We start from the raw sequence: 251,324 nt of genomic DNA, 5'->3' as shown, positions 1-251,324 counted from the left end.
GAGAGAATCTGACCCCAAGATAGCAATTTCCCCACCCATTTACAGGACATTGTGGACAGCCAAAGGGGTGGAGCTAAAAGAAACAAGGAAGCTGCTAACAAGATGTTGATTCATAAAAATAGACAAGAAAATTTTCCAAATCGATAACTCTGCAAGTTGGCCCTATTTAGGAAAGGTCTGCATTCTTATCATACAAAACCCTGAAAACTGGAGTAATAGAAATGGGATGAAATTTAACAGTGCAAGGTCATGCACTTAGTGACTATAAACAAGAATTTCTGTTATAAACTGGGGACTTATCAAAGCAGGAGAGAAACTTGGGTGTACTGGTGGATCACAGGATGACCATGGGCCACCAATGTGATGCAGCTGTGAAAAAGGCTAATACAATCCCGGGATGCATCAGGCAAGGTATTTCCAGTAGCGAGAGGGAAGTGTTATTACCATTATATGGGGCATTGGTGAGACCTATGTGCAATTCTGGTCTCCCATGTTTAAGAAAGATGCTATTCAAACTGGAACAGGTGCAGAGAAGGGCTCTTAGGATGATCTGAGGAAAGTAAAACCTACCTTATAAGAGGAGACTCAAAGAGCTTGCATTATTTAGCCTAACCAAAAGAAGACTGAGGGGAGATATGAATGCTCTCTATAAATACATCAGAGGGATGAATACAAGGGAGGGAGGGGTGTTATTTAAGTTAAGCGCCAGTGTGGACACAAGAACCAGTGGATATAAACTGGCCATCAACAATTTTAGGCTCAAAATTAGGCAAAAGTTTCTACCCATCAGAAGAGTGAAGTTCTGGAACAGCCTTAAGGGGAGCTGTGGGGCAAAAAGACCCTAACTGGTTTCAAGACTGCGCTTGATAAGTTTATGGAGGGGTTGGTATGATGGACTGCCTACAATGGCATGTGGCTCATTGGCGACTGCCAGTAGCAAAAATCCCGAATGACCAGGGACAGCCCACTAGATAGGGGGGGCTCTGAGTTACTACAGAAAATTCTTTTCCAGGTATCTTCCTGGTAGGTCTTGCCCACATATTCAAAGACTAATTGATCACCCTATTTGGGGTTAGGAAGGAATTCTCCCCCAGGTCAGACTGGCAAAAACCCTGTAAGTTTTTCGCCTTCCTCTTCAGCATGGGGCATGGGTCACTTGCAGGTTTAATCTAGTGTAAATGGTGGATTCTCTGTATCATGAAGTTTTTAAACCATGGTTTGAGGACTTCAGTAACTCAGCCAAAGGTTAAGGATCTATTCCAGGAGTGAGTGAGTGAGGTCCTGTGGACTTCAATATGCAGGAGGTCAGAATAGATTATCACAATGGTCACTTCTAACCTTAATGTCTATGAGGTGGTATTATGAGACTGCCTACAATGGCATGTAGCTGATCTATGACTGCTAGTAGCAAATATCCCCAATGGCCAGAGATGGGACACTAGATGGGGAAGGCTCTGCGTTACTACAGTAAGTTCTTTCCCAAGTGTCTGGCTGGTGGGTCTTGCCAACATGCTCAGCGTCTAACTGATCACCATATTTGGAGTCAGGAATGAATTTCTCCCAGGTCCCCCCCTTACCTAGACCCCCACCCAGCTGCACCGAGACCTCCATCTCACCAGTCCTCCATCCCACTTCTCCAGCGCCTGGATCCAACAAGCTTCACACATCCAGATCTCCCCATGCTGAGCCCCAACCACCTTCACCTAACCGCCCCCCCCCCCCGCAGAGTCCCATTCCCCCTGCACTTAGAACTCCTCAACGAGACCTGTGCATCTAGATGTCCCACGCACGCAGAACCCCCACTGAGCTGCCTGAACCCAGATTGCCCCACATAGAACCCTCTCACCCCACACCTGGATCCCCCCCACACTAAGCCTCTCCACTCTTGAATCCTGCCGGGATGAGCCTGCTAGCCTACACCTGGATTGGGGGGCCAGGGCTGGGTGTGAATGAGAAGCTCTGTCCCTCTTCTTTGCTACCTTAGTGGACCTGGCACCGGGGTGCTGGAACAATTTGTATAGTGGGCTTGCTGAGAGCCACTGAACCAAACTCTAAACCATGTATATGATGGAAATCACTTCAAGCCAGGGCGTGCGGCAGCACCCCTAGTTCCAGAACCTATGCCCCTGGTGCTGTGTTAGGGTTGGGTGCAGCCTCACGGCCAAGTCCATGTCTGGGGGGGAGGCCTGCAGGGTGCTCACCACTGCCATGCTGGAGCTGCCACATTTATTTATTGACTAAAATTCTGCAAATTTTATTTAAATATTGTGCACAGAACTTTTTTTTTTTGACACAGACTTTTTGGAGTAATACAAGAATAATTATACAAGGACACAACATCATCCATTTACCCTGGTATCTGGTCTGTGAGAGTGGCCAACGAGTACTTAAGAAGATGTAATACATCCTTAATGCACTCTCCTTTATGACCTGGAGAGAATTTCTTCCTGACCCCCAGGGGGTGATCAGCTTGCACACTGAAGCATGGCTTTATATTATATATGGCTTTATATTAATATAACTACACAAGTGGTATTTTTATGATTATAAATGTCTAACCCATTTTAAAAATTACTAACTTGTTAATCTAAATAATATCCTGTGTCAATGAGTTCAGACATTTGTTCTTCTAGTCTGTAAACATGCATATTTACAAAGCAGCTACAGATATTATTTGTGCACGTACTTTGACTTTCTTAACATGGTTACAATCAAAGCAGTGACTAAGTAAAACTGGTAACTTTTTATGCACTAATTCTGCTCCTTATGTGTATTTAAAGGAATAGCAATTTCCTTCTGTGATAAAAACCTGGTTAGCCCTGGAGAGCCAACATTCATGGGATTCTAAGCTCAACTGTTGTCTTACACTTGAAAAAATGGAAAGGAATAATTACATAAATCTTGCCACAATCCAGGCACTGTGCAAAGACCGATGACTGAGCTAAATGTTGCTTCCATTTTAAATAATCCTATGAAAGAGGCAGTCTTCACCTGTATGTAGTGCAGATGAATTGTTAGTATTATTCAAAAAAAGGTGGTAAAGCTTCATCAATGCCATCCATTAAGGCTGATGGTTTTTGATACTTGTGTCAGTGCCTCTGAGAGATGGACCATTCTTGATCTTCACATAGAATCATAGAATTGTATGACTGGAAGGACCCTCGAGCAATCTTCTAGTCCATTCCCCTGCACTCAAGGCAGGACTAAGTATTATTTAGACCATCCCTGACAGGTGTTTGTCCAACCTGTTCTTAAAAATTTCCAATGATTCTGCAGCATCCCTAGGCAATTTATCCCAGTGCTTAACTACCCTGGCAGGAAGTTTTTCCTAATGGCAAACCTAAATCATCCTTGCTGCAATTCAAGCCCATTGCTTCTTGTCCTTTTGTCAGAGGTTAAGCAAAACAATTTTTCTCCCTTCTCCTTGTAACAACATTTTATGTACTTGAAAACTATCATTTTCCCTATCTTTTCTTCTCCAGACTAAACAAATCCATTTTTTTTCCAATCTTCCCTCATGGGTCATGTTTTCTAGACCTTTAATCATTTTTGTTGCTCTTCTCTGGACTTTCTCCAATTTGTCCACATCTTTCCTGAAATGTGGTGCCCAGAACTGGACACAATACTCCAGCTGAGGCCCAAGCAGTGTGGAGTAGAGCGGAAGAATTACTTCTCGTGTCTTGCTTACAATACTCCTGCTAATACATCCCAGAATTATGTTTGATTTTTTTGCAACAGTGTTACACTGTTGACTCATATTTAGCTTATGATCCCCAGATCCCTTTCTGTAGTACTCCTTTTTGGCAGTCAGTTTCCTGTTTTGTATATGTGCAATTGATTGTTCTTTCCTAAGTGGAGTACTTTGTATTTGTCCTTTATTGAATTTCATCCTATTTACTTCAGATCATTTCTCCAATTTGTTCAGGTCATTTTGAATTTTAATCGTATCCTCCAAAGCACTTGCAACCCTTCCCAGCTTGGTATCATCCGCAAACTTAATAAATATAAATGCCATTTTCTAAATAATTGATGAAGATATTGAACAGAACCAGACCCAGAACTGATCCCTGAAGGACCCCATTCGATATGCCCTTCCATCTTGACGGTGAACCACTGATAATTACTTTCTGGGAACGAGAGTAATTATCCAACCAGTTTTGCACCCACCTTATAGTAGCTCCAGCTAGGTTGTATTGCCCTAGTTTGTTTATGAGGTCATGCAAGACAGTATCAAAAGCCTTACTAAAATTAAGCTATACCACATCTATGGCTTCACCCTTATCCACAAGGCTTGTTACCCTGTCAAAGAAAGCTATTAGGTTGGTTTGACATATTTGTTCTTGACAAATCCATGCTGTCTGTTACTTATCACCTCATTATCTTCTAGGTGTCTGCAAATTGATTGCTTAATTATTTGCTCCATTATCTTTCCTGGTACAGAAATTAAGCTGACTGGTCTGTAATTCCCCAGGTTAGCCTTATTTCCCTTTTTATAGATTGGCACTATATTTGCCTTTTTCCAGTCCTTTGGCATCTCACCCATCTTCCATGACTTCGGGAAGATAATTGTTAATGGCTCAGATGTCTCCTCAGTCAGCTCCTTGGGTATTCTAGGATATATTTCATCAGGCCCTGGTGACTTGTCTAAGTAATTTTTTTACTTGTTCTTTCCTTATTTTAGCCTCATGCATTATGTCATGATGAGTATAATCAAACAATCTCTCTGTAACCACAAAAATAGAATTACTTCTAGAAAATTTATAAACACGATCAGCTGCTTCATTGCACTAGAGTCTTCAAAGAAAATCTTCCACTTTTTCCATGTCAAAAGTACATGTATGTAGAGCAAGATCCTGCACACCATTATCATGTTAGCTCTAGAGGTATACAGGAACTGTAACATGAAGGGAAAGTAGAATTTTCCTTGAAGTCTCTGATAATTATTGTAGATGGAAAGAAAAGAGCTAGAGGCTGTACTTAATAGGGCCGTTGTTAAAGTGCAGTTGATCTGTTTAAAAAATTATCCTTGAAATGCTGCTGAGGTCAGATATGCTTTGACTGATCTGCAGCATAAATGCTGATCACACAAATTAAAGATGCTAATGAGGCAATGTAACTCACTCAAATATTACAAGGATCATGACATTGTGGGGAAGTTTTTATGTTTGAGGCATTTTCTTTTCTTCTGTTCTTTGCATTTCAGACTATGGATTACAATTTAAAAAAAATTATACATGAGGAGGAAGTTCAGGATTTGGCTCTATATTTGGAATTGTTTGTTTAACCTGTTTAAGATAGTTCACTCAAGTTTCTCCTTTAAGAATCTCAGTTAATTCCAGGGAGTCAGATGCAAACACCAAAAAACTTATTTTCTTTCACTCTATAATTGAACTCTCAAAAGTAACCTCTGGTGTTAGCCTCATAATGAGTCACACAACTAGGCCTGATTGCCAGGTTGGATGTGAGACTAACTAGCTACTATATCCCTCCTTAAAGCACACCGTAGGCCAACCAATCCTGGAGGAAACTTTGTGAGGTGAAACAGAACTTTCCAATTAAAACTCAATGCCAGATCTCATATTCCTGAGCAATCTAACTGTGGAGATAGTAAAAAGTCATCGCCAAGCACATTTGTCCACAACCAGTGTTCTTGAGCCAGCTTAGAGGCTTCATGCCAGGATATGGAACAGAAATGAGAATGCAGGTGCTGCTGGATGATCTCTTCCTTTCTACGTGCCTATAGTTTTAGGCTTCTCATTGGTATTTTACATGGTTGATAATAGGATGTTGTTATTCTGCCAAACAGATGTGTGGAGGTCAAGAGAAATGCCTTGACATTATTTAAATCTTTCCTTGATGGTCTCAATGCTGCTCAAAATTAGACTGGCTGCCACAACTCCAAAGGCACCACTTTGACAGTGAGGCATCAACAGAATACAGCAGGACTCCAGCTATGGCCCTTGTCTCCAGCCATGCCACTAGAGGCTCAAAAGGAGTGGTATAGAGTTGGCTCTATTCCACCAGGAGATTTCCCTACACAAGTGGAATATCCAGGGAGACAATTAAGCCAACTTTATCACCGCTTAGTGCTATTGAAGCAGTGCAAAGCAGCCTAAGTGGGGAAAGGAACTGACCCAAATACAGTAGAAATAATTGAGCTTTCTTGTAATAGTCTGTGGTTGAAATCCTGGCCCCACTGAACTCAATGACAAAACTCCCATTGACTTCAACGGGGCCTGGATTCACCCTATGACTGTTATTGAACTGTACACATAAAGCCTTCCACACAGAGACTACTATGTATATCCATTGTGGTACTTCACGGTGCCCCTAGAGAGAGGAAAAACAGGACGGAAAAACCAAACACAACATTTCAAGTCTTTTATTAGAAAGTTTATTACATTAACCTACAAGCATATTCGGTGATATAAATGGTAGTGAAGGGTAATATGATGAGCATCAGTCATCTTTGGAAAATAGAAAACATTTCAACATTGCAACAGGTTTTTTGTTACAATCGAGATACAAGCTAGACACCGTTTGTAGGTTTTCTTTAAAAATATATATTATAATTCAATCATATCAAAGTGGAGTGTAGCTGGGGTAAAACACTGAAAATATAATAGTTAGGCCCAGTGCTATGGCACTAGTGTTAATCGTACCAAAAAGGGCAAGGTTTTCTGTACAATAGTTCAACAAGCACCCATCCGTTTTAAGTCATTTAAACTGCTATATACAGTCTTTAACACAAAACATTTTTGTCAACATTAGCTCTGTATTCTTCAGTATGGATCTTAAAGATGCATTGTCCTATTCACGTGGCTCAGTGTAAGGGTCATTACTTGGAAACACAGCCCTACTCAACAGTCCAGTTTTAGTCACAGTATTTTGAAAATCAAATACATTTTTAATAAATGTGCTCACCAATATTTATACTTTTTTAAAACTTTATTTCATTAGTTTGATTTTGCAGATTGTGATAAAAAGGATAAGCACAATGAAGTCTGTTCACCCCTCAATCTGTATGTGCAGCTCCAATTAAAATTAATGGGAGTTCTCTGTGTAAATGAAGATGAGGGCAAAGTTTAAGTGCAGCAGTATGTTGGGAATAAAAGTCTCTGATACAAAGAAGTCTTTTTCAGGATCAGTGTTTTTCTAAATGGCCAAGAGAGAGTTTGTCTAAATCATTTAAATTTTCAGGGATTATACCAAATACCAAATTTTAAAATAAGATATTAACTTTGGGCTAAATTCTGCACTTTATTGCACTGGCACACAAGTTGGTATGGACATTTATCCTAGGGTTTCATATTGCTTTCCTCTTTATGGGGTTCTCAACATATAAAGACACGGATGCCTTTTTCCATTTGTGCAAGTGGCAAGGCAGGATCTCTCCCCAGAGTTCTCAAGAAGAAATCTGGAAAGTTAACCAGCTAATGCACCAGCATATACATCATGTCCCTAAGGTGGCCTGATATGGAGGTTGGGAAGGGTCTAAATTCTCCCTCTGAGTTAATGAACATGCTGTGATCAGCAGCCAGGGCTCTTTCTTTGACAGCTGTGAGATGTGAGTTCTGGTTGTGCTTAAGAGCAGCAAAGTGTATTCCAAAGCATGTCTTCTTGAGGCACATGAGGAAACCTGTTCTGGATGACATGATTGCTAAAGCAAGTGCTCTGGGAAAATTTCTGCTTCCCCTTGTTGCACCAAGCAGGTATTTAGCCTTTATTAATATCAGTAAACATTGATTGGGGTTTTTAAATCAAAGATTATAGATACATTTCTACATTATCCAATGTGCTTTATTCACTCAAGTTAATGACATGCAGAGATTGTTTAAATAGAACATATTGTTCAGGCAACTGTGTGTGTGAGCATGTACACCTACTCACACTCACATGCATATTCACAAGTCTTTTATGTGACATATGTATACTAATATGGGCCAAATATAAGCAGGTGCAACTTCCCTTGGCCACAGCAGAAATGTCACCACATACAGCAAGGCTGAATTTGGACCTGTATGTATGGGTATATTTAGAGCATACACAATAGCCTGAAGTGTCTGAGCAGGATTTATTGTCATGAGTGTTCGCTTGAACACATAATTTGAAGATGTGCACCACTTTGGGAATTCCTATACAAGTTAAAAATAATTTGCTCTGCTCTTCACCATTGTATAGTATGAAGGACAGGGATTTTTTTTAATGTTACAATGAATAATTGTTCTATTGGCCATCAAATTCAAATTATACATGAGGTAAGAGGAGATGACTTTGTGAACTCACAGTTGTAGTGTATTGCATTTTCTATTCACAGCTTCAGAAAGGAGATTTTATTTTTAAGTTTGGATCACACAGTACAAACACATCGATATCACTACATGGCACACACACACCCAATCAGTCATTTACCTGAAGCGGGGTGGAAAGTGCTGCTTAATTTCGGAAACATCAGCATTTATTTTTATATCTGTGATGTCCTGAGCTGGTCATACAACTTTTACAAGGATGTGCAATTGCCCAGGAAGATCCAGTTTGTCCACAAATCAGCCAATATTTATGTATGAAGCAAATATGGGGTGTAAATGGGCACCCCATGCATCCACATGTGCTGCAGAGGCCTGAGCCCAGCTACGGTGAGGTCTCCGTGTGTATACCTCTGATCTGTCACCATTTTAATCGCAGCAAACATCAGACAGTATTTCACTTCAGCCCAAGCAGGTTTTGTATCCTGAAACATTTTTCTCATTGAGACTCGGTATAGCCAAAGGCAACAAGATATGATTCTCTTAGGAGCCAATGCCCTCACAATGTCAACAATTCTTTGTCTAACATAATCAAACTTTCAGATACAGAGCCATAGGGGAACCTACTATACTGAGGCAGAGAGCATACGAGTACCAAAATGCTTGACCAGCCGCTGGCCTTCATATCCTAATCACACAGTTCGGATGTGTTTAAAGGTAAACCTACTTGTGACCGGGTGCAGAGTCATTAGTTTGGGAAGGTGAAAAAGGCTGTTGGAGATTATGGGCCATCAGCAGGATGCTTCACTAATATGATCAGCAGTGGTATCATCAACAATATTGATATATAATCTCTCATCTTTAGGTTTCGAATCTAACATCCCAATGAGATGAAACAAGCAGTCCAGACACCCTAGAGCTGTTGTTTCAGACTGTTTGAAGATTCAGGGAGATGTCTTTGCATCAGTTTTAACAATTACAAATAAATAAAAGCTTGGACTCCGGAGCACACTTCTGTTTCAAGGGGTGGATTCCATTCACAATTCTGCTTCCACTGAACTGCAGAAGACATGGGGCCCTGACTATAAATTGGCTACTTGGGAGGCAGAGGGAAGGCTGGCCTCCACATGCAGGATCAGGAGTGAGCTGACCCCCAAGCGAGGGGTCTTCTTTTTTCTTTTCTGCGTAGGACAACTTATCATGCTTTCTTATTATAAACATTATCTCTCAAGCAAAACACCTTGTAATTGTATTTTTTTCCTGCTGATTCAATCCATCAGTTTACACTACTACCTAACCCGTTTAGCCCATCTCTGGTGGACATTAATATTATATCAGTTCTCACTTTTATACTGCCCCCCATCCCTCCCAAAGAGAAAAAGTCAGTATTTGTTAACCAGACAAAATAAAGGCCAGCTGTCAAAAATGCAATAAACAGTGAATGTACAATAAAATATTTTGCAGTTATAAGCTAGCGCACTAGAAACATAGATACAAAAGTTAAAAATGGAGATACAAGTTAATGAAAAATGGGGTATATGTGTCAAGTTATTAGCAATGCAAAAGACCAGCTTAAGCATATTTTCCCTACATCAACTATTAAAAAAGGTGCCTTTTTAGCAAGTATGCACAGAGATTGTTCAGTCATTTCTAGGGAAAAAAATTAATCAAAACACTACTATTCTTATTCTATATTACAGTCCATATTACTACTTGTTTATAAAATTTAAATCTTTTCTTGCACTTCAAATTTACAGCAGTCATCATTTTTGTCCATTCCTTACACACTCATTCAGTCCATTCTGACAAAAATAAACTGATTTCATGTACATATTTATGCAATAATTACTGATATGTTATGGATTATTACTCGTGTATGACAGGAATGATGGTCAGAATTGTAGTATATGGAGCAGTAATGCACCAAATGATTTGGCAAAGATGTGTGCCAAAGCCTACTAGTATGGGGTATGCATTGATCTTTGGGTGTTGCAATAATATTAATGCATGCAATGCTTTCATCACCTTCAAAACTACACAGGCAATGTATTCCCATAACCAGTACTCGACATGAAAAACGTGTTGAGTTTTTCAAATCACTTCTGCATTGCATTTGGTTACATCCCATCAGATCAAGTCTTTTTACACATTTTGACTAAAAGCAATATAATCCACCACAATATGATGTGATGTGAAAGAAATCTGGCAATATCATACAGTTTTTCTTCTAGATAACAAATGAATCAGACTACCTGTAAGAAGTGGATATTTGGCAGGTTGTACAGTCCTTAGGGGTATCACTACTATGAAACATGAGCAAGTGAAAAACAAACATGAAATACAATTTCAAAGTAGCAGAAATGGAACTGTTATCAGAACTGTTCTGCAAACTAATATGTTTAAACAAGTATATTACAGTGTAAATGTGTGGAATTGGTGTCTTTGTAAAAATAACTGTAATGGAAAATCTGATCAGGGTCTCTTCAGTTTGGCATCTATCCATGTGCCGTATGTGTGTATACAAACCTCAGCTTGAGATTCCTGTTTAACGTACAGCAATTGTCTACAGAATGGATTAGGAGCCAAATATGGTGGCAAAGTACAGGAAGGTACATAACCAAGCCACTGTTCTCTTTAAGAGTTCCACTGTGCCGTACAACGAGCTTGAGGTCATTCACTGCTGACCTCTTTCTCAGAGGATGATGGACTATCTCGTACTGGTAGCAAGTCATAATGGCATGGAATATGACTGTTTTTTGGAAGATCATAAGGATCCTGGCTGAAAGGTCCACTGTTACTGAATGTGCCCTGGACAACACTCACGGTAGGCTCTGTGATAAAAGAGAACACACATATTTGGGCACTGGTAATAGCAAATGGGAGGAAAATATCTTAATAAAAATAAACAAGTCTTGCTAAATAGTTACCATTGCTTAAAAGAAAAAACTTGTTCACTCAGCTTTAAATTCTGCAGTAAAGAGCATGTTGCTTAAAAATGTGCTGGCCTGGCATTAAAACTGCTCAGTTATGCAACAAACGCAATTGTTTGTGCAGTCATGAGTGCGCAAGATAACACAATCAAGCAGAATTGCATGTCCTCTTTTTTCTTTGGGCAAGCTGCAGGAATCCAGGCTCCTGCTTAAACAAACATTGGGCCAAACTTCGGACTTCTGAGCAAAGCATCAGAAGTAAAAGGATATTGTACAAAGCATCTAATGGAAATTTGCATACTAATCCTGACAGACAGGTTGTGTAATACCATGCAGCTGCTTGGTTTTCTCTCTCACACAGACTCATTAGTCATGTCCCACTCTTCTTCATCCCACAGATCCCACTCTCCTCCGGGATGCCCCAGAGAGAGTCGCCATGGAATAGACAGTCCTTAGCAAAACAATGGACACCCCCATGGAATTGCAGGAAATCTCCACATAGGTACAGAAAGGGAGAGTTAGGTCCTTCAATGTATACAGCAGCTACATGCTCTTTAAATTCGGATCCTACTTTAATCAACTTTTTTAGAGCATCTTCTGTCAGAGGTAACTGTCAACGTGAACATCTTTCAACCTACTAGGAGAAGTCCAAAATGTACAGTACAGATCCCCTTAAAGGATCAGGACTATTTTTTTAACCCACGTTGCTAATGCATTTTAGAATAATTAAGTAATGTATAACTAACCATACAGAGTTCTGCTATTTTTCTTCTATTTTATTCACAGTAATGCTTCAGACTTTATAAAAGCGGTGACCTTATATATTAGGAAGAAAACAGAACATCTAAAATCTTAAAGTATTTCACTCCAGCTAGCAAGGGGTTAATGATCTTGTTGCCTATTCTGCATGAATTAAGAAAGGAAGGATGGTCTTGTGGTTAAGGCATTGGACCTGCAGTCAGGTGATCTGGTCTGTGACCTTAGGTAAGTTATTTAAATACACTACCAGTATGTCACAGTTTTCTTAGGACTGTAATAACTCATCAGGACTTGCCATGGGAAAGGAACCAGGATCTGCAGAGTTACTGATAGGAGAGCAGGGCTTGGGGGACAGGATGCACATTGAGCACAGAAGCCACAGAGCTCTGCCCCTGTTGTCCACCAGGGCTAAGCATATTCAGGACTGGACAACCTGGTACAGGGCTAAGTTATATGGCAGTGAGAGGCTACGTATGTCTCGCACTGCTGCTTTAAGGAGGGAAAAAATATTGGCTCTTTGGCAGAGATATTTAGGTGGGTGACTTTTATCTACACAACTGAAACTAAGGTATTTGAAACCATCTTCTTTGTGAATTGCTTCACAAGTTTGAAAAGAATGGTATTGTTCTTACAGCTACATGTTCATGTATAGAACCTGAAAGTGTATCAATATTTTTGTAGTGATTTTTTTTTTTTGTTTTGGTTGAGCCTGTGTTGAAGAGTTAATGTCTTCAGGCCACCTTTTTAGGGTGAGAGTGGCCACCTCGGTTACATCTTATGTCATTCTCTGGGCAGTTACAACCCTGTGGTCTGGTTCTGAGTTTACCGGGTACAGCCCTCTGTCTGTGCCCTTCAGCAAGTCCACCCCCTTTCATCTTCTTTCTCACAGGGTTGGGCAGGTGTTTGCAAGCGATCAGTCAGTCAGTGGCACAGAGCCCCCCGTCTGGGAACACTGAGCCCTGTCTCTGCTTGTTCTGAGTGCCACCCCTACTGCTCGGAGTTCCTCTCTTTTAAGGGCCCACCCCCAGGCCTGACAAGCACATGTGGCGAGCTGCGGTTGATTGTGACCACAGAAATTCCTTAACCTTGACTGGTTGGTGGGGCTCATCTGACCCACCACAGCTTGATTCAAAGGAAGAGTCTTGCGCGTTGTGTCCTCATCACATACAGCCTAACAATGCAGTTTGTACTTACCAACTTCATAAACATTCTTGTTGGTTGAAGCAGAGTTGCTGATCTCTGCATATGGGGAGTCCCTGCGTGCCGGTGACTTCATTTCAACATATCCGCATTCTGAGTTTTTTGGCACAAGTGCTGGTGGATCTTTAATAGTGGCATATGGATTTTCAGAGCTACTTAATGAGCAGTTGCTTAAATTGTATTCTGAGTTCTTCATTAAATCTGACAATAGAAAAAATAGCACTGTAATCTGTAGAATGTGCTGCATAATGTGTAAGCATAAATATTGTGAGTAAGTAAAGCAAAATAAACATCTGTTCCAGAAAATGTTTGCCACCAAATAGATTGGCTACTTTGCGTTCTGCAGAGTTTCTCATAAATCAATAACTATATAGAAGCTTGTCAAAATACTTCCCCAGATTTGTTTTACACGGTGATTAACAGAGTTACCTCAACTGCCCTGCTTTTTATGGACCTAATTTTGTCTGGGGTATTCCTGCTGCAAAGTTCAACTCTCATTAAAGTTGGATCTGGCACTAATTAAAGGTAATTTGCAGGATCAGGCTATAACTGATAATTTTAGAACACATTTGCCTTTGCTGGTGCTGAACTCATGACACATAAATAACATTACAATTACTGAAGGGACTGAGCTAACAGACGATTCCTGTAATAATTGGGAGAGAACTGAAGGCAGCGTGCTTTTAGTGAGGGGCCATTTTGTTCTGCCAGTGCCTTTACTGATAACCATCAAGACATGCTAAAATTTTCAACTGTTTTTCCTCAATTTTCCTAATAGTAGGGATGGAGGAGGAAAGAATGAGCAGGGGTCAGTTGGTTAGTCAGTTTGGGGTATGGCTAAGGGAGTGATAAAGGAGATTTGGGATGGAAAGTGTTTTCTTCAACTGGGAAGACATCGTGAGAGTTTCTTCTGTCTTTGCAGGTTTGCAGCCAAGACTTTCAGATCTGACTACTGAGGCCTGGTCTACACTTAAAAGTTAAGTTGACAAAAACACATACCTGAGCACCATAGCTATGCCAACCTAACCCCCAGCGTAGATGCAGCTATGTCAATGGAAGAATGCTTCTGTTGACCTAGGTACTGTCATTTGGGTGTATTCCAACACTGACGGAAAAACCTCCTCCACTAGTGTAGGCCACATTTACACTATAGTATTATTCTGGCATAACTATGGCACCTAGCTATACTGGTATGGGCTCCATAGTGTAGATATACCCTGATTTTGGGTATGCAACTTGAGACACCTAATAGATATTTGACTTTCAGAGAGTGGATGGTCAGAACTTTTCAACAACCGGGCCCTTTTAATGAGTCTCAAATGAAGCACCCCAAAATCTTTCAAGAACATTCAGAGAATCCTCCACTGCCAGACAATATCACATAATGAAACATTATAATTGATTCCTTCAATTAAATTATATTGTATTATACAAATGCTCTACAAAATAGCTGCTCTTGTCTATATTCTTAACTCCCCTCATTTTCAGATGCCTGGGAAAAAATGAGCCTTCCAGTGAGACTTGAAGGTGATCAGAATCGGGCTATTTCAGACCAAGGAGGGGAGCAAATTCCATAGTTGTAGTGCCCTGACGGACTATGCCCTGCCAGTTACCCCTCTCATTTATACCAATGGGACTCCACCTGTGCTAATCTCAGCTGTGGTGGTATAGCATGGGGAGAGAGATGGTCATTCAAGTACTAAGTCATTTACAGCTTTAAAGGTCAAAACCAGAATGTTAAATTTCATCTGGAAACTCACAGCCAGCCGGGGCAGAGCATGGAACACAGTTTAAATTTACCAAGTGGGCCATCACATTCTGCACCATCTTTAGTATCCAGATGGATCTAAGATACAGCCCTAAGTAGAGAACATTACAGTTGCATAATCTTGATGTGGGTGGCAAAGACATGCACAACAATTGCAAAGGTGGACATCTGAAAAGACCAGTTACAGCGTCTTGGCTGTAGGTTAAATAATAAAAAGGACCTGGCCATTGCTGCAACTTAACTTCAAGTGGTGGAATAAATATTTTCTGAAGGGTATGTGGTATCCCGTTAATGTGCCCACGTAGTGCCAAAACACTACAGGCTCACTTGTGGACACAGTGGCAACCATAGGTCAGAATGGATGCTCTGTAATCTGAAACACTGCAGCATTATCACATTTAATTTTCACTGCAGTATTAACATGTTGCTGTCTTCTTGAACTTTTAACAGCTTACTGACATTTAAAGGAGTTATTTTCTTTGTCTTTTTACTGCCAAACCAGAACACAGCTCTGACAGAAGTCTTCAGTTGACTCATGCGAGCTCAGTTGTGCCCGAAAGGCACAGCCTCATGCAAAGTTATATTATCCTCACAGAGGTAACTGGAGTGTGATGGGGGGAAACAGCTAGGAAAGGGTAATGGGCTACCTGCCTTTCACAGGATCCAGCAGGGGATTTAAGGGAATGATGTATCCTCCTTCCAGAAAGGAAGAGAGGCAAAGAAAAAGTCTCTGGGGACTGCAGTCCACATTAGCCAGGGGAGTTGCTTTATTTAGTGTTACTCATGAGTTTTCTGTTTAACCAATAAATTGTGCCAGGAGACAAAGGTCTGAAAGATTTGAGTATTGCACTGGTTTCTTCCTGGGCCAGTGAGATAGTCCATCAGCTTACAAAGAGTCACTGCACTTCATATATTCTCTTTCCACAGAAACCAAGAATAATTTTGAACAGGACATTAAATATCTGTGTATTTTTATTTAAATGTGTCAGAAAATAAAAACTCACCTTTCAGGGATTTTCCCATATATCCTCTGTCAAGCCCAAAAGCACCTACGAAAAAGGAGAATAACAAAAACACAGAACATTTTGTAAATCTAATTGCAATTCTCTGGGCAACCATTCAAAATCTCTACAGAATTGTTTCATGGCTAATTTGTGCCTCACAGGAGAAATACCCCTACAATGAGAGCACAGATTCACTGCAGAAGCAGTGTGACTGTGCACCTATACACATACTGACTAACAGTGTCTAGCTTCATAGAGTTTAGGGCCAGAAGGAACCATTAATCGTTTAGACTGATCTTCTGTATATCATAGGCCATTAAATGTCACCCAGTGTAGACCAGGCTTAAGTCAAATAAAAGTCTAAATATATAATGTTTACACAATTTCCTTTATCAACCAGACCTATTTTCCATAAAACCAACTAGATTATCTTTAATTATATTCCTCTCTCTGTGGGAACTGCTCCACTGGTCAGCCGAGGAGGAGAGCCATGGCCTTGATCCCTCTATGCTCAATTTGGCAAGCCTAGCACCATTGGCAATGTTAGCTAGCTTCACAAGAGAACCAGACTGTGCCTAGACCTCACACAGGAAATATCTGCTCTGCCATCCCTTAGACCCACGTGGGGTAACATACAGCACCCTTTCTCTTTATTTCTTTACCAAGCTCATTGAGGTAGCCTCCATGTTTCCAGTCTGCAGGTAGTGTTCCCGTATAGTCCAGGACTGCACCCCGTTTTCCGTGATCCACATTCTTAAGATTCACAAACAGCTGATTGTTTTTTGACTATTTCAAACAAACAAACAAAAGATAATGTAGACTGCAGCTGATTATAGATCACTAATGTTTGCACAAGATGATAATTGGAGAAAACAAAACTAAGTCCAATAAGGTCATTAAAGGTCATTAAATCAAATCCTTTATAAAAATGACTTGTTGAGAGATGTACCATGTAAAAGAAAACATTGAGCTAATACTGCTTGTTGATCTGCATAATGGCCACCACCGTTTTCTTGTTTTACCTTAGCAAGGGTCATCCTGTCCATATTGTTGACATGAGGTGGGGTTGTGCACTGTGTTAGGGTGTGATAGCTAGGGTTGGAGAAGTAGTGGCTATTGGCATTCCCACCATTAGTATGAGGAATGGTTTCTGAAAAGAAAGGGAGAAGAAAATGAACAATTTAAAGGAATGCGCTGTTGCCTTTTGAAGATAATTCCCTGATACTCAGTCCCTTCACTCTTTTTTGCCTCCAATGTCTGCAGCCTTGGCATTAACCAGTTTTCAAAAATGCTGACCACCAGCTCCACAACATTGTGTGTGTTGCTTACTACTGTAACTCCCCCTTGGCCGCATTTTTCAAACATACCTTCATCTGCTCTAACTACTGCAACTCCTGGCCTCCCAAAGCCCCAGCTTCCCTAACTCAAGTTTTGTGAATACAAAAAATTGTGACAATATCAACCCAACTCTGAAACAACTCCATACTGATTTCAGGGTCTAACTAAAAACTGCTCTCCTTGTTTTAAAACCCTTCATGGCCTTGCTCCAGCCTAACGCATGACTCCTGCCTCCTCTCTTCTCTCCACTCCCTTCATTTGTCTCATACTACTCTATTTCATTTCAAATCTCAGTGGAAGCCATAGCCTTTCAGCATTTCTTAAACCTTTAAATATAGTTAGCTGAGGAACAGAAAAATTAACCCCGTCACTGTATTACTTAACCCTGGAACATGTTTTGAGATACAATGTGCATAAAAGATGCTAGAGAAAAAAGTTGTATTGTATGGTATGTGGTCAGCATTTTCCTTTGTTCAACCGTACACATTTCTACTAGCATAGATGGGCTTTATATATTAAATGCATAGATTAAAGAGGCTATATTGCACAACACACAACAGTTCACAGCTATAGACACACAGAAAGATTCACTCCGAACTCTAACTATGTGCTGCTTACAGCTGAAAGGGGCTGCCATGGGGGGCTGTTGCTGTCTAGCGTGTCCTGAAAAGCTAAGTTGCTGGCTAGACAGGAGAAACAGCCTGCAGCAACTGGGGATACACAAATTCAGTAGATCCTTGAGAATCTCCCTCTTCGATATGGGGTAACTATGAAGCCACATCCCCATGGAGATTAAAACTGCTCCCACTGGTGGAACTCCCAAGGGATGGTGTCACTAGAAACAAAAGGCACTAGAAACCCAAATTACCCTCCCTGAAAGCATAAACTTCCCTGCTCATAGTAGCAGTTACTGATGCAGAAAGGTGCCACCTGCACCTCCTCAAGCCTGTGGGGGCATTTATGTAGTCAGTATATGAGCTTGATTAAGAGAGAACAAATAGTTCTGAAAGTTAAGTGAGGAAAAAAACTTGCAATTTTGTTTCTCCGGCTGGGATTTACTTAATCATGTCCCTCACATAGCTCTACTCCTACCTGAAATGGTGTAATCTGCATTGATGACCCTCATAGCGGGTGTATAGGTAACTGTTGGCATATTTGTTTCTTTCCCCTTCTGCTTGTGTCTATAAATAATGAATAGCGCAAGCAAGAAGAGGACAACCAGGACAAGAATAATGATTCCTGCGATAGCCCCAATCTGGTAGGAATCAGCAGGGATAGCAGTACTGGTACGGCTTAAACTGTTCAAGTTTCCTACTATGATCACACCAGCTGTAAAACAAGAAGAAATGAAAGCACATGGCATAAATTCATACAAGAATTATAAAATGAAGAACAGAGGTCTGACTTCTATTTTTAAAGCTCTCTTACTGCGTTCATATCTAGATATTTTAAATATAGTTAGAGCTATGCCGAAAGCATTAGGAGTGATAACTCAAGCCTTACCTGGCAACAATAATTCATGCAAATACTCTACTTTTATATGTCTATTTCATGTGGCTGAAAAAATAGCACTCTGCCCTCTGGCCAAGAAATACATAATGTACAAAGTACTTGACCCACCGGCAGCTTTGTATGGTATTACCAAGTACAACGCTGCAAAAGATATCATCAGGTGCTGTGTTAAAAACAAGCATTCTCTCCTAGTTCACGGTCCTTTCTTCCTCCAGTAAACTATCAATAAGTCATCGGATGGATTAAGACTCATAAGTATAAATATTATTAATAAACCATCAAGCAAGTCATTTAAATACACATCCCAGAGGAAATTCATTATTTATGTACATATGATATCTAAGAGAATTTAAAGTACTTTCACAATCATTTTATTGCATGTCATTACCTTGATCACACCTTGCTCCTTTCCAGCCTGGGCTGCAGTAACAAGTTCCTGTGATGTGGTCACAAGTTGAGTTGTTCAGACAGTCACATATTTGCCGGCAGCCATAACCGTATGTACTTGGGGGACACTCTATGCAAAATAATAAAAAATCAAATGCACATCTTCATATTTGAACCTATGAATATGAACTGTGTGTGTAGTAAATGCTACTGAAATATTTTAATGTTACAGATACACAGTATTAAGGACCCTAAAGATTTGCCATTGTAAAGCAGGTACATTTTTATAAGTGACCAGCAGGTGGCAATGTGTTACTGGTGCTGGAGCTCTAGGAGGCAAGAAAATCACTTGTTTGTTTAAAATTATTTCCTATCTGGAAACAAACAAAATATTATGTTCACATGTGGATACTCGGGCCTGATGCTCTACTGCCCAGCTCTTTGTTTACATCTATGCAAAATGAATGTAAATTGTCTCCAACTCATAATGGCACAGGTTTAAAAGGCCACTTATGGTACAAGGCAGTAGAGAACAAGGCACCGAGGGCTAGATACACAAAGAAACTTAGGTGTGGTGATGCTAAGCATTGCTATAGGTGCAGTAATACAGTGCTGATTAAAAGTGTCTCTTTAATCATGTTATTAGCATCACTTTACTGATAGCTTTGGCTTCTTTTTATATTGACACCTTCATACATTTGTGGCTTGTTACTTTATTGTAACAAAACTGGATTACAAAAGTATAATTCTTTCAGACAGGAATTGGCAAATCTTTTGGAGCTTAAATTTTGTGAAGTTCTCAGACATTTTTGGAAGAGAAGAGTGGAAAACTAGTTTGCTTTCTTAATTTTTATTTACGTATTTATTGCAATTTAAGTCTATGTTTTATTTCCCCCAAAATTAGAGCTGATCAGAAAAGGGAATATCTATTACATGGAAAATTCTAACATTTAAATATTTGGTTTTGTTCCAAATCAAAACAAAAAGCCAAAATTTTGAAATTTTCCAGAGCTGAAATTCAGAAACAATTCTATGCATTAACGTCAATACATTTTGTTTCAATAATGTCAACATTTTATAATATAAAATATTAAATGTAACTTGTACAAATATGCTATATTAAAATCAATGTTTTAATTAATATAAAACTCAAAACAAAATGAATCAATATGCTAAAGTCAAAACAAAACATTTTCACCTTATCAAAATGAAACGTTTGACATAGTCAAAGTGAAACAAGGAAGTCAGAATGGTTTGTTTTGAGATTTTGCCGTTGAAAATTCCATCAAAATCAAAACATTCCCACAAAAATTGAGATTTCGATAAAACTGTATTGTCTGAGAGAAAACTGTTCTGTCAACATTTTTTGAGGCTCTACACAAAAATGTTAGTTAATTTTACAAAACCAACATCTGTTATACCTAATTGGAAGCCTGTTCTACACATGTGAAATTGAGCCCTGTGCAGAGGGCCTACAAAAGGCTTATGTGCCACTCAAGTGCTAATTAAACACTCAGAACAGGGCATAAGTGACATTTATACAGTGGGTAGGCCCTGTGTTGATCTTCTGAACTGGAGCCAATTTGGGGGCTAATATGATGTATTAGGCATAGAAGCACCGCTCTCCTGACCCTGCCAAAAACTAGGCCAACACAAGTGTGAGCCTTTGGGACTCATTCTTCTCTCTCATGTAACTCCACTGAAACCAATGAAGTTAAACTGGGGTAGAACTAGTATGTGTGAAAGCAGAATCAGGCCCTATGTACAGAAATTATAATGTGCCTTATATGCCTCCCTTTGGTAACTCTTTTGACTTACATAGAGCTATTCCTGGGATGAATTTGGCTCTCAGTCCTCTAGCTATTAGTTTTCATCAGGGTGTTATGACGGTAATAGTTGTTTGGATTAATTTGTTATTTTTGTACAGTTATGGACATTTTTCTAATATTATTTCAAAGGCAACTATAGATAGCCTAGGACAGGAGCTTTTTAAAGGTAGATATAAATGTAAATAAACAATCAAAAAGATTTAAAGAAAGACTATAAGTCTATCTTACTAATCTCTCAGGCTTTCATCAGATGGAGAAACAACCTTAACATCACACTGAATAGAGTTAGGTCCAAATCCTGTGGTCCTTACTCAGACAAAACTCCCTTCGAAGTCAGTGCTGTTTTGTCTGAGTAAGGACTCACAATCACAGTATTCAGTCTAGGGAGTTTTGCATTTGTTCTTACTATGCACGACTATTTTCTGCTTCCTACTCACTCTGTTCACAGTGTTTCCCCATGAATCCTGTGCGGCAGGTGCACTGCCCCAATATGTGGTCACAATCAGCTCCATTCTGACACTGGCATATTAACGCACAGTCTTTCCCATAAAACCCCAAGGGACATCCTGCAGTGCAAAGGGGAAGGAAAAAAAGAGAAGAGAATCTTCTATGAGGAATATAAAAGTATTATTATTTATTAAAAATCATTTCTATAGTGCCACTAATTTATACAGGACTTTATAAACATAATAGACGAAGAGCTTCTCAGCTCTGAAATGTTTACTGTGTAAATTAGACAAACAGACAAGACAAAGTAACAGGTATGGAGGATGCGGAGATTGCTGATGATAAGAAGATAAGCAGGAAGGATTGCTGGAATGGGAAGATGTTTTAAGGAGACATTTGAAGGAGGAGGGAGGGAGGACTTTGATGAATGAATCTTTGGACATATTTTCTGCACAGCTGATGTTGAAACATTAATGAGTAAAAAATATTGTATCTCAGCTCCTCACAAAGGTTCCACGTCAGTATGAAGAAGACATATCATTGCAGACAGATCATTATTCACCAGCAGGAAGCAAAAGAGCCATGATAGCTGGCAGCTGAACCAATACACTGAATGTCTTCCACAGTATTATCCATATGGCCCCATAATATGTGTTATCTCCTGCCGCTCTGACATTGTGCTATTGAAAAAGGAGTGCTGTGACTTTAAAAAGCATTGCATGCAAAGCAGATGTCAGTGGTACTTTGCTGAGATCAAATATGATGAGTATACTTGACTTGAGCATAAGTCAAATAATAGCTATAAATGTGATCATATGATACCTGTAATGAGGAAAATAAGACAATATTCCTTCAATCAATAGAAAAATTATCTCAAACTTTGTATGAACTATTGCTCAGCACTTATACGCAGATTTCTAGTCACAACACTTCCAATATCTAATTCATTAATGTAAAGTTCTTGGAGAGAGATCTCAGGTATTAAATGTATGAGTCACACAAAAACAATTCTAGAGTAGAGTATAAAATAGTGAAATGATGAAGTTCCGGTTCTGGTTCCAGATAATATAAATAGTCATGGCAGTACCTAAATTATATGTTGATAAAGCTTGTTCCCTGTAAGCTAATGGCTAGAGAGATAGGAGACCTGGAATAAAATCACTTTACAACAGTGCTGAATGTGTCTCTATGAATCACTGTCATGAGTAAAGTTGAAACTATTCACTTCATGGGACTTGATTCAGCCCTGGGTAATGCTGATGTAATTTTGGGTGCAGAGTGCCCAGTGGCAGAATTCCTCCCAGAGGAGGTTTTGGCTGGGGAAGGGGTACAAGGTAACTGCAAACTGCCTGTTTGTCAGGGACACACTCCTAGCAAGTGCTGCCCCAGAAGCGTATAGCTCTGGCCAGGTTGGGAGACAATGTCTGGGCACCTGGGAAAGCATTCATTCAGCACATACACATGCCAGCTTTTGCCGCTGAGACTCCTGTGGACTCCTGGCTGTAACTGAATGTTGCCTTCCTGTGTAGGAAACCCAAAGGGAAGGCAGTGGTGTGAATTCCCCCTCAGATGCAGCAGTCCCGACTAATATAGGTGGCTACAATTTTCATCACTTGTACCAGCAGAAGTGACAAGACACATCCTCTGGATTAGAATGGTGTAACAGTGTTGGAAAAATCAGTGAACAAAGAGGAAGTATTAAAAGAAATGAAGGAAAATATTGTTATTAATTGGTAGTCACACAACAACCTAAGTAGATCGATCATAAGAGTCACTTACTCTGGGTACAATAAAGGCCAGTCCATCCTGGAGTACATTTGCATTCCCCATCATAGGCACTGCAGTAAGCTCCATTATGGCAATTGCAGGTGTGAATACAGTTTGGACCCCAATGGGCAGGTGGACAAGCTAAAATATTTCAATCAATTAATTAATCTCATCTGATAAAGACTCAAAGCAGCACTACATACAAATGTTAAAATAGTTATTTTCTACCTTCTTCAGTCTGATCAATTTCAACCAAATAGTTTCCTAGATTTTTCTTGAAACTAACTAGTCTTTTACCCTAGATAAGAACAAATGAAAAACACAAACAGGAAAGAGGAATCAATGTGTGAGATCCTGATCTCAGTACAATACTATGTGGCCAGTATCACTGGTTTCTCATAGTTCAAAAGGGGGAGTCATATAAATCAGGTTTTTTTTAATTGATTCTTCACTGGTTTCTAGTGACTGAAAATTTTCACCCCTACTGATTTCCACTGAACTAGATGGAGAGGTTGTGCATTCTAATCCTAGCACAGGAGGAGAATAAACAGGGAGAGAGAAAAAATATTTGCACCCTGGCCCAGTTATCAATTAAATCCCTGTGTTCCTCTCCCAAAATGTAACTTTGTGGCTGAAGCAGGATGAATCAGAGATTCCATGGTTTAGCTTTAGTTTCTTGATTTGAGGTCTCTGATTTATTCACTGGTCCCCATTAGACCAAAAATCAATATAATCCTTCCAACAAACAAATCATTATAAATAGGGCCCTACAAAATTCATGGTCCATTTTGGTCAATTTCATGGTCATAGGATTTTAAAAATCATAAATTTCATGATTTCAGCTACTTAAATCTGAAATTTCATGGTGGTGTAATTGTAGGGGTCCAGACCTCAAAAGGAGTTGTGGGAGGGTCACAAGGTTATTGTATGGGGGGGCTGTGGTATTGCTACTCTTACTTCTGCACTGCTGCTGGTGCCAGTGCTATCTTCAGAGCTGGGCACCTGGGCAAAAGCTGCCGCTCTCCAGTCACCCCGCTCTGAAGGCAGCACAGACGTGAGGGTGGCGATACCACAATCCCCCTAAATAACACTGAACCTCCCCTTCAACTCCCTTTTGGGTCAGGCCCCGCAATTTGAGAAATGCTGGTCTCCCCCTTGAAATCTGTATAATATCGGGTAAAAGCACACAAAATCACCAGATTTCACAGGGGGAGACCAGATTTTACGATTCATGACCATGAATTTGGTAAGGCCCTAATTATAAACAATAAAGTGAAGGTTCTTGCACATACACCGCAGTTGCAAATATTATTGGTGCAGGTTTGGAAACTGCTTTGAAAATGGTACATTGAATGAATTTGGTACTGAATGGTATTAACAGAAAAAATGGTAAAATGTCTCTCTAAATGCTAATTATTATATGTAAATAGCACTGCAGCAAAAGAAAAGTTACATGTATATATGAATAAATCAGATCCCATTGAGAGCAGTGAGTGCTGTAAAAATGACCTCTTATTTTTTGATTAATTACTCTTCCAAATGTCTATTTTTAGCATAAGTAAAGAGTTTTGTCATTTTTCATTGTGAAATCATTAGCTTTAAGTTACTTTTCTAAATTTAAATACAGTCTTGTGGAAAAAAAGAATTAATATTTTTACAGGAGAGAAGAAACAAATTATGCACTGGACTTGATCCCTGATTTTGACTATGTTAAGGGTAAGATAGTGTTTTCCCCATATCATATTCTGATTTGGCTGTCCAGAGACCTAATTAGCTTCTTCAAGGCAGGTCAGCAGTTCTATATTTTACTAAATGTTTGCATTTGCAAAATGATTTATATATGTGTAGCCTGTATTTTTGGGAAGTGTTGCCACAATTCAAAATTTCATTTTATTAAGGAAAGAAAAAAACATTTGCAAGAAGTATCTTCTTCCTTAAATCTCAGTCCATTCTTTTTCTGATGTTTCCATATTAGCTGTAAAGAGTAGTGATGATTTTTTAAAATTTCTGCATGAAGTTAGTGGTTAGCCAAGAAGAAATGTCAGGTCACATGCAGAAAAAGGCTAAGAGGTTTCATGAAGGACACCAGTTCAGACAGAAATTAATGGAACCATTATTTTCTATGAGAACTGACAGCCTTTGCACAAACCAAATAAACTTCCTCTCTTGTGGTCACAAGCACAGCCGTAATAGATGCTCCCATTCATGCTGTTGGCATAATTTTCTTGCATTGTTTCTGTAAGTACAGCCTCCTCTCAAACACTCAAACACTCGTAAACACCTCCCAGAAAGGAGATAAGGAGTTGAAAACAACAGAATGAGAGTCTGCATCCAATGAAGAATTTTGCCATTGACTTCATTAGGTCCTAAATTTTATTTTGATAAGTAGTAGCAACAGTGGGAGTTGTGGGTGTTCAGTGCCTCTGAGAGTTTAGCCAATGGACTTTTTTTTTCCAAATTGATGAGACTTTGCATTGCACTGAGACACAGCCAGTTAACCTGTGCTAGTCAAACCATAAGTAATGTAAATTAATGAGGCAGGTTATTGGGAGATGCATCTCCTTGGAAACTGAACAGCTTTCCCACACCCACAGCTCAACATTTTCTGAATTCTGACATATCAGTGTTGGAGACTGTCCCAGTGAAGCTATGTATGTACAGGCTACAGGATTGGGCCATCAAGTTGCTTTTGTACTAGGCCTTGCTACCCATGAAAATGCATGTGTCAGAAAACTAATGCCAGTGATTACTGATTCAGATAGACCCGGAATAGGTGTCAGTAGGAAGCCCATATTTAATATAATAATGGATTGCACAAATCATAAGAAAAGTAAAATGTTGATAAAATTTCCCAATGACTTCATTGGTGCATGATCAGACTAATCTATAGACTGAACAACAAGGAATAGACTGTCACTAGAAAAAAATATGCATCAATGAAAGCTACATCAAAAAGGAACAGAGAGAAATCTGTAAAAATTATGCTAAATAAGAAGTCAGACTGCAAAAATCAAACCAAGAAAATGCTCTGAAAATTTACAATGTTTAAGAGGAGGAAAGCGGCTCTTGTGGGTAAAGGCACTGAACACAGGAGATCTCGGTTGTGTTTTCAGCCTTGCCACAGTCTTCCTGTGTGATCATGGGGAAATCACCTAGCATCTATATGTCTCAGTTCCCCCTCTGTAGCATAGGGATAATAATAATGACAATAATACTCCCATAACTTAAAAGTGTGTCCTGAGGATAAATTTGTTAATGTTCATAGAGTGTTCACAATACTAGAGCGATGGGGGCCATGTACGTAGCTAGACAGAGAAGGAAGTGCATGACTGTTTAATCATGAAGTTTGAATTTTATGATAATGAAACTGCTATGCAAATGTTCAAATGGGCTTTTCATATGGGATTTGAAATGTAAAGTAGGTAAATATCTCTTAACCGTATAACATAGGATTCCTTATTTATTTATTTATTTATTTATTTATTTAATCTTGTCCATCTCTTTTTCTTATAACAAACCAAACAAATTCTAGGTGCCAATACAAGTCCCTGTCATTTATCAGTCAGTTACAAAGTGTTTCCTTAGCATCAAGAAGAAAATTATAAGGAACTGAACTTAGTCTAATTGATTAAACAAGATATCTCAAGAAAGAAAAAAACCGGTACTTACGCTGAGAGCAGTCACTGCCAATCCACCCAGGATAACATTGACAAGATCTGTCAATAGGATTGCATGTTCCATTGTTAGTGCATGTGCAAATTCCGGCACAATTCTTGCCAAATCTCCCACTAGGACACACTGTTAAAACATTTTAGTGAATTTTTCATTTGTATTGTTTCCCTAATATTTGTAATTGAAATCTGATGTCTTGGATCAAGAAAATTCCTATTTAGTATAATGCCAAAATAAATGCTGCTATAAATTCAGTTGAGCAAATTTATATTATTTATTGTACAGCTATTTCATTTACCTAGAGGGTTCTTTTGATAATGAACATGATATCTCCACAAATAGAAGAAAGGTATTTTTCAACCATTAGGGGCTATCTTTTCAACCAACTTCAACCTGGCTTCAGTTTCTACATTTACAAACTGCATGTACAAAACCAGAAACCACTTTCGGATAATGTGATCTGATAAGTCTAGAATGCATGGAATGAAAAAAATTGCCACACTTGGTCACTGTATCCATTGCAAGGGTCTTTATTACAGCATTTACCTTCATTGCAGAGGGCTCCTGTGAAACCAGGTAAGCAGTCACAAAGTCCAGTTACATGATGGCAGGGACCACTGCTGTGCACACACTGGGGGCATGCCTGGCTACAACGATGTCCATAAAACCCAGGAGAGCAAACTGAAATCAGAAAGAATATACTGTCATTTCCTCTTGCACTTTCTACCCCACAATGATCTATTCCTCTTCAACAACTAAATGGGGTAACAGTTAACCAGTTCAGTGCTGCCTTCCTGTCACTTCCTGTTCTGCTCCATTTACTAGGTGCATACTTATTGAACTAGTGGTTATTGTTATTTATCTAGTTCCAATGAGTGCTTAATACCTTGCAGATAGCTAAGAAGATAAAAGTCCCTACCCTGAGGAGCTTACTACAGTCTGGTTAGTAACTGGTGACATTCAGGCACTTGAAGGGATGCTGCAACAATGGACTACCATACAGTAGTGGCAGTGAAGAACAGCATTCAATGTGTTAAAGCCTATAATGACAATGACTCAAATTCTGGCCTGACACACACCCTGAGCAATCCCATTCATGTCAGTGGGGTTGCACAAGTTGTAATTCAGTGGCAGAATATGGCTTAGCCATGTATTCAGGCTATATTTCACACCAGCCAAACAAATACAAACAAGAATGTGACTCAGATCAAACAAATTTCCGCTTAAGCAGAGGATGAGAGGAATAACTTCCATGAATTATGTTTGAAAAATGTATAGATTTGAAAATTAAAGGATAAGTAGTCAGAAAAAACATTACAACACAATACATAGGAGAATGAAATAAGATAGTTGTATCTTAAGAGGGAAAACTTTACCCTAAGGCTTTGCTATTATTGACTTCTCATATTTTTTCTCACTTGTTGGACAAATCTAAATTACTTCAGCCCACTGCTGTATTGGCAGACAGGCACAGCTGTAGCATGTTTTCCAGCTATTCTTTAAATTAGCCAGTTGCTGCATTCCTTAACACGGTGCAGAGAGCTACACATCACCTCTGGTTTCTACACAACTTGGGACCAGAAACACTGAGGCCTCCAGTTAATTTTTATGCCAATGGTACTGGTCCCTTCTTCAGCAGAGCTATATCACCAGCCAAATAAAGAGACTGAAAGAAAAAATGCCTGCTGCATGGAATTTCTTTCTTTGTTTCTCTAATCCCTTTGGCACCTATTTCCTGATAAATTAGGATATAATAGGTAATGCTTTAAGTTTAGTGTCTGTTGTACAACAGCAATTACTATTTACCTAAGTAACCTATTATATTTTCACTATGTTAATTTAGTTCAAAATTCAGTCTCTTAAATGCACTCTTGATACAGTGTACTTGGTCAAATCCCTCTGAAGCGCTTCACCATTTTCAAGTGAAGCCCTGTGTCAGTCATAAGATTTTCCTGTTTACAGAAAAAGCATTTTTGTCATTGGCCCCTGATTTATTTGTGTGACCATTTGTCTCCTTGGTCTCTAGGCTGTGCAGGAGCAATTGGTTCTGAGAGCCATTTGAGTGCTAAACTGTGGAAGCCACTACACTTTGTTATACCCCCAGTTCCAAATCACTAGGAAGGTTTACATTTATTTAACTAGTAAAAAGACATGAGACAAAGGACAGGAATAAATGGTCAGTTTTGAGAATGGAGAGAGGTAAACAGTGGTGTCCCCCAAGGATTTGTACTGGGAGAAGTGCTGTTCAACATATTCATCAATGATCTGGAAAAAGGGGTAAACAGTGAGGTGGCAAAATTTGCAGAAAATACAAAACTACTTAACATAATTAAGCCCGAAGCAGAGCGTGAAGAGCTACAAAGCGATCTCACAAAACCAGGTGATTTGGGCAACAAAATGTCAGATGCAATTCAATATTGATAAATGCAAAGTAATGCACATTGGAAAACATAATCCCAACTATATATATAAAATGATGAGGTCTAAATTAGCTGTTACCACAAAAGAGATATCTTGGAGTCACTGTGAATAGTTCTCTGAAAACATCCATTCAATGTGCAGCATCAGTAATAAGAACATAAGAATGGCCATACTGGGTCAGACCAAAGGTCCATCTAGCCCAGTATCCTGTCTTCCAACAGTAGCCAATGCCAGGTGCCCCAGAAGGAATGAACAGAACAGGTAATCACCAAGTGATCCATCCCGTCGCCCAATCCCAGCTTCTGGCAAACAGAGGCTAGGGACACCATCCCTGCCCATCCTGGCTAATCACCATTGATGGACCTATCCTCTATGAACTTATCTAGTTCTTTTCTGAATCTTGTTATAATCTTGGCCTTCACAACGTCCTCTTGCAAAGAGATCCACAGGTTGACTGTACATTGTATGAAGAAATACTTCCTTCTGGTTGTTTTAAACCTGCTGCCTATTAATTTCATTTTATGTCCCCTACTTCTTGTGCTATGAGTAGTAAATAACACTTCCTTATTTACTTTCTCCACACCAGTCATGATTTGACAGACCTCCATCATATCCCTCCTTCATCATCTCTTCCAAGCTGAAAAGTCCCAGTCTTATTACTCTCTCCTCATATGGAAGCTGTTCCATACTCCTATCATTTTTGTTGCCCTTTTCTGAACCTTTTCCAATTCTAATACATCTTTTTTTGAGATGGGGTGATCACATTTGTACACAATATTCCAGATGTGGGCGTACCATGGATTTATATAGAGGCAATAGGATATTTTCTGTCTTATTATCTATCCCTCTCCTAATGATCCCCAACCTTCTGTTTACTTTTTTGACTGCCGCTGCACATTGAGTGGATGTTTTCAGAGTCAAAAAAAAGCTAATAGACTGTTAGAAATCATTAAGAAAGGGATAGATAATAAGACAGTACATTTTATAATGCCACTATATAAATCCAGTGTATGCCCACACCTGGAATACCGCATGCAGATTTGGTCACCCCATCTCAAAAAATAAATATTAGAATTCGAACAGGTACAGAAAAGGGCAACAAAAATGATTAGGAGTATGAAATAGCTTCCAGATGAGGAGAGATTAAAAAGACTGGGACTTTTCAGCTTAGAAGAGAGATGACTAAGGGGGGATATAATAGAGGTCTATAAAGTCATAAATGATGTAGAGAAAGTGAACAGGGAAGTGTTATTTACTCCTTCACATAACACAAGACCCAGGGGTCACCCAGTGAAAATAACAGGCAGCAGGTTTAAAACAAACAGAAGGAAATACTTCTTCCCACAACTCACGGTCAACCTGTGAAACTCATTTCCAGGGGACGTTGTGAAAGCCAAACTATAACAAGGTTAAAAAAGAATGAGATAAGTTAATGGAGGATAGGTCCATCAATGACTATTAGCCAAGATGGTCAGGGTGCAACTCCATGCTGTGAGTATCCCTAGCCTCTAACTGCCAGAAGCTGGGTGTGGACAACACGGGATGGATCATTCAAAGACTGCCTGTTCTGTTCATTCTCTCTGAAGCACTTGGAATTGGCCACTGTCAGAAGACAGGATACTAGGCTAGGTGGACTATTGATCTGACTCAGTATGGCCTTTCTTGTGTTCCTAGGTTCTTAGTCTTCTTTTGGGATAACTGATTTACTGAAAAAGTCCTTTGAGAGGCATGCAAGTGATAGTAAAGAACAATTACACCACTTAACTAGAAATGCTTAGAGAATACTAATGCCACAGTAATGTCAGGAATTTAATATTAAGGTCAACAATATCCGTCTTGTATCAGGTGAAGTGGGTATTCACCTATGAAAGCTAATCCTCCAATACGTCTGTTAGTCTATAAGGTGCCAGAAGACTCTTTGCTGCTTTTGTATCAGGAGGTAGTTGTGTTAGTCTGTATCCACAAAAACAACCAAGAGTCTGGTGGCACCTTAAAGGCTAACAGATTTATTTGGGCATAAGCTTTCGTGGGTAAAATACCTCACTTCTTCTCTTCATGTGTCATTATATAATGCCTGCATCTGTAATTTTCATTCCATGCATCTGAAAAAGTGAGATATTTTACCCACGAAAGCTTATGCCCAAACAAATCTGTTAGTCTTTAAGGTGCCACCGGACTCCTTGTTGTTTTCATATTCATCTTCTTCTTCTTGAAATCCTGTCATTCCTGGGCTTTGTGACTCCATCCACTCCTGGTTCTGCTCTTTATCTTTTGATAGTCATTGGATGGGCCTTTCTCCTTTCCTCTTTCAGTGGGGATTTCTCGGGTCTCCATCCTTGTCCCTTACTCTTCTCATTCAAAACCCTACCTGGGGGGTGATCTCCTTCAGAAAAAAAGGCTACCATCTCTACGCTTATGACTCACAAATCTACCTCTACTCTGGATCTCTCTCCCTCACCTCTTCTAGGGTACAAACAGGAAAATACAGTCTGAAAAACCTAGGAAGGTAGTCAATGGTAATTTGTACTCTTTGATGGTTAAGAATTGTGCACACCCTATAATTTTTGTGATCCTGTTTTTTGCCACTCCACCTCAGCCCATTTGTTTGTCTCCTCTGTTATGTGGTGTCTTTTAGATTGCAAAACCTTTCATATTTATATGTCTGTACATACAGTACATTTGTGTGCTGTATACTGTGTTAGTGCCTAGCACAATGAGATCCTGGCCTGGTTGGCATCTAGGTGCTCCTGCAACATAATTGTTAAATAATAGTAATAATTAGACTAGCAACTGCCATTGAACTCAGTGGGAAATGCAGATGTTCAGTGCATCTGAAAATCAGGCTTCTTTTATGTAGTTGCCTAAATATGGATTTAGGACTCTGATATTAGGAACTTGGATTTGAAAATTTTGGACTTTGATTGTAAGACCCTTTACTATAGCAGTATATAAATAATAAATAAAAGTATAAAAATATAGTAACAAAAAGAAGATGATTACTGATGGGAATTATTTGATAACTGTACATAAAGCACGTTTCGTTTCCCCTTGTATATTAACACAATTAAAATGCAGAATGTGGGCCTGTTACATCACATATTGGGAAAACCACATAGAGACACGTGATACGCATATTTTAAAAAGGAAGAAGGGAAGAAATTTTTAAAGCATTGTCCTTACTTCTTTGACAAGTGGTGCCTCTGTATCCTGGTGCACATTCACAGATTCCATCATCTGGAGAGCACGAAGCTCCATTTTTGCAGTAACAGGACAATGAACAGTTTGGACCCCACTGACCCTCGGCACACACGCTGTCACAATGTATACCTGCAAGCCATTAAATACACAGAGATGTCACCAGCAGCACCAGTAGTCAGATTCTATAGACCACAGATAATAAACAACGGGGTGAAATCCTGGCCCCATGGAAGTCAAGGGCAAAACTCCCATAGACTTTAACAGGATCAGGATTTCATCCCATTCTTTAATCAGGCTCTTCTCCCTGCTTCTGCCTGCTTCTGCCTTTCCTGGACTCCGCAACAACTCCCTTTACATTCCCACTTTGATTATTTGTGTGCAGGACTTGATCCTAAGCTCTGCAGCAGGAAAGCATCACTGCAACTTTACTTCCACAGAACATATGAGCTACAGGAGATCCTACCTTCAAGCTTCACTCCTGCTGAGCTTTTAAAATCTGTAAAACTGAAGTTAAGCCACAATGATTTAGGAACTCTTCAGGTGCTCAGCTTCAGCTTAGCAAAGCTTAAGAATTCCACAAGGCTGAAACCCCCAATTAGCCAAGCCTCCAGTATTACAAACATTTTTGGTGTCTCCCGTGACCTTTATAAAATCAGACCTTGTCCACTCCTCATTTTCACCATGAGTATGTTCTGTTTACCAGCTGCAAAGAGAAATGAAATGGAAAAGTGCAAAATAATCCAAATGCGGCATAAATGGCTTTTGGTTCCTCTGTAATGATCATTCCAGATAGCAGAAGATCATTGTCACTTCTTTGTGAGGAAAATGTACAAGACAAAGCAAAGTACTGCAGAAACTTCTCTTCTGAATGTAAAAATTCTTAAGGCCTGAGATAATTTCATGTAACAATAGTGATCAGGACAGGGAATGACTTCTAATGAGTGGTGAGCTGATTACCACTAAACCTCACACCAAATGGAAAAATGTAGAGCACACAAAAGGTTTCAAAACACACCATGTGAGCATTCCAAAATGCTTAGCTGCAACACAGTACTAAGGACATCCGTCATTCAGTGTTTTGTCTGTTTTTGGCACAAAACTGAATATAAAATTGCCATGACCTGAACCCCAATACAGAAACAGGCACAAATCATAATATGAACTGGTAATTAGAATCATAGACATTTTTTTCTTTACAAACCAGCAACATTAAATCTAACTTTGCTGATTTTCTTCCTTTTCTATCCACTTCTGAAAAGTCCCCTGCATGTTAAATGCCAGTAAGCAACTACTGTGGTACTCAGACCTTATTGTGTCTACAGTACTTTGCATTAGCAACTGTCGATTATTGTAGTGCCTCTATTGAATGATTCATTTGACTAACGAAAAAATGGACTTAATCCAGCCACAAGCACAACTTGCTTTAGAAGCTTTTCCAGCAAAATATGGTTCTGGTCACTTACTCCTTCAGATTACTTACTGTCAGACTTTTCAAAAAAGGCAAAACAGTTTCACATGTGATATTTGAGAAAAATCTTCTAAAAACCACTGAGAAGTGAGTATCTAGTGTTAGTGAAATGCTGAAAATCCTTGAAAACAAATTACCCTATTCATCCATACAGGCCGTGTCATTCCTCTCCCCCGGCCCCTCCCAGCCCCGCAACAACTGCCCTGCAAACTGCCTGAATCTAATTAAGGAATGAGCACCTCTCTGGTTAGAGGAAAGGTGAATCACCAGATTCTTAAATCGTTGGACTCTCTGTTAAGACTGTCAAAAAGGGGGCCAAAACAGTGTCGACAGTAGTGAAAACGTTTGTCTATTAGAATCCAGATACAGGTCACCTAACAGCCATACGATAATAACAACCCTTTGATTAATATTGACCTGAAAAGAATTTTTATTGCCATGAGGTGAAAGAGTTCCTGTATCTTAACAGTACCACCATCACGTTTGATTTTTTGCCTACATAGGTATTTTGATTGTCCTGCTTTTATCTAGAGTTAAAACACAAAACAACCAGCTTCTCAATAACTTGGGCCAGTATTTTCAAATTTGGGTACCTAACATTAGACAAATAAGTCCATACTTAGGCACCTAAGTGACCTGATATTGAGACATGTTAAGGACCCCCCATTTGAAATCAGTGAGAACTGTGGGATTTTAGCATGTCTGAAAACTAGACCACTTAATTAGATGCCTAAATATGGACTTATTTAGGAACCCAAATTTGAAAACTCTGGCCTGGGTTTATGAGTTTGTAACATCACCTCTCAAAAACAACACATTTCCGAATTAAATTGTACACTATCTGCCTTAACTCATTCTATTTGTGCATTATCCTTCATATCATACACAGCTTCACACAGTGGGATCTTGTCATAGCAAACGTTTTTTCACAGAGTTTCAATGAGGATGAGTTGAGTTGCAGTATATAGTGGTCCCTAGTAATAAGTCAGCATTTGCCAACAGCTACCACAGAGTGTTCTCTGAGATTACGTAGTCCATAATGAGTTATGAATTATTACAACCCTGGGCTCCTATGATCTGCCCACAGAGAAGCCTCTATGACAGTGTTTTTCAAAGTTCGGATTGTGACCCAGTACTGGGTCACAGCATATAAGGCACTGGGTTGCCTTGCTTAGTGACCCAGTGGCTCTGGTCAGCATTAAAAGTCCCGTCGGTGGTGCTGCCTAGCTAAGGCATACTAGTGCTTACCTGCTCTGACACCGCGCTGCGCCCCGGAAGCAGCTATCAGCGGGTCTGGCTTCTAGGCAGAAGGGGCCACGGGACTCCGAGCACTGCTCTCACCAAAGCACCGGCTCCGCACTCCCATTGGCCAGTTCCCGGTGGTGCCTGTGGGCAAGAGCTGCACGGAGCCGCATGTGCGCCTCCACCTAGGAGCCAGAACTGCTGCTGGCTGCTTCCAGGGCGCAGGGCAGTCTGCGGTGCCAGGACAGGCCAGGGAAGCCGCTGGACGTAAGCCCTTGCCCCACACCCCAACCCTCTGCTCCAGCCCTGAGCCTCTTCCAAACCCAGAGCCCCTCCTGCACCCCAAACCCCTCAACCCTGGCTCCACCCCAGAGCTTGCATTCCCAGCCCAGAGCCCTGACCCACTCTCACACCCCAGCCCACTGCCCCAGCCCTAAGCCCCCCCCCCAATCCGGAGTCCCCTCCTGCACCCCAGAGTCTGCATCCCCAGCCCAGAGACCTGACCCCCTCCCACATCCCAGCCCAGAGCCCCCTCACACATCCTGAACCCCTCATTCCTGGCCCCCCCCCACAGCCCTCACCCCTGCACCTCAACTCTGCCCCAGCCCTGAGCCCCTCCCACAACCAAACCCCTCATCTCCAGCTCCGTTGGGTCACAGGCATCAACAATTTTCTTCAACTGGGTCCCCACAAAAAAAGTTTGAAAATCACTGATCTATGACAACCATGCTTTGTGGGGACATTAGTATAGAAGGGGCAGAGTCCCAGGCCCATAGGGTCAATGAGGTTTGGGGGACCCAACATGAGGAGGAAGAAGAAAAAAAGACAAGCCCTTTCCCCCTACAGTGTCAAGGAGAAACTTCCGTGAAGAAAACTTTAAAGATTTCCTCTTCCCATGTGTTTTCTGATGAGTGAAGGTGATCAGGTGGAGAATTATTTCAGGATACTTAACAAAGGAAAAAACATTGCATCTCAGATACTACTGTCCATAACTATGGGCAAATGTTGCATTTTTAATGGTCACTGCTGTATTTGGAATTGCAATTTGCACAACGTAATGCATTGAAACAATTCTGAACTTTCCATCCACTTCATTATACAGGGAATTTCATTATATCCAAGTTCCGTATAAGCAAGGCAGGTTCCACTGTATTGGGAGTTGGGGGCATGTATAAGCAGAGAGGTACATATACTAATTTAATGACATATTGTATCTCTAGCTACATATTTTAAAATATCTCAACTATTAGTTGTTATTGAGAGGAACACAAAAAAAATTAAAAACAGGAAATTTTAGGTTTAATTTTTACATCTGTATAACTTAAAAACTAACTTATTTTTGAGAGAAGGGCAGAAATTTCAAAAAGATTAAACAAAAAAGAGAGAGAATTCTCCAGGCTCTGATTTTGTACACTACATTTCAGAAAAGAGAGCTAAGCTTTAGAGCAAAGCTATGAACTGAGGAAGACAAGCTTTTAGTGGGGTTTGCAAGAGATACTTTGACATAACCAGTATGACATGGTGATGAACAATTTGATTTAAAAATGTGTATTTTCTTTCTTATCCAATAAAAGTATTTTTTATAAGTTTGTATGTTGCTTTTGATCCTGATAAGGAGATCTGTGAAGAAATGTTTTTGCCAGGGCTGCGGACAAAGAGCTCTTTGATTGCTTCCACAAGTTGCTAGGCAATAGCTGAATGGTCATGATAAACTCCAGCTAAGCAGCTCTGAAGAAATACTCATGCATTTAATGCCCAGTGCTTTATGCCAAGGGCCTCACATCTAAATCAGCATTCCCTCGGCATCTGAATTGCATGACTGAAGTAAATAATTCTTTTGGGGTATCAGTGTTTTCAGCCATACTAGCAGAGTGTTTACATACTCCATACACTGTACTTTTAATAGTTTGAAAGTAAGTGATATATCCAAATCAACCCACATTGAAAGCTCATGGCTTATTTATTTTTGTCCTTTAAGAGGAAAATTCCATAAATAATTCTTTGTGATCTGTAGTGACACAGGCAAAACTATTGTTCCCAGACACTGAGCATGCTTTCTAGCTTACTCACCCTCCATTTGACTGAGGAAAATAGTCCAACATACAATAAGATAAATATCATGCTACTATGCCGGTGTATTTATACTCTGTGTGGCATATGGAGTCTCCTATTATATCCTTAAGGAACAGATTCAAGACCTGTTTTTAACCTACTATAACTCCTATACATTGGAGTTAATTCTGACACAGAACACTGTATCGGAGAGCAGGATCAGGCCCTCAAAATGTTCCATAAAATCTTGGCCTCCCACCGATTTCATTTCTTGTTTTTATTCACATGAGAAACACTTTTCCTTAAACTTACAATACTTCAGTTCAAAAGAAAGCTCAGACTCCTGAGAGGGAAAGCAGGTGCATCCTATAATGGAGAAAACCAAGGAAAGCTTCGCTTATTCTTTACTAAATGAGTGAATGACCACTGAGAAGGTAATCAGGTTGGGGTGAGTGCTTGATGGAGAGAGCACAAGGTACAAAAGTGGACAATCTCAATGGGGATATGGTTGTTGGGGATGCCTTCATTGTCTCCAGCTGAGAAGAGGGGGAGTCCTTGATCTCCAATTAGGGGAAGCTGAGGGAACAGATAAAACTTCAGTGTCTCCAATTGGAGAAAATACAGGATCACTGAATTTTTCATATCAGTTCAGACCATTTGGAATTTCAGTTTGCACAACGTAACGCATTGAAACAATTCTGAACTTTCCATCCACTTAGATATAATGATATTCCATTTATAATAAAGTTCACTATAAGCAAGGCAGTTCCACTCTATTGGGGTTGGGGGGAAAAGGGCACAAATAAGCAGACAGGTACATATACTGATTTGTATCTGGGGAAGGAATAAGTCTCCAGCTGCTTTTGTAGGAAACAAGCCAGCATCAACCTCTCTACAAAATCCCTGCTGAAACAGAGTCTGGTAGCACACATCTTGTTTATTTTATTAAAGGAAGAGCCCAGTTACTTCTAAGATTTCACAGTTTTTTAGTGGGTGATCTTTTCTTTTTGAGGCTCTATGGTTTCCACACCCTGCCACCCTGTCTAACGACACTTAACTTTTCAGTTATCAGACTCTGAACAGCCACAGAAAAAAGAAATAAAATAATGTCTCCTTTTCTTATGTTAATCTATTGAAAGTTTGTTCTTAAAAAGAAAGCACTATCGCCTCTGTATATAGAAGGAGTCCGAGTGCACAACCCCAACAGATCTGGGGACACAATGAACTCACTGTAAAACAATATGGACCAAAACAAAAAGTGCTATTTAACAAAGGCTTTATCATACCATATGTTTTGGAAAGTAAATGTGCTCTTTATCATAGTACAGAATTATCACAAATGTGTGGCAATATGATTTATAGTGATGGCTGTCTGTATGCTACAGCACTCACTGAGATTGCAGGGATAGGACTCAGATCCTTATGCTCCAAAATTACAGACACCAGTCAATTAAGCAAAACAAGAATCTCCTTCAGCTGTCAACAGTATAGTGCCTATGACACACAGCTCAGCATTATAATTCCTTCATGGCACTAGTGCTATACACACCATTTATTACAGTAATCTTTTTAAAGAGTCAGTGATCCTCTTCTAATCTATGCTAAAGTGGAACACTTTTTGCTGTTAATGTGGCGAGGGAACGTCACAGAAAAAAAAGACACAAAAGATATCACACACTATGGGGGGAAAATCAATCTAAGCTACACAATTTGAGTTACATTAGTAGCGTAACTCAGGTTGACATAGCTTAGATCTACTTACTGCAGGGTCCACGCTATGCTATGTCGATGGGAGATGCTCTCCTGTCAACTCCCCTTACTCTTCTTGTTCTGGTGGAGTACTGGAATTGACGGGAGAGTGATCTGCAGTTGATTTAGTGGGTCTTCACTAGAATCACCAAATCAACTCCTGGTGGACCATTCGCCGCTGCATTGATCCACCGATAAGTGGAGACAAGCCCACAGTATGCAAAAATGCATACTGAATAAAAGATAGACAGACAGACAGAGAGTTCAGGCGATCCAGAGAACCTGCTTATTCACATCCATGAGGCAAGTTTTGATAATTATGGCAATTCACTTTTCTATTCAATAACAAGTGTGCCTTCCAAAGTAATGTCAGGATCACATGGTAAAAACACGACGCTTCCTCATTACAGCAGACACATATGGTGACAGACAATCTGACTAGCATCAGCAGGTGTCCAGGTTAGGGAAAAGACACCAACATCCTGTCTGGCATAACATATGGTTGAATACTGTACAAGTTGCTGGCATAACATAGACAGGAATTATTGCATCTGTCTTTTCCATAAGCCAGTGCTATTGTTTTGATATACATAGCATATTTCATAATCCCCAGCACCACGTAAGCCTTAAATTAATTTTTAAAATTGCATGTGCAGCATCAGTGTGACATGGTATTACTTCAGCGTCGCCAAACTTCTAACAAAATAGTGTGCAACACAGCAAAAGAATAATGTGTTATCACTAAGAAGTATGGCATATTTTAAGTTGTCTGAAATAAAATCTTGTGCTTTTTACACTGGTTCAGTGGAACGTCTTGGCCTGCTACTGCCTGGATTTGCTAATTTTACTGGCCTGCTCCAAACTCCACCTTTTTCATGCCTGTTTGTGGAAGAGGTGAAATTAGAGGATAAGGATAATAGCTTTGTTATGTTACTGAAGTTGCCGGATAATGATTATAGAGTGGAATAGTGCATAGCATCCAAGCGCATTAGGTTTATAATGGTAGTTTAAACTATTGTTTTTTTAAATTAGATATTGAGTACCCAGAGCTTAAGATGAGAACTAGAAATACCAAAAATATATCCATATGTAAATTAATGTGCATGGACATATTGTACCAAATGTAATGGTCACTATTTAACAATAAGGGGTTTGTGTGCATGTAAGTCTCTTAGTTTTAAGGCTCTTTTATTTTAAAGCACATTACGCTTTTCCATTGTCCTATTTATTCTTCTCCATCCAAATGAAGACATTAAAAAAATATCAGAGTGAAAGATGGCAAGGAATGGAGGGTGGTTCTGTGTATAGAGGTCATCTGAAATGTATGCGGGTGCGTCCCTTTTATACCATAATAATTCAAGTGGCTCCTGGAATGCATCAGAATAGTGAGAACCAGAAAATAAGCCACTCCATTAATTCCAGCTGTTCTAAGCAGGGTGGGGCTTCTATATGGTGAACATTCTTAGTTTAAGTTCTAAACAGGGCTTGGTTCTTATAGGGTGAGCATTCTTAGCTTGAATTCTCTAAACGGGGTGGAGTTTCCTTTAGGACGAACATTCTTAACATAAACCTTTCACTGTGTAACAGTAGAAGATACTGTAGAAATAATATAGATATTTAAAAAATGATTCTGATTACTTTGTGGTAGCTCATAACAATGAAATATCCAATAGTGGGTTTACAATTTTGTTCTTAAAAGTATAAAGAATTTTAGAACCAAAACAATATTTGAGGGGCATGGTTCAGATTACAGGCAAACTTATTTATAAAAATAAATTAAATACTATCCTAATTTGTTGACATACTGCTCAATTGTGGCTTTGCCATAAGTCCAAAGTATAAGACAATGTATTGTTGCACTGCCTCAGGAGCAGCCAGTTCCCTCACTGCTCCTGAGAAGGAATAACTTGTACCAGGTCTATGTCTGGTTCAGTGCACATTCCCCAGCATGCTAGTGCAGCTCCCCAGTTCACTGTGTTTTGGGAGGAGGAGGTGAAGCCATGGCCTCTCTCTCTGAAACCCTGCCCTGCTCTGCCCTCTCCAAACCACCTGTATGAATAGGACACACAGAAGCTCTACTTCCCCACCACACTGCTACCCTGATGCTAGGCACACAAATGACCCTTAGGAGGAATAATGAAAACGGAGGAAAAGTGCTAACTACTAAATGTTACATGTATTGGCTGTGTACCTGCTCCCCCCCAAATACCACAACTGCTACTGACTTTAACAATTGCTCAGCACCCTCTTAAGATCATACTTGATGCCACAAAAACAATCCATGGCATAATATTCCTCTGATGTACAAAACTACCATTTGAAAATGCCTAATATCTGTCTTTATTTTAAAAGGGAGGACACAGACACAGTATTTTCGAAGAGCTGAATCATATTTGCAATGAAGTCGATAGCAATATTCTTTGTTAACATTAATACCAAGGGGGAAGGAACACAAACCAAAATTGGGAAAGAACAGGTTAAAGAATATTTAGATAAGTTAGAAGCATTCAAGTCAGCAGTGCCTGATGAAATTCATCCTAGGGTACTTAAGGAACTACTGAATCAATCTAGGAACTGTTAGCAATTATCTTTGAGAACTCATGAAGTGTGGGTGAAGTCCCAGAGGACTGGAGATGAGAAAACATAATACTTGTCTTTAAAAAGGGGAACTAGGGCATGTCTACACTTCTATTGAACACCCGTAGTGGCCTCACTAGGCTCACAGAGCTCAGACTGCGGGGCTATAAAACTGCAGCGTAGATGTCTGGGCTTGGGCTGGAACCCATGCTCTGGAACCCTGCAAGAGGGGACCGTCCCAGATCCCAGACCCCAGGCCAAGCCCTGACATCAACACTGCAATTTTACAGCTCTGTAGCCTGAGCTCCATGAGCCTGAGTTGGCTGACATAGGCCAGGCACAAGTGTTTAACTGCAGTGTACCCTAAGAGGACCCAGGGAATTATAAACCAGTCAGCCTAACTTTGATACCTGTCAAGATACTGGAACAAATTATTAATCAATTTGTAAGCATCTTGAGGATAATAGGGTTATAAGAAATAGCTAGCTTAGATTTATCAAGAACAAATCATGCCAAACCAACCCTGGGCATGGAGCCAGCAGCTGAATCCCTGGGCATGGGGCTGGCAACTATGGCCAGGAGTGGGGCCGGCAGCCATGACCTCAGGCACAGAGCTGGCAGCCTGGGCTGGGGCCAGGGCCAGGAATGGAGCTGGATGGCACTCCCTCCCCGCCCCCCATCCTCCTCCATATGTTCCTCTGCGCCACCCTAGGGGGCATGCCCCACTGATTGGGGACTTCTGGGTCAGATATTCAGAAAACCTTTTTTAACTCTAAGGGTAATTAAGCTCTGTAACAGGTTTCTAAGGAAGGTTGTGGAATCCCCATCATTGAAGGTTTTTAAGAACAGCTTTGACAAACATCTGCCAGGATGGTCTAGGTTTACTTGGTCCTGCCTCACTTCAGGAGGCTGGACTTGATGACCTCTTGGGGTCCTTCCACCTGTACATTTCTCCTTGATTTCAGTGGAAGCAGGATCAGGTCTGATATCTCTGTAAACTACAGAATTTGGAGTTTTTAATCCTAGCATATACCTGCTCAATGATCTCTTTTTAAAAATCTAATCATTTTATGTTGTTGAGTTTCAGTATCTCCATTCATTTTTCATACATTACCAATCTGTTTAAACTGCTGTTATAACAAAAGATATCTTCACCACTATTAGTCTGTTTACCCCCAACAGTCAAAGTGCCATCACTAAAATGTGAATCTATGGCACAGCTATTTTAGAACCTCTTGCTAAAGTATTATCTTTTTTTTTTCCATTCTAAATATAAATACATTCATAAATAAGTGTGGCTGCTGCATGGCTGTCAGTCTGACCCATGATGTGTGGGTGGAGGATTTTGTCAGACAGTATAAGAAAACTATCTTGTTTATAAGATACTGCATGTCTAGACATCAGTGACATGTTGAAACTAGTCTCTCTTACACACACTGCCAAGATGACATCATCAAGGAGACTCAATTTCACCCATAACCATGTGTGAGGCTTTTTTTTTTTGGCTAACGTTTCTCATCTCTAAGTATAAAAGGGAAATTAACTTTGAAAGAAGCAAAAATGCATAGTCGTTGCCCTCTTTTCAGTAACTGGCTTCAAACAGGACAGGAGAGTTGTGCTACGTTTAAAAGTCTTGACCACAACCAAGTTTAGAATATTCTATAGATAATTCTCAAGTCTCTAATATTTTATATTCTATAGATAATTCTCAAGTCTCTAATAAAGACCTGTTATAAAAAAGTTTGTCATGATTCTATTAAAGTCATTACAACAAATGTGTTATATTTTTTAAGTTTCCTTTGCAGTTTTATAAAATGATGCTGGCCTTCATGACTATTTGTCTCCATATTAAGAGACTAATGGACAATTTTTCAGTTGGTCTTCTTACCTGTGCCTCCGCAATTTGTGAAGACATCCGATTACACACACCAACCCTGCACACTCAAGCTCATGATCCCAAACACACAATATGAGAATTTTTGCGCAAAAAGTTATTCTGTATGAACTTGACAAGTGAAAATTAATTTAAGCTCTTCAGCCAGTCAATAAATTGTACAGTATTCTATTTTTTATTTCCTCCTCCCCCCTCTGGCCACCCTGGCACTCTCATACACACTAGAATGATAGTTCAGGCAAGGTCTATGAATCCTTGCTAGTTCCCTTTTCTCTCTGCAAGAATCAAAGCCTCACTGGCTTTGTCAGTGCCTATCTCGATTGTAAGAACTAAACATAACCGATCAGAGAACAGAAACAGTATAACGCAAGTTATAACCAATGGCAACAGCTAACCAACACATGAATTTCAAATATTGAGTATCAAATATCTGCATTGAAATGTCTGTGATCTATCCACAGAGTTAAAATACAGACTTGCAAAATAAACCAAGTAAATTCAAATAGTGCTTATGTTTGAAGAAATCAGTCTGTCTGCAAACTTTCTGTGAGCAGAAAAACATGCTATAACTTGTTAAGCGCTGCATCCTCGCTCCTCCCCCTCCCCCAGAGCCTCCTGGATGCCCATGAAACAGCTGATTGCGGGGAGAGAGGGGGAAGTTGCTGATCTGCAAGGCCGCCGAGAGGTGGGAAGCGCTGGGGATGGTGGTGGAGGGGAGCTGATAGGGCACTGCCAGCCCACCTGGCCAAACGACATTATAAGGAAACATTGCGCAACTATAAATGAGTATGTGCTCTAATAGATCAGGGACGTAACAACCGGGACGACGTTAAGTGAGGAGTTACTGTACAGCTGGTAGAAAAAAATAGAACAAGAGTCTCATAATAAATTTCTAAACCTCTTCTGTTTCACAGTGTTTGGAATGGACCCAATTGTGGGGTTTTTTTGCAAGTTTCCACAAAATTTTTATCATCAATTTTTTAAATCAAAATCACGATAAAAACAATGAACATTCTCATTTACTGAAAACATTTTTCTGCAAATAAAAGTGTTCAGTAACAATTTCAAACACAATTTTGACAAAAAATTGAATAAAAAGTCAATACAAATGTTGCAGAAATGTTACCAAAATTTCAGTTTTTTTAAAGATTACTTTTCATCAGAAAAACTGTGTGCGCAAAAAATGTCAGACAGTTCTGCTGACAACACAGCTTCTGCAGGAGCCATGATCCCGCTGGCTGGTTGCCTAGTGCTTGAGTGTTAAAAAGTCTCCTTGGGAATGGTGCAGGTGTGGTTCTGTCAGCATTACCTTTTTCTGTCAGCATTAGCTTAGATATCCACACAATTACTGACCTTGTCTTGAAGGGACCCCATGGTGTAGAGGTTGGCTGCATTTTGAAACTTCCCACTTCCACTCCCAAATGTATGCAGAGCCCAGATCCTAGGGACTTTACATTCCATGAAAGGGAACACATGCCATGGAGGTGGCATTCCTATCTTTCTGTACTTCCCATCCCAGAAACTACCAGTCTGGATCTTCTCTGCCCACCAAAGCAAAAGGAATGATTGGGTCCCACCTTATTTAGGTTGTCATCATTTTTAACCCTCATATTAATCTCTATTTTACCTGACCATCCAGGGAGACAGCGACAGTAACCAGTGGTTGGATGACAGCCATCTGCATGGCTGCAATCACAGCGCTCAGCACAGTCCATTCCATATGTGCCATCCTGTCAGAACAAAAAACATAGCTGAAACCATGAGAGCTAAAAAAGAGACTTAGAGGAGAACAAGTTCTGATCAGTCCTCTCTCAAGCAGCAACAATCTTCCTTTTTTATACTTTAATCAGCTTAATTAAGGTAAAACACCTTTCTGGCTTTCAATAAACCATAAAGTCTGTGGTTTTACTGTTTTATTGCCAGGGGTAAGAAAAAAATGCTAATTAAATGCTTTTGACGGATCCCAGACAGACAACTTTTTGCAAAACAGTTATTGCAAAGTTAGCAGCAGCACTGCAGCTTCCTTGCACTGTCCTACTAATGGCCCTCAAACCTGACCTGAAACGTGGAGAGACCTTGAAGGAGGGAGTAATTCAGTTTCCATATTGACTCAGTCCTTGACCTCTCTATTAAGATTGCCAAGAAGGATGCCATTTAGTGCCAGACTTTCATAATGAACTCAGTAGAAAGTAGAAGTATGGAAGTACAACTTTTAGCTTGCAGTGATACTAGGACTGCATTTTACATATAAATCTTTTATAAACAAGCACAAACAGCCTCACTTTCTTTTTATTAAAATTCCCTTATTCTGCATTACAGTAAATGCAACCTGACAATGGGAAGGATGCTTACTGATTGCAAAAGGAGATGGGACAATGATGTAAGACAAAGATTATTTTTTAGTGTGGTAGCATTTCTGTGGACTGATGGAAAGCTGGTGTATGATGGATTTGACATAAGGGGTCAAATTCTCCTCTAAGTTTCCCCAATGCAGTTCAGATGACTTCCATGGGATTCTAATGGAATCCCAATTCTAACTGCATTTAATTTCTGTTAAGTAGGAGAGGGTAAACTGATTCTAGAGACAATTCTCCATCAAGCCAACCCTGGAAACTGCACCAAGGAAAACCACTAGATTCAACCTCACAGGAGAAAGAAAAGTTTAGCAGTAATGTGCAACTACAGAAAAGGGGATTGGAACCAAAATGAAATATAAGGCAGAATAGGTAGTATAATCACACTTATGTGCCTGGCACTACCTGCATAAAAGAAAACAAGAAAAGAAAAACACACAGCACTATTTAAAAAGCTAGTACAGTAGGATAATTTACATATCAAGGCTAAAAATATGGTCATAGTAACATCAGAACTTGAAATGCAGCCTAAATCAAGATTCATCTGCTGTTTCTTGATACTCATGCCTACATTTGTATAGAGTTCCACAGGATTTGGCCATTCAACTACCAGTCTTTCAATTCCAAAACAGAACAACACTGCACTACCCTGCCCTGCCCTGCACACGATTCAAGAATAAGCAGTGTCTTACTTATCTCAGTAATCCATTTTAAGGTAAGGGAGAAGAAGAGATTAAGGAAAGTACTTCCTTTGCATATAATCAGATTTGTGAAGAAAGAAAATCTTCAAATACATTCTGGAAAGAGGGTAATTTATAAGTAAGATATAGCAGAAATAAGACACTGCAAATTCACTTACTTTTGAATACTAATATGAGCTGTAATTTTAATAAAAAGATGTATCCTATGCTCACCAGAACTGGAATGACCAGCATAAGTATACAGCCTGAAATTGTGGGTGAAATAATAAAAGATTTTTCTTCCCAGATCACATTGGACACAGGAAAACCGCGGTCTATATTCAAGTTTAATAACTGTTGGAGATATGGGCTAAAAAATAAAACTTCAGTACATATGTTATGTCATACGCACTTCCTCTGATCTATAAAAGCAGCAAAGAATCCTGTGGCACCTTATAGACTAACAGACGTTTTGGAGCATGAGCTTTCATGGGTGAATACCCACTTCGTCAGATGCATGTAGTGGAAATTTCCAGGGGCAGGTATATATATGCAGGCAAGCTAGAGATAATGAGGTAGTTCAATCAGGGAGGATGAGGCCCTGTTCTAGCAATTGAGGTGTGAAAACCAAGGGAGGAGAAACTGGTTTTGTAATTGGCAAGCCATTCACAGTCTTTGTTTAATCCTGAGCTGATGGTGTCAAATTTGCAGATGAACTGAAGCTCAGCAGTTTCTCTTTGAAGTCTGGTCCTGAAGTTTTTTTGCTGCAGGATGGCCACCTTAAGGTCTGCTATAGTGTGGCCAGGGAGGTTGAAGTGTTCTCCTACAGGTTTTTGTATATTGCCATTCCTAATATCTGATTTGTGTCTGTTTATCCTTTTCCGTAGCGACTGTCCAGTTTGGCCGATGTACATAGCAGAGGGGCATTGCTGGCATATGATGGCGTATATTACATTGGTGGACGTGCAGGTGAATGAACCGGTGATGGCGTGGCTGATCTGGTTAGGTCCTGTGATGGTGTCACTGGTGTAGATATATGGGCAGAGTTGGCATCGAGGTTTGTTGCATGGATTAGTTCCTGAGCTAGAGTTCCTATGGTGCGGTGTGCAGTTACTGTTGAGAATATGTTTCAGGTTGGCAGGTTGCCTGTGGGCGAGGACTGGCCTGCCACCCAAGGCCTGTGAAAGTGTGGGATCATTATCCAGGATGGGTTGTAGATCCCTGATGATGCGTTGGAGAGGTTTTAGCTGGGGACTGTATGTGATGGCCAGTGGAATCCTGTTGGTTTCTTTCTTGGGTTTGTCTTGCAGTAGGAGGCTTCTGGGTACACGTCTGGCTCTGTTGATCTGTTTCCTTATTTCCTCGTGCGAGTATTGTAGTTTTGAAAATGCTTGGTGGAGATTTTCTGGTGTTGGTCTCTGTCTGAGGGGTTAGAGCAGATGCGGTTGTACCTCAGTGCTTGGCTGTAGACAATGGATTGTGTGATGTGCCCGGGATGGAAGCTGGAGGCATGAAGGTAGGCATAGCGGTCGGTACGTTTTCGGTATAGGGTGGTGGTAATGTGACCATCACTTATTTGCACCGTGGTGTCTAGGAAGTGGACCTCCCGTGTAGATTGGTCCAGGCTGAGGTTGATGGTGGGGTGGAAGCTGTTGAAATCGTGGTGGAATTTTTCCAGAGTCTCCTTCCCATGGGTCCAGATGATGAAGATGTCATCAATGTAGTGTAGGTAGAGAAGGGGCGTGAGTGGACGAGAGCTGAGGAAGCGTTGTTCCAGGTCGGCCATAAAAATATTGGCATATTGTGGGGCCATGCGGGTGCCCATAGCGGTGCCACTGATCTGGAGATATATTTTGTCATCAAATTTGAAATAGTTGTGTGTGAGGATAAAGGCACAGAGCTCAGCAGCCAGTTGTGCTGTGGCATCATCAGGAATACTGTTCCTGACAGCTTGTATTCCATCTATGTGTGGGATATTCGTGTAGAGAGCCTCTACATCCATGGTGGCTAGGATGGTGTTTTCTGGAAGGTCACCAATGCATTGTAGTTTCCTCAGGAAATCAGTGGTGTCACGGAGACAGCTGGGAGTGCTGGTGGCATAGGGTCTGAGTAGAGAGTCCACATATCCAGACAGTCCTTCAGTGAGAGTGCCAATGCCCGAGATGATGGGGTGTCCAGGATTTCCAGGTTTGCGGATCTTGGGTAGCAGATAGAATAACCCTGGTCAGGGCTCTAAGGGTATGTTGATTTGTTCCGGTGTTAGTGTAGGGAGTGTTCTGAGCAGATGTTGCAGTTTCTTAGTGTATTCCTCAGTGGGATCTGAGGGAAGTGGCCTGTAGAATTTGGTGTTGGAGAGTTGTCTGGCAGCCTCCTTTTGGTAGTCAGACCTGTTCATGATGACAACAGCACCTCCTTTATCAGCCTCTTTGATGATAATGTCTGGGTAGTTTCTGAGGCTGTGGATGGCATTGCGTTCTGCACAACTTAGGTTATGAGGCAAGCGATGTTGTTTTTCCACAATTTCTGCCTGTGCAAGTCAGCGAAAGCATTCAATGTAGAGGTCCAGACTGTCATTTCGACCCTCAGGAGGAGTCCATGTGGAGTTCTTCTTCTTGTGCTGTTGGTGGGAGGGTACCTGTGTATCAGTGCGCTGTTCAGTGTTGTCCTGAAAGTATTCTTTGAGTCGGAGACGGCGAAAGTAGGCTTCCAGATCGCCGCAGAACTGTGTATCATGTTGGTGGGGGTGGCAGGGCATAAAGAGAGTCCCCGGGATAGGACAGACTTTTCTTCTGGGCTGAGTGTGTAGTTGGATAGATTGACGATATTGCTGGCTGGGTTGGGGGTACCACGGTTGTGGCCCCATGAGGCAGGTAGGCGTTTAGACAGCTTACAGTCCTTTTTCCTTTGTAGAGAGGTGAAGTGAGTAATGTAGATCTCCTGTCTTATTTTAGTAAAGTCCGTTTGTATGGAAGTTTGGTTATTAATGAGAGTCTCCAGGTTTGAGAGCTCTTTTTTGATGTTTTCCTGTTTGCTGTATAGGATGCTGATCAGGTGGTTCCTCAGTTTCTTTGATAAAGTATGGCATAATCTCTCACTGTGGTCTGTGTAGTATGTAGATAGCAGTGGATTTTTTACCTTTAGTCTATTTGGTATGATGTCCATCCGTTTGCATTTGGAAAGGAAGATGATATCTGTCTGTATTTGTGCAAGTTTCTTTATGAGGTTGATGGATTTCCACTCCATACGGCTAAATGCAGTGCCTTGCATTGTGTCAAGTATCAGAGGGGTAGCCATGTTAGTCTGGATCTGTAAAAGCAGCAAAGAATCCTGTGGCACCTTATAGACTAACAGACGTTTTTGGAGCATGAGCTTTCGTGGGTGAATACCCACTTCGTCAGATGCATGTAGTGGAAATTTCCAGGGGCAGGTATATATATGCAGGCAAGCTAGAGATAATGAGGTAGTTCAATCAGGGAGAATGAGGCCCTGTTCTAGCAGTTGAGGTGTGAAAACCAAGGGAGGAGAAACTGGTTTTGTAATTGGCAAGCCATTCACAGTCTTTGTTTAATCCTGAGCTGATGGTGTCAAATTTGCAGATGAACTGAAGCTCAGCAGTTTCTCTTTGAAGTCTGGTCCTGAAGTTTTTTTTGCTGCAGGGTGGCCACCTTAAGGTCTGCTATAGTGTGGCCAGGGAGGTTGAAGTGTTCTCCTACAGGTTTTTGTATATTGCCATTCCTAATATCTGATTTGTGTCCGTTTATCCTTTTCCTCTGATCTATGTTTTTTGGGAGAAAGTATTAGTCAGGAGGATCAATTTAATAATGAATGTGGATATTAAAGTGGACCCAAATAACCAACTAACTTTCTTGTTGACAAAAACATTTTTCACATAATAAAAGCAGAGGGGAAATATTTATGGATGGAAACTCTAATGGATAAATTATATGTACTTCAAAAATATTCACTTTTCATAATATTAATTTGTTAATTTTCAATTGTGTACTCAACACAGTCCTTGTTCTGAAGATTTTATAATTTAAACAGCAGGCTTAGAAAAGATGCTCTCAGTGTAAGTGCAAAACCTTGTCTCTCTCTTCAACAGAAGTCCAATAAAAGATTCACCCACTTTATCTCCCTATGCTTAGAGATAAGACATATGTAGAGACTTACATTCAAATTAGTTTTTTTGTTTATTCTCATGTTACAGAATTTTGAGATGGAAAAAGCATTTGATAAAGATTAGTACTTGTGGGTGTTGTTTTGCTGAAAATAGTGGATTGCTGTGGTCAGCAGCCTTGAAAGACCAGCTTTCTCTTAAGGAGCCAATATTGGAAGGTGCTTATGCAAGCCAATGCAAGTTGAGGGCATTCAGCATCTTGCAGAATCAAATAGACAAGGTAGTTTTAAAGAAATCTGATCCTGTTTTCTAGGAGCTTAATTCATATTCTTGTTGGAAACATTGTATGTGCTTATATTGTTAGTACCCTATCAGTTTTCTGTTTGTAAAGAATGTGTTTTCATTTTAGTATGTTAAGTTATATTATAATGTGTTACTTTGTGGAGAAAATTAATTAAAAGCAAAACAGTCTCCCCAAAATTTAACTCCTGATTGCTTCAAGAGCTGCATAATCCGGATCCAATGAAGTAGCACAGGCAGGCTGTCAGACATGTTGTAATCCAGCTGCTCACACCGCCATGTCATTGAAAAAAATGGAGCTAAGCAAAACACATAGATGTGGAAGTGGCATGGGTGGGGAATTTACAGGGTTCATGTGCAATTCAGGTAATTCATTTGTAACTGAATTAACCCAAAGCTTCTCTTTATCCATAACTCCACACGAGAGTCTTCTTCACAAAAAGTTTTCTTTTCACTGGAAGACAAGATTTCATTGGAAACAAATTTTGGATGATTTTTTTTTCATTTCTGAAATGTATTGAAACAGAAAAAAAGCTGAGAAAAAACAATTATTTAAAAAAGATTCCAATGTTTTCATTCTGAAATCGTGAATTTCCCCCACCACTCCAGTATCTGTTTCCCATTTGCCAGTAGTTACATCATAGCACTTAATGTCAAATGGAAAGTGTTACTTTCCCTCTGAAATTAACACTTTCAAAGACAAAGTAACACTTTCACTTTAAACCCTTAAACCTTAAAATTGAAAGTGTTACTTTTAAAAGTGAAACATAGTTTACTTAGCTCCCATTTTTTTGCCCTTTCCCAGATGGAAAAACTGGGGAACAGTGAGAAAGGTAAATAGGGAACTACTTTACCACATTTTATATATTGCCTGTGAGAAAACTGAAATTTCCCAATGGGCAAATTTCAAAAGGGGATTTCCCTACTAAAATGTTCCTGGGGGGAAATCTAAGTTTTCTAGCCCACTCTAGAAAAACAATTGTACCAGAGGAAGGGTCTGTAGAAGAAAAAGAGAGAAGAGACAAATAGGTTTGCAGGTCTCTGGAAGTAAGCAAGAAACAAAGAAAGAAGAAATGGAGATAGAAGTGAGGAAGCATAAAGGTGTCGGTCAACAGGATGGAAGAAATGAGATGCAGTAAAGCTTAATCAAGAGACTACCCCCAAGTGTATGACTCTCAGTACCAGGGCCGGCTTTAGGTCGATTTGCCCAATTCCTGGGAATCGGGCCCCACGCCTAAGAGGGCCCCGTGCTTTAGGCGCCTTTTAAATTTTTTTTACTTACCCCGGCTGCGGCCTGCTCCGGGGTCTTCCATGGCCCCACTCCCCTGACCAAAGCGCCGGCGGGAGCGTGGCTGCCCCACAAGCCCGCTCTCTCAGCTGGAGCTCTGGCTGGAGAGCCGCAAGCCCCGTGGCCTCGCTCTCCTGGCTGGAGCTCTGGCCGGAGCATGACAAGCCCCGCGGCCCTGGCTGGAGCTCTGGCCAGAGTGCAACAAGCCCCGCGGCCCCGGCTGGAGCTTTGGCTGGAGTGCGACAAGCCCCGCAGCCCTGCTCTCCTGGCTGGAGCTCTGGCCAGAGCACGACAAGCCCTGCGGCCCCAGCTGGAGCTCTGGCCGGAGTGCGACAAGCCCCGCGGCCCTGGCTGGAGCTCTGGCCGGAGCGCAACAAGCCCCGCGGCCCCGGCTGGAGCTTCGGCCGGAGCGCGACAAGCCCCACAGCCCTGGCTGGAGCTCTAGCCGGAGTGCGGTAAGTCCCGTGGCCCCAGCTGGAGCTCTGGCTGGAGCGCCGCAAGCCCCGCGGCCCCGCTCTCCTGGCTGGAGCTCCGGCTGGAGCGCGGCAAGCCCCATGCCCCCGGCTGGAGCTCCGGGCCCTTTAAATAGCCCCCAGAGCCCTGGGGTAGCAGGGGGCTCTGGGGGCTATTTAAAGGGCCAGGTCTCCAGCTGTATCTGCCACCCCGGTCCCTTAAATAGCTGCCGGAGCCCCACCGCCCCCATGCATTCCCCAGGGCTCCCATGGCTATTTAAAAGGTCCGGGGCAGAGTAGAAGCAGGGGAGCCCTGGGCCCTTTAAATAGCCCCCAGAGCCCTGGGAGAGCGGGGGGCTTGGGGGCTATTTAAAGGGCTGGGGCTCCAGCTGCCTCTGCTGCACCCCCTGCCCTGCCCGCACCAACCCCGCCCCCCGCTGCCTGCAGCCAGCTCTGCACCCCCTGCCCACAGCCAGCCCCTACCAAACCCCCTGCCTTGTCTCCAGCCAACCCCTGCCACACACTCCTGCCTGCACCAGCCCTGCACTGCCCACCCTGCCCTGTCTCCAGCCAACCCCTGCTGCACCCCCCTGCCTGAAGCCAGCCAGTCCCATACTCCTGTCTCCAGCCCTGCCAACCCCTGCTGCACCCCCCTGTGGCCCTGCCTGAAGCCAGCCCGCCCCACACTCCCCTTGTCGCCAGCCAGCCCCGCACCCCTTGCCCTGCCTGCAGCCAGACCCTACCTCCAGTCAGCCCCTGCCCTGCCTCGAACCAGCCCCATGTCCACTGCTGCCCTGCCGTTCCCAGGCCAGTAACCTGCACACCTGCTTCAATGAGGGGGTGGCAAGAAGCAGCGAGGACCCAAACATGTGCACATCCCCAGGGAGTGGTGGGGACCCACACATGTGAAACGGCAGTCATTAATAACCAATCAACAGCATATATGATGCAATGTACATAATATACAATTTTATTATTTATATAGTTATGTAAAGTAAATAACACATGGAAGAAATGGAAGGCTTTTTTTTACACTTTTTTCTTTTTAAGTCATCCCTGCCAGGGCCCCACCGAAAGTGTTCACATTGGGTCCCGCACTTCCTAAAGCCAGCCCTGCTCAGTACCCCCAAAGATCTTGAGTAAAACGCTGTTCTATATTGATTATAAAGTTTCCTCTGTTAAAACCCGGATTTTTTCATGGTTCCCTGAGAGATTGCTTAAATATTGAAAGTAGCAGACAAAGCTCTGAAGCAGAGGAACACAACAAGCTGCTACAACAAAAGATTATGTACATCTGGTTGAAGAAGGAGAGAGAAAGATTTTCATTTGGGTTTTATTTTCATGATGGAAGACAAACTAACCTAGTTAAACACATTCTTATAGTCAGAGTAATTTTTGTTAATTGGAGGTTAATTTTTTTTCATTTACACGCTCATTTTGAAATACCTTCATTGAGATAGTTTGGGAGACTCCTGGTTTATACCATTATAACTAAGAGCAGAATTTGGCTCTACCTAAGCTTTTAAACAAGCTCTGGAACAGTCACCAAAACATCTGGAGTCAAATTTTCAAGATGAAGGCACAAAAAAGGTATTGTATATTCATTTACACAGCCGAGGAGCTCCATTGTACTCAGTAGAAATACTCTCAGTTGGAAGTTTTGCAGGATCAGGCCACTTATAACAGAAACCCTATAGCTCATCATTGAATGAATTTTAATTACCTGGCAAGTGAGTTCACACTTTTCCCCTCTCCAACCTGGAGCACAGGTACAGGTTCCATCCAAAGCATTGCAAGCCCCTCCATTAAGGCACTGGCAAGTTAAATTACAACCAAGACCCCATGTGCCACTGGGACAGTTTATTGAACAATCCACACCATGCCAACCTGCCACAACAAAAATGAAGTGTCATATTAAACAAGGACATGTTTCTCTTCCTTTGCTGGGAGGTTCCTCTTTGGGAATCTCTCAGTGATACACAGCAACAAGGATGGCCATGTAGCCTATGAAAGAGTATTAGACCTCCCAGCTGAGGCCTTGCTCAAGTTCAAACAAACGTGTCCTTGTGCACCTGTAACAGTTGTGCACACCACACTTTATAAATTGGTGTGAATATTTGAAAGCAATTAATAGTACATCTGAAGGGAAAAAAGGACACCTTGAGAATGCTCACTGAAATGCACTAAACTGTTTTGAATTTTGCAAGGGACAACATAAAAAAAGAATTTATTCCTTAGAAAATAGGGTCAGTTCTTCTTAAAAACAAAATTGCTCATATAGGGTATGTATTTGCTACTTCTTTAGTAGTTTTTCTGATGGGCTCTTTGCAGACTACATCCAGTGCAGACAGAGCTATGGTGCAGTCATCACAGTGGTCTTGGCAGAAGAAACCAAGGATAAAAAAATCGATCAGTGAAAAAGTCATTATGTAAGGTGGGTTTTTCCAAAGACAGATATGAGATACTTCAGGAGATTCCCCATTTCCTTCTGAATATTTAAAAATAACCCCAGTACAAATTAGAAGATGTCTGTAAGTTGATGCTTCAAACAGTGATTAAGTCAGAGAAATGATCCAGGAAGTACACACTGAACTAAGCAGAAAAGCAAAAAGCTTTTAAAAACATGATACTATACGTCTAGTGGATATAACAGCCAAGTAGTCATATGCTATCATTGACAGCGACACAAGTTAGGTTTCTATTTCTATACTCTGTTTACAGTAAGCAGGGGTCAAAATAACTGTACTGAATCTAATCAATAAACTATTCACAACACGTTGTCATGAATCTGCCTTGCACTCTAGATTTCTAATTAGGTGGGAGACTAACTGGGAGACTAGATGGGAGACTAATTTGTTAGGCACTCTGACCTGCTCTGCAGGTACAAGAACCATCCACTGGAGAACAGATGGCTTGATTTTTGCAGTTGCACACAGAAGAACAGTTTACTCCATAGGTTCCCGGAGGGCAAGGAGTAGCACAATCAGAATCCTAAAACATACACAAATATATTAAAAAAAATTTGACAAAACATCAATGAGAGTTCAAACAATAAAATATCACCAGCAATTTCTCTAATCCTAGATTTAACTGACTTATCAACCCCATTCTGAGAGACTGACTGTTGTTACAGTATTACAAGTATAAGAAAATGTGCAGACCATATCACATTCTAGGCTGTCATCAGGTCAGCCTGGGTTTACAGGAAAGCATTAAGCAAGGCTCTTAATACTCTTTAAATCTACAATAAGTATTTGTTTTACATTAATTGATGTGGGAAAGCATGTCACATACCTGCCAACACTTAGGTAAGCCAATATTCAGTACTACTGTACAAAGAAGCAATTTACCAAAGCAGAGTGTAATGTAAAATGGTAATGTAATGGAAAACAATTTGGACATATACAATATTCCAAAAAATATCATTTGATTAAAGTGCTTTTTCTACTATGCACAGAATTACTGATAGAAGAAAAGAAGTACCATAGTATGTCTTCAGAGTTACATTTTTAGTATCATCAGATTTCTACATAAGAACAAACATCTGTGAGAATGACTGAAATCAGGTATCATGATTTGTAGAAATAACTGTATTTATTGTAGATTTTTACTATAAAATAGTTACTTAAATCCACAAATTAGTGCTGCAACAGTCACAGTTCCCCTGACTCCTTTCTGTTGTAGTAGGTATGTATACCTTATTATAACTTTTCCATTCTCATCACTACATTATTTTTAAGAGATCCAAATGCAATTTTTTTTCTTTTTTGAGCCTGTCCCACAAGGAGCTAAGTGACTCCTGACCTCCCATTAACCTCACAGGAAGGAGTACATTCAGCATTTCACTGAATCGGGCCCTAACTGAAGGCAGTAAAGGAAAAAAATAAACTGTGAACTTCAGATTTATTTACCTTAAATCCAGGGGCACAGATGCATTTTCCAGTCACACTATCACAGTCAGCACCATTTTGGCAGCTGCAGATCTGTTGACAAGATTCACCATAGAATCCAGGAGAACATGTCTCATTACAGTAGAGTCCAGACCAGCCTGGCTTGCAGGAGCATTCTCCAGACATAGGGTGACAGCTGGCAGAAGAAGATGAAAGGAATAAATAATTTGGGACTAAATAGGACACCAAGATCCCAATGTAATTTTTTTCAGAGAACAACATGCTGTTACAGATCTGTTGTTTAATGGACTTCATATACTGTGTATAAAGATATATGTTTTCCCAAACTAAACATACACAACACACACACAATTAGTATAATGTAACATAATACAACATAGAGACACATACTTACAAATCTATGTGTTTATTTAGTTTGAAAAGAAAAGATCTATCTTTTCCATTTCTGTGTCGAAAAAACCTTACACATGCTACAGTTACCTTTCATGACTGTAAATTTCATGACATTAAAAATATTTAAATAGTGAAAAATTCAAGCTTTCATCTATGCTTCTTGGTAATTCAGCTGTAACTAAAACATAATTATTTTTCAAACAATGGTTAAAATCAGCATCTTATTTTCTTACAAAGCCCATTTGGAAATATAATCCTTTTGTCTGAGAAAAATGACGAGTTTCTTTAATAAAGCAACATTCAAGGAGTAACATGAATGCTCTTCTCTTTAAAGCTGTGGTTCAGAAGAGTACAACTGGCTTCTTTCCAATAAATAATTCCAAATCACTTTCCTAGGGAGAAGTCAGAGGCACTGTCAAACTCAGTGACCTTTTAGAATGTGTCTAATCTACACTGTACATACCTGGTGATAGACCAGCTGTCTCTACCTGAAACAGCAGTTCCATTGAATGGCCAGTCAGACAGCTGTTGCCTCATAACAAATGGACATCATCAGCTGTGCTAAGATATATGTGCTGGAAAAGTGGACACAATGGAATACTCTGTGGCACTCTGGCAGACAAAGCACTTGCTTAATTCTCACCAAAGGAAAGCTTTGATATCCAAATCAAATATATTTACAATAGGAAGACTGTTTAAAGATAGTCTTCCGGCACTGATTGAAGTAAAGTCCCCTGAAGTGTGCTGGAAAAAATGTGTCTAAGTCCAGACACATTAAATGACCCATGACATCAAGGAAGTTTTACATGCCTTTAGACTTCCTTCATTTGCTGACGTGTGTGTGTGTGTGTGTGTGTGTGTGTGTGTGTGTGTGTGTGTGTGTGTGTGTGTGTGTGTGTGTGTGTGTGTGTGTACACATGAATAAAACTGATAGTTTTTATTTTCCTATTTGAAGGTATGAAAAGTATTTTTGGGTGTTGCAGAATTAATAATCATCATCTTTAAAATAGTCATGAGTGAAAATAGGGAATGTGGTATTAAGCGTATACATCTCTTTTTAACAAGGCATGACTAGTTTGTGTAAAACTGCTGTCAATGAGAGGAAAATCTAGCCCCTGATATTTTCAACCGAGTAGTAACTGAGAACTTTAGAGTGGTCTATTTAGTGCAGGGGTTCTCCAACTGGGGGTAGGGACCCCTCAGGGGTCGTGAGGTTATTACATGGGAGGTTGCAAGCCGTCAATCTCCACCCCAAACCCTGCTTTGCCTCCAGCATTTATAATGGTGTTAAATATATAAAAAATGTTCTTAATTTATAAGGGGGGGGTCACACTCAGAGGGTTGCTACGTGAAAGGGGTCATCAGTAAAAAAAGTTTGAGAGCCACTGATCTAGTGTGTATGGAAACAGATCAAGCCACACCAACAGGCTATGTGGTGTTTGCTGAGAACAGTCTGTATATTAAAATATTAGAACATCAGCAGGTAATTGGGGCTGGAATGGAAATATTCTCAAATGAAATATATATTAACCTCAGGAAACACATGATGTAGAAAGAGAAGCAGAAATGTGGTTCCCCGAGAAATAAGTTCCCTATATCTAATTGCTTTTCTGTATGCCTCCAGAGGCATTTTGGATCTAAGCCCCATATTTCTTATCACTACAGGAGGTATTCAGTGATATGGAATGCATTCTCAACCTGCCCAACAATAGGCAGCATAGCATGAAGAAATAAGATAAATATATAAAAAATGAAAATTAGTGGTGCAGTGATTTCAGGAAATAAATCCTTTGAGCTGCCTTTTTTAAAAAAAAAAAAGAGAGTAGCATATGAGGCAGACAGAGGCATAGATATTCTGTGCCCCCCAGTGAGTATTAGTAAGGCATACTCGCACATATATTGATTGACACCAAAATTAGTATTCTGTAATTTGTAATTAGATGTAGGAAGCTGGAGCACTTTTGAAGCTTTTTGATGGTTCTCCTGCAGTTAGCTTAATTGGCAATAAGATTTGTGTGCTAAGATAGAGAGGTAGAATAGATGTTGAGAGATGCTGCAAGTATTTCTGCCTTTTTTCCTGTTCATTTTTGTTCACAATTTATGGACCTATATGTACATTTCCTATATAAGCACTAAGATCAATTTCAGTATATTTGGTAATAATATAATTAAAGTTATTTAAGTCTGCAGTTTTCTGGCATACTTAATGCCACATATTTGTTTCAATTTATAAAATAGTCTGATGAAAAAGCTATGTATATCATAGAATCAAAGGACTAGAAGGGACCTCGAGAGGTTACTTAGTCCGGTCCCCTGCACTCATGGCAGAACTAAGTATTATCTAGACCATCCTTGACAGGTGTTTATCTAACCTGCTCTTAAAAATCTCCAATGACGGAGATTCCACAACTTCCCTAGGCAATTTATATGTACAATTCCACCATAAAAACCCCATCCAGAAATATAAAATGACCTAATGTCAACATTAAAACACTATCAGCACACATAAACTTAATCCATCCCTCATCATCTCATCCACTCTTGCCTCAGAAAAAGCATGAGAAAATAGATATGCTCTGTGTTAAACCTGGGGTCATGAATAAGTCCTGAGTCAAGGCCCCACTATTAAGAATGACGTTGGCATGCCAAACTGAGTGTTCCAGCTGATCTCAACTGCCAGGATGAAACAATGATGAAACAGAAAGCCCTGACAAGCTTATCAGATAAAAAATAATACAACTTGAACTGTATTCAGAAATTAACTGGAAATAAGCGCACTCTCTGGAGAATAGTAGTTTTCTCCGTGTAAGAATTACTACTAGGTAAATGAGGAGCTGCATTCTGTACCTTCTAAAGTTTCACATGCTCATCAGATGCCCCCCAAGCAGAGGGACTGCAGCAATCCAACCTCAAAGTGACACGGCACAGATCCTTTTCCAAAAGAACTGGCCAAAGGCAGTTCTGTCTTGCCAAAGGCAGGTGGAAAGTCACTATTTGCTGACTCCTGCCATTTGAACCTCCAGAAGCAACTGAAGATCTAACAAGACCCACAGTTTGTGAACCTGAATAGCAAGGGCAGGCAAACCCCCTAATTAAAATGGCTGGATATTACTTTCACCAATTCTCAAGGTTGTTCCCGTAACCTTCTAGTTTTATTTCTGTCTTATCTAAGTTCAGCCTCAGCCAGCTAGTTCTCATTCATGGTAAACTGATCAATAACATCATTTGGTCTAAGAGCAGACAGACGTACTGCACATCATCTGCATATGGTTGGCACTGCAGCCCAAACTACTTCACATACATATTGATGAGAGGGAGTAGAATAAAACATTCCATGAGAGAGCCCTTGGAGCAGATGGGCAGTCACCCAGTACTACTCTTGGAGCCATCTAGGACAGAAGAGAACAAAGTAACTCAAATACAATTCCATCCCCGCCAGCGTCTGTAGGCATGTCAACAATACCATGTGGTCAGTATCATTCAAGGCAGTTGATGTATCTAAAAGAATCAGCATGGACGCTTGATTTTTGCTCTAACCCCTGGGCAATAGAGTCAGTCAGTTTTTCTCTCCTGTTGAAACTGTTCCACTTGGTATAGTTAAATATTCACTGGGCCAGAGCATGGGTGGCTGGTGACCCAGCTTTTGGGAGAGGCTAGCCCCCAGCCTCTCCCATTCTGGCCCACGCCCTACCCCTCTCCCTCCACTCCCATACAGGAGCCCAGAGCACCCTCACCATGGCCAACAGTCCCAGTGCCAGGCAACCACCCCAAACACCAGGAAGCATGGTCCAATAGCCAGGTGGGTAGCAAGGCCCCAGCACCAGCCACCTCAGGCCAGGACAAAGCACAGGAAACTGCAAGAGGGAGTCTGGGGGCAGAGCCACACCAGGCTGTTTGGAGAGGCACAGCCTCCTCCAGCCTATACCTGTAGCCCATTGGCCAAAGAGAGAGACTGATTCTGTAGCATGATTGTTAGGGCACTTATAAGGGAGATCAAGGAGGGACCTAAACTGGGTCTCCCATATCCCAGCTCAGTGCCTTAACCACTGGACTATTAGCTATACTGGGATGTGTTAATAATTCTCTCTTTCTCCAAAATTTCCTCCTGGACCTCAGAGACCTTCCCTCTGTACATTTCCATGAAAAGCTTCCATTTTGACAAAAAATGTTTAATGGAAAAAGTCCCAATCAGCACTACATAGACATTCCCTGATGTGTTGATGTGAGAGTAAGTTCTTTTCCATCAGGCTGGCATTTAGTCACAGAAGATAGCCAGAAACAACTGTATCATCAAAAGTGGAAGAGAAGTATCCTCAGTGGGGCCTATGTTTTCCCCATTATTATTCATAAGTTATCTGATTGCTACTAGCTGGTGGTCTTAATCACCCGCCAGCACAAAGGAAGAAGAAAAATATAAAAATATCTTGTGAAGCCTGTGAATTTTTGCTTCCCTCCCCTCACTTTTCTCTACTCAACTGTAACATGCAGTTACAGACACACGTGTTTCCACACCCACAACAGTGCTAAGTTCCATTTGATTTGTCATACAGAGAGGAAATTTTCAAAAAAAGATCAGCCATACGCTGCTGTTTACATTTGAACATTTGTGATTTGATTTGACCACAAGCTGTCTTCCAGAGGTATAAATGAAGGAACAGCTGTGTTGAACACAAATCAGAATTAATCCTTGAAATATCAGAAATGCTATACAATGCAATACTTTCCTGTCAAACTAAACTTCTACAGTAGTCTTCAGTTAAAATTGCAGAAAACTGGCTAACCATAATTCAAACACATAGTGCAATGAGGGCCAAATACTGATGTTCTGAGTGCCAGACAAGGTGCAGGGAAATAGGGAGGGATTATAGTTTTTCTTACTCCTAAATTCTCTGCCCAATCCATAATTTACTGGATTTCACATCCTGTCCAAACAGTATTGTTTCAAATCACATTTCAAGTAGATGAGGTAAACAGAAGTACAAGTACACCAACATACAAATATGTAAGTGAAATATGGGAGAAATGCAGCCCTCTCTTACATGGCTCGTCAACAGAAGTTATGTTGAACAATTTAAGCAATCCAAGAACTTATTTCTCACAATGCCCTCTAACAGGATCACACAAACAGAGATATTCAAAAGGAGATTTTTTCATTTATGTCCCAGTGCATTTTAATGACACTTCTAAATTCTGAATAAAGGCTTTATTTTTATGTATAAAAAATGTGCATCTCAGATACAAAACACAACATTGTTCTGTGTAAGAGTACATCATTTCCACAAATAGTTTTAACACAGCAATCCGTGACAGCAAAACATTTGGCATATGTACACAAAACTTATCTGACATATTGTGTATTATTAATGGAATTAGGCGTGAATGAATGCAAAATTATTGGAGTCTTTCATATAACCAGGTGTGCTTTATAAGAAGATAAGCCTTGTCATGAGAATTATATTTTGATTGTATGTTATCTTGTCTTATCTCCTATCCCTCCCCTAGTATCCCAGAGGGATTATCTCAGAATTTCTGGTTTATAGATTTTTATTACAACATGTTAAGGCTTTGTGGATCCCGTAGATACACACACAATGCAAAAATATTTGGCTCATGATTGCCTGAAAAGAGTCACATGATGAGTTAGTAAGTTTCTATTGTTTAGCTTCTCTGAGTCAATACTACAGAGGTATGGAGAAATATAAATCAATTAGATTACTTATACAAATAATTTTTTTCAATTTCTTGGCATCAAACTTCACTTTTTGTCGAATGTTAGATTAAATGAAAAAAAGTTACATTTCTGAAATTTATAGTCATAATGGTGAGAATTCAAGACATATCTCATTAGAACAATCAGCATGCTTCCTCCCCACAATATATATATGGGGCCTGATTCTCCTCTCATATCAGTTTTATGTGTACGGGATGGTGTATTTCCATTTATTTGATTGGAGATACTCTTAATTAATAGTACCCCAGTGTAAGTGAAAGGAGAAGCAGGTCTATTGACCTCACATGGTAAAAAATGTAAAGATTTATTTTTATATGCGGTAAATATAGACAAAGGCAAAAACCAGGTCAATACTTATCTTGTGTCAATGAATCTTGATATTAATTTTATAATCTGATTATCGATTGCTATTTAAAGACATCAAATAAAGCTGTAAGCCAAAAAAAAAAACTGCAGTTCTTGCCCTGCTTGTTATCGTGTTTCTTGCTATGATTATAAAAACATTAAATAGTCTCTCTGCCTAAGCTTTGTGGCTCTTAGCTGATTCACTTTTCCTGGAAACCTAAGGAACTTATTTCCTTATAATTTACATTCTTGGTTAAATGTTCCACCTGGAGAAAATCTGCTAAAAGATGTAACAACATACCTGCGAGTGTTCTGCAAGTGACATGGGCATTTTTTGTCACACTTGAGACCATAGACTCCCTCAGAACAAAGCCTTGTTTCACAGTGTTCTCCCGTATATCCTGGATCACAGAGACAAGCACCACTAATATGATAGCATTTCCCTCCATTCATGCACTGACAGGTCTTTGCACATTGCACTCCATAAGTCCCCACTGGACATTCATCCTGGCATCTGTGAAAGTCAGAAAAAATTAGGTTTACTTGCCTTAAATTTAAAACATTTTGGAGAATCAATGTAAAAATGTATCTTAGTTACTGAAGAGTTTTCTCTTCATAGAACTCTTAAAATCATTATAGGTGGAGCTAGTAATTTTGCTTCTATTTAAGGTTGCCTAATACTTTGCACTATAAGCTCCTATTTTCAGCTGCTTATAATTTTGCCAAATTTTAAGTTTTATATGTTTGTTATCTGCCTCAGATTAAATGTGTTTTGGAAAGTTTCAGCAAAACCTTTTCATTTGTTTCTAAGTACAAAAGTTAGGGAAAATAGTTTTTCCAGTGTTAAATATGTCTCACACACACACACACACACACACCCCTCCATTAATGGCTGGTTCACACTGTAGGACAACTTACTGACACTAATAGTTCCTTCTTTAGCTCAAGTAGTCATTTGTGCTATGATCTAAAGCTCCTGACTTCGTACCCAGCTGATAACCATGAGGGCTGCAGACCGGGAATGTAAATATAGTTCCACATGGCTTTTCAGTTTGTTTTTTAAAAAATCCTAGAAATGACATTCAAAAACGTATGTTAGAAAAAGATTGAGTGGGATTCTGCGCTCAAACAGGCACAGCATAGAACTGGCAGCCTGAGAAAGGGTGGATATGATAGCTTTAAGCTACCTTTGTCTGTCCACGGATCCTGGGCTACTCCAGTGGCTAGCGAGACCCCCAGCAGGCCTGTCTAAATTACAACAGGCTTCCTGGGTTTCCCTAAGGACTGCTGCACTGCCTGGTATTTCTGCACTCCGTCCCCCTCCCCCCCTCCACATTACACCAAGACTTGTGAAGGGGTCCTTGGAAGGCAGCCACACAGCTGTCTTCCACAGTGCTTGCATCAGGGGAAATCCACACCCAGCTGAATATGGGTCTTTGGGGCCCCTCTATGTCACTCTGGCCCTTTTGTGCAGAATAAAGAGGCCAGAGCAAGGATCTCACCCATTATGGTTGCAATGTCAAACACTCAAAAGTTAAGAAATGTAAATGGCAAAGCAAGGATCAATTCATCCCCAGTGTGAGTATGCATTATGATACTGACTTTAGTTACACAGTAACACAGTATTTGTTCTATAGGAACCCTGCCTCATTCAGTGCACGATGAAGAAACAGTAACTTGCAAGAAGATAAAGCCTGGTCTCTCGTGCTTAATGCTTCTGTACTGGGATTTTAGAGATCTGCATTCCCTCCTTTGCTCTGTCCCAGGTTTCCTGTGTGATGATGGGCAAGACTATCTTAATGTACAAATGGGTCAAACTAAAGTTTCACAAGCATTTCCTAATTTTTGAGCACTTGACTTTCCTACCTACTTTTAATATAGTTTTTTGTATTAAATATGAATAATAAACACATTTGCCATCCTTAGCAATTTGGAATTACCAGAAGTGATTGTGAATATGATTCAATATTGTCAAAGTATGGGAGTACGGCTCTGTCTTTAGAAGTAGGCTTTACATCCTAACTCTAAATAAGCCTTAAGACTTATTGCTCCTAAAGCATGGTGAACTTTTTAGTAAATAGATAGTATTTCTCCTTGGGTTTTAGCTGCGGAAACTGTTGCCAGTCAGTCACCAGAAATCCTAATTCTGCTCTACTGCAAGCAATTATTGCAAGTAATTGCAAAAAGAATTAATCATTTCTCTCAAGAAGGAACTTATACTAACTAAGATCTCAAGTTGAGTTTCTTCCTGAATGGTTTAGCTAGATACTGAGGAGAGAGATGTAGTTTCCTGGATCATGGTATGCAAAATTTGGAGAGACAGAAAAATTCCTCTAGGGACTCAAGTAAGTCATGTAAATGGGAAGTCAGTGTAACAGGCATTTTTCGTGCTGCCAAGTCACTAACAAATACAGTGCTAGGGATCTGGGTCAGTGTTTCATTTTAAAGAAATTGTCAGCCTAGCAAAGGAAAAAGATAAAAAATTCAATTGTATTAAAAATAAACATTCAAGAGAAAAAGCCCAACAAGGTCTGTAAATCTGTGCAAAAGGATGTTTAATAATAGATTAGTATAAATGCAAAGAGATTGGTGGAGACTGTACTTTCTATTTAAATCAACAATTAAACTGTAAAAACCCATCTGTACAGAGTTGTCCTGCTTCTATAGGACTTGTCAACCAAACACCTGCTATCTACTTTTTAAAATGGGTTTGCACTGGATGTGTTACATGTTTTTTTATTATTTTGAAGATTGTGAGGGAACGGAGCCATCTCAGTTTGTGAGTTGAAATGATCCATTATGCAAATATGAGGACAGAAAAAGATTTAGTCACACTTTCACAGCATTCATTGTGACCCTCTCTAAGTTCCCCCACTCCTGTTGTGTTTCATTTAATATGAAGCAATTTGCTCTTTAAAAACAAAACAGGGCAGATTTCTAAAGTCTCTCCTATGAATTCTGTAGCCACTGGGATTTGTGAAGTGCAATTGGACAGTATTTAACAACTTACTCCCACAAGAACACAAAGGGGCTGAACTTGTGGGGTGATTTCAGTGAGAATTCAGCACCCCTTGCAGGATCAGGCCCTGAAAGATGAATAAGGCTTGCATAAAGGTGGCTATTTTTCCTGTGACTGCTGATATAAGAATAAAGCAAAAAGTCTATGCCCAACAGTGTTTGCTCTTTAGAACATAAGCTGGTTGTAAGGAGATAATTGAAGGTTAGGGGAAAAAAATCTGAATTAAGACCATCTGCTACAGATGTTTTCCACACAACACTAGTGCTCTACCAACATATGATAAAATATATACAGAGACCACTAACAGTTCCCTGTAATTCAGTCACATTAACTTTTCTAGGTTTCCGTTACATACAACACTGAACCCACATTAAAACTCGTGGAAATTACTCATCACCAGTAATTCTGTTTGTCAGACTCCCGCATCTCCTCCCTTCCTGCAGATGATTCCAGACAATCACAATTATGCCAGGAAGCAAGCGAGTAGGCAAAGAATATTGACAGGTTGGAGTAGCATGGAGCTGGCTATACATATCCGTTGCCTTTCATTATTCTTTGCCTTCTGGCTTCCAGGTATACAGCACCTAATGCTGACTGCTCGGAATCTTCCACAAGATGAAATACAAGGTAAGTGAATAAAACCCTACCTTTCAAGGATTCTAGCAGCACAAAATATGGCACTTGGTATGATTTCAATTCAGTCTGAAATAGAAAGCTACAAGTATTGTGTGAGAGAGTAGCCCCCACCTCCAGTGTCCTCCAGTGTCAGGCCATGGCATCATATACTCCCAAAATTGGAGGCTAGGTTTGAAATTGCAATGCATCCTCTCCTGGGTCATTTTTACAGCCTGAGGGCTGGAATAGCAACAGTACCGCCTTTACAACCCACATGTAGGAGGTTTCCAGTCACTAGATCCACATAGCCTCAGACTTCTCTTCTGGCCTCCCCAAAACTATGTCCTATGCCTTTCCCAGTTTGGACCAAGAGAGAGCCCCCTGTGCACAGTAGCTTTGAATCTGGACATTCTCTGCTTCAAACACAATGCCTCTTGGAACTGCACCAGGAATAATTTCAATCTTCACAACTGTGCCTTAAACTCAGCACTGACCCCAAAGAAAAGCATTTGTAAATACCAAAACTCCTTCCAATTCCAATTCAGAAAGAGCAGTTTGGGCCAATCATTTTTTATGTCATTAAGACAAACCTAACTTTCCATCTGAGAGATAATAATTAAATTGGTTTTTAATTAACCCTAATGTTAAAAGTATCCCTGAATGGACTTCTGAAATGAAATCAAAATTAGGATTAATCCCAACAGGGAAACTACATAAGGGACCAAAGGGGTTTGTGCTAAAACACAGAAACCACTCTAACATGCAAACCTTTTTCATGCTTCCAGCCATAGACAAGGACTATTAGTTATTCATTTTATAATGGTGCCTAGAGAGGACCCATTGTGCTAAGGGACTGTACAGATTTATAGTAGGAGGCAGACCCTATCCTGAAGAGATTACAGTCTAAACAGATAAGACAAATGGAGAGAAAGAAAACTGTGGTACAGAGAACATCCACAGATTCAATGGTAGTTGGAAGTGGGCTCAGAAACAACCCACTTGGCTACTCCTTTTCACACATACATGTCAGAGGAGCCTTGAATTCCACAGAAGACAGCAAAAAATAATAAGAATTTTTTAATTTTGCTTCATTTATGTAGCACCACCATAAAGACACAAAGTCAATTTCTGATCAAGGGATTTCTTTTCTAAAGCCTCCATCAGACTTTCTTTCATGTAGCTTTTGAGGAAAAATTAACAGCTTTTTCCAAGAGTAAAAATCTGTTGAATTTTTTACACATTTTATAAAAAGACATTAGTTATTTTGAAGATGATTCTGTACATCATGCTATCTAGCGCAAATACTGAAAAGCCAGTTTCCTGTTTGATCGTTCTAAAACGTATAACCCATTTTCCTGATGTACTTTTTAATAGACATTTCATTTGGGGGTTTTCAGAGAGAATATATGATCTCAGCTTGATGTTTTCAGTTTGTGCTTCTCTGTGTTTTATGACTGAACTGTTAAAAATCCGAATGACACCACCACCTTATTAAAAGCCCTAAAGATTTTATGATGCATTTCACAGCAGGCTGACCTTCCTACTGAACAGAGCCAGGATGTGGAGTGTTTCACAGCTTTACATGCCAGAGAAAATCAGAGAATATTTATTGATACAGGCCCTATACAAATTACACGATGTATTGACTGGCCCATACAAATGTACACAGAGAAACAGAAAGACAGATAGATAAATAGGGCCAAATCCTGAAATCCTTATTCAGGCCACACTGACACTCAAATCATGAGATGTGTTATGCACCCATGGGAGTTCCAGGTGCACAGCACCTTCCAGGATTTGGCTAAATGAGAGATTTAGCTTGAGAACTCGAAGATTTGGCCTAGAGCTAATACTGTTTTTCTGCCTATTGAAGAAGGAACCAGTTCTCTTCCCCAATACATGAAAAAATAGTCTCCTTAGAGATATCACACTATCTTTGTATGGTTGGCAGACTCTGCTTACAAATGGGGCACTTCAGAGCAGAAGAGAGGTTCTTAACAGAGGTAAGTGGGGGAAACATGTTCAGTTCCTGCCCACCTTGTGCCTAGCTTAAGCCAGCACTGTCAATCCCTCCATATCATAAGCATGGATGGTGGGATTTTCAAAAATGCTCAGTGCTGACCTAATCCTTCTGTTGACATTAATAAAAGAGTCATTAGGCCAATGCGGGGAGAAAATCCCACCTACATGTTTACTCACTGGGGTTGTGCAAAAAAACTTAAAGGAGAAATTTTGCAAAATGGTGATAAAGAAATCCAACAAAACTAGACCAAATTTCACACTGCAATTTTTAAAAAATATTTGTTTAAGAAAGAACCTCTTCCATCCTCTACTGAAGACTGGTATCAATGAATACCCAGCGGGCTGTGTTCAGAAATGACGGCTAAGGTGGCATAAACTGGACTCCCTTGAATTTAATTAGATCTCATTACACTCATTTAGACTCTGTTAGACATACTAACACACATTTGCTGGTGTATAAGTGAGCGTGAGGGAGTCTAAGTTAGTGCAACTACCACACCGAAGAATCAGAAGAAGGTGCCTGAAGTTATAAATTGATATAGGGAGTAGTTTAACACCGGTTCACACCATCTTGTTAGCTGCTAATAGAGCAGACACTCAGGAGCGGCGCCAGGGTTTTTGCCCGCCCTAGGCGAGGGTCCTTCTGCGCTCCCAGTCGTTGACAGCAATTCTGCGGTGGGGGGGGTCCTTCCGCGCTCCTGGTCTTCGGGGCACTTCAGCGGCGGGTCCCGGAGCGAGTGAAGGACCCGTCGCAGAATTGCCGCCGAAGACCCGGAGCGTGGAACGACCCCCCGCCGCCGACTTGCCGGGCCCCCAAATCCTAGCGCCCTAGGCAACCGCCTAGGTCGCCTAAATGGAAGCGCCGGCCCTGCAGACACTGCACACACACTCCCTTAGGGGTGGGCACAGCAAGTACTTCCCTCCATGGCTGGTCAACTGGTGTGGAGAAGCCAATGAGACCATGGCCTTCTGACCCATCCACACCACAGTGAGTGAAGTAGCACCCTAGCAGGGAATTGTCCCAGCATGTTGGTAAGCACAGGGACTACAGCTATGCCTGGACCCCATGCAGGAAGGCAAAAGATGAAAGGCTCTTTGTACCTCAAACTTCTGCGAGGGATAGACACAGTGTGGCCTGATTGTTTCTGATTTGTAAGGTCAAATTACAGCAAGATTTGAATCTCAACTGAGAAAAATAGAAGCCACAACTGTCTTTAGAAACATATGGGTGCAGCATGGAGATTCTCGCGTATATTGTCCTGTCTCTCATGAAAGTGGTTTGTGCTTTCATTCTGATTCGTCTGTGTCTGTTTAAATGCATGTAACACAATCTCCAGTGTTTCCTTACAGAGGCAAACATTTAATTTTGGCAACACTAATAACTCTGGATTGGCTGTTTTTCTTCTTTGGGGTTGTTTATGTTATTTTTATGGTTGGTTGGGTTATCCCCACATCCTGTGGATGCCTGCACTGGAATTGCATGTGGAATGTGGTGATGGTACCTATCATTGTTGGCAGAGATCCTACGGACTAACCCCAGTGATTAAGTTACTGTGGACTTCAGCAACTGGGTTGTGTACTGTTTAAAAGGTATTCAGGAAGGTGCTTCTTTCAGCACTTTCTACCCCTCTATAAGGGAAAAATATTATTATGTTCACTTTTGCTATGAAACACATTTGATGGACATTTAAACTGCAGCGAGGCAATGAAAAAGATTAATTTCTTCTTTTGAATGAAAATGCTTTGAAAAGAAGACAGCTAGTAGCCCAGTTCAGAGACCAAATGGATCAGCACTTCTTCAGCCACCTCATCTTATAGCCACCATTGATCCATCTCACCCCATTATTGGTTCTCAGATGATCTCATTCTGCAGACCCCTCAGCAAGGGGCCTGTACATTACTGGGGGTACACTGAGCACAGTATGAGTGTCCTTAAGCTAAACCATTTCTGCCACATTTACTTTTGATTCATTATCATGTAGGTGACATAACTGAAAAATCTATAAAACACTTTGAATTATATCACTGATGATATGCTTCCATCTGCTTCCCAGTTTTTCCTTTTGCTGTAAAATCCTTGGTACAACTTGGTAGAAGTGAGTTTTACTTACCGCTCCCCTGTGTAACCTGGACTGCAGTGACATTGCCCTGTTGCTGAGTCACATGTCCCTCCATTGTGGCATTGACACTCCTGGGAGCAGTTCTTTCCATAACGACCCTCTGGACAAGGCTGACCACAGACTGTGCCCTGTTTACAAACAGAATCTAAATGTTAGGCTTGGGACTGCAGCTGTTTGGAGAAGAAGAAGAGAATGGGATTGGAAAGAAGGGAGGAGATTAATGGGATTGTGTATCAGACTGCTTATGCTCTTCTAGAAAATGACAGATTCATTTTTAACCTTAAACATGAGTATGTTTTGCCAAAATGAAAAAAGGATTGCAACATTTTTGTTTTGGTCAAAAAATGAGAACCAAAAAAAAGTTTATTTGCATGTTCACCACATACACTCTTTTCACGTAGAAAAGGAGAGAGGAGAAAAGTGGAGGAGGGGACAAAAACTAAAAAAGTTTCAATTTTCATATTAGTGTAAAATTCTATGAAATATTCCAAAGAAAGACAATTTTTTAAAATTTTGGGTGAAGTTTTTCACAGAAAATATACTAGCATTTTCTGAGTAGCTTTAACTAAAAACAAAACACAGAAAGAGCAATAGACATCAGTAGGGAAAGAAGACTGAGGGTAACAGCAATAAGATCACATGGTACATGTGTACAGTTGGATGGTTTGGAATCTAAACTTTAAATGTTTCCCCTTTAATTATTTAAAAATTCCCTGTCACATCATTTTAACTCCCTTTCCACTGCCTGCCAGTAATGGTCACCCGGGGCTCACTGCCTATTATTTTACATATTATTTATTTGTTTTGTTTGTTTGCCCCCTTACTATATATAGACAATCTCCAACCACCCTGGTATCTAGCATGATTAAATTTGTTGGGTGTTGGAAATTAACTGTTGAAACAATGGCCTCCATCCTTCTACAGAATTCTCTTCCCCATGTGGGGCTGGGAAACCAGTGGAGCCTCTCATGTTTGCCCTTGTGGTAGGAATGGGTTCTTGCTGGTGTGAGGTGCAAAGGGATAGAAAGTCCATTGATCAGTTAGGAAGCGGATGTTCTGATGTCACTGTATTCCAGGGCTATGAAGGTGCCACCAGAACCTGTCCATTACCTACTTTTCTTTGAAGAGGGCAGCATCATATATTGGTGAAGGCCACCATAGGAATATTTAATGGTGCTGCTGTTCAAAATGTAACAGTTATATCAAATTATATCTACAAGGACATGACCTCTGATCAAGTTCCAAAAGATGCTGCTTGCATGTCTGCAGAAAGCACATTTTCCTTTTCCCACTTTTTGAAAAGGTTAACAAGGCAGTCCAGAATTTATATTTGATTTTGATCCCTTGTGGTGGTACCACATGCTAAAATACATTTCCTTTTGTTCCTGGCTTCAGTCACACTGTCTTTGCTTTTCCAATTAAACTTTCTCCTGAAGTTGCCTGAAATCCACAAACATGGAAATTTACCCAGTTTATATTTATTTTAGAAAGCAGCTTTACCATCCATCCAGGTGGGCAGGCACATTCCCCAGTCACATGGTGACACACTCCTCCATTCTGGCATGGACATCTTTCTTCACACTGTGGCCCATGCTTGCCAGGGGGACAAAGATCTTCACAGCTAAACAATTGGTGCATAATAAGTTCAGTCTCTCTCCCTCTCTTAGGCAAGCACTCAGAAATAAAGGGAAATAAACTTTATGGTATCAATGACATGAACATATGGAAATAAGATTAGCAATTAAAAAGTTGTAACTGTATGTATCTTTCCTTAAAGATATTTCTTTCTAGAAAAACCAAGTTTGGTCTTGGTATGGACAAAGATTAAAACTCTCTGCTAGAAGGATTAACCCAATCAAGTGCATTTTTCTATGCTTAATTTTCCACTACAGGGCCAATCTCTGTTGGCTGAATTTTATAAAACTTGGACAGAATTTGGACCACATTTTATGGGCCAAACTCATTCCTGCAGGTACAGGGATTGCGATTTGTTGTCCCTTTTGCCTTCCAAGAGGCAGCTGTTTTGGCAACTGTGTTCACCTTCTAAGCTGGGCATAGGGAGCAGCTCTATTTAGCACCCAAGACTTGACATGAACTTCACTAGCAGAGACTCTTTAGGGAAAGCTCTGGATCAGGACAATGTGTCTTGCACAGCCTTGCTTCCTCTTGGGCCAGTCCTATTCCCTTATAGACTGTGCCAGCTAGTTTTCTACCAGGAGTTTGTGCATACAAACAGAGTGCTGCCTATCCAACTATCGATTGCGTGTGTTTAAATACTCATTCATATGCCCCCCAAAATGTGAGCATATGTACAGAGAATGGTTTGAAAATTTGGGCTTAATCCTTAAAATTCAACCCCCAGATCTTGAACTGTTGATTGCTACCTAATGCAGCCAGGACATTAACACTCAAATTATGGATGCATCAGCTCTGTCCTCATGTTCCATTGCAAGAAGCAGGCTGGAGATGAAGTGGTTAATTTAAACACAAATCTAAAAGCTAAAGTCAATTCTCAAACTTATACTAAAACCTAAATGTAAACCATACTGCTCATGAGTGCAGATTCATAACCTTAGGAATGCTTTTGAACAAAGTTGCTGATGCTACCAATGCAACAGCTGTACCTTAGCAAGAGCTTTTGCTTTAGCATTTTAATAACATTCATTGATAAGGGACTTATAATCAGATATAAGTATTGGTAAGTTTTAAAAGAAGCACTTGCAGCATAACATTCACATAGGTTACTAAATACTAAATATTTTACCCATGCCAAACCCGCCTTCCCAACAGTAAATAATATACCCTCTGCTTACAAAGCACCAGTATATCCAGGAGGGCATCTGCATTCTCCAGTCACATGATCACAGGTAGCTCCATTTTGACACTGACATTTTTGGTGGCAATCATTTCCATATGTTCCCTGGTCACAGCGTTCCTCACAGCGCCAGCCCTTGAAACCAGAAGCACAGTGGCAGGCTCCAGTGATGGGATTACATAAGGCTCCATTTTTGCACTGGCAGCGACTACTGCAGTGGGGTCCCCAGTGGTCACTATCACATGCTAAGGAAGTGGAAAGAAAATGTCATAGCACTTCTATAAGCATGCATGCAGAAGACATGATGATTCAGAGATATCAAGATGGCTTTTTTTATGACACAGAAATGGTAGTGGCATCCTTGTAGAGACACCCTCATCACTCCTGGGTCTTTAAGTGTCTTGATAGCCAGATAGGACTTAATTTCCTGATTACAAGTATATGCCTTAACCCACACTTAAAATAAACTGAAACTTTGTCTACAGTGAAATAAAGGTAAGTTCCAAATTTCTTCAATGCATTATGTCGTGAAACTGAAATTATGATGATAGTGAATCATTAGTTACACGGTCAAAGGGTCATATTTTCTATCTGGCTACTTACTTCAGTGGAATTGAATGAGTATAAATGAGAGCAAAATTTGCCCATAATCTGACTTTGGAGCCATAAACATATATCAGAATCCCACAATTAAGTTATTCTATGTAAAGATGAATTCATTATAAGAGGATCACACTGCATGGCATTTTTTTAAAAGCAAAACTTCCAACTAGTTTACATACTTATAGCTATTTCCTTTCATGTTTTACAATACTATTGGTTGACAGTGCTGTAAGCAATGTAATAAACTTTCCATCAAACAACAGAAACTAACTGTTATTTGGTTAAACAGTATGGTGATATATACCACAGAGAGTAAGGCTACAGTTTTATAACCATTCTGCTATGTATTTTTGTTTTCTACATTCTACTCCATCAGTAGTAATGATAGTAAACCCTTCTCAGAATCTTTTGTCTTCTCACCTTCAAAAGAAATCTTTAACAGTAAGGAAAGATTTGTTTAAAATGAGAAATAGGAACAAACCAGAAGATAAAGGTCACCTACAGTTCACCAGAAATGTGCTAATCATAAAGGTCAAAGGATCTGCTTTTAATTTTTATGTTCTGCTGATAACAATAGTGCAGTGGTGAAATCGCAGTTGCAATCACTGGATGCCCTTAATGACTGACCACTATTGTTCACTCAGTCTTCTCCTGGGGCAGAGCAGCCAAGCAGAGAACAGACCTACTTTCTTAGAGCGAGACAAAAGAACTCAAGACATCTCCTGGGGTAAGAATTGCTCTGCTATAGGAACTGATCACTCAGACTACACAAATAAACAAGATCAGGGTCCTTTAAGGAATTTTTTCCTTCTGTATGGCTTGTCCTGGTTAATTCCTAAGAGCTATGGCATGCTTTGAAGTGACAGTTTCCACTCAAACAGTATTTTCCTAAAAGGTCACTGGAACATGCTTTCCACAATGTAGCTATTGTTTAGGTACACATATTGTGGTTAAAAATGTATGTGTGTGTGTGTATATATATATATACACACACACACACACCTCTACCTCGATATAACGCTGTCCTCAGGAGCCAAAAAATCTTACTACGTTATAGGTGAAACTGTGTTATATCAAACTTGCTTTGATCCACTGGAGTGCGCAGCCCGCCCTCTCGGAGCACTGCTTTACCGCGTTATTTCCGAATTTGTGTTATATCGGGCTGCGTTATATTAGGTGTAAGAGAGAGAGAGAGAGAGAGAGAGAGAGATGGAATAAACCAAACGTAGTAACTGCAGCTCTTTTATTTCTTCATTCTTGTCCGCTCTCTTCCTCATTTAGCTATTTAAACATTCATTCTTATGTGCTGGACTATCTGTACAATGCACATTGTATTTCACACAAGATGTATGCCTTCCCTCATTATAGCTCACAGATAAGCCCAGGCCTGGCAACACAATATTTTGAAAATGTCTAGATGGAGGAAAAGTAATCCTCGTGCTGAATCAGTCCTCAGCTTCTCCTCAGGAAACCAACTGTTTTGAGAAGTATGTATGTGTGCAGTGGATTTGTGAGATAGACAGATGTTCTCTCAGGACTGTCTGGAGGCCACCAAAATCATTTTCTTTCACACTCCATCATGGATTCATATTACAGTCCCGCTCCTGCTTCCAACTGAAAAGGACAATTTCAGCCATTTCTGATACAGAAATTAAAAATAAACTTGAACGTTTTGGAATGTTTGCAAAACCTTCTGTGAAGAACTGAAGGATTTAAAATTACCATCAGAGAGCAGCTCTTTCAAATAAAATAAAATGAGCCTTATGCATCCCACTGGTGGAGTTACATCAGGGTGAACTTGGCCCAACCTTTCTTAATATATAAAAAGCACCACTAGGCAAAAAGAAATTTATTTTTGGCTTACAGTTTGCAACTTGTATTATTTTACCAATTGCTGGAAGTGGGATATTTGATGCAATCCACCAACATTCACACAGAGGTTTGGAGGAAGAGTTTAATGAGTCTCAAAGACATGCAGACAGCCTTTGCTACTGTGTACCTGCCACAGTAACACTGTGTAGCTGCCACAGTAACACATAATCCAATATGCACAATGGCAGGATTACCACAAACTGTATCATTTGGGAAGCATTGCAGGCCTTCTGCTCCCATTATAATGCATTTTAACAGCTCCATCATTAGACTGTCCTCTCAAGTTGTTACTGTCCCTTGGAGATCTACTGAAGTTAGAGATGAACATAGTGCATCTCTAAACTTGAACTTTTCTAGACTATTTTACTGTAAGAGGCATGTGCTGCACATTGTATGACATTTTATTGGTTTTCTGGTGTGCTTTTCTCATTCTGTTTGCACAGGGCTTATTAAAATAAAAATACTAGGTGCTCACTCTTTAGTTTTCCAGTCCCATGGTCACCCTCTGTAGAGAAGGGTGAGAGGGTGGGAATCAAGTATTGACTACCTAGTTATTTCACTACAGCATAATGCTGGAGTATTTTACCAGAATAATTAATGCTGTAAGGTAGTCTCTTACACTAGGTCTGTCACTAGCCGACTCTCTAACTGTGAGTTATGAGCACCACTTCAGAGAAAGCTGAATGATTAATGGGATTAAATAATATTCTTGCACAAGATAGATAAATTGCATGATTTACTTCTATATATCACTCTAATCAATAACGTCTCTCACAGGAAATTAAATTGATTTATCAGAAACAGATACTTAGATTACAATACACAAAACAAATATGGGCAAAGGGAAGGGCTAGAAATGCTTCCTGTAAAGAGATTTATTTATTTTTAATTATCTTTGGAGGCTAAACTTGCCAAATATTACATCAGCCTATTTCTACTTCTGCCTCATATTCAAAAACTAAGACAGGCTGGCAGTCACACAGCTGTTAATCTGGTAAAAAGAGTACTCTTTGAATTAATGAGTATCCTCAGGTTACAGACTGTCAGCTAGAGTTTAATCAGAATAGCTACTATAACAACCGTCCTTACTACTCCAAGGTCACACACACACACACACACAGACAAACACACAGGGGCAGAAGAAAGTGTCAGCTAGAGACTTCTACTAAACCGAATTAGGGTAGTAAGTCATCTTTCACAATGTAGGACATAAGGGAAGGGAAAGAGAACCACACAGTAAAAAGAAATAAAAGTCCCATATTCAGAATTGTTTCATCAGAAAATAATAAGACCCAGCACTAACAATTCAGGGAATTGATTTGAGTCCTATACCAAAGCAACTCAGAATCTATGCACCAATGATTGCTGTCTCAATGGGTCATCGTGTTCATGAGCCTCAAGAACTAAGTGGTGAGATGTGTAATGTTAATGATGAAAACTTGTTTCTTTAATGTGATTATATTAATGTATTATCATGGACCTCACCAATCAGTTGCTGATGTTGACAATAGTGATGTTCTATTTGCAAAGTATTTTCATCATTATTTCTAGTTGCTAGAGAATGTTTATTCCTTATTGGGTGAAATTCTGGCTTCACTGAAATCAATGGCAAAACTCCCACTGATTTCAGTGGGGCCAGGAGTTAATCCTTGGATTTATAAATAATGAAAAAATATTTTTCAAAATATTCTGGAACAGATCTTCACTGTCATAGCTCCGTTAACTTCAACGGAGTAATCACAATTTGCACCAACAGAAGAGTTGCCCCACCATATCCATATTGCATATATTTGGTCCAATCTAATCTCTGTTTCACGGGCACAGCCTCTTCAAAATACCAAACACCATTCCTACACACAGTATATGCAACCTCAGTGTTCTAAATTTTAAATAAAACAATTTTCCAGACTTACTGTTCAAAATCAACTCTTTTGTGGGAGTCATAGGGATCTTATATCCTACATCTCACGCTGTGGGAAGAAACTCAGAGAAATATGTTTGCCAAAAACTGCATAGTAGACTTTTTAGCAAAGAAAAATATTTGGTGCCACTTATACAGTTTGTTCATCTGAGAATAATATCTTTTTAGTCCCCTACTGTATGTCCTCTGTACATCACACAGTGTTACAAATATAGGACAGCAAACATTCCTCTCAAAAGGCTTTCAGTAAAAGCGAAGGCATGCCTTTGGGAATAAGGGCATTATATTATATAAACCCTCATTTAAAATGCATCAGTATGATATGGAACCCTAAGACAATGTAAAGTTACTAACATAAAAGCAAATTATAAATGCTCTCTGAAGCACAGATGACAGCTCTATGAACAGAAATGGTCCCAGAGCTTCAGCTGCGAAGAACCTTCTTCAAGGAAAAAGCAAAGGAAGAAAATGTGTGATGCAAATTGGTACTATTCTTGGGGCTTTTGTATGATACTTGAAGATTTAAAGTTGTGTATTTCATATTATAACAACTTTAATGCACATTGTTATTATGCTAGACAGATCTCATTTTTATGCACATGACTTATCTAGCCTGGTAGTGACTTGCAAATTAGTAGGCAAGGTGTCCTGATATTTTACAGTGTGAGAGAGGAATTTGTATCATTAGAAGTACACCTGTTTGGTTTTATAACTCTTATATTTCTTATAAACAAAAACAATGTGTCAGTCCAATTTTAACATGACGTGATCTTTGTCTCTCTACGTTGATTGCTCTTGAGAAGGTAACAAAAAGAGAAGCATGAATGAGTCCAAGTTTATTCCTGACAAATCCACCTTGATCACATGTAATTCTGAGCCTCTCTAAAGAATGGCATATGATGAGAGCAAAATATGGCTATCAAATCAAGTCAAAGAACATTTCAGAAGAAAATTCCACTTAGAAACTCAACAAAGACAACTACCTTACATGTACACTATAAAGTTACTTATATAATGTGATATTCAGGATGCAACATGTTAATGGCAAGTTATTTAAAGGTCTGACTTTCTTGTGTTTTTCTTTTTTTGCTAATGCTAACATGGATGCTAAAGTAAAGAATCATACTAAAATTAAGATTTATTTTTCTTAGCATCTTTCTTTGTTCCTATCAGACAGGTGGTACGGAGATAATAACATACTATTTGATTCTGGCTCATAACTGTTTCTGGGATTGTATGGCAAAACATTACAGTATGTATCTGGCAACAAGTGCCATTTATACTGCTGGCAAAAACAGAAGAGACCTTTATAAGAGTACTAGACTAATATAATTTTAATCTCCTTTCCCGTGATGCCTGAAGTGATTGCACAAGTTTAACCATAAAACACATGCATGAAAATGTGTTTTTTCCAACCACAAATTGTGGGTCAGAGTGAGCTGCTCACTCATTTGGGAATGTAATTTTGTCAGCCAAAAATTTAAATAAATAGCAACTGTAAAAGTGAAAAATCTCATCCCCTGTCCATCTAAATCTCCAAACATAATTTCTTTAGCTGAGATCAAAAGGTCGAGGTCTATGGTACATTAAGGTTGCTTTGCACTGCTTCAGCTGTGCAATAACTGACTTAACCAGCCTGTAGCCTGGACATCATCTTTGACTCACGCTTGAACCTCTCTCCTCACATTCAGGTTACATCTCAATCTTGCTGATTCCTTCTGCATAACATCTCTAAGATATGTTATTTCCTATTCTTCCACACAGCAAAAACTTTTGCCCAGGCTCTCTTAATCTCTTGTCTCAGTTACTGCAACATCTTTTTTCTCTGGCCTTGACAAATGCAATCTTGCCCCACTCATATCCCTTCAGAATGCTGCTGCAAATATAATTTCTCTAGGCTGGTTCACTCTGACCATGTCACTTCTCTCTTTGCCTCGCTCCACTGCACGTCTCTGTTGCATCACACATAAACTATGTATCTTCTCTTTCAAGGCTCATTCACTATCAAGATGTCAGCTCTTGCCTCCAATCAGCCCAGGGTGGTAGCCTCCATTGGCAACTTGTTAAATTTTCAAACAAGCACCTTTGTGCTTTTTCCCGTGCTGTTCCTCACACTTAGGAGGAGCTTCTCATAAACATCCAGAAAGCTACTTCACTTTCCTTCTTTTAAACACTCCTTAGAACTCTCCTTTGCCATGATGCCTACAAAAACTTGACAACAGCTAGGCTGCTGGTGTGCTGTGACCACTGCCTAATGTGCAAACTAATATTGTCTCACTGTTTCCGTGTACTTCCCCATCTGTCTATGTCCATCTGTTGTCTCCTGTCTTATACTTAGATTGTAAGCTCTGAGGGGCAACTACTGCCTTTTGTTCAGAAGCACCTAGCACAATGGAGTCCTGATCCATTACTAGGGCTCCTAGGCACTATGGTAATTCTTCTTCAAGAGACATTTCTGATATGGAAATTATCAGTTGTAACCTCCCACCTTTATGATCATGACAGAGTTGTAAAATTTCCACTCTCTATTGGCTACCAATCCATCTGATGATATTAACTTTCTTCCTCTTCCTGGTTTGCCTGCAATCTTGCCTGATAGTTAGTGCTAGAAGAAGGTTGCTCTGCGATTGGAGAGTTATGTGGCCACATAAATATGTTATTCTTTTACGCAGGGTCTCAAGTAATTGTGCTTTTTCTAAATTCATCCTTCTTGTCACACCTTCATTCATAGTTTTGTTTATCCAGGTATGTTTTAACATTTTTCTATAACACCAAAACTTGAGTGCTCTGGATTCCTTTAAGCATCCATACAGGAGAGCTGATCATATGTAGCACTACTTCAGCAATTTAGTGCAGATGTGCAGTTTTTACTTTTGAAAACACAGAAGTCTTTGGAAATTGTTAAATACATTTTTGCAAGCTTTATTATTTTCTTGATTTCTTCATCACATCTTCTGTCTGATGTTACTGGACCCCCTAAATAGGCGGGCCCACTATTCACTTGTTCTAGCACTTGACCATCAAGTTATAGGCATTGCCTATCTTATGCATCACTGTATTTACTCATTATAATAGTTTGTCTTTCTAACACTGTCATTCCATATTTCTTGTGGACATTGTTCACAGCAATACGCAAGTTCTGAATTTCTTCCCTAGGTGAAGTGATACAAAATAGATCATCAGCATATCTTATATTGATCTGCATGCCCTGGTAGTGTCTTCTAAACTTTGTCTCATTGTACTCTCTACAAATAGTTGTGAAGATAGAATGTAATCTTGACTTACACCTTTCTTGATGTTACAATAATCAAATAGTTTATAGTTCATTCAGACTACTGCAGACTGTCCCCTATACAGGCTTTCTATTAATTATATATCTCGAGAGTCAATATTAGATTCTTTAAGAATTTGTATCACTTTCTTGAGTTTGATTTTACCAAATACCTTCTCATAACTTACAAAGAACATATACATTTCCCTTTGTGCTTCTCACATGCTCACATAAGATCCTCAGGGCAAAGACTGCCTTCCTCATGCCTACTCCTGGGTGGAAACCAAACTGACTTCTGCTAATTCTTATCTCAAGATGTTGATGTAGCCGCATGCCAACAATTTTCAGCAAAACTTTAAGTATGTGGCTTACTTGGCTTTATAGTTAAATGCTGTTCAGATTCTCCAGCATTATTAACCTTCAGTAGATGAACAAAGACTTAAAACGACCTGTGCTTCCATTCTCCTGAGCTGTGCTGAGTACAGCTTAGCCAAAACTTAGAATTTGAGCTAAGGTCTCTTCCTTTCACAAAGACAGTGAGAAAAATCCTTTTTTATATTTCTGGAACTAATGTGTTTGAAATCCAAGTGTGGTGATGAGTGGCAGGTCTGCATGAGAATCCCAAATCCAAACACCCTGAAATTTAGAGTTTAAATCTAGATCCATATCTGAACTTTGTTACTCAGGCCCACCTCAAATACAAAGGAGCAGGACCCTTGTGAGGAACCATACCTTAAACAAGTCACTTCCACTCTACATAGACACAGGGCATCCCATCCACCTCTCTGAAGTCAATGGGAGATTTGCAAGTGAACTAAAAATCAGGATGTAAATCCTCTTATATGTTGTATACATTAAAATATGTTCAATGTACTGTCCAAAGGGTACTCTAAGCTTACAGTATGAAGCCTTAGAGAGGCTGTGAGTTATGTCTGTAACATTTCCTAGGCTTTAGATAAATCACAATCTTTGCCACAAAACTGGATTGGTATTCTTTTTGGGTTTTTCCCTCTCCTTTGTCCACACAGAGGTAGCAGAGGAATATTAATATCTTTTAAGTAACATATACTATGGTAATATATCATGCAACTTTGACCTTGTAAAACTGCATTTTGAATGGCTTTATATCCTATGGTTCCCTGATTAGTGTGTCATTAGCCTCTGTGAAATGCTCAGTCCGACAAAATACGAAGTACCAAAAAGGTACAATAGCGTAGAGACTATTCTCATTGATGCAGTATTTGGGACACAGATTCTGAAATGTTATTAAATGACCTAGATTGTGTCAAGAACAGTAAATGGAATAATATCCATTCATTTACAAGGCAAAACTTATGGCAAGAATGACACTGTCACCAACCTTATCCAATCCGTTCTTATTACACAACTCAGAGTGCAATCTTGTGACTGCTCAACTCTGATATCAGGGTTTGGTTAGTTCGATATTGAAAAAAATGTCACTCCTTTCCTTTAGGCTACCCTCTGAGGATAGAAGAGTGAAAATTACTCTCCTGAGTGAAACTTGAACCAAATAACATTCAAGTTCACCCTAAATTTCAAATCAACAACATTCAAGTGGGTTCAAAATTTGATTAAACGTGTAAGTCCATCGAAAGTGGCATCAAACCTGCATGTTACTAGGGTTACAAGATGGTAAAATTTGGAAGCAGAAATCTCAGAAATCAATGTAAAGGGCTATAAATCAAGGCCAGCTATGCTGAATCTTCCACTCTGAGAATCTTTTTAAAAGGCTTCAATTAATAAAAACAAGAGATTATTCTCTATATCATTTTGCTATTGTGATCTGTATGGTTACCTCAGTAGGCAAGAACTACATTTTTACGACAAATATAATCTTCTTCTTTAGAAAAATCTCTCTTAATAATTATGAAGTATTAATGTCTTTTAGTAAAAGACTTATTTTTCCTACATCCCAGACACAGAAGTACTTAGTGCTTTTTGTAGAACACAACACTTCCTATTAAATCTGGATTTCCTTTAGAATCTTTTGTTTCTATCTGATTTCATTTGTTACATTGAAGGCTTTCTACCCTCAGGCATATTTTTCATTCTTTCTTATTGTTCTGTATAAAAGAAAGGGTTTTTATTCAAGACTTTTTTTTTTAACTTTGTAAAAGCTTTTTGGTCTGTGAAGTGGAAGAACAATGAAAATGTGTTTTTTAGACTGGACTGGAACTGTATGCCTTTCACGTATCATACATTTCACAAGACTCTTTAAAATATTTTGGACCTCAGAACACAATGATGGATAGCTGTTAAGGAAAACCACAAACAGTCTTTGGTTCTAATTTTACTGTCCTACTGACATGAACACTGCTCACAATAATCATTATTGTAGAGAAGGTTAAAATATCTTATGAATTTGAGTATAATATGTAATCAGATCTTGTATGAACCTCATTGCAGGACTGAGACTTGAATTTTTTCTGCCCTGTATTTTGAAGTTCTTAATTTTTAATACAGTAACTAACCCTATAGTCCTTCCCAGTGAAACCACTGGGAGCTTTGTCTGAGTGAATAAGATAGGATCATCCCATTTGTTGACAGAACTAATCAAATAAAGAAAAAAATTGCTTTTGCAAATAACGGTTCACCAAAATTCACCACACATTGTTCACCATCTACTCAACTGATCAAATTCCTAAACAAACAAAAGTTATTGGATAAAAATTGTCAAAATTTGCAATGAATGTAGACCTGATTCAAGAAAGCACTTAGGCATGACTCAGGCCATGTCTACATCTAAAATTTTGCAGCGCTGGTTGTTACAGCTGTATTAGTACAGCTGTATAGGGCCAGCGCTGCAGAGTGGCCACACTTACAGCAACCAGCGCTGCAAGTGGTGTTAGATGTGGCCACACTGCAGCGCTGTTGGGCGGCTTCAAGGGGTTTCGGGGAACGCGAGAGCAAACCGGGAAAGGAGACCAGCTTCGCCGCGGTTTGCTCTCGCGTTCCGCGAACCACCGTGCAAACCGCAGGGAAGGAGACCTGCTTGCTCGGGTTCGGGGAACGCGAGAGCAAACCGGGAAAGGAGACCAGCTTCGCCGCGGTTTGCTCTCGCGTTCCGCGAACCACCGTGCAAACCGCAGGGAAGGAGACCTGCTTGTTCGGGGAACGCGAGAGCAAACCGCGGCGAAGCTGGTCTCCTTCCCCGGTTTGCTCTCGCGTTCCCCGAACCGCCGAGCAAGCAGGTCTCCTTCCCTGCGGTTTGCAGGGTGGTTCGCGGAACGCGAGAGCAAACCGGGAAAGGAGACCAGCTTCGCCGCGGTTTGCTCTCGCGTTCCCCGAACCCCGAGCAAGCAGGTCTCCTTCCCTGCGGTTTGCTGGGTGGTTCCGGGAACGCGAGAGCAAACCGGGAAAGGAGACCAGCTTCGCCGCGGTTTGCTCTCGCGTTCCCGGAACCACCCAGCAAACCGCAGGGAAGGAGACCTGCTTGCTCGGGGTTCGGGGAACGCGAGAGCAAACCGGGAAAGGAGACCAGCTTCGCCGCGGTTTGCTCTCGCGTTCCCGGAACCACCCAGCAAACCGCAGGGAAGGAGACCTGCTTGCTCGGGGTTCGGGGAACGCGAGAGCAAGCCGGGGAAGGAGACCAGCTTGATTACCAGAGGCTTCCTCAGGTATGCTGGGATACCTGCTTATTCCACGGAGGTCAAGAAAAGCGCTGGTAAGTGTCTATACTTGATTACCAGCGCTGGATCACCAGCGCTGGATCCTCTACACCCGAGACAAAACGGGAGTACGGCCAGCGCTGCAAACAGGGAGTTGCAGCGCTGGTGGTGCCCTGCAGATGTGTACACCTCCTAAGTTGCAGCGCTGTAACTCCCTCACCAGCGCTGCAACTTTCTGATGTAGACAAGCCCTAAGACTCCAGTGGGACTTGAGCACATGCTTCAGTGCTGTCCTAAATTGGGGCCAGTATTTGCAGTAAATTATTTAACCAATTCTAGCAATTTTTCCCCCTGGTCTGGAAATGGTACAAGTTGTACCATAATTGGAACAACTATGTTCCTAAACCGTAGTTTGGAACAACTAACTGCTTTTGCTCCAAATGGAATACAAAGAGGTTCACTCATATTTAGACCCAATTCTACAATCCTTACTCACACAAATAATCCTTACTCATGTGAGTAGTTCAACTCAAGTCAATTAAATTAAAGACAATACATTTATTTTGGTGTCAATGGGACTATTTCATAGAATTATAGAAGATTAGGGTTGGAAGAGACCTCAGGAGGTCATCTAGTCCAACCCCCTGCTCAAAGCAGGACCAACAGCAACTAAATCATCCCAGTCAGGACTTTGTCAAGCCAGGCCTTAAAAACCTCTAAGGATGGAGATTCCACCACCTCCCTAGGTAACCCATTCCAGTGCTTCACCACCCTCCTAGTGAAATCGTGTTTCCTAATATCCGACATAGATTCCCCCACATCAACTTGAGACCATTGCTCCTTGTTCTGTCATCTGTCACCACTGTGAACAGCTGAGTTCCATCCTCTTTGGAACCCCCCTTCAGGTTTGAAGGCTGCTATCAAATCCCCCCTCACTCTTCTTATCTGCAGACTAAACAAGCCCAGTTCCCTCAGCCTGTCCTCGTAAGTCATGTGCCCCAGCACCCTGATCATTTTCGTTGCCCACTGCTGGGCTCTCCCCAATTTGTCCACATCCTTTCTGTATTGGGGGGGAGGGGTGGCAAAACAGGATGCAATACTCCAGATGTGGCCTCACCAGTGGCAAACAGAGGGGAATAATCACTTCCCTCGATCTCCCGGCAATGCTCCTACTAATGCAGCCCAATATGCACACTGTTGACTCATATCCAGCTTCTTATCCACTGTTATCCCCAGGTCCTTTTCTGCAGAACTGCTGCTTAGCCAGTTGGTCCCCAGTCTGTAGTGGTGCACGGTATTCTTCCGTCCTAAGTGCAGGACTCTGCAGTTGTCCTTGTTGAACTTCATCAGATTTCTTTTGGCCCAATCCTCCTATTTGTCTAGGTCAGTCTGGACCCTATCCCTACCCTCCAGCATATCTACCTCTCCTCCTCAGCTTACAATCATCCACTCACAAATTATCCTTGTGAGCAAGAGTTTGCAGGACTGAACCCATTTTGTATTAATTTTAGCAACCAGGCCACGAATCCAATCTTACTTTCTCTGTTATTTTTAAATTCCTTTTTTGCTATTTTTAAGGGATATAGATTTTTTAAACAATTTTCTAAATCTCTATTTAAAATATTTAGCATTTCTAGAAGTTGTTTTAATGTGGTCCCTTGAATATGTGCTGAGCGTCACCAGTGACCCTATTAATATAAACAACATTCTATATGTAAAATAATAACAGTGATAAACACTGTTTTTATGACAACCTAAAGTTAATCATATTTTTTCGCCTCCCAACACCTACTTACCAAACACCACTAGCTCCCTCCAGATACACTAAGCATATACTTTAAAGATCATTTGGTAACTGCTGAATAGAAAGATACAAATGTTTCTTTGAGCCATAGTATGAATGTATGTTAAAAGAGGTCTGAATAAAAGTATAGTTCTCATAAGAAAGCCTTTTTGTGACTGTCATAAACAGATAGTTAAGGGTTAATGTCTCTTTTACCTGTAAAGGGTTAAGAAGCTCACTGAACCTGGCTGACACCTGACCAGAGGACCAATAGGGGGACAAGATACTTTCAAATCTTGGTGGAGGGAAGTCTTTGTTTGTGCTTTTTGTATTATTCGTTGTTCGCTCTTGGGGCTAAGAGGGACCAGACGTACACCCAGGCTTTCCCAATCTTTCTGAATCAGTCTTTCATGTTTCAAAATTGTAAGTAATAGCCAGGCAAGATGGATTAGTCTTATGTTTGTTTTCTTAACTTGTAAATGTGTCTTTTTGCTGGAAGGATTTTTACCTCTGTTTGCTGTAACTTTGAATCTAAGGCTGGGGGGGTGGTCCCTCTAGTCTATATGAATCTCAGTACCCTGTAAAGCATTTTCCATCCTGATTTTACAGAGATAACTTTTACTTTTTCTTTCTTTAATTAAAAGCTTTCTTTTTAAGAACCTGATTGATTTTTCCTTGTTTTCAAATCCAAGGGATTGAGTCTAAACTCACCAGGGATTGGTGGAGGGAAAGGAGGTGGGATGGTTAATTCCTCCTTGTTTTCAGATCCAAGGAGTTTGGATCGGTGTGAAGCCTCTCAAGGCAACCCAGGGAGGGGAAAGTCTGGGGAGAAAAGGAGGGAGATGGTTAATTTCTCCTTGTTTTAAGACCCAAGGGGTTTGGGTCTGGGTTCCCCAGGGAAAGTTTTGGGGGAACAGAAAGTGTGCCAGACACTAAATTCTGGCTGGTGGCATCATACCAGATTTAAGCTAGTAATTAAACTTAAAAGTGTTCATGCAGGTCCCCATTTTTTGTACCCTAAAGTTCAAAGTGGGGAAAAAACCTTGACAGTGACCATAAAAAACAAAACCACATATTTTAACACAGGATATGTCATAAGTCAATTAGTTCTTTTAACTGATTTTAATACAGACACTAGCATTTCTAGTAATTAACTACACCATAACAGCTGATAAGAAATGTAGTTATATTTTAAAAAATTACATGCGTCAAGGGAAATGTGAAGTACAAGGTAAGACCCAATGCCTTCAACCACCAGGGGCTTATCATTAAGGCTAACATTGCTAAGTGAAATAAAGTGTGCTATTGAAATTGTTAAATTACTGTTAAATGTTTAGAAGAAAGATTTATTGAGACTATCACTTACACCTAAATGAACTCTAATTAAAAACAAGAATAAATTACTTCCAATGATTCATTGTTCATTTACTACATTTAATAGATAATGTTAATAGATAATATATTTTAAAGCAAATTAAAGTAGAAATAATGGCCCTGATTCAGGAAGCATAATTATTCTGGAAGATGCTTAAGCATATACTTACTCCCACTGGATGTAAGCACCTGCTTACCTCGTATAGAACCAAAAACCACCCAACTATTTCCATATTAGGGTCTTGCAGACCCCTAGTATGTCAAAATTAGAAAAAAAAACATGGCATGCCTTTAAAACTAGCTTTATTGTAACCAGTGAATTATAAAACTATGAACAAATTAAAACTTTTCTAGATTCAGGAGCACACTACATAGTACTTGTGTTGAGATCTAACTGACCCCAGGATCAAACACATTTTTTTTAAAGCTACAAACTATACAAGTGTCAAGCTCTAACTGATGTTACGTTTAGACAATGAAAATAGATAGCAACAGTAACAAAATCAAAGGCACAAACACAGCAAACTGGCAATCAGTGGCCTACTACTTCAAGCAAAAGGGGCAAACATGTGACGTGTTCTGAACATACAAAAGGTTTTACACTTTGCACATTTGTGTGTGTTTTTCTGTTTCTTGTTCTGAAACAGATGGAACATCATTCTTGTTTCCTAGTCTCTGGATTAGCAACTAGACGCTGCTTCCTGGGATCTCTATGGATAGCAATTACGTGCTTGAATAATAAGAATATAGCAGTAGGGATATACTACTGACCACTGATACTGACTGTGAAATGCTCGGGGAGATTAGAGAGGCTATACAAATAAAAAACTCAATATTAATGGGAGATTTCAACTACCCCCATATTGATTGGACACATGTCACCTCGGGACGGGATGCAGAAATAAAGTTTCTTGACACCTTAAATGACTGCTTCTTGAAGCAGCTTGTCCTGGAGCCCATGAAAGAAGAGACAATTCTTGATTTAGTTATAAGTGGAGCACAGGATCTGGTCCAAGGGGTGAATATAGCTGAAGCACTTGGTAATAGAGACCCAAACATAATACAATGTAACAACCCTGTGGGGGGGAACACCAAAGCAGCCCACCATGGTAGCATTTAATTTCAGAAAGGGGAACTACAAAAAAATGAGGAAGTTAGTTAAACAGAAATTAAAAGGTACAGTGCCAAAAGCGAAATCCCTGCAAGCTGCATGGAAACTTTTGAAAGACACCATAATAGAGGCTCAACTTAAATGTATACCCCAAATTAAAACACATAGTAAAAGGACTAAAAAAGTGCTGCTGTGGCTAAATAACAAAGTAAAAGAAGCAGTTAGAGGCAGAAAGGCATCCTTTAAAAAGTCAAAGTTAAATCCTATTGAGGAAAATAGAAAGGAGCATAACCTCTGGCAAGCGAAGTATAAAAATATAATTAGGAAGGCCAAAAAGAATCTGAAGAACAGCTAGCCAAAGACTCAAAAAGTAACAGCAAAAAAAATGTTTAAGTGCATCAGAAGCAGAAAGCCTGCTAAGCAACCAGTGGGGCCACTGGACAATCAAGATGCTAAAGGAGCATTCAAGAAAGATAAGGCCATCAAGGAGAAACTAAATAAACTCTTTACATTGGTTTTCAAGGCTGAGGATGTGAGGGAGAGTCCCAAATCTGAGCCATTCTTTTTAGGTGACAGGTCTGAGGAACTGTCCCAGATTGAGGTGTCATTACAGGAAGTTTTGGAGAAAAATGGTAAATTAAACAGTAATAAGTCACCAGGCCCAGATGGTATTCACCCAAGAGTTCTGAAGGAACGTAAATGTGAAATTGCAGAACTACTAACTGTAGTTTGTAACCCATCATTTAAATCAGCTTCTGTACCAGATGACTGAAGGATAGCTAATGTGACATCAATTTTTAAAAAACGCTCCCGAGGCATTCGCAGCAATTACAGACTAGTAAGCCTAACTTCAGTACCAGGCAAATTGGTTGAAACTATAGTAAAGAACAGAATTGTCAGACACATAAATGAATACAATTTGTTGCTTTTTGTAAAGGAAAATCATGTCTCACAAATATATTAGAATGTTTAGAGGGGGTCAACAAGCATGTGGACAGGGGTGATCCAGCGGATATTGTGTACTTAGAATTTCAGAAAGCCTTTGACAAGGTCCCTCACCAAAGGCTCTTAAACAAAGTAAGCTGTCATGGGATAAGAGAGAAGGTCCTCTCATGGATCAGTAACTGGTTAAAAGATAGGAAACAAAGGGTAGGAATAAATGGTAAGTTTTCAAAATGGAGAGAGTTAAATAGTGGTGTCTCCATAGGTTCTGTACTGGGGCCAGTCCTGTGCAGCATGTTTATAAATGATCTGGAAAAAGGGGTAAACAGTGAGGAGGCAAAATTTGCAAATGATACAAAACTACTCAAAATAGTTAAGGTCAAAGCAGAGTATGAACAGTTACAAAGGGATCTCACAAAACTGGGGTGACTGGCAGATGAAATTCAATGTAGATAAATGCAAAGTAATACACATTGGAAAACATGATCCCAACTATACATATAAAATGACGGGGTCCAAATTAGCTGTTACCTCTCAAGAAAGAAATCTTGGAGTCATTGTGGATAGTTCTCTGAAAACATCCACTCACTGTGCAGAAACAGTCAAAAAAGCTAACAGAATGTTGGGAATCATTAGGAAATGAATAGATAAGACAAAAAATATCATATTGCCTCTATATAAATCCATGGTATGACCACATCTTGATTACAGCGTGCAGATGTAGTCGCCCCATCTCCACAAAGATACATTAGAACTGGAAAAGATACAGAGAAGGGCAACAAAAATAATTAAGGATATGGAACAGCTTCCATAGGAGGAGAGATTAATAAGACTGGGACTTTTCAGCTTTGAAAAGAGGCGACTAAGGGGTGATATGATAGAGGTCTATAAAATCATGACAGATGTGGAGAAAGTAAATCAGTCGTGTTATTTACTCCTTCTCATAACACAAGAACTAGGGGTCACCAAATGAAATTAATAGGCAGCAGGTTTAAAACAAACAGAAGGAAATATTTCTTCACACAACTTGCAGTCACCTGTGGAACTCTTTGCCAGAGGATGTTGTGAAGGTCCAGACTGTAACAGGATTCAAAAAAGCACTAGGTAAGTTCATGGAGGATAGGCCCATCAATGACTAATAGCCAAGCGGGGAGGGGGGGCAGAGATGCAAAACCATGCTCTGAAGTGTTCTTAGCCTGTCTTTGCCAGAAGCTGGGAATGGGCAACAGGGGATGTTCCCTAGAAGCCTAAGGAAGGTCTGCAATGTTCCTTTCCTGCACCAGTGGTTTCAACATTTCTGTACCCAGGTCCCTTAGAAATACCCATCTCTTACTCAAAGATTTATTATGCCATGTGTGATTCAACAAAATCCAAACAATATGTGAATTCAGATATGCAATGTGCATGTGCAGCAGTGAGTCTTTTCCCCAGAAATTCTTTGCCTCAGCATCTGTCAAGTCTCTACTTGCCAGAAAATAGATTTCACAACTGTGGCTTCCTCAGAATCCTAGCAAGTGTAGGCTTCCCAGAAAATCAATTTGACAGTGTTATCTTCAAAGAAACTCAATTTGCTGGACAATTGTGGTGATACAGAGGAAAATGTTATCTGGGGTGTCAATGACCCCACCTCACATCCCACCCTAGACCCCACCGGTGCATTTTTTAAAAAACAAAAACCACTGAATCTATGATGGTAAAAACAATGCTGAAATATATTGCTGCTTAAAAATAAAATGCCTGCATAATTAATTTGGGGTCTGACCCTAATATTTTTTGAGTGACTTTTTTGCACCACAACAGATTTGTAGACAGGTTCATATACAAGTTGTCTTCAGGAGAATCCTTGAAGAAAAGAGAGGCAGTGGTTTCACATTTCATTTAAATTTTTGTATGTGTTTAGGGTCCAAAAGAGCCCTAAAGATCTTAGAAGTGTAGTACTTTCATTTTCCCCGTTCACTAATATTGAGTGATCTAACTAATCCCATTACCCTTTTAATGACCTTTTTTGCTACACAAAAACCACAGCAAGTAGGATGATAAACTAATGTGGAAAGATTGACCTCATCACTAGTCTAAGGATACTTAACGTATGAAGAGGCACAGGTTTGGCACGAAATATGCTTGGGCTTGTTGGGGTCAGATAGACCCTGAACATTAGGAGGGTTGAAGATAAATATTTGCTTGAGTACTTTCTTTAGGGGGGCATATATTATTTATGGAACTTTGTGCTGTTTGGAATGGATTTCTAAAGCTACCATGGTTCATATTTTCATTCCAAAAGTTACTGTAAATCATTAGACACGTAATTCTCTGAATTAAGGACTGGAGAAGAGCTCCGTGTTAACTCCTGGGCTTAAACAATGGGGCCATGATTCAACAGAACACCTAAGCATGTGCTTAAATTTAAGCAGGGGCTGAATTTCCACTGACTTCAGTGGGATTTCAATGCTTAAGTGCTCTACCGAATAGAGATGGTCTTAAAGATATGTATAACATTAATCTTATGTGCCTTGCTGATTTGGGGCCTGAATAAGTACCAAAGCCATGTACCATCAGAAATTTTGGCTCTGCAGCTAAGTTACCTATTACTTAAGCCACAGTAATGACTCTGTCTACTGTTAAGGTGTTGACAGTTTCCATTTTTGACCCCCAGCACTCCATCTAACTAGCTGGGAAAAGAAACCCTACATCTTAAGCTGAAGATTCTCATTGATCCTAGAGGGAAAAGTCAGAAGTTAATCAGAGGAAGTTGGATTTAAATTGGGGGAATTTTAGAAATTACAAGTAAATTACAAGTTTTGGTGGATCCCGTAACAGCTGATGTCAGCTAGTCAAGCCCAAAACATTTCACTGGAAATACCTGTATTCGAAAAACTTTCAGTGAAACCAAGCAGGGTTCCCACAGAACCCTGCCTGGATTCCTGGTGGGCTGCAGGGGACCTTGGTCTGCAGCTGTAGGGCAAATCCATCAATCAGACTGCCCTAAAGTCTTGGACCCTGTCACTCCAAGGCATATATTGCATATGAGATTATGGGAATGATGTGGAGAGATTCACTGAACAGTCTCAGTGCAGACCAAAGCCTAGGATCAGATCCTTCCTTGACTAGCTGACATCAGCCATCCAGGAAATATATTTTAAATGTTGTCACTAAACTAAAAATAAATTTTAAAATGACACCAAATTCAGCTCTATGAATGACTCATCCTCTGGATTCTGTCATCCTTATTCTCATTGAGGAAAAGCTTCCTTATGAATTGTCCTGTTGACTTCAGTGGAACAATCTGTGGACTAAGAACTATTCAGACTGAGAAAATGTGAAGAAAAGGAATTTCCTAATTATGTATCAGGAATCAATATTACAGTATATGCATACTTCAGTCACATACATGTCCCACACTGAGACTTGTGTGATCTATAATGCTATGTATCATTTCATCTGGATATCACTCTGTGTCCCCCAATCACGAAAAAAGGTAAAACAGCAAAAGTTAGAATCCACCAAGTGAAGATGTGTTGTGTTCATGTCTGTCTAGATGTATAGAAATGAACACAACACATCTTCACTTGATGGTTTCTATCTTTTGCTATTGAGGAATTCGCAAATGAGAAATTTGTTTTACTTGTCAGAAATAAAATTAGAGAGTCTGCAGTGCATACTAACTCACATGAATCAGAACTTACAATACTTGATGATATACAGTTTGTTCCCACACCCGTAAGTGAAATCTCTGCTAGTGGCAGAACTACTCTTACAAGAAAAAAACTGGATATTTATGGGCTCTTATTTTTATTTTCTTCTAATATTGTAACCAGTAAAACGTATACTACTGTAATTCAAGTTTTCACTACAACTGTTGACAAAAATCAAGCTAACTATGAGACAATCAGAGGTTCTTTTTGTCAAATCTATTAAAATATTTTCATGTTTAACCCACCCCTTCCTATCATGATCAACCTTTCTCCTCTCCTAAATTCTGCCCTCACTCTGACCAAAGCAAACTGATCAGTTCATACTCTTGCAGCTTCATAAACAATTTTTCAAAGTGATCCTGATAGTGAAATGGATGTACTGATTCACTAGCTCCAAGGGATAGGTTCAATATGTCTTCTGTCCTCTCAAATGACATTGATCTGTCTATTGTGTCCAGTCAATGAATCTTTATTAGAATAATTTACTTCACATGAATGTCAGCTCTTGCACTGGAATGAAAGTGTTTTGTAAATGTGCATCCTTTTAATCCATGTGGCATTTCTTTTCAGATTTATATTATCATCTCATTCATCTCTCTGCACCGAACTATACTGCAGGCAATACATTACCCAATGCCTCATAATATGTTTGCCAAAAAGATAAGGTCTAAGGCCTGAAGAAAAAACATCTACATATATGACAAATTCATCAAGGAGATCTTAGACATAGCAGGCCTGAAGTCTCTGCTCATATTTTACTCAGAGACTGGTAAAAAACACTGATATTTTTACTGATTAAGGACATCAGGATTTTGCCTATGAAAATAGGCTAAATACTTGCATGCAATAAAGAGCTTTCTCAATACAAGGGTTGAGAGTCACAGTAGAGCAATTCCGTGGCAAGACACCTAAAGTAATGTAGGGAGGTTTAACACACACACACACACACACACACACACACACACACACACACACACACACACACACACACACACACACACACACACACACACACACTCCTATTACAATGTGCAGCAAGAACAGACCTACTTATAAAAAGTTTACAGTTGCCCCACTAGCAATCTAAGGAATTGGTGTTTCAATAAAGTTGAATCGTCTCCGTTCCTGGCCTCTCACATGAGTCTGTCACAGCATGTAGGTACCAAGAGTCAAGAACAAGGGAGACTAAAGAGAATCTCCTGCTTAGGGAGGGAGAATCTTATGCCTGCAATCCCTGCAATAAATCAGGGAGGGGAAAAGCTGATGAACCTGTCCTCCCTCTTGCAGGGAATGAAGAAGAACCAAGATCCCCACTCTGTGGAAAGGATGGAGAGGAACCAGGTGCTCAGAAGTGCACAGGATATGGTTGGGAAAATAAACGAATTTCCTTCGATGGGTTTCCCCCTGCATCTCTAGAGAGAGTGGAGTTCAAATCTACATCAAAAGTGAATTGGAGTCCCATGCTAGTCCCAAATGGACATTAGCTCATATCACACTGAGGTGAATTGGCAGTAATGGGTATGGGAGGAGGCTGCTTGCACGGCTGTTACCTGCATGATACCCGAATTGAGTCAGTGCAATCACTTTGTCATTTTTAGAGAGAACATTATAACACTCCGGAAGTCCTTGTCTACAATTACCACCCAGCAAGCCAAACAGTCACAGTAATACAGCAGCCCAAGACTTTTTGAAATAAAAGTTCTGTTAACAGAAGATAGTTACACAATTGATAAATAATAGTCAAAATAGGGTTTGAAGAGGAAGAACAGGTGGAGAGATCCATTATGGGTCCAATTCTATCCTCAGTTACAAATATGTGCAGCTCCGACATAGGGCAGTGTTTGACCCTCCTTGATAAGGAATTGTATTTTTTGAAGAGTAGGTTCATTTCTGCACCATTTACATCACAGGTTTTATTCTTGAGTAGAATGACCGCGCAAATAAATTAAACATCAAATCAGGATTTACCAAACAATAATTTAGAATAAATTTCAGAATCCTAGGAAAATGTCTCCCTCTCTATTTTAGGATTTAATACTGCCACCCATCTCCTCTGAATCAGAGCTCCAACATGTAAAATAAATTTGGATTTCATGGAGAGTCTCCGGCTCGTCTTACTTACCGAGTTAGATATCTAGGCATATATCATCACCACAGTATAATCATGTTATTTTATAACAACCCAAAATGTTTATAAAAATAAATAATCTGATATATTATTTTATTGTGCCTTTGTTGAGACTAAAGAAAATGCAAGTCTTGGGACTCCATGGATAACATAGCTGAAAGTATATTAGGTGAAGAAGGCAGGGGTTTATGTTATGCAAATGTTGATGAAAATCAGGTCCAGTAGTTGTCTTCCTAGTGTTACAAACTATTATTTATTTGGTCTGATTTCCACTATTGGTCTGTTTTAAAAGGCGCTGTCTGTCAATACAGATGAGGAGATCACACAATTCTGTCATATTATACCTAGTAACAAACTTCACTGCTCAAATTAAAACTTACAGTCCCCTCTATGCTGGCCAACAATAATGTTATTTGTTCCTAGAATGCCTATGAACAACTGAATCTTCAGCAAGACAATCCACTGAAAGCAACATCTCATTTAAGCAACATCTCATAAAAAAGCTGGATATACGCCAAACCACATGTCTCAAACATTGCTTCAACAGCATATGAACAGAATACCCTCTTCCTCTTTAATCCTCCCTAGAAGAACAACAGCAATCTGAAACAAATTTTTAGCAGTTAAATTTAGCTGTATTGGTATGCAAAAACTTTTACAGAGCATCACAAATATCCCATGAGATCACTCTATTCAAGGTACAATAACAAAGGCTCTCTCACACTAGGTCTTTTGTGTACAGAAAGCACAAGGTATTTTCACTGCTGACCTACTATAACCAGCAGTCAGAGGCAACATGCAGAGGCAGCAGCAGCAGAAGAGTTGATTTGTTACAAATATATTCAAAATAAATTATAACTGAAGGGGCTTTGGCTAAGGGAAAGTAATCCTGGAGAGTCATCCTGCAAGCCAGATGTAGTGAAACTAGTTATAATGAAGAACAACTGAAGTCCCAAGTTCTTTCAATGCCTTCCATGCACTAATTAAATTTTTTATGATACAGCAATGAACCTCCACTTCTGTTTTTTTGCAGAGTAACTTCACTCTAACATCACATACACAGTGAGCTTTTACATACAACAATCAGATTCTAGTGAGGTCAGAAAAAAAGCTGTTACTGAATAAAGCTATACACCTTAAAAGGAGATATGGAGGAACACCATTTATGTGAGTTTTCCCATAATAAATCTTGGAAAAAACTGATTTCATTACTCCACTACATTTCTATTTAAAAATACAAAACAAACAGGTCAGTACCTGGGTTCCCCTACCCCCAAAGCCATGTGGTCATAGTACAGCTGCACCCACTGCTGACAGGCACCGTGCACTACAGGGAAACTGCCTGGCAGGGTTTCAACTCTCTGATACCACCTAGGTGGGGAGGGAGAACTCTTGGAGAAGTGCAGGGATGTTCTCCAGGTCTCCAATTTCCCATGGCAGCTTTAATTTAAGTGCTGGGTGGGGAAGGGCACTTCAATGCTGCCTACACCTTCAATTTCTCTCTTTCTTTCTTATTCACACACACAGCAAAAGTGAGGGAAAGGAAAGTTGGAGAGAGGTGGCTGGTAAGTGAAAAACAGTGAGGGAGAGAGAAATGAAAAGAAATCAACCAAGTAGAGAGAAAGTGATAATGAATGTAGGATATGGAATGAACAAAAAAGGATACTGAGTCAATAAAGGAGGAAGGAATGGGAATGAGTGAATGAAGGGGGAAATGAGACGAGGGAGGGGATAGAGTAAAAGGGATAGGAAATAGGCAGCGGAAGAGACTAGTCAGGTTTAAACTTGAGCTTAGGCAATCATTCTTTTTGCACTCAGAAAACAAAAGTTAGAGGGAACCTTAATCAGGGCAAATGTATTTACCTTCTCCAGCAATGGAACTCTATCCAATCTGACTTGTCAATAGGGCTAAATTAATTAGCATTTTTTAATATTGGCACGTGCTGCAGCTGCTTTGGAATAAATGAAAGAAATCAGACCATATACAGAGTCCTGACACATTCTGGTAAATCAGCACAAGCTCCTGCAACAGTGACCAGGAGATCAAGCACAGGATCTATGATAATTTCGCAAAAGAAGGACAATACAGTAAAAACAGCACAAGACAGGCAGCAGCAGGTGTAAACTTACCACTAGAGCAATTTGGTCCCCCCCAGCCAGGCTCACACTGACAGGTGTTTGGAGCAATACAACGACCATGGACACATTTATCAGCACAGTGAGCTGTCAAAAAGAGAAATCAATAAAAATAAGAACATCTTGCACAAAAATAAAAACCACCATGACCCAATAGCCTTTTCCCCAATCCAACTGTTTTATATTTTTGTCTCAAATATCTTTTAAAAACAAGAAAAAACGTTGGTAAATTCATGTTTGGTAGCTTTGCCTGGGAGTCATTTTTCAGACTTAACATGTATTTTATAACCATACAACTTCTTCTCTAAGTTCAAAATCTCAAAATAAATCCCATTAAGGCTGCTCAAATACCATTTCATGCTAAGCTATGAGAAGATACTCTAAACTTTTGGAGAAAAACTCATGCCAGTTTTTGCTGCAGCAGTGAGTAAAATATAATTTTTCTTTATACGACATAGAATACATCACAACACATCAGTACTTTAATATTTGTCTTTATGAATGACTGTATGACTCAGAAGCAGCACAGTGAAACAAACATGATCACTAGACTAATACAAAATGTAAACTTGCTGGCTCCTCCTGCAATTATCATTGCCAGTGCTGAGTAGAGCTGGCTGAAATTTTTCATCTGAAACTTATTTTTAAACAAATAAGGGGTTTTTTTGAAATTGGAAATTTTGGGGGAAAACTTTTTATTTTGACCAGCCCTAATGTTGAGTCTTTTGTGCAAGATGTGCTCTAGTGTTTGGAGCACAGAAGTGGGAGCCAAAGTGTTCTAATCCTGCGCATAAGACTTACACTAGGTCATCTTGGGCAAATCACAATCTTTTTGCTTCAATTTCCTCACCTATAAAATTGAAATACATGTTACTTGCTTACCTACATAATGGGGTGAACATGAATTAATGTTAATGTTTGCAAAGCTCTTTGAAGATGCAAAGAACAGTGTAAATTATTATTGATGAACAATCAGAAACAGTGGTCAAGCCACTCGAAGGGCACAAAAAGCTACATACCATTAGCATGGGATACAGGGAGGGAAACCTAGAGTAAAAAGGAAGTTATGGGAACCCAGAGCAGAGAGGGAGCAGCACAGAGAAGACTGGAATAGGGAGGGAATCGAGGCTGTTGTGAAGACATGTCCAGAGTAGGGATTGAGGTAAAGGCAGTTCTTTGTTGGACAAAAAGGCCAAACTGAAAACAAGACAAAGACATCACCATACTGACTGAGGGGAAGGGCTTCCGTCAGTTACAGTGGCAGACAGGTCAATTAGTCCTGCTCTCCCAACTACCAGTAACATTATCTAATGCTTAGGCCAGGAACTAAAGAAGCCTCATAGAATTGCCCATCACAGCTACTCTGCAGGAATTAGGGGTGGTAAATATTTAAGATAATGACTGACCGACCACACCTCTCAGAGCTTGAAACCACTCTAGCAAAGAAAAACAAATAAAGAAAACTACATACACTGAAGGTACATCCCCAGGAAAGTCAGTTCATTTACATACACACACAAACACACACACACACACACACACACTGCGGGAATTTTTCAACAACAAATTCAAACAACAGTAATTTCTAAAAGATACACATGGGATGATGATTCTCTCTGTAACATCTCCAAAGTCTGTCATTTGAAAGAAACATTCACAACAGAAACCTGATCATTTATGCCAATTAGAAGTGAATCTTTGAGGGAGGGGAAATGAGAAATGGCTCAGCTGGTGTTTGCAAGAAGTTTAAGGAGGCGACTTATGAATTGGACTTTTGTTGACTGGATAGGAAATGCTTCAGCCCATAAGTTAATTAGCACTGAAGAATAAAAATATGTTCAACATTCCCAATGATTTTTTTCTAATTAAGGATAAGAAGCCAGAGTGGTCATCTTTAAGCTTTGGATGATTAAAAAAAAAAATGAAAACCCATAGAGATCAGTCTGATAGATAAGTGCCTCATGGACCAATAAAGATTTTGTTTATTGAGCCCCAGACTGTAAACTTCATGGTTTCACAGCTTCTATTTTTCTCTCTGGATGCTTTGTGCTGCTAAGCCCTTTTTCAGAAGTGCATTAAAATGACCTTCATTAGAAATCTAGGTTAAGAAAATATATTTTTAAAGCACTAGCCAACAGAAAATAGAAAGCAAACACACCCGTGGTTTTTGTGTTAATTTCCTAAATAACTAAATTAAATGATACGTCATACTTTTCCACTGGTCTCATAACTAGATATGCACTACCTACATCACTGAAGATTCTTGCCCTAAATTAATGCTGCCTCACACACTAGAATAGCTACAAGTATTTCCTCAGCTAAGTCTGCTGTACACTTCCAATGAACCATAGGGTTTACACGGTGATAGTGAAAGCAGCAAGTCCGAACTATGTGCACGTGTGGATAAACAGGTGATTATTCACATACTAAACCCAAATTTCTATGCAATGGGGCTACACAGTTCTGCCTTGGCCCCACTTTCATTATATCCCATTATGCACACTATGACATACATAGAAATAACACATACAAAAGTTTATATGTGTTAATACAAGCCTAAATAATAATACCTATATAATATCTTTATAACTTAATATATCTGTAATACCTTTATGCAGAGAAATCTACTTACTAGACTGTTTTAAATTTATAAAGCTGGAGATTTACAGTCCCCATGAAAAGTAACTTTTATTTTCAAAATAAAGTGAATTTAGTGCTGGTGAAATATGCCAGGTTGCCAATCCTGCAGACTGAAGTCCTTTATCTATCTATAGAGGAGATACAGCATGTGCAATAGCAGTTCAGGCTTCACCACACAGCTACCAATGTGTCCTTGATCTCAAAGGACCTCCCCTAACAGTGAGCATAGCTCAGTTTCCCTCTCCATTAGTACTTTGGCCACTCCACTGAAGCTGTTAACAAGGGTGCCATTAGGAGACCTCTTTGATGGTGTATGTGGACACATGCTCATCAGAAACTGAATTAAAACCACCACCTCATTTCACACAGATTACTGATTAACCATCAGACTGCAAAGACTTTGAGTCACTAAAGTCCAGAACTGATTTGGGTGGCCTAGAGGTGAAAGACTCTGGCCCAGATTCTCAGTTGTGCCCAATGCCTGATGGGTACAAGAGAGGGGCACAAAGAAGACGGTTGTGGCTCCTTGAATCTAGATTCAGCACTGCTCCTAGTATAGTATAGAATAAAAACAATGTTAGTCCATTCCACCAGCTGACGACTACCATTCTGCCTACACTATGAGTAGAGACTGCAGGGGGTGTCATTGTATCAACTGCCATTTTGAAAGAAATTTGAATAGACTTTAAACTAATTTTTCACATCCAAAACTCCTGCTGACTCTTCTGACCATTCCTTACGTACAAGGAATGCAGGATGAAGTTCATTGATATAAAGGGTATTATATAACATGATTATTAAAATATTTTGGAAGCAATAACAAAGATAATTTAAAACATCAAATGAAAATACTATATTTACAAAATTCTACACAAAAGGAGATCCACATGTAATTCTTTACTTTCAAGAGGTTATACTAAAGTTGAGGAACATTTAAGTACTATAAGAAAGGCAGGATCACATCCTATGTGTGCCTAAGAAAGAAGAGAAAGGAGAGACACGAAACATTTCTTAGTTAATCTTCTTAAATCCAAAAATATATCTAATTCAAGAAAATTTTCTTTCCATACTCAGGACACTAATATATCCATAACTGTTTACAGTCATAAAAATAATTATTTGTTTCCCACACATCTTCTGTAGTTACTGTTGGACTCACAGCATCTGAACTCAAGCCAGCATCCTTAACATATGTTGCGTGAGGCAAAAAATACCACATCATCAAGTTCTGGCATTTTAAAAAACTCTGAGCTAAATTCAGAGCTGGCACCAAACAGCAACAGCATCTGCTCCAGTGGAAGGAAGTGCAAATAGGGGCATACTATCTGTGGAGGTGTGTAATGTGTCAGAAAAGATGTAAGAAGACTTGCACTGGGCTGTGGGTGGGACATAACTTGGACTACTGAAAAAGCTGAACAAGGCATGGCATCAAGGAAAGAGGTCCTGTTAGCACTATGGCCCACTAAAGAACTTTCAGACCTGATGCTAACATGTTGATGTACAAGGATTGGTGTAACTTAACACTGAGTATGTCTGGTTCAAATAGCACCAACCAGTCGTTGACAGTAGTAAGCAGCATGCAGAAAGCACATTCAGCACTGCCAGATCAACCAATGCCAAAACAACAATTTATACGAAAAAATGAGAGTATTTTTCAAATGAGAACACATTGCTGAGTAAGCTCAGTACTATATATTAAAATGTTAGAAGTGTTATCCACATAGAACATAGCCATTTTTATTATTATACTATTGCAACTGGTGGTGGCAAACTCTCCACACACATTTTCAGACATATCTCAGGATCGTATCATGTTGAGGGGAGATCATACCAAGGGAAATAAATCACGTTTAGTGCATATAATACAGTTTCAGATCAACTTGCAATTTTCAGACACTAACCAGGTTAGTCCTACCACCAGTACAAGACCTCTAATTGATATTTGTCTATTATCACGGGGTACAGACAAACAGTATGACATTTAGAGAAAAGATTGCAATCCAGAAACCAATTTTTACATTAATGTGCTACAGTACACCACCTGTGGTGCAAATTTAGACTTCTCTTCAATTCTACCATCTATTTAAAATATTACACTTGAGCGTTGGAACTTATATGTTCCATTAATCTTACACCTTTACTTGTGCACCAGGCCTGTCAGCTGTAAAACATAATCAGGTGAATCAAAATTTCTGAATAGCATTTTATGAATCCGCACAGTAACAGAAAGTGATATGAAATTTCTTAATCAAAGCCATTGTGGACTGTGTTTAAACAGCTGTGCATAGAATTATCTAATGTCAAAAGAAGATGCTGAAGAATTCACTACAGTAAATCTTGAAATGAGAAAGAGGGTTTGATCTTTAATACAAGGAATGCACAATTTTTTGAAGAACTTTATCAAATACTTTGAAAAGAATTAAACCTATATTGCTCAGGAATAGGGCTAGGTGAAAATTTTCAGATTTTTTTTTCAATGAAAACAGCAGATTCAGATCTACTGAACTGTGAATCTGCCAAATTATTTCAGCTGGAAAATAAATAAAATAAAATTTTGAAAAAAGTCAAAGAATGTTTTTGACATATTTGAAATGAAACATTTAAATTTTTCAATTGAAAATGACGTCTCATTTTGAATTTTACTTCATTTTTTTTTAAAGTATAGGTAAAAAAGCACTTGAAAACAAAATGTTTCATTTCAGGTCAAATAAAATGTATTGTTCATCCTGCAATGATTTTATTTTTTTTTTACTTTTACAGTTTGCTGAAATTTTTGAAAAAATGTTAATTTGGGGTAAACCCAAAACAACCACAACCACTTCTTTTCTTCCATGTTTTGATTCTGCCACTGAGCTGAAAAATTGGTTATTTGCAAAACTCCAGAGACAAATATATTTATAAAGGGCCAAATCCCCAAGACCATACTTGGCAAAACTACATTTGAAGTTGAATGGCTGAATCATGACTCCGCTGCCTGACAGGCATTGATCTAAGCTATAGCCCAGTTTTACCTCTGGGCCAGACTCTGTGCCCAAAGAGCAGTTTGAGGATATTGCATGTGTCTCTGTAGTGGCCACAGAACAAATCCTAAGTCCCCATCCCCATTCTCTCTTTCACAGGCAGAGTTCATGAACCTGTCCTCCATTGCTGCATATGGCAGTGGGATCACTGGGGAATGATGTTGGGAGGAATGTCCCAGCATGGGGAAAAATGGGGCAGCAGGTTCTCCTTGCTGACCAACAACTGACAGGAGCAAAGAGATACAGTACCAGATAACTGCCAAATGGAGCCATCAACCCAGAAAGTACACTGCAACTGAGAATGACTCTTCTAAGACAAAAGAAGTGAGGAGGAAGAAGGGCTCATCTGTCACAACCTCCCTAAGCCACTACCAAAAGCACGTGGTGTTGGTGGGAGTGGAGGCAAACAGAATTCTGATCCCCAGAATCCGCTATCCCCTGCACAGATAGCTCCCTAGAAGTTACTGTAATCACTGGGGGAAAAGACTCCAAAGACCCTGTGAGGAGAAAAGGAAGGAGGCGGGATCTGCAGAGAGATGGTGGAAAGCTCTTCTGAACTTCTGTGGGGCTCAACTGCGATTAGTTTTTCATAGATTCACAGATTTGAAGGCCAGAAGAGACTACTGTGATCATCCAATCTGACCTCCTTTATAGCATAGTCCAGAGAATGTCCACAAAATAATTCCCAGGCTAGGGCATATCTTTTTCAAAAATATCCAATCTTGATGTAAAAATTGCCAGTGACTGAGAATCCACCACAACCCATTGTAAATCGTTCTGACAATTAATTATTCTCACTGTTAAAAAATTTACTTCTTATTTCCAGCCTAAATTTATCGAGTTTCAACTTCCAGACATTGGATCATGTTATATTTTTCTCTGCTGGACTGAAGAGCCCATTATCAAATACTTATTCATAAAATCATAGACTTAAGGTCAGAAGAGACCATTAGGATTGTCTAGTCTGACCTCCTGCACAACACAGGCCACAGAATCTCACCCACCCACTCCTGTATTAAACCTCTACCTATGTCTGAGCTATTGAAGTCTTCAAATTGTGCTTTAAAGACTTCAAGGGGCAGAGAATCCTCTAGCAAGTGATCCATGCCCCATGCTGCAGAGGAAGGCGAAAAACCTCCAGGGCCTCTGCCAAACTGCCCTGGAGGAAAATTCCTTCCTGACCCTAAATATGGCGATCAGCTAAACCCTGAGCAAGTGGGCGAGACTCACCAGCCAGACACCCAGGAAAGAATTCTCTGTACTAACTCAGATCTCACCCCATCTAACATCCCATCATAGGCCATTGGGCATATTTACCACTAATAGTCAAAGATCAATTAATTGCCAGAATTAGGCTATCCCATCATACCATCCCTACATAAATGTATCAAGCTTAGTCTTGAAGCCAGATATGTCTTTTTCCCCCACTGCTCCCCTCAGAAGGCTGTTCCAGAACTTCACTCCTCTGATGGTTAGAAACCTTCATCTAATTTCAAGTCTAAACTTCCTAACAGCCAGTTTATATCCATTTGTTCTTGTGTCCACATTGGTGCTGAGCTTAAATAATTCCTCTCCCCCCCTGGTATTTATCCCTCTGATTTATTTATAGAGAGCAATTATATCTCCCCTCAGTCTTCTTTTGGTTAGGCTAAACAAGCCAAGCTCTTTGAGTCTCCCTTCATAAGACAGGTTTTCCATTCCTCAGATCATCCTAGTAGCCCTTCTCTGTACCTGTTCCAGTTTGAATTCATCCTTCTTAAACATGGGAGACCAGAGCTGCCCCCAGTATTCCAGATGGGGTCTCATCAGTGCTTTGTACAACGGCACTAACACCTCCTTATCTCTACTGGAAATACCTCGCCTGATGCATCCCAGGACCACATTGGCTTTTTTTCACGGCCATATCACATTGACGGCTCATAGTCATCCTGTGATCAACCAATACTCCGAGGTTCTTCTTCTCCTCTGTTACTTCTAACTAATGTGTCCCCAGCTTATAACAAAAATTCTTGTTATTAAACCCTAAATGCATGACCTTGCACTTTTCACTATTAAATTTCATCCTATTACTATTACTCCAGTTTACAAGGTCATCTAGATCTTCCTGTATGATATCTCGGTCCTTCTCTGTATTGGCAATACCTCCCAGCTTTGTGTCATCTGCAAACTTTATCAGCACATTCTCACTTTTTTGTGCCAAGGTCAGTAATAAAAGATTAAATAAGATTGGTCCCAAAACCGATCCTTGAGGAACTCCACTAGTAATCTCCTTCCAGCCTGACAGTTCACCTTTCAGTATGACCCGTTGTAGTCTCCCCTTTAACCAGTTCCTTATCCATCTTTCAATTTTCATATTGATCCCCATCTTTTCCAATGTAGCTAATAATTCCCCACGTGAAACCGTATCAAATGCCTTACTGAAATCATGGTAAGTTAGATTCACTGTGTTTCCTTTGTCTAAGAAATGTTACCTTCCCAAAGAAGGAGATCAGGTTGGTTTGCCAAGATTTATCTCTTGTAAAACCATGTTGTATTTTGTCCCAATTACCATTGACCTCAATGTCCTTAACTACTTTCTCCTTCAAAAATTTTTCCAAGATCTTGCATACTACAGATGTCAAACTAACAGGGCTGGAGTTAGGCAGATCACTTCTTTTTTCCTTTCTTAAAAATAGGCATTTATAGACTCTATTCAGACACCCCAGGCCATCTCTTTGTTAAGCTAAATAGATTGACCTCTTTGTCTATTACTATAAAGCATGTTGTCTAATCCTTTAATCATTCTTGCGGCACTTTTCTCAACCCTCTTCAATTCAGCAACATCCTTCCTGAATTGCGGACACCAGAACTGGACATAGTATTCCAGCAGTGGTCACATCAGTGTCAATTACAGAGGTAAAATAACCTCTCTACTCAAGATTCCCCGGTTTATGCATCCAAGGATCACATTAGCTCCTTTGGCCATAGTGTCACACTAGGAGCTTGTCTTCAGCTGATTATTCACCTTGATTCCCAAATCTTTTTCAGTGTCACTGCTTCTCAGGATAGAGCCCCCAATCTTATAGGTATGGCTTACATTCTTGTTCCTAGATGTATACATTTACATTTAGCTATATTAAAATGCACATTGTTTGCTTGTGTGCCCAGCTTACCAAGCAATCCAGATAAGTGACCACTCCCCCTGTTCTTTTGTCATCTGCAAACTTTATCAGTGATGATTTTATGTTTTCTTGTTACCTGTGGTACTGGACATCCAAAATGAAGCTCATCTCCACAGAAGTAATGGAGGTGAGTGGCCTCTGGTATTTAGCCCACTGGTACTTTAGCCAGAGTACAATTAAAGGTCCAGTTCTGGCACCCTTACTTATTCTGGCACCCTTACTTATAGTAGCATCATTTAAATGAATGAATTGATGCTTTCTCTCCCCTCTAATCTTTGGGGGGAGTTATTTAGATTTCACATCTCCTTTAAACTAGAACAAAAATATATTTTTACTCCGATAATCTCCATTCCCACCCTGCTTGACAGAATGTATAACTTTGAGTAAGTGATAATGAGTGATTTGATCTTAAAGAACACAGTGAATGTCATCTAAGTATGCATTAAGAAATATGATTGGCATCTGTCATGTGTGAGGTCTTCTCTTATTCTCTGTCTAAAGTAAAAACTGTTTTTATTTCTGAAAGCATAAGGGTCTAATTTGTGGGCTAATTAAAACCACCACTAGCAAAGGATGCTGACAAAGGCTTTTTCACAGTGCTTTACAGGTATGTTTCCAGGGATGAACCTGCACTCCACAGCAGTGGATTCTGGTTTCCCTCTAAAATACTGAAATATGTTTTGGCTGTGGTAGCCCAAAAGAACATATTGAGTAAACAGTGGTTTATGCTAGGTCACCTAAGTTTTGCTGATCGGGTTGTCTCACTTGCAAGGGCATTATCCAGACTTTCAGAAACAAAAAGTTGGCACTATTCCATTTAGATGACAATGGCATTATAGAATAAACTAAGAATTTAGCAAGATTTCCTTCATAAACTCAATAAGTATGTCAATTTGACAGTCAGAATGGCTACAGTTATTTGCTGGCAGATTTTTCCAAATACATCCCTGGCAATGGATTTGGAATCTAATTTTAAGAAGCATGGCATTTTATGGAACAGGGTGTTCAAAGCAGGTCATAGAATCAGAGAAATGTAGGGCTGAAAGGGACCTAAGCCACATCTCCAGCACCGAACTGTGTGTAGAGAGCCGAGGAGAGCCATCTCAGGAAGGGAAACTGAGGCAGTGCCACACTTGGTCAGTGGGGAGGGGGGGTGCTACAGGGAAGCCACATCCCACAACATTAACGTATTTCAGTGGTTAACTATCTTACAGTTAGGAATTTTCCCCTAATATTCAACCTAAATCTCCATTGCTGCAGATTAAGTTGATTACTTCTTGTTAGTATATATGCAAAGTGCCTCAGGTGACACTTGACCAGGATTCATCACCAAATTTGGTCAGCTGGTTGAATCATTAACCTGCCCAGGCCAGGTACTGATGGGGAGTGTGATGTGAATTCTGATCCATTCCCCCTCAGATTACTTCTTGACCTACCTTCAATGGACATGGAGAAAATTTCATCACCATACTCCTTATAACAGTCCTTAACAATATTTGAAGACTATTCTCAGGTTCTCCCTCAGCCTTCTTTCCCTAGATTAATCATGCTCAGTTTTTTTTAACCTTTCCTTAGAGGTCAGGTTTTCTAAACCTTTTATCATTTTTGTTGCTCTCCTCTGGATGCTCTCCAATTTGTGCACATCCTTCTTAAAGTGTGGCACCTACTCCAGCTGAGGCCTCACCAGTGCTGAGTACAGCAGAATAAATACCTCCCATTTCTTTCATCTGACACTACTATTAATACACCCCAGATTGACATTTTTCACAACTGCTTCATATTGTTGGCTCATACAGTTTGTGAACCATTATAACCCCAAGGGCCTTTTCAGCAGCACTACTGCCTAGCCAGTTATTCCCCATTTTGTAGTTGTGCATTTGATTTTTCCTTCTTAAGTGTAGTAATTTGCACTTGTCCTCATGGAATTTCAATTTGTTGATTTCAGACTGATAATCCTATGGAAAATATTGCTCATATAGGATAGATGGATAGTTGTTAGATAGAAAGTTATTTTTATATTTGAATAATAAAGGTCTAGTAGTAAAAGTCAATAGTAATTTGCCAAGTAAGAATCAATTATAGAACTAGCGAGTGTTCACGTGCTAGATCCCTAATCAAATAGCACAGTATTCTGTGCCAGAAAAACTGAACCATACACAATACTGATGCTTTCTCTCATTTCCATTTCCAAAATCCCATTTCCTGGTGGCAACAGCAGACGAAGAGTATGCTCCTGAGAATCTAAATGTTACCAAGGGAAGAAGTTTCACCCAAGACTATAACCCTTCAAAAGCCAGCCATGAAATAACATATGTTGTAATTGTTACTATTTTAGGGCAATAAATAGTGAGGTGCCAAGCTCCTCCTGAAAGCAAGACAGCAATGGAAGATAAGATGCTGTAAGAATTCTGAAAAACTCCCAGAAGCGGCCAGCAGCAGGTCCAGTTCCTAGGTAGAGGTGCGCAAGCAGCTGTATGTGGTTCTCACCCACAGGCGCTGCCCCCGCCCCCAATTCCCTTTGGCCAGTGAGCCGGTGTTTAGGGCAGGGGCAGCACACAGAGCCCGATGGCCCCCCTGCCTAGAAGCCAGAGCTGCTGCTGGCCACTTCCAGGATGCAGCGTGATGTTAGAACAGGTAGGGACTAGCCTGCCTTAGCCGGGCAGCACCACCCACGTGGTTTTTAATGGCCCGGTCAGCTGTACTGACCAGAGCCACCGCGACCCAGTACCTTACATTCTGCGACCCAGTACTGGGTCGCGACCCTCAATTTGAAAAACACTGGCCTAGTATTAAGTATTTATGTATTGTGTTGGAAAGGACACAAACACTTGTACTGTATGAGGTGCAACATGCCAGCTGATCTTTAGTGAAAATCATGTCAAATGTATCTACTTATGCATCTGAGGTCCAATTATCCTGTCATCTGCATATGCACAACACCAATTGACTTCAAAGAGAGTTGAATGTGCACAATTGATGGGATAATTGAGCCCCTGGTAATTCAAGTTCCACAAGTCTATCTCCAAAGAGGAGTGAACCCAGCATTTTGATAAACACATGGAATTTCAAAGCAATACAAAGTTGAACTTACGGACACACATTTCCCTGCTTTCATAAAATCCAGGACAGCACTGAGATTTCCGTCTGTACATTGTTTTTTCTCCATGCCTGTAGGCAGTACGGTAACTGATTCTAATGAAAAATAAATGGATTTTACATTTCTTATAATGGCTTTGAAATAGAACAATGTTTAATTTAACATATTTAGGAATATCTTGGGTTGATACACAATACAAGAGAAACAAAAACAAAAACAAAGATTTGGCTTTTTTGTTTGATAAATTTAACAATATCAATGTTCCATTCTGGAAATCTGCCAGTATTACCATCATAACCTTATTTTTCAGGGGTCAGTAAAAAAGATTAAGCATTCTGATTATTTACCTACATTTAAGCCAATAGGAGTCGCCATCTTAGATTTTGACATTTCTGGAAATAGAGTTTTCTAATGTAACATTTTCTAGAATAAAATTAAGGAACTACACAACACCAACTGGCTAGCCTATAAGATCATTATAGGTTCCAACTTCCAAAGGCAATAGTTCTGGAAATTACCGTGCAAAAGGTTTACTCAGGGTGTCAGAGCCAGAGCCATACTGCAGGGTTAAGAGGAAGAGAGCACAGCTCTATGGGCTCAGATTCTGAAAAGTGCTAACTTTTGTGAAACATGAGGGCACTCAGCATTTCACAGGCATGAGGCATTCAGCACCTTGCAGGATCACGCCCCATGTGAACAGAAGCACTAACACAACAAAAGAAACACAAATTGTGTCAATGTGACAATGGTAAAGAATCACAGAAAGAGTTGCTTTTTTTTAAAACACTAAACAAGCAACTTTATTAGAATAAGGAATATAGCTTTATCCCTACAGCCTCTCCCTCTACACTTTCTCTCTTCACTGTAGAGTTCCAGCCTAGAACCTTCTCAAGCTCTCTCCTGCCTGGCTTCTGACTACAGATTTAAGGAAACAATACACATACCCTCACAAAACCCGACCTAATATGAACACTGAACAATGAACAGCACACATCTAGATGGCAACATAGAAGACACGTGTTGTCAGTACAACATCTCCATGAACTCTGTATCACTTGCATTTCGTATTGTCAATATTAAACTATCTTATGTGGTATGCTCAAGGAGTAGTTACCCAACACCACCATAACTAATGGGTGTATCATACTGGGCAGAAGAGAAAGAATACTTTACAGCTGCTGAGGCCAGTTCTGAGTCACTCATTCCTTCCTTATTTTGTTACTATGCATAAGAAAGAGATTTCCTTAAACAAGCCTTTTTTCCCCTGGAAGGCTGCCCTCTTTCTCCAAAGAGGGCAGCAAGTCATATGCCTCATTTTACACCTCCATCCAGTTACTCCTTGTAAGAGCTGAAGGGTATCATATTTTGGCATATCATACAAATCTTTTTTAACCTGGTCACCACCTATCAGATACATACCACATATATGATGGGTTGATAGACCCTATGATCTTGACAGGGACAAATGCTATAAACACATATACTATTGACTGATTTAGACAAACATTTTCCAGATGAGGTGAACTGTAACTGCTAGACAGTTTGTTCACTATTGTTGATGTATGTTGTACACAACAGTCAGTTTTTACCACACTAAATATACACCTTTCATACATTACTACAACAAATGAACAATTTGAAAATACTGATAATTATAAATTACCTGTGTCGTGTGCATTTAAACCAGTTCAATATGTCAGTACAGCTGGTGTAGTAAATTTGATCAAAAGGATGTGGATAGGATTCTTGAACTGTAACTGAATAACTGAAGAAAAAGAAAACAGATTACTGAGCAAGTATGGGCTCATAGTATTACTCTTTTTACAAAGAAAAATCAATCCCAGTAGATTAGCTGTAGCTAGAATTGATGACTATACACAGGTCTTTGGGGGAGAGTCAATAACCTCTAGAAATATTTATATCAGTATTTAACAATATAAAACTATGAACTTGACAGTCCTTTTCCATCCAGGTTTGCCTTCACAGATGCAGACCTGCAGAAGAGATGTTTCTTGAGCCTCCCTAAGAAACAGATCTACACCTTACACTACCAACTAAGACTGTCCCCGTCCTAAGGGTAGAGTCTGTGGCTACATCTTCACTACCCGCCGTATCGGCGGGTAGCAATCGATTGCTCGGGGATTGATATATTATGTCTGATCTAGACGCAATATATCGATCCCCGAACGCGCTTATATCGATTCCGGAACTCCACCAACCCGAACGGAGTTGCGGAGTCGACATGGGGAGCCGCGGACATCGATCCCGCGCTGTGAGGACGGTGAGTAATTCGATCTTAGATACTTCGACTTCAGCTACGTTATTCATGTAGCTGAAGTTGCGTATCTGAGATCGATTTTCCCCCGTAGCGTAGACCAGCCCTGTGACTGTCAAGCTCAAACTACTATGTATGAAAATGTAGGAAATGGCATCAAGGAAGCACTTAGCACACTCAATGCTTTTTCTACTGTTTTGCCAGAAGTAGATGTAAAATGGAGTGGCAAGTTCTTCCCTGGGTGCCTAACAATCAGAGACGACAACTCCAAAATGGAAAACAGCTAAAAAAGGATAGGATTCACTGAATGGAAGGTTCTCTCGTCGTGATGGTATTTTGGAACAGGGAGGAAAAAGAATGATGAGCCCCGTGCCTCACTACACTGAACTATGAAGTAGGCATCTCAAGTACTTTCAAGAAAGTGGAACACATCCAACCTCAAGCCAATACCCCCTTCAGTAGTGATTATCAATGTGGGAAGATCCCCATCCTAACCAATAATTGCAGATTTGTTACTTTCTGTAAAGAACCCAAGATCTAGGTTCCTTTCTCACTGACTTCCCTTCTCCAGGAGGGAATAATACAACAGGAATTACAGCAATTACAGCTCTAATACTGTAGATATTTTCACGGCCTGTGGCACAGGCTTTGAGGGAGGAGATGGATGGCTATCCCAATCTTCAGCCCATCTTGCTGTTACAGTAGCTATACTACTAAGAACTGTGAAATGGAAGGGTTTATTTTGGTTTCTCTTTTGCACATGGGGCCATGAACAGGTCAGTTCATAGCAGCAAGTCATTTATGAGGCATTATGAGCCTTATATGCCCCAGAAGGCCATTCATCCACTCTGCAGAAAAAGGGCCAGCTCCTGAGAGGTGTTGAGCACTCTCAATTTTGATTGATTTTAGTGGAAATTATGGACATTCAATAGCTTGGAGGATTGGGTCCTACAGCCTTAATTTGGTACTATATAAATAAAATAAAATAAAATAAAATAAAATAATCACCATCCTAACAGAAGCATATCAGTACATACAATTTAACTTTTGCTCTACATTTATTTTTTTCCTTAATATTTTCATGCAAGTTTATTAAAGATACAGACCACTAAGGGTTATTGTTGTTTGTTTAAAGACAGCCTTTCATTTTGTGCCAAATTTTCAGAACTTGGGAGGTCATATTTCTTTTCAATAAAACTGTACCTGAAATTAATTATGTCTATTAAAGAAAGTGATCAGTAGATTCTGATTTACTGAAGACTTTAATAATTCAAAGTGGATGGCAACGACAACTAACCAATGTAATCATTTAGTAGTTTTTGCAAAATGACTGAGCCCTATTATGCTGTGAATTGTTATTGATTGTGAGAAAAGTATAACAAGAGACCTTACAGTTAACTAAAGAGTAACATCTGCGTCAGTCATAATATTTTAAAGTTCTTATTCCCAACCCTAACATTGTCCATCATTTTATGAAATGGAAAACAGCTAACTGCCACAGACTGGATCTTAACAACCTAATAAATCCTATATTATGCAGATATTAACAGATAGCCAAACATAAAATTGATTTCAGTTTCGTTTTTTAATGTCTACCATGTTGCAATTTCCACATTAAAAACATACAGCACAAGACACAATAGTGTAATGAATATATCCACTTGGACTGAGATGTTTCCTGATGAATATTAAAGTTAAAAAATGACAACTATATGTAAAATTGAAGCTCATCAGGAAGTGCAAGCTTAATTAAGAGGTGAACCAACCATCTTTAAAGAACAGAGAGAAGACACGAACTGAAAAAATCACAGACTTCACTAAAAAAAGAAAATTGTTCTGCATGCAGGCAGGGACTGCTCTGCTGGGTAATATATCTGACCAAATGGAACTAAGAATAGATTGTTTAAAGAAAAGTAATGTAAATCTGAAAAATCAGTTGTCTCAAGTGAGGACCAAACTGGAGAAATAAAGGCAGGAGACTGAAATTTGTAATACATTTTCCTGAGGATATATCAAGGGAATAAGCTTTTAAATAATCTCACTGAGCAGCTGGAGAGCCAAGTTTGGAGCCATAAAATGAGCTTTCTTGGCCAACCAGAGAAAGTAGAGAGAGAAAATCTGCTAGGACTTTTAGAGAAATGTCTGAAAAACCTGTACCTGAAATCCTCTTTGAATACTGTGAATAGAAAGACTTAGAGGGATGATTAAGAGAATACCTAAAGTTATGGTATACTTAGATACTAAAATGACAGCAATCTTAGAAATATGTTGGATGATAATTGCAGACAGTGTGTAGAACAATTATTTCCTGTAACAGATTAAAGAGAGAAAGTGTATTCTGAACGAGGCTTAGAAAGTACGGGACATTAAAGATCAACACATTTTTTAAAATGGCTTCCAAGAAATACAATTTTAAAGTGTTAGTTTTTTTTCCTGCCAAACTACATGTGCAACCCAGTGGGAAAGTATACGTGGTTTGGGACTCAAAGCCTGCAGAGAAGCCATTGGAGCAAGTGGAATCCTTCTACATTTCAGAGGAGAAAATAATAACTGAATCTTAGAAAACTCTTAACCAGACTGTTTGTGCTGGCAATAAATCAACTTTTGACCGAGTAATGGGATTATAACGTATGAGAGTGAAGGGTACATTTTCTTCTGTGGTGCTAATTCCCGGGGCTGGCCACAAACATGTGCCAAGTGTGTGGCCAAATAGGGCTCCACACATTTGGTGTCCCTGATCAGTCAATATCTATTCCAAGACAGCACCTACAATCTTCCCTTCCTGTTTTGACCACTTACCTAGAGAGGGGACATTGGGGATCTAACTTTTCCAAGTGTCCAGAGCCCACTCCCTGCTGGTTCCTGCATCCTCCTAAAGACAAACAACTCTAATCCCATCCAGCTGTCATACTCTGTCCAACCAAATGTTATGGGGGTTACCTCAACTTCCCTGGGGCTCTGCACTTCTTACTTTACACAGGGCCAGCTCTGTTCATTCCTACTATGATCTCAGTTCACATGTAATGAGGGTTTTATTACTGGGCGAGCCTCTTACTTAAAAGTTTACAGGAAATACCAATGACACAAGCAGCAATAAACTGGTAGCTGGTGGTTATTCTTTTATACCTACTGTCTGTTCTGAATGGGAATATAAATGGCTATGGCAATTTTCAGTTTGTGATTGTATACATTCTAAGCCCCAGAAAATGGAAGGATGAATGAAAGTTGACATTTAGAAACACTAGGTAGATTTGTTACATTTTTGTTTTCTGCAGCCTTTGATTATTTATCTTAAAGAAATCTTGCAATAGATAATTCTTTTCTTTTTGTTTACATTTATCTTGTAGCTTCCTTCAAAATCATCCCTAGAGCTAAAGACAGCCCTCCCCACCCTGCCATCCCCCATATAGGATATAAAGTAATATCAAACAAGCTTCTGGCTTTGTGCTTGACATTCAGAAACCGGGTATTTATTCAGCTAACTACTTGATATATATCAGCAAAAACAAGTTTTTGCATATTCTAACTTGCATGTGACAATTTAAGGCTAGAGAGTTGAAATGTTCCACAGGAATCTCAGAGTATTTGTTGGATCAGGCCCTTAGAGGCCATTTTTGATAAATAGCCCATAAAGTATAGAAATATCACCATAAGGCATGTGTCTCTACTAATGCTCACCAAAACTCTCAACACTTAAATATATAATACAATTTACTTCTGATGCCGGAAAAATAACCTACAGATGTCCTCAAACTAACAGTCAGCCTGGCTTACTGACTAGTTGATCAGTTGTAGGCATTATTAAATAATGATAATGAGACCATGAGGCATGGTTTCATTATTATAATCTTCATACATGAAAAGAATGGAAAACAAATGCTTATTGTTTAATCTTGTCTTACCCAATGTGAACATTCTACTGGCAATTATAATGAAATCATGAAAGCAACGGACTAACTAGATTGATGAATTTATAGCCGTACATTTTAAATTTCTGAATCGCATCAAAAAATTAAGCCAACAAGTCTTAATTTAGACTCAGGGAAAGCTGAAAAGTAAAGGAGCACCCTAACCATACTTGGCCCAATTCCAGTATGGCTAATTATATTCTGAATATGCAAATTCCCCTGCTGACTTAATTGGATAAGGTATTCGTATTAACTTCTGTCCCTGTATGGTTGTGTAATGTTATTGGTGTCCTTATAATGGATGCTGCATCCTACCCCAGAGATGACTGCATTTCAGTGTAAAGCAAGATAGTCCCTTTACATATACATGGCCCAATTTTTCATTTTTCCCCTTGTAGTAACTGCAGGATCTGGTCCACAGTTCATTATTTTATAAAACACTTTAAAGCATGTGAAATGTCCTGTATAAAATAAATAATAAATATAATCAGAAGCAACTAAGGACATATCAGGTCTATGATGCTAATAGAAACATTACCTCTCCCAGTGGCTACACACATTTGGATCTTCAAGATTCAAGGATAATGTTGTCCCCGTCCACTGATGAAACAGTACAACCGGGAAGCACACAAACCAGTTCAAATTAATAATCATTCTTTCAAATAAATGACCTGTGAACAAAAACATGATTTATATTATGTCAAGGTAATATTCAAACTATAAACATAGGGAGACAAATTCTTCCTTGGTGAAACTCCATTGGTTACACCAAGTTACAATCTGGCCCCAAACCGGATTATGTAGGATAGCAGGCATTTAACAGCAAGACACATGGTGACAGCCTCATAGTAGGAATACAAGGCTCTCCTTAACAGAATTCAAAATCAGAAATTAAATGTGAATGGGTTAGATGGCACTGAGTGAGTAAATGCACTTTAGTTTCATCTCTGGAGATTTGTGTAGCGATAGTCCCGATATTTGAGGCTTTGTCTTATATAGGCACATACTACCCCCTACATCCTGTCCCGATTTTTCACACTTGCTATCTGGTCACTCTAGACCTGTGTCACAAGTGAAATTGTGTTAGATGGGCTCAGTTTACATACTAGTGGTTATCTGTCTATATCACAGAACAGACACACAAATTAAAACAACTGACATCTTTAGCTCAGAAAAGACTGAAGACTAAAGCAGCAGGGATGTTCCCAACCAGAATGAAGATGCAATTTGTTGAGTATTGTCCAATAGTGCAGACAGCACTTGTTCACAGAATGGCTCTAGGCAGGGCCTGCTCCAGGCACCAGCTCAGCAAGCAGGTGCTTGGGGTGGCCAAGGGGAAGGGGCGGCATGTCGGGCTCTTCGGCAGCAATTTGGCGGCGGGTCCCTCAGTCCCTCTTGGAGGCAAGGACCTGCTGCCGAATTGCCGCCGAAGAAGAAAGCGGCACGGTCGACCTGCCGCTGATCACGATCGCGGCTTATTTTTTCCCTGCCGCTTGGGGCAGCAAAAACGCTGGAGCCAGCCCTGACTCTAGTGACAAAGTATTTAGAGCTATGAGTCCCACAATTTAACAAGACCCAACTTCACTTATAAAAAAACATGATAGTGTATAATGTGAAACAACTGTCTTTTGCACAGCATCTCTCATAAAAACTGTATCCCAAAATTCTTCATCTATCTATTTCTAATGACTCCCCTTACTATGTCTGAGTACTACACAATCATTAATGGATTGTAGCCTCACAATACCTCTTTGAGGTAGTGAAATACGCCCCCCCCCCAATTTTACAGATGGGGAACTAAGGAACAGATTAGAATCAGAGATTGAACAAGGTCACAAAGGAAGTTTATATCAGGAATGGAACCCAGGTCTCCAGAGTCCAAAGCCCTATTCACTAGACCATACTTCCTCCTATTGATATAATTCAATACTCTTATTGCTTATTATTTGTATCACTGTAGAAGCTAATAGACCTAGTCATGGACTAGGACCCCACTGTGTTAGGAGCTGCATAAGCACAGAACTGCTCTAAGTAGTCTACTAGCTAAGTATAAGACAAGAGATAAGAAAAGGATACAGAAAGAATGGGGAGTACAAGAAAACAATTAGATAATATTGGTCAGCATGATACACAGTGGTGTGTGCACACCAGCAGAGGAGAGCCAGGCAAATGAGAAAGATCTATATTCAGATAAGATACGCATAGAAATGGTGTGAATAATGGCAAAATCAGGACTGATCTTGGACCAGTGATGGTTGAATACACTTTGAAAAGGGTGCATGTTCTGATCTTGGCTGTGAGAACAGACATGTCCCTCTGCATACAAGGGCGATGCTTGTGCACAGAGAGTTGAACTGGATCCTATGCTGATAGCAAAAAGATAGACTTACTTGGAAAAGGACTGTATCTTTAACACATGGAAGATCCTACTAACATGCACATAACTTCACAGTTAGCATGTTTTAATACATATTATTGTTTACCCAGTCTAGAATGGTGAAACTGACAACAAAATCACAGGGAAAGATGGAAGTCAGATAAACAAACAATAAATAAATGCTACACTTTTTTTCTTTTTTCATATATTTCATCTATATATATATATATATATGAATCACATATTATTCAAACCTGCAAGGTGCTGAACAAGCCCCTCAATGAGAGTATAGAGTGCTCACCACCTCCAGGAATTGCTCAATACCTTGCAGAATCAGACCCATAATTCCCATGCAAGTACATACTTTGACAATGTTTCGGGTTTTTTTTAAACCAATTTGCTTTAAGTTTTTGCAAGATTTTCTCACAGTTGGTTCCAATTTTTTGTTGTGCTTCTAAATTTAACTGTAAAATATCCGTAAAAATCATTTTATTGATGTCTGATATAAAATCCCCAATTGTAAGTCATAAAATTCTATGCTAGCACAACTTCCTCCTCCATCAAAAAGCTTATCTTAAAAATAAACTGAAATGCCGCCCAATTGCTTTGAGAATGTTGTAGCTGAATTTTCAGCTACCGAATTTTAAAATACATACTGAAATGCTTTTACTTTTTAAGACCCAGCCTCTTATTATTGTTCCCACAAAAGATTAGAATGAAGGCTCGTAAGCAGCAATTTGCCATCTACTTAAAAACAATTACCTTAAATTAGAAACTATATACAGAGTCACCAGTTCAAACAAAAATATCATCCACTTACAAATTGGAATTTGCTTTTTTGTGTAAAAGTAGAAATTAGACTAAAACAATGATTTTATAGAGGCATTAAGGAAGATCTATTATAGATCTGCTATACTGGGCCAAATCCTCATTTGGTTTAAATTGGCATGTTTCCATTGTAATCAATAGAGCTATACCATTTTACTCTAGCTGAGCATCTGGCCCTGTATCCTCATTTGATGACTGTTTCTAACATTAACTCTATATTTATACATGGCTTCCGAAATCTGGGCAAAAACAATTCTAAGATTGTTAAAGCTAACTTATGATGTAGAAATAACGTAGATTTCCCACCGAAGAGTTAATTTTTTAAGTAATGAAAATATTTTTGGTAAAATAAATGTATCTGAAACAAAAAGTTTCTGAGTAGTTTCACTACAGAGTAACACAAAACCTATTGACATATTATTTTAAAAGGAAAAAAATAAAAATGCATTGGAACATGGTAGAAGCAACATGAAATAGACATAGACTTACTTAATGGTACCTCCTCAAGAATACAAAATAAATATGCAAGCAGTTTAAGATCATGTTTAAAAAAATATTTATTTATTTTTTAAATTGTGAAGTAGAGATCACAGAGATTGCCCAGTTTTTCAAAACCTTCCTTCAAAACCCAGGCCTGACTGAAGACATTTCACTCTGGAACTTCCCTCTCATTCTGCATAGCATGGCAAGGTATTTAGTATGGAGTTAGTTTAAAAACAAATAAAAGCAGCTGCATTTTCAATTTAGTAATACCAACAAAGTGGTGATTTCCTCCATTAAAACAGACATTTTTATTTATATGTAGACTGTATACTGGATTTCTCTTTTTTCTTTTTTTTTTAAAGAAAACTTCAACAACTTTGCTTTTGGATACATTTAACAAATTTTAAAATATATTTTAAAAAAATCATTTGCATGAGCCCCCTAGTGTAAAACTTGATTGCATTCCAGATCTTTTGCTTAATTATTAAGGAAAATCAAAACAGAAAATCAGTACAACTGATTAGCATTGCTAAAGTGTTTACATTAGCAATAAAAAAAACATAGATGATTCATTTAACTCTTGCTGCCTACACTTTGCACTGATGTGTCCTGCTCAGAGATCCATGTTTGCTACTATGTAGTGCTACAAAAGGCTCAACAGGTAATATTACCAGTATTTTTCCAGTGCCCCCAATATGCAGTCTACCACATACAGTACAAATGATCTAAGAGCTGAAAACATTTGTGTTGGAATATGTCCTCTGTCTACATGTTACTGATTAGCAAAAGTATGTGTAAGTAAACAACTCATGTAAGAAGAGAAAGATCTTCTGACCTCATACAGTTTTTTGTATAATTTATGCCACTGATGTTGTAAACACTTGCTACCAGGCCTAGAGCTATAAGTAATTCCATTTAAATCAATGGTAAAGCATTCCAAAGAGGCGAAGAAAAGCCTTCAAAATGCTCCCTCATTGCCAGAAATATGTTTTCATACTTAAAAACCAAGAAATTTGTCACATCATATTTAACACTGCAAAACTAACAAGCAATTTAAGAAGTAAGATGTGAGGGCTCCACCAAGGCCACGTGTAAATTCGCAGAGTAAACTTTAAAAGCAATTTATTTGACTGGTAACTAATCAATGCAACTCTTTTGACACAGATGAAGTACACTCCCATCCTTCATCAAGGCATGCCTGAAACAAAAACAAACTGAATCTAGCAACAGCAATAAGGTCTTTCTAACCACATTTTTCCTCAAAAGAATAGGATAGGATGAACAATGACCACCCAATAGTTCACAACAGAAGGTGTTAAAATTTGATTGCCCTGCCTCATTTTCTGTTACTAGTGTAAGCTGAGTCAGAATGAGCTTTACTCTGACATTTGGTGGTGAGCTGTGGAAAAGAACTTCAGGGACCATTCTTGTTTGCATAGGCACACCCACTCCGCCTAGCATGAACCCACAGCAGCCCAAATGGCCACTTTGGCTGCTGCGGGATCCCCAGTTTCTCTGTTATTGGGGCAGGAAGAATACAGTGTTGTTACCCCGATTATGCGAATCGAGGACAATGAAACTGTTTAATGCCAGAGGGACTCACCATCAACTAAGTAGCACTCACTAGACAAGGGACATGGGTTCCAAAACCTAGTGAATTGAGAGAGGGTAGGGACAGGTCTTTGTACCTGATGGTATGGGCCCTTTTGAAATGCTAATTGCATCTCCTCCTCTCTCTCTACTGTGGAATATTAGAGCTAATTTTAATTCTATTAGGAATCTAGTTACAGGCTACTGAGCTGAATTCACGTCGGGATAATGGTGCACCAGCACTGAGGCTCCCCTACTACAAGCTGAAATCTCTAAGTGCTGAAATCACTGAGTGCTCAGGGTGTGTGCGGCTGAACCTTTGTTGCTGAGTGGCTGGTGGACTGGAGCAGCTTGTGGGACAGCTGGTGGAGCGAAACAGTTAGTGGAATGGCTGGAGGGGTAGAGCGGCTGGTGGCGTGGCTAGTGGTGAAGGCTGCAGCAGAACCCCATGGAGAGACGGGGCAGTCAGCCTCGGACCATGTAAGGTGCCCCAGGCTGGGAGGTAAAATTACACCACTGTGCCTCCCCCTCAGGCTGGGAGGTAAAATTCTGCAGATAAATTTTTGAACTCAGGAACAGAGACTGGGATTGTTGGACTTTTGGGTGATTTTTGGGTTGCTCGACTCAAGAGACTTTTGGGGTGCTTGACTTTTGGGACTTTGGGTGAGCTTTTGGGTTGCTGGATTTAAGACCCTGACAGGAAAAGGACACTGCCAAACTTACTTGGGGGTGGGTCTTTTGCTCATGGTTTGTGTTATGAATCCTGTTAGTGGTGTTTCCCCAACATAATGCTGCACTGTTTCCCTCCTTTATTAAAAGGATTTTGCTACACTCAGACTCTGTGCTTGCGAGAGGGAAAGTATTGCCTCTTAGAAGTGCCCGGGAGCGGGGGTGGCATGTAATTGTCCCACGTCACTTTTACTATACCTGATTTGTGCACACAAATCTGGGATTTGTAGATGTGCCCACTGCACCCACTTTTGATAATCTGGACCTAATTAAGAAAACCTCAAAACCCCAGAGTGGTAGGTAATATTACTATACCTGGCATGTAGTTACCTTTTTTAAATTAAGTTCAGGATCAGAAGTAGAAAAAAAGAAAGGAAAGCAAACATTCCTCATTTACAGATTGGTAAATGGAGGCCCTACTCACAGTTCTCTGCTCTAACCACTATACTCTAGTCTATCTTAACAAAATGTAAATGCTGGGAGAGGTTGGGGAACAAAAGCTAAGATAATGAAAACCATGAAAGAAGCAGAAGCTGCTCAGGGCAGTGGAGAAGTATTTTATGGTTAGCAGAATCAAATGCTGTTGGTGAATTAAGCAGTATTAGAACTGCAACGCAACAGAGCTATAGTATGATACAATTGCTAACATGACACACTGGACTGAAGAGCAAGGGAAATGCTGATATAGCTTTCCCACAATTTTGCAAAAGTACTTTTATCTCTGCAGCATGAAACATGCAACAGAAACATATATTTAATTGGGAAAGGAACGTCCAGGAAAGTAATATCTGCTTTGTTCTAATCAGTCAGATATTTTTTGTTCATTTCTGTCCTTTAGCACAGATATTGTATAGGTTGTTTGGAAACTTTCTAATCATCTACAGTGCACTCTGTGAAACTGGTAAACTAGGTGCCAGCTCTTGCCAAGGCTGAGCACTGACAAATTCATAACTGGAAATCAGACCACTTGTCCCGTTCAAGATAGGTGTTGGACTTGTAAGGATGTTCAGACTCTATAAAACACTTGAAAGTTGCTGAATGCATTAACCTTACTTGTAATATCTATAGCCCATGCTGTAAGGTAATATGTAAGTTTTGCTTTATAACTGTAAAAATGCCTGCTCTGAACTTCTAAACCCAGGAGAAGGAGTGGTTCCTCAGCCTACCTTCTTATCAACTGTTGGGAATAGGCCACATCCACCCTGATTGAATTGGCCTCCTTAGCACAGACCGCCCCCCTTGGTAAGGCAACTCCCATCTTTTCATGTGCTGTATATTTATACCTGCTTACTGTATTTTTCACCTCATGCATCTAATGAAGTGAGTTATAGCCAGGGGTGAAAGTAAAATTGAAAACTTACCGGTACAGGAGCCAGCTCTGGCCCCCCCTGGAAGGGGCGGGGCCTTGGGAGGAAGATGGCGGAATTGGGGGTCAGCATCCCCCAGCCAGCCCTTCCAGTCTACCTGGCCTGCACCACCGGGGCTCCAGCAGCAATTTAAAGGGCCCGGGGCTCTGGCCGCTGCTGCCACTACTGTAGCAGTGGCTGCAGCCCTGGGCCCTTTTAAATGGCCTGCCCCGGGGCAGCTGCTTCTTTTGCTGCCCTTCTCTCCCCCACATTGGCAGCCTGGGGGGACAAAAGGGCAGTGACAATAAAGCGCTGCTGTGGCAAAGACCCTGCTTAAAGTGCTGCCGCGGTAGTGCTTAACAACCCTACTTAAAGTGCTGCCGCGGTAGTGCTTAACAACCCTACTTAAAGTGCTGCCGCGGCAGCGCTTTAATGTTGCTGCCCCTCTTGCGCTCCGCCGTTGGCAGCCCTGACACTAGGAACCCGGCAGGGCCGCCGACAAGGGGTGCAAAAGCGGCAGCGCTTTAAAGTAAGGTGGTAGGAGCCCGTACCAGGAGCCACTTTTTACCGGTATGCCATACCGGCCAGTACCACCTTGCTTTCACCCCTGGTTATAGCCCATGAAACCTTATGCCCAAATAAATGTGTTAGTCTCTAAGATGCCACAAGGACTCCTTGTTGTTTGTATTAAAACTAAGTGCTCCATTGTGAAGCATCACAATATGAAGCTTGGGCTAATTGCCTTCTCACATCTGTAAAGCAGCTATGTACAAGGAAGCCTGTCCCATCAACTTTAATTCTGGAAGAAGAAAATATAGATAGCTGACATGAAAATTCTTCATGTCTTTGCTGTTTGGACACTCACTGGCCTGAAGCTAGGAAACAGAAGCAGAGATCCTCAAGGTCAACCTGGTTTAGTCTTCAAAAGATATTCAGTACTGAGAGATTACTACAACTCTGTCACCTTTTGGAACCATAGATCATTAAATTTATCACTAAATCCAGCTTGCCTGGGTTGCCAGATAGACTGCAGTTTCCAAGGGGACTGTCTGTGACTCTAGAGTAAGACTCATATAGTGATTCAGGCATTCACATTTGCTACTATGTTGGTGAAATCATTATAGAACATATCACTGGTTTGGGAAGTTGGCACTCACAGTTGTGAGCCACTCCCTACAACATGACACATTGTATTCCCTTGTATTACATTGGTACACAACCATCCTGCACATGATAGCAGAGGATGTTATTTTAAAAAGAAATAAGCTCTTGTTCATCATACTTTCATTTTCACATTGTTTACAAATTGTACAATCAATATTGAGTATGGCGTTGGTGATATAGGAGGTGGCCCTCCTCTCTCTCAATCCCTATTGTTTAGGACTAAGCCAATGCTGCAGAATAACATTAGGTGATAGAAGACTGTGCTCCTGAAAATGTCCCCAGATGACAGACAGAACTTGAGTATCACCTAAAGAATTCATGGTACTTCTTGCCAAAATAGCAAGGTTAGCATCAAATTCTGTTGGTAGCTGTAATCTATGTATTTTAAATACCCACTTCAATTCCACTAGGGTAAGGTATTCTTTGCTTCCTTTCCTAACTCATTGTTTAGTGTAACGTTAAATCATTTCATCCTAGAGGTCTTAGTTCCTCTGCTATATTCCCTATTTGTTTGCAAAGCTCTTTGGGATAAGGCACAAAATAAATGTAAGGCCGCATCACGTGACATAGAGCATCTTTTTTTAAAAAGTGTCTTTCCTTGTGTCAAGGTTTTTTCCCCAGACTTTGAACTTTAGAGTATAAAAAGTGGGGACCTGCATGAACACTTCTAAGCTTAATTACTAGCTTATATCTGGTATGCTGACACCAGCCAGAATTTAGTGTCTGCCACACTTTCTGTTCCCCCAAAACCTTCCCTGGGGAACACAGATTCAAACCCCTCTAAGTTGGATCTTAAAACAAGGAGATACTAACCATCTCCCTCTTTTTCCCCCCAGACTTTCCCCTCCCTGGGTTGCCTTGAGAGGCTTCACACAGATCCAAACTCCTTGGATCTGAAAACAAGGAGGAATTAACCATCCTCCCCTACCAATCCCTGGTGAGTTTAGACCCAATCCCTTGGATCTTAAAACAAGGAAAAATCAATCAGGTTCTTAAGAAGAAAGTTTTTAATTAAAGAAAGAAAAGGTAAAAATTATCTCTGTAAAATCAGGATGGAAAATGCTTTACAGGGTACTCAGATTCATACAGACCAGAGGGACACCCCTCCCCCAGCCTTACATTCAAAGTTACAGCAAACAGAGGTAAAAATCCTTCCAGCAAAAAGAAGTATTTACAAGTTGAGAAAACAAACATAAGACTAATCTGCCTTGCCTGACTATTACTTACAATTTTGAAACATGAGAGACTGATTCAGAAAGATTTGGAGAGCCTGGAATGATGTCCCGTCCCTCTCAGTCCCGAGAGCGAACAACGAACAAAACAAAAAGCACAAACAAAGACTTCCCTCCACCAAGATTTGAAAGTATCTTGTCCCCCCATTGGTCCTCTGGTCAGGTGTCAGCCAGGTTTACTGAGCTTCTTAACCTTTTACAGGAAAAAGAGACATTAACCCTTAACCATCTGTTTATGACACGCCCCCCAAATCTCAGACAGTGTTGAACCACACTGGCTGTGATTTCTTCCTAGAACTTTAGAATAAACAGTTTAAAAAAAAACACATGCACCTTTACATATACTACTAATTATGTAACTACAAGACTTTTCACATTTTAAGGACAATTTTTAACCAGTTGATTCTGGGAAACTTTCATGGTAGAGTGCATCAGCTACTTTGTTAGAAGCTCCTGAAAAGTGCTGAATTTCAAAATCAAAATCTTGGAGAGCTAAACTCCATCGAAGCAGTTTTTTGTTGTTTCTCTTGGCAGTATGAAGCCACTTTAGCGCAGCATGGTCAGCTTGTAGCTGGAACCACCGTCCCCAAACGTATGGGCGTAGCTTTTCCAGGGCATACACAATGGCGTAGCATTCTTTTTCACTGATTGACCAGTGGCTTTCCCTCTCAGACAGTTTCTTGCTGAGAAACACGACAGGATGGAAGTTTTGATCCGGTCCTTCCTGCATTAAAACTGCTCCTACACCACGCTCAGATGCATCTGTGGTTACTAGGAATGGTTTGTCAAAGTCTGGGGCCCTCAGCACAGGGTCAGACATGAGTGTTGCCTTAAGCTGGGTAAAGGCCTTCTGATGCTCATTAGTCCACTTAACTGCATTTGGCTGGGTCTTTTTGGTCAGGTCTGTTAGGGGGGCAGCGATTTGGCTGTAGTGTGGTACAAATCGCTTGTAATATCTGGCCAAGCCTAAGAAGGATTGAACCTGTTTCTTTGACTTTGGGACAGGCCACTTTTGGATAGCATCCACCTTGGCCTGTAGGGGGTTTATTGTTCCTTGACCCACCTGGTGTCCAAGGTAAGTCACTCTGTTTTGGCCTATCTGACACTTTTTAGCCTTAACAGTTAGTCCTGCCTGCTTGATGCGCTCAAAGACCTTTTCCAAGTGTTCCAGGTGTTCTGCCCATGAATCAGAAAAAATGGCCACATCATCGAGGTAGGCAACTGCATATTCTCCCAATCCTGCCAGGAGACCATCCACAAGTCTTTGGAAGGTGGCGGGTGCATTTCGCAGCCCGAAAGGAAGCACATTAAATTCATACACCCCTGCATTGGTGATGAAGGCTGACCTTTCCTTGGTGGGTTCATCTAGCAGTACTTGCCAGTACCCCTTGGTTAAGTCTATTGCAGAGATGTACTGGGCACGTCCCAATTTCTCCAATAACTCATCGGTGCGAGGCACTGGATAGTTGTTGGGACGAGTTACAGCATTTAGCTTACAGTAGTCCAAGCAAAAGCGTATTTCCCCATCTGGTTTGGGAACTAGAACCACTGGAGATGCCCATGCATTGTAAGAGGGGCGGATTATACCCATCTGTTGCATGTTTTGGATCTCCCATTCTGTAGCAGCTTGGGCATGAGGAGACACCTGGTAGGGTGGGGTTCTAATTGGGTGAGCATTACCTGTGTCAATGGAGTGGTATGCCTGTTCAGTCCGTCCTGGGGTGGCTGAGAACAATGGGGCAAAGCTAGTGCACAGCTTCTTGATCTGTTGCCACTGCAGACGTTCCAAGGTTGTGGAGAGGTTCACCTCTTCCACGCCACCGTCACTTTTTCCTTCGTAGTAGACACCTTCAGGCCACTCAGCGTCATCTTCTCCCTGGGCTGTAAACTGACAAACCTTTAAGTCTCTGGAATAAAAGGGCTTGAGAGAATTAACATGGTACACTTTAGGCTTTAGAGTGGAGGTGGAGAATGCTATGAGATAGTTAACAGCTCCCAGGCGCTCTTGGACCGTGAATGGTCCTTCCCATGACGCTTCCATCTTATGGGTCTGTTGTGCCTTCAAGACCATAACCTGGTCCTCTACTTAGAAGGAACGCTCTCTGGTATGTTTATCATACCAGGACTTTTGCTCTTCCTGAGCATCCTTTAGGTTCTCTTTAGCAAGGGCTAAACAGTGTCGGAGGGTGCTTTGTAGGTTGCTTACGAAGTCTAGAAAGTTAGCTCCTGGAGAAGGCATAAACCCCTCCCATTGCTGCTTCACCAACTGTAAACGCCCCTTAACCTCGTGGCCATACACAAGTTCGAATGGTGAAAACCCTAAACTGGGATGTGGTACAGCCCTGTAGGCAAAAAGCAACTGCTGCAACACTAAGTCCCAATCATTGGAGTGTTCACTGACAAATTTACGTATCATGGCCCCCAAAGTTCCATTAAACCTCTCCACCAGGCCATTGGTTTGATGGTGGTAAGGGGTGGCAACCAAGTGATTCACCCCATGAGCTTCCCATAGATTTTTCATGGTCCTTGCCAGGAAATTAGTTCCTGAATCTGTAAGGATGTCGGAGGGCCAACCTACCCTGGCAAAAATGCCTGCTAAGGCCTGACACACAGTCTTAGCCCTGGTGTTGCTTAGAGCTACTGCTTCCGGCCACTGGGTAGCAAAGTCCATGAAAATCAGTATGTACTGCTTTCCTCTGGGGGTCTTTTTGGGAAAGGACCTAGAATATCCACAGCTACTCGCTGAAATGGGACCTCAATTATGGGGAGTGGTTGGAGAGGGGCTTTGACCTGGTCTTGGGGCTTTCCCACTCTTTGGCACACCTCACAAGACCGGACATAATTAGCAACGTCCTTGCCCATCCTCTCCCAGTGGAAGGGCTTCCCCAACCTGTCTTTGGTTCTGTTCACCCCAGAATGGCCACTGGGATGATCATGAGCTAAGCTCAAGAGCTTTACCCGGTACTTAGTTGGAATCAAAACAACGGTTCTGGTGCTGGTGGCTTTTCCAGTTCCGGTTCTGGGACTGGATGCACTGTAGCTGTTTCAGTCGTTGGCAGGGGACCTGGGTCCACCACCTCTGTGTGGGTCTCTGGTAACACAGACGGGGCCCTTGTGGACGGCTCAGGAACAGGGATGGGTCTGGAAGCTTGCCTGGCTTGGCTGCATGTAACCATTTCCACCCTCTTGGCCCGCTTCACCTGGTTGGCCAAGTCTTCCCCTAGCACCATGGGGATGGGATAATTGTCATAGACTGCAAAAGTCCACATTCTTGACCAGCCTTTGTACTGGACAGGCAGTTCAGCTGTAGGTAAGTTTACAGATTTTGTCATGAATGGGTAAATTGTCACTTGGGCCTTTGGGTTGATGAATTTGGGGTCCACTAAGGATTGGTGGATAGCTGACACTTGTGCCCCCGTGTCTCTCCACGCGATAACCTTCTTTCCGCCCACTCTCAAGGTTTCACTTCACTCTGAGGGTATTTGAGAGGCATCTAGGCCTGGGGATCTTTGGTGTGATGGTGGTGTAATGAACTGTACTCGGTGGGGGTTCTTGGGGCAGTTGGCCTTTATATGTCCCAGTTCATTACATTTAAAACATTGCCCAGCTGACTGGTCACTGGGCCAAGGTGGGATGCTGGAGACTGGTGAGGTGGGACAATAGGGTGTCTGGGGCTTTCCTTGGGTTGCAGGTGGGGTCTTGGGTTGTCCTTGGTGATAGGGTTTATTTTTGGTTTGCCCCCCTGTGATATTTGCTCCCCTTGCTAGTAGTTTTTTTCTTTTCTGTCACTTCCACCCATCTGGCTCCAATCTCCCCCGCCTCAGTTACAGTTTTGGGTTTCCCATCTAGGATGTACCTTTCTATTTCCTCAGGAACACCCTCTAAGAACTGCTCCATTTGCATTAGGAGGGACAGCTCTTCCAGAGAGTTAACATTTGCTCCTGATACCCAGGCATTCCAATTCTTTCCAATGTGGTAGGTGTGTCGGGTAAATGACACATCTAGTTTCCACCTTAGGGCTCTGAACTGCCGACAGGCATGCTCAGGTGTTAGCCCCATTTTGATTCTGGCCTTGGTTTGAAAAAGTTCATAATCGTTCACGTGTTCCTTAGGCATTTCAGCCGCCACCTCTGCTAAGGGTCCACTGAGCTGTGGCCTCAGCTCTATCATGTACTGGTCTGTAGAGATGTTGTACCCATGGCAGGTCCTTTCAAAATTTTCTAAGAAGGCCTCAGTATCATCACCTGCCTTATAGGTGGGGAATTCCCTAGGATGGGGAACAGTACCTGGAGAAGGGTTGTTAGGGTTGGCTGGTACATCCGGCTTAACCTTTGCTAATTCCAGGGCCCGCTGGTGGGTCTCCCATTGGATCTCCATTTCTTTTTCTTTTATCTCTATCTCTTTTTGTTTCATCTCCATCATTCTCCTGTGGTCAGCCTCTTTGGCTCTTTCTTCTCTTTCTCTCTCTCTTTCTTTAATCTCCATCTCTTTTTCTCTTATCTCTAGCTTTCTTCTGAGGTCAGCCTCTTTGGTTTTCTCTTCTGCATCCGGCCTAGCCATTTCCTGTTTAACTGCTTTCTTGGCACTCATTTTTCTGCTTTCTTGTGCTGGCCGCACCCCCCCTGCAGCTTACTGACTGGGATGCTTCAGCTCAGGGCTGCTTGGTTAACAGAGATTTTCTAACTATCTATACCCGAGAGGTAGAAAGAAAGAAAACAATTCAACTTGTAAATGCCTTTTGCTGGCTGTCTGCTGTCTCACAGCTTGAAGCCTCCTCTTAACAAAGACCCTTGTAAAAAAACTTAACATCTCTGCCCTCAGGCTGCTTTCCAAGCAGCTAGAAAGAAGAGAAAAAAAATCCTACTGGCTTTTGGTTCCTAAAAAATCCTACGCTGGCTTTTGGTTCCTAAGAATCCCAAACCGCAGCTCACCATGTCACGGTTTTTTCCCCAGACTTTGAACTTTAGAGTATAAAAAGTGGGGACCTGCATGAACACTTCTAAGCTTAATTACTAGCTTATATCTGGTATGCTGACACCAGCCAGAATTTAGTGTCTGCCACACTTTCTGTTCCCCCAAAACCTTCCCTGGGGAACACAGATCCAAACCCCTCTAAGTTGGATCTTAAAACAAGGAGAAATTAACCATCCCCCTCCTTTTCCCCCCAGACTTTCCCCTCCCTGGGTTGCCTTGAGAGGCTTCACACCGATCCAAACTCCTTGGATCTGAAAACAAGGAGGAATTAACCATCCCCTCTTTTTTCCCCCCACCAATCCCTGGTGATTTCAGACCCAATCCCTTGGATCTTAAAACAAGGAAAAATCAATCAGGTTCTTAAAAAGAAAGTTTTTAATTAAAGAAAGAAAAAGTAAAAATTATCTCTGTAACATCAGGATGGAAAATGCTTTACATGGTACATACAGACCAGAGGGACACCCCTCCCCCAGCCTTACATTCAAAGTTACAGCAAACAGAGGTAAAAATCCTTCCAGCAAAAAGAAGCATTTACAAGTTGAGAAAACGAACGTAAGACTAATCCACCTTGCCTGACTATTACTTACAATTTTGAAACATGAGAGACTGATTCAGAAAGATTTGGAGAGCCTAGAATGATGTCCCATCCCTCTCAGTTCCAAGAGCGAACAACAAACAATACAAAAAGCACAAACAAAGACTTCCCTCCACCAAGATTTGAAAGTATCTTGTCCCCCTATTGGTCCTCTGGTCAGGTGTCAGCCAAGTTTACTGAGCTTCTTAACCCTTTACAGGTAAAAGAGACATTAACCCTTAACCATCTGTTTATGACACCTTGCCAGGGACACAAACCTTAATTAAAACAACAATAAAACCAAAACAACTTATCAAAACTTGAATTTGACTCCATCTTGTCAGCAATGATTAGTCTCATGATAACTTGTGACTATTAAAAACCCAATTGTTTTTACTGATTACATTAAAAAATTAATGGATGAAGAGAATGTAACGCAGTATACGTTTTATATGTGGAGATTAAAAATGAGTTTGATGCAGTGACTCAGAAAATCTTGCATGTAAAACAAATATGAATTTACTTCCATATGATCATTGTCACATGGACTGTAAACTGGCTGAAGGATTCTAAACAAAGGCAAATGTAAATAAATGGCAGCATGTTAATAAGAGAGGTTTTTAGTGAGGCACTACTAGGATCAATGTTAGGTTCCGTTTTATTTAATATCTTTATGTATGATCTGGAGGGAAAGGTAAGTGGCATATTAATTAAATTCACAGATGTTACTACATTGAAAGATATTGCAAACATCTGTGAGAAGAGAGAAATAATAGAGAAGTCAAAAATTCAGGCAAACAATTACAAAATGAGAGTCATATTGGAAAGGGGGATAACCCAAAACAGAGATGTTCAATAGGATGAGAATACTTGAAAGGCAATAATGCTGAAAGAGACCTAGGGTGATATTGGATTGCAAATTAGATAGGAACTTGCAATATGTTACAGCAGCCAAAAAGCTAATGAGATTTCGGGCTGCATGGGCAAAATATCATAACACAAAACAGGAAAAGGATAGTCCCTCTGTATATGGCTTTAGGGACAGCGTACTTACTATACCGAACACAATTTGAGCAGCTTCCATTTCAGAAAGATGGCAAACTGGAGGGAGTTCAAGAAGCACAAAAATTATTCAAAGACTAGAATGATGGATTAATGAGTGAAGATTACGAGAACTAAATAGTACAGTTAGTTAAATGATGAGGGGAGAAAGAGTGTGATATGCATCTATCAGTATTTAAGGAATGTAAACACAAAGGATCAGCATGTGACTGGGCTTTGGGCAGTTGCATAAGGAGGGAAGAGAAAGTTGCAAGAAGCTTCCCCTCTATTGCCGAAGTGGAGCAGTCAGACATGGTCACAGTCGTTGAGAATCCTAAAGCACAGAGACTGCTCCCTCCTAGGTTTCCCAGAATCATGTAATGCCAAAAGGAGTGAGTCCATTTCCTGTCTTCCCTCCTCAACAGCCAGCAGTTCTTGCCAAACATGGAGAGGCCCACATACTGCAGCTTCCCAGTGAAAATTGTAGCATGGGCACAATCTCTTCCAGAATTGCTCCATGAAGGTATGGCCTTACATTGCACCAGGAATGACTTTTTGTGACTGGGAATGATTGAATAGTGGTGGTACTGTTCTGGAATAACCAGATCTTTGCTTTTAAAAGAAATGCATGCTTGTAGTTTGTTATTTGTGTATGTGAAGAATTGTGATTTAGTGGTTATAGTGCAGAATAACAAGATACGGGAAAATTCAGTCTGGTCTAGCACCACGTGTCTCATCTTTGGCATACTCTCAGTCAGAATAATTTGTTGAGGATAAATCTAACCTCAGATGCTTTGGGATTACCATCCCATAAAAGAAATATGAGATAAAAATATTGAATTTCTGAATAGAACTATGAACACCTTGTGATTGCTGACAAGTTGCCCAAGAAAATCCTATTAACCATGTACACTCATTCCTCAACTCCAGCTCTGCTGAAATCCTAATTCCTGCCTTCATTTCTTCTATCTTGACTATTCTGACTCCCTCTTCTATGGCCTGCTCAGGTCCTAGCTTTCCAGATTTCAGCATATGCCACTGGCAGCCTTCTCACCATATATAAAAGAGTTTAACCACTTTGCTCAGACAACTCCTCTAGCTCGCTCTTCATTTTAGGATCCAATCCAAACTTATCCCCCTTCCTTTTAAAATACCTCTGTCATCTTGCTCTGACATTCTTTAAGACACTTTATCTCTCTCTCTCTCCCCCTTCCCCACTTTCTTCCAGGTTCATCCACACATATATCACTAGCATCCTCTCTTTTCCTTTATATATCTCATTATTGCTGATGCAAGATCCTTCTTCTCTGCAGCTCTCACCAGCTGTAAGAGCCTTTCTTCTATACTCTCCATTCCCCCATCATTGACATATTTTCAAAATCTCATCTATGGACACGTCATTTGCTTATGCCCCTTAATTTCACTCTATCTATTATCATATATTTAAAAGTTTAGCTGTAGTACTGTATCACTGCATTTAACTTGTTAAATCATCCAAGAATACTGTCTGAATAGGAGACACTACACAAAAGAAAGTGTATTATTTTGTATAAAATAGACTCTGCATTCTTGACATATATTGAGAATATGGCTCCCACAGGCTCTTATCACTGTACTTTATTACAGAATTTAACATTCAAATGTTGTGACTTAAAATGAAAAAAATATGTTAATTAACTATGAGTGCCATCTCATTCTAAGAATCTATGAAAATTTTGAGCAGTTCAATGCCATTTATTATAAGCCTTTCTTTATACCTTTAGGAATCTCGTTCAAAGCAATCTATGATTCATTACAGAAGATCTCCCTCATGTCAGCATTATACCACAGTACACTGATATAGAAGTCTGGGTAACCCAGAAATGTATTTGCCCACATTGCCAAGGTATGAAGAAATTAATGAGCATGACATGCAATCAGGCACTCATTCACAAAGAGTAAAATGGGCACCATTCCTTCATTTCCCCCGCAAGGGAAACGATCTTTTTTTGCCTCAGGCCATGGCTACACTGGCACTTTACAGCGCTGCAACTTTCGCGCTCAGGGGTGTGAAAAAACACCCCCCTGAGCGCTGCAAGATACAGCGCTGTAAAGCCTCAGTGTAATCAGTGCCGCAGCACTGGGAGAGCGGCTTCCAGCGCTGCAAGCTACACCCGTAAGGGATTGGTTTACGTGCAGTGCTGGGAGAGCTCTCTCCCAGCGCTGGCGCTCCGACTACACTCACACTTCAAAGCGCTGCCGCAGCAGCGCTTTGAAATTTCAAGTGTAGCCATAGCCTCAGAATCAGAGTGACTAACATGCAAAACTGAAAGGTCCTTTTTTGCTACTTAAAATTACTTAACAAATCAATAAATATTAAGGGCCAAATCCTGTTCCCATTGAAATCAGAGGGAATTTTGCCAAGAGATTTCAATGGGACCAAGATTTAGGCCTGATCTACACTGGGGGGTGGGAGGATCGATCTAAGATTCGAAACTTCAGCTAGGAGAATAGCATAGCTGAAGTCGACGTATCCTAGATCCAATTAAAATTTACTTACTTTCCATCCTTGCGGCACAGGATCGATGGCCACGGTTCCCCCGTCAACTTTGCTTCCGCCTCTCACACTGCTGGATTCAGCAGTCGACGGGAGAGTGATCAGGGAATGATTTATCGTGCCTACACTACATGCGATAAGTCGATCCCCGATAGATCGATCGCTACCTGCCAATCCGGGAGGTAGACGTACACAAAGAGGCAAGATGTTACACACTAGGCTGACTCACCAGCACTTGAAGTTCTTTTCACTTCTTTTCTTTGCAAAAGCAATGTGCTTACTGCTAACTATGCTGAATGAAGAGTGCTATAATGAACAGCATGTGCACTTGCTAGATCAGATTTATACTCATTTTCCCTGCATACCCATCCCCTTTCACTGCGATGTTTGTCTACACACTCTTGCCATCAGGCACCACATTCATGAACCTCTGTTTACGTGACGATTCCTCTTGCATGCATCTTTGTCCCTCCTGGTTTACATGTGGAGTCACAGGCAAGATTTAATTTTATTCTATGTGCTTGTCTTTGGGAAAAAGACACAACTATAGCATGAGTCTTCGGTACTGAAAACTATATATCCTTATATGATCCTTGCCCGAAATCAGCCTAGACCTTTATATATTTACTTACTAACTTGTTTGATTTGCAAGGTCACATTCAAGCCTCATTAACACAGGGTGACAAGGAAATTGGTCTAATTTTCCTAGTTGTGAGCCCTTAACACCTGCAGGCCAATAACAACATTAACAACTGGTTTGCTGTAAAATCAGCTGAACATTAGAAAATCCAGAGCCTCGCAGGGCTTTTTTAAAATTCTCCTGAAAGTAAAATTTTGCTTTTTATAGAATAAAGAGAAATGTTAGTAAATGAATTTAAACTCCAAAAAATATAATATTTTTAATATTAGGGATTGGGAGTAGTAAAAGATGTCCCTTCTACCAACGGCAAAGTAAACAATGTTACATATTATGCATAAAAATGCTTTGATAATTAAGAGTGATTTAATATCAAAGTTTCCAGTTGTGATTTACATCACTTTCAGTTTCTCTTACTACAAAAAACATTTTTTTAAAGATGTCCCAAATCATTAAATCCTTACATCCTTTTCCTTTAATGATGAACCCGACTCTGCTTTAAAAACAGAGCCTGGTTCATCATGAAAGGAAACTAATGAAGGCACTTGCCTTAGAAACTGTAACAATCAAAGAAAGACCCCTTTGGTTGTAATTAATATTTTTTCTAGATAATTTCCCTTATTAAAATATGTTAATTTACTTTGGTTTCAGGTTATCTGAAACCTTTCTAAAAGTGAAGTCTGAAGCTAATTCCTGCTGCAAGCAGCGTAATTTGAAGCTAGAAGAATTGAGACTGCATTTTTTATTAACATGAGCAGAAGGACTTAAATCCCAAAACTGTGATCCTTATATGACACATGTTGCATTCTTTAAATCTGCATCTCTTTCCATTACTGGCTGCAAAAGGGCAGCAGCACCAAAAGCATTCTGTCATTACAAAAATGGTCTATTCACACATTGTCTGACAAAGTACCTACATTAACAATGAACCCCATTCAGTGATCTGATTTTTACAGACATTTGTACACCAAATTCAAAAATCTCTATGATGCTGGGTTTAATGAGGTACTTTGTTATTCTCTATAATAAAAATTAAAAGAGAGAGACAGAGTTCTTCAGCTTAATTGCCACATCTGTTATTTGGCACTTTACTGTGATTGACTGGAGTGCATGCGTCAGAGACTCAGCCAAAAACAGGCACATTGCATAAATAAACTTATAACTTATAGCCCAAATGGTATTAGCGCCTTATCTGTTATGGCTTCTGCTGTTGGTCAGTTAAAATAATGTATCTATTGGCCCAGGTTCATTCAGTAAAGAGTTGTGTGGTTGAATGGTTGATTTTTTTTTTATTAGAAACATTTACTGGTTTCAGAAGAGTTATAATAATTTACACGCACATTTTATAAGATTGTGTCTAATGAGAGCAGTCAGCAATCCACAATGCCAAATGGGACTAAGTTTCATGTTTGCTTACAGTTGTGTAGCACTATTTTGATGTGGTTGTAGATCAACAACCAAGTGCTGGGACAACAAAGAACTACTATATTACATTTTGTGATCTTTTATTCTTATGAATCAAATTTGTATACAAAGATAGAAGGTGGGAGGTGACACACACTAAAAAGGTATCAATCTCATTTCAGTAGTTTACTTACTAGAGACATGGTCCATATTTTGATTTTTTTTTCCACCTCAGTTAGGTTACCATTTTCAGTTTGGGCACTGAAATGGCCATAGAGGTACCCAATTACCCATTTTGGGAGGCCGAATGGCTAGTTTTCCTGTCTACATTTTATTTTGTAAAACTTTGTGTAAGTAAGAACAGAGAACTATGCAGCCACCTTACAAATTTCAATATATGGAGCATATGATCTTTCTGCCCACATTGCTACTAAGCTTCAGAGAGCCCTGTCCATTGAATGAAGAATCAAACTCTTTGCTTTGTATACTTCTCCACTGTTCCATTTGATTTGTTGAACATCTTTATCAATAATCTGGATGATGGGATTAATTGCACCCTCAGTAAAGTCGCAGATGACACTAAACTGGGGAGGGAGAAGTAGATATATTGGAGGATAGGGATAGGGTCCAGACTGACCTAGACAAATTGGAGGATTAGGCCAAAAGAAATCTGATGAGGTTCAACAAGGACAAGTGCAGAGTCTTGCACTTAGGAAGGAAGAATCCCATGCACTGCTACAGGCTGGAGACCGACTGGCTAAGCAGCAGTTCTGCAGAAAAGGACCTGGGGATTACAGTAGATGCGAAGCTGGATGTGAGTCAGCAGTGTGCCCTTGTTTCCAAGAAAGCCAATGGCATATTGGGCTGTATTAGTAGGAGCACTGTCAGCAGATCGAGGGAAGTGATTATTCCCCTCTATTTGGCACTGGTGAAGCCACACCTGGAGTATTGTGTCGAGTTTTGGTCCCTCCACTAGAGAAAGGATGTGGACAAATTAGAGAGAGTCCAGTGGAGGGCAACAAAAATGATCAGGGGGCTGGGGCACATGACTTATGAGGGGAGGCTGAGGAAACGGGCTATTTAGTCTGCAGAAGAGAAGAGTTGGAGGGATTTGATAGCAGCCTTCAACTACTTGAAGGATGGTTCCAAAGAAGATGGAGCTAGGCTATTCTCAGTGGTGGTAGATGACAGAACAAGAAGCAATGGTCTCAAGTTGATGTGGGGGAGGTCTAGGTTGGATATTAGGAAACACTTTCACAAGGAGGGTGATGAAGCACTGGAATAGGTTATCTAGGGAAGTAGTGGAATCTCCATCCTTAGAGGTTTTTAAGGCCCGTCTTGACAAAGCCTTAGCTGGGATGATTTAGATGGTGTTGATCCTGCTTTGAGCAGGGGGTTGGACTAGATGACCTCCTGAGGTCTCTTCCAACCCTAATATTCTATGATTCATCTTGAAACTGAAGTCGTTGAGGCTTTCTTGCCCTTGGCTGTTTGATATGACACAGAGTATTAGACTTCTGAAAAGTCTTTGTGCATTCAATCTTGAGAGCTCAATGCCTATCCAGAGCTGTTCTGATAGATTAGAAAGTTTTGGTGAGAATGAAGGTGATACTATCTCTTGCAACCTGTAGAACTAGGTGCTCAGTTTTGGGATGAAAGCTGAACTAATTCTGCTACCTTGTGAAAGGTACAACATCATGGCTTACGATGCTCCCAGCTCTGACATTCTTCTTTTTGAGATTGATAGCTATGAGGAAGGCCAACTTGATTGACAGCAAGTAGAGACATCTTCCCAAACAATTGGATTGTATGCTTTGTGATGATATTTAAAACCAAACTGAGATCCCCTGGCAGAGTTCTATGCACACAATGTAGGGATAATTAGGGACACCACTCTGAGGAATCTCTTGATGTCATGGTGAAGTGAAATATTCCTCCAGTCTATTGGCTCCAATATGCTGGATAGAGCTGCTACTTTATACTTTAGAGATTAAAGATTTAGGTCCATGATCAGACACCTGGTAAGAATTCCATGGCCTGCCTCCTCTGGCCTTAGCAGATATTCTATTATATTCCTTATTTCAGCAATTGAACTTTTCCTGTTTGTGGAGCACGTGCTTTTAGTCCATGCCTTCCTTGATCCTAGCAAAATGTTTATCAGCTTATCCAAGTACATACCCTTCCTTCTTTAACTGTCAGCCTTTCTTGTTAAAATACAGGAATGATTTGCATGAAATAGTATGTTTCTATTGTGAGGAAAGAAAGTGAATGGGAAAGCTGCCATATTGACGAGGACAGAGAACCTTGGCCTTTTGAGTGATGGAGTTTATTATTATTGTTATTGCCGCCTCCTTACTGATTTTGTGCATTGTTCTGGAGAGTATGTAGATGGGTGGAATGTGTAGAGAAGTGATCATAGCCAGCTCTGGGAGACAATATCTATTGCTATGGACAGTTGATCCAGTTTTCTGGAAACGAAGTCAGATGTCTTACTATTGTAACTTGATGTGAAGAAATCCACTGTCAGTCTGCCCATGGATTTGATCAGAAGATTGAAACTCCATTCGGCCCAATCTATCAATGTCCTGTTGGACAAGTCTGCTGCGATGGAGTTTCCCTTTCAAGTAGAGGGCACACGGGGATATGAGATTTTTCTCCTCCAGAAGAGTAGGGGAGTGGCCTCTTTCTGAGAAAGCTCTTCCTTGCTTATTGATATGGGCCATAGCAGAAGTGTTGTCTGTCACTACTAGAATGTCTTTGTTGAACAGTTAGAGAAATCAGAACTCCAAGATTGTTTCATACTGCTCTAAGCACCAGCTAATTTATATTGTGGCTCAAGTTCCCATGCCTCTCCATCTCTATGGTCTCTCTCCTGCTTCCCATGTGTCTTGTACAACATCCGCTTTTCTTAAAACTTTCCTTATTTCTGCAATTGGTGGATTTTATTTGTTTAACTAAAACACAGCTTTAAGCTAAATTATACAATACTTTTCATAAAGTAGTTCTCAAAGTTTCTTATAAAGAATGAAAATATTTTTATCCAGATTTTACAAAACAGGTAACTAATGCACAAAGAGATGGAGTCACTTGGCCAAGTTCACACAACAGGTCAATAACAAAGCTGGAAAAACAACTAAAGTCTCCTGACCTCTTGTTTAGTGGTCTATCCATGGGACCATGCTGCCTCCAATACACCTTTCAGCCTCAGTGAAAGTAGCCCTGTGTGTAATATCATCATCAAAGTCATGAAATGTATGAGTTTGGGGTTAATCCTGAGAGATGCTAAGTGCCCTCAACTCTCATTTACTTCAACAGAAGTCAAGAGAATTCAGTCAAGTCTACAAAAGAGGCCTTTAAAAAATAAAAACAGGATTGAGCAATGTCACAGAGCGTGGCTCCTCTCTTGCCTTCTTGCCACAAAAACTGCCCAGACCCCCATGGTTGTGCCTTCACTATGTCTTTTTATTTTGTGTTCCCTCCACCAATTTCACAACAGTCCTTGTACAACAGCCTATTTACAATATTCAACTAGCTTCTGGCCCTCTCACTAGGGCCTGAGGGTAACAGAAGACTCCCTGTTCTGAGCCTCTGTCTGGCTAACCTAGCGCTATTTATTCCTTCCTTTCTTCCTTCCTTCGCCTTTTTTTTTTTATCAGCCCAGGGCTGATGGGGCAATTACTCAATCAGGCTGCCCAGCTGAGCGAATTACCACCATCAGTTTTCTACTGGGGAATTAATTACTATTAGATGCTTTTGCCGTTGCATTGTTTTCTGCTCTTTCATTTAATTACTTTTCCATTTACTTTTCAAGATGTTAACTACAGTGAACTAATTTACATCCTATGATGCCTAAAAGGAAAGCCAGGTATATTAAAGCTTTGGCATTTCACTTGGAGACAGACACATCTGGTGCAAACAGGAGCAATTCTGAAAGCCCCATAAGAGATTCTGGCAAGAACAAGAAGTTGCTGCATCCTAGGATGCAAGCTCCACGGACTGCAGTGGATTCTAGCAAGGAAACTACTTGTTCATTCCAAAAAATAGCCATGTAAGGAGAGGAAGAAAGACAAGGTGTCATTGCATCTTTCCTCAGGCAGTTCACTGCCAGAGAGGAGAGTGTTTCATGGCTGCTTCCCAATATGACTTTGTTCAACAGAGGATGATTCACTTTCTTTAAATGTCCTACTGCAGACCAAAATAGGGTTAGAAAATCTGAGATCTGTAAGGAAAAGGTGTGCACAGGAAAGTAGACAGTCTGAAAGGTCATAGGCTTGGAGTCCTCAAATATTTTAGAACAATGGAAAAGTATCCAAACTTTGGGATGCTTAACCAAGCCACTAAACCTTTGCAGTTCGCCCATAGTGGATAACATGTTTTAAGCTTTTATGTTATTCATACATAAAACAATTTGACAAGAACTGTAGTTATGGGAAAAGAAGTCTAGTCTTAAAATGTGTATTAAAATTGCAGAAAATTAATTGAAAGTGTTTCAGTGAAGAGATTAAGTTTCGTCATGGCTCTCTAGGTTGTAGTGGAGGAACAGATGGATATTGGAGATGGAAGAAACTACTGGCAGCAAACTGGAGCCATTAGAGTAAACAAGTATCTCAATGTATTCTCTGTGTCTTTTTATTATCACAAATCAAAATGTTTATCTTTATGTATTTTTCTGCTATAATAATTAATAATATATTCCTCTGTGGGTTATATGCAGCTTTGCCAGAGCTAGTGAGTATGACTTTCTTATGGCTTGACCTCTCATCATAAGAAATATCAAATCTCCTTCTTTAACGTACCAAGGCTTAGCCATCATATAAATGTAGCACTGGTTCTATGGTAGCTCAGGGTAACAACAATGGGCCAAATCTCCCCTTTGTCCCAGAGACTTACAGAATGTAGTGCCTTTCATCCATCACAATGATAAAGCATAAATACACTCATGCTGTACATTTTCAGCAGACTTCGAGTCCGAGTAAGAAGTTTAGCATTTTTCCTTTAATGTTCCACTAGAAGAGACCAATTGTATGGACTTTGGAAGCAGCTTCGCAATGTTTGGAGTCCACAATAGCATTTGTTCACACATTGTACAGTGCATTAAGAATGGATAGTGTGCCTCCTGTTCTTCTCACTTACCTCAGTTACATTGTAACTCCATTGACTCCACATTTATTCTGGTATAAGTGAGAAGAATATCAGGCCCAATACAGTTGCCTGAACATACCAAAGAAAAATAATTCTATGCTTCTGATCATTTTATTTCTAAATTTTGCAATAACTAAAAAATAAAATCAAACTCTTCACAACAGGCAATCAATCATTTTTACTAAAATAAAGCCTACAGTTTAAAATATGTGTTTCAATCTCACTGGCAGGTACTCTTCAGAAACAGTTGTTATTTACAGTATCTGTCTGGGGAAAAAAAAAAAAGATTAAAAGATCAAGTTACTCTTCACTTCCAAACAAGTCAGGCCACAGCTGTACATCAGATTCTGAGCAACTGTTTCACATGCACACAACAAGGCTTCTGTCTTCCCGCAGGGTTTACTCAGGTCATCTGCATGTGGCATGGATTAAAGCAGCACTAAAGCTCTATTATAAAGTAGGCTAAACAGTGAGTTTATACACATAGCGCCTGTGCCACTGGTAAATTCCTCCATTTGACATTCTCATCAGAGGGGTTTCCATATATTGCATGCAGAGGAGACTGTACAAAGTTTTAAGTTCCATTGAAAAAAGTAAAAAAAAAAGGTGTTTCATGCTGCGTATTTCCATGCTGCATTTTAAAAAAAGAGAAATAGGAAGGAGGAGTCTACAAAACAGTGTTTCTGTGAAAAAACTGCAAATAATGGCAAGGGAATCAGTGATCCTTTGTGTTAACAGAAAAGCAGAATTAAAGTCTTTGTGCAAATTATACTGTTTTCTCCAGAAGTCACACTCTCAAATTTTAAAAATATGAGTTGAAGCAGTGGTGTGCTAAAATGGGACCAAGTTATCTCAGTGGGACAATAAGCAACCCATCTCTCACCACTCCAGCATTATCCAGAGGAACAGACTGGGTGTGGGAAGGGGTGGGACAATAGTAGGGGGTTTCCTTTTCCCTGATCTACTTAGCAAGGCTATACTAGCAGGGCCTTGCCTGCTGAGCCCCAGAACATTTTATGATTGTGTTTAAGGCTGCAATCCAATTTCCCTCCCTCCCTGAGGGACATCACAGCCAAGGCCATCCTTACCCATACACAAACTATGCAACTGCGTAGGGCACCAGGAAATTTTAGGCACCAAATTGCCCCAAATTTCCTGGTGCCCTATGCAGCTGAGGGCTGTTCCAGCAACCAGCCCGATCCACTGGCTGGCTGAGCTGGCTAGGAAAGCTACCCCCACTCCCGCCCTGTGCCCTGTGCCCACTCCACCCCCATTTTACACAGCTCTGCTATCACACTGGATTTGAAGTTCCAAATTTGATAGGAGTGCTGACATGCTGGCCATCTGTAATATCCAAACCAATGTTGTACCAGGGGTCTAGCCATTGTATGCGCAGTCTGATCCAGTGTGGGTACTGCAACGGTAAAACAGGTGAACATAGAACATCTTTCAGCACCAACACATTCTCAAACCCATCAGATGCTTTATATGGTAATGTGTAGTCCAGACCCACTATCTCCAGTGGACTAGTTACATTTATACATCTTATTGTGAACCTCTCACAGGGACACAGGTGTTTGGACAAAGAACATCTCTTACACTGCTTAGTCATTGTGCAATCTCTGGTGCCGTATTGGCCAATAAAAGCTCTGCTGGATGACTTCTGTGGTATCTCTGGAACCAAAGTGTCAGGACAGATCCAATGCATAAGTCTTCAGCTTGGAGCCTGCAAAAGTTCCCTATTGTGACCCAACATTTTTTCCATTTGGTTCTGTGTGATCATACAGCACTTCTGAGTCAGATTTTGCTCCAATAATTCTCCAGAGTGATCTTCTCGATTCGAGATTACAGGCCAGAAACTCATCTTCACATCCTCTGCCACTATCATGAGGAAGTCTTTGTTATTCTCAATGTCTGGGACCTCTCCCCACTAGGCTAGGTATGGGATAGGACATCAACATTCTGGTTGGACCTGGGCTACCCATCTCTGTTCAGTTGCTCCCAGACTGGCAGTATCCAACTATCTCATTGGGTTGTGGTCTATGAAGACAACAAACTTTTGGTACAGCAGATGATCTTTGCATTTTTTAGTCACCACCCACTTCATTGTAAGCAGTGCCAACTTGAACACATTGTAGTTCTTATTTCTTCTGCATTTCTCAGTAGGCTGCTCGCATATGCAATTAGTTTTTCCATTCCACTTGCTTCTAGATGAGCCCAGATCCCAAGCCAAGTCTATATGCATCAGCGGTGAGAATAAATGGTAAACTACATTCATATATCCTAATGTGTGTTGTACTTCCCTTAGATCAGATGGCATAGGCCAGTTAACCAAAATTTTAGTCTTTTCTTCATCTACTCGGATACCTTGAGACATAACTGTGTGTCCTAGGAACTGAATTTCCTTCCTCAACCAACATTTGCTAGGCTTCAGTTTGAGGCCATGCTCTTTTAACTTGGAAAACAGTGTCCAATTTCTCCAAGTGGATAGAATCACAGAAATATAGAGCTGGAAGGGACCTCAAGAAGTCATCAGGTCCAGCTCCCTGCACTGAGGGACATAGATCATCTCTGCCAAGTGTTAGTCCTTAGGTTCTTAAAAACCTCCAATGATGGGGATTCCACAACTTCCATTGGAAGCTTATTCCAGAATTTAACTACTCTTATAGTTAGAAGGTTTCCCCTAATATATAACCTAAATCTTGCTTGCTGCAGATTAAACCCATTACTTCTTGTCCTATTTTAAGTGGACATGGAGAACTATTGATCACTGTTCTGTTTGTAACAACCCTTAACATATTTGAAGACTGTCTTCAGTCTTCTTTTCTCAAGACTAAACATACCCAGTTTTTTAAACTTTTCCTCATAGGTCAGGTTTTCTAAATCTTTTATCTTTTTTGTTGCTGTCTTCTGATTCTCTCCAATTTGTCCACATCTTTCTTAAAGTGTGGTGACAGAACCTGGACATATTACTCCATCTGAGGACTGAGGAAAATATAATTATGTTATCCAGATGTAAAAGGAGAATTTCATAGATATAAAAACTGCTCAACACCTTCTCCATTAAGCATTGGACAGTGGCAGGGGCATTGCACAGCCCAAACAGCATCAGTGTCCACTCAAACAGTAGAAACAGAGTAGTGACAGCAGTCTTCTCTCTGTCTTCTGGATCCATTGCCACCTGGAAATACCCAGAGGTGCAATTTAATGCTGAAAAGATTCTGGTCCTTCACAAAACATCCCCAATTCATGGAAGAAGATATACTTCCCTTCAGGGCACCTGGTTCAATCACCTATAATCACAACAGAAATGGACACCTCCACCTTTCTTCACCACTATCACAGCCATGGACTATCACTTTTTTTTGAGGATGCCATGGGAGACCAGATCCTGCACATCACTTGAATTCCTGGAAGACAGCTTGGGACCTTCCTGTGTCTCTTTAATTGATTTCACTTCCCTCATGGGGATTCGATGGGTGATCGAGGTGTTATGCACAAAATTGGTGTCATCTTTGGAAAAGACTTTCTTACGTTATTGTACCTGATCTTCAGTTAGGTCCTTCTGTACGATATGTACTAGAACCTCCCAGTGCAGATAACCACTAGTTGAGCCTGGAACGGTCATACCCTGAACCTCCTGGGTATGTAATATGTTCCTGGTGTTACTGAATGCTACTTTTCCCACTGGGACTACTGTAGTTGGCAAGTAGACCTCAGCAATGTGAACCCTTGGATGAAGTAGGATGGTCCATTCACTAGCATTTAACACTATGAATGGAATTTGTCCACCCTTACTTTGGGCCAAAGCATCAGCCACATATAGTCCGCCGGGCAAATCTGTTGCACAGGACCCTTCCACTGTCCCATTACAAAAATAAAGGACCAAATTCTGTCTCCTTGTCAAAAAACCTGAGGGACAGTTCCTCTTTTGGAGCTTCCCTCTACATTATTTAATGGAGAGGGATGCCTCTCCTTCAAAATGGGCAGATAGTTTGGCCCCCAGAATCCCCAGATCTTGAGACATTGTCCAGAACTATTTGTGCCGAGGCCCTGTGCCTCCTCTGCAGCTTCAGGGTCTATTATCCTTCCACAGTCCATTTCTAGTTGATTTGGAGGGGCTTCTGCCATTTACCACTGCCACTGGGATCCTCACCCTTCAAAAGGGGTAATCCACAGAACATAGATGGCTCCATGAAAAAAACTGAATCAGCACCAGACTGTACTAAATTTTTAGTGAATTCCACGCAGAGTTATAGGGCAATAAGGGAACAATTGAAAGATAAGTGATTGGGGACAATTCCCTTCCCTCACTCTGACTTGGGTCAACTACTCCCCAGATGATAAACCTGCAAAGACATAAGAGCCCTCCATGGGGTCCAGAAAAGGAATGGGTGGCTCTGAGCAGGCAGATGACTCTCTCTTCCACACAGAAGTGAGAGTCCTACACACTGAAGATCCTCTACATGTGAAGAGCTGGGATGCATGATCTGGTCCCAAATTTCTAGTTATTCTCTTTGTAAAGATTTACACATTTTCAAGGTTTTGTCTTTCTTGTAATAATACATCCCAAGAAACTGGAATAAGATAACTAAGAAAGTGGTGAACTTCCCTGTGTTATCTCAATGGAGTATTAACTTTCAGGTGTAATTATTAGCCAGTAAACCTCCAGGTTCACATATGTTTATATGTGGCATTTATAATAACTGAACTGCTTCATATATGTATGTCAATTCAAACATGCAAGAGTATAACATCTAAGAAATCCCAAAAGAGCCCAGAGAGTGAAGGTACAAGCTCAGAATTTCCAGTTTTCAGAATACAGTTTAATCCATTTAATGTCATGTAAATTATTGCCCCGATTAATTGTATTATAGCTGTTTTGCATGAATTACACAAAGATAATTCCCTCACTTATTTTCAAATATACACCACAGGCTTTGACCATACCTGCCCTTCTCTACACTGACCAGTCAGCTGAGGTCAGCATCATGACATTTAACCCAATTGTTAAAAATTGTATTTAAACCAGATTCAGTTTCTTTCAGTTAAGAAAAACCCTCAAAGAGCAACAAAGATGCTGCTCCAGCATATGCTCCCCATAGAAACTCTAGCATCATCCATGTTGTTACAGGTCTCCCTAACACAAGATGATTGTCTCATATACAGCCATGGGCTGTGGCAGAAAGCCACACATAGGCTGTAAGGATGTATGTATTAACTATATATATTTATTAGCTCTATCTACAATTATGTACACCAACTTTGGCAAGGAAAGATCATAGAATTTCAGGGCTGGAAGGGACCTCAGGAGATCATCTAGTCCAACCCCCTGCTCAAAGCAGGACAAATCCCCACATAGTTGTTTTTTGTTTTTTTACCCTAGTTCCCTAAATGCCCCTGTCAAGGATTGAACTCAGCAACCCTGGGTTTAGCAGGCCAATGCTCAAACCACTGAGCTATCCCTCCCCAAAGTAAAAGCAAGTATTGAGGACACTAGATTTCAGATGTAAAAAACATGCCAGCATTTATAGATATTGGCCTGCAAACCAAGAATATCTGATAGTAGGATCCTGAGATATGATCACCACATTAGGGATAATTAAGAAGGCTGTATCTAATCCCAGGTGCATCGCATTCAGGAGTTCACAGAAAACCTCTGGAGAACAAATTCTTACTACTACTACAAATTGTACATTCTTACTACCATTAACCGGCTCTTCTTTGACAGTAATGGAGGTTCTAGAAGGCATGTAAATCCAAAACACTATTGCACCCTTAAAGTTAATGGGGGAGTGGAGGGTAAATGGGTGTGTGTTCTTTTTTGTATCTTTGTGTTGTAAAAAAAAATACACTTGAAAGGTTTTGTGGAGGGGAAGAATTTGGGGCTAATTTAAAAAAATTACATTTTGTCTTTCACATTAGAATTCAGGTCTGATTTTCCCCAGAAGGTTCTAGGGACATGTCTACACTAAGCTATTTTACTTAAAATAGCACCAAGATAAACTTGCTGGCAGCATTTTAAACAAACACTTAGGTGAGTGGAGAACTAGTGAAATTATGACATCACAAGAGTCGAGTAAACGCTGAATAACTGAATGGGAAAGTTCAAAAAGGAATTAATACAAGGAAATCCTATGGCTTGGTGTCATGCAGCAGGTCAGACTAGATTATCACGGTTGCTTTTCTTGCCTTATAATCTATTAAAGGAATTTTTTAGTCAGACTGTTTAAAATTATCTGTTTTTCGCTTACTTAACTTTACTTACTTGTTTTTGTTATTTAACTTCAGTGACTAATTCTGCAGAGAATAAGTCTTCAGTAAAGATTCAGCACTCCCACCCATTTAAGTAAAATATAAGAACTCATAATATGCATGACTGAAGATACCCAGGATGTCCCCCAGCAAAACCAGGGAAGCCTGGATGCGACATTCCTAATATGTCTAAGATCTAAAAAAGAAAAAAAATAGATGTTTTTATACATTATTTAAAAAGGCATAAGTCCATTTTTTAAAAAATCTGTTGCAGTTCACCTTTAAAGGGACTTTATTGTGCTCCCCTGAGAAAACATGGGAGTGTCCTTTAAGAAGGTGGGTAGTGAGTGTGAAAGACCAGCCTTATTCCTGGGTGTAGCTGATGATAAGTTTGTGAGTAGCAGAAGAAATCTTTCCACCCAACTTATTTATCATGCTAGTTCTGGAAAGATACGAGGCTTCTAATTCGGTTGGTAACCCCCAGAAAAACATGAAAATCAGTGCTAGATGCCCAAGGGCCATGGAGAACAAATTTCCTATGAATGTAGAACCAGGCTGTCATATTATCTGCCCTGTTGTGGCATTTAATTATCTACATGAGCATCACATGATCCATATACAGTGGCAAAAGCCAAATGAGACACAGTGATGGGACTGTTGCTACATAACAACTCATCGGTTTGTGGGATAGTCAGACTACTAGGTTTTAAGCTCCCTGCCTTACATTTTCCTAGTTTTAGGTCTCTATTTGCAAACTGATCTTCATAGGCAGGTGTCTGTGCGGATCAGGATTACAGCACCCACATTAGGCCAATAAGTATTTTCCCTTTCCACATTCTGCTGTATAAGCAACATGTTATAAAAATGTCTCACTTTCTAGGTTAATGTGACACTTCTAATTAATTTTTGGATATTTATTTTTACATAGTAATTTTATGCTGTATTATTCACTGCCTTTCACTATTCTCTAGTAGCATGGGTGAGTAGACTAGCAAACAGAAGAGAATGTGGGGCAACTGAAGTATGTTTGTAATGTGAAAACTTTCTTCTTTGATACCCCTTGAAAGCAACAAACTGGTGGCTACAACAGCAACACTACAGTACTGTGAATGTTGCTTGTACTGCAAGTTCCACTTGTTAAGCATATTGGGCCAAATTCAGTGCAGCCAAGCAATCCTGTTCTTTCCCTCCCACTTTCTGTGACATATTTCTGGTGCCTTTTCCTTCCTGAAAGAATTCCAGCTTGCATCTTTCAATGTCATCAAAAATATTATAGATTGCATGAGTTTCAAAGGGACTTCCAGCATTTGTGATGTCACTGAATATAGCAATCTGAGTACTTTCAATATACCTGAAAATACCAAAAGAATTATCCGATGAGGGGAAAGAAGATATGAGGAAGGGGGCATGCTAGAAAAGGAAGATTTTTTTAACAGGGAGCTGAAGAGATATTTCTATGATGAATGTCAATGGCCTTTACGTGCCTAATTCCTTTAGCCTTCTTTGAAAATCCCAGCCCTTATCTTTAAAATGATCTCGATATGCATATACCTTAATGCTCGTTATATTAGTATTCTGTTTTATGAATTAGTTATCCTTCTGGCTATGTTACACATGATTTCTCTGAAATGACAGACACAGACATCCATGCTAACAAAAAAGCAAGAGTTTGGAACTGAAGTATATAACTCATTGCCTAAGCAGGACCTGGGATGAGCTAACATAAGTGTAAAGTGCTACTTTTAATAATCTAGCCACCAAACAGTATGTAGTAGAAATAATCTAGTGCACCAAAGAGTATCAATCAGCACTATTTCAGTACTATGATCTACCTAAATTCATATACTACACAGTCAAAAACTTAAAGCTAGCTGCTGCTTTTGTTTTTTTAACCGCTGTAACCATTAAGATACAAATAAATGTGGCCAGTGCTTTCAAACAATCACTTTGGACCTAAATTTGTTGACACAAATATAATTATCACTACTTGGCATTAATTCCCTTTAGTTTAATCCTAGTAAAAAGGAGCATCAATGAAAAAAAAAGCCATTCTATGAACTTTGCTTCTCATAGTAATTCAATGAGTTATTTGCTCTTATATTTTTATATGATCTCCAAATAAAGAGACATCTCTGTTTTAAGTGACAATGATTTAAAGACATTAATAGTGATGTTTTAAATAAAGGAGCTCTTATGCACAAAACGGTAATTATATGGGTAATTAAAATCCATTGCAGTAATAATGGTGCTCTGTGGCCTGCAGAACATTCCTCAACCATAGTGCATACAAAACTCACAGACATCATTTACATACTGCTTCTAATAGAAGGGGAAAGCCCAGCTTTTACAGAAAGTCTGGCATAGTTCTAAAACAAGCAATTTTTTAAAAATGGTTAAGATCCTTTTCTTGAAGGCTGTCTCCCACAGAATAAAAACAGACTGGCTAGTACAGCTCCATACTTCACAAACATTTATTCTCCTAAACTATTCAGCTGTGCTAGGTCACAGTGATCACTCTTCCAGGACGGTTTCTTCTAATCAATGGAAGGAATTTCTTATGCTGACAGTCTAGTCTCTCTCTGGCCCTGGCTGGGTGGAATCTTCACATTTCCATGGGCTTATTTCTTTCCACTAAAAACACTGACCAAAACTTATATTTAAAGCCCTGTGGGAGGAGCTAGTAGGGTTTCTGATTCTCCCCTCCTTATTCCCTGAGACCACATTCCTCCCAGTACTTCTCCTGGAGCAGTGTGGCTCTGCACTGTCCCTTATGCTATGAGTACATAGCACTAACCAAGGGAAAGCTTACAAAGTAGTGGGCAAACTTTGTGATTTTTATTGTCATAGGAATCACAGTTATAAAAATGGCTGATTTTAGTCATAGCACTTAATAATGATACTTTGAAAAGAGCCATTTGTAAATTAAAGTACTCTGTCCATATAGAGCCTGATTGCCCAGTCATTACATTAGTGAGCAATTACACTTTGTGCCTTTGTGGTCAATGGTGTACATGTGAGCATACAATCCTGTGAGTAAGCGTGAGCAATAGCATTGCATGAGTATAATATTGAACAGAATTTGGCCCTTTGTTTTTGCTGATATTTTATATATAAATAACAGAATCTTCTACCAAGGCTCTTATGCTATGTATTTAACGTTTAAATACTAGTACATCTACTTTAACATTTCTGTGTTTCATTTTTGACAACAACTGCAAGAACAAAATACTTTCTAGTATTCCTTAACTGAATCTATGTTGACACAAACTAGTACAAGCATAAGTAATTTTGGTGACAGCCTCTCCCAAAAGCATATAAAAAAAGAAAACAAAAAGGCCTAATGACAGATAATTGAATAAATAAGATAGATTATTTAATATACTTCTATTACCAATTACAAACATTGCTTTTTTTCTTTCAAGTGTCTCCAAAATCAAGTATTCACTTACAAGAGTATAAACAAAGGGTAAAAAAAAATAAATAAAGTGCAATAATTTGCATCCATGTAATCTAAAGCTTTACAACTCGTTATTCAAAATATTATTACACAGTATAATCAAGGTACAATGCAAAATATAGACAGACCATAAGCAACCTTGGGGAAGCTTAACTCCTTATGCTTCAGTGTTATATAGTAGTGGAAAATAAAGATTAAAAAACACTGACAATACCAAAGATCTTCTTGAGAATCATATGTGGTCTTTGAGCTAAGTGTTTATGGGCAAACATGTTTCAAAAGAGGTTAAAGTCAGAAGTGGATCACAGGATCCAAAAAGGCAGTGAAATGATCAAGTATCATTACTCTTATTTATGGAGTAATGCCAAAATCCTGTCCCCCGGCTCTCAGCCTGAGAAATTCAGCTGGATACTGGGGAGCGTCGTCAGGGAATAGCAAGAAGAATCCTTCCCCAAAGGCAGTGGAAGGGGAACAGTTGTTTTTAAACAAATACATTTCTAATTGAAGGCCTTTCCACTCCAGCTGTCTTATCCTAATTTTTAAATAGGCTTACAGTGGATGACGCAAGTCTGCTGCCTCTGGGGGCCAGAGCTACCATAGTGTACAAGTATTCTGGGACCTTGCTTCTTTTCTTGAGTCTTGTAATTTTGGCACATGATCATGAATGTTTTGGAAAAGATTTTTAAGAAAAGGGCCAAATGCTGCCCACAGATATTAGTGTGTACAACTCCTATTTAAGGTTCATTAGTATAACATACATGTATTTGTGGGCAGATTTTCATCCAAAATTTGCACCAGTGCTTATGAGGCATCTATAATAATTTGATTATATGGACTCAAAAGTATAGTGTGGGGAGAAATCCTGCACTAGGAGGTGGAGGCACTAAATGACCAACTTGATCTTTTCTATCTATAAGATCTGTTATTCTATTTGTATGATCCCCATTCTAACTTTATAATTCTATATTGTCTATTATTTGCTGGCATATCTTACGCTTCCATACAGGAGCTTAGAAAAACTATATATAAAAACTGCAGCAGTTATGTCACTTTAAACAGTTTAACTGCTGTAGACCTTCACCTCTTGATGGTTTTTTTACATAAGACTGATTCCAATGTATTAGTTTCCTTGGGGCTACCAAGCTTAGTTTGACTATTGGCTTCAGTAGGCTCTGATGCCACCCAGCCATGCATAATGGCTTCTTTGTCTAGTTGTCACATGAACAGTTTTATGTTACAATTATTGTCACTCCAGGCTTAAACAGGAAGGCATGCTTTCACACAAATCATCCACTTCGTGGGCTCTCTTTGGCAGGAGCCCTGTGCTTAGAACTATTTTACTCCATAGTTTATCAGGATTGCTGATTACTAAAACCTTGAGAATAAACTTTAAAAATCTCTCATCTAATTCAACCAATGCTTAATTTTATCTACCTGTCACAAAAACAAAGAGGCAAGTAGCATGAATTAGTCACTATTTAAATAATGATGCATTATCTAATTTCAAGGAAGAATCAAAGCCCAATTCAAGTGTTAAACTATACGGATAATAAAAGAAAATATACAGCAGTGGGATTAAAGAGTTGAATGAAAGTAACAACAGAAATACAATTTAAAGGTGAATTGACAGTCATCCTTAATTCATCCTGTTGTAAGCATATTGCAGCACATATGGTCAGAATCATCCCCCATTATTCTGAAACCACCTCAAAAATTTAACCACAATGGGGAGACAAGCACAGCATTTCAGCTAGAAAACTGTACCTCTTTGTTTTACCAGTCTCATCCTTACCAGGATTTATGTACCACTAATTAGAGTTTCAGGTGGTACACAGGGCTTTGCGTGGAGTTCATTCTAAAATGGTATTTGGGAAAGAAAACACATCAATGTCAAACTTTTCTGCCTCTGAAACACACAGCTCAAATATCTTAGAAAAAATAAGGAAGATAAAGCTTATACTGACTTTAACAGGAAAAATACAGGTTAGTTTTGTGGTGACAGCAATGTTAGTTTGTATTACATTCTGTAAGGAAGAAATCCATCAAATTCCCTTGCTGTGGATGGCTAATAAGTCTTCAGTAGAGTCTGTGACATGCTAGATGGTAGACAAAGAACCACCATTAAGGAATCATTCCAATTTATGCTGCTAGTGCATTGATATCTATGAGACTCCATTAGGGACTAAACATCTGTCTTTATAAGAATAGAATTTTCTTTGCACGACTGAGACACAAAATATTGAGGATTAGATTCAGATACTCCCACTCACTCTCTGAAATACCCTGCTCTGTAAGTAGTACAAGTGAAGTCAGTAGCACTACTAACAGAGTAAGGCCCTGTTCAATTAGCAAGTGTAATAGGAACTAGCCCTAAGTGAGATCAGGGCACTCAGCAGCACCTGACAAGATAGAGTTCAAAGTGCCTAAAAGGCCTCGCAAAACAATATGAGTTATCCCAACTGAAAGGGTAAAATGTTTGAAACAACAATCTATTTGTGTATTGTTTCCTGAGTTTAAATCAATAATAAAATAATTATTCAATTTCCAGTCCAGCTTCTGCCCATCTCATCCACTGAAATGGCTCTCATCAGTTTCTAAATACCTCTTTCTGGCCAAATCTCAGAACCAGTACTCCATCCTCATTCTGCTCGGATTGTCAGCTGTCTTCAACACCACTGACCACACTCTTCTTGAAATCCTGTCCTCCCTTAGCTTCCATGACTTCGTCCTCTCTTGATTCTTTTCCAATGTTTCTATTGTTCCTTCAGCATGTCATTTGGAGGATTTGCCCCATTCACCCTCCAATTTTCTATGCGAGTTAAAACAGGTACTTGACCTCCTTCTCTTCTCCCTCTTACACTTTGCCTCTGGTTATCTCATTTGCAAACATAAATTCAACTACAGTCTTTATGCTGACAATTCACAGATCTACTTCTCTACTCCAGATGCGTTTCCTTCTGTCCACTCTAAAATCTTGGCCTGTCCCTCCGACCTCTCTCTGTGGATATCTAGCCATTAGCTCAAGCTCAACATGACAAAAACAGAGCTCCTAATCTTTTTCTCCCAAACTGTCCCCATTCCCTCCTTTCTGAACCACTACAGACAGTACTGCCATTCTCCCTGTTACTCAGGCCTGTAACTTGGGTGTCACTTTTGAGTCAGCTTTATGTCAAGTTCCTCATATCCAGGCTGGGTCTAAACCTTGCCAATTCTTTCTGCCACTGTCGGTAAGATATGGCCTTACCTATCCATCCACACCACTAAGACTGCCAGCCAGGCTCTCATCACCTCATTTTTCTCTGGTTTGACAAATACAATCTTGCTCCCACTTGCATGCATTCAGAATGGTCCTGCAAAGATAATTTTCTTAGTTCTTCACTTTGACTATGTCACCCCGTATCCTGCACTTAGGACTGAAGAATCCCATACACTGCTAAAGACTAGGGACCGAATGGCTAGGCAGCAGTTCTGCAGAAAAGGACCTAGGGGTTACAGTGGAAGAAAGCTGGATATGAGTCGACAGTGCCCTTTTTGCCAAGAAGGCTAATGGCATTTTGTGCTGTATAAGTAGGGGCATTGCCAGCAGATCAAGGAATGTGATCATTCCCCTCTATCTGACATTGGTGAGGCCTCATCTGGAGTACTGTGTCCAGTTTTGGGGTCCACACTACAAGAAGGATGTGGAAAAATTGGAAAGAGTCCAGCAGAGGGCAACAAAAATTTTTAGGGGGCTGGAGCACATGGCTTCTGGAGGAGAGGCTGAGGGAACTGGAATTGTTTAGTCTGCAGAAGAGAAGAATGAGGGGGGATTTGATAGCCGCTTTCAACTACCTGTAAGGGGGTTCCCAAGAGGATGGATCTAGACTGTTCTCAGTGGTACCAGATGACAGAACAAGGAGTAATGGTCTCAAGTTGCAGTGGGGGAGGTTTAGGTTGGATATTAGGAAAAACTTTTTCACTAGGAGGGTGGTGAAGCACTGGAATGGGTTACCTAGGGAGGTGGTGGAATCTCCTTCCTTAGAGGTTTTTAAGTTCAGGCTTGACAAAACCCTGGCTGGGATTATTTAGTTGGGGATTGGTCTAGATGACCTCCTGAGGTCCCTTCCAATCCTGATATTCTATGATTCTATATTTGCGTTTCTATCCTGGCTCCCCTTTCTCTATCACATCAAACAAACGATTTGATTCACTTTCAATCCCATGAACTGTTCAACTCCCTGATTAAAGTTATTATTTTAAACTGTTACTCATTTATCTTTTAAGGAGATTTGTTAAAGGGCAATCGACATTTCAAATTTTGTTGTATGACAAGAGAATATGTCTGTCCCAACTGTCTTTATAGGGAAAATGATCTAGTTTTTACAATACAAGACCCACATTTTCAAGATGTGAATGAGTACAAGTTGGACATATGCAAAAGTGAAAATTTGGGCCTAAGCTACATTGTACATCCAATTTATTAAAAATCTTCTGTAATACCTCTGCCTGGCTGGCACATCTGACTTGAGACTGAAAATAAAAACTGCTACTCAATGGCTTTTAAAAGGAAACAGAATTAAGAACCCAGAAGACATGGATAATTTGCCCACCCAAATTGCCACTTTCATAAATTCCTCCTCCAGCTCAGTCAGTTCCACCCTATACTGCACATCAAGAAGAATGCACATAGCTAATTATGTATGCTTTCTCCCTGAATTGTGTTTTTGGGCACAACTGCCATTCAGGGTTGTTTACAATGAAATTGAAGTCTGAACACAGCTTTCAGTTTCAGTCTCATATCAGACATGCCACTGCTCACTCGATACATCTTTTAAGTGCAGGTCAGCAACAAATTACACTTCTTCAAACTGATTTTTAGTTGTATAAGTTACTGAACAATAACATTTTCCTAAAGTCACTATTGGTCTCTCTTCCAAACTATTTGACATTGCCAAGCATAACTGAAAATCTCACAAATCTCTTTTATACCATGCTGATAACATATTCTGAATAGAGATTTTAGACCTTCAGTGAACTGAAAGGATTATAGACCAAATGTAGGCACCTAATATAGAGAAAACATCAGTGTGGTAAATGGCATAGAAACTACATTCATATTCTGACTATAGGGAAGTATCTTACAGGTAATAGCAACATCTTTGAAGAATTCATAAGATTCCAAACTAATTCGTGTTCTTAGTTCACCCTAAGAAATTCACCTAAAGACTATTCTGAAAATAAAGTCTCGTTTTTTTTATAGTTGATTTGAGTGTATAATTCCATTTGAAGTCCAACTAAGGTTTGGAAGAAATAAAAACATGGAATATTTTCACTCCAAAAATGCTTACAGGATATCACACTAGTGAACGTCTTTATGCAGACACTCCTGAACACAGTCAAGTTATAAAGCAGGTGTGCATTTTTATGAGCAGAACTTGCAAGTTTACACCCACTTACAGCCCCATGTCTCCTCCTGTTGTACAATGTTTTCAGAATTACTATTAGAGATCAAATTAGTTCAGTGGGTCTCAAACCGGGAGTCGTGACCCCTCAGGGGTCGCAAGGTTATTACATGTGGGGTGGCGAGCTGTCAGCCTCCACCGCAAAATCCCACTTCACCTCTAGCATTTATAATAGCATTAAATATTTTAAGATGTGTTTTTAATTTATAAAGGGGGTCACACTCCCCTTGCTGTGTGAAAGGGGTCACCAATACAATTAGGTAGTATTGCTGAATTAGTTGCTCGTAAAAAAAGGCCTTTGAAAACCTTTTCTTTTCCCTTGTTCAGGTACAGCCCAAATATGTCAGAAACAAAGGAGATGAGCCAAAGTCTAAGAGCCTTCAAAGAAAAATTAAACCTCTTTAAAGAAACAGCTTCCCTGCTACTAGTGTGGTCTGCCAGTCATAGGCTTGATTCTATACTGAAGTGAACGGGAGTTTCCACTGACTTGAATGAGTACAGAATCAAGTCCCAAAGGACGGGGAGTAGGCGGGTGCTATAAGGCATGAGGGAGGACAGCTGGGGACGTATTGAGTGGAATCCCTATTTATCAGTTCACCCAGCAGTGATAACCCTACAGAAAATTATGATTAGTCTGTTGCCTTGACTAATATGTAAAGTTATTAGCTTCCTACAAATAATTTTGAAGTCAAAAGGACAATGGAGAAAAAGTTACTCTTTGCAGAGGAAACTTATTTAAATGTTATTTTCCCCTTGCTCTGGCTTAGAGAAATTCTGTCTAAACAGTCTAGACCAATTGGATGTGCGTGGATTATAGAAGACTGTTTTATTATTTGTTTAAAATAACAGTCAAACAAAATGTATATTTTCATATCACATCTGGTATGTGTGCTAAAACAAGGTATATTATCTATAGAGAAGAAATATAAGGATTTTTTAAGTTACTCCTTCACACATACAAAAATGAAAACAAGAGGCATCTATATTTAGGGTTGTGAGCTCAATCCTTGAGGGGGCCATTTGGGGTTTGGTCCTGCTTTGAGCAGGGGGTTGGACTAGATGATCACCTGAGGTCCCTTCCAACCCTAATAATCTATGATTCTATGATATGTAATTTGTTACCAAATCAGGAAAAAGAAATGCTTCTGACTGTACCCACATTCAAGAAAAGAAAGAAAGAATACAAACACTCAACTACTATAAAGAGTAAACACGGCCGTCAAACCAGTGTTTAAGGAGAACTCGTCTCCAAGGTTTCCACAAACTCAGCTCCCAACAAGTGGAATGGCACAGACTTCAATATAAACAGCACACTTTAAATCCGCATCTGACCCTCTTCTGGAGTGTCGAGAACATGTGGCACTGCCGCTCCCCTGCATCTGGGGACCTGGCAAACATTAATGCATCTGCAAATACTGAGTAACTAATAGAAGAACAGTTTGGGTGGGGAGGGGGGAAGAATCCAAAGTTGCCAGAGGAAAAGACAACATCATCCCTGGGTAAAATATTCATGTTCGGAGCTCAATGGTGAGTCCAAAGGCGGCTGTAAACGACCCTAAGCGTGTTGCTCTCTGGACGAAATGCCCAATGTGAACTGCTCTCTAATCCACAAAGCGCCCAAAAGAAATGCAAGCGGCATATGAAGCCCACCCCATTCCCAACTTGGGAGGGGGGGATTTCCCCTACAACAGCAACACTTAGAGGGCTTTTACCGCGCTCCCACCGGCATGCAAAGTGCTGGGAGAGCCGACACAAACCACCTGGAAACTGAGGGCAGCCAGCACAACCCCGCGCACTGCTGAGCGGCTGGAGCCCAGAGGTCAGGCACAGCCCCGCACTCCCCCCGCCCACACCTACCTACCTCTCTCTTACCAAGAACAGCATGCAAAGCACCAGGCCCTTGCCAGGCTTCCTTACCTGCCCCTGGAGATGCTGAGCTGCACCCCAGCAGCGTCCTCCTCAGGCCTGCGCGCACCCCCCTCGCAGGGCACTTGCTGCTGCGGCCGCGGCACGCCGGCTTAGCCTACAGCCGGCTGCTGCACCGAGCTGAAGCCAGCATAGTGATTTGGCCCTAAGGCGAAGGGGGCAGAACTAGATCCACTCCCAGCCGCACAGCGGGGTTCCACTGGCCGCCGGGCGTGGAGGGCTCCCAGGGATGGGGAGAGCTGGAGGGGGGAGCTGAGCTGCGGCTGCTCCTGGGACAGTCACCGAGGCGCTTCGCCGCCGCCTCCTGGCTGGCACGTAGCGCGAGTGCCCCCCGCTGCCGCCCCCGCTGTCCCAGGCGGGCTCCTGGAACCTGCTGCTCCCCTTTGTGACACCACAGCGCGCCTCGGCCAATGGCAAGTGCCCCGCCGCCGCCGAGCTCGAACGAGAGGCGTGGAGTTCCTAGCCCCAGGGAGAGGCAGGGAGACGGAGCAGAGGATGCTGATGCTGCTGCTGCTGCTACTGCCACCTCCAGCCTGGCCGGCCGGCGTGGAACACCCCCCACGCACCCACCCATACCCTGCCCGGTGACATGCCCCTCTGCCTCGGGGCAGGGAGGCGCCCGTAGCTAGAGCGGCCCCACCCGGAGCCAGGGGACACACACGCCAGGAGATTTGCAGGCAGGACTGAAAGGCAGCCCGCGGCAGCCGTCAGCGGTAGGTAACTGGCCGGCTCTCTGCACTGGGCAAGCTATGCTCAGCTTTGCACTGCCCTGAGCCTGAGACTGGCCAGGGGCCGGGCTGCTACTCCAGGCAAGTTGGAGCAGCCTGAGAGCTCCAGTGCCCCGCCCAGGCAGGCCCTAGGGCCCAGCCACTCTGCCCAGGCTTGCAGGGATGCCCTAGACATGACTTCTTGCCCCGACACAGAGGACCCACTTGCAATGGCAAAATGCCACCCAAGGCCCCTCCTACCTGGGAGAAGACGTCTCAGGGGTCAAACCAGCCAAGGGCTTTGCACTAGAACTATGCCAAGGCACAGCAGGGCGAGGGATTTGGTATGCAGTATCTAGGGGAAAATCGTGGCTGCCTGAAAGTCAATGGGAGTTTTGTCCAGCCTTTCTTTCACCCTAAGCATAGATGCAGGACAAAGCTACATATGATGCTCTGGACTTTAGGCCTACTATTTGTTTCTCATAACTTTCTCTCTCTCTCATGGAGGGGCAAGAAAGCCTTTGACAAGGTCCCTCACCAAAGGCTCTTACACAAATTAAGCTGTCATAGGATAAAAGGGAAGGTCCTTTCATGGATTGAAAACTGGTTAAAAGAAAGGGAACAAAGGGTAGGGATTAATGGTAAATTCGCAGAATGGAGTAGGGTAACCAGTAGTGTTCCCCCAAGGGTCAGTCCTAGGACCAATCCTATTCAATTTATTCATAAATGATCTGGAGAAAGGAGTAAACAGTGAGGTGGCAAAGTTTACAGATGATACTAAACTACTCAAGATAGTTAAGACCAAAGCAGACTGTGAAGAACTTCAAAAAGATCTCACAAAACTAAGTGATTGGGCAACAAAATGGCAAATGAAATTTAATGTGGATAAATGTAAAGTAATGCACAGTGGAAAAAATAACCCCAAATATATGTACAATATGATGGGGGCTAATTTAGCTACAACAAGTCAGGAAAAAGATCTTGGAGTCATCGTGGATAATTCTCTGAAGACGTCCACGCAGTGTGCAGAGGCGGTCAAAAAAGCAAACTGGATGTTAGGAATCATTAAAAAGGGGATAGAGAAAAAGACTGAGTATATTATTGCCCTTATATAAATCCATGGTACACCCCTATCTCGAATACTGTGTACAGATGTGGTCTCACTTCAAAAAAGATATTCTAGCATTAGAAAAGGTTCAGAAAAGGGCAACTAAAATGAATAGGGGTTTGGAGAGGGTCCTATATGAGGAAAGATTAAAGAGGCTAGGCCTCTTCAGCTTGAAAAAGAGGAGACTCAGGGGGGATATGATAGAGATATATAAAATCATGAGTGATGTTGAGAAAGCGGATAAGGAAAAATTATTTATTCCCATAATACAAGAACTAGGGGTCACCAAATGAAATTAATGGGCAGCAGGTTTAAAACAAATAAAAAGAAGTTCTTCTTCACACAGTGCACAGTCAACTTGTAGAACTCCTTACCTGAGGAGGTTGTGAAGGCTAGGACTATAACAGTGTTTAAAAGAGAACTGGATAAATTCATGGTGGTGAAGTCCATAAACGGCTATTAGCCAGGATGGGTAAAGAATCGTGTCTCTAGCCTCTGTTCATCAGAGGATGGAGATGGATGGCAGGAGAGAGATCACTTGATCATTGCCTGTTAACTTCACTCCCTCTGGGGCACCTGGCATTGGCCACTATCGGTAGACAGGATACTGGGCTAGACAGACCTTTGGTCTGACCTGGTATGGCCATTCTTATGTTCTTATGGCAGTTTGTTACATAGTACCAGCGCATTCCTGGTGACAGCCAAGGAAGGAGCCAGCACACGCATGCAGGTGCGCGCACACACGCCTCCAGGGAAAGAAAACACACATAGTAGGAGGTAGGATTAGAAATGAGCCTTTGTATTGCAATATGACAAATTTCCTATTCAGGCAGGATGCTTTCTTGGCACTCTTCACACTCAGCACTCCCACCCTTTTTTAAGGCAAATGATCGTATTTCTATTTTATCCCTTTATTAAATTCTTCCATATCACTATATTTCAGTGGAGTTAAAAGATGCATCCTTACTTTTCTCCCAAAATATTTTCAAGCAGTCAGAGGTTGAACCTTCTTCACCCTTCAAAGAGTAGTGGGTAGCACTGAAAACAAAAACCCATTCATAAAAGTGGGCAGCCTATAGTCAGTTCATCATACAGAGATGCCCAAAACAACTTCAAGGCTTTCAGAGGTAGGCACAATACAGCCCCCACTAATAATCTAAAGTGCGGAAAACTAGCAGCTACTCTTAGCATGGTTAGATGTGTATAGCTTTTTATGCCAAGTAAAGTGTTTATAATTTTGTAAATAAAGTTTTCATTTTGGAAAGTATCTAGAAATTGGAGTTATGAAAACTCCACTCTGTATTGAGAGAAGTGACAAAGTGAAGCATTTGTGCTCTGTGGTTGAAGAAATTTCTTTGAAAATAGTGCCACCTGCTGTTTGCAACACTTTTCAGTATTGGTACCAAACCCTATTGCTTGGGTTCATTACAGTATGAAGAGTAGTTCTTATGTTAGACAAAGAACATTAACTTCTTTTATTTAATGTGATAAAAACTCCTTGCCAATACTTTTGTTAGATTTAAAAAAAAACTAACTAACTGTTGTAGAATTACAGAGATTGCATTTATTCCTCTCTCCACCACCACCCCCAGACCTCTCCCCCCCATCTATATGCTGAAAATTAACCACACTGTGGATCCCTACACAAAAAGAAATATTTCTGGCTAAGATAATGTCAGAGAAAAATAGACTGAGCTGAAGACTGTGAGAGTCTCAAAATGCCATGGCTAGGAACTGTCTTTTCCTTTGTGTGTGCGCGTTCACAGTGCCTCACAAAGTGGGTCCCTCATCCTTGACTAAGGTTAGTGGGCTCTATCAGAATACAAATAATAAAATGAGAGACTTTTTTTAAAAAATGTCCTCTTTTAGTACTGGCAAAGTACAGAAAAAAGTAATATCAGGTACAATTTTTGAAACCAGAAACATCAATACCAGTCAAGAGTTATGTAACCATAACAAAAAGCCAGATTTTATTACCTTTACTCATATTAAATAGTATCTCATGAGCAGTCCTACTGACTTCAATAGGGCTGCTTGTAGAGGTTCTTTTCAACATGTGTAAAAGTGCAGACAGGTGAAAAATAAGTGACAAGAGAAATACTTAAAAAGACTATTTAGCCACAGGAAATCCTTGATCTTCTGTCGCAAAGTCTGTGAGTAATAATGAATACTTTTAAAGTTAAAAAAAATCCACGGTCACATTGTCTTGCTTAGAAATACTTGTTTCCATTAACATAGATTTTTTTTACTGATTTCAACTCTAAGGAATTAGAAACACAAAGCATTATTAAATAAATAAGGTGAGAACTGAAACTCATAAAACAAAACTAAAATTTTCATGCTGACATGCTGCACTTAAATTAAATATCCCTATAATGGCTAGCTTTTTTTCAACATATTCAGAACAATGTAGCACATCTGATCATAAACACTGAAGATGATAAACTTTTTGATGCAATGGTATCACTCATGTTTAGTTTGCTACCTATTAACTGCCTTTATGGGAGAATCTTTCCTGGACTTTCTGCTTTTCAAGCAGCTGATCTCCAATTTGCATTTGGACTGTTTGTTCCCTCCCTAAGTGCATGACTTCAAATTTATTTGGATTTTGAAACTCATCTTGTTGCAGTGCATCACCTATTCTAATCCCTCCAAGAAATGGTAGCTTTGTAGTTGAATTCTGCACTCATATGCATTTAGAATCATACACTTTAAGGTCAGAAAGGACCATTATGATCATCTAGTCTGACCTCCTGCACAATGCAGGCCACAGAATCTCACCCACCCACTCCTGTATCAAACCTGCGTCTGAACCATTGAAGTCCTCAAATCATGGTTTAAAAGACTTCAAGGTGCAGAGAACCTTCCAGCAACTGACCAGTGTCCCACGGGTCAGAGGAATTCTGCCAATCTGCCTTGGAGGAAAATTCCTTCCCGACCCCAAATATGGAAAATCAACTAAACCCTGAGCATGTGGGCAAGATTCACCAGCCAGACAACCAGGAAAAGAATGAAAATAGAAGTTTCCATCCAATACATTACTGGCATGAAATCCCCAATAGTGACAAAGTGGAGATGCCATGCCTTATATACTCAAAAACCCAGAATGCTGCATACTGGTTTTGTTGCAAACTCTTCCAGTCTAATGTTCAAGCCACACTGGGTTCTACAGGAACAAAGAACTGGAAAAATCTGGCTAGAAATCTGGCATGCTGTGAGAAGGCAGCAAATCACCAGAGAGTATTCCATAGGTGGAAAGAGCTTGAGATGAGACTAAGGTTAAAGGCCACCATGGATGAGCAGCATCAAGAGAAGATTGCATCAGAGTCTCTTTACTGGCAAAATGTTCTGAAAAGGCTCATTGCCATTGTGAGAATGCTCGCTACCCAAAACCTAGCACTGCGTGGCACTTCAGATCAGCTGTATGTGCCAAACAATGGAAACTTCCTTAAAATTGTGGAGCTGATGGCTGAAATTGATGCTGTACTCCAGGATCATCTAAGAAGAGTCACCACCCAAGAAATGTACATTCACCACTACCTTGGAAAAACAATTCAAAATGAGATCATAGAGTTACTGGCAACAAAAGACAAACAGCAGATCTGAAGTCAGCAAGATATTACTCTGGTATTCTGGACTGCACACCTGACATCAGGCATATAGAACAAATGACTTTAATGGTGTGTTTTGTAACAACAACAGAACCTAGTCAAAATGTCCCTGCAATGGTGACTGTTTGAGAGCATTTTCTAGAATTAATTGACACTGATGATACTACAGAAGCTGGTATGACAAAAAGCTGAAAGATATGGGAATTGCAATAGCTGACATGAGAAGTCAGAGCTATGATAATGGTGCCAATATGAGAGAAAAGAACAGAGGAGTGCAGACATGGATCCGAGAGTTAAACCCTCAAGTTTTTTTTGTCCCATGCAGTTCTCATTCATTGAACTTGGTGGTCAGTGATGCAGCATCATCTTATAGTGACGCTGCTGAATTTTTTAATGTAATTCAAAGCATCTATGTATTCTTCTCTGCATCAACTCATCGTTGCTTCAAAGTTTGCCATCATCTGGGAACATCCTCTCTGACACTGAAACCACTGAGTGCCACACAAAGTCGAGTGGAGGCAATAAAGCCTATCAAATTGGAAGATGGCAACTATGGCATTATCTATTATGGAAGAAAATGCTATGGCAGGAACTGTTCATGGGAGAACAGTGGCAGAGGGAAATAGAATCACCAGAAACATACATAACTTCAAATTTCTGTGTGGCTTAGTGTTGTGGCATAACATACTGTTTGAAATAAATGTAAGAAAGTGACTCCAAGGTGTTGACCTTGACACATCTGGAGCAATGGAACAACTGGACAAAGCTAGTGTCTTACCGGTCAGATGAGGGATTTCAAAACGTTCTGAAGAATGCACAGAAGTTGGCAGAGGAACTTCACACTGAAGCTATTTTCCTACTCATTCAAGAATACAAGAGTCACTAAAGAGGACATTTTGACTACGAGGTATGGGATAACCCCATAAGAGACCCCAAACAACAATTCAAAGTTCAATTCTTTAACCAGATGCTAGATTGTGCAATACAGTCAGTTGAAGAATGTTTCATGCAGCTCAAGGAACACAGCAGTATATTTGGGATGTTGTATGATATTCCAAAACTCCTCACTATACCTGAAGAAGACCTGCACCAGCAATGCAGGGCACTAGAGACAGTGTTGACACATGATGACATGTGCAATATTGATGCAAGTGATTTAGATGATGAACTGAAAGCCATTTCAAAATACATTTCAGCAGGTCTATGTCAGGTCTATGCTCCAGCTGTAGTACTGGAACTCACGGAAACCCCAGCCAGCCCTGGCTTAAAAACGATCATAAAAATTAGGAAGATCAACTTTTTTGCCTTTGGAGTGGCCACACTACACCAAGTGACAGACAGGTAAACAAAACAAAATTCAGATGGCCTTCAAAACCCACACACTAAGACTTACCTTTCAAAATCATGCAAGTCAAACACAGTGCTAGCCTCCCACTATACTTGGCAAATGTTTCAGGAGCAAAGTATAAACACTTCCAGCAGAGGGCATCTTAATCTCAGTTTATTTGCCAAATAGTATTGACTCCATACTTGGTTATGCTTATGACAACTTGTTTTTGCTTAAATAAGAAGACTAATGAATACCTACCCCATTATGCTTCTCTGCAAATGCATTCCCCTTGCTAAAGCCTATGTATCATACAGTTTTTAAAATCCCCTATTTAAATTATTGACAGCATTTCACTGAAATATATAGAATACTTTTTCTCATACTGAGTAGAACACAGAAAATTTGTGCTATTCTAAATTATCTTCCATTACATATTGGGAAAATATACATAAAAATATACCTTTAAAATACTCTTTTTAAAAGAAATATATACACAGATGATTAACATAGTATAGGAGATATTTGGTACGTCACAATGACAGAATAAAAGATCACAAACTTGGGTCAGAATTACTTAATGTTCATACTGCTGAGTTATGAATAAGATTGTCTACACCTTTAAAACATAGGATACTTTTTTTGTGATATCACACTGAAACCATAGTGTGATATTTTCCTTCTTCATGATGGAACGTGCTGAAAATATGGTTTAAAACAAGTTTTTTTCTTAAACTAGAAATAAAAATAATAATAAAAACAGGTATATCATATTATATTACTGAGAAAAATACTAAGGAATAAATTCAGATCACAAGCATGAAATGATCAGATATTTTTCCATATAAATAGCATTTTAAATGAATAGTATTCAGTTCCACTACTTGAATTGCTGAGATAAATTGATTGCATGATGATGTCTTTGATCAAGTCTGTCTTTTCATTTAGAGAAAACATTCAAATTATAATGTGGAACATCTGGTTTCCACATAAAGCTCAGAATTTACCTTCTCTTGAGATCTTCTTATTTGAAAGTTTCACAAAGGGGATATTCTCAGACCATGTCAGCATTTCAAGGTTTTTAAATGCATTTTTAGCAACCAGCCAGGTGCTCAAGCCACTGCCAATTATTGGGATAGAATATTGATTACTGTGCTTATTGCCAAGAGTAGCACCTGTAAGCCTTTGTACCAGCCTTAGCATCACTAAGGCAAAGCTAGGGGAGGGAGCGGTCACAAGGTGTGGGCTTGACTGCATTTTACCTGATATGCTGGGGTAAGTGTCTGTGAAAAACAGGAAGCCTGTCTCTATTTGACTTCTGGTGCATGTGTGTCAGGGTTCATGAGACTCTGACAAAGCACATCTATATAAGAGCTTAAAAAGTGCTTGCTTAATCGTTTTTCTTTGGTTGACTTGTTGGTATAATTGTAAAAGTTACTAACATAAAAGGGATAGACAGGTCTGAGAGATTTGGATTTGACCTTTTGGACATCTCTTGGAATCCCCGGTGACAGGCAGCTAGCTGGCCACCTGAACCTTGTTGTTTGACCACTCAAGACCCCTCCAGAGCATGGCTAACTATTGTTTGGGGGTGCTCTGGAACCTGTTATGTTTGTATGTTCTTGAGACTAAATAAAGCAGGGACTTTGAGTAAATGCATTCTGGAGAGAGTGCTGGAGACTAACAAAGTAAAGGCTTTAAGTAAAAGCACTTGACTTCTTGTGATTTATGCCAGCCATATAGCAGATTGAGGTGCTGCATCTCCCTTGGTTTATTTCCTGATACCACTTCGCAGAGAGTAAAGTTACCAAGCGCTTTGGGTTTAGGTAACCATGGATAACAAAGGGACGAACAGGAAGATAGCAGATCAGCCTGAAGAAGGGTGGTAGTGACAGTCTGTTAAGAAAGCTGATTTACTAGGGATAGGACCTGTATATGTGAAGTCTTAGAACTGTGAAGAGACAGGGATCAGAAACAAACACGGCCACTGCCTGGAATACCTGTGTCTGGAAGGTCTAATATAAAGTTGACAGAGTTCTCTTTGAGTTCTCCTTTTATGTGCATATGAGTGGCACGGGTAGTGATGCCTATAGTTAAGGTTACCCAATACTTACTATTCTTAATGACTTCTTTGTTTCGGTCTTCACCGAGAAGTCTGAAGGAATGCCTATATAGTGAATGCTAATGGGAAGAGGGTAGGTTTAGAGGATAAAATAAAAAAAGAACAAGTTAAAAATCACTTAGAAAAGTTAGATGCCTGCAAATCACCAGGGTCTAATGCAGGGGTCGGCCTCCTTTCAGAAGTGGTGTGCCAAGTCTTTATTTATTCACTCTAATTTAAGGTTTTGCGTGCCAGTCATACATTTTAATGTTTTTAGGAGGTCTCTTTTTATAAGTCTATCATATATAACTAAACAATTGTTGTCTGTAAAGTAAATAAGGTTTTAAAAATGTTCAAGAAGCTTCAATTAAATTAAAGTGCAGAACCCCCAGACCGGTGGCCAGGACCCAGGCAGCATGAGTGCCACTGAAAAATCAGCTCATGTGCTGCCTTCGGCATGCGTGCCTGTCAAAACTTAGTCCCAGATTTGGACCTTAGCGTCCAAAATATGGGGGTTAGCATGAAAACCTCCAAGCTTAGTTACCAGCTTGGACCTGGTACTTGCTGCCACCACCCAAAAAATTAGAGTGTTTTGGGGCACTCTGGTCCCCCTGAAAAACCTTCCCTGGGGACCCCAAGACCCAAATCCCTTGAGTCTCACAACAAAGGGAAATAATCCTTTTCCCTTCCCCCCCCCTCCAGGTGCTCCTGGAGAGATACACAGACACAAGCTCTGTGAATCTAAACAGAGGGAGTCCCCCCTCTGTAATTCCAATCCTGGAAACAAAAGCACTTTCCTCTTCACCCAGAGGGAATGCAAAATCAGACTAGTAAATCTAACACACACAGATCTCCCTCTGACTTCTTCCTCCCACCAATTCCCTGGTGAGTACAGACTCAATTTCCCTGAAGTTTCCCAGAAAAGAAAACTCCAACAGGTCTCAAAAAGAAAGCTTTATATAAAAAAGAAAGAAAATACAAAAAAATGGTCTCTCTGTATTAAGGTGACAAATACAGGGTCAATTGCTTAAAAGAATATTGAATAAACAGCCTTATTCAAAAAAGAATACAAATCAAAGCACTCCAGCAACTATAGACATGTAAATACCAAAGAAAAGAAATCATATAACTCACTATTTGATCTTTGTCCTTACAACTTGGAAACAGAAGATTAGAAAACAGAAATCACTTCTCAAAGCTGAGAGAAAAGCAGGCAGACAAAGACTCAGACACAAACTCCCTCCACCCGGAGTTGAAAAAATCCTGTTTTCTGATTGGTCCTCTGGTCAGGTGTTCAGATTACTTCTTTCCAGGTGAAAGAGATGTTAACCCTTAGCTATCTGTTTATGACATGTCCCCCAAATTGCAGATAGTGGGGAAGCTCACTGGCGGCGATTTCCTTCTAGAACTTGAAAATAAACAGATTAATACAACACATGCACCTTTACATATACCACTAAGTATATAACTAACAGACTTCTACATTTTAAAAACACTTTTTAACTACTGGATTCTGGGAAACTCTCACGGGAGAGTGCATCCGCTACTTTGTTAGAAGCTTCTGTGATGTGCTGAATTTCAAAATCAAAATCTTGGAGAGCTAAACTCCAACGAAGAAGTTTCTTGTTGTTCCCCTTGGCAGTATGGAGCCACTTTAGTGCAGCATGGTTAGTTTGTAGTTGGAACCGCCGTCCCCAAACATATGGGCGTAGCTTTTCCAGGGCGTACACAATGGCATAGCATTTTTTTTTTTCACTGACTGACCAGTGACTTTCCCTCTCAGACAGTTTCTTGCTGAGAAACACGACAGGATGGAAGTTGTGATCTGTTGCTTCCTGCATGAGAACTGCTCCTATACCACGCTCAGATGCATCCGTGGTTACTAGGAATGGCTTGTCAAAATCCGGGGCCCTGAGTACAGGGTCAGACATGAGCATTGCCTTAAGCTGGGTAAAGGCCTTTTGACACTCAAGCTTTTTTCATCTGATGGGTCACTGGGCCGAGGTGAGTTACTGGAGACTGGTGAGGTGGAAGAATAGGGCATCTGTGGCTTTACTTGGGTTGTATGTGGGGTCTTTGGCTGTCCTCGGTTGTAGGGTTTATGGTCGGTGTGCCCCCTGGGGTATTCGTTCCCCTTGACCGTAGCTTTCTTGCTTTCTGCCACTTCCATCCATCTGGCTCCAATCTCCCCCGCCTCAGCGAGATTTTTGGGTTTTCCATCTTGTATGTACCGTGTTATGTCCTCAGGAACACCATCCAAGAACTGCTCCATTTGTATGAGGAGGTGCAGTTCTTCCAAGGTTTTAACATTGTGTCCTGATATCCAGGCCTCATAATTTTTCCCAACGTAGTAGGCGTGTTTGGGAAATGACACATCTGGTTTCCACTTCTGGGTTCTGAAACGCCGACGAGCATGATCCGGGGTTATCCCCATTCTGTATCTGGCCTTGGTTTGAAAAAGTTTATAGTCATTCATTTGCTGCTTAGGCATTTCAGCTGCCACCTCTGCTAAAGGTCCACTGAGCTGTGGCCTCAATTCTACCATGTACTGGTCTTCAGGGATGCTGTACCCAAGACAGGCTCTTTCAAAATTTTCCAAGAAGGCCTTGGTGTCATCACCTGCCTTGTAGGTGGGAAATTTCCTGTGCTGTGGAACAATCATTGGTGCAAGGTGGTTAGGGTTGGCTGTGTTTTGCTTAGCCTTTTCTAATTCCATGGCCTGTCGGTGGGCTTCCCTCTGGAGTTCCAGTTGTTTTTGGTGGTCTGCATCTTTGGCTGCTTGCTCTCTTTTGTAGGCTGCTTCTCTTTCTCTTTCTCTCAGCTCCATCTCTTGTAGTCTTTTTTCCAGTTCTCGCCTGTGTTCAGCTTCTTTGATTTGTTCTTCAGCCTCCATTTTTGTCTTGGTAGGCATGGTTCCTGTTTTCTTGTGTTGGGGTGCCCTCCGGTGTTTATCTTCTGAACTGCAGGCTCTGTTGCCTCCTGGGGTCTGCCTAGCAACAGGGCTTTTGCCCTTTGTTTTCAATGTAAAGCAAACCAGAAAAACCACTTTATTTGCATGTATATAGTGCTGGTAATTGACTCCTAATGGGAGTGCTATTGTGTGACAAAAGACCCTTAACAGCCTCTTAATGGCTTCTTGCTTACTATGCAAGCCACAAACTGCCAGAGAGAGCAGAAAAAAAAATTCTCTCTGGTTCCCTTTTAAAACCAAACTGTTTGTCTCTGCTAAAAAGCCCTTAGCAGAGAAAAGAAAAATATAATATTCCTCCTGGCTTCTGGATTCTGTCTATCCCGTAACCGCTGCCACTCATGTCAAACCTTAGACCCAGATTTGGACCTTAGCGTCCAAAATATGGGGGTTAGCATGAAAACCTCCAAGCTTAGTTACCAGCTTGGACCTGGTACTTGCTGCCACCACCCAAAAAATTAGAGTGTTTTGGGGCACTCTAGTCCCCCTGAAAAACCTTCCCTGGGGACCCCAAGACCCAAATCCCTTGAGTCTCACAACAAAGGGAAATAATCCTTTTCCCTTCCCCCCCCCCAGGTGCTCCTGGAGAGATACACAGACACAAGCTCTGTGAATCTAAACAGAGGGAGTCCCCCCTCTGTAATTCCAATCCTGGAAACAAAAGCACTTTCCTCTTCACCCAGAGGGAATGCAAAATCAGACTAGTAAATCTAACACACACAGATCTCCCTCTGACTTCTTCCTCCCACCAATTCCCTGGTGAGTACAGACTCAATTTCCCTGAAGTTTCCCAGAAAAGAAAACTCCAACAGGTCTCAAAAAGAAAGCTTTATATAAAAAAGAAAGAAAATACAAAAAAATGGTCTCTCTGTATTAAGGTGACAAATACAGGGTCAATTGCTTAAAAGAATATTGAATAAACAGCCTTATTCAAAAAAGAATACAAATCAAAGCACTCCAGCAACTATAGACATGTAAATACCAAAGAAAAGAAATCATATAACTCACTATTTGATCTTTGTCCTTACAACTTGGAAACAGAAGATTAGAAAACAGAAATCACTTCTCAAAGCTGAGAGAAAAGCAGGCAGACAAAGACTCAGACACAAACTCCCTCCACCCGGAGTTGAAAAAATCCTGTTTTCTGATTGGTCCTCTGGTCAAGTGTTCAGATTACTTCTTTCCAGGTGAAAGAGATGTTTACCCTTAGCTATCTGTTTATGACAGTGCCTTAGGTTGCCTACCCCTGGTCTAATGAAATGCCTCCTGGAATACTCAAGGAGCTAACAGAGGAGGTATTTGAGCCTCTAGTTATTATCTTTGGAAAATCATGGGAGACAGGAGAGATTCCAGAAGACTGGAAAAGGGCAAATATAGTGCCCATCTATAAAAAGGGAAATAAAAACAACCCAGGAAACTACAGACCAATTAGTTTAACTTCTGTGCCAGGGAAGATAATGGAGCAAGTAGTTAAGGAAATCATCTGCAAACACTTGGAAGGTGGTAAGGTGATAGGGAATAGCCAGCATGGATTTGTAAAGAACAAGTCACGTCAAACCAATCTGATGCTTTCTTTGATAGGATAATGAGTCTTGTGGATAAGGGAGAAGCAGTGGATGTGGTATACCTAGACTTTAGTAAGGCATTTGATGGGGTCTCAGACAATATTCTTATCAATAAACTAGGCAAATACAACTTAGATGGGGCTACTGTAAGGTGGGTACATAACTGGCTGGATAATCCTACTCAGAGTAGTTATTAATGGTTCCCAATCCTGCTGGAAAGGTATAACAAGTGGGGTTCCGCAGGGGTCTGTTTTGGGAGCAGCTCTGTTCAATATCTTCATCACCGACTTAGATATTGGCAATAGAAGGTACGCTTATTAAGTTTGCAGATGATACCAAACTGAGAGGGATTGCAACTGCTTTGGAGGATAGGGTCATAATTCAAAATGATCTGGACAGATTGGAGAAATGGTCTGCAGTAAACAGGATGAAGTTTAATAAAGACAAATGCAAAGTGCTCCACTTAGGAAGGAACAATCAGTTTCACATATACAGAATGGGAAGCGATAGTCTAGGAAGGAGTATGGCAGAAAGGGATCTAGGGGTTATAGTGAACCACAAGCTAAATATGAGTCAACAGTGTGATGCTGTTGCAAAAAAAAAGCAAACGTGATTCTGGGATGCATTAACAGGTGTGTTGTGAGCAAGACACAAGAAGTCATTCTTCTGCTCTACTCTGCACTGGTTAGGCCTCCACTGGAGTATTGTGTCCAGTTCTGGGCATCACATTTCAAGAAATATTTGGAGAAATTGGAGAGGGTCCAGAGAAGAGCAACAAGAATGATTAAAGGTCTAGAGAACACGACGTATGAAGGAGGCTAAAAGAATTCAGTTTGTTTAGTCTGGAAAAGAGAAGACTGAGAGGGGACATGATACCCTTTTAGATACCTGAAAACTGCTGTCATAAGGAGGAGGGAGAAACTTTGTTCATCTTAGCCTCTAAGGATAGAGCAAGAAGCAATGGGCTTAACCTGAAGCAAGGGAAGTTTAGGTTGGACAGTAGGAAGAAGTTCCTAACTGTCAGGGTAGTTAAACACTGGAATAAATTGCCTAGGGAAGTTGTAGAATCTCCATCTCTGGAGATATTTAAGAGTAGGTTAGATAAATATCTATCAGGGATGGTCTAGACAGTATTTGGTCCTGCCATGAAGGCAGGGGACTGGACTCGATGACCTCTCGAGGTCCCTTCCAGTCCTATGAATCTACAACCCTGCTCTCGGTTACTTATAACTTTGCCAGACTTTAACTATTTGGACTGAAGTTTTCTATGCTGGGTGTGTGTGCCTCAGACTGAATATTTCTGGAAAATTTCAGCAAAAATGGTTCAGCCGTATCCCAGAATGAGATAAGGGAAAATGCATTGTTCTATCCATATTAAAAAAATTCTCACAATCATTTTATTAAGAAACTCTAGCATCTCTATACTTGAAACTTGGCAGGATAGGGTCACCCTGTGGTCTGGAACACGCCTTTTCTGTCCCTATGAAAATCCATCCAAATTTGGCCAAGTTATAAGCCTCTGAGAACCACTGTTCTTACATGCTCAGTAGAGACTTGTTAAATTCTCCAGTGTTTCTGTCTGTACTGAATATGTACCAGCCCAGGGCTGCAGAAGTCAAGCAAGACTTCCCCTGAAATTACTGATGCCAGGGTCCAGGGACTGTTTCTCCTGAGTTCTCAGTGCCCTCCCCCTCCCCTTCTGTCTTGCCCCCCTTACCCCCTCTCTCCCCTCCCAGGATCCAGGGAGCAGGAAGCTGTTTGACTGGAATTCAAAGGGGTAAGCTGTTGAGCAAGAGACTAGGAAAAGGTCTTGATGGGGTTTAATATGGAGACTGGGGTTGGGATTGAGACAGGGAGCTGAGAATAGACTAGATCAGGATAGGCAATCTATGGTATGTGTACCAAATGTGGCACACGAGCTGATTTTCAGTGGCACTCACACTGCCCAGGTCCTGGCCACCAGTCTGGAGGGCTCTGCATTTTAATTTAATTTTAAATGAAGCTTCTTAAACATTTTTAAAACCTTATATACTTTACATACAACAATAGTTTAGTTATATATTATAGACTTATAGAAAGAGACCTTCTAAAAATGTTAAAATGTATTACTGGCATGTGAAACCTTAAATTAGAGTGAATCAATGAAGACTCGGCACACCACTTCTGAAAGGTTGCTGACCCCTGGGCTAGATGATAGACAAGGACAGGCTAGAGAAGCCAGGCATGGAAGGGATCAGGCTTTGTTGGGGTGAGGGAGGTACAGAGTCAGGAGGAAGCTGTCTGTTACAGCTATCCCCCTATTCCATTTTGTTTCTTACAGCTGTCCCCATACTCCATTTTGTTTTTGTTCTCCTCCTGTGGCTGCCCTGCCCTGGCTGCTAAGTTGTTTACCAGGGCCACTGCCCTTCTCAAACGGAGGGCCCCTTGAGTTGTTAAACAAGAGCCATTGCCCTTCTCAAAGGGGTGGCCACTTGTGCTGCATGCTAAATGGGACCACTGCCCTGTTCAAAGGGTTAGTCCTGTTATCACCTCGTTGAGCCTGGGCTTGGTGTAGGGTAGGCAATGTCCAAAGCTGCAAGACCTATTGTGTTTTTAAGATCCTGGGCATGAGTCATAGGCCTCTTGTGCTTTTGAGTCATCTATTGCACAGGACTCTGCCCAGACATGTTTCTGTGCTCACCTGCAGTCTTTTTCCCTGTGCCTCCTCCTCTGTGACAGAGGGAGCCTATCAGGATTACTGGCGGGAAACTGCCTGAGTTTGCCTTTAAAAACAGACATTTTTGAAACAAACATCAGAAAGGTTCCTGCATTGCTGCCTGGTCTGATCAGCCAGGGATTCTGGGGGGTCCTTTCTCCGCTCTCGTTTTATTTTTTGAGCATACCCCCTTTTTTGAACCCCCCCCCCACGAAGAACAAATTGCTGCCTGAGAGATCTCCTGATTATTGAGACTGTACTGAGCCCTCCTTGCTTCTTCTGATGTTGCTGCTGCTTCTGCCTTTGCTGCTGCCTTGGGGACTAGTAAGAATCCCTCTGTGAAACTTTCCCTACTTTTATTTTATTACTTTAGCTGCTGGCTCTGTTTCCCCAGCACACAGACTCAAGCTAAACCTTGGTCTGTGTCTTAAAACCTCTCTTAAACTCCGCAGCGCTTTGCTGCTAAAAATAAGTTTGTGCCGCTGCTAAGCTCTGCTCCTGTGGGCTTTGCCTCGGGGCTCCCTGCTTTCAGCTGTATCCCTTGGCTTCAGCCACCATCCCTTCGCTTCCTTGGGAGCTGTATCCTGGGCACATACCACTCTGCCCTCTGTGACTTCCCCATAGCATAAGGTGCACCGTAGGTTTTGTTTTTTTAGTTTAATAAGTCATAGTTTGTTAAGATTGTAGAGCTTGTAAGTTCACCTGCCTTGTTATAGTTTACTCTTTTGTTGCTCCGTGTAGTTGCTTGTTATAGTTTTGCTTAGAATTGTGATATGTTGTTTTGCCTAGTCGTTGGTTAAGATAGATAAGGTTTTTGCTGCTTGAATTCGTCTCCCCGCTGTCCCGATCTCTCCCTGAACTTTCCCGTGTCTGTTTTTCCCCCGCTCCAATCTCCCCCTCTGTGTACTTCTCTGTGTCTCCCTGTTATAACCCTTTGCTGCTTTTACCCCCGCATCTGCACTCTCTCCGAACTTCCCAACTCCTTGCTGCTTCCCCCCCATCTGCATCACCCTCCGAACCTCCCAAACTCCTTTCTGCTTCTCCCCCTGTGAAACTTCCCAAACCCTTTGCCGCTTTTTTCCCCCTTGTTTTTGGTGTCCGCTTGTTGCTTAAACCTCTCTCTAGCCCTTCTTTACACTTCTCCGCTGCCCCTCCCCTACCCAAGATCACCATCACACTGCTTCGTTGTCCTTTCCCTGCAGAGCTTCAGAGTCTCTCGCTGCTTCCAGCCGCACTCTCCTCTCATCAGTTGCCACTAATCATTCACTCCCCCCCGTTCCTTGACTCAGCACAAATTAAGTCATTAACTTTCTTTTATACCATTACATTGCATAATTTCACTTATATTCACATTTTACTTGTACTTATAACACCCCATTGGTTGCTTCCACTTTTCTGATATACTTTGTGTTTGCATTGATACCATTGTGTTACATTGTGTATAAGGCCACTAACCACTTAATACATTCTATCTAAGATTGTTGACCATTTTATATAGAAGCTACCATTTTATTTTGCATTTCTTTTGATACGCTTATTGACTGTACTGTGTCCTATTGTGCTGAACCCCACTTACTGTACTCCACTGTTAGAACTCCCTACACTGTTCAATAAGAACCCCCCCATCATTGTCTATTGTAAACACCCTATACACCCCATCCCATCGTATTTCATTGTTAAATTCCCACCACTTCCTTTAATAAAGAAATTAATTGGCACCCACCTGTGTGGTAATTGCTCCCCAAGATCCCATATACCTGCTGGCAGGGACAGAAGCAAGGACAGAAGAGTCTGTAACCACTAGAGAACACTCTTCCTCAGAACCTGGTACAGAGTCAGAGTTTAAGGCCAGAAGGGACCACAAGATCATCTAGTCTGGCCTTCTGTATATATCACAGGCTACCAACATCACCCTTACACTAAACCCAGCAACCAACTCCAGAATTCAGGAGTCTCAAGATTCCTCTGCTGTCAATATAGCTCCACATAACGGAATTTTTGTTTTTTCAGTTTGCTTTATTAAAAAGCCAGGAAATTACACACACGCAAACTATTTTAAAGAACATTAAGGTTGCAAAGTCGAGCACTCAGAAGTACAATCTTAATTTGGCCCCCCTTGTGTGTATGCATTATATGATACTGTCTCTAATTACATGATCACTTTCTTCCCCCGCTGCTCCCCCCAACCCCCAGGAGCCAGGTAACACTTCTCTACTTTGATGTATCCCAAAAATTACAGTTGGTATGATCCTTCAAACGTGTAGGATATTGGTGTGCTTTGTTACTCTGTTAACAAATATACTTTACTTAAACATACTAATATCAAATCTCATCATGCACAGGGCCTAATCATGTTCTACTAGGTGATAACATGGTTTTGTAAACAATTTTGTAACATGGCTAGGCCCTATTTACATTGAGATATGAAATGATCTTATTCCCATCCTAACAAGAACTAATTTTAAATGTGACTCTAGCTTACTAAGGGGAACTCTAGCGCAGATGCATTCTTAAGGGTTTTGTAATATGAATACATATAACTGACATTGTTAGCAAACATTTGATACCATACATGTGTTTCCTAACAGTCAAGGTTAGATGTAAGTAGAACACAGCAGTTTGTATTAAAGCACAGAATTCATCTGATCTTGACTGTGACTGCATGCAGTTCTAACCTGTCAGGATTCTAGAATGGGGTATTCTAGCCAACCATACACATGAAGTTTGGAGATGAGAAATGGCATGAATGAGATTAGGAGAGGTTGAAATCATTCTGTAGTTTTGAAGGAAATAGACACCAGAGTAACTATAATGATGCTGTTTTCCTACAAAGCGGTGTTTCCCTGCTCAGGCAGAAGCTGTTTTCAGATGGGAGAGAAAGTAACATTTGTTTTCAGCCCAGAGGATATGAAACAGGGTAAAGTACCAGAAAGCACCATAGCAACCAGCCTACCTCCCTCCGTTTGTGCTCTTGGACTTAAGACCAGAGGGGCAGCAAGAAATTATTCAGGTTGATAATAGGTTTGGCTCTAGAGTAATCAGGGGAAGGAAAAATGGGGACTGGGAAATATAGATAAAAAGGAATGAAAGGAAGTCAGGAAGAAGCAAGAAAAAAAATAGAGAAATATAGAGATATTGAGGGAAGTCAAAAGTAAAGCGAACAGGGAAGGAAGGAAGGAATTAGTAAAAAGAGCGAGGAAGAGCATGCACAGTGGGAGAGGATAGCCGTCTAAAAGCTGGAACACAAGAGAGAAGCAGCAAAAGCAGTTTTTGAGTTGCCATGTTCTTCAGTGAAATCTACATTGTAGTTCCACGTAGCTCAGATGATTTCCCTCATTCTGGCAAGGAAGTGTTTACAATCAGTCCTATACACTTATTAGTATGAACATATGTGACTTAATTTTGGTCATCATTAGCAGTGTATTGTTAAGATTAACTGATATCAGATAGAAATCATAATTTAAAATCACTGACTGCTGCCATTTAACAGAGATTCTACTCACCAGTTATTTCTCCTAACATAGCTCCTTCTGTTGTGTTTATCCGTGGGGAGCTTGGAGACAAACTGGGACTAATGGTCTTCAAAGAACTGTAGAACTACAAAAATCTGTTGAGGAAAAATATAAGCAGTCATAGGCAATATCATCACTATCTATAATAATATGATCTGTCTAGACAAAAATAATTTCAGTCTACTACATTCAGTGCTACATTTCAGACTTTTTGTACTGTGTAAGGGTTACAGTACATTCTAGCTTTATCTTGAAAATGACCTTCCCTGACTTGATCATGAGTTAAACCATGGGACATAATCAAGTGGAAAATAATACCTGCTGTTGCTAAAGAACTGCTTTAACATTCAGTGCACAACAAAATGTGTGGTAGATAGTCACAAGCAGTCTTGTAAGATATATTGCATCAAAACAAATTAAATTAAAATAAGATAACTTGGCATATTGGATTTTGGAACTATGCAACACCTACTGTATACAAAAAAACTCTTTAAAATTTCAATGATCCTCAGAAAGAGAAAAAAAATGTCCTGTGCTTGTGCTATTTGCTATATTACAAACCACTGCTTATCATACTCCCCATAACAAGAAAAAAAAACCTAAAAGACCTTACCATAAAGTACAACTCTCTAAAATTAAAATGTATCATATTCTTCTATGGCACCATACTAGGGTAGCTTACCAGTGGGCTTGAGAACCTGGGCCTCAGCCAGCCCTGATTAAGATTAACCTCATCTGAGAAAGATCAAGTGATCCCAATACAGCAGGACACTGTTGAGAGAAGTAGCTGACAGAGGCTAGCAGTCTGGTAGTACACTGGGACCTGCTCAGGAAACAGAAGCCTGAGAAGCTGTAGCTGGCTTGAAGAAGCAACTGCAGGGAGTGAGACTGGCTCCTGCAGAGACTTTGAACTGTGACCCAGCTCTGGAAAAGAGTGTGGGGAACCTCCCAAATGAGGGAGAGAAACACTGAACTGAGGTTGGGACCAGGTGTGCCCCAGTAAATTGGACCCTAGGTGGGGAATGTTTGTAATTTTCCTGGGGACTGTGTGGAACTTGTTTAAGGAACCTAGCGAAGGAGACAACAGGGGTGGAGTGCTGCAGAGACACACCACGAGGGGGCACACAGGAGGCAGTAAGCAGCCACTGTGTTACTTTTACTCCTCTTGCAGATGGGTAAAATGAGCCTGACAGGTTAACTGACTTGCTTGAGGTCAAGCTGAAACTCATTGGGAGAGCTGAAAATAGAGTACAGAAGTCCTGACTCCTAGTACCCTACTCTCTAATATTAGATGACAATACCTCCCATGTTATAAATATGCTTCTTTCACTTGGAATCCTGTGTACAAATCTCTTTAAAACCCACAACCTGTAGTGATTGCCTAGATTAATATTTTTTTTCTGTGCAGCCTGTTGACAGAAAAAGGTTTGCTTGGTGATTCTTGGGAAAGTCACTTAACCTCTCTGCTTGCTCAGCTGTAGAATATGCTTAACAGTAACTTGAGTTTTACTGAATGTGATAAAATCTAATTAAGAACCATCCTGATGGCAGCACTTCATTTGTATAACATTTGATTCTGTAGCTCCCAACAATAATGCCTCCTGCACACTGCTTTCACTTACAGTAACCTCCCCACAGCTGCTAATGTGTTCCTCTGCAGTCCAGAATCCTCAGCACTTAGCGCTACAAGCACTCTCCATTCCTAGTCCCGATTCTTTTTCTCCAATTCTCAGTTCTACCCAGGGCACGTATCCTTTGGCTGGTGTTGGATGAAGAGGAAGCATAGGACTATTTACTCTGGCCTTATGCTGTAGCTGCACCAGTGGAATTTTCCCCTGTCCAGTTGCAGCTCTGATCAGCAATACAATCTACCCTATTTAGATAAGCAAAGACAGAATAAACATATCACTAGAGTACTGCACACATCCTTACTAAGATGTGAGCAACAATAAAGAGGAAATATTCTTTTTCTCAGTATTCTACAACACAGATATCAGTACCAATCAGACTTACATGAAGAATCCACCTCTTGCTGTCAGATCAGCTATTTACAATGTTGCAACCAGGGCCGGCTCTAGCAATTTCGCCGCCCCAAGCACGGCGGCATGCTGCGGGGGGCACTCTGCCACTCGCCGGTCCCGCAGCTCCGGTGGATCTCCTGCAGGCTGCCCTGCCCGCAGGCGTGCCTGCGGATGCTCCACCGGAGCCGTGGGACCAGCAGACCCTCCGCAGGGACGCCTGCGGGAGGTCCACCGGAGCCGCCTGCCACCCTCCTGGCAACTGGCAGAGCGCCCCCGCGGCGTGCCACCCCAAGCATGCGCTTGGCGCGCTGTGACCTGGAGCCAGCCCTGGTTGCAACAAGACAGAGGTGAGAAAAAAATGATGCCTGTGGCAAATTGTCCTTATAGTAATTGGTTACTTCATCATTAAAGTCAGCCTAATGTGTATTCAGCAATAAAATCATGAGCTCAGTTCAATGCACAGTCAGCATAATGGTATTGTGTGCTAAAGGACATATACAGTATCTGTGCTTGGCAACTGAGCTTTCAGCTCAGTGGCTTTATTTTATTTCTCTGTGCTGCAGATAAAACCAATCTGTGTTGTTTGGGGAAAAAAAAACAAATCGATAACCATCTAAGGCTTGCAAAAAGAAAGGAAGTATTGTGAGCTTATGTACCCATCCTGGTTATGCCATTTGGAGCAACAGAACCACAATTAGCAGACAAGAAAACATAATAGCAATGACGCATTCTTTATCACAGGCAACCACAGTGTTTCTTTGTGGTGCAGAAAATAAACTCAACTCCATGTCATTTACTTGCCATGATTTAGTGATTGCTCTTATATTTGCAGATTTTATAGAAACCACTCTCCATGAGCCCCACAAGCTGATTCACTGATTATCTTTGGGACCACATATCACTGCTCCAATAATTAGTCAGTAAAACAAGTGCATCACTTCTGCACATAATTCAATTTCCCATCAATGTAGGGTCCAAAGATTTCAAGTTTTCTTTTAAATTGTGGTCAGCGAGTTATCTTAAGTGCCTATACACAAATGCAAGAAGCCTGGGAAACAAGCAGGGAGAACTAGAAGTCCTGGCACAGTCAAGGAATTATGATGTGATTGGAATAACAGAGGCTTGGTGGGATAACTCACATGACTCGAGTACTGTCATGGATGGATATAAACTGTTCAGGAAGGACAGGCAGGGCAGAAAAGGTGGGGGAGTTGAGTTGTATGTAAGAGAGCACTATGACTGCTCAGAGCTCCGGTATGGAACTGCAGAAAAACCTGGGAGTCTCTGGATTAAGTTTAGAAGTGTGAGCAACAAGGGTGATGTCGTGGTAGGAGTCTGCTATAGACCACCAGACCAGGGGGATGAGGTGGATGAGGCTTTCTTCTGGCAACTAACAGAAGTTACTAGATCACAGGCCCTGGTTCTCATGGGAGACTTCAATCACCCTGATATCTCCTGGGAGAGCAATACAGTGGTGCACAAACAATCCAGGAAGTTTTTGGAAAGTGTAGGGAACAATTTCCTGGTGCAAGTGCTGAAGGAACTAACTAGGGGCAAAGCTCGTCTTGACCTGCTGCTCGCAAACAGGGAAGAGTTAGTAGAGGAAGCAAAAGTGGATGGGAACCTGGAAGGCAGTGACCATCAGATGGTCAAGTTCAGGATCCTGACATAAGGAAGAAAGGAGAGCAGCAGAATACAGACCCTGGACTTCAGAAAAGCAGACTTTGACTCCCTCAGGGAACTGATGGGCAGGATCTCCTGGGAGAATAACTTAAAGGCTAAGGAGTCCAGGAGAGCTGGCTGTATTTTAAAGAATCCTCATTGAGGTTGCAGGAACAAATCAACCTGATGTGTAGAAAGACTAGTAAATATGTCAGGCGACCAGCTTGGCTTAACAGTGAAATCCTGGCTGATCTTAAACACAAAAAAGAAGCTTACAAGAAGTGGAAGCTTGGACAAATGACCAGGGAGGAGTATAAAAATATTGCTCAGGCATGCAGGAGTGAAATCAGGAAGGTCAAATCACACTTGGAGTTGCAGCTAGCAAGGGATGTTAAGAGTAACAAGAAGGGTTTCTTCAGGTACGTTAGCAACAAGAAGAAAGTCAAGGAATGTGTTGGCCCCTTACTGAATGAGGGAGGCAACCTAGTGACAGAGAATGTGGAAAAAGCTGATGTACTCAATGTTTTTTTGCCTCTGTCTTCACAAAGGTCAGTTCCCAGACTGCTGCACTGGACAATATAGCATGGAGTGGAGGTGACTAGCCCTCTGTGGAGAAAGAAGTGGTTCAGGACTGTTTAGAAAAGCTGGATGAGCAAAGTCCATGGATGCGCTGAATCCAAGGGCACTAAAGGAATTGGCAGATGTGATTGCAGAGCCATTGGCCATTATCTTTGAAAACTCATGGTGATCGAGGGAGGTCCCGGATGACTGAAAAAAAGGCTACTGTAGTGCCCATCTTTAAAAAAGGGAAGGAGGAGGATCCGGGGAACTACAGGCCAGTCAGCCTCACCTCAGTCCCTGGAAAAATCATGGTGCGGGTCCTCAAGGAATCAATTCTGAAGCACTTAGAGAAGAGGAAAGTGATCAGGAACAGTCAGCATGGATTCACCAAATGCAAGTCATGCCTGACTAACCTAATTGCCTTCTATGATGAGATAATTGGCTCTGTGGATGAGGGGAAAGCAGTGGACATATTATTCCTTGACTTTAGCAAAGCTTTTGATATGGTCTCCCATAGTATTCTTGCCGGCAAGTTAAAGACTTATGGGCTGGATGAATGGACTATAAGGTGGATAGAAAGCTGGCTAGATCATCGGGCTCAACTGGTAGTGATCAATGGCTCCATGTCTAGTTGGCAGCCGGTATCAAGCAGAGTGCCCCAAGGGTCGGTTCTGGGGCTGGTGTTCAATATCTTCATTAATGATCTGGAGGATGGCATGGACTGTACCCTCAGCAAGTTTGCAGATGACACTAAAGTGGGAGGAGTGGTAGATACCCTGGAGGGTAGGGACAGGATACAGAGGTACCTAGACAAATTAGAGGATTGGGCCAAAAGAAATCTGATGAGGTTCAACAAGGACAAGTGCAGAGTCCTGCACTTAGGACGGAAGAATCCCATGCACTGCTAAAGACTAGGGTCCAAATGGCTAGGCAGCAGTTCTGCAGAAAAGGACCTAGGGGTTACAGTGGATGTAAAACTGCATATGAGTCGACAGTGTGCCCTTGTTGCCAAGAAGGCTAACAGCATTCTGTGCTGTATAGGTAGGAGCATTGCCAGCAGATCGAGGGACGTGATCATTCCCCTCTATTCGACATTGGTGAGGCCTCATCTGGAGTACTGTGTCCAGTTTTGGGGTCCACACTATAAGAAGGATGTGGAAAAATTGGAAAGAGTCCAGCGGAGGGCAACAAAAATGATTAGGGGCCTGGAGTAAATGACTTCTGAGGAGAGGCTGAGGGAACTGGAATTGTTTAGTCTGCAGAAGAGAAGAATGAGGGAGGATTTGATAGCCGCTTTCAACTACCTGAAAGGGAGTTCCCAAGAGGATGGATCTAGACTGTTCTCAGTGGTACCAGATGACAGAACAAGGAGTAATGGTCTCAAGTTGTGGTGGGGGAGGTTTAGATATTAGGAAAAACTTAGATATTTGGATATTAGGAAAAACTTTTTCACTAGGAGGGTGGTGATGCACTGGAATGGGTTACCTAGGGAGGTGGTGGAATCTCCTTCCTTAGAGGTTTTTAAGGTCAGGCTTGACAAAGCTCTGGCTGGGATGATGTAGTTGGGGATTGGTCCTGCTTTGAGCAGGGGGTTGGACTAGATGACCTTCTGAGGTCCCCTCCAAACCTGTGATCCTATGATTCTCCCATCCATAAACGGAATACAGTATCACTGGCCATTTTAAAATCAAGATTGGATGTTCTTCTAAAAGATATGCTCTAGGAATTACTTTGGGGAAGTTCTATGGCCTTGGGCTAGTCCACACTACATAAATCCACATAAAGCATCTTAAGTTGACCTAATTATGTCAGTGTCTACATTACAGCCTTCCTCCTGCCGATGTAAGTGCCCTACTACACCGACATAATAACGTTGGTGTATTTAGGGCAATGCAGTGTCTATGTAGACCCTGTCCCTTACATCGGCTGTTGGCCATCTTATTAATTTCATGGCAGGAGCTATGAAATTGACAAGAAAGCCAGGCAGCTAGAGACCAGTTGCCCCCAACTCTCCTGGAGAGCTGGGTGGCTGGACCCTGCTCCCAGCTGGGAGCCTGGGTGAGAAGCCCCAGTAGCTTTGGACCCCGCTCTCAGCTGGGAGCTGGACAGCCTTGTCAATTTCATGGCTCAGTGAGCCATGAAATTGACAAGGCTCCCTGGCTCCTTGCGGGGAGCAGACAGGGGTGTGAGAAGTGAGGGCAGATGGACCCCCACTCTCTGGGGGCAAGAAGCTCTCGGTAGCTTCCCCAGCTCCTGTCAGCAAAGAAGGAGGGGAGAAGCCCTGTATGGAACAAAGGTAGCTGCTCCCCAGATGGAACAAAGTGGAGGAGCTAAGCTCTCCACACTGCCCTTCTTAGGTGAAAGAGCTCCTGATGAGGACACACACCATCAACTCAAGGAAGGTAGTGTGGACATGTACCACCGCAGTAACATGAGTTCTAGTCTAGTCGGTCTGGATAATCACAATGGTAAGTTTTGGCCTTGAAATCTATTAATCTATTTTTCTCTCCTAGTTAACTTAAGGAACAAAACTGTATCCACAAAAATAAAGGTCACTGTTAAAATCAGATCCCGATTACAAAAAAAATCTGTGCTAAGTTTAATTTATTATCCAAGTTTATTGCATCATACAGGAGTTAAAAGGGTTCTAAAACCCTGAAGAGAGATGCAGAGCTCTTCTGCTGACTCATCCTGACACCAGATGCCAAATTCTTTCATGGAGATAGTTAGTTCTGCTGATTCATCCTGGTGACCACGGTGGGGATACTATTAGCTCCAACTTGCAAGTATAAAACGGTCTGAGAGGCAAAGGAGACTGGGGGAATGGTTATAGGCATCTTGAAGGTTAAAAACCATACAAGCTAAACTTAAGCATACACATTTGAATGTTTTGTTGTTATTCAAGTTAACAGTAAAGGAAAACCCCAGGCAACAGGAGAATTTGGATCAGATTCATCACATGCAAAGCTACCTACTTATAATATACTTATGAAATTTCAGCTGAAATAAAAACTAAATAGAGTAACTTATACCCTGTTGGGCAAATTCTGATCTCCAAATTTGGAATGGAAATTGAAGGTGCTCAGAATCTTGTAAAGTTGGGCCCAATGTAGCCCAATCAAAGACTATTTTTAGTGGCAAGAGGAACAGAAATCAATGGAGTTACATCCTCGATGAACAGCATATTGTGCTGACCTACTAACTAATATTGTAGATTCAGCAAGGAACCCTCACACGTATAGACAGAGATTAAATAGTAACACACTAACAGATTCTGTAGCATTTAAATTGTCTGGAGGATTTAATTAACCTTGTTTAAAGATTTAGTGTCTTTTTTATTTATCTACTGTATTTATTTATTAAAGAAAGCGTGCTGTGGGATTGCTTCTCTTGAACTGTAGATTTAGCTTTCAAAGGTTATTAACCCTCCTCACTAGAGAAATGGTCTTTAAAGTTAAATACATGTTATATTTCCAGCTACATATTAGGAATTTAGAGCACAAAATTCATGCCTCGGTAGGAAAATGAATATCATAGAGTATTAGTGTTGGAAGGGACCTCAGGAGATCATCTAGTCCAACCCCTGCTCAAAGCAGGGCTAATTCCCAAATGGCCCCCTCAGGGATTGAACTCCCAACGCTGCATTTAGCAGGCCAATGCTCAAACCACTGAGCTATATGTGATATGCTGTCACATTTCTTCCAATGTAATTCTGTAAACTGATGTCTAATTATGTGCAATCCATTATTTGTTACCACCACCCCACTTAGTGTCATATCTAGAATGCTTATTATCATCATTTTTAAAAACATCATGTTTTGCATTCAAAATTTCTTTAATAAGATAAACACATGGGGCAAATGATGCTCCATTCCCTTCAGAGCCCTGGAAGGCCTTGAATGCAATGGAACTGGTGTGGTTCCGCTGCACCAGGCAAAACAGGATAGGAAGCAAGGAAGTCACACAGGAGTCTACACCCAGAGCTGTGCTCCATGGAGCTTTCTTCCACTGTAGCAGAGAGGGATCTAAGGGGAGGGATTTGCAAGTAGATCTTCAGCTCTGCACATGTAAAAACAAAACCCCCATGGGGAAGAGGGTGATGTAGCTGCTGCGGAATCTACAGTGGCCTTCAAGTTGCAGAGCAGGTGCAGAAGAGGTTCAGCTGCCCATCCCCAGCTTCATTACATTTGTTTTAGTGGCTTTTATGTTGTAGTCATAGTCCCCCACTGGGAACTTCTCAAGGTTCTTTCTAGCCCTATATTTCTATGATTTTATGATCAATTTCTGATATTCTTCTCAGTTCATAGAATCATAGAATATTAGGGTTGGAAAGACCTCAGTTCCATCTAGCCTTCTCCAAACTAAGCCCATTCAGCCTCTGTTACAGGTCAGGGCAACTGCATATCTATTTCCCCTTAATGATCCAGCAAGGGCACCATTCTCAAGTTTCTGGCCCCTCCAGCCATTGCTTTTTTGGGTAAAAACCTGCAGCTGTCTCCCTTTTGATCAGGGTATTTCCAGACTGAACAATTCCCTGACTTCACTGTGTTATTTCCAGAAAAAGATAGTCTGCCTAGGCAGTCTTGCTTTGCTTCTCTCCTCAGAGATGGTACACAGTTGCCCCAGTTGTAAGTTACCACACAGTTCTTTCTAAGCAAGCATATTTTATTCCTAAGGTAAAAGCACCACAGAAAACATATTAAAAAAATAAGAGAACCTACACGCATGCTAATAAGCTTACCAGAGATACCCACCTCATATCTGCACAAGTGCTTTGGTTGGTGCCAGTCCTTGCAATCCTTTCCTAAGGATTGGATCCCTCCATGAACCAGAGGTTCTGTCCATTCGCTGGATCAGAACTAAGGCTCTGAGTTATCGTAAACTCAGACTATTTATTCAAAAGTTCTTTCTTTGTCTGTTACCCCTGAAAACTCCCTATTGGGTCTTTGAACTGTCCTCCTCAAACAGGTGATCAGCCTACAAAAGGTCCCCCACTCAGGGAGAAGCTTCAAAGGCTGAGTTCATAGGCGGAGATTTGCAATCCCCTCCTCCAGTACTTCCTAGGAATTCCACTTCATGCATATTGTCCTAAAAGATCAATCATGTTTATATATTATTCAACATAGTCTTTTGAAACTCACATTATCTCCCAGAGATTGCATTAACCCTTCTCCCTCCTAAAGAAGTTCCACACAATCCCACAATAGCACACAAACATTTCTATTTTCTATACAATGGACCCAAAGGTATTAAATGTAATTCAATAATGTTTAACTGAATTCCATGAGGTGTGCCCAGGATATTGCAGAATATTGTCATATCCATCACAATCTCCTTTTAACTACAGCAGGCTGCTTTGGATACCTTAATTTATATGATTCATCTACATATACCACATTGCCTATATTGCACCCACTTTATTGTTTAATACCATGGTCTGTATTTCTATCACATACTGGAGCAAAATCTTTCACAATGCCTTCTGATTTCTGTGACTCAGTGATGCCAGATACTGCAGCACATGAAAATCTGGTGGATTACCAGTGAAACAGCACCAGAGCAACTTTCTGATTTTTCTCCAAATTGAGTGTAGAAGTTAATAATATTATGGCAATGTAATATCATCTGTGAAGTTATATAAATACTATAATCATTTTAAATCTGCCTACAAAGAATAATGTAAGGAACAGCAAAAGTGGTTAGAGAAACTTCAGAGTGCAAAATAACTAAAAAAAAAAAAAAATTCTTAATTGTGACTTTGTTGTTCTGGGGAAAATAACAGAAATGTAATTATTGTCTAATGAGCTAACGGATCCCCACTGTTGGGTTAGCAAACACTCATTTTTAAGTAACTGAAAGTGTGTTAATTTGTAGTGTATATTGACTATTAATATCTGGAGGGGATAGATTGGCAAAGTGATAGCCTCAGGTCTGAAATATCTCCGTGGAACCACAGCTTCCAATCTTGCCAGGATCAGTTCAGCCTTTTGATGAAGTTTAGTCCATGCAATTGACTTTATTTTGGATGAGATATTAAAAAGAGGTTTTGCCTGCTCTCCTTGGCCCATAAAGATCACAAACACTTTTCACTAAAGTCTTGGCTAACACTTTATTATGCTCCCATATTGTTTTCTGTCCTCTACCCCAGACAGGGTTGCATTTCAGTGGCATAGAGCTTGATTATGCTCCTATTGAGGTCAATGACTAAACTCAGTGCAGCAGGCGTTAATGTCAATAAGACCATAATTATTAAGTGGATATTGTTTAGGGGAATACAGAATACAATTTTTATTTAGGCTCTTGTTACTAAACAAAGCATACTGGGTGAACTGTTCTGAAATAAGATCATTTCCCATTCAGGCTCTCGCTTTTGATTCAACCCATCAGCTCAGGCAAAGTCATGGTGGAAGTATCATGTTTAGTGGTTAAACAGATGCAGTAGAGCTCTCTGTCTCCCAAGCTGTATGATTATTATACAGTGAAAGAAGCAGCTACTGCCTCTCAGCTGAAAGCAGACACTGCAAAGACTTACACAGCTCACCTCACTGTCAGGATAGCATGTGAGTGTGTCCATTTGTGACTAGTTACACAGTAGAACTATTATTTTTGGAGTCCACTACTCTTTTTCCCCTCCCTAAAACACACACTGAGGACACAACAGGCCCAGAATATGCTATGATAATAAAAAAGAAAATTCTACAACTCAGCCACCCGATTAAATAAATTTTTTAACCACAGATAAATCAGACATAATAAGGAGTCTTGGAAGCTTTTAACAATGGCACTGCTGAAATACAGTATATTTAATATAAGTATGTAATATGAGACCAGTTCCTGCCTAGAGAATTCCAATTTCCAGAACACAATCCATTGTCTCCTTTATCTGTTCCACAAGACAACTGTTCCTCCTTCAGTGAGTTATCCCACAGCATGTAGAAGACAGGGACAATTGGGTGTGTATGCTATTTTTCAGTGTGTTACAGAATCCCTGAGCAATGTCAATCACAGTCATTAGATGTCACTATTCTCAGTTGCTATGGACCACTGAGTTTCTTCATTTATAAAGATGTAACATCTTTGTACAGATGTACAAAGAATAGATGGGGGAGGGGAAAGACTTACAAATTGTGTATGTTAAATCTAGTGTCTATATGTAAAATGTATTATAGAAGTGCTAGGGAATTATTGTGTACCCATCATGGTTGTCCTTTAAGAATGAAGGGGCAGATCCTCATCTGGGGTACATTATCCCAGATCCATTGAAGTCAAAACCTCTTGTCATCAGAAAGATGAATAAAATAATAATAAAATAAATTACAGTACAATGTGGGCACAGTACAAGTTCCAATGATTCTTTATCTTTGTTTATTCTAATCTCATCATTATACACAAAGTGCTCTATAAATGTTCCATATAACATTGCAGTGTAATTACTTTGGCTTATATTTAAATAGGTTCTATTTATTATTTTGACGTAGATCTCACAAACCCATGCTGTTCCTAATGTGAAAATACCTTCCACAGGGTGCTCCTTACATCTTGCTTTGTGTGAGGAGCCAATCTTACCCTTCAATTATAAACTGCTTGTGGCAACATTCTGGTCTTCTCATGCCCATAAAATTCCACATACATCTACAGAGCTTAATAATACTAATACACTTGCTAATTCTTGTTTCAGAGCAAACTGGTCTGCACTGCTTTTTTAAAAAAACAAAACTTTTATTTAATAAATGCTCTCAACAAAGATGACCTTTTATTGATCAATAGAAATTATTGGTTCACCTGCTTTGAAATGAGAATTGCAGGCACTTTGATAAAGCAATTTAAAAGTTTCACTGTTGCTTCTCTTGGTGACTTCTGATTTTCCTTTGAAATGTTACTGACTTTGTAACATCTTACAGTGATAGTTCTCAATGAATTGTGACATCTGTCCTTCTGTATTGACAGCAACAGTGCCCTGCTGGGGAGTATTTTTCTTCTCAGCTCACTTGCCCCTTTCTTCACTCAGAGCACTGGGGCCTGCATTCTTTGCATTTATTTGTTATTGTGTTCACACACATCCCAACTGCTTGAGAGCCTCTTTTATGTTAGACTAAGAACTCATACAGCTCTCCGGTAGCCATCTTCAATTTTACAAGATTCTGCCACCACAAATGGAAACATATAATCAGCCTTTTAGCACTGGAAATATAATACATTATAACCACAACAATGCCACTGTATAATTACATTTCAAATTAAAGGTGCAATCAAAAATTGCTAAAAAATTGCAATGTACAATACTAAAATGACCAAGCTGGCGGGGGTCGGAGGAGGGGAGAGATGATCACGAATAATGCATCACAAATTATTTGGCAGTGATTAGATAAATGACTGAAACAGAGAAAGAGGGTAAACACATTAATAAGGACTGGAGCATAAGCTGGCAGAAGTCTTTGTCTTATAATCATGAGATAGTCATCATCAACTTTGAGGATGTTCCAGTTGCCTTAGTAACTAATCAATGTTAGCACAAAAATCCCTAAGAAGAGGGTGTAGTTGGACTATACCAAGTAGAGACTACTTCTATAATGTTATCTAGCTTTGAAGGCATCACTGAAATGCTTTTAAGGAAAACTATTCTATTGTTGCTATTTTGAGCAGATCATCATGTTATTGAAAGGAAATTAATTGGGATTTGGGATGGTCATATATTATGAAAGGCATGCTTTTCTGTAGATAAGAAAACTAGGACACTCTGGAGTAATTTGTACTGGTCTATTGCTTATTAGATCTTGACAATTATAAAGAAATGGACTGAAGCTATTTAAGATAGTTAATATGAAAATAAGGGTTAACAACTTGAAATTCAGGCAAAAGATTAGGATAAGCAATTTTAAGAACAACTCTTTTTGCACACACAGTGGATGGAGTTTGGAACAAAATGTCAGAGCCAATGAACTCACGTAATTAGTATACCAGCATATCAGTTCAAGAGATCAATGGGAAAGGAGAATAGATTTATGGGTACTTATGGTATAATATTTAGCAGATTGATTTTATTGTTTGGGTTTTTAAGGGCAAGCCTTGATAGGCCATATGTTATTTGTCTGACTTTTTAAAAGAGACTACATAAAAATAAGTCTTTGTCTTATTTAAGCCCAATTAAACTCCTCTGAAGTCAATGAGATTTCAAGGAGTATAAATTGGACAAAATTTGTCCTCTATGTTTTAAAATCTGTTTTTAGCCTACGTGAACAATGTCTCACATTGTTTATACTTTCTACAGATATCATATACTGTTCTCACTTACACAGGTGCAACCCCACTAGCTGCAGTATTATATCTGAGAGCAGAATCTGGTCCATATTTTTTTCCAAGGAAATAGTTAGACATTTACCCCATTGTTAGTTAAAATCCTGGGCCAACCTTCTTTAAGTGCATACTCTTATTTAGATTGCAAACTCCTTAGTGCAGAGATTTTGTATTCATTCTTATCTTCAAGATACCTACTATACCATTGGCATTATATAATTAGAAATAAAGTTATTCAAATTTGAGTTCTTTCATTTTTGGGTGCTCACCTTGAGACATCTTTTAAAGGGACCTAAGTTTCAGAGGGTGAGCACTCATCGTTTTCTGAAATGTCTTTAAGATGTCTCAGGTTAGTCCCTCAAAATCACTAATCACTTGGAAAATCTTGGTCAGATTAAAAGAAAAACAAAAACCACCACCACCACCATTTTCAAAGTGAAGCCTGTGATAAGAAAGATTTCTATAAATGGCCCAATTCTGTTACTTTTACCCAATTTGCATAGTGCCCTACTACATGATTAGCTCCATTCATTTCACTCACAAAGGAAGGTACTGTTCAATGTGAATAAGAATGGCAGAATCAGAGGTTAAAATGCTTTGCTACCCTTTCGAAATGAAGAAATTCTTCACTGAAAAGGGAGAAATTCTGCCGGTGACTCACGTTCAAATGTATATCCCGCTACGCCAGATTTATGCAATAAGTGTGCAAAAGCAGCTGCTATCAGGATTTTTAGCATGAAAATTTGTTATGTTTTAAAATATGATTAAAGCAATTAAAGCACATAAGTACTTTTTTACAACATTCAATTACTAGTAATATAGCACAAATGATCACTTAGAATATGAAATATACATGAAATCCTCATAAAAACAAAGTCAATGTGATCAGAGCTGTTATTAAAAATTGTAAGTTTTACTGTCAGAGTGAAAGATTTACAGAAAGGTTTGGAAGAAAAGTGAAAATCAGCAGTATCTTGTCCTGGATTTTGTTACAGCATCATAGTTTTGAAGCAATTTTTATAGAACTGCGAATAAGAAAAATGGATAGAAACAAATTCTCTATCTATAATCAGGTGATAGTTCTGCAACTTTGCAGACATTTGGCCAGATTTTCTCTTATACTAAGGATTTTTTACTCTGTTCTAGAAGGGTCAAGGGCCTTAAAGTGGGTGCAAATTTATTAAGTTCCTGGTACAAGTATAATATGTGAGAGCAGTGTAAACCAGTGTAGATGAGAATTCAGCTTGATTAATTTTAGAAAGAGGGAGTCCACAGAATTTGGTTGCATTTGCAATATGAAGTTAAATGCTCAGTGAATTAATGCCTGGAGACCAGTCTGTGATGTCTTTCACCCGAAAATGACTTTTTCCAGGCCATTAGCATCACAGAATGAATTCAAAGTATACTTGACATGCAAGAAGCAATTAAACAGCCATTGCACAAATTCTTAAGTGATAGTAAGTAGCTCCCATATGTTAACACATAAAACCTATTTACTCTCTCTATAACCATCATCTGAAGGTTTTGTTTGCAATTACTTCTTGTGCAAGTGGTTAAGTGTTGGCAGAATATTAATCTATAACCCCTGCTTCCACTACCCTAGTCCTATCCCAGCATTATTCACTGGATAATCTGCTCTTTTCTAGACTCCTAAGTAGCTCTATTCCTCAAAATTCTCAATGATAGTTAGCCAGCTGAAACATAGTATAGAAAGTCTTATTCCTCAGAACTAAATGAGAACTCAATAGAGAGTGGGAAAAAATCATTCAGACAAAGACTAGATTGTCAGACTCATCTTAACATGTCTGCCATAAAAGAGAAAGGATGGACTATACCATCACAGCTCTTATTGTTCAGACTTCAAGCCCACTTCCTGCATTAAGTTACAGTACCGTATTTGAGACAGATTCATCCTTGGTGTAACTCTGAATTTGGATCCTTGCATTTTAGTTCAGCCATGAAAAGACCCAGGAGCCAATTTGCTGTAGCCCTGTACTTTGTAGAGTCATTTACACCAGTGCAAAGTGTGTATAAAATGCTACCAAATCAGAATGGTAGCATTTTACACATATATTTTTCACTGGTGAAAAGAACCACGTGAGTTATACGGCAATAGAGAATCAGACCCTGACCGTATAGATGCCCTTATATCCAAGCCATGCCTGGTTACTATCAGAAATTACATGAGCTTGCTTAATTCTATTAATTAATTAAATCTGTTTTGTTTAGACAAAACTTTTGTTTAGACCTCAATAGCAGGAGGACTGCATTGCAGACAACTTTTTATTTCAGAAAGTTGAAAAAGCTACTAGGGGGGAAGCTGTTCTAGACTTGATTTTAACAAATAGGGAGGAACTTGTTGAGAATTTGAAAGTAGAAGGAAGCTTGGGTGGAAGTGATCATGAAATCATAGAATTTGCAATTCTAAGGAAGGGTAGAAGGGAGTACAGCAGAATAGAGACAATGGATTTCAGGAAGGCGGATTTTGGTAAGCTCAGAGAGCTGATAGGCAAGGTCCCATGGGAATTAAGACTGAGGGGAAAAACAACTGAGGAAAGTTGGCAGTTTTTCAAAGGGACGCTATTAAGGGCCCAAAAGCAAGTTATTCCGATGGTTAGGAAAGATAGAAAATGTGGCAAAAGACCACCTTGGCTTACCCTTGAGATCTTGCGTGACCTACAAAATAAAAAGGCGTCATATAAAAAATGGAAACTAGGTCAGATCACGAAGGATGAATATAGGCAAATAACACAGGAATGCAGAGGCAAGATTAGAAAAGCAAAGGCACAAAATGAACTCAAACTAGCTATGGGAATAAAGGGAAACAAGAAGACTTTTTATCAATACATTAGAAGCAAGAGGAAGACTAAGGACAGGGTAGGCCCACTGCTCAATGAGGAGGGGGTAACAGTAACGGGAGACTTGGAAATGGCAGAGATGCCTAATGACTTCTTTGTTTCGGTCTTCACTGAGAAGTCTGAAGGAATGTCTAGTATAGTGAATGCTTACGGGAAGAGGGTAGGTTTAGAAGATAAAATAAGGAAAGAGCAAGTAAAAAATCACTTAGAAAAGTTAGATGCCTGCAAGTCACCAGGGCCTGATGAAATGCATCCTAGAATACTCAAGGAGTTAATGGAAGAGGTATCTGAGCCTCTAGCTATTATCTTTGGGAAATCATGGGAGACGGGGGAGATACCAGAAGACTGGAAGGGGGCAAATATAGTGCCCATCTATAAAAAGGGAAATAAAAACAACCCAGGAAACTACAGACCAGTTAGTTTAACTTCTGTGCCAGGGAAGATAATAGAGCAGGTAATCAAAGAAATCATCTGCAAACACTTGGAAGGTGGTAAGGTGATAGGGAATAGCCAGCATGGATTTGTAAAGAACAAATCGTGTCAAACTAATCTGATAGCGTTCTTTGATAGGCTAACGAGCCTTGTGGATAAGGGAGAAGCGGTGGATGTGATATACCTAGACTTTAGTAAGGCATTTGATACAGTCTCGCATGATTTTCTTATAGATAAACTAGGAAAGTACAATTTAGATGGGGCTACTATAAGGTGGGTGCATAACTGGCTGGATAACCGTACTCAGAGAGTAGTTGTTAATGGCTCCCAATCCTGCTGGAAAGGTATAACAAGTGGGGTTCCACAGGGGTCTGTTTTGGGACCGGTTCTGTTCAATATCTTCATCAACGATTTAGATGTTGGCATAGAAAGTACGCTTATTAAGTTTGCGGACGATACCAAACTGGGAGGGATTGCAACTGCTTTGGAGGACAGGGTCAAAATTCAAAATGATCTGGACAAATTGGAGAAATGGTCTGAGGTAAACAGGATGAAGTTCAATAAAGATAAATGCAAAGTGCTCCACTTAGGAAGGAACAATCAGTTTCACACATACAGAATGGGAAGAGACTGTCTAGGAAGGAGTATGGCAGAAAGAGATCTAGGGGTCATAGTGGACCACAAGCTTAATATGAGTCAACAGTGTGATACTGTTGCAAAAAAAGCAAACGTGATTCTGGGATGCATTAACAGGTGTGTTGTAAACAAGACACGAGAAGTCATTCTTCCGCTTTACTCTGCGCTGGTTAGGCCTCAGCTGGAGTATTGTGTCCAGTTCTGGGCACCGCATTTCAAGAAAGATGTGGAGAAATTGGAGAGGGTCCAGAGAAGAGCAACAAGAATGATTAAAGGTCTTGAGAACATGACCTATGAAGGAAGGCTGAAGGAATTGGGTTTGTTTAGTTTGGAAAAGAGAAGACTGAGAGGAGACATGATAGCAGTTTTCAGGTATCTAAAAGGGTGTCATCAGGAGGAGGGAGAAAACTTGTTCACCTTAGCCTCCAATGATAGAACAAGAAGCAATGGGGTTAAACTGCAGCAAGGGAGATTTAGGTTGGATATTAGGAAAAAGTTCCTAACTGTCAGGGTAGTTAAACACTGGAATAGATTGCCTAGGGAAGTTGTGGAATCTCCATCTCTGGAGATATTTAAGAGTAGGTTAGATATATGTCTATCAGGGATGGTCTAGACAGTATTTGGTCCTGCCATGAGGGCAGGGGACTGGACTCGATGACCTCTCAAGGTCCCTTCCAGTCCTAGAGTCTATGAGTCTATGAGTTTATTACAATTGCTGCAGCATATGTTTCTTTTGCAATGTGAAGGGTGGTGTTAATATATACTGTGGGCCAAATTTTGCCCTCACTTACACCCAGGAAATCCCATTAACATCATCGGGGTGCCTGGATGTGACGGTAGAATTTGATCCTATATGTGCTTTGTGCAGGAATGCTTAGAAAATTTCCCTAGATTTACATGACCGGTAAAGTATTTCATGGTCATATCGCAGTCATTATCTAGGATGTTCCTGCACAGGTCATGTGTGTTAAGGTGAATCCATCAAAATCAAATTCTTTAGACTAGTGTGGAATTTGTCAGAAATTCTGCACTGTTCTTGAGGCTCCGATAAGAACCACCAATGTTCTTAGAGGCTAGTTTATGAAGTCCACATTCCTTGTCATATCAATATATATCATGCCAAGTTAAAGATCGTTCCTGTAAGTTTCATGACAATGACATGTTCCACTTGCTTCCCTAGCAAGGTTAGTTTTAATATCAGCATCATGGTCCATTGTGCAACTATAAATCCAGAACTATTTTTCTTTGATTCCTTGGTTTGTTGTTTGTGTAAGTGACTTCAAGTTCTCTTGCACTTTGCTTTAATTATTGTAAAGCAAGCTCTGTGATTTAACTCCCATAGAAAAATCTGTTTTTAGCAGAACTCTAATGAAGGGAGTTAAAGGTTTTAAACTAGATGAAGAGAAAGAAAATGGATAACACTTTATTTTTTAAAACATCCATTAACTAACATTGAATTACAAAGGATCACCTGAAAGCACATGCAACCACCGCATGAATACCAAGTGAATTTCATATGATCTGAGCTGTTGTGATGAATAGTAAATCCTACTGAGTATATCCAAGGCAAAATGTTCACAGAAAGAGTGAAGTTACATGTAATAATTGTGCTATAACACAAGAACTAGGGGCCACCAAATGAAATTAATGGGCAGCAGGTTTAAAACAAATAAAAGGAAGTTCTTCACACAGCACACAGTCAACTTGTGGAATTCCTTGCCTGAGGAGGTTGTGAAGGCTAGGACTATAACAACATTTAAAAGAGAACTGGATAAATTCATGGATAAATTCATTAATGGATATTAGCCAGGATGGGTAAGGAATGGTGTCCCTAGCCTCTGTTTGTCAGAGGGTAGAGATGGATGGCAGGAGAGAGATCACTTGATCATTGCCTGTTGGGTTCACTCCCTCTGGGGCACCTGGCATTGGCCACTGTCAGAAGACAGGATACTGGGATAGATGGATCTTTGGTCTGACCCAGTATGGCCATTCTTATGTTCTTATCCCTGGGTTTAATTACAGGGCTGCAGCAAAATAGCATTTGACATTAAATGTAGCTTTGTGCAAGAAATTCAGTAACATTCTTTGTGGACTCCCTTGCCAAATAATACATAACTGCAGTGTTAAACAGGACTGTCTGTTTCATGACCAATTTTATATGAACCCTACAGGAAAAAAGCTAATTGAACCTGGTACTCTTGCACCATCCACATTAGGCACAGATAACAGTGTTGAAAGTCACACCCGGCACATTCTCAGCTAAAACAGTTCCCACCATAGGCTGGCTTCCCAGTGCAGACAGAGCCAAATTGTGTTAATATTTTAAAAAGCATATTCTATGCCAGGAACTATAAGAGATGGGTTGAAAACATGCAATAATGTATTCCCTGAGTTTGACCCCTTTTTCATGAAGTATCCATAGGTGGTTTGTATTCATTGTTCAAATCTTTTCTGTGAACAGGTTCGCTCTATAGACTGTTTTTGAACTGGTCATTAAAGGTCAGACTGAGTATCTGAACCAGCCCTGTGGGTGAAAAGAGACATTATTTACCACTGGTATAGGCAACTATAAATTATTGCTCCCTGCAAGCAAAGAGGCAGCAGGGGAAGAATTGGGACTAAGAGGTTTGTCACAAAGGTCTCCTAGAGATATACTTGTGGTAGTACAGCACATGCAGCACTCTTTGCGCAGCGCTGTGCCTGAAGTCAGAATCCAGTCCTAAGGCTATTAGCACCGTTTGGTCACCTAAATCACTACTAAATGCTACTTAGCCCCTATAGCTCTGGGCTACAGCATACCCAGTACAGATGGAATCTCTGGGGAATTTAGCTGTCAAATGCTAACAGTTCTCTGCTGAGCATGTGTGAATTGAGATTTTTTTCAAAGATTTATAACTTGACCAAAGTTGGGCAGATTTTTACAGGGACAGCAAAAGGCACATCCCTCACACAAAAGTGCTAAATTTTAAGCTCTTGCTCTGAAGCCAGGGGACACTAAAGCTTCTCAGTAAAATGGTTGCGATATTTATTTTAACATGGCACAAAATGTATTTTTTCTTAATCTCATTCTCAGAAGTGACAAAGTTTGGCAAAATTATAAACAACTGAAAATGGGATTGTCATAAACAGATAGTTAAGGGTTAATAGAACAGGAGTACTTCATGTCTCTTTTGCCTGTAAAGGGTTAACAAGTTCAGTGAGCCTGGCTGTCACCTGACCAGAGGACCAATCAGGGTCAGGATACTTTCAAATCTTGAGGGAGGGAAGTTTTTGTGTGTGCTGTTAGTGTTTGGTGGTTGTTCACGCTCAGAGGGACCAGATGTGCAACCAGGTTTCTCTCCAATCTCTCTGATACAGGCTCTTATATGTCCAGAATAGTAAGTACTAGGTAGATAAGGCGAGTTAGGCTTATGTTTGTTTTCTTTATTTGCAAATGTGTATTTGGCTGGAAGGAGTTCAAATTTGTATTTTGCTAAAAGGATTTTACTTTGTACTTGTATACTTAGGCTGGGAGTGTATTCCCAGTGTCTATAGCTGAAAGACCCTGTAACATATTCCATCTTAAATTTACAAAGATAATTTTTATTGTTTTTCTTTCTTTAATTAAAAGCTTTTCTTGTTTAAGAACCTGATTGTTTGTTTGTTTTTTTTATTCTGGTGAGACCCCAGGGGACTGGGTCTGAATTAACCAGGGAATTGGTGGGGAGAAAGGAGGGAAGCGGGAGAGAAAGGTTAATTTTCTCTCTGTGTTAGGATTACTTTCTCTCTCAGGGAGAGTCTGGGAGGGGGAGAGAGAAGGAGTGGGGAAGGTGGATTTTCCTCTCTGTTTTAAGATTCAAGGAGTTCGAATCACAGTGATCTTCCAGGGTAACCCAGGGAGGGGAAGCCTGGGAGAGGCAATGGTGAGGGAAAGGGTTTACTTTCCTTGTGTTAAGTTCCAGAGAGACTGGGTCTTGGGGGTCCCCAGGCAAGGTTTTAGGGGGACCAGAGTGTACCAGGCACTGGAATTCCTGGTTGGTGGCAGCGCTACAAGTACTAAGCTGGTAATTGAGCTTAGAGGAATTCATGCTGGTACCCCATCTTTTGGACGCTAAGGTTCAGAGTGGGGAATTATACCATGACAGGGATCATAGAATGAGATATGGGTGAGCTTAACCATAGGCATCATCCATCTGTAATATGATTTTCAGAAATGCTCAGTATTGACCTAACAGATTCAATTCCACTCCAGTGACTTTTATTAATGGTGGTCTGATTTTTTAAAAATAAAGTGTGTTAAAATCCCATTTATTTTTTAGTTTGGCAATTGACCTATTTTGTCTTTTAGAAGATAAAGTCTTGAGGCAGAGACCTTGCTTTTAGTTGTATTTGAAAGTGTGTAGCACAGTGTAGGCACTACCTGAAATAAATTAAAAGCAAACATAATAAAGCTGTTACCAAAAATGTTCCACATGCAGGGCAGAATTTAACTAGACCAGAAATATATTTTGGGGCAAAATATTTTTGAACCATATCACAATATTGAAGGGAACAATCTATTTTAAGGTTAGCTACTTGGTGGAACAATACAAGACATTTTTTGCCTTTAGCTCTTCATTCTGGCCATAAGAAAATGTCAGTCTCTTGAGGGTCATAGATATTCCTTTGATTCTTTAAAACGAGTCAATTATTGGCACTTGTGATAATAAACCTGTTGTTTTATAATGGAGGTTTTAGGCTGAAAAGATTTTCTTGACTGAAGTAAACATACCAAACTATACCAAATTATTTGATTAAGTAACAGTTATTGAACTGGTGGTTTCAGTAGACAAAAATTGGAATTCAGAAGTTTTTACAAAAGCTTCTCAAAGCTTGACATTTCTCTCACCAAAAATTAGCTTAATTGTCCAACTATTACAGTTCAGTTTTCCTCAGTCATTGTCCTAATTTATAGCCTAAGTAAATTGCTTGTGAATCTGATGTCATGCTTTGTCTGTGTTAGCAAATTCTAATTATGATAAAACCTAAGATTAATAGTAAAGGCACTAAAAATTTGATATATCTCCATGAAAACTAGACAAATGTTTTAAAACATTCTGTGACTCATTAACAGCCATGCATTTCTAATTAACATGAAATATTATACCTGTCACATTTGATTGCCTTATTTCTAAGTCTTTGATTGATTTACAATGTCTAGGTTGCAGCACATCTGAGACAAATTTTAAAAAAATAAGATCTATACTAGTAATAACCTCTGAATCACAATTTTTTCCCTTCCTTTGTCAAACTGGAAATCTTTGTTCAGATAATAGAAAGTATCTTCAGGACAAATTTTGCTGATTTGCAACCTTTGATGAAGTCAACAGGATCTCAAGTGTCTTCAGGGTCAAATTTGGCCCTTATTGTAATGTGAGGAATCCCTTCAGAAAGCAAGACTGAATTACAGGTTTCTTACCTAACTCCATTTTCTTACTTCTTTCACAATAAATAAATAGGAACAAATTGATAAATTAATTAATTGAAAGAAGATTCAGTCTGAGGTTGGGGTATTTGGTGACTAATTACAGTAGCAGATTATGTTAACTTCATGAAGCAGATTCTTTTGTACACTGGAACTGATTTGATAGATGCCCATGCAACTCACTTGAGGCCCAATCTCTATGTTAAAAATATAGAATACAAAATCCAGTGTGAATGGCTGCTCTTCCTATCTTGATGCAAATTGATACCCACTGGCAAAGCACTTAAGCTTGTGTTTAGCATTGTTGAAATCAGTGGATTACTTATGTGTTTACCCTTAGCACGTGTCCCAGTGCTCTTTACTTTCCAGAACTGAACACCATATACATAATTATATTGCTCTACATTTTCCTAAATGATCTTCTTACTTTATTCAAAGTCACTTTCCAAATAAACCTGAGTCTCATTCTCTCTCTCAAAACGAAAAGTTACCAAACTGAGACCAGGCTTTACATATTTAAGTGCAAGAAGCCACTGCATGTGTTCAAAAGAATCAATGGTTGGTGAGTATCTATTGTATTATTGAGAGCTTTGTGCAGTTTGTTATTGACATTCCATCTGTGCTTACTGTTATACTGATGTGCCTGTTATATACCAGCATTTCTTCTCTAGCCTAGGGATTGCCTGACAGCATGATTCTTCCTTTTATTGTACTTACTTTGCTCTTCATATGAAAAAATGATTGAAGGAGAAAAAAAACAAAGAAAAACAAAAATGAGAGAAATGGATACTGAATGTCAGTGATGGATTAACACAAGAACCCACAGGGCCTATGCCCAGGGGCCTCAGCCAATTTTGGGGCCAATGGCACCAAAAATGTGGCCCTGCCCCTGCTATTCCTGTTCCTCCCCGCCTAAGGCCCCACCGCCTGGGCAGGCCAAAAGCCGGAGTCAGGCTGTGGTAGGGTGAGCGTATTTCCTGCTACACCGCCCCACACCTGCACATGCGGGGCTGGTGTCAGCACTTGCCACTTTGAGCAGACCTTCACCCCTTGTGCTCCCCCCCAACACACACACACAATGTGTGGAGATGGCCTGAGAACTGCCACTCATTCCCCCAAGCCTCTTTTTGGCAAACTGGACTTTTGTCCCATTTGCTCTTGCCAACTGATCAGTTGGAACGAGCAAATGAGACAAATGCCCAGTTTTTCCAAAAAGCCAGGACATCCGGGGAAGAGCTTAAAAATGCCATAGAGAGTACACTTATAAAGTTTGTAGATGATACCAAGCTGGGAGGCATTTCAAGTGCTTTGGAAGATAAGATTAAAATTCAAAATGATCTGGACAACTGGTCTGAAGAACTAATGCAAAGTACTCTACTTAGGAAGTAACAATCAGTTGCACACATACAAAATGGGAAATGACTGCCTAGGAAGGAGTACTGCAGAAATGGATCTGGGGGTTACAGAGGATGACAAGCTAAAGGAGTCAATAATGTAACACGGTTGCAAAAAAAATAATAAATTAAAAGCAAACATCATTCTGGGATTTATTAGCAGGAGTGTTGTAAGCAAGACACGAGAATTAATTCTTCCACTCTACACTGCACTGATTAGGCCTCAACTGGAGTACTGTGTCAAGTTCTGGGCGACACATTTCAGGAAAGATATGGACAAATTGGAGAAAGTCCAAAAAAGAGCAACAAAAATGATTAAAGGTCTAGAAAACATGACCTGTGAGGGAAGATTGGAAAAAAATGGGCTTGTTTAGGCTGGAGAAGAGAAGACTGATGGGGGGGAACATGATAACAGTTTTCAAGTACATAAAAGGTTGTTATAAGGAAGAGGGAGAAAAATTGTTCTCCTTAACCTCTGAGGATAGAACAAGAAGCAATGGGCTTAAACTATAGGAAGATTTAGGTTGGACATTAGGAAAAACTACCTGTCAGGGTAGTTAAACACTGGAATAAATTGCCTAGGGAGGTTGTGGAATTGCCGTCATCGGAGATTTTTAAGAGCAGGTTAGACAAACCTGTCAGGGATGGTCTAGAATAATACTTAGTCTGGCCTTGAGTGCATGGAACTGGACTAGAAGACCTCTCAAGATCCCTTCCAGTCTTAAAATTCTATGATTTTATGTCCTATTGTTTTCTACAGTGCTCATCACAGCAGCATCAGAATGTTACACAGGTAAATTAGATCTATGTGAGCAAGATCCCACATGAATTTCATGGAGTCCTTTGTTCTTCTACCTTCTTGAGTTTACAAAGAGTTCTGCTTGATTAAAAATACATATACATTTCCCTCTACCTCAGGAGGATAAAAATCAGTTATTTTAAAAAAATCAGAATGTAAATATATTTTTAAATAAGTCTATTCAAAATTAAATTTGTAAATAGGACAATTCATATGAAGGCCTACACTTAATCAGAATAATTTTAATTACATAAAAATAATCTTCAAGCAATAGATGTTGGCTGCTGAAATTTTACAGAAAGTCAAACCACTGCACTGGTAGGAGTCACTGGCTAAGCACCTGGAACCAGGGTTTGTTGAAGTGCTAAACCAGATTTTGACAGCAATAATCTCTTCTGCAGGTACTGAGAAAATGTTTTCTTCATCTAACTTTGTTTAACTAGTTCACTTCAATGACTAGCTCATTCAAAGTTGAGAAATTGATAGGAAGTTGAAAAAGCAGGAAAGCTGGTTTTCCTCTTCCAATCTTGGAATATAAACAAGACGTGAGGGGATGAGATCTATTAGTTCTACAATCCTGAAGGAGATAATGACCAGAAACAATCAGTTCAATTCACTAACTACAGATCATACTTCCTTAGTTTAATAAATGAGAGTTAAATGCAAAACAAGTTTTGATAAAAATTTTTCCTTACATATCCAGCACATTTAAAGCAGTGATATTTAACTAATTAACATTTTTAAATGCTATTTTTGTGCATTTTAATTGAATTCCAATTTCCATCCCAATGCAGCTTGACACAAATCACAAATAAAAAATTAATCATCTAGTAAATAAGAAATGAGTCATTTGCCATTTTCTAACATAATTAAAAATACAAAAATTAATCTGAATAAAGGTATGTTAGGCTAGATAAATGCTTAAATATACATATATAGACATAGTGTATCCTCCTCGTAAGCAAAAAGGAGAAAAGTTAGTGTAAAAGCAATATTTAATTTTAAGTTAATATGTTTTAATGGTTACCAACCAGAGTGAAAATCAACCTTTGTTTAGGAAAACCACTAAAAAGTACAAATGCAAAACAAAATTAAAATAGATTTAAATCAAGGTTTACTATTTGATTATTCAAATTGATCTACCCTGCTCCATCCTCCCCTTCATCATCCCATTTATGATGGAAAAGCTTTACTTTAAGCTCTGGAAGTTCATTCCACTGTTGAATATCCCTCCCGCCTGACCAAGAGCACTTATCTCCGTCTCATCATTTGACAATGGTGAGGGATAAGGTTGCTAGCCTGCCTCCTTTTTGTGTTCTCTTTGGCTCCTTCAGGAGTAACCCATGAATAGTGTTGTACTGAGTTCTCTCTGCAGCCAACAGCAACAGTATAGACGTGCAGATCATGAAATACCAACTCTGCTGGGCTGGCCACTATGCATGTATGCCTGACATTCACCTCCTGAAGCAAGTTCTCTTCTCTCAGTTATGTCAGGGAAGAAGGGCTTGCAGAGGAAGTGTTTCAAAAACGTACTGAAAGGATACCTTAAAAAGGGAGGCATCAACCCAACAAACTGGGAGGACTTGGTGCGGAACAGAACACAGTGGCACCACACCATGCACCAAGCCACAGCTGACTTGGAGGAAAACAGACGTGCTCATGAGACAGAGAAGTGACAAAGGAGGAAAGAAAGGGCACAACAGCTCAGCCAGTGATTCCCTGTTGCTTTAAGCGACACTGAACAGGTTGGGGGGCAAACATTTGCAACAATCATAAATCAGAACAGCCTTAAGTGGGCTCGAAATGATATTTGGGACCATCCTAGCAGTCAAAGTTCATGATTGTTGGATATAAATGGTGTCTTTACCGATCCATCCAACTTGCCCTAAGTGGTCTTCAATTGGAACTAAGAAACAGGAAATTTATGTAAAGAAAATATTGCTTTAAAAATATATTTAACCCATAAATATTCTAAACAGAACATATTCTTTAAAACAAACACATCTAATGGATCATGGTTGTCCTCTGTTAGGTGCTGCACAGATGGCCTGATCGATCCAAAGCCTTGTGAAGACAACTGAAAGAATCCCACTGATTTCCAGTGGGCAGTAGATCCGATCCTGAGTATCCTGCTAGTGCTCAGTGACTTATAATCAGTAAAGTAATACATACAATGATAGTCATCACAGTGAGGAGCACAACAGGAATGAGTACTTATAAAAATAACAAAGTATTGTCCCAGCCACCACCAGGCTGTATAATGTATGTGTGACTACAGCAAAATTTTCTTGTGGTTATTGGACTACCAGGCAAGGGAAGTTCATACACAGATATTTCTCTAACTTTCACTGAGGTAGGTCATTTAAGCAAGTAACAATGTACTATACCTGACATTCATTATTTAAATCGTCATGCCGCGGTGTTTTTTTTTTTTAATGCATTCCTCCGGGTTCTCTTGCCTTGGGCAAGGAGCATTGATAATTATTTCTTGCAGTTATATCTTAGTGCAAAAGTTCTCTCTCATTGGAGCAAAAGTTACCTCTCACACACATGGACCTGCTGTTCCTCTGCTCATTATTGTAATTTATTGGTATCTGTTACAGAGGTTTTTCTAGAATGTTACTTTTTTATTTTTAAATTACTTGAGAGTTCAAAATCCTGCATTTGAAAGTAAGAAAATGGCTCCAGGGTATGATGGCTCAGTACGTGGCATGTGAAATGATTTAATCTCAAATAGGGGAGAAAAATAGGCCCAAATTCTCAGCTGCACCCAATATGTGCAGAGGGCAGTTGTGGAGGTAAGGAAGAATGCATGTGTGATGGTACCTCCCATAAGGCTCTATGGAAATATGCTTAGAATGTGTTTTATGCTATATATGCCATGTAACATATATCCGTAAAGGTTATGATCTACTGAATGTATTAATCCTATTTGCATGCATGCATCATTCTTGTATTCAAAGTTATGAATGTTGGCTGTGTACTGGCTTGATTTCTAAATAACCTTAGTAGAACATTTGGTCAGTTCCTGGAGAAAGGAATGTTGAAATTAAGTACCTAATCAAGAAACACTTAAAGGACAATGGATCTTGGAATGCTCCAATCCACATAAGAAGTCTACTTGAGGGCGTTCAGAGGTAGCATGTAAACAATATAAAAACCTGTGAGTCATGCATGGACGTGTGACTTGCCCAGGTGACTCCAAAACTCCATCTTGGAGGTGGATTTTGCATAGGAGTGAGGAGGGGGCCTCCACCCACAAGAGAGAGTCTATTTAAACCCCTGGGAGACCCCTCTATTTTGTCTTCATCTGGCTAAAGAGGGAGCCTCTCCACCCCCCAGGATACTTGAAAGAAACTGGAACAAAGGACAGTAACTACAGGGGGTGTGAGTGATTGCTAGACCCAGACTAAAAGGAGATTAGCCTGTAAAAGGGAGCATTCTGGAATTGGTGAGGATCTTATCTGTATTTAGTTTGATTAGACATAGATTTGCGCATTTTATTTTATTTTGCTTGATGATTTACTTTGTTCTGTCCGTTACTACCTGGAACCACTTAAATTCAACTTTCTGTATTTAATAAAATTACTTTTTACTTATTAATTAACTCAGAGTATGTATTAATACCTGGAGGAGCAAACAACTGTGCATCTCTCTCTATCAGTGTTATAGAGGGCAAACAATTTCTGAGCTTACCCTGTATAAGCTTTATACAGGGTAAAACGGATTTATTTGGGTTTAGACCCCATTGGGAGTTGGGCATCTGAGTGTTAAAGACAGGAAAATTTCTGTTAGCTGCTTTCAGGTAAACCTGCAGCTTTGGGGCAAGTAATTCAGACCCTGGGTCTTTGTTGGAGCAGATGGGAGTGTCTGGCTCAGCAAGACAGGGTGCTGGGGTCCTGAGCTGGCAGGGAAGGCAGGGGTACAACCAATGGGGATTTCTGTGATCCAACCCATCATAGCGTGCAAAGGAGCTATTTGGGGCTTCCAAATTGTGGGGATAGTTTTATGCTGGGCCTAGCCCTGGCATAGTTTAGAGCATTCCTAGGGCAGCTGCATGTGTTCCCAAGGGACCAGAATGCCAGGTAGGAATCTCAAGCAAACAGCGGCTCTCTGGCTATGCCTCCTTTCTTTCCTGTCATACTCCCAAAAGGCATCTTGGGAGTCAATAACAGAGTCAACTATGCCGGAGGACTCCCCACGTAACCAGTTCTGCCCAACCAGGGTCTGGGAGTCTGGCCTATAGTTTATAGAACTGCAGTTTTCCAACACAGGACATTGTTTGACTCCCAAGATTGGGGGAGAAACAGTCTTTTGATCTAAGTAACCCACTAGCACCACGGGCTCCTAAAGTGAGGTAATTTTAAATTAAATAATGGGGGAAGCCCGCACTTTGGGGGAAAAGAAAAACTACTCCTCGAATGACAAAAGTTTTAATGACAAAAAGTGCTGGTGTGGACACCGCTTCGTCAGCAGGAGACGCCTTCTCGCTGCCAAAGCTACCACCCCTTGTTTTATTTTGTCATCAGAAAAGCTCTCTCCTGGTGACAAAGAGTGGCTACACTGCATACTTTACAATGGTGCGGCCATAGTGGCACAGCCGTGCCACCGTAGGGTGCGCAGTGTAGACATAACCTGAGCAATGGCTTCCCAGTAAAAGGAGCTGTTGAGTAAATGTGAGAGTTTAAAGAGGGGACACCATATGCTTGTTCTTTCTGCCTCCCAGCATCCAGATGTCCTGCAGGAACACAGAAAACTATAGGAGATTTCCAGCTGGTGGCAGCCAGGACATATTGATGCCATTATGTTTATTTATCTCTCACCTAAATAAACAAACCAAAAAACCCCCACACAATCACAAACTTCATTACCTTTTTACATAGCTCAGCTATTCCAAGTTACATATAAAAACAAACAAAACCCTACATTAAAAGAGCATTAAGGCTGCAAAGTCAAGGATTCAAAAGTTAGAAAATGCCAGAATTAAGATTGCCTGTGCAACCTTACTTCAGCTCCCCTCCTCATATGCATTATGATAGCCTTTAGTTCTATTAAAACATGCTATTTTTTCCACAAGACCCCCTACTTCATTCAGTGCATAGGATGGACATTGCTTAGGAAATGGATAGCTGCTCACTACTTAGTTTTAGCCTCATCAATCTCTGTGTAGCCCTGCTCCTTATTTGCTGCATACCATCCAAATCTTGCTCTGAAGTCAGAATTATTAATTTCTTCCTGGGCTTTTCTTTGGTGCTCATTACTATAGAATCTGAGTGCTCCACAAGCATTCACAATGCCTCTGTGATGGGAAGGACTATATTGTCCAATTTCTACAGAAGGAAAACTGAGGTACAGAGATTATGATAAAAAATATCCTGTAATTTTGGATGCCCAATTTGAGAAGTCTAGCAACTGATTTTTCAAGCACTTTTCATTTGATAGCACCTTATAAATTCAAAGCACAGCTCCCATTGACTAGTTACAGCTGTGAGTACTCTGTACTTCTGCAAATCAGACTACTGGGGCTAGAACCACAGAGAGGCAAAGATGCCACTTTAGGCACCTAAGTTCAACATTTAGGCACCACAGAGGTCAACCCCCTCCCCCCCCCAGTCAGCTGCTGCCTAAACCTGTAGGTGCCTAAATCCCCATGGCCCCTAAGTTCCATTAGTGGGCATGTGCAAAACCACCTAAGTCTTGACAACACCGAGCTACTTGGCACCTTAGCTTATGCCTAAACCCCAGCAATCCAGTAGGTGTTCTCAGAATATGCCTATCAGATCTGGCCTCACACAAAAGACTTCTAGAGGGCAACCAGGTCAGGAATGGTCTGGGCTGGAGTATGCATGTGTCCCTGAATACTTAGTAACCCCATGGTTAGGACATTCACCTGGGAAGTAAGAGACTGGTTTTCAAATCCCCACTCTACCTGATTTGGAGCAAGGACTTGAATTACCATATCCCAGGCAAGTGCCATAACCACTAAGCTATTGGGTAGTCTGGCATGTGACTCAATCTCTCCTGTTGGAGCTGTTCCACTTTGTACACATAATTAAATACTCATCAAGAAATAGAGAGACTGTCTGTATAGTTTGGTGGCTAGGGCACTCACATGGGATGTAGGCGATCTGAATTCCAGTCCCTGCTCCTCAGCATTTCCTACAAGATGGCTTAAATTAGATGACTCCCCACTCAGTTTTCTGGCTTCTGTGAATCCCTTGTTTAGGTACCTAACTCTTCCCAGGCACTGTATAGGGCACCTAACTCAGGGCTGAAGATTCCACTGGGCAATTAGGCACTGTACCACTGAGTGTTGCAAAGCCAAGTCCCTTTGTGTGTGTAGCTCCAGGTGTCTCAGGCTGGGCACCCAGAAAATGAGGAACACACAATTAATGGCCAACTTTGATGAAAGGGATTTTCCCAGGGGGTGGCATAGCTCAGTGGTTTGAGCATTGGCCTGCTAAACCCAGGGTTATGAGCTCAGTCCTTGAGGGGGCCACTTAGGGATCTGGGGCAAAATCAATACTTGGTCCTGCTAGTGAAGGCAGGGGGCTGGACTCAGTGACCTTTCAAGGTCCCTTCCAGTTCTAGGAGATGGGTATATCTCTGTTATTATTTTTTTTTTTTAAATCACATAGTGAGGCAGGGATAGAATCCAGTTCTCTAGCGTGGCATTTGACTTCCTGAACCATGAGACCCTTCTTTCGCTTTGTGCAATTGCCTGTCTCATTCATCAGACCCTTTCCAACTTCTGAACAAGTGAGGCAGGGGCCCTACAAACAAAGTCTCCTTCACTGCACAACCCTGATTCAGCTACAGAGCAGGGCCAGCCAGTGCCCTGAATGAGGGAGGGATCCTGTGGGGGAAAAAAAGTACATGAACATGTAATTAAAGACAGTATCATAATGCATAAGGAGACTGCATTATGATTGGTCAGTTGTTTGGCCACAATCCTGCAATACAATCCCAGCTGCCTGTTCTCATGTACAATTACTAGATTTACACACATGGTTCTGGTACACATGTGCACTGCTGGAGATGCACCATTCTATGCATACCTTGGACATGTTTCTTTTTAGAGACATACCTCTATATGGCTTCCTCATACATTGTAAATGCTTTTCTTACACATTTAGTAATGATAATGATACTTATCTCCTTTGTAAAGCACTTGAAATATACTAATGAAAACCACTATATGAGAGCTAGGTATTATTAATTTTTATTAATGCCTGGATAATTTACTAGGTGCTCATAGCATCACAGAGGTGAGTTATGTAGTACCAAAATGGGCTAAAGTAGATGACTAATTCTAGGGAAGATTAATATACTCCATCCTTAAAAGAACTGCTTTATTTTTTCTATACATGAACACAAAAGTCAGAAGCAACACATAATATAGAATATAGTCTTCAAACCATAACATGAATTCCTCCTTATTTCAAAATACAATTTAAGTCACATATTATTTCAGGTATATGGACAGACGGACATATCAAGATGCCTATGCAGCAAATTCTGCCATTGAGTCATAATTTCCCTTAGTTTTCAAAGGCACCCCATGTGCCAGAATGAAAAATAGTATGGAGTCACACTACTTTCAAATCTCAAGGACATGGTTTAAAGAGAGTAAACCTTAGAGATCCTCTTATTCCTAAGGGTTACAAACAAACAAACAAACAAGTCTTTCAGCTTCTTTAGAACTTTCCCTCTAAGGATCTCAAATCACTTTACAAACATTAATGAAGCTTCACAACAATGTCACGATGCAGTAGGTATTACAACCATGTTACAACCACGAACAGACCGAGGCACAGAGATGTTACATGATTTACCCAATGCCATACACTGAGTCAGTGGCAAATCTGGAAGTAGAAATTAAAGGCCTAATTCATTGTTGCCCTGCACCTTGTTTTTCCATCAGTATACAATGGGAGCAAAATGCTATTATTCTGATTTGTGAGCCTTTTACTTCCACTGGGCAACATTTAATTGCACTCAAGTGGCCCTGAATCACAGTTCCTTGATCTAGCCACTAAGGCAACACTTTGTCAATGACATTTCAGGTCATTTACCACAGAGACAAAAGGCCATGTTCTCTCAGGTAGCACAGAGGGGCTGGAAATTGACCAGATCTCCCTTGTTTGTGATTTTCCTAGCATGAAAGAGACATCAATAGATGCACAAACTGGCTCTCATGGCTATACACCAGCCAATCCTTGGCATGGGGGATGAGCGGGGTGGAAGAATGACAAACACGGGGGACAAAAAGGGAAAATCACCAGAGCGCTGCTGTGCTTTAGCATATGTTGAAATAAATTGACTAGTTTGGAATCGGTGTGCCTAATTCCCGCAGTTTCCTTTGGAAATCCAAGTCATAGGGCGAACAATGTGCTAGATCCTTAACTAGAGTAGTTCTTGGAGCAAGGGGAATAAAGCAATGCCATGCCTCCCAAGAAAGGAGCTTGATTTCAAATGTTACTTAGCTTTCTCGGCAAGCCTATAATCCACACTGAACATTTATTAAACCTTCTCTTCCCAACCTGAAGCATTCCTATATGCCTCATCCCTCCCCCAAATTCCAGCACCGTATTATATGTTTAAATAAATATAAACACTCTATAAATAGAATGCTTGTTTATAAGTTCTGTTGTGATCCCATGTTACAATTCAAAAGGCCTCCAAATAAACCTTACCACCCCTGCTTAGGCATGCTTATGCCTTACAAGTATGGAAAGCAAAATACCAAGTGCTCTCTCTATTTTGGAGTATGCTGATACCATGGAATAAACCTAAAATGACAAAGTCCAATATTCTGTTCGTCACCTTGACACAAAGTGACCAGCCCATGTCAGTCACCTTCATTACATCTGCTGTTCAAGCACAGAAAATGACACAGATTCAGAGAGATCCAGACCAGAGTAATCCTCAGTAGACATTAGTTTGATCTTTTGATGCATTCCATTTGCCAGTGAGGTAGGATTAGGTCACTTTCCTGGAGGGCCTTTTTGGCTACACAATGTTCAGATGAGGAGCAGGAGCTGGGCTGAGTTGATACCCAGGCAGATATAAATCCTGCTCCCAGAATAGGAATGACTACTACAGAGAGGAACCTAGCAAAGGAAGAGAGAAAAAGAAAGGATATAAGCCTACAACTTCTATTGCCCGCTGGAGAGCATATTTTTTTATTGAAAGAACAAAGGGCACTAAACCAACATATATCAGCAAATGAAACACTGCATAGATATTGAACATACCGAAAGCACAGTCAAATGCAACAGGCAGCCAGAACATTCCTGTGTTGAGATAAATTTCAGTAGAACAAAATCATCCCTCCTGCTGGCGAAGGGCCTAAAAGCTGGCAGATCTGGGCCAGGAGGTGGTGTTTGGTGGAACGGGAAAAGGGGAGTTATCTCCATGGTACTGTCTCTTTGATAATTTCTTCCTATAGATTAATTTTTTTAATTTAACCCCATTTTTGTTAATTTGAGCCAATTTATTGAAGATTTAATCCTACCCTCTAAAGTATTTGATTGCTCCCAGATTCATATCATCCACTAATTTGGTTAGCATGCTTGCCACTTAATCCTCCAAATTGTTAATGAAAACACCAAAGAGTACTGTATCTACAATTGACCCCAATTGCAGACCCACCTGATGCCTCCTCTCAACCTCACACTCAACCATTAATATATTTGTGCTCTGCCTTACACTTTCTAAACCAGTTGTGTATCACTTTTATAACAATCTTGTATTTCTTGTTTACCCGCAAGACTCATTCTATTAAATATCTCAATAAAACTGAAATATGTACAAAGAAAAGATCTGAAAAGGAGTTGTGGGGGCAAACTTAATTAGTTTTAAGAGGCAACTATAACAAACACCGCCACGCTTAGACACCAGAGGTTCGAAGCACCTACTGTCCAGGACCACACTGCATGGCCTTTATTCCAAGTATCTAAGAGCTCCACAGGGTTATTACTGATCTAATGCATTCAGGTTAATCGCAGGCAATCATGTGACCACGACCAGTCCGTGACAGGGCACTTCCCCCTCCTGACCTCAGTCCAATCTTCAGGGCTTGATATGTGAGGATATTGTCTCTGAGGCAGACAATATGACCAAAAAGAACCAGCTAGCAGCAGCCAACAATGATTTCAATCCTCTCTATGCCATTTCTCAATGATGCATCCCTATTACTGATAAAGTCAGACCATCTTATACTCACTAGTTGCTGTTGTTGGCAACACATATGAAAAGCATTCAACCTCTTGCCTGTTTAGGCAGCATCCATGCTGCAGGTTCATGTAAGGAATAGGAAGTACACAGGTTTAATAAATACATTCTTTTGTATACAGTTTCTCCTTCTTTTGGCTCCAGACAGTACGCAGGTCCTTCATGGCTGAGGCTACTAAACTAATTCTCCTTAGGATGTTTGGCTAGTTGTACCCATTTGGTGACAATTTGTCTGCATAGATGTATGAAGTCATCCACTATTTCCACAGTTTGTCTGGAAGCACAAATGACTTGTATCCAACTTTTGCGCTGACACTCTGGACTTCCGGTTTTGCCCAAGAAACCCTTAGTGCTAGGGCAGATGTCTTAGGCTGGAAGTGGTCTACTGCATCTTTGAGATTGTGTCCTGACCAAAGCAGACATCACCATCCACATAATCCAGGTCAGTAAAAGAGGCTGAACCAACAGTTATACTGATATTTGCAGAAATATGCTAAGGAGTCAATCCATTGCACAGAAGAACTGGGCTGGGTCCAGGACACATCCCTGCTTCATCCTGGATCTACTGGATGCTGCTTTCCCCCAAGTCCAGCTTTCCATACAGAGATTGCCAGAGCCCCTTTAAACGGCCAAAAGTACACTCCACAGTCATTCGGTAACCTTGACAGGAGCAAGGACCGGTTTAACTACAGGCTGAGCCGGTGCCGAATGACTGTGCGGTCAAAGGGGCTCTGGCAATCTCTGTATGGGAAGCTGGACTTGGGGGAAAGCAGCATCCCTGCGGTTATATCCGTGTGCTGTACCCTCCATAATATTTGTGAAGGGAAGGGTGAAAGATTCAGTCAGGCATGGACCTTCAAGTTCAACGCCTGGAGGCTGAATTTGCACAGCCAGAGAGCAGGGCTACTAGAGAGGCCCAGCACAGGGCTGCAAGGATTAGGGATGCCTTGAGGGAGGAATTTGAGGCTGAAAACCAACAGTAATGTTTGGTGCCTTGCACGGGAGTGAAGTGCAGTGGTTACAATGTTTGGAGGAATCTGTGTTTCCTAAACTGATTTGCAGTGCCTGTTTCTTTCCTGGGCTAAGGTATCTGACTTTCTGCAATAATAAAGACTGTTTTCAAAGCCAAGAATTCATTTATTGAAAAGAAAATTACTTTATTAACAGACACACAACTTTTTGGGAACCTAAAAGGGCAGGGGGGTAGGGTGAGGAACTGTACAGTCACAGGTTTGAATATGTCCTGTCTGGAGTGCAGTGCAATGACTGCTGCACTTCAGGATGGCTATACTGCATGGTGATGGAGGTTGAGTGCACAGGATAAGGGTCGTAGTTCTCAGAGCTGGTTGGTGAACGTACAGGTGTTGGAGGCAGCTGGTTGTGGTAAGAACCTGGATGCTGGGGAAGGAGGTTTTGAGCTGACACTGGGGCACAAGGGAAAGAGCTTTGGGACGGGAGGGGCAGGGTGGGCACTGTAGTGCTCTGCCTGTATGACTATGAGCGCCTGGATAGAGTCCACTCGGCACGCCAGGATGCTTATTAGCTGCTTTGTGCTTTTCTTCCTGTCTACTGCGTTTTTCTGGCAGATCCTGCTTTCCCTTTCCCTCTAGTCCTGCACTTTTTGATTCTCTGTGACAGAGTGATCCATAACTGCTTGCAGCATGTCTTCTTTGCTTTTTCGCGGCTTCTTCCGGAGGTTTTATCGTCTTTGAGACGTTGATAACACGGGCAGCCAAGATCTCAAGGTTTCTTCTGTAAAGGCAAAAAATGCAACATTTAACAGAGGCAGCATTTTTTATACCAGACAGTTATTCCCACACAGTTAAGGAGTGTAACAGTCTTCACAATAGCATAAATTTCCCATCCCAAAGAGAGTGCACATAACCCATGGGAGCCCCAAAATGGTGAGTAAGGGGGACTGTTTGCTTTCCCCAACGCACAGAAACCCCAAGGACAGTAGAGCCCTGAAGCAAACAGTTGCAGAGGGCACCTACACTGAACACCATCCCAACATTTTCCGCAGGAGTTGATCCTGGAAGATATCTCGCTGCTGCAGGTCACCTGGGAAGAGCGGGAGGGTCTTCTACAGCAATGCAGATTCCACCCTGGCCCCTATGCAGCTTGCCTGTGTGCAGCAATGGTGCCCCCACCCCTCGTGATACAGTGGCGCGGACGCATTAGCCTGACTGAGACAAGGACCACAGTGGCTCTCCCAATAAACTTGCACAAGCGCATTGCCTATGCTCTGGCTGAAACTTTTGAAGAGATTACCGAGGCCGATTACCGCGACGTGATAGACCACATCAATGCGCTATTCCACATCTAGGCATGCATGCATGCAGCCCTAACTTTCTCTCCTCTCCCAAAAAATTTCCATCATGAAAATAAAAGCCACTTACCGGGAACCCGCTCACCAGGAACCCGCTCCTCTGTTTGTCCTTCACCAAGTACCGGCTGCTGTGACTGGCTACCTTCCTCCTGGCTTAAGAAGAGCTCCTGGCTGCATGCCTCCAGGGACTCCGGGGTGTCTCTCCCCACCCCAGTACCCTCACTCTCACTTTCCTCCTCCTCCTTCTCCTCCTCCCCCCCACTCTGAAGTGTCCATTGTGGTCCTTGGATTGGTGGTGGGGTCACCCCCAAGTATCGCATCCAGCTCTTTGTAAAAACGGCAGGTCGTGGAGGCAGCGCTGGAAAGGCGGTTTCCCTCGCGGGCTTTGCAATAGGCACTTTACAGCTCCTTCACTTTAACCCGGACTGCAGCGCGTCCTGGTCATGGCCCCTTTCCAGCATGGCCCTTGATATCTGCCCATAGGTATCGTAATTCCTATGGCTGGAGCACAGCTGGGACTGCACAGCTTCCTCCCCCCAAACACTGATGAGATCCAGCAACTCGCCATTACTCCATGCTGGGGTTCGTTTGCCACTTGGAGCCATGGTCACCTGGAAAGATTCACTGATTGCACTCCACACCTGGCTGAGCAAACAGAAAGAGGATTTTTAAAATTCCCAGGGCATTTAAAGGGTGGGTCACCTGAGGCCAGGGCAGTAGAGTTCGAACTGATGAGCAGAGTGGCTGAACAGGCATTCTGCGATGCCTCCGAATACCTCTGGAGGCCAATAACAGCGCTTTTGGTGACCACACTGGCGGAGCAGCGCTGCATCAGCAGCGCTATAGTCGTTATTCCCCAGGCCGAGGTGGAGTACAATCAGCGCTGTAGCCAGGGAGATACAGTGCTGTATGTGCCTTGGAAGTGTGGACGGTGAGTGAATTGCAGAGCTGTAAAGCCACTACCTGTGCTGCAACTCTCCAGTGTAGCCAAAGCCCTGATTGTATCTGTCCTGTGAAAGATACTCTATTACTATGTAAAACTTACAAACACGTCAATTGACTTTGTTCTTGAAGTAAACACTATGCTAGCCTTAAGCTGTAAATGATACAATGTAAACAAACAGACCCCCACCCTCTTACAGGGCTGGGAGTCTCATAGGAATTAACACACACTCCAAAAGTGGGGGAGACAGTAAATTAAAATATGGTTAAGATATGGAATGTATGTTGATGAATGTTTGATGTACGTGAATGGTTAGGGAGATGCCAGCCTAGAAAGGATCCATCGGCCAAAGAATGTCTCAAGTGAACCACCAGACAAACCCCGGAGGGTAAACTGGAATCAACCCCAAACACCTGGAAGGAATGTGCCTCTTTAGACAGTGTGGAGCCACCAGGAATGTGTCATCTGCTGATTGAGTCAGCAACAGCAGGATGAAACAGCTCCCATAGACTAACATAGGAATTAATTCCTATAAGAATGAGCTCTAAAGACTGGGGACTTTGAGTCTCTGGTTCTGCTGCCAGCCTCCAGGAGCATCAGGTGCATCTGACAGACTTGGCTCCATCCTCATGACCAAGATACCTGGCCAGTAACTTGGCATGAGCAACTTTGATTGTGTGAATGAATGTGTGTGTGTGTGAGGAATAAGTAGTAACAGGAATTAGTCAAATGTCGTTTACTTTTGTCTTTTGCTTTATTATTATATTTACAGTAAACTGTGGCATCTTTGCCTTATCCCTCTTAATAAGATCCTGCTGGTTTTTATTATATTGGTATAACATTATGGGCAAGACAACATAAATAGCTGAACTGTTTTTGCTGAATTTTTCTAAAAACAACCATTTCCTGTGGCAGACACACAGCATGCAAAATTTCACCTTGAAGCACTTAAAAGTTTGGCAGAGTTCTAAGCAACTGAAAACAGCACCTTATCCTAGATTGCACTACCAGCTCTACCTGCAACAAGGCTCCTATTCCCCAAGCTGCTCCAAGTGGCCAGATCCCATGCCTATCACCCCTAATCCCACTGACGACAGCTTGCAGGACTGCGATCTAAATGTTGACAGCTAAGTGGAAATATTAGTTTAATAACAGTCCTTAACACTGCCATACAGCCTTGCCAACACTAACACAATTGCTTTAAGTATCAGGGGTAGCTGTGTTAGTCTGGATCTATAAAAGCAGCAAAGAGTCCTGTGGCACTTTATAGACTAACAGATGTTTTGGAGCATGAGCTTTCCAAAGACGTCTGTTAGTCTATAAGGTGCCACAGGACTCTTTGCTGCTTTTACAATTGCTTTAGAACAATCTTAAATGGTCCAACCATTATTTTTAAATAATAAACCCTGGCACTGCACTATTTGGGGAAACCTTTGTTGCTTTCAAATAATCCATGCAGAGTGAAGGTTACACTTTATTTGTGTTTATTTTATTAGCTGACTGGAGCCTTCCCTGGGCAGGAAAACAAAGCGGCGCAAAGCACTTATTTAAGGAGGAACAATTTAGCACAGGGTAGGAGGCGGGGCGAGCCTGGAGATTTGAGTGTAAATTCCCGGGGACAGCTCGGAAGGCGGCCGTGGGTGCAGTGCAAGCAGCAGTGTCAGGAAGTTGCTGCTGGTCCGTTCCTGTGCCCGGGGGAAGTGCTGAGGCCGAAGCAGTCGCTGCTGTTGGAGTCGGGGGGGCCGGGCCGGGCAGCGCCGCACGAGCTGGAGGCTCTGTCCCTGGGCAGCTGCAGCCGCGTGAGTAGCCAGGTGCGGAATCGGTGTGTTGCAGCTCCGCGGTGCCCCTGCTTCGCTTCGCTTGGGGCCAGGCGCTGGGTTGTCTAGAAGAGGACCAGGTTTCAAGCTGCAGCGCAGCTGAAGTGAGCGGCGCCCGCTTTCCTGCTGGGGCCGGACACCAGGGCACGCAGCGAAGTCTGCACAAGCGGGTGGGTGTCGGTGCAAGAGGCAGTGGAATAGCTCCAGAACAAATCCAGTGTAAACGTAATCGCCCCGAGCCTGGCCCACGCAGGGGAGAGCAAGAGACGTCCTCATGACGTACCTAGCGATAGCCCGGGGCTGGTGTGACGCTACAGAGCGGAGCAAATACTGCAAAAAGAGCATTTGACAAATGACTCCACAAAAGGCAGGGAGGTTTCTTTTTCAAAGAAAACCCACCACAGACTCGGTGACCAGCACGTGTGGGCAGTTTTACCGTCTTCTCCCCATAGAGAACAGGCCTGATTTAATTAACTGCCACAAAGTGATAAATAATAAATCAGAAGTGGCTGTCTGGAGGTGCTTTGTCCTTCCACCATTGATTTCATAGGCTCCCAATAACTGATACATCTATACCCTGTTTCCACTAAGAATTTATTATTCAGAGTTAGTTGTATTGTTGCACCTGGGAGCCCCAGTCTTGAACCAAGAGCCTACTGGTAGGGATTGTACAAACAGAATACAAAGAGGGTCCCAGCCCCAAGGAGCTTACAATCTAAGTACAAGACAGCAGCTGACAGCTGCATACAGAGGGACTGCTGGGGAAATTCAAGGAATCACTATTACAGGCTGTGGCCTCAGTACTCAAGCTGCTTAACCCCTGTGGAGCTTTCATAAGCATCATGGGAAAAGGGAGTTTACAGCTGGTTTAGGAGGAGGATAAAAGATAAAGAGTTAGTTCTGGGGATGTTTGTAGGGAGTTCTTTACTGGCATGAGGGCATGTAATGGAAGAAAGAATGCAGGTGCTTGTTTGAAAATTAAACAAGTGAGCAATGGAGACCAATACAGTGGGCCAGTTGGAAACATTAGATGGCCTTTCAATGGTGAATGAGAGTGGATAGGTAGAGTGGGGACAGTTAAGGCTATGTTTTAGGCATGGGTATTTTTAGTAAAAGTCATGGACAGGTCACAGGCAATAAGGTGTATTCACAGCTGGTGACGTGTGCATGACCTTTACTATAAATGCCCCTGATGGTGCTCCGGGGTGCTGCCGCTTTGGAGGGCTCCAGGGTGCCACTGCTGCTTTGGGGGTGGGTGGCCTGGGGCCCTGCGGCTGCTCCAGTATCCCCTGGGGCTAGCTGCCTGGGATTGTGTGAGCAGCGGCTGGTGCAGCTGGCTGCAGGCCTGCTCCAGCTGCTCAGCCCTGGGGCCAGCTGCATCACAACTGCAGAAGTCACAGAGGTTTTGGAAAGTCACAGAATCCATGACAGACTTGCAGCCTTCTGGATCGTCTGTAAAGGGCTTTGAAAGGGAAGGTGTGATGTTTACATTTGATATGATAGAAAAGGGGAAACCCGTGGAGGGTTGCAAAGAGAGGGGTGACATGGTCAAAGTGACAGGCTAGGAAAATTATCTTTGCAGTAGCATTCTGATTGGATAAGAGCAGGCCAAGATTGCATTTGTCAAAGCCACAGGAAAGGATGTTGCAATAACTGAGAAACAAGATGAGAGCCTGTGATTTAGCTGTGTGGGTGGATCAGAAAGCCTGTATCTTAGGGATATTATGTAAAAAGAGTCTGCAATGCTTAGATATAACCTGGGCATGAGGACTCCTGGATGGCAGGAGAGAGATCACCTGATCATTGCCTGTTGGGTTCACTCCCTCTGGGGCATCTGGCATTGGCCACTGTTGGTAGACAGGATACTGGGCTAGATGGACCTTTGGTCTGACTCAGTATGGCCATTCTTATGTTCTTGACTTAGAGAGAGGTATGAGGCAAAGTTGACACCACGTTACAGGCCAAAATGATGGTGATGTCCATGGTGATCAAGGAAGGAAATAGCTGGGAGGTCTTCATGAGAAGTGGGGATGGGGAGCTAAGAACTCTAATTGAGCTTGAGCTGACAGCTGGGATATCCACGAGGATGTGGGAGAGACAGGCTAAGATTTTAGTTCTGACAAAAGGAGACAGGTCTGAAGTAGAAGATAGATCTGCAAATCATCTGCACAGAGATGGCAGGTGATTGTGTGTGTGGATGAGATTATCCAGAAATAAGATGTACAGCAAACAGAGGGGAGACACTGAAGGAAGGTTTAGAGAGGTAGGAGAAAACTGATTCATAGGCCTGGTCTATACTACGTGTTTATACCGATTTTAGCAGCGTTAAACCGATTTAATGCTGCACCCGTCCACACAACGAGGCCCTTTATATCGATATAAAGGGCTCTTTAAACAGTTTCTGTACTCCTCCCCGACGAGAGGAGTAGCGCTGAAATCGGTATTACCATATCGGATTAGGTTTAGTGTGGCTGCAAATCGACGGTATTGGCCTCCGGGTAGTATCCCACAGTGCACCATTGTGACCACTCTGGACAGCGATCTGAACTCAGAGGCACTGGCCAGGTAGACAGGAAGAGCCCTGCGAACTTTTGAATGTCATTTCCTGTTTGGCCAGCGTGGAGAGCTCACCAACACAGGTGACCACGCAGAGCTCATCAGCACAGGTAACAATGCAGTCTCCTGAGAATAGAAAAAGAGCTCCAGCATGGACCGCACGGGAGGTACTGGATCTGATTGCTACATGGGGAGAGGATTCTGTGCTAACAGAACTCCGTTCCAAAAGACGAAATGAAAAAACATTTGAAAAAATTTCCAAGGCTATGATGGAGAAAGGCCACGCCAGGGACTCAGTGCAGTGCAGAGTGAAAGTTAAGGTGCTCAGACAAGCCTACCAGAAAACCTAAGAAGCAAACGGAAGGTCCAGGGCAGGGCCGAAAACATGCCGCTTCTACGCTGAGCTGCATGCAATTCTAGGGGAGTCCGCCACCACTACCCCACCCCTGTCCGTGGATTCCGAGGTTGGGGTGGTAATCTCAGCCATGGCTGAGGATTCTGAGAACGAGGATGAGCTTGCAGAGAGCACACAGCACTCTGTTCTCCCCAACAGCCAGGAGCTTTTTCTCACCCAGACGGAATTACCCTCCCACGCCAGTAGCCCAGACAATGAAGCCATGGAAGCGACCTCTGGTGAGTATATCTTTGTAAATATAAAACATGGTTTAAAAGCAAGCGTTTTTTAATGATTGATTTGCCCTGAGGACATGGGATGCATTCGCGGCCAGTACAGTTATTGGAAAAGTTTGTTAACATGTCTGGGGATGGAACGGAAATCCTCCAGGGACATCTCCATGAAGCTCTCTTGGAGGTACTCCAAAAGCCTTTGCAGAAGGTTTCTGGGCAAGGCAGCCTTATTCTGTCCACCATGCTAGGACAGTTTACCATGCCATGCATGTAGCAAGTAATCTGGTATCATTGCATGACAAAGCCTAGCTGCGTATGGTCACGGTGATTGCTGGCATTCAAGCAACATCCGTTCTTTATCTTGCTGTGTTATCCTCAGGAGAGTGATATCGTTCATGGTAACCTGGTTTAAATTCAGGAATTTAATTAAGGGGACAGAGATGGCCATTCCTACTGGCCTGTTTCTTAAAAGAAATCCTTCCTTGCAGGTAGCCAAGCGGAGGGAGGGCGGGGGGGGGGGGGAAATGGCGCTGAGCTTTTTCGCGTTTGGCTAGCAGGGATCTTCCCTGCTACCAGCCACGGGGGAGGACGGGGGGGTGATTAGCAGTGATCTTCCATGATACCAGCCACACGGTGGGGGGGGAGGGGTAAAGCGATCATCCCAGAGAATTGGATGTGGGGGTGGTTTCTGCTGCTGCATGTTAACAGGAAAGAAGCAGCACTGAATGGGCTTTGCTTGGTATTTGGGAAAGGAGGGCACTGTGTATATGAAGGCTGCAGAAGCCGAAAGACAATGGCTTACCATGGCCGCATGCAAGCTGAATTCTGCTGCCTGAACCTGCGTCTGTGAGATCTGTAACACCAGAGCCGCAGGCACTCAATATTAAGATGCAAAATGCGACCTTGTAGTGAAATCACACGTGCTATGTAAGGTGAATAGTGTTGTTCACTGTGAAAAAGTGTAACCATTGTTCTGTAAAATGTATCTTTTAAAATACTTCTCTCCCTTTTTTACCTCCCTCATGCAGCTGCGAATTTTTCAAGCCTCCCTACTCCATCCTGAAGGCTATCTCAGATAAGGTGGAGGGAAAAAAAGACGTGAGACGAAATGTTCTCGGAAATCATGGAAGTAACCCGCAATGAAAGAGCTCATCTGAATGAGTGGAAGGACGTGGTATCAAATTACAGTAAGGATGCCAGTGAACTTGAGGAGAGGAGAGATGCTTGAGATGAAAAGTGGCGGCAGGAAGATCAGAAGTGTAGGCAGGAAGATCAGTGGTGGCGGGATGCAAGGCTGGGGCTGCTGCGTGATCAAACTGACATCCTCCGACGTCTGGTGGAGCTTCAGGAACAGCAGCAGGGTCACAGAGTGCCGCTGCAGCCTCTGTGTAACCAGCATTACCATGTTCCATATCTTCCTCACCCAGACATGTAAGAACGCGTGGGAGAAGGCTTCGTGCACCTGCCCACTCCACCCCTGTGGACAGCCCAACCACAAGGCTGTCATTATTTTGAAATATTTTTAGTGGCCTTTTCCTTCCCTCCTATCCTCCTCCAAAACCACACCCGAGATACCTTGTCAGTTCTCTCCCTCTTTTTATAATGAGCTTTTTAATAATGAATACATGATTTTTAAACAATAGTGACTTTATTTCCTTAAGCAAGCTGTAATCAAAGGGGGAGGGTGGGTTGCTTACAGGGAATGTATCAATTAAGCGGGGGGTTCATCAAGTGGAAACAAACACAACAGTCACACTGTACCCTGGCCCGTGATGAAACTAGTTTTCAAAGCTTCTCTGATGCGCACCGCTTCCTGGTGTGCTCTTCTAATCGCCCTGGTGTCTGGCTGCGCGTAATCTGCAGCCAGGTGATTTGCCTCAGCCTCCTACCCCGCCATAAAGATCGCCCCCTTACTCTCACAGAGATTATGGAGCACGCAGCAAACAGCAATAACAATGGGGATATTGGTTTGGCTGAGGTCTGAGCGAGTCAGTAATGTGTGCCAGCGCGCCTTTAAATGGCCAAATGCACATTCTACCACCATTCTGCACTTTCTCAGCCTGCAATTGAACAGCTCCTGACTACTGTCCAGGCTGCCTGTGTGTGGCTTCATGAGCCATGGCATCAAGGGATAGGCTGGGTCACCCAGGATAACTACAGGCATTTCAACATCCCCAACTGTTATTTTCTGGTCTGGGAAGTACTTCCCTTGCTGCAGCCGTTTAAACAGAGTAGTGTTCTTGAAGACGTGAGCGTCATGAACCCTTCCTGGCCATCCCACGTGTATGTTGGGGGAATGTCCCTTGTGATCCACCAGTGCTTGCAGCACCATGGAAGAGTACCCCTTGCGGTTTATGTACTGGGTGCTCTGGTGCCAAGATAGGGATATGGGTTCCATCTATCACCCCACCACAGTTTGGGAAACATGCAGGTCATAGTGGATGGCTTTGCTGCAATGGGATTCCCTGAGTCACAACCTTTGGTAGCAGCAGCTTAATGATTGCTTTGGCTACTTGCATCACAGCAGCCCCCACAGTAGATTTGCCCACTCCAAATTGATTCCCAACTGACCAGTAGCTGTCTGGCATTGCAAGCTTCCAGAGGGCTATTGCCACTTGCTTCTCAGCTGTGAGGGCTGCTCTCATCTTGGTATTATTGTGTTTCAGGGCAGGGGAAAGCAAGTCACAAAGTTCCATGAAATTGCCTTTACACATGCGAAAGTTTCGCAGCCACTGCGAATCGTCCCAAACCTGCAAAATTATGTGGTCCCACCAGTCTGTGCTTGTTTCCCGGGCCCAAAATCAGCGTTCAATGGCTAGAACCTGCCCTATTACCAGCAGGATCTCCAAAGTGCAGTGGCCCGCGGTTTGAGAGAATTGTGTGTCCATGTCCTCATCACTCTCGTCGCCGCTCTGCCGTAGCTGCCTCCTCCTCGCCTGGCTTTGCAGGTCCTGGTTCAGCATAGACTGCACAAGAATGCGCGAGGTGTTTACAACATCCACGATTGCAGTCTTGATCTGAGCAGGGTCCATGCTTGCTGTGCTGTGGCGTTTGCACAGTTCAGCCAGGAAAAAAGGCACGAAATGGTTGTCTGCTGCTTTCACGGAGGGAGGGGTGAGGCTGTACCCAAAACCACCCGCGACAATGTTTTTTTGCCCCATCAGGCACTGGGATCTCAACCCAGAATTCCGAGGGGCGGAGGATACTGTGGGAACTATGGGATAGCTACTGGATAGTTACCCACAGTGCAATGCTCTGGAAATTGACGCTAGCCTCGGTACATGGATGCACACTGCCAACTTAATATGCTTAGCGTGGCTGCGTGCACTCGACTTCATAAAATCTGTTTTACAAAACCAGTTTATGTAAAATCGGAATAATCCCATAGTGTAGACATACCCATAAACATTATCAGAAATCCTCCCAATAGGAGCTGCACCAGTGCTAGACAACATCAGTGACAGCCCTGGGGTGAGCTCTCGTGTATACCAGCAGCATATAATTTTACCATTGTGCCCTAAATGGGAAATCTTGGCCCTTATTTTTACCAACGACATAAGCAGATAACTACATGCACACAAGCAACTTGTTTGTTGAGTAAACTTGTTTTTCAGAGTAGAACAGCATTCATTTTCTGTAATCCAGTACTTGTTCTGACCTCATTTAAGGATGATGCACACAGCATATCAGTAAATGAAATTGTATATGCTACAATATGCATCTTAGTGTTGCAAATAATGTTAAATAAATATTTTATACAATAGCAGTTTTGATAATCTAGATGTTTGCAAATACACTTAGTATTAACAAAGAAATCTTTGCCTTTTCCAGCACACTTATAATGCCTTGTCATTAGTTATAAAACCACCACTATTCTGTTTTTTCTAATAAGATAGCTACTATACATATTCTGTATGTAAGCATATAAAAGTACTTTCACTGGTCAATGTGATCATATACATAAAAAACAAATAATTTGTATTAAAATATAAATTAGATTACCCAATACTGTACTACAATTTCTGCCTTTAATTGATTTCTGATTTTCAGCAGCTATGGTCAAATAACTTGATCACTGGCCCTGGGAGAGATCCATTTGATCAACAGGAAGATCACAATTCTGAAGGAGGAAAAAAAACAAAACAAAACAAAACAAAAAAGACAGCCCTCAGCCAAGACTGACACTGGAGGCCAAGTATTTTAAGACGTAGAGGCCCACTGATGGGCACAAAGATGAGTGTGGCATGGTTTTGCACACATTCAAGCAATGTGTGTGTGTGCAGACAGAGGATTAGCCATTTGCAATCCATTGTTCTATGTGTATTTGTGGGAGTTGCATACACAAGTAGACTTGCAGTTCTGTGCAGAACTTGGATAATTTATCAAAATTTGTCCCTGAAAATAAAACCCATGACTGAAACTCATCTGTATTGTTCAGAAGTGGTTACTGAAATTCTATGGCTTTCTGTGCATTATATATGCTTTTATTATGCTCTTGAGTGGTCTTCTAGATAACGTTATCCTCTACTTATTGCAATCAAAGTGATAGGAATGGAGATTCAGATTAAGCAAGAGGTAGCGTAAATGTCATTTGTTAATGGCAAAATAGGCATGTCTATATATTTAACCTATGCTTTCCTTTAACAGAAAGCATAAGCCTCAAACCTATGTAGATTATTTGCTAGCCAAGCTATTATTAACAGTGACTGAGAAACTTTTCTAATAAAATCTGACTTCCAATCTGTAGAGGATATTGAGAATTCAGAAAATATCTTCAAAAAGAAAGGAGGACAATGGGAAACAAAATTCTTTAGGAATCCCCCTCTGCAGTAGAATGGATAACTTCACTCTAAAGTTTTCTTTGATAGCTCAAATGAAGCTGTTTAAAATGTGCTTTTAAACTCATAAATCCTACTTTATGATAACTAGCCATTATATACAAGATTGCAAGTCTTTCAGAAAGACAGCTGTGTTTCACAGCTATTACAGCAATATACTGTATGTCAGTATGCTTTGAATTTGGAATATATATCTGGTCAAAGTCAAGAATGTTGACAATATATTTTAGGGGTGTAATTCCATTGTCTGCAACTAAACATAAGTCCCTGTGCATTACCATGAAATATTATCTTTAATCTCACCTAGGATGGAGTGCTGTAGGACTGTAGCATTTTTTTAAAGTATTATAATTAAGGGCAGGAGGAAGAGATGTGGGAGATTGTGCTGATAGTTTATTCTCAGAACATTTTCTGTAACAGCGTGCACAGATTTTGTAACATTCCCCCATTGAAGTGAATATTAAAATGGTGTTACAGAATATGCTTATAATGAATGAATTCTGACATGAAAAATTGGTTTTTCTGTGAAGACTTTTTTTTTTTAAAAGTATGCCATGTGCCCTTGAAAAAAGTAGTACTTCAAGACTTATGAACTGCAGTATGTTTAGGATCTTTTAGCTTGTTTAGAATTCCAGAAAAAATACTCCACCCCTACTATTTATTAATCTTCTGTCTGAAAAGGAAAGAGCACTCTACCAAGCCTAACATGCAATACCCTTGTTAATCCAGTACCACATATGTTTTGAGCCAAGACTAACAGTCATGACATCATTTAGGGATCAAATAATGGGTCACTGGCAAGACTTTAAATATGTACTCACAAATGGTCAATTGGCAAGTTCCTTTCATGAGCAGAGGCATCAGCAAAGTGAACCTGATAAGTCTGGTAAGTTTCACTGGTGCTGTTCATAATAAGTTGGATAGGAGTAAAACTGACCAAATTGTGTAAATTTTGCTTAGCTGCTGGTCCAGAAAACTGAGCAGTAGCAGATGCTGGGCAGAGAGATTCAGAAAGGAAGAGTCCCCAGAAATGAGAAAAGGAGGTTCCCAAAAATGGGGCTAGAGAAGAGAAAAGGAAAACAATGATGGGGAGGGAGTTAGGATGGAGGAGGCTAATGCAAATAGAATAGAAAACATGGGGGTAGGAGGAAGGGAGTAAAGAAGAAGTTTCCCCTTCCCTTCCCATAGCCAAGATGGGGGGGGGGGGAAGAGAGAGAGAGAGAGAGAGAACGCGCAGCAGCAACTTCAATTTGAGACACCATACAAAAGCTACAACCCCTAAGTAAGGTCCCTCAGCACCCTATGAGGATCCCACCAGTACCCCCATTTACTCCAACTGTTGGGCACTGGGATTCATCATCCCAGCACTGCCCTTTTTCTCTGCTTGAGGGACTATCCTTCATACCAGCATCTGACAAGGTCAATATGGAAAAGGGACCAGATTAACAGCAAATTCATTTTCCTTTGTGACCAGAGCTAGGTGTGAATGAGGAACTCCAGAAGAAAGGCTATTCTAATCCAGCACCCAGATGAGCCACTAGTCTGTTTTCTTACATTCAACGACTGCATGTTTTCCTCACTGCTTAGATAGCATCTTCTTCCTGACTTCTGATCTTTTTACCACATTCAGCATGTGGATCTAGATTTCCAGGCTGAAGATCAAATGGAGAATAAGTATGTAACCATTATACAATAATTTCTGTAACAGTCATTGTGTAGTTCTGAGTTTTCTAGAACAGTCACAAACACACAAAGCTGCAATAGTGTTTGGCCTGTGGCCCATGGATTTCTGAAATGTGCTAACAGCTATGCTAGTGTGCAGTAAAGAGGTGAAGACAGGCTGTTTCTGCCTATCTAGTTCCACAGTTCTTCTTTTTGGCCATGCATCCATATTCAACATCTAGATTAGAGCAGCTGCAATCTGTTCTTTTATTCAAATTTACCATAGTTTATGGGATCCTGACAGGTTACCAGTGCAATCCCTTGCATAAAGGTACTTTTGATTTGTCCAGGGAATCTCAGTTGCTCTGTCAAATGTGTCTCGGGATCCTCAGTCTTAAATTTTAATCACTATATGTGCACACAGTATTCACAAACACTGCAACTGCACATGCAGCTGCTGTAATTAACTGCACACTCGGCTATGCACAGAGAATCATGAAAAAGTGGACCTTAACTAGTCTGATCCCAATATATTCATAATTATGGGTAAAATACATTCAGAGCCATGGAGGTAGAGTACATCAGTGTTTTGAAGTTGAGATTATTTAAGAAAGTGTCATTATTAAAAATGATAAGTTGAAAAAAGTCAGACATGCATCTCTTTTCTTTAGCTTTATAAACAGCTAATTAACTAGTTAAAGTTAGTTTCAGCATCACAGTTTATGTTGAAAACTAGGATTTATTTGCTGGAAGAGAGACTCTATTTATAGATTCGTTCAATTTCTCTTTCTGGAATGTAGTAGAGGCCAAGTTTATCTTCCAACCATCATATTTGTCAAGTTATTAACATCTCTTTACAGTATGGAGAAAAAAGGGATTTTGGTGTTAGCAGGCTCCTTTGCTTCCTGTTTAGGTATTGCTGATCCTGAGAAAGATCTTTAAAGTGTCAAAAAGTGCTCCAAGAATGACTGTACTGAAAAGTTTTCCACTAATTGTTAGCAGTTTAATTTCATCATTAAAACACCCACACACACAAAAAATCCCACATGCCACAGATTTTTTCCACGTTGAGTGGGATCTGTGGGGCATCTGCACATTTTTCTTTCCCTCTTGTAAACTGAAATAGGGGAAGGATTGATACAGATTAGACTTTTGCACTCTGCATATCAGTGGAACCAGTGCATTCCACCTACCAGTGATGCAGACCAGGCTTTGGGAGCTGCTTGGTCACGTTATGGAATCCAGATACTATTCAGGGCAAGTATCACTGTAGTGCACACATCAGCGCAGCTCCACTGATGCAGCTGTAGCACGTTTGGTGAAGACATGAGCATCTCCTGCCAACATAGTGCTGGTGTGGACAGTTCAAAACTTGTGTTGCTTGTGGGGAGGGGGTTTCACACTCCTGCGTGACTTCAGTTAGATCGACTTCAGCAATACTGTAGAGCTGCCCAAGAGTTACCTGAATTCTTGTGTGAATTGGTGAGAATATATATGGCCCAGTGATTGATGTTAATATCTGGGGTACTTACCTTTTATTAGTTTGCTGCTGACAGGAACTAGACTTTACATCCCCATCTTTCCTTCAGCACGTTCAATAAGCTATTACTTGGTTTTATCCAAAACTGTGTTTTTTCACCAGAAGTAGAATTAACTCAGAAGCCAATACAGAGAGCCTCCATTGGGCCAGATCCTCAGCTGTTCTCCAGGAGCTGTGGTCAGTTCCCTAGTACAGGTTGGGGCAGCTATTGTAACCTGCATTAGCTTCCCTAAGGGACTATTTTGGCAACCAGGGACTTCAGGAGTCCTCTGCGCTGTGACAGCTCTATACAATCTGATGACATCTTCCCCCAACCTCATATAGGTTTTAGAGATGCTGTGTGGCAGTAGAGCAGCATAGAGTGGGTGGAACACAGCCCACAATTAGGATCATTGACTTTAATGGAGTTACTTCCAATTTTATAACTGCTGAGTAGGGTCCCACTATTTCACACCACACAAGCAAATAAACCAGAGTCCAGGGCTCCTGCTCTTCTTTAGGCTATAAGGCTGTAAGTTCCATGGAAGGCATGTGGGATGCAAGTTTGATTTGCAATGTAAAGGCTGAATTTCCTTAGTATTTTGGTCTGTGTCTAGAATCTATTAATAAGTAATGACATTTACGCTCACTCATATTTGAATTGCACATAAGTTAATATTACTACTTGTGCATTGGATGTTATGGAAACCACAACTCATAGGCTTGAGGAGTTGGCAGTGTAGTGATTCATTAGCATCAGTAATAATTCTGGTCAATGAAGACCTATTCTTGAACTCAAAAAATACTTTCTTGGTTTCACTTAAAAAACACACAGATTTAAATATTATTTTTAATGACAAACACGGCTGTTGGGTTGGTAGCAGAAGTATTTTGCCAAGTTATAAAATTAATACAAACTATTTAATTTGACATTTTTATCTTGGATGCAAGTAGGTCCACATGCTGCATTTTATCATTCCAAATATATCCAGTTTTGGGTAGATTTCATTGCTGTTGTGGACATAAAAATTCCTAAATCTGACTACTGAGGTCAGTTATTGTCAATCAGATTTGCACATTGCTAAGCTCACCTCTTCAGTTATGTAAAACCCTGTACAAACAGATTGGCTCATGAGAACAAATTTGTGGCTGCCTATCATGGGGTACTCACTCAGTACCAGTGGTGTCTCCTCCCAGCTACTCTGGGGAATAGCTGTCCAGTGCCTCCCTCTGTGGTCTCTCCGCCATTTTCTTCTCTCTCTGCAACCCCTCTGTCGCTCCAGGAGTTGCAGCTTCTTTTTTGAGACTCAGCAGGCCAGGTCACTATGGAGATTCCCCTTCTGGGGAAACAGAGTCGCACTGGACCTGCTGCCCAAGATCTGCCACTTTGTCAGTGGCTGCTAAGGGAACCCAGGCCCACCCACTACTCCAGGTTCCAGCCCAGGGAACCTACAGTGTGCAGCCAAGCTCTACTCAGTTTTCAACCTTGCTGCTCCCTACTCTTCCTCCCACAGGTTTTCTTCCACCAGCACCAGAATCAGGCAGGTCAGAGGACCATGCCTACTTTTTAAGATGGGCATAGTTTGGGGAGGCAGAGAGGCATTGCCCCTCCAAACTGCAAGGCTTGGGAAAGCGTGGAGTGGCTCCAGCAGGGGCTGCACTTTGCAGCAGGGGAGCTGATCACAGTGCTGCAGGTGCTGGATAGCAGCTGGTGGGAAGAGCAGGAGGATGGGCTGCACAGCTGGTTCCTAGGGAGCTATGTGCCACCACTAGAGGTAGCAGACCAACACCCACAAAAAAGGGAGCTGCTTGGTCACATTATGGAATCCACATACTGTTCAGGGCAAGTGTGCACTACAGTGATACATCAGCGCAGCTCCACTGATGCAGCTGTAGCACATCTGGTGAAGGCATGAGTGTCTCCTACTGACATAGCACCGGTGTGGACAGTGCAAAACTGGGGGTAGGGGAGGGAATGCAGGGAGAAGAGCCATAGGCATCTGCTTTTTGCTTTGCCTCACCTCTTTTCTACGAAGATTCCAGTGCCTTGGTTTTCCTCTTCACCCTTCTCTCTCTCCTGGGTCCACCCTTCTCTCAGGGTTAGGTGCCTACTGTTTCCCCTCTAGTACACAGAGAGTGACTGCAGACTTTCTGGCTGTAGCCTTTTCTGTTGCCAGCCTCCTAAGTTCATACTAGCCCAGCCCACACCTGTTCAGCTGAGTTTCTTCCACCAATCAGGGGTTGCTTCTTCAGCCTGAACCCCTCATGTGTGGTCTATCACACTAATTGGTCCTTCTCAGCTTCCTTTTGGCGCTGGTGTAGGATAAACACTCCATCACACTGCCTAAGGACTTCTAGTCAACACTAATGGCACTGTCTTGTGTATCACATTCACCTGGAACTTCGTGGTGAGAACAAGGATACAACTCAGATCCTCCTGTTTCAGAAGACCTTGCCAGCTGAATTACAGGAGAATGTCTGTTAGCAGTATAGAGCATATGACACACAGTTGAGCAGCTGATTCCATCCTGAAGAAGTAGTGGAACAATCGCAACAGCCTGTGCATTACAATGTATTTCATTTCAAACTCGTCCTTTTGCATGTTTGTGACAAGTCCAAATTCTTTTCCAGTATCTGAAAGTAGGCCATCAAGTTACAGATAAACCATTTTTGCAAGGTTGTGATTTAGCACATTAGACATAACTTCCCCTTTTTAGCAGCTTTAACTTCTCTGTGGCACATGTTCTGCCTAAGACTCTCCTGGGAGCATGGCAAATTGTTCTTACCTTACCTTACAAAAGTCCTAGACAGTGCAGTCAGGATGATGGGTCCCTATTGGTATGGTTTTTCATTTAGGAAGGAAGGAAATTAACTAAGTTAATATAAAGTTCAGATTCACAGTTCTTCCAATATATTATTTTGTTCTTGTGTGATGGGAGGGTCTGTTGGCCAAATTACATCTCTGTAAAGTCTTTTCTTCTTTGAAATAACTGCTCCTTTAGCTTTAAGAAGCTGGACTTCATGTTTTTCTTAACTCACCTAACACATTGACTGAGCCCTACTTTACAGTATTAATGCTCCAAGTTCAGGGCACACTTCAACTCAGTTCTATTTAATAGGGTTCTGGGAATAGGCTTGTCATACAGAGCTCACTATTCCTTTTGCTGTGTTGTGCCCCACACTTAACACGGCTGTCAGATACATTCCAATGAAATATAAAGTTGTCATCTATAGTTAGCAAAAGCCAATGTAAATTTTGTCCAAATAAGAACAGTAGGATTTGACTCTATGTACAATGGGTGGGTGGTCCTAGTGCAGTTTCTAATGAATAGATATCCACAATAACCACCATCAGAATTGACATCTTTGCTGACAATTGTAACACAGAGGCCAAAAAAATGAATAGGCATGGAGTATAAAGAAGTCTCTCAATCCTACAGGTGATCCTTAGAAGCCAAGGTTAACACTCATTGGTAGGCTATTATGGAGAAAGCAGTATTGCTATTCATGCTCTTGTATGGGTGAAGGTTTTCAGTATCCAATATGGCATACTGTACCTGCACTAACTTCACTTAAAAAACCACAACCAAACAGACCCTAAAGCCATCAACATCTTTCATCAATTAGTTTGCTCTTGCAGAAAGAACGAGACAATTTGCATGCTCTTAAAGTTAAATCATGTTGTCTGTAGTTTGTTGTTGTTTTTTTTACTTGCTGCAGGAAACATTATTTTAACATTCTGATTAGATACAGAACTAGCCTGATGGAATAATTTTGAGTAAATAGAATATTTTGCGTCAAGCAAATCAGCAAGATTACAGCAGTGCAAAGCATAGCACTTTGCATTCTGTTAGTATTGTGTAATTCTTACTGGCATATGTCTAGTTGAAACATAGTAATGCATTTATGTCAGCATTTGTGTTAGAGAATTTAGCAAAGGCACTGCAGCAAGAAAATAAAATCTAAATTTTAAATAGAGCTTCTTGGATTACATTAAATTGATAATATGGCTACTGCATCAAACTTTTTTTTTATTAAGATTAATATGTGGAGGCTGTGAACACAGAAGTGTTGTGAAAATGGTTTGCTTGAGTATGTATTTCAGAACTCCCATGGAATCACCACTTCTGCCTTATTATTGGATTTTCTGAGCTATAGCTTAATGAAAAATTAAACTGTACTATGCATGTAATTTCTGGTTTTTGTTTTAACAGGATAAAAGATGCTTTGGTTTGAGAGTACGGCAAAGCAGCTAGTAAAATATTCTTCTAGGCCACTATGGAGACGACTATGTGCAGCCACTACAAATACACCAGTATTAACTTTGTTCACCAAGGTAAAAAATGAGTTTGTAAAGCCAGACAGGAGGGCTTAAATATCAGCCTTCCAGATTCAAATAGATCCCAGACGGAAAGGCTCAGCCCTTCATCTTTTAGAGGTAGAATGATTTAGTTCCATGCAGCTATCTGTGTGTGCATCATTTGGGTGAGACCTTATAGTATGGTTCTACTCTGTGACTCTATAGAAGTGGCAAGAGGGAGCTGTAGGATTATTGTGCCTCAGTGACTCCTTAGCCTGTGGACCCAGCTTACAAGTTAAAAGTTCTTTTATTTAAGAGTATGTCGACACAGCAGCTGGGAGGGCTCTTCTCAGCATAGGCAGACAAGCATGCTGGCTCTGTTCAAGCTAGCGTGCTAAAATTACAGCGGGGCATGGTGGCATGGAAGGTTGCTTGGGCTAGCCACCCAAGTACAATCATGTCCAACCCCCACGTACATATTTGGATGGGTAGCCCAAGCTACTGCCGGTGCTGTCACGGCCACACTATCTTTAGCACATAAGTTCGAATAGAGCTAGCGCAAGTGCCTGCCCATACTGGGAAGCACCCTCCCAGCTACTGTGTAGAGTACACCCGGAATTCTTTATTTATCATATATCACTATCCTAACAGAAGTGTTGATGGCCAATTAGGCCCTCAATGACACCTGTGCAAAATCCGTGTCAGTGGGGCTGAAAAGGTTTAACATTAGTTCTATCAATGATGCACCAGGAAAATAAAATCCAACCATCCCCTCTTTGTTTTGGTGGCTCTGCAGTGTTAACAGGGGTAAAAAGCAATAAGTTGTTTTGTCTGAAGATTGAGCAGATAGGACTCTGAATGCACCCAGCAAGCACATCAGTTAAGCAGGAATGGGGGCTATTTGTATATAATCACATTTCAGTGTAGAACCTTAACTGAGATCCTGTGTTCTTTGCAGAAGTATTAATGATCCCACTTCACTTTTCATAGGAAGGAGTTTCATTTGGTGCCTTTGGCTAAAGTTTTACCTTCTGCACATTGTTTTTGTAGCATGTTATTTATTGATTTTGATTGGCGATCCCTCGATTCGAGGATGATCTCTACCACAGATTTACATATAGGTCCTGAGATTACTCAGGAGTCCGATACTGGTGCACGTATACAGATTGCAAAATGCTCTAAGATGAAAGTTTCTATGTAAGTGTAAACTGTTGTGAATTTTAAATAAAATGAAAAAAGTGTGAATTTGCTGAGAGAAGATGCGATGGGAGAGGCTCCCTCATCAAGTAATTTTTTTTTTGTACCCAACTTGGAAAAAAGTGAAATTATATTACAAAAGTGCAGACTTTCTAGAAAAAGAAAAGTCAGCATTTGTTTCTTAATTAGTGGAATGTGTGTTATAAGAGGAAACATACTTTAAAGTCCCAGCTCTTTCTCTGCCATCTGATCCAGCACTCTGCTTTTTCATAATCCAAAGGGCAATAATGTAGGTAGTATTGGCATTCATTTTAGAAATTAATAATTGGAAAAAGCTCTTTTGCATGATTATTGTGCATACATACTGATTAGCAATTTGAAATTGTGACCAAATTTCTGATAGCAAAGTTGAACAGTTTTCTAAACTTGCCTCTTTTGTTGAATACATGCTTAAGGTAAAGTACTTTTCACGTCTCACAGAACGTGTCATATCACTGGTATTTACAAAACAAGATCTCACTAAACTGCAGGCTGCTTTTAATAGACCAATTTGTGCTCTCAGTTTATCCCCATTTACCCCAGGCTTGTGTGTTTTTTTTTTTTATAAGTAAGGACAGGAGTAAGCATGAATGAGGCTCAGCATAAGTGAGAATGTATTGTATAAATAAAAACTTCTCCTTTCAGACTCTTCTGTTGCCCAGCATATCTGGATCTCTCTTTTGTATTAAATTCAAATTCTGTTTGCAGCCAGGGCAATTGAACATATACGCAAGCTGCTGAATGTCCCATAAAAGCCATTTAAAGTCTGTTTGCAGAGACTCTTGGCTAGTCAGAACACAGAATTATTTCTGGGCATGGTTCCCATTGGAACTCAATGCTGGCTTTATTAAAGGAGTAAAGTGCCATGACTTGCTTTGTTACTTAGCACTTGTCCGCACACACAGGCTGGAAATGAAATAGCTAGATAGTTTTTGATCCAAACCTTTACTTATTTCAGTATAAGGCTTGGTTTATTTAACTGTTGTTCAATCAAAATAATTGAACTCTTAATCCAAAATAAATGTCCCGACACAGACTTGCATCAAAATAACTGAAAGTGTGAATTCAAACTGATAAAAGCCTGGTCTAAATACACAGTTTCCCCAGTTAACTTAAAGGTGTGATTCTGCATTTAATCTGATGCAAGTTTGTGTGTGAACAATCTTGTATCAGTTTAAACCTGGTTTAAGTTGTGCCTGTAAATGTATAGCCACACTGAGGGCTTGGCTACACTCAAAACTTCAAAGTGCTGCCGCGGGAGCGCTTTGAAGTGTGAGTGTGATCCCAGCGCTGCAGGTACTCCACCTCCCCGTGGGGATTAGCTTGCAGCGCTGGGAGCCGTGCTCCCAGCGCTGGGGCACTGTTTACGCTGGCACTTTGCAGCGCTGTAACTTGCTGCGCTCAGGGGTGTGTTTTTTTCACACCCCTGAGCGAGAAAGTTGCAGCGCTGTAAAGCGCCAGTGTAGCCAAGGCCTGACAGAGGAGTATCCAAGCAGTAAGTTGCACTGTTTTAACTAAGTCAGGTCTTAAACCACTTCAAATTCTAATGGTGCAACCTGCATGTTTGGACAAGCCCTTAGTAAGGAGAAATGGTGCATCCGTCTGCCGTTCTGCCCCTACCAGCTCTACTACCTTAGCAGTGATAAGCCATAAAGAGTTGAGCATCACGTAGGTTTAGTTTGAAGAGTCTAGTCTGTTGCATCAGATTACATGCAACAAAATTTTGTCAGGCCTTCTCAGTAACACATATGCTCAGCCGATTCACCATCACCAGCTCTTCCTCAAGTTACAAACAACAGCAGCTGCACCCCAGACTTGTCCTTTAGTACCTTGCATAGGGTTTCAAACATTAAGGGTGCGTCTTCACAGTCTAGCCTACCCGACCCGACCCAAGCTAGCTTGACTCCAGCTCGCATGGGTAACAGCAATGAAGAGAGCACAGCACAGGCAAGTGAGCCAAGTCTGTATCAAGGTAGGGTCCATGCTGCGCTTGTATTATCTGTGCTGAAGCCTATACCGCATTATCTTCAGTGCTGTTACTCACACAAGCTGAATTCAATCTAGCTCTGGTAGACTACACAGCAAAAGGTGTGCAGAGGCTAGACATAACCTAAGAAAGCTTTGGGGAGGGAGGGAAGGAATAGACATTTTCCATCTGTGAACAGTACTTCATGGCAAAGAGACAGAACCATCATGTTTTTCCTGACTATATTTTGTGTTAAATTACTATGTGCCAAATAATGTACACTGATGTATATCTGGAGTGACTCCAGGGAAGTCAATAAAGTTTTCCAGATATACATTGGAGAAGTGACTGTAGAAATCAACCCTATTACTACCCTATAACTTGCCTTAGAACCATGCAGCTGTGTCAGCTTTTAGAACTTGCAACATTTCAAAAATATTTTTATTGTCACAAATTAAAAGCAGAGTCAAAAATCTTAGAGGTGTTGACCAGATAAAAAAAGATTTCCTTTTTATTACTTTATAAAAAAGAATTTACACTCTTGCAATCTATGTTGTGCAGATTAAAGTGAGATTTTGAAAGTGATGTGGCAGTGAGGAGAGAACCAGCATTTGGAGTAATGATAGCATGTAACATACCTAGAAACAAGTTAACAGAATAATCTGCATGTCTTATTCTTTTAAGATGATCTGCTTATTTTCCTTTAGAAGCCATGCCCTCTGTGTGATGAAGCAAAAGAAGTGCTTGAGCCATATAAAAACAGGGTAATGAAATACAATACTGTGTATATTATATAGTAAGAATAGTTTCTATGGGACTTTTCTTTGTAAAAGAAAAATCGCTTGATTTTATTTGCATCCATTAGTCTGTCATGGGCAAGCTCTTCAAGAAAGTTTTAGCACTGATTTCCTAAAACTTATTATTCAAAAGTTTTTTCAGACTGTGGCTGAAGTAAGTGTTAGCAAACTAAACCAATGAATACAATGTTGCAGCTATTTAAAAAGCTTTTGCTACCATAACAGGGGTTCTCAAATTGGGGGTTGGGACCCCTCAGGAGGTCATGGGGTTATTATGTGGGGGGTCATGAGCTGTCAGCCTCCATTCTGAACCCTGCTTTGCATCCAGCATTTATAATGGTGTTAAATATATATATAAAAAATTAATTTATGAGGTTGGGGGTCACACTCAGAGGCTTGCTATGTGAAAGGGGTCACCAGTACAAAAGTTTGAGATCCACTGTACTAGAATATACATATATCTCAGGTTTAGAAAGCAGTTTGCAGCAAAACTGTTGTGAGGCAGATCCATCAAATATTCTTTGCCCTGTGTCACTTGAGTACTTTCCCACCATCCTCCCCCAAACTAATATTCTGTCAACTGTCTGTAGTGCACTTTGATCAGTTTTTGAACCCCAGTTGCTTGAATGTAGAGCAAGTGGTGCCAGCAGTAGTAGACACAAAGAAATGCTGCACCCCTGAGCAGAACAGAAAATGCCTGTCGACCCACCTGCAGAAAGAAAATGACTAAGATCATATGTGGTACAGTTTCTCACTGGGCTAAACATTCAGATGGTCATTGGAAGTACACAAGCAAAGTCTGTGGCTATATCCATTTTCTGCCTGCAACATCTGTGTTTCCATGCCAGAGCAAATACAGAGGCCTGCTGAAAATGTGACCCATTTTGTTAAAGTAAATCTGAAATGTGATGAAAGACAGCAGCTTTTTTTTTTTTTTAAGTGTCCAGTGTTATAAAATGTTTAACATTTAGTTCTTTTCTTTCAAAGTTTATTTTGCAGGAAGTGGATATCACCCTTCCAGAGAATGCAGTGTGGTATGACAAATATAAGTATGACATACCTGTCTTCCATTTAAATGGGCAGTTCCTAATAAAGCATCGGGTAGATGTTAAAAAATTTGAGAACCAGCTTGTGAAGCTAGAGTTTCAAAATGATGAAAACCAATGAAGGAAATGCAGCTATTCTGAGACTGGACTGAAGGGATTTTGAACAAATGGTTTGAAACTGTTGCATACATTATGAAACCACATTTTCTTTGGTATGGAATGTGCATATTTAACATTCAAATTTTAGTTATTTGATTTATATTCCATTTTGTAGTAATGATGAAGCCCATCTGCCTGAATAGCAACTCATATTCATCTGCTATCCTAGATGGTTTTGTTTTTCAATGGGAGAGTAAGTGCTATTCCACAGCAGCAGATAAAATGAAATACACTTTCAGATCATTAATATACCCTGCACTGACAATAAAGGAATGTTTAAGTTATGTCTGTATGAAGCTTTTTCTGTAAGACTTTCACAGTGCATCCCAAATGATCATTTTGAAGTAGAGGGGAGAGCTGTTTAAGTAGGGAGGGGGATAAAAAAAAAAAAATCAAACTAATACTCTTCATAGAATCATACCTTTTAGACACCTGGATTTAGTTGTTATTCACCCGTGAAAACTGAGTGGTTTTTTTTTTTTTTTTTAAATGGGATGAACATGTTACACTTAAGCCTAAAATGTCCGCTTATGTTAAACAGGGAGATTTGAGCTCTTTAGTACTCAAGTAAAAGTATAAGTGAAAGTTAAATTGAACCAAGAGAGCCCAATTTTTCCTTGAAACAAGATTTAACACTGCAAACATGCTGTTCTGTGCCAGCTGCCACCTTTATTTTCCTCTCTGGAATTAAAACACCCTAAGAGTTTCCTTGCAAATCTGCTGGCATGAGATAAGGTAGCTTCTCCCTTAGGCTCAGGCTACACTATTAAAAAGAAAACATGCTAGCACGCAGTTCTCTGCCACAATTAGGGATGCCCCTGTCATACCAGGGCTTTTTCTTAATTTGCCAGGGGCACAGAAAACATGATTCTCTAATCGTATTATAGGAATAGTACTTGGATTTAGGGTTAATAGTCTTTTCAGTAGTGTAGACTAGCCCTTACGTTCTCTGACAGAACACAGAGAAAATGACATTTTAGTTCTATCTGTGACTTCACTGTATCTTAATTTAGTGACTGGCAAGCTTCTACTAGTGCATTTTTGAATCACAGAGCAGAAAAGAATAATTTGGGTAGATGGAACTCCTTACATATTTAAGGAGGAGGATGAATTGAGAAAGTTAACTGTTGTCCTTTAGGCTGAACAGTCTATAGTACTAACTGATTAGTATTGGAAAGGTGACTTTTTTCAGTCTATTTAATCAATCTGTCCAAACAAAAAGTAACGCAATTACTACATTTCTGTTCTCTTCAGCACTGTTGTATCTGAGCACCTTCCAGAATTAGGAAATTAAACAAGAAGCCTGTCTATCAAAAGGTAGGTCTTCTTCATTCTCAATCCTTAGAAAATTCCAGACAAGGACACACATGCTAAACACCAGGCAGACTTACCAAATTAAGATCAAGCATTCACTACAGAAGTTCACACTAGTTTTCAGAGTCACAGAACTTCAGAAACCTGTGCCCTCTCTCTGAGTTCTGCAGAAAGGTGGGCATAATTAATGAAAGAGGCAGGAATATAATTGAAACTATATTTCAATTAACAAAAACCCACAGTAAAAACATCTACTTAACCCAATTGCGTAGGCTTGTTTTGAAAAATTCTCCCTCAACAACTCAGATTAGCCATTGGACATAGAAGGTAACAGAAGGGCTTGTTACCTCATGAGTCTGAGAGTATATCCAGCTGTTGCATCTGTATAATATCCTATCACCCTGGCCTTTGATAAACTACTTCTTCCCCTTTTTATTCTTAGGTCCACTTTGCCACTTCCTTGGCCTTGATTCTCAGCTATCTTGCCCCTGGTGTGACCACTTACACCTGTGCAAAGCAAGTACAAAGGGTCTGGAAAATATGAGCATATCAGAACTTTGCACAGGTGTAAATGATTGCACCAGGACCAAATTAAAGGCATTGTGTCTTAACACACACACCAACACCAACCAACCAAATCCACAACCGGTTTCAACACCCATTGTATCAAAGCACCTTTACTGCACTGGATGTTGAAAAACAGATCTGCCCCACCCATAGTCATATTCAACCACCGAGGGGGTGTTCTCAGAAGGGAAGTAATTTCTTTGTATTTGTGCAAGGCCAGGGAGACTTTATAACATTTAGGCTACCCCTTAAAGAAGCATATTGAGAGGGTGCCTTTAAAATATGGGTCTGAATTGCCTCTAAGTCAGCACACAAGTGCTAATTGGCTCCTTTCATAGATTCTAGGGTCAGAAGGGACCAATGTGATCATCTAGTCCGACCCCCTGCACAAAGCAGGCCACAGAACCCTACCCATCCACTTCTATAACAAACTCCTAACCTATGCCTGAGTTATTGAAGTCTTCAAATTGTGGTTTGAAGACCTCAAGCTGCAGAGAATCCACCAGCAAGTGACCCATGCCCCAAGCTGCAGGGGAAGGCGAAAAACCTCCAGGGCCTCTGCCAATCTGCCCCGAAGTAAAATTCCTTCCCGACCCCAAATATGGCCATCAGCTAAACCCTGAGCATGTGGGCAAGACTCACCAGCCAGCACTCAGAAAATAATTCTCTGCAGTAACTCAGATCCCATCCCATCCAACATCCCATCACCAACCACTGGGCATACTTATCTGGTGATAATCAAAGATCAATTGCCAAAATTAGGCTCTCCCATCATACCATCCCTTCCATAAACTTATCAAGTTTAATCTTAAAGCCAGATATGTCTTTTGCCCCCACTACTCCCCTTGGAAGGCTGTTCCAGAACTTCACTCCTCTAATGGTTAGAAACCTTCGTCTAATTTCAAGTCTAAACTTCCTAGTGTCCAGTTTATACCCATTCGTTCTTGTATCCACATTGGTACTAAGCTTAAATATTTCCTCTCCCTCCCGAATATTAATCCCTCTGATATATTTATAAAGAGCAAGCATATCCCCCCTCAGCCTTCTTTTGGCTAGACTAAACAAGCCAAGCTCTTTGAGTCTCCTTTCATATGACAGGTTTTCCATTCCTCGAATCATCCTAGTAGCCCGTCTCTGAACCTGTTCCAGTTTGAATTCATCCTTCTTAAACAGGGGAGACCAGAACTGCACACAGTATTCCAGGTGGGGTCTCACCAACGCCTTATATAACGGTACTACCACCTCCTTATCTTTGCTGGAAATACCTCGCCTGATGCATCCTAAAACCGCATTAGCTTTTTTCACGGCCATATCACATTGGCAGCTCATAGTCATCCTGTGATCTACCCATACCCCAAGGTCCTTCTCCTCCTCTGTTGCTTCCAACTGATGCATCCCCAATCTATATCTAAAGTTCTTATTATTAATTCCTAAGTGCATGACCTTGCACTTTTCATTATTAAATTTCATCCTATTACTATTACTCCAGTTTACAAGGTCGTCCAGATCTTCCTGTATGATATCCCGGTCCTTCTCCGTGTTAGCAGTACCCCCCAGCTTCGTGTCATCCGTGAACTTTATTAGCACATTCCCGCTTTTTGTGCGAAGGTCAGTAATAAAAAGGTTAAATAAGATTGGTCCCAGAACCGATCCTTGAGGAACTCCACTAGTAACCTCCTTCCAGCCTGACAGTTCACCCTTCAGTACGACCCGTTGTAGTCTTCCCTTTAACCAGTTCCTTATCCACCTTTCAATTCTCATATTGATCCCCATCTTTTCCAATTTGACTAATAATTCCGCATGTGGAACCGTGTCAAATGCCTTACTGAAATCGAGGTAAATTAGGTCTACCGCATTTCCTTTGTCTAAATAATCTGTCACCTTCTCAAAGGAGGAGATCAGGTTGGTTTGGCACGATCTACCTTTAGTAAAACCATGTTGTACTTTGTCCCAATTACCATTGACCTCAATGTCCTTAACTACTTTCTCCTTCAAAATTTTTTCCAAGACCTTACATACTACAGGTGTCAAACTAACAGGCCTATAGTTACTCGGATCACTCTCTCCCTTTCTTAAAGATAGGAACTACGTTAGCAATTCTCCAGTAATACGGTACAACCCCTGAGTTTACCGATTCATTAAAAATTCTCGCCAACGGGCTTGCAATTTCATGCGCCAGTTCCTTTAATATTCTCGGATGAAGATTGTCTGGGCCCTCCGATTTTGTCCCATTAAGCTGTTCAAGTATGGCTTCTACCTCAGATGTGGTAATATCCACCTCCATATCCTCATTCGCGTTTGTCATCCTTCCATTACCCCTAAGCTCCTCATTAGCCTTATTAAAGACTGAGGCAAAGTACTTATTTAGATATTGGGCCATGCCTAGGTTATCCTTAACCTCCTTTCCATCCTCAGTGTGTAGCGGTCCCACTTCTTCTTTCTTTGTTTTCTTCTTATTTATATGGCTATAGAACCTTTTACTATTGGTTTTAATTCCCTTTGCAAGGTTCAACTCTACTTGGCTTTTAACCTTTCTCACTTTATCCCTACATGTTCTGACCTCACTAAGATAGCCTACAAGGAGTGGAAGAAGGGTGGGATTAGCAAGGAAAGCTTTCTGCTTTTTCTTAATCACCTCTCTGAGATGCTTGCTCATCCAGCTTGGTCTACAACTCCTGCCTATGATTTTTTCCCCTTTCTTGGGATGCAGGCTTCCGATAGTTTCTGCAGCTGCGACTTAAAGTAATTCCAGGCCTCTTACTCATAGACTCATAGATCAGAAGGGACCAAAATGATCATCTAGTCTGACCTCCTGCACAAGGCAGGCAACAGAACCCCACCCATCCAATTTTATAACAACCCCTAACCCAGGACCGAGTTATTGAAATCCTCAAAATTGGTTTGAAGACCTCAAGCTGCAGAGAATCCACCAGCAAGCGACCCGTGCCCCACGCTGCAGGGGAAGGCGAAAAACCTCCAGGGCCCTTGCCAATCCGCCCTGGAGGAAAATTCCTTCCCAACCCCAAATATGGCGATCAGCTAAACCCTGAGCATGTGGGCAAGACTCACCAGCCAGCACCCAAGAAGGAATTCTCTGCAGTAACTCAGTTCCCATCCCATCCAACATCTCCCCGCAGACCACTGAGCAGACCTATCTGGTGGTAATCCAAGATCAATTGCCCAAATTAACGATCCTATCATAACATCCCCTCCATATACTTATCAAGCTTTGTCTTAAAGCCAGAAAAGTCTTTTGCCCCCACTACTTCCCTCGGAAGGCTGTTCCAGAACTTCACTCCCCTAATGGTTAGAAACCTTCGTCTAATTTCAAGTCTAAACTTCCTAATATCCAATTTATACCCATTCGTCCTCGTGCCTACATTAGTACTAAACTTAAATAATTCCTCTCCCTCCCTAACGTTAACCCCCCTGATATATTTATATAGAGCAAGCATATCCCCCCGCAGCCTTCTTTTGGCCAGGCTAAACAAGCCAAGCTCTTTGAGTCTCCTTTCATAAGGCAGTTTTTCCATTCCTCGGATCATCCTTGTAGCCCGTCTCTGAACCTGTTCCAGTTTGAATTCATCCTTCTTGAACATGGGACACCAGAACTGTACACAGTATTCCAGATGGAGTCTCACCAACGCCTTATATAACGGTACTAACACCTCCTTATCCTTGCAGGAAATACCCCGCCTGATGCATCCCAAAATCGCATTTGCTTTTTTAACAGCCGTATCACATTGGCGACTCATAGTCATCCTGCTATCAACCAGTACCCCAAGGTCCTTCTCCTACTCCGTCGCTTCCAACTGATGCGCCCCCAACGTATATCCAAAATTCTTATTATTAATTCCTAAGTGCATGACCTTGCACTTTTCACTATTGTATTTCATCCTATTTCTATTACTCCAGTTTACAAGGTGGTTCAGATCTTCCTGAATAGTATCCCTGTCCTTCTCCGTGTTAGCAATACCCCCCAGCTTTGTGTCATCCGCAAACTTTATTAGCACATTCCCGCTCTTTGTGCCAAGGTCAGTAATAAAAAGGTTAAATAAGATCGGTCCCAAAACCGATCCTTGAGGGACTCCACTCACCGATCCTTGTGGATCTAAATGCAGTAGTGGAGTCCCTCAAGTTCTTCAGTCCAATCCACTTCCCTAACTAATTTCCTTAATTCTTTAAAGTTAGCCCTTTTGAAATAAAAAACCCTAGTCCCAGATCTATTTTTGTTTATCCTTCCATCTAGTTTGAACTGAATTAGCTCATGATCACTCGAACCAAGGTTGTCCCCTGCAACCATTTCTTCTATGAGGTCCTCACTGCTCACCAAAACCAAATCTAAAATGGCATCCCCTCTTGTCGGTTCTTCAACTACTTGGTGAAGGAATCCATCAGCTATCACATCCAGAAAAATCTGATCCCTACTATTCTTGCTAGCACTTGTACTCCAGTCTATATCTGGGAAGTTAAAGTCTCCCATGATCACACATTTCCCATTAGTGTTTACTTCCTTAAAAACATTAAAGAGGTCTCTATCCATATCCAAATCAGATCCCGGCTGTAGCACACCCCAAGCACTATCTCAGGGTAGGCTCTAGTAGCTTTCTTTCCCAGTGTGATTTTTGCCCAGACAGACTCTGTCTTGGCCATTCCATCACTTCTTATTTCTTTACAGTTAACCTCCTCATTGATGTACAATGCTACTCCACCACCTTTGCCTTTATTTCTATCTTTCCTAAACAGCACATAGCCTTCAATACCTGTACTCCAGTCATGACTACTATTCCACCACGTTTCTGTTATCCCTATAATATCTGGTTTCACTTCCTGCACCAGTAGCTCTAGTTCCTCCATTTTGTTCCCTAGGCTCCTCACATTAGTGTACAGACATCTTAATTTTTGCCGTTTGGCTTCACTCACATTCTGTACCCTGTTAGGCACAGACATTCTACCACCACCATCACCTGTTAGTCTGTTATTTACACTACTCTTCCTCCTTATGCCAATTCTTCTGTCCACGGCTGTATCCCCTCTTACTTTGTTTACTTCCCTCTCAAGGTTAAGTTCTGGCGTGGAGATCTCCTGAACATCTTCCAACCATCTCCCCCAAATTTCTAGTTTAAAGCTCTCTTAATCAGGTCGGTGAGCCTCCATCCTAGAAGTCTATTTCCCTCCTTGCTCAAGTGAAGTCCATCCCGAGAGAACAGTCTTCTGTCCGTAAATGCTTCCCAAGGGCTGTACATCCCAAAGCCCTCCTTATAGCACCACTGCCTGAGCCATCTGTTGATCGCCATAATCTTGTCACACCTTTGTCGCCCTTCTCTAGGAACCGGCAGAATCCCACTGAAGATCACCTGAGCCTCGATTTCCTTAAGCATCTTCCCCAGTCTGGCATAGTCTCCCTTGATACATTCCAGAGAGTATCTAGCCGTATCATTCGTTCCCACATGAAGGACAATCAACGGATTCTTCCCCGCTCCCGCTAGTATCCTTTTCAGCCTCAGGTCCACATCCTGTATCTTAGCACCCGGCATACAGCACACTCTTCTGTTCTCCCGATCAGCTCTAGTCACAGGCCTGTCTATTCTCAGTAAGGAGTCCCCAATCACGTAGACCTGCCTTTTCCTGGTGACAGTGCGCTTCTCCAGTCTATCTCCCGCACCCACCGGCTGCAAGTCCTCTCGATTCCTATTCCCCCTTGCAATCCTCCTGGGGCTCATATTTGGTGTTGCTTCCATTGACTCCTCCCCTCCTCTTGCAGGACTATCAGCTCTTCTCTTTTTCCTTGCCCTCTCTCCTTCAGCGACCACCTGCTGTGCCCCTTCTTCATTTTCCAACTCGGCAAACCTGTTCCTGAGTTCTATTTCTCCTTCACTGGCCCGTCTTTTCCTCTGCCTGGTTCTCTTAGTCACATGCTTCCACCGTCCACTTTCCTCCCCCAGCAGTCTCTCCTCTGAATTCTTTGGTCCTGCTTCCATCTGCACATCTGAGCTTATCCCTTCAGCCCCCTCATGTCTGTGCTCCATCGTCTGCTCAAACCCCCTTCTGAACTCAACCAGAGTTTGCACCTGCATCTCCAGTCCTCGGATCTTCTCTTCCATCAGCTCTATCAGGCGGCACTTCATGCAGACAAAGCTCTTTTCAGGCGCCCCCTCCAGGATCATGTACATGCCGCAGCTTCCACATCCAGTCATCCTCATTGTGTCTTTCACTGCTGCCTCTGTATCAGTCATGGCCTTCCCACCTGCCGCCTGGTAGTCAACACAACACAAGCCCCCGGCAGGCACCAGACCACCACCCTATCCCTTGACTTGCTTGTCGGTTCCTCTGTCTTAGTCTCCCTTGCAACCTCCCCCTGGAAACTCCCCTGTTTACAGCTCTGTTTGCTGGCTCCTGTGCTGCTGCAACTGTCTGTGCTGCTGCCTGACTGGCTGGCTCCTTATATAGGACCCCTAATCAGGTAAGCCCCGCCCCCTAATCAGGGCTCAGCTGCTCTCCCAGCACACTGCCCCTAGCAGCCTCCACACACACACACACACACACACACACTACACAATACAATCCACAAACTACACACTACACACTACAAAAACCTGCTCCTCCAATAGAACTCCCACTGAAACTCCCCTGTTTACAGCTCTGTTTGCTGGCTCCTGTGCTGCTGCAATAGTAATAATAATAATAATTAATATAGGGAAATTTCACAGAGCCAGAGTGTTTCCCTACTAATTTTTTGTGATAAAATAGCAGCACTGTATAGCACAGGGGTAGGCAACCTATGGCACGCGTGCCGAAGGCGGCACGTGAGCTGATTTTCAGTGGCACTTGCACTGCCCGGGTCCTGGCCACCGGTCCCAGGGGCTCTACATTTTAATTTTAAATGAAGCTTCTTAAACATTTTAAAACCTTATTTACTTTACATACAACAATAGTTTAGTTATATATTATAGACTTATAGAAAGAGACCTTCTAAAAATGTTAAAATGTATTACTGGCACGCAAAATCATAAATTAAACTGAATAAATGAAGACTTGGAACACCACTTCTGAAAGGTTGCCAACCCCTGGTATAGCACATTTCATTAGTAGATTTCAAAGCATTTCACAAAGACAGCATTGTTACCCCCATTTTACAGATAGCATGAGAAGTTAGGAGATTTGCCCTGTATCACAAGATTAGTCAGTGGCAGAGCTTGGAATAGTCAACAAGTCATAGCTATCCCTGAGATACCAATATTTCCCCTTGGTTTTACGATATCTTCTATGTGGGAAATCTCAGGAGCAAAAGTAAACCTTTCTGATCAAGTCAGAAGATAATGACTTGTCCGTGCCTCATTCATTAACACTGAGAGTGGGGAGTTTTGTTGTTAACTAACACATGGTATCTTTCTAATAGCATTCACATTAAAATACAAAGTAACAAGATTTATAATAGCATTATTTCCATAGATCACAAATTAAATTCTTATCTTGGGGCTAACTTGTACTAGGAGATGGAAGCTTCACAATGGTCAACCAGATGGACTTCCTAAAATAAAATCAATCTAGCCTAATAAGAGGTTGCCTCTCTCCAACCCTTCCTCCTAGGCAGGATCAGAGCTGATTCTGCATTCCTTGTGCTTTCCCATACTAAATTTCTGTTAATAGAATCATAGACTTTAAGGTCAGAAGGGACCATTAGGATCATCTAGTCTGACCTCCTGCACAATGCAGGCCACAGAATCTCAGCCACCCATTCCTATATCAAACTTATGTCTGAGCCACTGAAGTCCTCAAATCAAGGTTTAAAGATTCCAAGGTGCAGAGAATCTTCCAGCAAGTGACCCCCCCATGCCCCAAGTTGCAGAGGAAGGCGAAATATCCACAGGGCCTCTGCCAATCTGCCCTGGAGGAAAATTCTTTCCCAACCCCAAATATGGCGATCAGCTAAACCCTGAGCATATGGGCAAGGCTCACCAGCCAGACACCCAGGAAAGAATTCTCTGTACTAACTCAGATCCCACCCCATCTAACATCCCATCACAGTCCATTGGCCATATTTACCGCTAGTAGTCAAAGACCAATTAATTGCCAAAATTAGGCTAGCCATCCACTCCATAAAAACTTATCAAGCTTAGTCTTGAAGCCAGATATGTCTTTTGTCCCCACTACTACCCTTGGAAGGCTCTTCCAGAACTTCACTCCTCTGATGGTTAGAAACCTTCATCTAATTTCCTGATAGCCAGTTTATATCCATTTGTTCTTGTATCCACATTAGTACTGAACTTAAATAATTCTTTTCCCTCCCTGGTATGATTGCTCTCTATAAATATATCAGAGGAATAAATATCTCCACTCAGCGTTCTTTTGGTTAGGCAAAACAAGCCAAGCCCTTTGAGTCTTTCATAAGATAGGTTTTCCATTCCTCGGATCATCCTAGTAGCCCTTCTCTATACCTGTTCCAGTTTGAATTCATCCTTCTTAAACATGGGAGACCATCTGGAATACTGTGTGCAGTTCTGAAGTCTCACCAGTGCCTCCTTATCTCTACTGGAAATCCTCGCCTGATGCATCCCATGACCTCATTAGCTTTTTTCACGCCCATATCACATTGGCAGCTCATAGTCATCCTGTGATTAACCAATACTCCGAGGTCCTTCACCTCCTCTGTTACTTCCAACTAATGCATCCCCAGTTTATAATAAAAATTCTTGTTATGAATCCCTAAATGCATGACCTTGCACTTTTCACTATTAAATTTCATCCTATTACTCCAGTTTACAAGGTCATCCATATCTTCCTGTATGATATCCTGGTCCCTCTCTGTATTGGCAGTACCTCCCAGCTTTGTGTCATCCGCAAACTTTATTAGCACATTCCCACTTTGTGCGCCAAGGTCAGTAATAAAAAGTTTAAATAAGATTGGTCCCAAAACCAATCCCTGAGGAACTCCACTAGTAACCTCTCTCCAGCCTGACAATTCACCTTTCACTATGACCCGTTGTAGTCTCCCTTTAACCAGTTCCTTATCCACCTTTCAGTTTTCATATTGATCCCCATCTTTTCCAATTTAGCTAATAATTCCCCATGTGGAACTGTATCAAAAGCCTTACTGAAATCAAGGTAAATTAGATCCACTGCATTTCCTTTGTCTAAAAAAATCTGTTAATTTCTCAAAGGAGGAGAACAGGTTGGTTTGGCACGATCTACTTTTTGTAAAACCATGTTGTATTTTGTCCCAATTACCATAGACCTCAATATCCTTAACTATTTTCTCCTTCAAAATTTTTTCCAAAACCTTGCATGCTACAGATGTCAAACTAACAGGCCTGTAGTTGCCCGGATCACTTTTTTTTTCCTTTCTTAAAGCTAGGAACTATGTTAGCAATTCTTCTGTTATACGGTACAACCCCTG

General features: G+C 40.9%; 2 protein-coding genes across 11 annotated transcripts; one reads left to right on the top strand and one right to left on the bottom strand.

Annotated features, from left to right (window-relative positions):
• Positions 1-10,914: 10,914 nt before the first annotated feature.
• MEGF10 (multiple EGF like domains 10) lies at positions 10,915-159,722 on the bottom strand. 2 transcript variants are annotated; one of them, XM_050945621.1, is made up of 25 exons: positions 159,313-159,721; positions 116,724-116,856; positions 111,666-111,767; positions 109,997-110,097; positions 98,079-98,171; positions 73,621-73,867; positions 72,308-72,428; positions 70,799-70,935; positions 63,333-63,545; positions 56,563-56,737; positions 55,522-55,642; positions 54,375-54,538; positions 45,088-45,190; positions 32,461-32,607; positions 27,406-27,540; positions 26,857-26,985; positions 23,200-23,328; positions 21,411-21,539; positions 19,146-19,274; positions 18,338-18,574; positions 16,930-17,057; positions 16,570-16,693; positions 15,908-15,952; positions 13,130-13,336; positions 10,915-11,077 (listed from the first exon to the last, which is right to left on the bottom strand). In XM_050945621.1, the coding sequence occupies exons 2-25, from the start codon at positions 116,837-116,839 to the stop codon at positions 10,917-10,919; spliced, it is 3,393 nt and encodes a 1,130-aa protein (XP_050801578.1). In that variant the 5' UTR covers positions 116,840-116,856; positions 159,313-159,721; the 3' UTR covers positions 10,915-10,916. The 2 variants fall into 2 exon arrangements, with proteins under 2 accessions (XP_050801578.1, XP_050801579.1); XM_050945622.1 differs by lacking the exons at positions 10,915-11,077; positions 13,130-13,336; positions 15,908-15,952 and having other exon boundaries at positions 16,578-16,678; positions 16,914-17,057; positions 159,313-159,722.
• A 59,439-nt stretch (positions 159,723-219,161) lies between these two features.
• Positions 219,162-240,330, top strand: C3H5orf63 (chromosome 3 C5orf63 homolog). 9 transcript variants are annotated; one of them, XM_050946047.1, is made up of 6 exons: positions 219,162-219,322; positions 226,577-228,247; positions 228,836-229,035; positions 234,757-234,878; positions 238,752-238,808; positions 239,829-240,330. In XM_050946047.1, the coding sequence occupies exons 4-6, from the start codon at positions 234,765-234,767 to the stop codon at positions 240,006-240,008; spliced, it is 351 nt and encodes a 116-aa protein (XP_050802004.1). In that variant the 5' UTR covers positions 219,162-219,322; positions 226,577-228,247; positions 228,836-229,035; positions 234,757-234,764; the 3' UTR covers positions 240,009-240,330. The 9 variants fall into 9 exon arrangements, with proteins under 9 accessions (XP_050802004.1, XP_050802003.1, XP_050802006.1 ...); XM_050946046.1 differs by having other exon boundaries at positions 226,574-228,247; XM_050946049.1 differs by having other exon boundaries at positions 219,162-219,334; positions 226,577-226,718.
• Positions 240,331-251,324: the final 10,994 nt, after the last annotated feature.

The sequence above is a fragment of the Gopherus flavomarginatus genome, chromosome 3 (genome assembly GCF_025201925.1).
Source record: "Gopherus flavomarginatus isolate rGopFla2 chromosome 3, rGopFla2.mat.asm, whole genome shotgun sequence".
In the NCBI taxonomy this organism is placed as follows: Eukaryota; Metazoa; Chordata; order Testudines; family Testudinidae; genus Gopherus; species Gopherus flavomarginatus.
The sequence above is the reverse complement of the archived record's forward strand: the minus strand, read 5'-3'. Positions and strand labels throughout refer to the sequence as shown.

Bases quoted from the DNA above. Each gene is read 5' to 3' on its own strand.
- MEGF10 (XM_050945621.1), bottom strand. From the start codon at position 116,839: ATGATTATTAATTTGAACTGGTTTGTGTGCTTCCCGGTTGTACTGTTT. The intron at 32,608-45,087 runs GTAAAATAGAGA...AATGGCTTGCAG, and splicing joins CTGTCTCCCTGGATGGTCAG to GTATACATTGTGACAGCGTG. The intron at 23,329-26,856 runs GTAAGTACCGGT...GAAATATTTTAG, and splicing joins TGGCAGTGACTGCTCTCAGC to CTTGTCCACCTGCCCATTGG.
- C3H5orf63 (XM_050946050.1), top strand. From the start codon at position 234,765: ATGCTTTGGTTTGAGAGTACGGCAAAGCAGCTAGTAAAATATTCTTCT. The intron at 234,879-238,751 runs GTAAAAAATGAG...ATTTTCCTTTAG, and splicing joins TATTAACTTTGTTCACCAAG to AAGCCATGCCCTCTGTGTGA. The intron at 238,809-239,828 runs GTAATGAAATAC...TTTCTTTCAAAG, and splicing joins TTGAGCCATATAAAAACAGG to TTTATTTTGCAGGAAGTGGA.